This window comes from Molothrus ater, chromosome 25 (genome assembly GCF_012460135.2).
Source record: "Molothrus ater isolate BHLD 08-10-18 breed brown headed cowbird chromosome 25, BPBGC_Mater_1.1, whole genome shotgun sequence".
In the NCBI taxonomy this organism is placed as follows: domain Eukaryota; kingdom Metazoa; phylum Chordata; class Aves; order Passeriformes; family Icteridae; genus Molothrus; species Molothrus ater.
In genome coordinates this window covers 3,299,279-3,534,278 of record NC_050502.2, presented here as the reverse complement: position 1 = coordinate 3,534,278, position 235,000 = coordinate 3,299,279, and the positions used below count along the sequence as shown (strand labels likewise).

The window sequence follows — 235,000 nt, the reverse complement described above, 5'->3', positions numbered from 1 at the left end:
ATTTACACCAGACCTTCAGGCTCTCCCTGTCCCTCCCCAGCCCCGGTGTCCCTCCTGCACAGATGGATCCCCTTTTGTTTCCTGCTGCTATTCCAAAGTCCTGCTGGGTGTGATCAGGATAAAATGAGGTCTTGCCCTGCAGAGAACCCAGCCCTGTGCAGCCACCAATGGTCCTGGGGCATTTCTGGTCTGGGAGGCGCAGTCCTGGTCAAATTCCATTTTCAGAAATTATAAATACAGCTCATTCTGCATTTCTGCTCTCCCCACGTGTGGCCTGAGGATGTGACCACCAAGAGAGCACCCAGGCTGGTGTGCAAGGCATGGATGAGTGTCTGGGGAGCACAGGGAAGCTGGGGAGCCCTGGGACATGGAACCCAGGGACTCCCCAGGTGAGCCTGGGCCGCACAGAGTGCTGAGCTGGTTATCTCCTGGCCTGATAACAGCATTCCACCTGCTGGAATGTGTGGATTTGTTTGCAGATGATTAATTTTAGCAGATATGTTGCACTTAACGGGGCAATAATTCAGTGGTAATAATTCAGTGGTGATAATTCAGTGGTAATAAATTCAGCGGTCATAATTCAGTGGTGATAATTCAGTGGGAGGCCGAGGCTGGGGGCAGCAGGGACAGGCAGCCATGCCCTGGGGCAGAGGGGCTGGTGCTCAGCTTATGATGGGACCTGAAGGGAGCCTTCCTCCCTACATCCATCCCATCCCATCCCATCCCATCCCATCCCATGCCATGCCATCCCATCCCATCCCATCCCATCCCATCCCATCCCATCCCATCCCATCCCATCCCATCCCATCCCCATCCCATCCCGTCCAATCCCATCCCATCCAATCCCATCCCATCCCATCCCATCCCATCCCATCCCATCCCATCCCATCCCATCCCATCCCATCCCATCCCCATCCCATCCCGTCCAATCCCATCCCATCCAATCCCATCCCATCCCATCCCCATCCCATCCCACCACGGGCACCACACAGAGCTCTGATGTGAAAAACGCCAATCACTTTTTTTAACATTTTAAAAGTTTAATAGTAATAAAATGGCTATTAAAATAGTAATACAATTAGAGTAATAATAATTTTTATTGAATTGACAAATTGAATTAGGACAATGTGAGACAATAAATACAAAGAGTTATGCATGTCTGGGTACCTTTTTCTGGGCAAAATAAGCCTGAAAAAGGCCCCACGTTAACAGAGGATTAACCCTTAAAAACAACAGCCTTTTGCATATTCATACACTTCATCCATGATGCATAAATTCCATTCAAACACAGGATTCTGTCTGGGCAGGGTCAGCTTCTTCCTCTGAATCCTGACAGCGCCTTTGAGGCAGGAAGAACTTTGTTTCTTCTGATAATGGAGCAATAAATTCTCTTTCTCTGAAAGATTCAGGTGTCCCGTGGCTGCTGTCTCACTGCGAGTCCTTTCTTTAAAAAAAATATCTTACACAGCACTGTTTCTATTTTAACATTTTGTTATAACCTAAAACTATATTTAACACACTGCTTAAGAGAATTAATACAGCATCACTTTCCAACACAACACGTATAATATTCATTTGAATATTTGCAAAAGGCCAATCATAAAATACAAATGTTTCACATCTAAAACTATATTTAACACACTTCTTAAGAGAATTAATACAGCATCACTTTCCAACACAACACATATAATATTCATTTGAGTATTTGCAAAAGGCCAATCATAAAATACGTGCATTTTTCACATCTGACGTTCCCAGGGCTGGTTCTCACCATTTCCTGCTCTCTCCCAGGAATGCAGAGCCCGGGCTGGGTGCCACCATCCCTCTGGCAGGGCTGGCCTGGTGTCCCTGTGGTGCCAGGGCTGGAGCCAGAGCTGCCACCTGAAAGGCACCGCTGGCACTGCCACCCTGCCCGGTGCCACCCGCTGGCACGGGGGCCTGATCCGGGCAGGAATGAGGAACACCCCGTCCCAGGGGAGGCAGCAGGGTTATTTACAGCCCCAAAATGAAGGCTGGAATGCAGGAAGGCTCCAGAAGGTTCCAGCTGCCCCCCCCCCCCCCCCTGCAGCTCTCAGGGCTGGGAGAGGCTCTGGGGTTTTGGGGTTGGTTTTGGGGTTTATCTCTGGGGGAATTGCTGGGGCACAGCTGCTCAGGGCCTTGCCAGCCTGCTCCAGCCCTGTGGGGACATGTCCAGAGTCACCCTCTTTCAGGGACCGTGTCACCTGCCTGTGGCTGTGGGCTCAGCCCTGTCACAGCCCCTCTCCTTCACTGGGAGCTTGGGCACATCCCCACACTGAAGGATTTGTGCGGTGAGACACCCTGGCTTGGGGAGCAGAGCATGTTCTGATGGTCAGAGCCAAGCCCACCAAGCCAAATTCCTGCCTGGAGCTCCACAAGGACCTGCAGAGGAATTGGCACCCCCCAAAAATCCCACCCAGCCTGCAGAGAGCACCTGGCAGGGGCTGTGTGCCCTCACCTGGGACTGGCCCGTGCTCTCTGGGCAGCCCTCAGGTCACCTTGAGCAAGGGCTCTTATCTTATTTGTAAAATAGGTGTAAGATATCTGCCTCCAAATGTGCTCAGCAAGGTCTGCCCAGGGCCTGGGGACACCAGCAGCTCCTGGGGCTGGGTGGGAGCACCCAAAATTCCTGCCCTTGGAGCAGCCCTGAAGGTCTGGGAGAGCCCCCAGGCCAAGGGGGGCCGTGTGGAGCATCCCATCCCATCCCATCCCATCCCACCCCATCCCATCCCAACCCATCCCATTCTCCTGGAATTCAGGCTGGGGGCTGCTCCAGGCACTGCCTCCCCCACCCCTCAGGGCTTTCTGCCCACCCTGACCCAGCAGAGTCAACCCCAAGGTGGCTTTTTCACTTCAACCATTGAATTCCTGTGAAAGGAGGTTCCTCAATCTGAAAAAAAAAAAAAAAAAAAAGAAAAAAGAAAGAGGAACTTTCCCTAAAAAAAAAAAAAAAAAAAAAAAAAAAAAAAAAGTGGGAAGGTGTGTGGAGGAGAACGAGTGGCTTTCCTCAGGGGGAAAGTGATTGTGGTCCCATCACTGCTGCTCTGTGCCCTTGGGCAACTCATTAAGGCCCAAAGGCTTCGATGGCAGGGAGATAAGCCCTGAAATAAAGCTGAAATTGTTCAGGGCTCTGAGGTCAATGCCTGCAGAGGAGCTCGGGTGTTGGACGTGAGGACCTGGAGCAGGAGGAGGCCCTGTCGCCCCTGGTCAGGGAGATCAGCGGGCAGATTTCAGATGAAAGCTCTGCCTGCTTTGCCTTTTTGAGGAGTTTGAGGAGCGTTGGTGCTGCAGCCGTGCCGTGAGGCCAGGGGCAGCTGAGCTGCTCTGAAAGAGTGCGTGGTTAAAGGGCATTAAAGTTAAATAAAGCATTTGTGTCCAGGTGGAACCTGGTGGGAGAAGGATTCACTGCCCTGAGCCTCACCCAGGGCCTGAGGGAGGCTCTGCTGCTGCCCTGGTGATACCAAAATGGGCCAGAATAATCTTTTTCACAGAGTTTGAAGTATTTAATCTTTGAACTCCATTCAGCAACTTCAGAAAAACTGAATTTTTCTATTCTCTGTGTTATCACTGATGGCCTCATGCAGACCTGAGGGAGCTCAGGCAGGGCAGTGTGGGGAGACAAATCCACATTTTCCCTGTGTTCAGCACGAGTGGAGCTGCAGATCGCCATTGCCTGTGTCTGTCCACACTCTGAGGAGCTGATCCAGACAGAGCCCAGCCTAAACCAAACCTAAATCTGGGCAATTTGGGCAGCAGGGACCCACCAGCAGGAGGCTGAGGCTGCTGCTGCTCCCCAGCTCCAGCTCACCTGGAGCTCCCGTGGGAAGGTGGTGCCACCCCTGTGCCAAGGGAGCCCTGCCGTGGGAGCCCTGCCGTGGCTCGGTCCTGCCCCAGAGCTGCTGCCCAGCCCTTGGCACGGGCACCATCCCACCCTGACCAAACCAGTCCCGCAGGGGCTCCTGTGGCTGCTCCTGCCACTGCTGTCCCTGCCCCGGGCTCTGTCCCACGGGGGATCCTCAGCACCTCTGGGGGGCTCTGCCAGGGAGGGCTGGGACAGGGGCACCACCCCGTGCCAGGCTGGCAGGGCCACCCTGCCCACCCCACATCCGAATCCTGACCCTGACCCTGATCCCAATCCTGACCCTGATCCCGATCCTGATCCTGATCCCAATCCCAATCCCAGTCCTGATCCCAAACCCGATCCCGATCCTGATCCCAATCCTGACCCTGATCCTGATCCTGATTCCGATCCTAACCCTTATCCTGGTCCTGATCTTGGTCCTGACCCTGACCCTGATTCTGATCCTGATCCCGATCCTGATTCCAATCCCATCCTGATTCTGATTCTGATCCTGATCCCGATCCCATCATGATCCTGACCCTGATTCTAATCCTGACCCTGATCCCAATCCCGATCCTGACCCTGATCCTGACCCTGCTGCTGTGGGGAGGCTGCCCGAGACTGGGGCTGGGCGCTGACCTCAGCATGTCCCAGCTCTGGCTCCAGGCTGGCCACAGCCCCCAGTCCTCCCTGCGTGCTGCCCCTGAGCCCTGCCATGTCCCCAGACCCCCCTGTCCCCAGCCCCTGGCCAGGCACAGCCCTGGGGCCAGGCACAGCCCTGCCATGTCCCCAAACCCCCCTGTCCCCAGCCTGGGGCCAGGCACAGCCCTGCCATGTCCCCAGACCCCCCTGTCCCCAGCCCTGGGGCCAGGCACAGCCCTGTGGCCCCACAAACCCCACACATGGTGTCCTCTGGGGTGGGACATGGGGACAGCCCCTCCCGTGGGCTGGGCTGGAGGAGAAGCAGCAACTTCTGCTGTGGTGGTGGGCAGGGAGGCACAGGGTGAGGGGATGGCTGTGCCTCACACCTGGGCTGCCTGTGTGTCCCTTTTGGGGACAGCTGTGACCGTGTGCACAGGGGTTTTTGGATTGGGGAAGAGACGAGGATCTGACTCCACGTTTCAGAAGGCTTGATTTATTATTTTATGATATATATTACCTTAAAACTATACTCAAAGAATAGAAGAAAAGGTTTCATCAGAAGGCTGGCTGAGAATAGAATAGGAAAGAATGATAACAAAGGCTTGTGGCCCGGACAGAGAGTCCGAGCCAGCCGGGCTGTGATTGGCCATTAATTAGAAACAACCCCATGAGCCCAATCCCAGATGCACCTGTTGCATTCCACAGCAGCAGATAACCATTGCTTACATTTTGTTCCTGAGGCCTCTCAGCTTCTCAGGAGGAAAAATCCTAAAGCAAAGCTTTTTCCTAAAAGATGCCTGTGACAGACAGCCACCCCTGGGGGGACAGTCACACCTTGGGGGGACACTCACAGCAACCCCATCAGTGCCACCCCCTCACTGGGGGGATATTGAGGAAAGGGACAACAATCATTCAGCCCCAGGAGCGTTCTTGGGAAGGAATCCCGGTGTGGCACCGGCCAGGCCACCACCCCAGCCGGTCCCAGCCGGGTGAGAGCCACCAGGAGCGGCCCCGGGGCTGTGCTGACACCTCCGGAGGTGTTTACTGCCCTGCGGCCCGCTGGCACCACGGGGCACAGATAAAGCTTTGCGTGATGCCCTGGCTTTGTTTGTCACGTCTGACGCCTTTGAAAGGTCACCTGGAACTTTGAACCCCTGGCGTTTATCAGGGCAGCTTTGAAGTGGCTGAAGCCACTGAGTTACCTCAGTCCCAGCTCCAGGTTAATGAGATTTCTGCTTCCAAACAGGAAAACTTGGCGGGTTTTGGTTCTTTTTGCAGCTTTTTAAGGCATTTACCAGCCTTTATTTAAATTCTGGCATTTCAGGGTGGCTTTGAAGTGGCTCAAGCCACTGCATTACCCTCAGTCCCAGCTTCAGGTTAATGGGATTTCTCCTTCCAAACAGGAAAACTTGGTGGTTTCTGATTCTTTTTCTGCAGCTTTTTAAGGTATTTTCCAGTGTATTTAAATTTTCACACTTCAATAAAAGAATTTAATCCCACCTGGCTGCAGGTGCCACAGGCTGGGGCAGGTGGACATTCAGGGAGAGCATTTCATGGTGGGCTTGGTGATCTCAGAGGGCTTTTCCAATGTAAATTATAAATTCTGTGATTTTGGGCACTGCTGCCTGTGCCTGGGATGTGTCTGGGGAAGGAGCAGCGGAGGAGCTGCTCTCTGCCAGCCTCACAGGGGGATTTGGGATGCAAATCCACCCTCTCCAACCCTGCTGCCACCTCTGGAAGCAGTCAGGGCTCTCAGGGGTAATTGAACCTCAGAACAACGAAGCAAACTGGGAGTTGGGGATTTAGGGTGAGTGGGGGGTGCCAATTCCTCAAATACTGAGGGCAGATCTTCTGCAAGAGGGTTGGGATGGTTCCTCTTTGGTGATGGCATCGGGGGGGGGATTTTACTGATTTTTGTCGTTTCAATGGGTGAATGAAAACCTGTCGGGACAGCAGAGCAGCTGGGAAATCTCTGGTTGTTAAACTGAGCAGGAGGACTCAGTTTGGCTCCTCAGCAGTGGCCACAGGCCGGGGTGAGCTCAGGAACTCAGGTGGCTGCTCAGGAACTCACTGAGTCACACAAGGCAAATATTTTCCCCTTTGATTTTCACCCTGAGAAAAATCTTGAGCTGACCTTGTTAATCCCACGTGTTGCAAACCTCCCCTGTCCTTTATCGGGTTTCGGGATAGTGTTACCAGCTTAGCACCTCTGGCTGCTCCTGCCAGCATCCTGCCTGGCACTGTGCCACCCTGCCAGCTCTCCTGGCTGTGCCAGGGCTGCCTGGCCAGCAGGACACCCTGCCCAGAGGCATGGAGGGAGTAGAAAAAGCTGTAGCTGGCTCCAGCACGGTGCTGCACATCTGTGATGTGTGCTGGGCAGGATTTCTGCACGCTGGTGATGCCACTGGAGATCCTGCCAGCTCCTGAGGCTGCAGCATCCTCACAGCCCCGATTCTTCTGTCTGGAATGATGCACAAAGTGCTGGGGCCATGCTCAGTTGGAGCCCAGCAGCTCAGAGCCTGCCCAGGGCTCTGCAGAGGGCAAGGTCTGACCCCGGCCCTGCCCACCCTGCCCAGGGCACCCAGCTGGACCCTGAGCCAAGTCTGCAGCTCCCACCTGGCTCCAGCTCCTGCCACTCACAGGTTCCAGCATCCACAGCAGCCCTGGGCCGTGCCAGAGGCGCCCAGCCCCAGCTCAGGGAGCTTCCCCTGCCCTGAGGGCGTTTGTGTCTGCTCAGCCCGGGGTGTCCAAACTGCTAAAACCGATCAGGTTTTTGTTTGCCAGTGCTGGGAGCTGCTGGGAGAAGGGTGTGATGAGAAACAACATTGCTGCTGGCACGGGCAGCGCCCAACACCCCTGTCCCAACAGCCCCGGAGGGGCCAGGGTGGGCCGGGGGATGCTGGGTGTGAGGGGGGCTCCAGGCAGGCACAGGGTGGGGAAAGGGCATCCAGAACGTGGGGAGGAAATAGTTAATGCCCCTCTCCTCCCAGTAGGAAGGGACAAATCCTCTCCCCGGCCCAGTGCCCAAATCAACAGGCGGAGCGTTGCGTAAGGACGAGGGTGGGAACTGTCCGGGGGTGGGAACTGAACTGTCCGGGGTGGGAACTGAACTGTCCGGGGTGGGAACTGTCCGGGTGGGAACTGAACTGTCCGGGGGTGGGAACTGCACTGTCCGGGGTGGGACCTGAGCTGTCCAGGGTGGGAACTGAACTGTCCGGGGTGGGAACTGAACTGTCCGAGGGTGGGAACTGAACTGTCCGGGGTGGGAACTGAACTGTCCAGGGTGGGAACTGAACTGTCCAGGGTGGGAACTGAACTGTCCGAGGGTGGGAACTGAACTGTCCAGGGTGGGAACTGCACTGTCCGTTCTCTCCGGACGGGCGCTCCAGACACAGCCACAGCCCCGCTTCCAGCTCGAGTTCCAGCCCCAGCTCCATCTCCACCGTCAGCTCCATCCCCATCTCCATCTCCAGCCCCATCTCCAGCCCCATCTCCAGCTCCATCTCTATCTCCAGCCCCATCTCCATCCCCATCTCCACCCTCAGCTCCATCTCCAGCCCCATCTCCAGCCCCAGCTCCAGCTCCATCTCCAGCTCCAGCCCCATCCCCAGCCCCATCTCCATCTCCAGCCCCATTTCCATTTCCATCTCCAGCCCCATCTCCATTTCCATCTCCAGCCCCATCTCCATCTCCAGCCCCATTTCCATTTCCAGCCCCATCTCCATCTCCAGCCCCATCTCCATCTCCATCTCCATCTCCATCTCCATCTCCATCTCCATCTCCAGCCCCATCTCCATCTCCAGGCCCGTTTCCATTTCCAGCCCCATCTCCGCAGCCCCCACGCCCCCCGCGCCCATCCCTCGCTCAGGTTTTGCCCTTCCTGAGCGCAGCTGCCCTGCCCTGCCCTGTGCCCCATGGCTGCTGTCCCCATGGGCAGCCTCCGGGACACTCTGTGGCACCACTGCAGTCACTGGGGGGGTCTGAGGGGGCTGGCGGAGGGCAGGGGGTGCCTGGTGACCTCCCTGGGGATCTGAGTCCATCCAGCCCGGCCAGGGGGATGCTGCAGCCCCAGGGATCGGGGACAGGGGCGGGAAGGTGCCCGCGATGGATGCAGGAGGGAAGAGGGAGCCCGGCTCTGCTCCCAGCGGGCTCCCTCTGCCGACAGCTGCCCTGGCCAGGCCACCTCTGCACACCCACTTCGCACCTCCTCCTCCTCCCCTGACCCAAAATTTACACTGGAAAATTAAAGTAAAGTAAAGTAAAATAAAATAAAATAAAATAAAATAAAATAAAATAAAATAAAATAAAATAAAATAAATAATAAAATAAAACAAAATATAAAATATAATAAAATAAAAGCTAAAATAAAATACAATAAAACAAAACAAAATAAAATATAAAATATAAAATATAAAATATAAAATATAAAATATAAAATATAAAACATAAAATATAAAACATAAAATATAGAATAAAATAAAATAAAATAAATAATAAAATAAAATAAAACAAAATAAAATAAAATAATAAAATCCCAGACCCGAAACGTGTCCCCCATCCTTGAGCAGCTAAACAGACTCAGGGAGGGAAGTCTGGAGCTCCCACCCCACCCTCCTGCTGTGGGACCTGGGGAGCGTTTCACAACACATAAATATAAATAAAAATGAAATATTTAATTTCCTTTTAAAAAAACAAAAAAGAATACCCCTGACAAAGTGCTTTTTTGAGAATCCTCCCCAGTGAGGCAGAAGGGGGAAGGTGTTTGATGGGGGATATGCATGAGAGGAGGGGAAACTGAGGCACGGAATAGCTGCCTCCACAGTGGCAGGTCCCTGTGCCGAGGCCAGCAGCCCCAGCTGTCCCCTCAGGGCAGCCTGTAGCCCCCTGGGAGCCGCGGGGCCACCAGGCTGTGCCCTGGGAAGGGCCACCCGTGGTGCCCAGGTGTCTGGAGAGCCCTGCCTGCATCCCTGGCACCGTCACCACAGGGACATTGAGGGCATGGGGACAGGGCCACCACCGTGACACTGAGGTGATGGAGAGCAGCTCCAGAGCCGTGGCAAGCAGCAAATCCCGGGAGGAGCAGGCAGCTCGTGGTGTGCCCAGCCCTGGCACGGCCCTGGTGTGCCCAGCCCTGGCACTGCCAGTCCCCGTGGGCAGCTGGGGTGGGCAGCGGGCACCGAGCCCTGGGCAGGGCTGCACCGTGGCGTCCAGCAGCCCCGGGGTCAGCAGCAGCTCTGCTTGGGCTTGTCGTTGGGAGTGAGCTTGATGGAGTCGGTCAAATAACTCTCAAAAATCCCTTTATACTGGAAAAGAGGCGGAGAAGGGAAAGGATGAGCGAGCGCGGCTCCGAGCCGGCCTGAGCGGCCCCGCGGTTCAGCCCTGAACTTGTGGCTACCGGCAAAATGCGGGCAAAAGCCACCTAGCGCAGGGCTTGGGGACACCAATGTCGCCGTGGCACGGCCGCTAGAGGACAGTGCTGGAGCGCTGTGGGCTCCATCACTGCGGGAAAAGCACACGGCAATTCCTGCTCCTATTGATTTAGGGTCAAGCACTGCTGCGTTTCTCATTCCCGGGGCTCTCCCTCGCAGCAGGAGCTGTTCCACACGGGAGGATCTGTCAGGTTAATCCCGGTTTTACCCCAAATTTCCCCCCAGCACAGCTCGGAGCTGGAGGGTGCTCACCGTGCTCAGCGCCTGTTTCGCCAGGGTCTCGAAAGCCTCGGCCACGTTGATGTTGTTCTTGGCACTGACCTCGAAATAGGGGATGTCCTTCTCCTTGCACCAGGCTGAGGCCATCTCCTTGGACACCTGAGGGATGGGAGGATGGAGCCACAGCCCAGAGAGGGGACAGGGGACCCTCCTCACCCATCCAGGCACTGCTGGGATGGGAGGATGAAGCCACAGATCAGGGATGGGACAGGGGATGGGACCCTCCTCACCCATCCAGGCACTGCTGGGATGGGAGGATGAAGCCACAGCTCAGGGATGGGACAGGGGATGGGATCCTCCTCACCCATCCAGGCACTGCTGGGTGAGCCACAGCTCAGGGATGGGACAGGGGATGGGATCCTCCTCACCCATCCAGGCACTGCTGGATGAGCCACAGCTCAGGGATGGGACAGGGGACCCTCCTCACCCATCCAGGCACTGCTGGGTGAGGAGGTGCTGGCAGTGCCCGAGGTTGTCATTCCTGCTGCCTCTGGTGGGGACAGTCTGTGCCCCAAAGAGCAGCAGGAGGATGTTGCTCATCCCCTCCCAGAGTGCTGGGGGAGGTGGCAGCTCCTTGCCTGGAGCTCTGGTTTGTGTGAGGACAGGGAAAAGGCTGGTTCTGAGGTGAAGGATCCACCCTCAAAACCATTAGGACCCTACAGCATCCCAGTCATGGAATTGTTTAGGTTGGAAAAGACCCTTAAGATCATCAAGTCCAGCCATTAACCCAGCACTGAACCATGTCCCCAAGGGTACAGCTGTACAAGTTTTAAATCCCTGCAGGGGTGGTGACCCCAGCACTGCTGATCCTGCTCTCCCTGCTCCACCCTTACCTGCCGGTCACTGAGGTCTATCTTGTTCCCCAGCACCACCATGGGGAAATCCTGCTCCCTGGGAATGACCTTCTCCAGGAAATCATCTCTCCAGTTGTCCAGGGCCTCAAAGGACTCCCTGTCTGTCACGTCAAAGGCCAGCATGCAGCCGTCTGAGCCTTTGTAGAAGGTCGACACCATGGACCGGAACCGCTCCTGTCCCCCTGTGTCCCAGATCTAGGGCAGAGGAGGGGACACGACAGGGGCAGGGTGGGTGCTGCAGCCCACAGGAGCAGCTTCAGGGGGTGCCGAGCCCCCAGAATTCCTGTGGGATTCCAGTGCGGTTCACGGATGCTGAAAATCAGGCTCTAAAAATCAGGCTCTAAAAATCAGGCACTGAAATCTGGGCTCTGAAAATCAGCTTGAAAATCAGGCTCTGAAAATCATCTCTGAATATCAGGCTCTGAAAATTGGGCCCTAAAAATCAGGCTCCAAAAATCAGGCTTTGAAAATCAGCTCTGAAAATCAGGCTCTGAAATTTGGGTTCTGAAGCTCAGCTCTAAAAATCAGCCCTGAAAATCGGGCTCTGCACCTCATGACCGCAGTGGCACTTGGGCCCAGCAGGCCAGGCTGGGACACAGAGCTGGGATCAGGGTGGGCACTGCGGGCAGTGCCAGCTCACCCCGCTCACCTGCAGCTTCAGGGGGGTGCTGTCCACGGGCAGGACCTTGGTGAGGATGCTGGCGCCCAGCGTGGTGCGATAATCCTCGTAGAACTTCTTGTGCACGTACTGGTGCAGCAGGGAGGTCTTGCCCACACTGGGGACGAGGAAAGGGGCACTGGTGAGGCTTTGCCCAGCTCAGGGGACACCCAGCACACGCAGGGGGCTTCCCTCCCTGGCCAGCTCCTTACCCCAGAGCTCCGATGATGATGATCTTCAGATCCACCTTCTTGCTGGCATCCATGGACAGGCCCTGGGGGCGAGAGGGGCTCACGGGGGCTGTGGGGATGGCACCTGGGTGAGCCCTGGGGTCCTGTCCCTGCTGCCACGCCGGGATGTGGCTGTGCCCTCACCGTGCCAGCATCACGCCCGTGCCATGCCAGCACTTGTGTCCCAGGCATGGTGGGGACAGAAAAACCCCCCCATGCCAAGCCCAGCCCACGTCCCCGCCCGCTGCCGAGGAGCCGCAGCACGCCCAGACTCGCCGGTTCATCACCATTCAAAGCTGCCGGGAGCCACTTCCCTGCTTCTCCCACCCCCTCTCCAGCGCAGTCCCTCCCCCTAGGCCTGGCACGCACGCCTGAGGTCCTGCTGAAAATTAAATTTATTAAAGAAGACCCCAGCCAGAAGGAATTCCTTGATGCCTCAAGCACAGCCCAGGGAGCATCCCAGCCCAGGAGCACCCTGAAATGTCCCCCCAGGATGTGTCCCCATCATGTCCCAGTGTCCTCAAGTGCTCTGAGCCTGGCCAGGACCCCTGAAACCCCCTCCTCAGGTGGCACCAGCATCCCCCAGCAGCCGCAGCAGCCCCATCCCCACGGCAGCGGCCAAGGCACGGATGGAAACGCTGGCAGCCTCATCCCTGCATTTTTCCCTGATGCGCTGGCCAGCCCTGCGCCATTCCCCCTTGGAACACCAGCGGGGAGCTCCCAGCTCTAAAGCTCAGCCCTGAAAATCAGCTCTGAAATCAGGCTGCAGGCCCCCCTGCCCCCTCTGCCCCCCGTGCCCAGCCGCGGGCATCATCCTGGGCACGGGCACAGCCTCGTCTCTCAGCACACACAAACTTCCTGGTGCTTCCGCCAGCTTTTTGGGACGCCAGATGTTTCTAAACTCAAAATGGAGTTTCCTCCCCTCGCTGCTGCTCCGCGGCTCTGGGCTGCCCCAGGACTCACCTGCGGAGCACTCACCTGCCGGGCAGCCGCGGCTCCCGGCTCCGCTGCAGCCGGCCCGGGCAGGGGACGGGAGAGGCGAGAGAGGAGGATCCGGGAAGGGGCGGCCGATCCCTGCCCTCCCGGGGAAGGCGGCTACGGCGCCCCGCTCCGTGACATCAGCAGAAAGGGGCCGAGATGCCGGCGGGGCTGGAGGAGCCGCGGGCAGGCGCTGGGGTGTCCTTGGATTTGCCTTCGATTCCCGGCTCTGCCCAGTGTCCCCGGCTCGGGCTCCGATGGGGAAGGAGGTTCTGGAATTTGGGATGGACTTTTGGGCCGCTCCTCTGGCTCAGAATCCCCTCGGTTCCTTTAAAAGGGTTTTCTGACCCTTTATCTGCGTCCCTGCTGGGCAATTGTTGAGCGATGAGGACAAAAGCCGGGCGGGGCTGTGGCAGCATCCCTGGAGCCATGCTGGACTTTGCTCTGATATCGTGGGATGGGATAAACGGATTTAGGAGCTGGGCACGGATCAGGAGCGGCTGGGATCCCTCTGAGGGATGGCTTTGTCTCCTTTTCCAGGCTGGAAAGGGGCAGGGTGGGGATCACGAGCATTTCCAGCCCCTCATGGCACATCCCCGCAGCTCCGAGCCCACAGGGGTCCCACCCAGCACCCACAGGCAGCACAGGCACCCCAGAAATACCCCCAAAAGAGGGAACAGAGCTGGTGACATCTGCAGGAGGATGTGTTCAATCAGTAAATGGGATTTTGGGGATCTCAGCTACCCCCGTGGAGCAATCCCAGCACCAGGAGTGCGCCCAGGGCTCTCTGGAGTGGGAGAACCTGCTTGGCCACGGCCACGAAGGCAGAGCTCTGCTTCCCAACGTGCCAGGGCAGGTCCTGTGCCTTTGCCAAGCATTCTGCAGGATTTGGGCTTTGCAGTGGGAGTGGGGTGTCCCCCATCTGTGAACCCTCCCTCATCCTGAACCAGCAGCCCCCAGTTGATGGTGGTCCCGTGCCCAGGGTTTGGGATCTCTCCAAGACCACCAGCTTTTGCTTTTCCACTTCCAGCATTTTTGTAGATTTTTTCCCCCCCTTGCAGACCCTGATGGGATCTCAGGGAGGATCACTGGACCCAGCAGTGCAGGACAAACCTTCCTCCCCCTCTTCTCCAGGTGTAATTTTGGGACCTGTCTGGCCAGAAAAATCTGTTTTTCCCCCCAGAGGGCAGGCGCTGGGAGGAGCTGGGCTGAGGCAGGAGAACCTGAGCCAGTTCTCACCAGTGGTGGGTAAAAGGCTGACATTTCCCTGGAGCAGCTCTCTCCTAATCCCCATTTTCAGTCCCCTTTCACCATCCTGCTTCACCTTTGCTCCTGCACAGACAATTTCTTGTTCAACCTCCCCCTGCAACAACTTCTGCCCTCATTCCTCTCGTGTGTCCCTGGTGGGATGGGGGATTGCTCACCCTATCAGATGATCAAAGCTTCTCCATGCTGCTGGGGCTGGGGTTTGTGGTCAATTCCAAACTGCAGCTGATGCCCACGGCCACTTCTGCTTTTAGCCAGGGTGGCTGTACCCACCAGGGTGCATCGGCCTTATCTCTGGCTTTTGTTTGATTTCACAGGAAAAGGGATTTTCCCAAAGCTCCTGCTCTCCTAATCCCCCCTGGGCTGAGATTCTGCCTGGATGGAGGCAGTGGGAGCAGTGGTGGGGAGGAGGTGATGGCCAAGGCGTCACTCAGCAGCTCCAGTGACCACAGCTTCAGTCCTGCCCTGGTTCCTCCCCCATGTCAGCAGTTCTGAGGAAAAGGCGTGGGTTTTGTGGCCTGTGACTGTGATGAAACCCACAGCTGGGCAAAAGGCTGATGGGGACAAGGAGAGGATGGCCTGTGCCCTGCAGGGCCATGGGAGTGAGGGAAAGGGAAGGAAGCAAAGGGCATCCAAGTGTTCCCTGCACTGCTCAGCCTCCCTGGGGGACAGCAGGGTCGCTCTTTATTGGGATGCTCACATTTGTTTGAGCAACTTCCCCCCCAAACCTGTCAAGAAGGCACGGAGTGCCCTGAGATCCCAAAACCAAAGCACCAGAGCAGTCCTGGGTGACTCCAGGCCAGGCCAGCTCTCACTGCCAGCTGCTCTTTGGGGACACTGGGTGGCCCCTGTCATGCTGGGGGGGCTGCATGCTCCCCCCCAGCCCCTGGGCTCGTGCTCAGCAGCACCTTGGCGTGCTAAGGGTTAAGGTGGAAGAGGGACAGGAGACCTTTGTCCATCAGCCCCAACACCTTATCTGGGACTCAGCAGGGGTAAAGTCAACACAGGAAACTCACAGAGCCCACGCTGGTCAGTGGCACAATCAGTGCCTCTGGGTAAGGCAGATATCTCCCTTTATTGCAAACCACAAGGCTCAGCCACAAAGTTTACAAGCAGATCTGAATATTCCAGAGCTCCCAGACCCAGCCCTGAAGGCTGCTCTGCTCTGGGAGGGATGGAGCAGCCACCAAGCTGGGCTGGGACATGGACACTCCAGCAGCCCAGCCTTGGCACTGCTGGCCTCGCTTCAGAGTCACTGGGGAAAACAGAGCAAAGGCCTGGATAAAAATAACCTTTTTGTGCTTCCCTTTCTTGCTGCCTCAGGGTGCATCACTCGTGAGCCACTGCCACTCGTGCACTGTCACACTCTGTCAGCAAGTCACATGTGCCACGGTGACCCCTGGGGACCCCCGTGGCCCCCACAGCCCCCCACACTTTGAGCCAGCCCAGCCCAGGGCTCAGCAGCTGCTTTGCCCTTTTTGCTTCAAGGGCCCACCAAGCACCGTTTGCTGTGAGTTCCCCAAAGTGAAATTCACTGGAAATCACCCGTGGCTCTGGCAGTTGTGTGGCACAGAAAGAGCCCCAGGGTCTTTCCAGTCTCCTTGTTACCTTTTTGTTTACCAGCCCCAGCTGAGGAAAGGTGCATTCCCAGTGCTCCCTCAGCCCCTGCCCTGCTCCTGGGATGGCCACAGCCACCTCCAGGGACTTCTGCTCTACCTGGGCAAAGCATCCCCTTCTTTCTGCCCCTGTGGAAATCCCAGTGCCATGGATCACCCAGGGAGGAGAACGGGACATGGGCAAGGAGGATTTAACCCCCAGCAAAAACCTTTGAGATGTGCAGGATTTCTGCTGGGCTGCTGCTGACAGAAGCATGAGAAGTTTGGGTTTATTGACATTTTTATTGGCTCAGGATTTAAAAAGAGAAAATGTGCAGAGCAGATCACAGAGCTGCCCGAGACATTTTTATATCACAGTGTCCTGGTGTGGACTGAACCTCTGCTGGCCTCTTCCCTGCATCCCTGGGGATGTCTTCAACCCCCTGGGGACACTGAGGAGGACAGGGTGACATCCCCTGCCCTGCCAAGGTCCGTTCCTCTCCTGCCTCACAGCCCTAAGGGACAGCAGGGGCCAACCCCACCATGTCATTCCCACGGTCGAAGACGGAGTAGAACTGACGGATGAAAACATCTCCCAAAATCCAGAGGGGTCCTGTGGGAGGGGGGATGTCGCTGCCCTGGAAGCCACTGGTGCAGAAGGCCATGCCATCAGCATCCTCCTGGGGAGTAGAAGCGGAAAGCTGGGGATGAAGCCGAGAGCCTCGTGCACATGGAAACACCCAGGAAGGGCGGCGAAGCAGAAACCAGCAGGGTTTGTCACCCTTGGGGACACACTGCCAGCTCCTGGAGTGGGGCTGGGCCACCTTTGCCACTGGAGCAGCTGGGATTTGGGGTTGAGGGAGCCACAACCATACCACGAGGGTGTAAGCCTGGGCGCTGAGCGTGTAGGGCAGCCCGTTGATGGTGAAGGTCAGGTCAGGCATCATGCTGAGGTTGCTGCACTCCACGGCATACTGGAACAGAGCCGGGGGCTCAGGGGGTCCCTTCCAGCAGGGAAAGGTCCCCAAGGCTTTGTCCCCTCCTGTCTCCACCCTGGCTCTCACCTCTCCATCCACAGACACAGCCCCAATGAGGTTTTGCAGTTTTTTGATCTCCTTGGTGGGACCCACGATGAGCGACGTCCCGGTGTCCACGATGGCCTGGCAGCCATTGGCACAGAATGTCGCTGTCCCACCCAGCTGGATGCTGGAAGAGAAGCAGCAGGAGGGATTTGTGGTGCTCTGCCAGCCCGGCCCTGCCCTGCCCTCCCTCCCTGCCCAGCAGCACTCACTTGTCCAGCTGGATCTGCCAGTAGCCCTGCTGGGTGACTGGCACCCAGTTGAGGGTGCCCGTGAAGCGGGAGGTGTCATAGCCCCCAAAAAGCACCTCTCCTCCCTGGGGGGAGTCAGGGTTCCTGCAGGGAGGAGGAGGAGGAGGACACATGAGGGAATTTTGTCCATTTAGCATGAATTTACCCCAGCTTTCTCCCCCCACATGCTGCAAGGCCAGAGGTCTGCGACGTTCAATCTGGTACCAAACCCCCTTCATTATCTCAGTGAAATATTTGTATTTTAGCAGCCTCTCCTGCTCCCTAAAGCAATGCCAGACTCCAAGCAGCATCCCAGAGCAAAGCCATGTCCATACGAGCTCATGTAGACAGAGAAAACGGGCAGCTCCCCCAAATTTTGGCAGGAGGAGGACACATGAAGGATTTTTGTCCATTTAGCATGACTTTACCCCAACTTTCTCCCCACACATGCTGTAAGGCCAGAGGTCTGCGATGCTCAATCTGGTACCAAACCTCCCCTTCATGATCTGTATTTTAGCAGCCCCCCCTGCTCCCTAAAGCAATGCCAGACTCCAAGCAGCATCCTGGAGCAAAGCCATGTCCATACGAGCTCATGTAGACGGAGAAAAGGGGCAGCTCCACCAAATTTTGGGCCATCATGTTGTCGAAGACAGGGGTGACCCCATCCACGGCCAGGGAGGGATAAGCCAGCCCCAGGATCCCATCGAACTCAGCATCCAGGAAGGCTTTTCCCGGCTCACTGATGCTCTCTGCAAACTGCTGGTTGCTCACGGCCAGACCCTCGACCTGCAGGGAGGAGGGGGTTCCGTGGGGGGCCCGAGCTCATGGGCAAGTCCCAGGCACATTGTCCAGAGCAGGGCAACCCAAAGGGCACTCACGGCTACTTGGTCAGATCCGATGATCCCCGTCAGGCTCCCGGTGCCGTACTGGATGGAGAACGGGGTCCCTATCACCTGGTAGGTGCTGGACTGGGTTGGCTGGAACCTGGTGTGCTCAGCTGAGGAAGGAGATGGGATCTATCACCAGAAATGTTGGGGTTTTTTTGCATGGCCACAGCTGCCAGGAGCCCCAAGTGAGGCAAAATGATGGCAGTATGGTGTCACCAAAACTCCTGGTTATGGGGGCTCTGCTGAGTGCTGGAGTTTTGAGGGGGGAGAAAACCTCTCCCATTTCAGTCTGATGAAGGGTGCAAGGGCTCTTAGGGAGAGCAGGATCAGCAGCATTTAATGAGTCCTGAGATGAGCACTGCTGTCCCTGGTTACAGCCAGCAGCAGCCTCACAGCACTGTGGGATCCAGTCCCATTCCCCAACTCCCTGCAGGATCCAGTCCCATTCCCCAACTCCCTGCGGGATCCACTCCCATTCCCCAATTCCCTGCGGGATCCACTCCCATTTGCCAATTCCCTGTGAGTTCCACTCCCATTCCCCAATTCCCTGTGAGTTCCACTCCCATTCCCCAATTCCCTGTGAGATCCAGTCCCATTCCCCAATTCCCTGTGAGTTCCACTCCCATTCCCCAATTCCCTGTCAGATCCAGTCCCATTCCCCAATTCCCTGTGAGATCCAGTCCCATTCCCCAATTCCCTGCAGGATCCACTCCCATTCCCCGACTCCCACTGAGCTCTGGGGCAGCCCTGGGGCTGCTCAGGGATGCTCTGGTCCCTCTGGGCTCTCTAGAGCTGGCTGATCTCTGACAGCTCCAAGAGGCCACGTTTGTCCCCTGCTGAGCTGTCACCCCATGCTTTCACCCCTGGATTTCTGTCACTTTTAGGAGGGTCCCCACGGCCTTGGGGCTGGTGGCCCGTGGCCTCTCTGGGGTCAGGGGCTCCCCACTCACTGCAGGCTTTGCTGACACAGTAGACAGAAGGCACCCAGAGGTTGGAGGAGCCCGTGTCGAACACCACAGTGAAATTCTGGGGGGGTGTCCCGATGGAGATCTGCCCAAAATACTCCATCTGCCAAAGAGGGGGGACAGAGAGCACTGTGAGCCACCAGCACAGCCAGAAATGCCAGCAAAACAGAGCCTGGGGTGTCTGCAGAGCACGGATGGGGCTCAGTGTTTGATCTGTGCCGTGCCAGGTGGAATAAAGGAGACAAATATTTAAGGAACAGCAGTGGGGACTGAGGATAAAAGGCAGCACGTTGGGTACAGGCCTCTGCCTCTTCCTGGCAAGGCTGGGCCCCGAGGGGACCCTTGTCACCAGGCAGGGCTTTGGGGACGGGGAAATTGGGGAATGGGTTTGTCCCGGGGAGCTCCCTCCACCTCTGTGGGGGGCTCTGCCCTGAATAATTTGAATTTTGGAGTAAATCTGAGCCCAGGGGGCGGACAGAGCGCGGCAGGGAGGGAAGGGGCTGGCGGTGCCTGCCATGAATGCCCTCCCTTGTCCTTCTCCTGACAACCCCGGGGACAAAGGGCCGGGCAGGCAGCGAGCCCTGGCACGCCGGGCACTGCCTGGAGCCGCGGGGTTTGTGGGCACTGCTCGGGCAAACTGAGGGTGCTCCCAGCCCGCGGTGCCGCCCTGCTCACGTCCAGGTAGTTGATGAGGGGCTCGTTGGTCTCCGAGAAGGCGGCGCAGTCCTCGCTGCTCGCGGCCGGCGCGTCCCGGGCCCTCCAGAGGTGCGAGAGCTGCCCCCGCTCCCGCAGCAGCTTCCGCAGCGAGCGGCGCCGGCTCAGGGGCACCCTGCGGGAAGGGCCCGGTCAGTGCCGGGGTGCTGTGCCCACCCTGAGGGTGCTGTGCCCACCCTGAGGGTGCTGTGCCTGCCCTGTGGGTGCTGTGCCCACCCTGAGGGTGCTGTGCCCACCCTGAGTGTGCTGTGCACACCCTGAGGGTGCTGTGCCTGCCCTGTGGGTGCTGTGCCCACCCTGAGGGTGCTGTGCCCACCCTGAGGGTGCTGTGCCTGCCCTGTGGGTGCTGTGCCCACCCTGAGGGTGCTGTGCCTACCCTGAGGGTGCTGGGCACTGCCATGAGGGTGCTGTACCCACCCTGAGGGTGCTGTGCCCATCCTGAGGGCACCGCCCCAGTGCTGTGCCCACCCTGAGGGTGCTGTGCCCACCCTGAGAGCCCGGTCACTGCCCTGAGGGTGCTGTACCCACCCTGAGGGTGCTGGGCACTGCCATGAGGGTGCTGTGCCCACCCTGAGGGTGCTGGGCACTGCCATGAGGGTGCTGTGCCCATCCTGAGGGTGCTGTGCCCTCCCTGAGGGTGCTGTGCCCATCCTGAGGGCACCGCCCCGGTGCTGTGCCCATCCTGAGGGTGCTGTGCCCACCCTGTGGGTGCTGTGTCCACCCTGAAGGTGCTGTGCCCTCCCTGAGGGTGCTGTGCCCATCCTGAGAGTGCTGTGCCCATCCTGAGGGCACCGCCCCAGTGCTGTGCCCACCCTGAGGGTGCTGTGCCCGCCCTGAGGGTGCTGTGCCCACCCTGAGGATGCTGTGCCCATCCTGAGGGCACTGGTCACTGCTGTGGGTGCTTTGCCCACCCTGAGGGTCCTGGGCACTCATGGAGCTGCTGCCCACGTCCTGTGCCCGCCCTGAGGGTCCTGGACCCTCCTGTGGATGCTGTGCCCACCCTGAAAGTCCTGGTCACTCCTGTGTGTGCTGCCCATGTCCTCTGCCCACCCGGAGGGTCCTGGCCCTGCCAGGATGGGGGTTCAGAGCCCACATCCCCTCTCTGCAACAATTTCCCGCCGAGGCACTGCAGAAGAGGGGCACTGGATGTGTTTTTGGGCACAGGAGATCAGGAGCTGGCAGGAGAGCGTCCAGTTCCTGGCAGTGCCACCGAGGGGAAGGCCCTTGGGGCTGGGCAGGGCGAGCAGGGCCAAGAGCAATCCAGGCTGCTTTTTTCTGCCCTCCCTGCTTGCATAAACCCCTTCACGGCCCCTCCTGCTGCTGCCAGGCTCTGCCCAGAGGGACGGAGCACCCGCAAATCCCAGCACGGTGCCACCGCTCTGGCACAGGCTGAGCTCTGCCACCCATCACAGCCCTAACAGTGTCCCCCCCAGACCCTGGGGACCTTGGGGACCCTGGGGACTCTGGGGACCCCCTTACCTCTTCAGGGCGCTGGCCAGGGCCAGGCAGAGCGCGGCGAGGAGCAGCAGGCGCCTCATGGTGGGGATGGCGGCTGTGCCCGCCGCGGTGCCGCTCTTATACTCACGGTGCCAAGCTCGATAAGCCCTGCCAGAGTCAACACCGGGCTCGGGCACCCACAATGAATCACTGGCCACGGCCCAGGCGAGGCTGAGCGGGCACTCCGGGGTCACGTTTGCTTTTCTGGGTGAGGACGGCGCTGGGGGGCCTGTGGGAGCTGAGCAGGGGAGAGTTTGGCTGATTTTGGGGCAGTGGAGATCCCACAGAGGGAGCAGAGTGGGGTCCCCATCCCAGCACCAGTTCCCATCCCACCATCATTTTGGTGGAAACCCCCCAAAATGCTTTGGAGGAACATTTCCCTTCTCCTTCACCCCACATCCCCACCTCAAGGGGCTGCCCATGGCTGTGGGGTGCCCCAAAGCCCAGCAGCTGCAGGGACGTGCAGGAAAGGGATGTGTTTGTACCATCGACCTAATTTTATAAGGCAAAGCCTAATTAGCAGTGATGAACAGCTCGGGAATCCTCAACTTTCCTTTCCAAAGGCCGGGAAGGAGCAGCTTTCCAAGGGACACAGCTCCTGGTGCTCTGCAGGCGTTAATGGGCTCGTCCTCTGTGGGTTTTGTTTTACCCAGGACGGGCTCTCATTAAAGCCTCAGCGAGTGCAAACAGAAAATGCTGATGAACAAATAAAGCCTTCAGACATGGAGGGAGTGAGTGGGGGCAGGCAAGGTTTTTCCTGCTGCCACCATCGCCCAGGCCCTTTTTTTTTTTGCATGCCGTCCTTATTTTCCATGGTTTTGGGCACTAAAGGGGGTGTTCTGCTCAGCGAGCCCCATTCACGTGATTAACAGGCTTTAGCACCGTGCTAATCAATTTTTTGTTTGTCCCAGCGAGCCTGTTTTATCTAATTAAATTTTTATCTAATTAAAGCCCTCGCCCAGGAAATTAAAGTCCTCATCTGTGAGGCACAGGTACCGAGGGTGGCTGGGGACAGCTAAGTCACGTCCTGCTGTCACCGGGATCTTGTGTCCCCATCCCTGGAGGTGCTGCCAGGCCTCTCCTCTCCCCAGCTTTGAGGGCAGATTAAGTTTTAAAAAATCCATCAAATATTTCTCAATATGAGCAGGAAAACGTTGGGCACAGCACAGTTGATGCCGATGGCAAATGCAGCTGTTTTTTCAAAACAAATGAAAATTCCCTTCATTCCCCCACGCTGCAATATTTTTTTTTAACAAGTGGCTTTTATACAAATTTATTCTCTATTTCCCCTTTTGAGATGCAGTTTAATGTACCAGCCTCCCTCCTTGTCCTAATCACATATTCATGGATTAGAAAGAAACTTCCTAAAACAAAAGCAGCTGCAGCAAGTGCCAGATAAGCTGAAAACAGCAAGTGGATTGTTCCAGACATGGTTTATAACCCGAAAATCCTATCAGAAAACCCAGCCTGAAGGGTCACTGGGCTTTGGAGATAAACGTGAGGGTGAGCAGCAGCACAGACACGCCAAACACTTTAAGTGAAATAGTTTATTTGGTGGAAAAGATCCCCCAATTGGATCATCATAATCTGCAAACTCCTGGCAGCAGATTCAGCATTAAAATAGGAAGATGAAAGTCATAACGAGGCCAGAGCTTTCATTTAGAAATTTTTGCAGCTAAGCAAATTTATTTAGACTTTTGAGTTATTTTAGAAGCCATTTTAAAAGCTCAACTCTTCGGAGCACTTCAAAATTGTTATTTCAAGTAGAACAAAGTGGTGGTTTGTTTTTTTTTTTTTCTCTATGTTTTGGGAGCAACTGGGCTGGATTTGCACAGAAAATTGGGTCAAAAAGGCTTTGTTTCATACATATTCCAGCTGTAGCTCAATGTGTGGAAGGCAGAGGGAGGAGATGCCCAATTTCCCAGCCTTGGTGTCCCTCAGCTTGGCAGGGCCAGCCTGTGCTGCTCTGGAGAAGTTGAGGAAAGGTGACCCCAGCTCCTGCAACATCCCAACCTGGTAAGAAAGGAATGGGCTCTGCCGGTCAGGGCCCGTCCCCAGCTGTGTCCCACCCCTCCAGGGCCGCACAGTTGGATCAGAAATAGGTTTTGCCCCTTGGGTAGAAAAAATACTTCTCACCAGCTCTGTGTGAAGCATTTTCTTTGTTTAAAAAACCTGTTCTCAGGCTAAAAACGTGTTATCTGTGTTCCTTCTTACACATTTCCTTTAGTGGAGCCACTGCCCTGGTTGATTCACACTGTGCCTCAGCAGTGTTTTGTAAAAAACCCTTTTTTCCTGCCTTTATCAGACACTTCTCCCACCTGTTAATCTGTTTATCCGCCACTGAGCACTTGAAAGTGTTGCAGCAGCAAAGTTTCACCTGAAAAAAAATCAACAAACAAGCAAGTTTCAGTTAAATAAACCCCAAAATATTTACCTGGGGTGCAGCAGCTGTGAGGAGAGCAGGACCAACATCTGATGATGCAGCTGGTGGATGGTGGGAGCAGTCCCAGGGATGAAGAGGAATTTGGGAAGTGACCCCAACTTGTGATGCAGCTCCAGGGGTAGGTGATGCTTTTTGAAATCTTCTTTTTGCTTTTGGATTATCCAGGAGGATTCTTTGGGATGTTGTATCCCTGGGGCAGGATTGCTGTGGGCTGGTGGAGATGTTGGAAGGCGAGCAGGCACCGTCCCCATGAGTCAGGCACCTTGAAAAGAAGGGAATTTCTTGTTCCTTTCTGCCAGGGCACTTCCAGAGCTACAAACCCCACAGTTCCTATGAACCAGCAGCCATCAATCCCCAAAACTCCTGGGAACTCTCAGGATGGGATCTGCCAGGCTGCTGCTTGCACCCCAAAGCTTGCAGAACATTTTCCAGAGTGTGGGCGGGTGGAGGCCCAGCCACCCCCAGCAGCCATGGAGCCAGGTGGTGGAAAATGCTTCATCCCTGTGGAAAATGTTTGCTTGGAAGCACCCAGAGCTCGTTTTGGGTGGCAGCTGAGTTGAGCTGGGCACAGCTCCCCCAGCACCACTTGGCTCCAGGGAAGCTCAGCTGAATTTTGGGACAAAGCTGCTGGAAGACAGAGAATTGATGGAGGGGTGCAGCAGCAAAACAGCTGCAGAACAGCAGAGAAACACCCCAATATATTTAAATGAGGCTGCTGGGCAGAGGGGAGGTGTCATGGAACTCGTGTGGGCTCCGCTCCTGGGGGTAGAGCGTGACCGCATCCGGCACCGCCACGCTGCCAGACCCCGCTCTGCACCCAAATCCTGCTGAAACGGCCCCAAATCCTGCTGAAACGGCCCCAGATCCTGCTGCCTGCAGGGCCCCAGCTGCCCCAAGCTGTGGGGAAGGGAAGGTTGGAAAGCTCTGAGCCCAGGTAAGGCCGCGTTGGGCGCCGCGCTCCGGGTGCGATGGCGCAAGAAGCAGAGGGTGCAACAGCGGGAGCAGAGCTGGGCTGGGAATCCCCCTGCGCACATTTTGGTGCCATCCTGAGCTCCAGTGAACCAGCTGGGCCTGGCTCAAGTGGGATTAAAATAATTTGGGGCATTCTAGAGCTTTCACTCATGTTTAGCTGAGTGCAGATGCCTCAGGTTGACCCTCGCTGCCCGGCCGAGGAGCAGCTCCCTGCAAGCCTTGATTTCAGCATTTTCTTGAGAAAGGGTTGAAGTCCTGGAGGCTGCAGGCTCACAGAAGTCCCCTGAGGCCCCCAAAAAAGCACATTTGGTGCCAGGCTCTCACTGGTTGCTGTCTCAAATCAGATTTTTTGATACCCACCTGATATCGGTGCCTCCATCTCGCTGTACCCACCTCGGCACAGAAGCTGCTGATAGTTGGATTTGGGGCTTATTTTGCAATTTCCTTTTGAACAGCTCATTTTTCAGATCCTTATCTGCTGCTGCAGCAGCGTCTCCTGCCCCACAGTAGGAAATGAGCCTTTCAAGAGTGGCAGCCCTTTGAGAAGGATATTTGGGGACAGATTTATTCAGTAAGCGAGGGGGAAAATATCTGCAAAAAAATGAACTTTCAGCTTGGCAGTCATCAAACTGTTTGCATGAGTGGAATTTTGCAGCAGATTGGTGGTTATCAGGAAAGCTTTTGATGAATTAGGCTCAGAAATGTGTCATAGAGGAAATGATAGAATCTGCTCCACAGGATGGATAATGCCTTTGCTCTATCAATTTATCCATCAGCCTATCAATCAAATTATCATGGCTGCTTTAATCACTGTATCAAAGCCTCAGCTGAAGATCTCTCCCTATCAGCCATTTATAAATAGCAAGTGTATAACACTGAGAGAGGATTTAAAGTGCTTTTTTGCAAGTGAAAGCTCACAAAAGGAGCAGCCCACTGCTATTTTTACAAAATGAACACCCCTATCTTTTATTATAAATCCCTTGAGTGTTATGGCCAGAAGTCCCAAGCCAAGGGGCCCAGCCCAGGCATTGGTGTTTTCTGATTTTCTGCCTTAAACCCTCTTAACCTCAGCAGGATTGAAGCTCTCACAGTAGTAAATCCGAGGTGTTTCAGACACTGAGGTGTTGGAGGGCCTCTGATATTTCTGTCTGGACCTTGACTGATGCAAGAGTCTCACACCAACCTCACAACCTTCCTTTGGTTACTTTTTCCATGGATTTTTTTTTTTCCTTCATCTTGTAGTTTTCTTCCTTTTTTTTTTTTTTTTTGGTGGATTAAAAAGAGAAAAATTTTAAAAAATGAACCATGAGAGAGGATTAAAGCAAGAAGAAGGAGAACAAATTTCAATTCTATTGCGGTGGAGCCCAGAAAGTCCAGACAAGTCTCAGATATGAGCATGTATAAAGCCATTAATTCAGTGATAAGGGACAGCCTGTGGCTCTGTGAGGGTGTGAACCACAGGGATTCTCACAGGGGGAGGGCTGGGATAAAATAAAACCCCTTTATTTCACACCTGCAACATCCAACCGCTGCTTCCAAGTGCTGAGCCTGATCTCCAGCTCGTGTGGAGCAGTGTGGGGCTCGGTGGGACCATTTCTTTGGTTGCCACCAGGTCCTGCTGCCTGTCTGTGTCCCCCCAGGCCCTGGAGACGCCTCAGCAGGAGGATGAGCCTTTGTGCATGGTGAGTGCAGCACCCTGGGGCACAGAGCCCTTCACAGCCCCCCTGGGACCACTCCAGGCCAGGCTGGACGGGGCTCTGAGCAACCTGGTCTGGCTGAAAATGTCCCTGCTCATGGCAGGGGGTGCCCTTCAAAGGTCCCAACCCATTCCATCATTCCACAATTCTGTAATTCCATCATATCTGTTCATGTCTCTCTCCCCTCCAGCACCACATTCCCCCCCTGGGGGTTTTTGAAAACCCTTCTGGGGACAGGCCCCAAAAACGAGGGGCAAGAAACTCAAATCATTCTTGAAAACCAAGGCCCTCATTTTGGGCCACATCACCCCAAAACCAAACAGCAAAACCAAAAGCTACCAACAAACCTGAGTCTAAAACGTGCCTTGAAGCCATGGCAGGGTTGAAAAAAATTGGTGATTTCAGTGAGACTGAATGGTTTTCTCTTGTTCAGCTGGATTCCTGCTGTCTCCTCACTTCTCACCTCGATACTCTACCCTCTCCTCTTGCTGGCCTTTTACACCATGCTCAGCAGGAAAATTGGTAATTAAAAAATGGCTTTCCCTGGTGATTTCCTGGTTTGGGTGGGTGTGGGATGGGAAAGGGGCAGGGGAGGGCAGGGCAGGGCTGGGCTGGGCTGGCTGTGAGCTGTGGTGACATGGGTGACATGGCTGTACACATCAGTGAGGGCTGTACAACCTTGTGTTGCTTCAAAACCATTTTCTTTTCTTGCTTTTTTAGTAAAGTGCTGGGGAAATACCAAGAATCAGCTCACAGAGTATTAGTTCAGATGAAGCTGTAATTTCTAGCAGGGAATTCTTTCACACCAACTGCTGCTCACATTTGCACAGAGCCCAGCTCTGCTTTGGGTCAAAATCATTCCCAGCTTGCAAGAAGAGGCCCTGACACTGTGATTTGTCACTGGAGCCTCTCGTGGTGGGAGAGCAGGGCCCTGGATCATCTCAGGAATTGAACTGATGGATATGAGCCTGCTCCAGGGCACAGCAATCATTATTTTGGGGTGGGCTGGTTTGAGCTGGGGGTGCTGGAGCAGGGTGGGGTGTGCTGGACCAGGGCTCACTCTCCTCTTGCTCACAGCCCAGCATTCCTGCAGGATGCAGGTGAGCAGCAGCCCTGGGGAGCACCCCAGCCCTCAGCCCACCCCAGCTGCAGCCTCAGCACCTGGAGGGGACACAGCACAAAAACAACCTGGAGCACAAAAACAGCCTGGAGCACAAAAACCAGCCCCAGCCTATGCAGGTAAGGGGCTCTGCAGCAATGGGGCATTGTCCTGGCACAGGGATGGGAATTTTTGGGTGGCATTTGTGTGATGTCTCTTCCTTATGAGCTGTGGACATGCTGGGGTGGGAGAAGGGCCAAGCAGGAGCTGCCTCCTCTTCCCAGCTGGGCTCTCCCTGCCCTTTTCTCCCAGGGAAGTGAGGCTGGGAGGGATCAAACTGATGCTTTGTGGATCAGAATTTTCACTTCTGAGCATGTTTGCTTTTTCTCCCTTGATCCTTTTTTCCCTTTAACCCTGTGGGAAGTGCTGGGGTGGTAAATGTTTTGTGTTTTTAAGGGAGCAGTGACACATCTTCAGACACCTCAGAGGACTCAGACAACGACAACCCTTCCTGCCCTCAGGTACCACGGGAAAATCTTCCCCAGCCCACCTGGTGCTGTGTCCAGCTCTGGAGCAGCATCAGCAGGGGCAAATCCATCAAACCACATTGAAATTCCATAGATAAGGGCTGGGGTGGTTGTTGTCCCCTGTCACATGCAGCGTTCCAGTGTCCTCCATTCAGAGGGAAGCATCCCTGGGCACTTCAGGAAAATTAGGAAGCAAAATCTTCTCTCTGAGGGTGGGCAGGCCCTGGCACAGGGTGCCCAGAGCAGCTGTGGCTGCCCCTGCGTCCCTGGCAGTGCCCAAGGCCAGGCTGGATGGGGCTTGGAGCAAACTGGGACAGTGGAGAGTGTCCCTGCCATGGCAGGGGGAATGGGACGGGCATAAAATCCCTTCCAACCCAACCCATTCCATGATTCCCTGAACTGATGCACGGGCTTGAGATCAAAGGCTCCTGGGTGGCTGCTGGGGCCTGACCTGGGCTTCATTTTGCTCCTGCAGGGCCGTGGCTCAGAGACAAACATCAATTACACATCCCTGGTGTTCCCAGGGAAAGGGCCCGAGCCAGGCTCTGCCCAGGACTACGAGAACGTCAAGTCTGGCATGGATTATGTCAACGTGGACCCAAAGAAGAGGAAAACACATTTCTGGCCCTTCTCCAGCCCCAGGGCATCCAAGGCTGTGGAGTACACCGAGGTGAAGCTGTGACACTGCTGTGGAGCTGTGACACTGAAGTGAGGCTGTCACACCAGGGTGAAGCTGTCACACCAGGGTGCTGCTGCCCAGAGGTGCCCAGAGCCCCCAGCAGCTGCACAGCTGGCACTGTCCCCTTCCCCTGGCACTGTCCCCTTCCCCTGGGGCGCTGCCTGGCACGGGCTGCAGCACTCGTACCACCCCCGCCCGCGGGCACAGCTTCCTTGGCTTTTCCTTAAAGGCTCCACTGTTCTGAGGGCTGCAGGGTGGGGCAGGGGAAGGCTCCTCCCAGCCAGGCTGGAATCAGCTCTCCACTCCTGTGTCACGGCCCTTTTTCCCTCATTGCATGAAAGCAAAAAGAAACATCCCCCCCCTCACCCCTCAAAATGGGAGGGAGATGCATTGATCCTCAAACCTGCACTGAGCTGGCTGGCAGCTCCTCTCAGTGTTGTTGTTTTGCTCATCAACCTCATAAAATCCTTTCAAATACAATTTTCCCACTGGATTTTCCCTCTCCCTGTCTCCCAGCTTTTGCTTTCCCTGCTTTGTCCCTGCTCCAGGTGCTGGGGTTGGTCTCTCCCCACCTGGGCCACGTCCCTGCTCCTCACTCTGCATTTTGTTACTGCTGAATTTTCCAGAAATAAACTTCCAAAGTGCCTGGGAATGGGAATGGTGCCCCAGTGGGAGCTGTGTAAGGGGGATGGAGCTGCTGCCTCCCCTTCCTCAGGGCTAGAGCTGCCCCAAGTGTGTTTTAAATGGGCTCAGTAATGCTGTGATTTAATGAAGGGTTGTGAGACAATTGATTTGGGATTGATCAGTGGCAGGGGGAGCCAGGCACTCCTGCTTTCATGACCTTGTGGTGCAGATCTGGCCCAGCTTGAAGGGCACATGAAGGAAAATGTTCCAAAACCCCAACAATTCCTGGGTAACGTTGGAAAACCCAGGAGAGGTGTGATTATGGGATTGAAGGTGAGGCCAAAACCAGTGAGAGGAAGCTTCTGAGAAATCTAATTCAGATGCCTGGTGATTAAAAAGTGAAAATATTGAAGATTTCAAAATATTTTCCTCTTAATGTTTTATTTTTACAGCTTTAGCCTGTGATAGTGGAAGGAATAATGCCTGTGGCCCACAGGGAATTGGGAACCTTCACTGAGACACCTGTACATCACCCACAGCAGCTTTTGAGCTAATGGATGCTCTTTCCTGCCTCATCCATGATTTATTCCTGCACAAAACAGCTCCTGGGAGCAGGGCAGGGGCCAGGCTGGGACTGCAGGGGAACTGAGTTCCTGCTCCCCGAGCCCAGGGTGGGTTTGGGCCCCTGATCCTGCAAAATCAGCCAAAAGCAGCAGCAGCAGCAGCAGCAGCAGGGTGAGAGCAGCTCCCTGGGATGCAGCAGATGTTGAGCACGGGATGGGGCTGGGAGCAGAGCTGATGGGAGAGGGCACGGGGGGAGTCAGGATGTGCCCGGCTGAGCTGGAGCAGGGCCAGGGCCGCTCCCAGCAGCTCCTCGGGGGTGCCAGTGCCGCATTTGGGGCGCTCCAGCGGGCACAGCGTGGGGCAGGACAGCTGTGCCCAGCACCAGGGCCCCCGCAGCCCCGTCCCTGGCCCGGGGCAGGCGGCAGGGGGGCACTTCCAGGCCAGAGGAGCTCGGCAGCCCCGCGGGGGGACAGCTCTGTCCCCGCTGTCTGCTCGGATGCCAGAGGAGGCGGCGGCGGCGGCGGCTCTGGAGCAGATGGAGCCGCGTTGCCGCCTGCCGTGCTCCGGCTGCTCTGCTGGGAACGCAAAACTCCCGCCCCTCCAGGAGGATTCTGTGGATGCAGCATCCCCCGGTCCTGAAAGGTGCAGGATCCCCTGATCCCGAAGGGTGCAGGATCCCCTGATCCTGAAGGATGCAGGATCCCTCCCCAGAGGCTGCAGGATCCCTGATCCCAAAGGATGCAGGATCCCTGATCCCAAAGGATGCAGGATCCCCTGTTTCTGAAGAATGCAGCATCCCTTGATCCCCCTTAATGCTGCATCCTTTCCCGGAGGTTGCAGGATCCCCTGATCTCAAAGGGTGCAGGATCCCTTCCCAGAGGTTCCAGGATCTCTTCCCAGAGGTTCCAGGGTCCCTCCCCGGAGGTTCCAGGGTCCCTCCCCGCAGGAGAGTATCCAGAAGTTTTCCTAAACACGGCTGCGGGTGGATGCTGCGGTCAGGCAGCGGCCGGAGGGGCTCTGTCCATCCTCCAGCGCACACAGCAGCGAGGACAAGGCGGACGCGACGCTTTTCTGGGTGAAACATTGCGATTTCTGCAAAACGCGGTGCCACCAGGTGGGGAAAGCCACGCTCTGCAGCGAGAGCGAGCGGTGGCAGTGTCGCACACCTGGCGCTGTCACACTCCTGGTGCTGTCACACCTGGCAGTGTCACACTTGGCAGTGTCACATTTGGCAGTGTCACACACCTGGCGCTGTCACACACCTGGCAGTGTCACACACCTGGCAGTGTCACACTTGGCAGTGTCACACCTGGCAGTGTCACACCTGGCAGTGTCACACCTGGCAGTGTCACACACCTGGCAGTGTCACACACCTGGCAGTGTCACACTTGGCAGTGTCACACCTGGCAGTGTCACACACCTGGCAGTGTCACACCTGGCAGTGTCACACCTGGCAGTGTCACACCTGGCAGTGTCACACCTGGCAGTGTCACACCTGGCGCTGTCACAGCTGCCACCGCCGCAGCCTAGAGCGTGCCTGACTCTGTCACGGCCTCGTCGCAGGGCGGGTCCAGCTCCCTGGCACTGTCCCCGTGCAGGGGGACCCCGGCCTGGTGGCTGTGGCTCAGGATCGTGGTTTTCCTGCTGCACAGGCTCCCGGTGGAGTTGGGTCTGCGCAGCCCGGCCCGGGGGCGGCCCCAGCAGCCCCGGCAGTCCTGCAGGAGGTGCCCGCTGAAGAACAGGTAGATCCAGGGGTTGCAGCAGCTGCTGAGGCTGGCCAGCAGCATGGTGATGCTGAAAGCCACGTTGGTGGACTCTGGCGAGGCAAAGAGAGAGAGATGAAACATCCCCAGGGGCTGGGCAAGGTCGGGGAGGGCAGTGGGCAGGAGCTGGGGGCTCACATTCCTGACCCACTGGCATTGCTGGGGGATGGAAAGCTGGCAGAGCCAGAACCCTCCAGGTTCTGCGGTGCCAGAACCCTCCAGGTTCTGCGGTGCCAGAACCCTCCAGGTTCTGCAGTGCCAGAATCATCCCAGTTCTGCAGCACCAGAACCCTCCAGGTTCTGTGGTGCCAGAACCCTCCAGGTTCTGCAGAGCCAGAATCATCCCAGTTCTGCAGCACCAGAACCCTCCAGGTTCTGTGGTGCCAGAACCCTCCAGGTTCTGCAGTGCCAGAACCCTCCAGGTTCTGCAGTGCCAGAACCCTCCAGGCTCTGCAGAGCCAGAACTCTCCAGGTTCTGCAGAGCCAGAGCCCTCCAGGTTCTGCAGAGCCAGAACTCTCCAGGTTCTGCAGAGCCAGAATTCTCCAGGTTCTGCAGAGCCAGAGCCCTCCAGTTTCTGCAGCGCCAGAGCCCTCCAGGTTCTGCAGAGCCAGAACTCTCCAGGTTCTGCAGAGCCCGAACTCTCCAGGTTCTGCAGAGCCAGAGCCCTCCAGGTTCTGCAGAGCCAGAACCCTCCAGGTTCTGCAGAGCCAATGTGCTGGAGCACATCCTCTGAGAGCTGAGACCCAGCAGCTTCTGGGCTTTCCTTCAGCCTCTCTGCTGCCCAAAGCATCTCCCAGAAGATTTTCAATCTTGGGTGAAGTCCCTTTTTCTGGTAGTAGTGCTGCTTCAGTATTTAGGAAAACTACTGAAGATTTACAGGGGAAAAAAATTCAACATATGAATTCAGAAATCCACTTCTGAAACCTCAGAAAATTCCAAGAGAAGAGGAAAGACACACATGGCAAAGATGTCTTTGCACATCCCTGTGGATGATGGCCAGAAATCATCACTTCTCAGGGTTTTTTTCTGGTGAAAGGAGTTATTTGACTCTGAAAATTGTATTTTATACATTTACAGGGCAGGAAATCTGTGTTGTATTTGATACGTTTATAAGGAATTTTAGGAAGGAGGAAATTTTATGCATTGCAGAGAAGGAAACCTGTAGCCTTCTCCATGATTTTTATAATTTTTATATTTTTATATTTTATTTTATATTTTTATATATTTTTTTTAATCTGTAAAATCCCCATGATTTTTATCATGTAAAAATCTGTAGCCTTCCCCATAATTTTTATCATGTAAAAACCTGTAGCCTTCCCCATGATTTTTATAATTCTTATATTTTTATATTTTATTTTTATATTTTTGTATTTTTTAAAAAATCTGTAAAATCCCCATGATTTTTATCATGTAAAAACCTGTAGCCTTACCCATAATTTTTTATATTTTTATATTTTATTTTTATATTTTTGCATTTTTAAAAAAAATCTGTAAAATCCCCATGATTTTTATCATGTAAAAATCTGTAAAATCCCCATGCTTTTTATCATGTAGAAATCTGTAGCCTTCCCCATGATTTTTATAAGTTTTATATTTTTATATTTTATTTTTATATTTTTGTATTAAAAAAAAAATTCTGTAAAATCCCCATGCTCTTTATCATGTAAAAATCTGTAAAATCCCCATGATTTTTATAATGTAAAAACCTCTAGCCTTCCCCATGATTTTTATAATGTAAAAACCTGTAGCCTTCCCCATGATTTTTATAATTTTTATATTTTTGTATTTTCTTTAAAATCTGTAAAATCCCCATGCTTTTTATCATGCAAAAATCTGTAAAATCCCCATGATTTGTATCATGTAAAAACCCGTAGCCTCCCCATTTATTTTTAAATGCCAACACGCCATCCATCTCTTCTTGTTCCAAACCCAGCTGCATTCCCGGCATTCCCAGGGCTCCGTGCTCCCTCGGCACTCACCATCATCAGGAGCATCCTGGTCCCACACTGACCACATCTGCACGCTGAAGAAGGGCGCCCAGCAGGTGACGTAGGCGGCCACGATGACGAAGGTCATCTTCACCGTGCGGATCTTGGCGCGGGAGATGGTGCGCACGCTGCTCACCTGTTGCAGTGCGATTTCCTGTCTCACCCATCCCAGCCTCTCAGGTGGGCCAACCTTCCCCCTTCCCCTCCTGCCTAAGGGCTGCCCATCAATCTTAACATTCCAGCAAGGGCGTGGTGTGGTTGGCAGAAGTTCAAAAGATGCCCTCAGGTCCGGGTTCATTGGCCTGTCCTAGCGTCTGTGTCCCTTGAGCCTTCCCCTCCTCACACCTGGTTGGCCCTCACCTGTCCCTTCCCCTCCCCCTGTCCCCGGGGCTTAAAAGGACACAAGACCATGCGGCCCGGGGTTCTATTGGGAGCTGTTCCCACATTCAGAGGTCTACCACCCTGAAATAAAACTCTGGATTAAGACTCTACGATAGAACCCGCTCCTTTCTCTTCACCGTCCCCTGAACCTTTTCCACCAGAGGTAAACTGCGTTCCTACTTTGCCTGGATTTGTTCTGGGTGCCCAGCTGCAGCACCCAGCCGGCCAAAGGTATCTCTGGGGTAAAACCCCACAGCTGCTGCCTTTGGCCTAGCAGCGAGGGCCAGACAAAGCCAGGCACGTCCCACCCGGAAACATCGGGATTAATATTCTATACTCACCCTCGAGGGCTGCCCAACCTTCCCTGCAGAGCTGGCACCGCCAGGGGCACCCACCGCAGCTCCCCCCGTGCCAAGGGCCCCGCTCTGGGTCTTGCCCTTGAGGTTCTTGCAGATCTCGTGGCAGATGAGGCTGTAGCAGACGCTGAGGACGCCCACGGGCAGCACGAAGATGCACAGCGTGGTCCAGGTGACGTAGGCGCGCGCTCCCCACGGGTACCCAAAATCCGCCCAGCAATCCAGCACCCCCGAGCCGGGGCGCACCTCCCGCAGGGAGAAGATGAACACCTGGGGCAGGCTGAGCAGGCAGCTGAGCAGCCAGGTGAGCCCGATCATGGTGTAAGCCTGGCGGCTGGGCTGCTGCAGCGACTGCAGGGGGTGGCACACGGCCAGGTAGCGGTCCAGGGTCATCACCATCAGCATGTAGGTGGAGGCGAACATGCTGAGCACCTGCAGGTACTTGACGGCCCTGCAGAGGGGGTCGGGCCCCAGGAAGCGGTAGGTGACCTTCCAGAGGAGCTGCGGCAGCACCTGGAACAGCGCCACGCCCAGGTCGCTCAGCCCCAGGTGGAGGATGAAGAGGTGCATGCGGCTCATCTTCCTCCTCAGCCGGTACATGGCCAGCAGCACGCCCAGGTTGCCCACGGTGGCCACGGCCAGGATGGTGCCCAGCACCCCCACCTCAGCCTTGGCCAGCTCCTCGTCCCGGGTGTGCAGCACCGTCAGGTTGGGGTGCCCTGCCAGGCTCAGCAGCCCCTGGCCGTGCCCAGGTGGGCTCTGCTGGGAGCCGTTCCAGCCCCAGCCCGGCTCCATCCCCCTGGGAGGCTCTGCAGGAGCACAGAGCTCCGAGGCTCCTCTCTGATGTCCTGCTGTCCCTTCCCTGTTTCTCCTGAGCTCCAGCTCCTCTGCCCCAGGGCTGGGTTTTATCCCTCCTGGTGTCCCCAGGCTGGGTTTACTGCCCTGCCAGGTTCTTCCCCATGTCCCTGTGCTGGATTGTTTTATCCTGCCAGGTCCCTCCCGATGTTCCCAGGCTGGGTTTTACCCCAGCAGGTCCCTCCTGGTGTCCCCAGGCAGGTCCTTCCTGGTGTCCCCAGGCTGGGTTTATTACCCTGCCAGGTTCTTCTCGATGTCCCTAGGCTGGCTTTTACCCCTGCCAGGTCCCTCCCGATGTCCCCAGGCTGGCTTTTACCCCTGCCAGGTTCTTCTCGATGTCCCCAGGCTGGGTTTTACCCCAGCAGGTCCCCCCCCTGGCTGGGGGGCTGGATGTGCCTCCTCCAGCAGTCCCCAGCACCGGGACAGGTTGTCACCTGTCACACTAACTCTGCATTAGGCAGCTGCAATTCCCTCTCTGCCTGGGCTGAAAATATTCCTGTGGAGCAGAGAGGTGCAAGAACCCCTGGTTCAGCCCTTGATACTTCTCTTGTCTGCGCTGAACATTCCCAAATCTCATGTTCAGTCCTTGATAGTTCACTGAACATTCCCAAATCCCTGCTTCAGTCCTTGATAGTTCACTGAACATTCCCAAATCCCTGGTTCAGTCCTTGATAGTTCACTTCTCTGCACTGAACATTCCCAAATCCCTGGTTCAGCCTTTGATATTCCTCTCATTCCCACAAAACCTTCCCACATCCCTGCTTCTCCCTGCACTGCTCACCCTGTGCATCCCCTGTGCAGGTAAATCCGAGGGCAAAGAGAAATTCTCCTTAAAAGCAGCAGCAAACTCTACAGAGGCTGCATCCCTTTGGCTTTTCGTCCCCAGGAGAGCAGCCAGCTGAGCGTGTCCCAGCCCTGTCCGGAGGTGTCCCCAGGCTGGGTTTTATATCCTGGCAGGTCCCTCCCCGATGTCCCTGTGTGTGAGCACCGTCCCTCCCTGGCATGGGTTTCACACCTGGCAGATCCCTCCCCCATGTCCCTAAGCTGGATTTTTTAACCTGGCAGGTCCCTCCCGGTGTCCCCAAGCTGGGTTTTACCCCTGCCAGGACCCTCCCAGTGTCCCCTGGTTGGGTTTTATCCCTGCCAGGACCCTCCTGATGTCCCCTGGTTGGGTTTTATCCCTGCCAGGACCCTCCCAGTGTCCCCTGGTTGGGTTTTACCCCTGCCAGGACCCTCCCCAATGTCCCCATGTGTGACTCTGTTCCCAGGCTGGGTTTTGCCCCTGCCAGGTCCCTCCCGGTGTCCCCAAGCTGGGTTTTACCCCTGCCAGGACCCTCCTGATGTCCCCTGGTTGGGTTTTATCCCTGCCAGGACCCTCCTGATGTCCCCTGGTTGGGTTTTACCCCTGCCAGGACCCTCCCAGTGTCCCCTGGTTGGGTTTTACCCCTGCCAGGACCCTCCCAGTGTCCCCTGGTTGGGTTTTATCCCTGCCAGGACCCTCCTGATGTCCCCTGGTTGGGTTTTACCCCTGCCAGGACCCTCCCAATGTCCCCTGGTTGTGTTTTACCCCTGCCAGGACCCTCCCCAATGTCCCCATGTGTGACTCTGTTCCCAGGCTGGGTTTTGCCCCTGCTAGGACCCTCCTGGTGTCCCCAGGCTGCGTTTTAGCCCCGCCAGGTCCTTCCTGATGTCCCTAAGCTGGATTTTACCCCTGCCAAGTCCCTCCCGGTGTCCCCAGGCTGGGTTTTAGCCCTGCCAGGTCCTTCCTGGTGTCCCCAAGGTGGGTTTTACCCCCAGCAGGTCCCTCCCTGGTGTCCCCATGTGTGAGCTCTGTCCCCACGCTGGGTTTTACCCCTGCCAGGTCCTTCCTGATGTCCCCAAGCTGGGTTTTTTTAATCCTGCCAGGTCCCTCTCAGGGATGGAGATTTCGGGAGGAATTTGAATGGGTTAAAGATGGGAATTTAGATTTTTTTTTTTTTTTTTTTTTAGATGCTGCGATTTATTTCTTAAATTTTCTACGTAGATGGGAAGGGTGAGTTTGGTTCACATTTTTATTGTGTGGTTCAGGAGGTCCCAAGATCCTTAGTTGTAAGGCCTTTTAAGGATTTATTGACTAATAAAACATTCTTAATAAGGATATTTATGCTTTAATTTTTAATGTAATTTAAAATTATTTTTAATTTTTAAATTTAATTTTAATTTAATTTTTAAATATTCAATTTTAAAATATTTAGTTGTATGGATTTATGTTATAATGTAAGTTTTCTCAGTTAATCATGTTATGACACACAAACCTATAGTACTGTATTCTAAACTTTTTATAATTATTTTTATTTTTTTATATCTCAAACTCCAAAACTCTAAACCTTCTTCTTCTAGATTTAACATGTTCCTGTTTTAAACTATAAATCCACATTCTTGCTTCTAATACCTAAGTTTGGAAGCTTTTTTCAAAGTCTTAGATCAAATCCTGTATTTAATTCTGAGCTTTGGTTTACAGGCCCAAAGTTCTGAGAATTCCCTGGATTTCAGATTCCAGCAGATGGGAATTGTCCCTGAGACACAGCAGAAGCCTAAATTCTGTTGTTTTCCTCCATTTGGCACAAAATCACCGCAAAAATGGGGAGTGGGTTCTGCCCAACCACAGGTCGCCAAAATTTACCCCATTTTTTTCCAAAACCTGGAAAAAAAAATCCAAAAACCAAATTCTAAAACCTGGAAAAAATCCCTTTCTCCCCCAAAACCTGGAAAAAAAATCCTGGGTTTTTTTCCACTTTTTTTTTTTTCTTAAAACCTGGGGAAAAAAATCCTTGGAAAAGACAAAATTGGTGGGGAGAAAGGAGCTGGAGATGTCCCAGGTTTTGTGCAAGGCTGGCTGGGAGCTGAGGGAAAGGGGCTGGACAGTGGGATGAGGGCAAATGGTGTAAAAAATTTGGATTTTTTTTTTTCCTTCTCCAATGGGGAAATGGGGATTTTTTTTTTTTCCAGTGGGGAAAAATCCAGGTGAGTCTGGAGCTGAAAGGCTCCTGGATTTCACCTTCCTGAGAATTTGGGCATCTCCTCACCCTCCCTTCTGCCCACACAATTCCACTTCTGTTTGGCAACATCCATCCTTTGTTTTCCCTGCTGGTTTCTAAATTATGGCAAGAAGAAGAGAAATTCATCTATTTTCAGCCCTTTTTTCCCTTTCTCTGTGGGGAAAAGATGATCCAAAAAATCACCTGGTGTGGCTTTTGTCCCGCCTGGCGTGTGCTGGACACGGCTCTGCTATCCCATGGAAATTCCCTGTACAAAAATCTGTTATTTGCTGAATAAATTTGCAGATCACCTCTAATAACCCTAAATGAGCTCAGTTTGTGTCTAATTAAAAGACATTCGTCCTTATGAGGCCCTGTGGATATAAAGCACCTATCAGAGAGTGCCTGGTGGAGGTGCTGTGCTTGGGAAGGGCTTTGGTGGATAATTTGATTTTCTGTGGTTGGGATCAGCTGTCTGATTTTCAGCGAGATTAATAGAGGGCAGTGTGGGGAAAAAACCCAACCTTACAAAGCAGTGAAAAGCTGAGATGGAGGCAGAGAGGAAGAAACACTGAGAGGGTTTTGAGGGCAAAGTTTTTGGGTTTTTTTTTCTGGCAGGATTTTGGTTTGGGAGCAATTCCCTTGCAGTCAGAGCTTTTACTCCAGATTTTCCTGAGTTTAGTTACACAGAGAACTCTTTTCCAAGGGAAAAGAAAACTCAGCTAATTTTTTGTTGTTTGTTTGTTTGTTTAGAGGAAAATGAAGCTAATTCCCAACTAAACCACCCCCTTGGAACTTGGAAATTCAATTTTCTTTAGGGGGAGAGATGTCACCACAGGAAAGAATTTTTTTTTTTTTTTTTCCTTTTTGAGCAGATGGAATGGAAAATAAACTCATTTTCTTTTGTGGGTTTGCTGAACATTCTGAGGCACCAGCAGCAGCTCCTGGGCTTCAGCACCACCAGGGCTGGCGTTTCCAGCGTGGAATTCCTGCCTGAGGGATTGTTCCAGCCTGGGCAGCCCAGCTTGGGCTGCTCCCCCTTGGGAGCAGGGGCTGGGGGAGCTGTGGGATGAGGAAAATCCCTGCAGGTTTTGGGCCATGCATTTTGGATGTCCAGGGAGAGCACCTGGGCAGGGTTGGGGTAAATTCCAGCCTGGAATTTACAGGAATTTGCAGGGTTGAGCCCTAAAATGGGGGAAAAATTACTGGGAGCCCTCCCTGACCCCTGGGAGAGGCTCAGGGACCCCAGCACTGCATTTCCAGGCTCCTAAATTTGGTTTATCAGGGTAACAATGTGTCTCTGTCACATTTTCTGCAAAAATCTCCTGGCCAGGTTTTCTTCTCCTGGGAAGCTGAGAAGCCTCAGAGAGAAATGAAACCAATAATTATTGATTTGCTTCTCCTGTGTTTGGCTGCTTTGGGAATGTGGTCTGGAGATTGTTTATCCAACAGGTGAGTGTTTGATTGGTTTCATGTGAATTGTTTTTAATTAACGACCAATCACAGTCCAGCTGTGTCAGACTCTGAGGAGTCAGTCACGAGTTTTTAATTATCTCCATTATTTTCCATTCCATTATTTTCATTATTTTTGTTCTTGTTAAACCTTCTGTCTGCATCCTTCTCTTTCTTTAATATAGTTTTAGTATAGCATAATATAATATAGTATAATATAATATAGTATAGTATAATATAATATATTATATAGTATAATACAATATAATATATAGTATAGTATAATATATTATATAGTATAATACAATATAATATATAATATAGTATAATATATAATATAGTATAATATATAATATAGTATAATATATATAATATAGTATAATATATAAATAATATAAAATTAAAATAATACAAAAAGAATAGAAAATAAAATTAAAATATAATATTAAAAATATATAATATAATAACAAATCAGCCTTCTAAGAACATGAAATCAAATTCTCATCTCTCCCCTCGTCCTGGGGATCCTCACAAACTCAGCCACAGTGCATTGCCCTGCTCATTTTTGCAGCTCTAGGTCCCAGCACAGCACAGAAAATGCTGCTCCTGCTCAGCTGGCACCCTGAGCTCATTGTGGGCAGCACAGGCAGGGGTTTTGGGATTGCTAAATCACTTGGCACAGCACCTGGTGACTTTGTTTTGTGGGCAGCTTGCTGGTTAAATAAATAAAATCTGCTGGCTCGGGTTTGTGTGCTGCCCTGGCCGCCTTCTCAACACAAATATTTCATTTGTGGTGTGTGATGCTGTTAAATTTTATTGCTGACAGCACGGAGAAGGCTTGGGCTGCCTTTAGCATTTAATCACGGAAATGTTTTCTGTGGTTCAGGTCAGGAAAAGCCAGATTTGGTCATTTTCTGCTGCTTCAGATGCCATAAAATTAATGGTGTTGCAACTGTCCTGGGCTTGTCTCCTTGGGAAGGCTGAGGGCAGTAATGAGGGCTGGGAATTCCTGCTATCTCCTGCTGGATTAAATGCCAATTTCTGTCAAAATGAAGCCATGGGTGGGCTCCCCCTCCACCTCCTGCAAACATAAACTGCTGAATCTTCAAAGCCCAACTCGCTCTTGCTGTTCACCTGTCTTTTGTCCTTTTTTTTTTTTTTTTTTTTTTTCCACTCGAATTTGGGCAATTTGGATGCTGAAATCTTGATGGAATTCTCATTTTTGTTTGTGGCTTGCAATGTTTGTGAAGTCAGGAAATCGCTTTGTGGGATCTGTCTGGGGGGGACAAATTTCATGAACCAAGGAATGTGAGATTTGGGGGGTCTAAAAGGATTCAAACCAGTCCTGTTCCATCCTAAAACCTCAGGAAATGCCCCAAAAATGTTAAATTGCCTCTAAATATTCACCTGGGACTGAAGAGGAGCTTCTAGCATTTAAAGCCAGAAGTGAAACCTTTTTCAACCTCACCTTTTCCAGCCTCACCCTGTTCCCTCATTCAGATTTGGGTTTTTTCCACTTAATTAAAACCCCTGCTCCTTATTAATATATTAGAGAGCATAAATAAATCTGCTGAGCACATGGGGAGTGCCCCAGAGCGGGGCCTGCTGGGCAGAAGGAGAATTTTCATGGAAAATCCATGGGAAGCTGTGAAAATTGGCAAGAAGAGCAACAAAAGCTGGCAGGGCTTGTGCCAAAAATTGCATTTTAAAGGATGGGGGCCCAAAATGTTGCCTTGAGCATCAGCTGAGCTGGGGGTTTGAAGCATCCCTCCCCTCATCCTGCCTGCTGTTCCTGATGTTTGGGACAGCCCTGGCCACCCAAACACCCCAAACTCTCCCCAAATCACCCCCAAAATCTCAGGTGAAACCCACAGAGGCCAGTCCTGGTCCATTCAAACCAGTCCTGGTCCATTCTAAAACTCATGAAATGGGGGGTTTAAAACACCCCTCCCTCATCCTGGTTTTTGGGACAGCCCTGACCACCCAAACACCCCCAAATCTCCCCAAATCAACCCAAAATCACAGGTGGAACCCCAGAGACCCCACTGACCCCACAGCAGTGGGGTTTGGAGCCTCCTGTGCCTGGCACAGCCTGTGCTGATCCAGAAAATCCAATCCCTGGTAAAGAACATCAGGATCCTCTTGTTGAATAAAACAAATCCAATCCCAGGCTGTCCTTGCAGCTGATAATAAATACAACTCCATAAAATAATAATAATAATAATAATAATAATAATAATAATAATAATAATAATAATAATAATAATAATATCCCAGGCTGTCCTTGCAGCTGATGATGATAATAATAATAATAATAATAATAATAATAATAATAATAATAATAATAATATCCCAGTCTGTCCTTGCAGCTGATAATAAATACAACTCCATTTTAAAAAATAATTAAAAAAAAATAATAATAACTCCATCAGGCTTCCCCTTTTCCTTCTTGTTTTGTTGGATGTTTTCATTTTGCCCTACATGAGTGGAAACTTGCATAAAGAGAGGCAACTGCCAGAGGTAAAATTGAAGCTCCAGGAGTTCAAGATAGCAAATTACTTGTTTATCATCCTTAAGCTCTCCCTGTTGGTTTCCTCGTGTGGCCAGGGATGTTTAAAGACTTTGGTAGCTGTGAAATGCTTCAATTTCCTCCCCTGCTCCCTCATCTCCTTTCCCTGTTACCATCATTAGCATTTAAAAACCAGACACAGCTTTACAACCTTAAAATCAATAATGGAAAAAAAAAAAAAAAAAAAAAAGAGAGCAACAACCAAAATTGCATTTCAAGGCTGGAAATAAATGGCTTTTTCCTGTCCTCTGCTGTGTGTGCGGACAGACAGAGGGGAAAGGAGAATTCACCTGGGCCAGAATTCCCAGCCAGGTACAGTGGCCAGGCTGGAAAAGCTGTTTAGGACCTGGAAATTGCAGGTAAATACAAAGGGAAAGAGAAATTGTCCTCAAAAGCAGCAGGAAACTGCACATCCCTTTGGCTTTTCATCTCAAGGAGGGCAGCCAGGCCTGTCCCGGCCCTGTGTACCCTGGCAGGTATAAAAATATGCAGTGAAAATCTGATTGGTGCATGAGATGTTCACTTTGAGTGAAAATCTGATTTGTACATGGGATGTTCATTTTCAAGGAAAATCTAATTTGTACATGAGATTTTCAGTGAAAATCTGATTTGTGCACGAGATGTTCAGTTTCAGTGAAAATCTGATTTGTACACGAGATTCTTCAGGCCCTACAGCCTGGAGAGATGGGTTGGTTTGTGATTTGTTTGGTTGTGATGGGTTGGTTTGTGATTTTTTTCATTGAGAGATGAAAGAAACAATGGGGGAAAACCTTAAATTCCATTAGAATTAAAAATGAAAAGGGAGGGTTGTACACTAGAGGGGAATCTTTGGGATCAGGCATATCAGGGAGTCTGAACCTCTCAGGTACCTCAGACAATGGGGAAAACCCCCTAAATTCTGTAAGAATTAAAAACTAAAAGGCAGGGCTATAAATTTGAGGGAAATTTTTGGGATCAGGCATTTTGGGAAGTCTGAACCTCTCAGGTACCTCAGCCAATGGAGAAAACCCCTAAATTCCGTAAGAATTAAAAATGCAAAGGGAGGGTTGTGCATTAGAGGGGAATCTCTGGTTTCAGGTGTTTTGGGAAGTCTGAACCTTTCAGGTACCTCAGAAATGGGGAAAGAGAGAAGGGAATTGGGATAAAAAGGAGGCTGCATCCTCCAAAATTGTGAGAGATCCCAGGGGAGTGCCCCAAGGCCTCTGCCTTTATTGGAATAAAGTCAAAGGACTCCTCTGTCTCCTTTTGGGCACAAACTTCTGCTGTTTGTGGGTTAATTCTCCTGACACCATGACTGACCCCAGCTCTGCTCTGCCTCCCCTTCCCCTCCTTCCCTGATGGGAATTCCGTGGTTATTCCAACCCCATCACCCCGCAGGCAGCAGAGGCAGCATCAGGGCTGGGAGAGGAGAGGAGCAGCGGATTGGGGATGGGGAAATGTGGGGAAATGGGGACTGGGGATGGTCAATGGTGGGGAAATGGGGACTGGGGATGGGGAAATGTGGGGAAATGGGGACTGGGGATGGTGAATGGTGGGGAAATGGGGACTGGGGATGGTGAATGGTGAGGAAATGGGAAATGGGGATGGTGAAATGTGGGGAAATGGGGACTGGGGATGGTCAATGGTGGGGAAATGGGGACTGGGGATGGTCAATGGTGGGGAAATGGGGACTGGGGATGGTGAAAGGTGGGGAAATGGGGACTGGGGATGGTGAATGGTGGGGAAATGGGGACTGGGGATGGTCAATGGTGGGGAAATGGGGACTGGGGATGGTGAATGGTGGGGAAATGGGGACTGGGGATGGTGAAATGTGGGGAAATGGGGACTGGGGATTCCTCTGCAGAATCTGGGCTCACCCTGCCAGGCAAAGTTCAAGGCTTGGTTATGAGAGGCTGTTCTCACCTCTTTGAGGCTCCATCCCAGAGAAAACACAGCCAAACTCGAGAGCACCAGTGATTTTGGGGACAGGTGACCCCTACTCAAAACCCCTCCCCTGCTCCCCCAAGCTGCTGCACCAAGCTTTTGTTTGGAAATGGGCACCAGGAGTTAAAATCCAAATGACTGGATCCAAATTAAGGGCACCAGGAGTTAAAATCCAAATTATTGGATCCAAATTAAGGGCACCAGGGGTTAAAATCCAAATTATTGGATCCAAATTAAGGGCACCAGGAGTTAAAATCCAAATTATTGGATCCAAATTAAGGGCACCAGGAGTTAAAATCCAAATTATTGGATCCAAATTAAGGGTTCCAAGGAGCCTTTCCCTGCTCCCATCCACCCCCCTGCCTGTCCCTGGGGAGAACAGAGGAGTTAATCCTCAATCTGCTCCCATCTGGGCTGCCTGGCAGGGCAGTTAATGCTCCTTAATCCCCTGCCAGGCTGAGGTGTCTGAGCAGAAGGTGACAAAGTACAGCGGGGGCACAGAGAGTCCTGCGGCGGGGCTGGGCCAGCTGGGGACAGGGACAGGAACCTGTGGGGACCAGCCCTGGGGAAAGGGGAAGGGTTAGGAATGTGTGGGACCAGCCCTGGGGACAGAAAATGGGTTAGGAACATGTGGGAGCAGCCCTGAGGAAAGGAAAGGGGTCAGGAACCTGTGGGGTTAAGGGCAGAAACGTGTGGGACCAACCCTAGGGAAAGGGAAAGGGTTAGGAACATGTGGGACCAGGTCTGGACAAAGAAAATGGGTTTGGAGCATGTGGGATCAGCCCTGGGGAAGGGAAAGGGTTAGGAACATGTGGGAGCAGCCCTGGGGAAGGGGTTAGGAATGTGTGGGACCAGCCCTGGGGACAGAAAAAGGGTTAGGAACATGTAGGACCAGGTCTGGGGAAAGAAAAGGGGTCAGGAACCTGTGGGGTTAAGGGCAGAAACGTGTGGGACCAACCCTAGGGAAAGGGAAAGGGTTAGGAACATGTGGGAGCAGGTCTAGGGAAGGAAAAGGGGTCAGGAACCTGTGGAACCAGCCCTGGGGAAAGGGAAGGGACAGGAACCTGTGGGGTCAGGGGCAGGAACATGTGGGACCAGGTCTGGACAAAGAAAATGGGTTTGGAGCATGTGGGATCAGCCCTGGAGGAAGGAAAGGGACAGGAACCTGGGGAGTAAAGGGCAGGAACCTGGGGGGTTAAGGGCAGGAACGTGTGGGACCAGCTCTGGGGAAAGGAAAAGGGTTGGGAACCTGTGGGGTCAGGGGCAGGAATGCGTAGGAGCAGCCCTGGGGAAGGGAAAGGGACAGGACCCTGTGGGACAAAGGGCTTAGGGACGTGTGGGACCAGCTCTGGGGATGGATTCTGCCTGGCCCCGAGCTCTGCCCTGCCCTGGGTGCTTTGAATCCCCCGGACACCATTCCCGTGCTCTGGGATGCTGAGCGGGCTCTGGAGTTTGGGGTAATTCCCACTCGCGTTGGTGGGACAGGGGGATGGCCCAGCTCGGGTGTGCTCCAGCGCTCAGCTCTGAGGGAAATCAGATTTAACACTCCCATCGGCTGGATGAACCTCTCATCTCCATTTCTGACTTTTCCTGTGAAGCTGAAGGTCTGATTTCCTTTGGGTATTTTATCACGAAGCAGATTCTCCGAGGAGCCTCTTGCAGAGCAGGAATTCTCAGCTGGGAGAAGAGGGAACGGTGGCTTGGATGGCAAAGAGCTCCGAGAAAAGCAAATCCTTCCACCTCATCCTCACTGTCCACCGAGAAATTCCAGCAGCACGGAACGGGAGTGCTGAATCCTCCTCAAAATCTGATTTTAACCACCCGGCTCGGTGCCCCTAAGTGCTGATAACGCTGAACCAAGGGGAGTGCAACCCCTGTTTTCCAGGCAGATCATAGACAGAGAGGATTCTTTTAGCCAGAGGCTGGATCAGGCTGTGGCAGTCGGTTTTGTGCCTCCAAAAAAATCGTTTAACACCGCCAGACAATGGCTTTGTCTGTGCTCGGTGTTAATTGCCGAGCATCTCTCTGAGCGATTTCCATGCGCGTTTCACAGCACATCTGAGAGGCAGCAGGGTGTGTTTAGCGCTGCTGCGAGATGGAATTGCTGCCCTGTGTGGCAGAAAAATGGCATTTTGGAGCCTGCACGGGTCTGTCCCTGAAGCTCAGCTGGGCTGGGCTCCTCTGGTCACCCCTGGGGAACCTCGAGCTCAGCCCCGAGCCTGGGACAGCTCCTGGAGCTGCTGCCCTTCCTCACAGACAATTCCCACCCATCCAGAGCATCAAATCCACCCATCCAGGGCATCAAATCCCATCCAGAGCATCAAATCCACCCATCCAGGGCATCAAATCCACCCATCCAGGGCATCAAATCCCATCCAGAGCATCAAATCCCATCCAGGGCATCAAATCCCACCCATCCAGGGCATCAAATCCCACCCATTCAGGGCATCAAATCCCACCCATCCAGGGCATCAAATCCCACCCATCCAGAGCATCAAATCCCATCCAGAGCATCAAATCCACCCATCCAGGGCATCAAATCCCATCCAGGGCATCAAATCCACCCATCCAGGGCATCAAATCCCATCCAGGGCATCAAATCCACCCATCCAGGGCATCAAATCCCATCCAGAGCATCAAATCCACCCATCCAGGGCATCAAATCCCATCCATCCAGGGCATCAATTCCCACCCATCCAGGGCATCAAATCCCATCCAGAGCATCAATTCCCACCCATCCAGAGCATCAAATCCACCCATCCAGGGCATCAAATCCCATCCATCCAGGGCATCAATTCCCACCCATCCAGGGCATCAAATCCCACCCATCCAGGGCATCAATTCCCACCCATCCAGGGCATCAAATCCCATCCAGGGCATCAAATCCCATCCATCCATGGCATCAAATCCCATCCAGGGCATCAATTCCCACCCATCCAGGGCATCAGCTCCCACCCTGGGGCTGAATGAAGCTCTGCTGTTGTCACACCGAGGTGAGAGCCAGCCCTGCCCCAGTGAGGGGCACATTTACAGCTCAGTGTTGGATTAAGATGAGATGTGAAAATCTCTGCTAAAGCCCAGAGAGGCTCCAGCAGCCCCGGTGCCCCCCAGCTCCGGGGGCCGAGATCGTTTGCCTCGTAAAAATAATTAAATTAATTCTTAAATCCTCAAAAGCTAATTGGGACAGGATTATCCCAGGAGGAAACCAGAGATGCTGGGGACAAGGGGTCGTTCCCTGGAGTGACCTGTGCTGGGGGATGAGCCAGATGCTGTTTTCCCTCCTGGAAAAAGGGATCCAGGCTGGGGGCTCCTCTGGTCACCTCTTGGGAACCTTGGCCTCCAGATGCCTTTGCCAGATGTCTCAGCTACAGCTGGAGGTGCAGAGCAGCTCTTTGGGGGAAATTCAAAGGAATTATTTGCCTTTTTTAAAAAAGGAATTATATAATAATCATAATATAATTATAACATATATAATTTATATATATTATAATATATATAAATTATATCACATGTAATATACAATATACAATATATAATATTATATATTATATATAACATTATACTATATATAATATTTTATATAATATTATATATTATAATATCCAATAACTTAAAATTATTATAATTATATAATTATATAATAATTTATAATTATTATATACTAATTTTTATTTAATTTATAATAATTATATAATGATTTTTAAATTATTAAAGGAATTAAAGCTTGCCCAGAGAAGCTGTGGCTGCCCCATCCCTGGCAGTGCCCAAGGCCAGGCTGGACAATCTGGGACAGTGGGAGAAGTCCCTGCCCTTGGCAGGGGGAGGAACTGGATGGGCTTTAAGGTCTCTTCCTACCCAAACCATCCTGGAATTCTATAATTTTATAATGCTGGGGGTTTTCTGCAGCATCTGTTGGTATTTGACCCAATCTGTGTATAATTTTGCAAACGTGCATTTATCCAAGTGTGGGATCAACCCCTCTGCCTTTATCTGGAGCCAGCACAGCCTTCTGCTCCTCCAGGGATAATTCTGCCATTCCTGACCCATTCCCTGCACGGAGCCACCCCTTCTCTTCCCCACCTCAAAAGCCACATCCCGAATATCAGAGCACCAGGACTTGCTTGGGAAGTTAAAGCTCCCCAGAGCCCCTCAGCAACCCCATCCAGTGTTGAACATCCCAACTTTTGACAACCAATATCCACCGTCCTGCCCCCAAACTAATTAATTTTATGCATGATTGAGCTGAACACCATCGTTTAGCTCTGTCTGCTGGCAGAGGCTTTGAAGTGCAAACTGATTATGCAGGGAACAAGCTGGGAGCTGGTTAATAAGTCCCAGCAAAGTGTGCACTGCTGGGAGCCTGTGTTAGGCTCCGTGTAGGATTTTATTGTTGTTTTGTCTTGGACTTCAGCTTGGAGAGGAGTGGAGCAGCAGAGAGACAGAGAGAGAGCAGCAATGGCACTGCTGGGAAATGTTTAAAGCTCCCTAAGTGGTAATGAACAGGAGCTGCTGCCTCTGAAAATCTCATCCTTGCCCTCATTTGCCTGGTTTTGCCTGGTTTCAGGCAAATCAGAGGAAATCAGCTCAATTCTGCCCTGTGGGGCTGGCTGGAGGGAGGGAGTGCAGCCCACGAGGTCCTGAGGTCTCAGAGTGGTGCAGATTTAAATCCTGTTCAATTCTGAACAGGATTTGCTTTGGGGTGCTCGTGGTTGTCTCTGCTGAAGGCCCCTCCCCTGGGTCACCCCTCAAGAGCTGTTCCTTCCTTTTCTTTACAGACCCAGGTAGGAAAGGAGCTCTTTCATTGCATTTAAATGGCTTTTTATTACCTTTTGTCCCCTTCTGCAGGAAAACAGGCCTGCAAGCATCCACTGAGCTCCAGCACAAATGCAAGAGCAGAGCTTTGCCAATGGGAAACCAAATTCCAGAGATTGGGTTCTCCAGAGGTTGTCTCAGTTTGGACAGTGATGGGCAGATAATGGCATTTTTAGAGTGTTTTAAATCTGTTTTGGTGAAGGATTTTCAGCCACAAAGTTCAAACAGCCGCAAAGTTCAAACACAGCTGCAAAAAGCTTTGTAAACTCAATGAAAATACCAACCAGAAAACTTCAGCAAAGGCTTTAAATGATCCATTTCTGGTGCTCTGCCGATTATTTTCCTCCTGATTTTCTAGTTCAGTAATGGGGAATGACTTCAGAAAGGTTTGATCTGCAATTCAGGGAAAAAAAGGAGGATGGAAATCCCAAACTGCCCTGACTGATGGGAGCAGCATCAGAGGCCGGGGCTGTGTTTTGTGCAGAAATTAGACTGGAACTGGGACCCGGCCCTGCTTGTACCACACCTCGTAGGAAAAAATACGCACCCCCAGCCCCAAACCAAACAAAACCCGCCGGAAACGAAGGGAAACAAAGGAAAATTTAAAAAAAAAAAAAAAAAAGGAAAATTCAAGGCGGCTCCAACGAGGCTGCGGCGCCCAGCACGGCCGGGAGGGGGCGCTGCGGGCCCGGCTGCGCTGGGCGGGGGACACGGGGGGGACACGGGGACAAATGGGGGGGGGACAGGGAGAACTGGGGGGGACAGGGAGAGAATTGGGGGACAGGGAGAATTGGGGGGGACAGGGAGAGAATTGAGGGACACGGGGAGAATTGGGGGACACGGGGACAATTTGGGGGGACAGGGAGAGAATTGGAGGACAGGGAGAATTGTGGGGACACGGGGAATTGGGGGGGACAGGGAAAATTGGGGTGGACACGGGGAGAATTGGGGGGGACGCGGGGAAAAATGGGGGGGACAGGGAAAATTGGGGACACGGGAACAGCTCTGTAACCTGCTTCACTTTGGGGTTTTTTATTGAGTGAGCCATTCACAGCCTTCAGGGGACAGAGAGAATTGGGGGACACTGGGGGGGGACACGGGGGGAACTGGGGGCGACAGGGATAGCTGGGGACACGGGGACAGCTCGGGGGGACAGGGACAACTGGGGGGATATGGGGAGAACTGGGGGACATGGGAACAGTTGGGGGGACAGGGACAATGGGGGGGACACAGGGATAACTGGGGGACACGGGGACAAATGGGGGGGTCGGGGAGAACTGGGGGGATAGGGAGAATTGGGGGACACAGGGACAACTGGGGGGACACCAGGACAGTTGGGGGAACAGGGACAGCTGGGGGGACATGGGGAAAACTGGGGGGCACAGGGACAACTGGGGGGAAAGGGTACAACTGGGAGCAGTTTGGGGCCAGCAGGGATGGCCAGGGGGGCACCATTTCTGTCTCAGGTCAGGCTCAGGTGGGGTCAGGCCCTGCCCGAGGGGTCTGTGCCAGCCAGGGGCGCCCATCAGGGGCAGGGACAATCCCAGGGGCCAGCACGGGGCCAGGCCTCTGGAACCTGCTGCACTTTGGGGTTGTTATTGAGTGAGGCGTTCACAGCCTTCAGGGGAGAGGGGGGCTGTTCCTCTTGGAGAAGGTGACATTTCTCCTTGGAAAAGGTGACATTTCTCCTTGGAAAAGGTGACATTTCTCCTTGGAAAAGGTGACATTTCCTCTTGGAGAAGGTGACATTTCCCCTTGGAAAAGGTGACATTTCATCTTGGAAAAGGTGACATTTCTCCTTGGAGAAGGTGACATTTCCCCTTGGAGGAGGTGACATTTCCTCTTGGAGAAGGTGACATTTCTCCTTGGAGGAGGTGACATTTCCCCTTGGAGGAGGTGACATTTCCTCTTGGAAAAGGTGACATTTCCCCTTGGAAAAGGTGACATTTCTCCTTGGAGAAGGTGACATTTCTCCTTGGAAAAGGTGACATTTCTCCTTGGAGAAGGTGACATTTCCCCTTGGAGAAGGTGACATTTCCTCTTGGAAAAGGTGACATTTCTCCTTGGAAAAGGTGACATTTCCCCTTGGAGAAGGTGACATTTCCTCTTGGAGAAGGTGACATTTCTCCTTGGAAAAGGTGACATTTCCCCTTGGAAAAGGTGACATTTCCTCTTGGAAAAGGTGACATTTCTCCTTGGAGAAGGTGACATTTCCCCTTGGAGAAGGTGACATTTCCTCTTGGAAAAGGTGACATTTCCTCTTGGAGAAGGTGACATTTCCCCTTGGAGAAGGTGACATTTCCTCTTGGAAAAGGTGACATTTCCTCTTGGAGAAGGTGACATTTCCTCTTGGAGAAGGTGACATTTCTCCTTGGAGAAGGTGACAATTCCCCTTGGAGAAGGTGACATTTCCCCTTGGAAAAGGTGACATTTCTCCTTGGAGAAGGTGACATTTCCCCTTGGAGAAGGTGACATTTCCTCTTGGAAAAGGTGACATTTCTCCTTGGAAAAGGTGACATTTCTCCTTGGAGAAGGTGACATTTCCCCTTGGAGAAGGTGACATTTCCTTTTGGAAAAGGTGACATTTCCTCTTGGAGAAGGTGACATTTCCCCTTGGAGAAGGTGACATTTCCCCTTGGAGAAGGTGACATTTCTCCTTGGAGAAGGTGACATTTCCTCTTGGAGAAGGTGACATTTCCCCTTGGAGAAGGTGACATTTCCTCTTGGAAAAGGTGACATTTCCTCTTGGAGAAGGTGACATTTCCCCTTGGAAAAGGTGACATTTCCTCTTGGAGAAGGTGACATTTCCCCTTGGAGGTGACATTTCCTTTTGGAAAAGGTGACATTTCCCCTTGGAAAAGGTGACATTTCCCCTTGGAGAAGGTGACATTTCCTTTTGGAAAAGGTGACATTTCCTCTTGGAGAAGGTGACATTTCCCCTTGGAGAAGGTGACATTTCCTCTTGGAGAAGGTGACATTTCCCCTTGGAGAAGGTGACATTTCTCCTTGGAAAAGGTGACATTTCCCCTTGGAGAAGGTGACATTTCCTCTTGGAAAAGGTGACATTTCCTCTTGGAAAAGGTGACATTTCCTCTTGGAGAAGGTGACATTTCCCCTTGGAAAAGGTGACATTTCCCCTTGGAAAAGGTGACATTTCCCTCTGCAGGGCCACGGGCAGAGCTGTGCCAGACCTTGGCGCTGCCCCCAGCCCTGTCCCCATTGCTGCCAGCCCAGCTCCCAACCCCACCCGTGCCTGATGCCCCAGGGTGGGGATTTGGGGACAAATGGGACTCCCTGGTGTCTCTGCTGGTGCTTTTCCCTGGCCAGACCCCTGTCACTGAGGTTTGTCCCCACCATTCCTGCCTGACATCCTTCTGCTCATGCAAAACCAGCAAAACATTTTGGAACTGGTCGGGAAATTTTCACCAGTTTAAAAACAAGGTTTTCATGACTATTTTTTTTTTTTTTTTTTTTGGTGAGGATGGTTTTATTCCTGACATGTGAAATGTCTGGATTTTTTCCCCCTGTGTCTGGCAGGATTTCTGCACTTTGAGAATATTCATGCACTGAATTGCTGCCTTTCCTCAAGCTGTTTTTATTCCTACCACCACTCTACCCATATATTGCTTTTTTCTCCCCCTCCCTGCTCAGACTAAAACAAGGATAATCTCTCCCATGCCCCAGACTATGAGCAGAGTGGGTTGGTTTATTTTTGTGGCTGACTGGGCACAATATGCAGATGCTGCCCTGATGTGTGCCCACAAGATGCCAGGTTGATTTTGGTTTTTTCCCCTTTTTCTGAAGGTTCTGACAGAGCCCATGGCTGCAGGGGGACAGAGCAAGGAGGAGCAGCAATGTGAGCATTATTTGGAGTTTCCAGTGGTGTTTCTCACGTGGGGTTTAATGTGCTGTGTGCCTCAGGAGTGGCTCCAGGCCCTGCAGAGCCCATTTGGCACTGGGACGGGAGCTGATGGGTTTTGGCTGCTTGGAACTTCTGATAAAAGCTGGCACATCTGATTTATTGTCTGACTCTGTTCCCAAGGAGACCACAGATGGAGCAGCCTGAGATAAGCTGCTCATAACCTAAAGGTGAATGCCTTAAAATATCAGAGTCCCTTTCTCTGGCCCTGTTGAGCTCCTGCTTCCCCCCCTGCTGTCTTTATTTCTCTGCTGGCAGAGAATGAAACCCCCTGTGCTCTGCTGGGGAACCTTCCTGTCCTGAGCTCCTAAATCCAGCTGGGATTCCTGTAATCATTCCTGATTCAGATTGCTGGAGCGCAGTGCTGGTGTCTCTCATTCCATGGCCTGGTTCAGCTCAGCTCCAGGAATCTGTGAATCTACAAATCTCTAGATCTGTGCTGGATCTGCCCAGGTTTGGAAGAACATGGGTTTATTTGTAGGTTTTTAATGGATATTTTGCTATAGGCTGCATCCTCCTGGTGTCTCTTATTCCATTGTTCAGCTCTAGAAATGCTGGATCTGCCCAGGTTTGGAAGAACCTTGGTTTGTTGTAGGTTTTTTTATGGATATTTTGCCAGAGGCTGCATCCTGCTGATGTCTCTTACCCCATGGCCTGGTTCAGCTCAGCTCTAGAAATCTGTGAATCTACAAATCTCTAGATCTGTGCTGGATCTGCCCAGGTTTGGAAGAACCTGGGTTTATTTGTAGGTTTTTAATGGATATTTTGCTAGGGGCTGTGTCCTCCTGGTGTCTCTTACTCCATGGTTCAGCTCAGCTCTAAAAATTCTGGACCTGCCCAGGTTTGGAAGAACCTGGGCTTTTTGTAGGTTTTTAAAGGATATTTTCCCAGAGGCTGCATCCTCTTGGTGTCTCTAATTCCATTGTTCAGCTCTAGAAATTCTGGATCTGCCCAGGTTTGGAAGAACCGTGGTTTGTTGTAGGTTTTTAATGGATATTTTGCTATAGGCTGCATCCTCCTGGTGTCTCTAATTCCATTGTTCAGCTCTAGAAATGCTGGATCTGCCCAGGTTTGGAAGAACCTGGGTTTGTTGTAGGTTTTTAATGGATATTTTGCTAGGGGCTGTGTCCTCCTGGTGTCTCTTACTCCATGGTTCAGCTCAGCTCTAGAAATCCTGGATCTGCCCAGGTTTGGAGTGGGTTTGTAGCAGGTTTTTTATGGATATTTTTGCCAGAGGCTGCATCCTCCTGGTGTCCCTCATCCCATGGCAGCTCCTGGGCAGAGACCCCTGGAGCTGGGCGGTTCAGGACCCCCATGGAATGTGCACAGGATTGGGGGTGCTGCACCCCCAGCCCCTTCTTGGGGGGCTTCCTCCTCCTCCTGCCCTGCGTAGGTGGAGGTGTCCAGCTCTCAGACTGCTGCAGAATGGTTTGGGGTTGGAAAAGGCCTTAAAAATCATCTCTGCCATGGCCAGGGACACCTCCAATGCCAAAGCCACTCAATCAATGCCAAAGCCATCAGCGCCCAGGCAGGCAGGAGGAGGCTCTGGTGCTGCAGGAGGTGTTCTCAGAGCACCTGGTGCTCTCCAAAATCTGCTGCTCATGAAGTCCTCTGGGTTTTGGGGCTGCCTTGCAGCTCAGTTTGCTGGGAAGGGTTTTGTGCTGTCAGGAAAGCAGCGATTCGGGCTCGTGCATCACTGGCATGTTTGTAACAAATCAAAATTCAATCCAGTTAATAAAGTAAAAAGGGTTTCTTATCAAGGCCAGTGCCAGCTGCTTTTAAGCAGTTTTTAAATTTTGATTTCCCATAAGGACTGGAATTAAAAAATTGGACATATTCTGCTGAATAAAGACTTCGTGCCACTTAGGAATGCTGCCTTCTGCTAGCAGGAGAGAGGGGGGAAAAAAATGTATTCATCTGAATTTTAAATTCTCAGCTACAAAGAAAGCAATTTGGGCTCTGGGTAAAATTTGAAGCAGGGTAAAATCCACTTCACAGAGTAAAATTCACATCCAACCTGGGCTCCAAGAAAGAATGGAGCAACACTGTGGAAAGTCTTGTGGTGGGCTTTGCACAAGAGCAGATTGCTTCATTTTTTTCCCCAACATTTTAGGCTCTCATCAAACATGAGACTGAATCTGCAGGAGCTTTCACAACCTCCCCTCAGCTGGGACTGTGCCATTCCATCTGCATTTTTAACCAAATCGTTCTCTGATCCTGTTGCCTTTGGGGAGCACCCTGGGAGAAAAAAAATCATTGCAGCTTTTGGTGTTGTGGGGGTGCAAAACCCTCCACTGCTCTGTGCCCACCTGCAGGAGAACCAGCAAATTGCTCAAAGCTGTAAAGAGATTTAAAAATTTTAATAACTTTAATAATTTAAATCCCTAAAGAGATTTAAAAGTAAGAATAATTTAATAAAAATGTAAGGATTTTGTGTTAGCAGAGTAGCTGGACACTCACTTTTGATTGGACATAAGGGGTTTGGAGGTGCATGCTTAGCCCTGGTGTGGGAACAGATCCCAAATACAGATCCTGTGCTGTCTCCAAGTGCTTTGGGGTGTTTTTTGTGCTGTTTTTGACATGCCCAGGGAGGGCTGGCACTGCTCACACCCGAGGCAGCTTGTGGCACACAGCTCTTCCCCTGCCAGGGGAGCTCTCTGGGTGCATTCTGCAGGCACAGCAGGAACCACGGAGCAGGATCCTTCCTGTCCAAGCCTCAGGATGAAATCTGTGCTTTTTAAAATGAAATGAATTGCTGGTGAAGGAGCAGCTCTGGTGAAACCCCCAGAGCCAAAGGGGTGGGAGCTTTGTACCCTTGTGGTTTGGTCCTAAAACCCCTCTGCTGCTGGGGTGTGGTGTTGGCTCTGAGAGCAAGGCAGATGATGAGGCAAAACCAGGTGAATTTCATTAAAATTCACTCTCATTAATTTGCCTTTGTGTCAGGATCTGTTGGACTTGCACAGCAGAACCAGGACCAGCTTTTCTTTGGGGAAATGGGGCTGAGGGCCCCCCAGAACACCTGCATTTCTGCTCTTATCTCCCGTTCTAGTGGAAATTTCCCCTTCCAAAGCAGGCCATATGCTGGAGAGGGATGAACTCATCCGCTTCTGCCACGGCCCAGCAGGGAGGGATCCCAGCGTGGATGGTTTTAATTAGCATTTCCCCCCAGGAAAGCAGCGCAGGCACAGAAATGCGGGAGATCAGGACTTGTTAAACTCAGCCTGGCGCCCCGTGAGGCTGCACTGGGCTGTGCCCAGGCTGCCATGCAGATGGCAGCGCTGCAGAGGGGCCTGGGGCTGCTTCACCCTGGCAGAGCTCAGCTGGCATCACAAGGGAGGCACCAGGGATTTGAGCTGCCTCAAATCTGTATTTGGTCCCTCTTGGTTTTTTTTTTTGTTTTTTTTTTTTTCCCCTCCTTGTCTTGTTTTCCCCCTTCTTCATGTTGTATTTGCAGGGTTCACAGGAAAAGAAGGAGTGATGAATCTGACTCCATGGATCACACTGTGAACTTCATCCCAGCGTGATCACTGATGGGTTTGAGCTCTGAACTTCATCCCAGGGTGATCACTGATGGGTTTGTGCTGGGGGAAATCACATTGTGAACTTCTTCATCCCAGGGCAATCACTGATGGGTTTGAGCTCTGAACTTCATACCAGGGTGATCACTGATGGGTTTGTGCTGGTGGAGATCACACTGTGAACTTCTTCATCCCAGCGTGATCACTGATGGGTTTGAGCTCATAGAGATCACACTGTGGACTTCTCCATCTCAGGGCAATCACCGATGGGTTTATACTGATGGAGATCACACTGTGACCTTCTTCATCCCAGGGTGATCCCTGATGGGTTTGTGCTGGTGGAGATCCGTCCTGGTTTGAGAAGGAACTGAGTTTTTTGGGAGTTTGGAGGTCAAACCCTCTGAACTTCATCCCAGGGTGATGCCTCAGCACTGCCTGGCCACTCTCTGCCTGCTTGGCAGCTGCTCTGCAGCCTGCACTTGGCTGCAGTTCAGTGGCAGGAGAATTCCTGGCTGTTTGTCACTGTAAAGCACTCTGGGATCAATGGTGGTACATAAATGTGAGGCTGTGATGAGGCTTTAGGCTGTTCTGGAATAAGGAAGAAGATTTAAATGGGCTTTTTCTCCCAGTAATTCTTATTTAATATGGAGAGGTGTCAATTTGTCACTGTCTTGCTCTGAGTTTCCCTCACCCCTCCAGCTGATTTTGTGCCCTGCAGAGAGGAAGATGGCTGGCTACCAGTAACAGTGATCACACTGTGACTCCAAAACCAAACTGGAGTTAGAGATCATCAAATCCCAGCTCCAAATGTCCTCATCCAAACCAGTCTGTGACCCTGAGCCTGCAAGTCTGTGTTGCACAAGATGCTCAGATCTGCTGGCTGAGCTCTGGGGTGGCTCAGGAGGTGCAGCCCATGGGCACAGAGGGAAGGGCTCCAGTAGAGCTCTCGGTGCCAGGACACTGCAGAGCCTTGCAGAAACGTGTGGAGACCCAGGGCACACAGGGAATATTTCTGTGCCTGCTCTGGGGTGCCCTGACCCCCAAGGGGAGCTCTGACTTTGACCCTCATCCGTGGAGAAAGAATCCACAAAAGTGTGCAATAGATTACAGAGAGCAGTGCAGGTGGATCACTTGTGAGAAATTGAGGTTTTGGGATTCTTAGTATGTCGGGGATGGAAGCAAGATGGAGGGCACATGGTCCTGGGTTTCTTCTTCATCCTCCTTCTTCCTCCTCCTTCACCCTGAGGTCATCGCTCAGGTGAGCAGCACTGTGGTATTTTCAGGGTTCCCCATGGCAGGAGGGGAATTGTGGAAACCCAGGGCACACAGGGAATATTTCTGTGCCTGCTCTGGGGTGTCCTGACCCCCAGGGGAGCTCTGACTTTGACCCTCACCCATGGAGAAAGTTTCCCAGACTTGAAGATAGAATCCACAAAGTGTGCAATAGATTACAGAGAGCGGTGTAGGTGCATTACTTAGGTGGGAAATTTGAGTTTGGGGATTTTTAGTATGCAAGATGGAGGGCACAGGGTGTCATCCCAGGTTTCTTCTTCATGCTTCTTCTTCCTCCTTCTGCATGGGTTTGGGCTCCACAGCAGATTGCAGGGCTGTGCCACAGCACCAACACCTCTGATGTGCCAAAAACCAGACAGAAAGCAAAGCAGAGAGCTGAGCTGTTTATTCCAAACACAGCTTTGGGTGGGGTGAAGGGCCTGGGAGTGTTTCTGATCTGATTTTGTGCCAGTTTGGGGTTAAATCCGTCCATAACCCTGGTGATCCTTGGCAACAACCCCAGACTTTGGGGTTCTGGCAATGAGCTGCTGTGGCTTTAACACAAACTGCTCACTCAGATATTTTTTTAATTTCAGACAGAAAGGAGCAGCCCTGGCCATGATTGATTACCTTGGTGGCATCCACGACAGCTGGGGCAATGGGGGATATTTGCATACTTTGTGTACAATACCTACAACTTCTTTACTGCCAGGAAGAAAGGCCTGAACTCCTTCAAAAGTGCCTCATTCCTAATTTCCAGCTGATGAGGTGAGCTGCTTTAATTGCACAGGCCTGTTGGAGCGAGTTCATGGCAGAAGTTCCAGTTCTGTGTGTACAGATGGGGAGCAAAGAAACCCCCAGAATTACAGATTGGATGGGGAGGAATTCATCCTTTGCTTCCCTGTGGGAGAGGAGCTGCTGGCTCAGAGTGCTGAAGGTTACAAATGACAAGAGCTGGAGAGGAGGCAACAGGCACAGTGAGGTTTGAACTATTGTGGTGCTTATGCAAAAATAATCAGATTTATTTTTAGCTCATGAATTCTGCTGGGGAAAAAGATTTTTTTTTTTTTTTGAGGTGTCACCTTGGCAGCTTGATGCTGTAGTGATCACAGAAAGCTGGAAAAAATTGGGATATTGAGTTATAGAAGGGTTAAGTGAGACTGAGAAACTGTCAGGTCTGTCAGCCTGAAGTGATTCTATTTTTGGGTTGTCTAAAACAAATTCATAACACTAAAACCCTAATTATTCTACTCTTTTAATCCAAGCTGCTATTTCATTGTTTTGATTATCTGATATCATTACACATCCATATTTATGACAGCACTGAAGACTCCAGAGTCCAAAGCTTTTATTTCCTGGGCAGACACAACACAGGAATTCAAAGCAAGACACACACATACAAATATACACCAATATACATTTAAACAGTGCACAAGAGGTAGTACCATTAATTAAGAAATGGATAATGAGCAGTAAAAATACTGAGACAATTCATTGCACCCCTTTCAAGTATCACAGGAGCCTACAGAGAGATTTATTCAGCATCAATCCAAATTTAAAAGTTCCCTCTGTTCTCTGACATGATTTTATCTGGAATTTTTTATTGGTGGCCTTCAGGTGAGTAGCTCAAAGGGACAGCCCTTAGTTCAGAAATGAAACATCAAGGCTTGTTAACAACTCAGAAAATGAGCTTTGAATTCATTACCTACAGGAACCAGATTGTCTGTGCACCTCAGGATGGAAAATTAGGCATCAACACCAAACACTTAACTTTTTTTTTTTCTTTTTTGCTTTCTCTAAAAAGACCCAATTTCATAACTGAGTTTTGTTTAGGAGAGAGGAAATATATATATATATATATATATATATATATATATATATATATATATATATATATATATATATATACATATATATATATATATATATATATGTATATATATATATATATATATATATATATATGAAAGTGGATGGGTTTTATTGCTGCCCTGAAGAAAACCTCCAGTGTAGCCTTGAAGTTCTACTAAGAAACTGCAGAATTTAGGTTTGATCAGGGAGAAAAACCATGAACTTGATCTCTGTGGAGACAGAACCCTGATTATTATTATTATTATTATTATTATTATTATTATTATTATGCTGCCATTGGTCCTGGGTGGTTAAAACCAGGGTAATAAAACATGGCTTTATTAATAATAATAATAAAACACGGTTTTATTATTTTCCTTCTGACTCTCAGCCCCCCTCATATGGGAACTTCAGTAGAGACCCAAGTGACGTTGCACGAGTATCAAAAATCCTCTTAAGATAACCCAGAAAAGCAGAGTTTGGTGCTGAAACCCTGAAAGCATTGACAAATAAAGATGGAAAGGCTCTAAGAGGCTTCCCAGTGCTTATTTAGGAGCATCCTGAGGTGCAGAGAAGCTGCAAAGAGCAGGAGATGCCAGAGCCAGAGCAGAAACTTTGAGTTCTGAGCTCTGCCAGACCTGGCTGATTATTCCTGAACATTCTTTTGAACTGAGAAAAGCAGCAGCTGAGAGGTTTTGCTCTGTGAAAAGTGCTTTGGGGAAGAAGAAAAGAAGGATTATCAGCTGTAGAGGGGTTAAGAATAAAAAGCAAAACAGAGCTGAGTAAATGCCCTTAGTGTTGGCATTTCCAAGGTGGATCTGCTCAGGCAGAGTCCAGGGAAGGTTATAGGGAAAGAGCAAGAAGAATTCAATTTTTTTGATTTTTTTTCCAGATTTCCTGGAGTTTTTTTTTTTTTCCTGCTGTTTAAGCTCTGATGAGCCACCAGGTGAAATGAAATGAATCCAAAGCAAACAGCCAGGCCACCAGTGCAGGGGAGGTCCTGCAGGTGGAATTTATCTGATGAACTCCTCCTCGGAGGTGCAGGACGTGTCTCCCTCTGTGCTTTCCTCCAGAGCTGGCAGGTTGCCCCACAGCAAAACATTCACACCTGGTGGGAAGGAGACAAAGGAGGGGGGAAAAAAAGAGATATTTTTGGATTGGGACCTTATTTTTGAGTTGCACAACTGTCTATTTTGAGAGAAATTAATCCCTGCAAAACCCAGCAAGTCATGTTCATGGTGAATAAATCTATTTTCTATCTTCCTTCAAAGTGATCTTGGAGTGTTGTTTATTTTTCAGCCCAATTCAGAGGATAAATATTTATATATTTATATAAATTTATTATTATCTATTTATATAAATATATAAGAATATTATATAAAATTAATATTAAAATAATTATATAAGTAATATTATAAAATAATATAACAATATATAATTGTATAACATTATATATTACATATATAATTATATTAACATAAAACACATAACAAATATTATTAAATATATAACATATATTATAAAAAATATACCATTATATATAATTATATAACTATTATATTAAAATAATATAACAGAAATATTATTTCTGTTAAATTAACATGTTAAGAAGAAGAAAGTTTAAAGTTTTAGAGTTTAAGATACAGAAAAAAAGGTAAAAATAAAAGGTAAACAAGAAGTTGAGAATGCAGTACTGTAGATTTGTGTGTTACAGCATGATTAGCTAAGAAAACTTACACTGTAGCATAAGTCTATGTGACAAAATATTTAAAAATTAAGTTAAAAATATAAATATTTTTGTTAGCAGTGTTTTATTAGTTAATCAATCCTCCATTGTCTGAGAGAAAGGGAAGGGGTGCTCATCACCTCCCTGGTGTGCAGGGAAGGGAATTTGTGCTCATCATCCCCCTGGTTTGAGAGGAAGGGAAGTTCTCCTTCTCCTCCTCCTCATCCAGAGCAAGCAATGAGGCTGAGATGGGTTTGGAAGAGCCCAAAACCCTGTGAGGAAGCCCTGAGGGAGCTGGGGGTGCTCAGCCTGGAGCAAAGGAGACTCAGGGGTGCCCCCATCACTCTGCAGCTCCTGAAAGGTGCCTGTGCTCAGCTGGGGCTGGGCTCTGTCTCCAGGCACTGACACAACCAGAGCACACAGCCTCGAGCTGCACCAAGGGAAATACAGGCTGGATAGCAGGGAAAAGTTTTTTCCTGAAAGGGTGATAAAGTGTGGGAAATGAATTTGTAGAGAATTAGGCATTTACAGCATGGTGTGGCAAAAGCTGATAGGCCAAGAAACACTTGTGATGTGTTGTAATTAGGAAATAGTTAACTTCTGATTGTGATGGTGTGAATTATAACACCTGTGTTGTCTCACCCTTCACATGAGACTGAAAATGGAATAAAAGTTTTTAAGATGCCTCTGAGTTGCCCCATCTCTGGGTCAGAAAAGAGCATAATCTGACAACAAAGTTCTGGAATGTTCTGCCCGGGGAGGTGGTGGAGTCCCCATCCCTGGGGGTGTTTAACAAAGCCTGGATGTGGCACTGGGGGCCAGGGTTGAGTTGAGGGGTTGGGGCTGGGTTGGACTCAATGATCTTTGAGTCTCTCCCAACCCGGTGATTCTGTGAATTCAGGGAATTCCGTGAATTTTGGGAATTCCCAGGGACTGAGGAGGTGGTGGAGTCCCCATCCCTGGGTGTGTTTAACACAAATCTGGATGTGGCACTGGGTGCCAGGGTTTAGTGAGCTGCTGGGGCTGGGTTACATTTGATGATCTTTGAGGTCTCCTCCACCCTGGTGATTCTGTGAATTTTAGAAATTCCCGGGGACTGAGGAGGTGGTGGAGTCCCCATCCCTGGGGGTGTTTAACAAAGCCTGGATGTGGCACTGGGTGCCAGGGTTCAGTTGAGGGGTTGGATCTGGGTTGGACTCCATCCTCTTTGAGGTCCCTCCCAACCCAGTGATTCTGTGAATTCTGTGAATTCTGTGATGGGGGACGAGGACTTTAGGGAAAGGAAGGAAGCCAAGGTGTCCCTCACCAGAAGGGTCCAGCCTGTTGATGCCAAACACGGCCTGGCTGTGGAACATCCAGAGGTGGCCGTTGTTGCAGGACTGCAGGCAGGGCTTGCAGGGACAGATGACGTGGTAGCCAACAACATTCCCACTGGAAAAGCAAGGGAAAGAGTCAGCCTGGGGACAGAGGTGGATCTTGGGGGCTTTTTCCAGCTCCAGTTGAACAGCCCCAGTGCCAGGGCTTTGTGTAATGCTGGTGTTTTGATAGGGTTAAGGGAACAGGGTGAAACGAGTATCTGAAATATTTAGGGAACATCTGTTGGGAGTTACAGAATATCTGAGTTTTAGATCTTTGGCACACAGAGAAGTGTTTAGTAACCTAAATTGTGTAACCCAGATTAGTTTACATACCAACAAATGCTGGTGGATTTATTTGTTTTCCTTTGGAAGGGCAGTGATTCCAACCAGCAGAGAAATTCCTCACACCCAAAATTCACCTGTACACAAGGACTGTGCACAGGAGGCTGCCAGCAGCAGGAGTGATGAAACTGAGAATTATGGAATGGTTTGGCTTGGAAAGGACCTTAAATCTCATCCATTTCCGCCCCCTGCCATGGGCAGGGACATCTTCCACCATCCCAGGGTGCTCCAACCTGGTCTTGGACACTTCAGGGATGGGGATGGGGCAGCCACAGCTGCTCTGGGCCATTATTGACCCTTATCAACTCTCCTAGACTGAAACCATAACAAGCATTTATCCATTTTCATGTGCTCTGGTATTAGAAATACCTGGAGATACTTCTGTTTCTCTACTTCTATCTAAAAACCAAAATACTGTGTCCCTATCACAACCCCCCAATTGTTCAAACCTGAAAGAGGTAAGAATCTCAATGAGGGAGCTGAAAGAATTCTCTCAGAAAGAATTCTCTCTCCCTATCACAACCCCCCAATTGTTCAAACCTGAGAAAGGTAAAAATCTCCATCAGGGAGCGGAAAGAATTCTCTCAGATAACTGTGAGCTCTTTGGGAGTTGTTGTTTTCACCCTTAAATATCAAGCATTATTAAGGAGGATAAAAGAACTCCAAGAACTTCAGCGACAGCATGTTCCATCTGCTCCCAGCAACGCAATCTGCCAAGAGGATGTTCTATTAATTAGAGAATGAGTAACTGCTTCTTGCTGGGGCCTTATTCACAGAGAAATCTCAGTGTTGAGGCACACATTCCATCGGGCAGGTGGCACAGAAGCTTTCAGGAGACTCATCCTCCTGAAAATGCTGTCACATTTCCACTGGGGACTCACAGAAATACCCTGATTTTTCTCCCCAGCAGCATTAAATTTGCACCAAGGAAGGCAAGCTGTTCCTTCAGCCCATAACTCCTGAGCTGCAGGAGGTGACAGAGGAAGGGACACAGGGCTGGGACGCCTGTGGGGTGGGTGTGAGCTGCTCACCACTTCAAGCAGGCGATGTTCCTCACTTTGCACTGGCAGATCTCAGTGAAGTAGCAGCTCCCGATGAAATCCACGGTTCTGGGGGAGGGAAATGCACAAAAGTTTGGATTTGTGGTGGTTCACAGCCTCAGGGTCACAATGACACCGGGCTGAAGTCACCACAAAGCGACGCTGCCATTGGTCCTGGGTGGTTTAAACCACATTATTCTACTTTCCTTCTGACTCTCAGCCCCCCTCATATGGAAATTTGAATAACAGACCCACGTGACGTTGCACGAGTATCAAAAATCCTCTTAAGATAGCCCAGAGAAGCAGAGTTTGGTGCTGAAACCCTGAAAGCATTGACAAATAAAGATGGAGATGCTCTAAGAGGCTTCCCAGTGCTTATTTAGGAGCATCCTGAGGGGCAGAGAAGCTGCAAAGAGCAGGAGATGCCAGAGCAGAAAGCTTTGAGTTTTGAGCTCTGCCAGACCTGGCTGATTATTCCTGAACATTCTTTTGAACTGAGAAAAGCAGAGTTTGGTGCTGAAACCCTGAAAATATTAACAAATAAAGATGGAAATGCTCTAAGAGGCTTCCCAGTGAAGAAGAAGCTGCAAAGAGCAGGAGATGCCAGAGCCTTGGTGCTCAGTGTGGCACTGCCATCAAACCCTGCTCAGGGACATTGCTGCCAAATCCCAGCTCTGAAACAGAACAAAACCTCAGGGATGTCTAAACCCAAACCTTTGACTGCTTATCTCCTCTCCAACCCATACTTTTTGATTACCATGTCATTTCACAACCTGATTTCCTTACTATTCAAATCTGGCTATGGGAAAGCTGAGCCCAGCCAGGGGAGAGCCCTGGCAGCAGTGACAGATCAGGTTTGTTTTGTTTGTGGGTCTTTATTTCAAATTCTAATCCTCGCTTTGGGAACAGGCGGGAGGAGCTTCCTGTGCCTGCTGAGCCTGTGTCATCCCTAGGGATGGATTAAATTAAAATTTGGGTTTGCCCTGCATGGCACAGCCTCACTTTTTGCTGGGACTGGGGATGCAGGGATGGGGTAACCCGTGCTCTGCAGTGTCACTGACACATTTTATGAAAAATCCTTTTGCTAGGATGTTTTTCTCCTGAGAAGCTGAGAGGCCTCAGAAACGAAATGTAAGCAATGGTTATCTGCTGCTGTGGAATGCACCAGGTGCATCTGGGATTGGTCTCATGTGGTTGTTTTTAATTAATGGCCAATCACAGCCCAGCTGGATCAGACTCTCTGGTCAGTCACAAGATTTTATTATCATTCTTTTCCTTTTCTTGCTAGCCTTCTGATGAAATCCTTTCTTCTATTCTTTTATTATAGTTTTAGTATATAATATTCTTATAACTATATAATATATATAATAAAATATAATATATAAATATAGTATATAATATATAATTATATCGTACTATATGATAATTATATATGATATAATAGAATACTATATAATATAAATCATAAAATAATAAATCAACCTTCTGAGACACGGAGTCAAGATCCTCATCTCCTCCCTCATCCTGGGACCCCTGTGAGCACCGCCACACTGCGGGGCCGCTCTGCCGGTGACAGCGGATTTCGGAGCCATTCCAGCCGTGTCCCCCGGGGCTGGCAGGACCCCGTGCCCCGGTAGAACCCACGCTTTCTCCGTTCCTGGCGCTTACCCCGAGGGCGGCATGTCGGTGGAGTAGAGGTCGGTGTCGGTGTCGGCCAGCAGCACCGCCTGCATCCCCCGCCAGCTCAGCACCTGCCGGCAGAACCGGCAGAACAGCACGGTCACGCACCGGTCCGCGAAGGTGCAGCCGCTGCTGGACGACATGGCGGCTGGGAGCCCGGGCCGGTCCGCTCCGCTCGTGTCCCGATCCGGTCCCGATCCTGGTCCCTGTACCGATCCCAATCCCGGTCCCGGTTTCTGTTCCCGTCCCGGTCCGGTCCCGTTCCAGCACCAACGGCCACGCTCCCACCTGTCAGTTTGAATTCCCGACCGCGCCCTCCCATTGGGCGCCGCAGGCCACACCCACTGCATTGAAAAATCCGGTGGCACCACCCCTCCCGCCTGGCTATTGGTGGAAAGGCGCGCCATGCGTCGCTTTTATTGGTTGTATCTGCTGTCACTCACACTCTCGTCCCGCCCCTGCGCCGCGCTCCGCCGGCGGGGCGGTGCCACGGGCGCCAAGCGGCGGGAAGAGGGGGCGGGCTCATCTTGTGGACGGCAAGGTCTGATTGCTTATAACGCCCGTCGCTCACACCCAGCGCTCCGCGCCCATTGGCTGAGCCGCTGGGTGGGGCGGGGCGGTGGCGGGCCGGTGCGGGGGACCGGGCGGCGGGCGCCAGCGGCCGGAGGACGCCCGGCTGCGGGAGGCGGCTCCGCAGCGCCCAGGTAATCGCCCCGCCCGGCTGCCCGACCCCCGGCCCTCCCGTGCCACCCCCGGCAGGCCACGAGCAGCGCTCCGCCGCCGGCCCCGCCGCCTCCCCAGCGCCCCGAGCCGCGTCCCCCCAACCCCGGCCCCCCCTTCGGGACCCCCCCACGCTTCCTCTCCCCGCCGCCCGCATTGTTCTATCCCGGGCGGGATGCGGATCCGGCGGGTGCCGTGTTTGTTTATTTATTTCTTCCTCCCGTCCGCGCATCTCCCGCGGGGGCTGCGGCCGCGCGCCCGCCCTCCTTCCCCCTCCTCCCAAAAAAAACGGGGAACAAATCCAATTTGGAAAGAAAAGACGGGGGAAAAGTTGTGTCCCGCCCTGCACGGCGCAGCGGGCGCTGGAAGGAACCCTAAATCACCCCCCCGAAAAGAAAACCGAAAAGGGAGAAGCTGCGGGCGGAGCCGCCCGGCGGGGGCGCGCCCGGTGTGCCCGGGGCTGCCGGCGGCGGGGCCGAGCCCGCGGTCAGCGGGGGATGCTGCGGGACCGGGGCAGCGCCGCAGCCCAGGGAGGCCTCGCAGCCGCTCCCCGAAGAGCCCCGGAATCCCCGGGAGCTGCACCCCAAATCAACCCCGAATTCTCCCCCGGGAGCTGCACTCCAAATCAACCCCGAATTCTCTCTCGGGAGCTGCACCCCAAATGAACCCTAAAGTCTTCCCCTGGACCTGCACCCCAAATTAACCCCAAATGCACTCCCAGGAGCTGCACCCCAAATGAACCCCAGCTCGCACTGGAGCCGCATCCCAAAGGAGCCTCGTTCCCCTGGGAGCTGCTCCCCAAATTCTCCCCCGGGACCTGCACCCCAAATCAACCCCAAATTCTCCCACTGGAGCCGCATCCCAAAGGAGCCCCATTCACCTGGGAGCCGCTCCCCAAACAGCCCCATAACCCTCAGGACCTGTACCCCAGATCAGTCCCAAATTCTCCCCTGGGACCTGCACCCCAAATCAACCCCAAATTCTCTCCTGGGACCTTCTCCTCCCGGACCTTCACCCCAAATGAACCCCGTATTCTCTCTCCCGGAACCTGAACCCCAAATTCTCCTCTGGGACCTGTGCCCCAAATCAACCCCAAATTCTCCCCCGGGACCTGCACCCCAAATGAACCCCAGCTCCCACCGGAGCCGCATACCAAAGGATCCCTGCTCCCCAAACCATCCCCTATTCCCCCGGGAGCTGCACCCCAAACCACCCCCGGGATATCCCGAAGGAGCCGCCGTGTCCGAGCCGTGCCCCGGGTCCCGGTGTAGGCGTGTTCACCTGGGGGCTGCAGCTGGAACCTCGCACTGCTGCTGCTCAAAGGACGATTTGCAATGTCAGGGTGTCAGGGCAGCTTTGCTTCCCATCGCAAATTTGGGCTGCGAGCAGTAATTTTCTAAATATATATATATAAATTTTTTTTTTTTTTTTTTGTATTTGTAGGCAAGCAAACCAAAAGCTGCTTCTCCTCTGCTGCTGCTCTCGTTTGGGATTTGATTTGCATCATCTCCGTGCCCATTAAAAGAAATAAATAAAAAAAAAAAAGAGAAGAGAGGGGAAAAAAAAATAAAAAAAGGGCAAACCAAACCCACACAAAACATGTGCGGAAGGACTTCCACTCCCTGGCTGTGCTATTGAGGATCAGGAAGAGCCTTTGGGGCTGCAGGATCTCGCCAGGCTGATGCTGCTGCTCAAGGATTTGGTGCAGGGAGACAAAACTGCTGCCTCTTCCATCCGCTGATCTCAACATCTGCATTTTCCTGCTGCTGTGCTCCCTCTCACACCCTCTCTCCATGGACTGATTTTTTGATTTTTTTTCCCTTTTTGCGGGGGGGGGGAAGGGAAGGACGAGCAGAAAGCCAAGGCATCGTGCTGAGAGGAGCGAAAATTCCCTTTTATATCTCGTGTTCTGGTGGATCTCTTTCGAGGTTATTCAGCTTTTTGGACAAGAAAACATGACGTCGCCAGCAAAATTCAAAAAGGATAAGGAGATCATAGCTGAATACGACACTCAAGTTAAAGGTAAGGAATGGTTTTATTTCCATCCCTTCCCTGCAAGCCTGCCTGGCGATTGTAGGAGTTTGCAGTGGATGTTTGGGTGGGGAAGAGGGAAATCATTTGCAGATTGCCTGGAATTTGCAGGGGTTTTTTTTGGGAATACAAAGCTGGGTCGGGTTTGCAGCGCTGTGTCTGTCCCTATGGGGCAGTTCCTGCTTTGATGCTGCCGTTTTTAAGGGGGTTTTTTAATGGAATACCCGCATTTTTGAGTTCGGGGAGATCCATCTTTTCCTGCCTGCCGTTCCCAGAGACGGCTTTGCATGTGAAATATGAGAGGCAGGGAATTGCTTTTTAATCCTCTGCCTGTCATGGGAATCTTTGAACAATCTGTGCAGTGTCACAGGAGCATATTTCCACTGCTGCTGATGGGGGACTGTGCTCCGGGGTCCCTGGGAAGCTGTTTGTGCTAGAAACTTCCATTATTCGGGATTTTCCTCGGGGTGAGTCCATCATCATTCCCTGCTTTTCCTTGCCGTGCTGGAGTGTAACACCTCGAGGCTGCGGTGTGGGTGTGGGTGTACACACACACACACAGAGAGAAAAAAAAAAAGAATAAATGAATAAAACTCGTGCAGCAGCATTATTCCCATCAGCACAGGGAATAATAAACACATTTAAACAGTGGGTTTTGCAATGACCATGCAAGTCTCCTGCAGAATTCAGCTGGCTATCATGTGCCCTAGGTTAAAAAAAAAAAATAATAAAAGATGGTGAAATTCCCCCCTGAGCTGCTTATTTTGGTGAAGTTTTCAGGATGAGACGTATTTAAAAGAATAATTAGAGCTTGTGCATGGCTTGATACGTCGCTGCTAGGAAGTTCTGAGATTCAGTGATTTATCTAATTGGTTGAAACTTGCTTGGTATGCTCAGAGCATGCAGGAAAGATGGCCTTCGGGCAGGGTTGATTGAGTTAAATCAATGCAATTTGAAAAAGGAAAAAAAAAAAAAGCCAGATTTAAATCTGAGGAGGAAACCTAGATTCAAATTGACAATTAAGATATTGTTTTGCAATTAGGTGCTCAGTTATTGCTCCTGCTGGGGAGGGGGGTTTGCTTGTTGGGTGCAAATCATTGAAATGTGTTGTCCTACAAGCCATGTCCTACCCTGACCCCTGTGCCCTGCACCTAGAAGCAGTTTGGGTACTTATGTTGAAAAATGCTTATTTGAGCAAATATGAAGCTGTGTTGAGAGTTTATTTTGATTTTTTTTTTCCCTTGAATATTGAGGTTCTTAAAGTTAGAAATGGAGAAGGGCGTGTTTCTCTTTTACTGGTTTAGTTTCTATTCCTGTTTTCTTGCTGTCTTTGGAAGTGGGAATTGCAGTCAGCATCAAATTAGAGGCTTGTAGGCTCTTTCATTATTTACCCCTTCAAAATGTGCGTGATAGATGCGAGCTGGCAGTCACAATATTTGGGAATAACACGGAAAGGAGGCTTTGGAATTAGCAAAGCACATCCTCTCACCTCTCAGCTCTTGCATAAATTAGAAATCCTCCTCTTCCTTTTCAAACAAGAGAGCAGGAAAATGGGAAGGAGCCTTCCTCGTTTCTGCCAGAGCTCAGCTCATCTCTGGGGCTGTCATTGACCTGGAAATGTGCTCCCAAAAGTGGATTGCACTAGTGGCACATGGATTTATTTTAATTTTTTTTTTGCTTTTTGGCCTTCTAAAGCGTTGCCGGAGGTTAAGGAGGGCGGAAGGGATCTGGAGGAGCTGGGAGAAGGGGATTTCCTTCCTGAATTGGGGTGAGGGCAGGGATGCCTTCACCTCAGGATGCTCTCCTGTCCCTGTCCCAGTTCGGCTCTGGGTCAGGAGGTGCTGCTGATCCATCTCTTGGAGGGAGGTGTTCAGAAATGCACAGGGCAGTCCTGCAGCAACCCTGTCCTACATCCCCTGGTTTGTTTTAGAGCTTTTCCTTTCCCTTTCCCACCCAGGAGCTGCTTTGACCATGGGCATCCTTCTCTCCCTGCCTTTGGGTACCAGCTTTGGGGGGAGACTTTGCCCCTTCCAGAACACCACAAACCTTTGCTTGTTTTATGGTTTTACATCACTCCCCTAAATGTCTCTCATGCAAAACCATGACAATCCCAGAGAAATGGACAGGGCAGTCCTGCAGCAACCCTGTCCTACATCTCCTGATTTATTTTAGGGTTTATTTTAGAGCTTTTCCTTTCCCTTTTCCAGCCCTGACCTTTCAGGAGCTGCTTTGACAATGGGCATCCTTCTCTCCCTGCCTTTGGGTACCAGCTTTGGGGGGAGACTTTGCTCCTTTGCTTGTTTTGTGTTTTTCCATCACTCCCCTAAATGCATCTCATGCAAATCCCACAGATAGCTCAGTCCTGAGCTGGACACTGCTGGGATTCCTTAGGGAATCTCTCAGCCCTGATTCCAGGCACTAATTACAGGACTCTCCATCCCATGGAGGATGAGATGATGCTGAATCCATTGAAATCCACAAATGTGGTGCTGCTGCCTCCTCACCAAACACACCGAGGTTCCTACAGGGTGAATTTGGTGTCCAGTTCTGCCCTCAGCTGTGGGAGCAGCATGGAAATGTTAACTCTGAAATCCTTTCCCTGAGCTAGGAAGGGGAGCAGGGGCTGTGGGGGTGAGATGAATCACGTGTTCTGAGGTGGCATCTGCTCCTCTGATGACAAAACTCAGATATTTTTTGCTGGCATTTAGAAACTTACAGCGTTTTTTTGTGCTTGGCTCTGTGCTGGGAGCGGTGTTTAGAGGCTCCCTTTAAAACCCTTAATCCACAAACACCTCCTTAAGCACTTTAAATGATTGCTAATGGAATGATGGAGCTTTGTTTAAAAATTTAATAGCCTTAAGTGGTTAATCAGAAACCATTTAAAGAATGGCTTGATTAATAGATCATCAAGAAGCAAAATTTTTGATTTTCTGTTGCTGAATAAGCTCGGTGGCTTTTATTGAAAAAGGGGCAGCAGGGCAAAGAATCATGGAATGATTTGGGTTGGGAGGGACCTTAAAGCTCATCTCATGGGCAGGGACATCTTCCACTATCCCAGGCTGCTCTGAGAGTTCAGGGACATGTCCAGGGATGGACATGGTGTGGATGAGTGACACTTTCTGTCCTCCTACAACCACGAGCTGTAGGTATTTTTTGTCTCCCCACAGCCATTTCTCTGTCTATTTTGGGTGCAGCTGGCCCTTCCCGTGGTTTGTGCATGTGGGGAGATAAACATTTGAATGAAATCAATTCCTGAAGATTTTTTTTAACCAAAGTTACCCTGCAGCGATCAGGGGGCATGGAGGGAGCGAGGAGCTCCTTCCTGTTGTCCGCTCTGGTTGCGCATCTGTGGAGGTGTCTGGAACCAGACTCTGACCCTCTGACTTTCCCCAGAGGATGTGCTGGATTGCCCAGTGACCCCATGGTCTCCAACACCTGGAGGTCCAGCTCCAACCCCACTCTTCTGAACAAGGAAATTAACCCACACTTTGATTTTCCCCAACATCTGGAGGTCCAGCTCCAACCCCACTCTTCTGCAGAAGGGAATTAACCCACACTTTGATTTTCCCCAACACCTGGAGGTCCAGCTCCAACCCCACTCTTCTGCAGAAGGGAATTAACCCACACTTTGATTTTCCCCAACATCTGGAGGTCCAGCTCCAAACCCACTCTTCTGCAGAAGGGAATTAACCCACACTTTGATTTTCCCCAACACCTGCCTTGACCTCCAGCCTTCCTCTGTTGCTTCCATGCTTTGTCCTCTCTGCTCTTGGCCAGGGACCTCTTGGAGTGCTTTTTTTGAGGAAACTCCAGCAGGAATCTTGTCAAGCAGTCAGGATTCTCCTGCCAGGATGACCCAGGGCCAGCAGGGGAGGGAAGAGCTGCTTTGATACCTCCCAGTGCCATGTGCTCACAAAGCCTGGGAGCCCTGTGAAGCTGCAAAGTGAGATTCCCCCACTCCATATGGAGCCTTTGATATCTCAAGCTCATCCCCTTGTCTGGATTGTCTCTCCCAATTCCTTTGTGCAAGTTGTGGTGAGGCAGAGATAATTAATTTATGCTGTTCCATGTGAGGTTGGGATGCTGCTGCCTCTCTGTGCCCGAGCGAGCACTGTCAGGGTGTTTTTTTGGTTTAATATATTAAATTGGAGTGTACACTTGCTGAGGAAAGAAAAGCCAGTGATTTATCTCTTAATTCTCCTTTTCTTTCTCCTCGTGTCCCACGAGAGCCTTATATTTAATTAGTTTGTATAAAGCCTCAGTAAATAGCTCCATGATTTGAGCTGCAGAAATTTAATACTGACATTTTTTCACACAGCGAGGGCTCATAAAGCCACTTCTGTCCTTGAGTAGTCGCTAGCAAAGGTTAAAATGCATCTCTTGCAGATCTTGCAGCCCAGCCCAAAAAGTGCTAAAAATATGACAAATGGATGAGGTAATTTACAGCAGGAGCGAGCAGAGCCCAGAGGTGGCTGCGTGGTTGCTGAGCTGAGTTTGTCTTTGGTGAGGGAAGATTCCTGATAAGAACAACTTGAGGCAACCTCCCAGCTGCCATCACACTCAGGCTACTGAAATGTCTCAAAACTTTCCCCTAAACCTCCCCAAAATGGCTGATAAATTTTGGATAAATCCCTTTTCCCTCTCTGCGTTGAATGTCTGAGAGTGTGTCTGATCTGATTGTGATTTTTTTTTTTTGCCTTAAATGCTGTGTGGAAATCTCATTTGTATGGTCCATCTTCCTGAGGGATGCTGGGCAGTTTTTAATCCTGGTGAGCTGGTCCAGCCCTTCAGGGTGTAAAGATGGCAAAAGGAGCTGTGATGGGGTCAGAGCTGTAATTTGGGGGCTGGAAGGGAAGTGTGATGCTTTTGGTGATGATTTGAACCAAAAATTGGGTATTTCTCTCAATGGTTGCAGGATTTTTTTACCTTCAGATTTTTAGATCAACGAGCTGAGATCACTGCCATTTATTTTACTGCTGAACCCGTGCACTTTGGGATTTTTCAGTGGTGTTGATGTTACACATAAATGTTGATTTCTCCTTTGTGTTCACCACCTGTTCAGGTCACCAGGTTGGTCACTGCGCACTGTGACTGATCCTTGGGTGGGATTCCCAGAATTTTTAATACACCCTATAAAGAGACTTTTCAACCCCTCACCCCGGTGTGGTTGAGTGAAAAAATCCCGAATTCTGATATTTTAACTCTGCACTCGTTGGATTAACGTTCCCATTTAAAATGTAAAACTACCTTTTAAGGGGTTTTTGCAGTTAATCAGGGCTCTGTGCCTGTAAGTGATTCCATTTGTTTGCAACAATGACTTGCTCCAAACTCGGGGCTCTGGAATTGCTGTGGAATCATCTGGTTTTCTGCAGTTCCTGATAGTGCTAATCCCTTGAGTTTTGGAGCTGGATTGGCCCAGCCAAGCAGCCTTTGGTGCCAAAAAAAGGGGGAAGGGGGCGTTGGGAGACTGCCTTGATCTTCCAGCAATAGTTTGTGTTTTTGTGTCCAACTCCTGCTAATGGATTATTAATGAGGATGGAAAGAGGTGAAGGAATGCAGAGTCTGCCTTCTTTCCAGCTCCAAAATCCCTTTTTTCGAATTTTTTTTTTTTTTTTTTGCAGTTTCATCAGGTGTTGGAAGGCTGGAGAGCAAAGCTGACCAAGCCACTCCATCCCCTGGAGTGCTGCAGTTCCCTCCAAAAGCAGAGGGAATTGCCAGTGTAACTCCAGTAGGATTCTATAAAAAGTTTACTGGTAATAGCCAGTTTTCCCTGACTCCCAGCTAAGGGACAGGACATTTTTCCTCAGCTCTAAATGATTTCCTTTCGTGGTGAGGTTACAAATTAGTATCTTTCCCTTTTCCTGTCAGTTAAAAGGCTCCACTCCTCTTTTATTCTTTTTTTAAATCCTTGCTAATTTTTTTTTTTTGGCCATTTTGTGGATTTACTTGGAAGAATCTCTTTGCCTGGTCAACTTTTTTTTTTTTCAGCTGTCGTTATGAAGAGTGAAAAATCTGAACTTTTGTTGAGATGGAAAGTATGTTCAAGCACATGTTCCCTTGAATGGCTTTCACTGTGCCATGCACAGTTGATATTCATTACTCACAACTTTATTTAGTTCATTTTTTGGTATGACTTTCACAGATTTCATGGCTTCTCTCTGAGAATTCCTACAACATCACGGGTGTCCTGCTCTTGGAATACTGACAGTGCTTTGTAGGCAATCGAAACAAATGCAGTTATGGGATTTATTGTGGGATAAAAGTGTGGAAGAAAATGGGAGAAAGGGTCTCGACCTTGCAGTAATTCCATCAGTAGAGACCAGTCTCCATTTTTACTTTTTTTTTTCTCCCCTTTTCTTCCCAAATTGCAGCAATCCAGTAGACAAAACAGGGCCTTCTTTCTGTGAAATCCCTGGATAATGCTCATTGAAAACTCTGGATGTGTTTGAAGTCAGAAACCATATGGATGTAATGTGAGGAAACTCAACTGGTGTGGTTTTTTTTTTTTACCAAGAAGATGCTGTAAATGGATTGGAACCATTTAAAACGTTGTAATTTTTTGCCATCAGAGTAACTATTTGCTGGTTTTTAAACTGGAAATCTCCTGACCCAGTTGTTCTGCTTTTGAGTTTAGCGTTAATCACAGGTGTTGCTAAATGTGCTGCAGAAATCCTTAGGTCTTTAAGGGTTTCCAGCAATAATTCACATTGTTTTCTATGGAATGGGCTGAATTAGGCCAGGGGAGCTGCCTTATGAGCAGCTCCTGCCTTTTTGACTCTTGAGAAGGAACCAAATAATCAGATTTACTCCAAACCCAGCGTGGATTTCAATCTCCAACCCTCAACTGCTGCAGCAGCGTTGGTCCTGCCCCATCTGACCTTGGTTTTGTTGTTTTATTTTTATTTCTTCTGAAATCACAGGACTTTCCAGGAAGAGCTTCTTGGCTTCTTGCAAGCAGGGAAGGATTTTTGGTTTGTTTTTGTACCGCTGTCATTGGAGGATGGTTTTCCTACAGGGAGGAAACCAGGGAACGATGCAATTTATAGATGGGGAGTGCTTGCAAATTGAATTTACTTAAAATATCAACAGTTGTTGCCTGGGAATGAGTCCCTGAGTGGGTCCTGGGCCAGCAGGTCATGCTCTGAGTTTGTGAATTTAGGTGGGAAAATTGGGAAATTCCACAACATCCTTTTCTTGATGCAAGTTCACCCTGGAGCAGGGCTCTTGCTGTCCTACCTACAGCAATAAAATAAAATGTGGTACTAAAACACATTGTATGTGATTCTGCTGCTTCTAGGGAAAAAAAATATATAAAAATAGGGTTATTCACATATTTCATTAGCACTGTTTGTGGTAAAATACGGGGAATTTTTTGGGCTAGGATCATGTATTCAAGAAGCTTCCACTCATCCACCAGGTGTAACTCCTCAGTGTGGGCAGGGCTGTGGCCACCGGGGGTGTGACCATTCTCCTTTTTCCAGCCCAGTTCCCCTGGGAAGGGCTGCAGGGCCCTGTCTCAAGCGTTTTCCTGGGAAATGACGGCTGTGAGAGGAGTGAGCTGCTCCCCAGGCCATGGCTGGCACTGTGAGTATCCATCCCTGAGTGGAGATGAAGCAAAGCTGATGCTCTCCCCCCCTTCCTGGGAAGGCAGAGCTGGATCAAGTGCCTGTAAAGGAGAATCAGGGAATTGTTTGGATGTGCCAAGATGCTGACATCCCTTCCCTCTGGCAGGGCTGTTTTCCTGGCTGGAGTATTGAGCAAATCCACTGTCAAAGTCCTATTTAGCTCCCTATTTGTCTATTTATTTATATTTAATATTTTAATTTATAGATATGTCTATTAATTTATTGTTAATAAATACAAATACAATACACATAAGATGTATTTAATAATAGATAATAAATACATGATATAATAAAACATATAGTAATAATATAATATTATATAATAATACCTATATAATAATATAATAACATAATGATACATATATAATAATAATAATATCAATTTATTATTAATAAATACAGATATAATACAAGATGCATTTATTAATAGATAATAAATACATTATACAATAACACATATATAATATAGTTATAATATATTACATATATAACAATATAATATAATAATCAATAATACTTATTAATAAACACACATATAATAAATAATATTTTTATTAATAGATAATAAATGCACTTATAATAATACAACAATATAATAATTGTATATAATGTAATACATATATAATAATATATATAATACTTATATTGTATAATAATAATATATGGATTATTTTGGTTATTGGCAAATGTAAATTCAGACCTCTCACCCATAAAGCAAATCATCATAGGTGTGTTTTGACAAGTCTGGTGAGCCTGAAATGCATCAAACTCTGAGGACAGAAAAGCACATTAATAAGAAGCAGCCATTGTTGCTGTGAGGAGGGAAAAAGTCTCATTTTTCCTTAATCTGTGCAGGGGATGAATGGGTGACAGTGACAAAGCGGAGTGTGGAGGTGCAGGCCCATGGAGGTTTTTCCCCAGTGTTTGATAAGCAGCCACTCAGAAATTTAATAAATGAACTCCCTGTGAAGTGGTTTTGGAAAGGAGCCTGGCTTTGCTCTGGTCTCTTTCATGAATGGAACCCTGACTTTTCTGTCTTCTCTCCATCTGGTGAAGGAGGAAGAGGCTTCATCCCAGTTACTTTTCAAAAGCACCAGTAACCCCCCAGTATTTGTGCTGCAGAGGGTCCCAGCTCCTCAGGGAGGAACCCAGAGCTGCAGGAAAATGCTGAAATAGGAACAAAAGGCTTTGCCTGTATAGGATTTTAAAATGTGCAGCTGGAAAAGGGAGGGGGAAAGGAGGGAGAAATGCAGCACTACAAAGGTCACAGGATACACTGATGCTGTTTGGATGGAAACTCAACTTGCTATGAATGAAATTGTGCTCTTGTGTTTTCCCCCTGGAGCTGGATGTCTAAAAACTCTGAATACTCCTTGTTCTGTTTCTTTTCTTTTTTTTTAACTTTTGTGTTTCTGGTGCTTGTAAGCTGTGCTGTAGAAATGAAAAAATAAAAAAAAAAAGGGGGAACAGGAGGATGGACAAGCACCCACAGACAGGCTGGGAGAGGCTTAAATAATCTGAGCTCTGCCAGGTTCATCAGAGCTGTGACATTCTTGGGTTCTGGTTATTTGCAAGGCAAAATTTTGTCTGTACTAAATGTGTGAGGTTCCTTAGCAGGGAGCTTGTGTTGGCAAAGATTTCAGCTCTGCTGATCAGGGTTGTTGGATAAACTCAGAATTAGGGCTGAGCACCCCTTGGAGCAGATTTCTGGACCCCTCAAGTGTTGATTTTATTTCCTGTGTGTGTGAAGGCTCATTGCTGGTTGCTAAATTGCCTTTTCTCCCTCCTTATGCCATCCAGATTGCTTGTGTTAGCTCTGAGGTTGGTTTGAACTTTTATCAATCCATATGCTGCTGTTACCTTCCATGAAATGATTAATTTCTGACTGTAATGATAAATTAATTTACACATAACTATAAGAGAAGTCCTTTTATTTAGGCCAGTTGCCTAATGCCAAACACATTTATAACCATTGTCTTCATACTTAAGGAATTAATCTTAATTTAGGCTTTATGTCAGATTATTTCCCCCATCACAGTGAACTTCATAGAATAAAGCTGGGAAGGGCTCCTTGCATCCATTTATTTCCACTTTTCACACTTTCTCCCTGAAAATCTTGGCTAAAAACACTTCCCACCAAACCTGTCAGTGGAAATTCAGGTGGTGGTTTGGTTTCAGATTTAAATGGAGAAAAAATTCTGGCACTGCCCCCTTTGGAAAATCCCTGCAGGTAGAGCCTTCTTTCATACCCTGAAAGCAGTGACAACTTTTGGCAGTGAATGAAGTGTTTTGGTTTGGTTTTGTTGGGGCTTTTTGTTTCATTTTGTTCTGGAACTCCCAGCTATTTTCTGATAAACACCCTGGAACAGTTGGGCATTCTTGCTGTGATTTATCCATTTGCTGCCTGGCTGCTCCTGACTCCTTGATTTTCTTGTCCTTTCTGGAATGAGAGGCTCAGAACTGGACCCAGACTCGAGGCTCCATCAGAATTTCGGGGAGAAACAAGACAAACCCCTATGGAGGTATGGGAAATTGCACAATATCCAACATCCCACATGGAGGGATGAGAATTAATGTTGTTTTTGTGCTGCTGGAGGTTCCTTGAGTTGTGAATCCCACACTAAACACTATTTTCTGGTAAACACCCTGGAACAGTTGGGCATTCTTGCTGTGATTTATCCATTTGCTGCCTGGCTGCTCCTGACTCCTTGATTTTCATGTCCTTGCTGAAGTGAGAGGCTCAGAACTGGACCCAGACTGAAGGATCCCATCAGAATTTTGGGGAGGAACAAGACAAACCCCTGTGAAGGTTTGGGAAATTGCACAATATCCAACATCCCGTATGGAGGGATGAGAATTAATGTTGTTTTTGTGCTGCTGGAGGTTCCTTGAGTTGTGAATTCCACACTAAACACTGGCTGGGAGCTGGAATAGCAGCTATAATTTTCTCCCAGCTCCCTCACATGGTTTGCAGCGGTTTTAGGATCAGGCTTCATGCAAATAATTCCCATTGCACCCCACCCTGTCCCAAAGCCAGAGCAGCTCCACCAGCTGCTATGGTTGGGATGAAAGTGCTGCTAATTTGCTGTTACCTTTAATTGAAGGATTCTGTATCTTGGGGAAGGCTCTCTGTAAGAAGTTATTTATATGTTGACTGTTTAAACACATTTATCAGTCCCAAAAGATCGGTGCCTCTCCTTGCCAGGAGGAGCTTGCTTTGAGGTCCTGCGTGGAAAGGTGTGTGCAGGGGATGGGAAGAGTACGTAGATTTTTATTTATTTATTATTTTATTTTTAATGAAAGCCATCAGCATGCAGCCAGCCCTGCCTGGGCTGTCTTGTGGGGAGCTTGTGCTGTGTTTGCAGAATGACTTGGAGGCTTTGACAGCGATAGGGAGAACAAATCCAGCTCTGAGGAGTACGAGGAGAACAGGTTCCTTTTCCTTCCCACCTCCTTTTTTTTTTCCATTGCTTCTTGCCTTATGCCTCTCTAAAAGCTGATTTTGTCAATAAAACAAAAATCCCCCTGAAGTCTCATTGCTTATGGCAATAACACCAAAACCTGTTGACCATTCACTTTTTTTTGGAGCACAATTCCTCATTTCTCTTACAGAGAATTTTTTTTTTTCAGATTATAGCACTTTTGATTTTGTGTTTTTATCAAAAAGTGTATGAAGTATTTATTTATCTGGCTTTGTCTGGAGTAGCCCAAACACAATGTTCTGTTCAATACAATAAAGAGCTCTTCAGCTGTATCACAGATTTCTTGAAGTTTATATTTTATTACTGCATCACTTTCTAAATTTCGCTCAGCACCTTTTCTCTGCTTAGATTTTGGTCTCCCTTTCTAAATTTCACTCAGTATCTCATCTCTGCTTTGATTTTGGTCTCTCTTCCTCTTAGTGTAAATGAGGGAGTTTATGAATCATATATAATAATTACAATTGCGAATTCTTGTACCTTTGATGCCTGAAAAACCCAAAAGCCCTGGTTGTCTTTCAGGGAATTCTGATTCTGGAACTTCCTGTAGCACATTTTAAATGTTATAAATTTATTATTTCTTAGCTGCCTTAAAGCTAAATAATCAAATTATTCAATTTGATATGATTTGATTTATTATCAAATCAAATACACAACTGCATGTGTATTATAACATGCATGCAATAAAAAAATTGCCTTTTTCCTTTAAAATTAAATGCATTTTCATTTTGAAAAGCTTATTTATGATCATCGAAAGAGCATCCAGTTGAAACCAGCCTTTGTTTGTGGTGTGCTGGTGTCAGAGCTGTTCTTTGCCTTGGCTGAGGACAGGGATCCTCTTGCCCTTGATCCAGATCTGGTTTTGGGAGTCTGTGTTCCCTGGCTCCCTGAATTGGGCCTTTCAGCACATCTTGCTCAGCCACTGTGTTCCAAGCAGCCCAAAAGTAGGTGAGGAGATTAAATGGTAGTGAATTACTCGAAATGACCTAAATCAAGGTCTCTGCTGAGATTTATGGGATTCAGTTACACATCTTGAAACATGTTGAGAGAACACTGAGCTTTTTTATATCTTGTTTTTTGTCTGGCAGTGCAGCCTGCCTGGCTGGACAGGATGTGCCTCTTCTTTTCAAGAAAATCACTTGGACAGAGGAGATAACTGCACAGGGCTTTTACTTTGTGATTCTTTTTGTTGTTCCTTTTTGAATTTTTGGAGGGGACAGAAGGACAAATCCCAGGGTGATGCTGAATGAGGTGTCCCTGAAACGGGGAGAGGGGGATGCAGCTCATCCCTCAAATAAAACTGAGCTGCAAAGAACAATCAGAAAACAACTCCAGGGATGAGTCAGAACTTTGTAGAGTCTGGAATCAGATTGTCAGCAAGCTGAAATGTGTCTGCAGTTATCCCTTGCTTTCATTCCTTTCTCCCTTCACTTTTCCCCTCTCTCTGGTTCCTGCTGTTTTGGGGATTAAGAAGGAAATAAACACTCCCCTGAAATCTCCCAACACAAACAATCAGGTTTGCTATTTTTAAGCACCAGTTTTGTTTTTTTTTTTTGTGATTCTCCCAAAGTTCTTTTTGCTCCACTGGGATTGAGTTTGAATGGCTGTTTTCTTTAGGTTTTATTTTTAGGAGTGGGAGGCTTGTGTGAAGTTCAGTGCTGGCAGAGATACTGGTTTGCCAGTCCTGGATGTCGAATTTATATTTTAAAATCTTGAAATCTTTCAAGCTGCCAAGAAGAGAGGCCAGGTGAGAATGTGAAGGATGCTCATTTTGCCACCTCCTGTACTGGGATTGTGTTGCCATTTCCCCACATCCTTGAGGAACCCTTAGTGTTGAAGCCAACCTTCCCTGTTCCCACTGAGCCTTGGGAAGCTTTTTAATTTAAACAGGAGGAAGTTTGTGAATGTTAAATGTATTTTCTGGGGGTAGATCAAGCACAGCAAACTATTTGTGGGGTGATTCCTTATCCTTTCCTTGTGTAGAACAAACCCTGTTTCCTTGGGGTGGGCTCCCTCATTGCTGGGATGGATTTTTGGGGTGTGTGTGAGGAAGAGGGGTTGGTCCCAGAGCAAACAGAAGATTCCCTGTGCTGCAGAGACATTTTCCCTTTTTTCTCTAAATAAACTAATACATTTTAGTGCTCTGGTGCTGTCTCAGTGCTCACCTGGCTTTTGCTGCCATCCCTCACAAGGAAAACACTGCACAGCAATCTTGGAGGAAGGGGGAAAAATGTGTCAGGAGCAGAGAGAAATCAGCTTTGCCCTGGCAGTAATTAGGCTGGGCTTGAAATTTCAGTGAGGGCCTGCTTCTGTGGTGATCTCATTTTCTGTGTTGAGGTCAGGCTGCTCATCCCAGCGTTTTCTGCACACTGGGAATTCTGTGCCAGTGGTGACACTGGGGATGGCTTCTGTTACTGCTGGCAGATTGGTTAATAATGTGGTTACTCTAAATAAACTAATACTGCACACTGGCTGGCTTAATAGTTTTTCTGCACCTACTGTTAACTTGCTGGTGTGGGGATTTGATTTTTGGGGTAATTTTAGTTCTCTTGCTCAGGCAGATGCAGCTTTTTTGAGCATGTAACCATCCATTCAAGCCCTTGGAGAGCTGTAACAGCTAGCATGGTTCTTCCTAGAAAGGCTTAAAATGCCATTTAATACTCCAGGCTGATGGCTTGAACTCACCAAGCTGCTTGTTAATGGCTTAATTGCTGTCATTTTGATTTGGGTAGAGGTAATTTTCAGTTTTCTCCTGTTGGCAGGGTTGTTGTAGATGAAGTCAGAAGTCCACTGAACTCAGCAAGCAGAACAGAATTGATCAGTGAGTTTGAGTTCATTTTTGAGGCTGTTTTTTCCCTTTGCTTGCTAGGAGGTTCCTTGATTACATTTTCTTTAATGCACTGTTCACATACAGCAAGAAAAGGGGGAAGAAGCAAAACCCAGTTTGGTGCACGAGAAGTTGGATGACTCAACCTCCATCTTTTATAGGTCCTGATTCAAATTCATTCCCTGTTTGTAGCAGTGGAAATGTCACCAAATGTTCCCACTGTTGGGAGTGACTCCTGCCTCGGTGCTGGAGTGCTCTGAGCTGCCAAAGGTGGTGGGCTCTGGCAGGAAAATGGGAGCCTGGATGCACAGTGGGAGGATGAATCACTTTTCTGCTCCTTTTGGACCCAAACTGGAGCTGGAGAGGAGCTTTGGGCTCTGCACAGCTGCAGATAGAAGGAGAAATCCTGCCTTGCATTTCCAGATGTCTTAAGAGCACCAAGGTGCTGATGGGGCTCTTGGGGCTTGAGTAACTTGGGTTTTTTTTTAAAGGCTGATATTTGTGTGACAATTACAGATCACAACAATTAATGTTTATAGGCATGGCCTGAGCCCATGGCTTTATTTTTGTCCATGGGTATCACTCACAAAGAATAAAGGAGTCGTGCTGAGATGAGCAGCATCCCTGGGCATTGGCATTTATTCCCAGCATGTGCCTGGGCTTTGATATATTTGGATTTCCTTGCAAGTCACAGAGGTTAGCTGGTGTTGTTTTGTTCTTGGAAAGCAGAGTGGCTGCTGATTTCAGCTTCTGTGAAATTTGCTGTGTGGGTTTGTGACTCATGCAGTACCTGTTGTCTGTATCAGCGTAGGAATGATGCTGGATCAGTGGGGTTTTAATAATTCCAGGTAATTCAGGAAGTTCAATGGAAAATTGACCCCTCATTCTTTCAAACCCCAACAGTGTGCCAGAGGAGCACCTGAATGAGCTGTCTACAGTCCCTGGCCAGGTAATTCAATGAAAAATTCAGGTGTTCAGTGGAAAATCACTGGATTGTGGCTCAGCGCAGGCACACTTGGGATATATTTATTGTGGGAGGGTAACTTCACTGTGCATCTCTGTCCTGTAATTCTCTGTGCCTTTATCTGACAGGGATTGTCTTTAAAACCTTACCCAGGCTGGAAATGGAGGAGTCCTGGAGGTAGCACCAGCCAGCTCCTGTTGGGAAGGTGGCACTTCATGGTCTGGGGGACACGGTGGGGATCGGTCACAGCTGTAGCCATGATAATTTCTGAAAAATCCCTTTGCCAGGATTTTCCTCCTGAGAAGCTGAGAGGCCTCAGGAACAAAATGCAAACAATGGTTATCTGCTGCTGTGCAATGCAACAGGTGCATCTGGGATTGGTCTCATGGGGTTGTTTTTAATTAATGGCCAATCACAGCCCAGCTGGCTCAGACTTGTAGCTGTCGAGGCGGTCACGACATAAAGCAGAGACCACAAGCAGCCTCAGTTGGCAACACTTTATTATTGACATGGCTGATTTTTATACACTTTCCAATTGTTTATGCTTCTTCTATCTTTACTATTAGCTACAATAAATCAACATTATACTGTTAGTGAGAAGTTATAGTAACTTAACTATCTTTCTAAAAATGCTTCGTCTAACTGCAAAGTTCTTTTATCTTTTTTCTCTCAGTCTCCTTAGTTACAACTTTAGAGAGAGCTTCTTATCAGCTTCTTACTTCTCAGCTTCTTCTCGCTCCTTTAGCTAACAAGCCTGCTGTTAGCCCCTTCTACACAGACTCTCTGGTCAGTCACCAGCTTTTATTATCATTTCATTCCTTTCCTTGCAAGCCTTCTGATGAAATCCTTTCTTCTATTCTTTTAGTATAGTTTTAATATATCATTTCCTTTTAATATAATATATATCATAAAATAATAATAAAATAAAATAATATATATCATAAAGTAATAATAAAGTAATATATATATAATAAAATAATAATAACATAATATATCAAAAATAATATAATAATCAGATAATTTCAGAACTCCATTTTTCTGAAACATGGAGTCAAGATTCTCATCTCTTCCCTCGTCCTGGGACCCCTGTGAGCACCACCACACACAGCCTGGACTCTGGTCCTGGGGGTCTTTTCCAGGCTGTGTGATCCTGTGAGGAGCTGGCTCACGGATGTGCTGTTGTCCTCTGCAGCTCTCCACACCTGCCCTGCCGTTTTCTCGCAGCAACTTTTCCTCTCCTGTTGTTTTTCATCACAAACTCCACCCCGCGCCCAGCGGGCAGCGCTTCAAAATCCACAATCTCAAGACTGCCTTGGCTCTTACTTCCCAGCCAGAGCTGACATCTGAGGAGAAGCTGTTTTAGGCTTTAAATAGCCCTGGCAGGGAGGTGGACAGGAGCACACAATGTGGCCGTGGGGCTCTGGGCTATTCTTAGCGGACAATGGCCGGAATGAAAAGCTGCAGCACGGTCGGGGCCATTGTGTGCTCTGATGTTTTTAATTCTGGGCCCTCCAGGACCTTCTCCTCTTATTGGAGACCTCTCACTGTTTTTCTTTCCTGGGGAGAGTGGAGGTTCTGAGGGGAAATGAGAGGAGACCCCAGCGTGCCTCGTCTGTCGTTGACGCAGTTTTGAAAAGAGGGAACTGAAACTTCCCGGGGAAAGAATTTTTTGTTTGTTCTATTTTGACTGTGTTGTGAAATCAAGGAAAGGACAAGCTGATATTAAATGGAAATTGAGGTGGTTGTGGATGCTGCAGCCCTGATTAACTCCATTTTTCACTTGCTTGGTGCCACTCCACCAGCACAGTTCAGTCCCTAGAAAACACCACTAAAATTAAATAAAAATCCAAAATTCTGAGAGTCACAGAAGCCCAGACTGGTTTAGTTTGGAAGGGACCTTAAAGCCCATCTTGTTCATGAGCAAGGGTTTAAATTGACATTTCAGGTTTAAGCTGGGCTTTCTCCAAGCCACTGGGACAGCAGGAAATTGAAACACACACAAACCCAGTGAGTGCCACACTCTGAGGGTGTGTGCTGGTGTGGGGAGCGTGTCCACCAGGCAGTTTGACATTTCACGACGTTTCAGGTTTAAACTGGGCTTTCTCCAAGCCACTGGGACAGGGGGAGATGCAGGCACACGTAACCCAGTGAGTGCCGCACTCTGAGGGTGTGTGCTGGTGTGGGGAGTGTGTCCACCAGGCAGTTTGGGTTGGAGCCTTCCTCTTGGGGGGTGATATCTGAATCCTCTCTACAAAGGACAGGTGGGAGAAGCAGTTTCTCTTCCAGCTTTATTTTTAAGGGCAGAGCTTTCTGCAAGGAAGCTGCCACATGCTTCTGCTTCCAGTGGCTGCCACAGGGGAAGCAGCTGCTGTCACCAGGCACCTCCAGCCCTTCCTCTGCAGAGTTTGAGGAAGATAATTTGCATTGCTGAGTGCTGTGGCTGATGCAAACTGCAAGCGTGGAGCTGTTTGTGTGAGCCCAGTCCTTCTGTCCATCATCTGCAAGGCTGCTCAGTGTCACCGTGCCTAAAAATGAAGATTTTCAAGTTGGGCTGAGGTGGGGAAGTGGGGAGGATCAGGCTGTCTTCAGACTGATGGGCTTGACTTCCTTCCCATGCAGTGGTTTCTTAGCTACACTTCAGGAGATTAAAAGCTGGACATCCTGTTCTAGGGAGGTTTTACCCCTCTGGCTTGCAGTCTGGGTTCCTTGGATGCAGGAATGCTGCAAGGATGGATGCCTTGTGCTTATCTCATTAATTCCCAGTCCAGCACAGAGCGCACTTCCAGCCAGGCTGTGCCAAGTGTAACATCAGCAGTGTGCTCTGAAATGAAGGACTTCCCTTCAAATTCATTTGAGGCTCCCCTGGCTGCCCCAGAGTGTGTAATTTAGGACTTTAAACCTTGCACACCGACTCTGCCTTGCTGCAGGGTGTGTAATTCAGGACTTTAAAGCTTGCACACCGACTCTGTCCTGCTGCAGAGTGTGTAATTCAGGACTTTAAACCTTGCACACCAACTCTGTCCTGCTGCAGGACAGGAGTGCAGGAGTGTGTAATTCAGGATTTCAAAGCTTGCACACCAACTGCAGAATGTGTAATTCAGGATTTCAGAGCTTGCACACCGACTGCAGGATGTGTAATTCAGGATTTCAAAGCTTGCACACCAACTGCAGAGTGTGTAACTCAGGATTTCAGAGCTTGCACACCAACTGCAGGATGTGTAATTCAGGATTTCAGAGCTTGCACACCAACTGCAGAGTGTGTAATTCAGGATTTCAAACCTTGCACACCGACTGCAGAATGTGTAATTCAGGATTTTAAACCTTGCACACCAACTCTGTCCCGCTGCAGAGCATCTGTACTTGCTGTGTAATCCGTGTTCTTTGAGCAGATGACTGTGTCCAGGCTTTGTTGGTGTGTTTTGTTGGTTTTTTTTTTAACCATAATTTTATTCCTTTTTAATTACAGCATCCTCTGCAGATGTTGGAGTGTCATAAAAATGAAATGTGGAAACGAATGCAGAGTTGTCATGGCTTGCTCCAGATTCTGGGTAGTAATTAAGCTGTCGGGGAGTAGTGGAAAGTTTGTCTGCTTTATCTGTCTGTCCTTTGGCAAAATGACCTCTGGGCTTGTTAATGAGAAAGGCAAATGTGCAATGAGCTGGATGCAGTGCCTTGGCTGGATCAGCGTGTCTGCTCTGGCAGATAAAGGATAAAAACTACCCTGCAGCATCAAATCCAAGATTTTGGGGGGTTATTTCATAGCTGGGGCCATTGCTGATTGCTGTTGGGGAAATCTGAGGTAGAAATTTGAGCAAGAGTACTGGGTATATAAATATACCATATATATTGGTATATATATATTTTATATATATATATGTATATACACACCATATATTGGTGTGTGTGTGTGTGTATAAATTTTTTTATATATTTATATATATACACCTATACATATATATATATATATATACACACCTATACATACATATATATATATACATAGTATATATAGGTATACACATAGTATATAGGTGTAGTATATATTTATATACCAGTACTGGGTATATAAATGGCAAAAATCTGGGTATTTTTCTGGTTGGTAGGAGGGAGCGGTGGCACGGTGTCAGTGCTGGGGGATTGCTGGTGTAACTGGGAAAAGCAACTGGTGAAGGGGCACAGGAGCAGCTCTCAAAGCTCTCAGAGCTCCTCTGGTGCCTCTGCAGACACTGCAGGACTTGAGGCTGCCTGCAACCCCCAGTGAATGTGGGATTTTGTAGCTGGAAAAGCTGGAAGGTAAAAAGATAAGCCACAAGTGGATCCCAGAAGGATCCACATTTCCTCCCCTCTGTCTGCTTTTAAAGATTTTTCTGGCTGTCTCTAACACGTTCTACAGATCATTTTGTGTAATCCTGTCTGGCAATTTGTTTCAAGATGTTGGGTTTTGTTTTTTTTTAAACTCTTGTCTGAATGTTTTGTCCAGATGGTCTCAGTGTGAGTCAGACTGGAAGGTGCAGTGGCTTGCTTTGATAAGGTTACTCTCTCTGTTTGGAGAGTTGATGGCTTTATAGGAGTGAAAAACCAGATCTCTCATGTTAATGGGAAATTAACCATTCAAGGCTTTTAAAAAACAAAAATAGGAGCAGAGCAGCTGAAGCTTTCACTGCTCATTTCCCTCTGTAAGTTATTCTGATGTTCCTGTGAAAGTGTTGGATTTTAAGTGGTGATAACAAATCCATCTGTGCTGGCTCTTCACAGGAATGTCTCCCACAGTAAAGGTCCACCACCATGAGAATTCACAAATGTCACTCACAGCTTAATGGCATCAGTGATTTATGCACCTAACGAGCACTAAGAGCTAATGAAATGTCGTGTATTGATAATTCATAATTCAGCCATGCCAATAACTGGATTTCCTAAGTTATCTGAGATGTTGTCAGCACATAAATCAAATTTAAGTCAGTTTTATTGAAAGTTACACGTGTAACTTTATCAATGGAGGCTTTACTACACCATTTATTTGTGTGCTCAGTATTGTTAAGATAATATTTGTATAGACCTTCCTGCCACAGGCTTTTGCTAAGCATAGATATTTCCAACAAAACCCCTAAACAAAATGCTGTATTATTTTTGGTGTATTAATAAGATTGAGAAACGTGGATATTCCAGGGTTGGTTGGATTTCTGGAGGAAGATTCCTTTTTTTTTTATTTCCTTAAGGAGGATGGAGGAGCTTCCCTCACGAGGCTGACCCTGACTTTGCACAGGATCCATCCCTGCGATTTCTGCTCTCTCCCTGCTGAATTCTGGGGCTGCTTGGCTTTTTTGGGTGTGTTGTTTTCAGTCCCTGCTCACTGGAGCAGCACAAACATTCCCGGTGCTTGCAGAGGAGCCTGTGCTGCTGTTTTGTGTTGATTTTGGCTGGGTTTGTCCCCAGCTGGTTCAGGGGCTCCTGTGCCACATGGCTGGAGCTTCAAATGCTCAGGGTAAATAAGTCACACCCTTTGCACTCTCTGGGTTATGTGTGCTTCAATTTCCTCCTGTCCCAGTGGCTTTGAGAAATCCCAATTTATGTCAATTTAAACCCTGCCCATGAACAAGATGGGCTTTGAGGTCCCTTCCAACCCAAACAAACCAGTCTGGGCTTCTGTAACTCTCTGAATTTTGGATTTTTATTTCTTTTTAGTGGTGTTTTCTAGGGACTGAACTGTGCTGGTGGAGTGGCACCAAGCAAGTGAAAAATGGAGTTAATCAGGGCTCAGGTCAAGCTTGAATTGTGCAGAGGAGACCCAGAGCAGTGCCAGGCTCAGCCTGCTTGGAAATGCAGGACATGGGGCTTCATTTCAGGGAATGCTGTGTTAACTCTGCTATCCAGCCGATGCTGGGAAGATCCTGATTAATGGATCTGTCTCATACTCTGGCTTCAAATTATTCTAACTTTTATTTGTACAAATATTTGTAAAATATGGAGAATTTTGTTCCCTTTCACACCCAGTTTGTGTGGTGGATTGCACCCGAATTTCTTTGGAAAAAGCTTTTTTTGAAAAAAATAGGTGGTTTTCCCCTAAGGGAACTAGGATGGGATCAGAGAGGAAAAGAAAAAAAAATCAGATTTAGACTTTAAATTTATTGTAGAAATTACTACTGTACAAAGACTGGGCAGAACCCTGTGTACCTTCCAAACAGTGCATGTAGTAAAGTCCTTTATTGAACCTTGAGTCATTTATTGTAAATGCTGGAGCAATAGAAATGGTTTCTAAATGATAAAGCACACGTGTGTGTGTGTGTGTGTGTGTAAAAAGGAGGACCTGAATTTTAATGTCAGTTCTCTTGACAAAGGCTTATGAAAAATAAGCATCTCCTTGTTCTTGCTCTGCTCTAAGCTGTGCTGATTAATGGGTGTTGCTGTAGCTGACAATGAACTGATAGAAAAATGATGATTCACATAATTCGAGCTTTGCAGGCTCTGTCAAATACTCATTTCTTCCTTTACAAGAGGTGCTGTGGAGTAAAATGTGAGTTCTTTTTTGAGACAGCAGTGCTGCACTTACACAGCTGAATATTTACACCTGAAGGAATTCGATAGGAAAATCCTGCTTGGGACAGCTTTGCTTTCATGGAGTATTCCTGCTCTAAACTCCTTTTGAACAGACTCAGCCAGAGAGCAACAGGGAGACTGGAACACTTTTTTTTTTTTAAACATAATTGTGTTTTGTGGTTTTCAATTAGGCTCCTGTCTGGCTTTTAGGTGTGTTACATCTGAATTAAAACAATGCTCCAATTTGATTTCTTATGCAAACAGTTAAGACTGATTTATCAGGGACTCTCCTGCCAGTTGGAAGAGGCATTACTTTGATTTTATGGGGTGTTTTAATGGCAGGTGTTGGTGGGGAAAATGAGAGGCTGCTCTGGAGGAAACCAGCTCTGTCATCATTGTCCACTGGTACCCTGGGCAAACAACCTGGCCCTTTTTGATGTTGTTCAAGTCAGCTGTGAAGTGTCTGTAATGATGCTCATTATTCACCTCCCCTGGAATGCTCAGGGTTAATTAATAGCCCTGAAATCCTCCCAGAAACACACACAGGGCCAGGCAGGGAGGCTCTGTATATTTGACTCACCCTGTTGACTCCTGGGCACAGTCTCTGTCCTCCTCCTCCATGGGCTGAGAGCTTTTCCTGCTGCTCCAGAGGGAAGGAAGGGAAGGCCAGGAGGAGCCTCAGGAGATCCTTCATGGTTCAGCTGTCCAGGGGCTGCTGGCCTGGCCCAGGCTGGGCTGCTCGGGACAGACCAGGTGGGTTCACCTGAGAGGGACCCAGGGGGCACCAGGGAAGGGGATCAATCCCAGGATTTTGTTGCAGGATGCCTTGGAATAGTGGGACTAAGCTGGGCTGCCTCAGGCTGGGCTGCTCAGGACCAGCCTGGTGGGTTCACCTGGAAGGGCCCAGGTGGCACCAGGGAAGGGGATCAATCCCAAGATTTCATTGCAGGGTAGAGTGATTGCAATAGGATGCCCTGGGATAGTGGGACTAAGCCGAGGTTATCATCCACTCCTCTATAATTACTGGATCTTAAAATGGTCCAGGGGCTGCTGGGCTGCTCAGGACAGACCAGGTGGGTTTACCTGAACAGGATCCAGGTGGCACCAGGGAAGGGGATCAGTCCCAGGGTTTCATTGCAGGATACTTTGGAATAGGGTGATTAACCCAAGCTTGTCTTCCCCTCTTACATAATCACTGGATTTTAAAATGGTCCAGGGGCTGCTGGGCTGCTCAGGTCCTGGAACAGACCCAGGTGGCACCAAGGAAGGGGCTTCAATCCCAAGATTTCATTGCAGGATGCCTCTGGAATAGTGGGACTACCCCTAGGTTATCATCCACTCTTCTGTGATAACTGGATTTTAAAATGGAGCCTCATCCTATTCTCCTTTTTTTTTCCCCCTGCATATTTAAGAACTATTCCTAAAGAATAAATTGGTAAATTTATTTTTCAATTGGTCATCGATAATTTTATTTTTCAACGCCAGATAAGTTGGTGTTGGTTCTTTTTAGCACAAAGCAAGGATGAAAATTGTCCATGTGATTAAAAAACCAACCCCACGTGTGTCTGACTTTCCCCTCACTGCCTGAGACAGCCCTGGAATTTGGCAGCCTGCTGGAAGTGATTTTGAAATTGAGTTTGCTGTGCTGTGCTTGAGGAGTGTTTACATGTCCCCTTTTGTTCCTCTCTTCATTTCTTTCTCAATCATTTATTCATGTTAACGTGTTAGGTACCAGAGGGGAGAGGGAGGCAGAGAAATCCTGAGGTGAAATTCAATTAGACACCAGCATTAATCATTCTGTTTGTATCTCTAAATATCTGACATAATTCACCAAAGGATTTTCCTTTAATTGAAGAGATTAAGGCATGTAAGTTGCAAATTGCCACTTCTGTTCTGGCAATTTTATTCATTTGACAAATTCACTTGATGTTACTTTGCATGAAATAATCGTGTGTAAGAGAGTAACTCTTCAGGTCTTGTGAATTGGGAAGAAAAAGTGATTTTTTTCATATTAATGCTGTTTCTGCGTTCTTGCATCCCAGATTCTTTAGCACTTCCAAACTTTGAGCACCCTTGACAGATAAATAAAAAATTAGAATATCAAATTAACGAAGTTTTTGCAGAGGCAGCTGGGAATTGGGTCTGGAGAATTTGATGCATCCCTGGACTGTTTTCCTGAAGAAATAATTAGGACTGTGGAGGATTTAATCTGTGTGTGTGTGTGTGGGTGCTGTGTTCTCACCTCTGGATGTGTCTGAGTGTGCAGCACTGGAATGTGGCACTCTGGGGAGCTGAAACTGGGATTCCTGCAGTGAACTGAGAGCAGATGGGAAATGCCAGAAATAATGAGCACATTACACGTTTCTGATGAATAATTCACTTAATTCACTTCAGTTTAGGGCTTGTTTCACCCTTAAAATAAACCCCTCACAATACTTGACACAGCACAGCTGAAACACTTGGAGGAGAAATTTTGGAAGGTGAAAGGAGCCCTTGTTTAACTTCTGTTTTAATCAGCAGCAGCAGAGGAAATCTTAACACTTAGGAGGAAGACATTTGTGAGGTTTTAGGATGGAGTTGTGGCTACTAAACAGCTACTACACTGTGCAGCAGAGGGAAGGATGGGGAGGTGAAGGGCTGCAGACAGAAACTCTCTCTAAAATAAGCCAGGAAAGCACAGCAGAAGCTGCCAGAAGCAGGAGTTGGGAGAAATGTGCTAGAATTGCTTTTAAAATAAGAAAGGATTGGTTTTTTTCCCCTTTTCTTAACCCTAAAATCCACCTTTCTGCAGCAGAGATTTGGGGTGAAACAAAATGACAGCCAGATATTTTTGGGATGTTTTGCAAAGAGTTTTGGCCCCCCTGGTTGGCTGCAGGGCTGTGTTTTGGGGAGAGGGAAGTGCCTGAGCACCCTGTGGGGGAAGAACCTTTGTCCTGCTGCCATCCAAACCCCCTGACCCTGCTGCAGAGGCAGGATGCCTCTGGGATGGTGGCACTAACCCAAAGTTATCCACTCTTCTACAAAACTGGATTTTAAAATGGTCCAGGGGCTGCTGGGCTGCTCAGCACCATCCAGGTGGAGCATCCTGTGTGGGAAAAACCTTGTCCTGCTGCCATCCAAACCTCCTGATCCTCCTGCAGGTGCACCCAGCAGCTCCTGCACAGAGTAGGTGCCTCTGGGATGGTGGCATTCTAACACTAACCCAAGGTTATCCTCCTATCTTGTACAAAACTGGATTTTTAAATGGTTCAGGGACTGTTGGGCTGCTCAGCACCATCCAGGTGGAGCGTTCTGTGTGGGAAGAACCTTGTCCTGCTGGCATCCAAACCCCCTGATCTTGCTGCAGGTGCACCCAGCATCTCCTGTACAGATCAGGATGCCTCTGGGATGGTGGCATTCTAACACTAACCCAAGGTTATTTTCCAATCTTCTACAAAAACTGGATTTTAAAATGGTCCAGGGGCTGCTGAGGACCAACCAGGTGGAGCATCCTGTGTGGGAAGAACCTTGTCCTGCTGCCACCCAAACCCCCTGATCCTCCTGCAGGTGCACCCAGCAGCTCCCTTGGGATGTTCCCAGCTGGAGCTTCACAGGGTCACCACCATCTTCACTCATCTTTTGTCTCCTGGACCTGTTCTGCTGCCTCTTCCTGCTGGGTTTATCGTAGAACAAACAGATTTTTTCTCTTGAGAGCAAGTGCAGCCTCTCCCTGTGCAAAGGAACCCGAGGTGCTTTGTGAGCAGGGCAGCACCACATTCTTCATTCAAATCTGCTCCTGTGGAGAGGGAAGAGCCCTGGCTGCCTCCCTCCCCACGCCCAGGCAGCTCATGGCTTGCAAATGAATTATTCCCCTGGTTCCTGCAGGGTGTTTCTGTGCTTTTCCCACACTTTTGGGGCACTTGGATTCATTCTTGCACTCTGATGCTCCATGGGGTTGATCCGTGCTCAGGAACCTTCCCCAAACTGGAACATTTTTTATTATTCCTTCATAGCTTTTTTTTTGTGTGTGGTGTTTAAGGTGTTAGAGTGGTGTCAGTGGGGTTGGAAGTGGAGGGTGGTGGGGCTGGTGGAGGAGCAGGATTAGTTAAACTTCCCTTCCTTGGAGCGTGACCCTTGTGCAACACCCGCTGGAAATCCCCACTCCAGCCCTCCCTGCCAGACAGGATCCAGAAACATTTCACATTTTTACATTTTAGTCATAACCAGCCCTGGTTTTGTGAGAAATCAGGAGGAATTTGATTGAAAATGTGTCCAGCACATGCTTAGCTTCACTCCTTGCTGTGTTGTTTTGAATAACTGGGAGCACATCTCCAGCTCCTTGCACTCATAACACCTTTTATTATTTTTTTATTCTTTTTTTGTGATCAACACAGGGTTTGAGGGAAGAATCTTTACTTTCTGAGCAGTAGGAGAGTGTGATGGAAAATACCATTTGATTTGGTGCTTCAGGGAGACTTGGTTTGCCCTGGCCAGAAGTAGAAAGGGAACTAAATCAGGAAAAATACCCTTTATATTAAAAATATTCACCAAATTTTTTGCCATCTATACAGTGTTGGCATTTTCACCCCGCAGGAGTGGAAACTATTGAAATAACTATGAAAAAGTTGTTTGGAGAAAATATTAATCCAGGTTTTTAATGAGCCCAAAGCAATTCCTGCCTCCCAGGACCACACAACACTCGGGGTGCTCATTACAGCAGCAAAGAGTTACAAAGAGGTTTTTTAGTTCAAATTATTCTCTGAATATTGAAAATATGAACTGGAAGATGTGTGTATGTGTGTGTTGTCTTTGATTGCAATAATAGTCCATGTGTCAAAATGACTTTTAAATTGTTTATTCTGTAATTCCATGCTGCAAAACATTGATAAAATGTAGTTTTACTACTTGCCCGTGGTGTTTTTTCCAGCATTCAAAAATTGGGAAAGCATAAGCAAAGCTTTGCCTGAGGTTTTTTTAATTTTGGCTTGATATCAGTGGGGGAAAACCTTTAACTGAGTACAGACAATCCTAAAATAGCTGTGAAACTTCCTGGAGAGGAGGAGCTGCAATGCTCCTGCTGTTTGCACGTGGGTATTTGAAATGTATTGATAAACTTTTATTTCTTTTGAATAAACAGTTGTAAAACCTAAAAATAGATTATTATTACCTCATGTACTCAAACACATTCCCCTTATCAGGCTTGTTTGGAGGAGTTGCTCACGTTCTGCTGTTGGAATTAGGGCCATGAATCCCTGCCCAGGGGAATTTAATCTGAGTTCTGCTTTTAAACATCCTCCCCCAAAGTCAACAGCATGGGCTGTGTTTTGATGATAGCAAAGGGGACCTTCATTAGACAGAAAAAAAAATATTTAATTTGAGTCCTGGATGGATTAAATACCTTGGCAACTTTGTCAGTGTGGTTAATTGCGGAATTTTGAGCATCTTTTAAAAGCTTTGCAGGTCTGAAGCCTCACATCAGTTTGCAGTCTGGGAATACCAGATGAATGGTGTGTTTGGGGGGGTTTTTGGTGTGGATATGGAAAACCAATGTCCAGGCTGGCTGTGGGATTTTTTAAAGTGGGATTTTTAAATGGAATTCTTTAAAGTTATAAATGTTCCAGGGAGGCAGCACCCAGGGCAGATGCAGCAGCTGCCACGCTCCTGCAAGTGGCACTTGTGTGGTGCCTGGAAAAGCTGGGAGGGAGCCCCAGGTAATTAGTGATGCACATATATTAGGGTGTAGGTGAGGAAATAAAAGCTGAATGTCCTCAGTTCTTCCCTGAGACCGAGACCAGCCTTAATTTTTGCTTTTAAGCACGTCTGGCGTCCTTTCACTTCATTAATGCAAATCTCACAGCGCTCGTCTTGCACCTCAAAACAATTTCATCAATCTCTGCTGGAAAGGATTTCAGCTCCCAACACCTCCAGCTCTGTTTATATATTTATAACTACAAAGGGATTCTTGTCAGTTTGTGTTACCCGTCGCTCTTATTTCTCAAATGGAATATCTGGCTGTAGAAGGAATATTTACCTTTTCCAGGGCTTACAGTGGTTGTGAACCTGAATCTCCCTCCTGGCTCTGCTCTTAAACAAAAGGCTGTATTTCCTCCTCTTATATCATTTTCACTTCAAAGCCAAGCTTTTAGATTACCAGGGAGATTTTTCTAAGGCTGTGATGATCAACAGCTTTTGGCTGGTGACACAGCTTGTTCCCTGGAATTCTGGCTGTTAATATATAAAGGCTTTTCAAAGTCATTAAACTTCCCAGCCACGTTGGGGTGGCTGGGCTGGGCCTGTCATTAGTCACAGCCCTGTTTGTAATCATTTACCAATAAAAATAGTCAGAAGTACCAAGTCCTTCACTCTTGGAGTACAGCCTCTCATATGTGATGGCAGGAGAAATGTGAATAATTTAGTGATGTGGTAAGAACACGTCAAAATATGTGATTCAGTGCATTCTCTGAAAGTTACTTGTATATTTAAACAGTTACTGCTTTTACTCACAAGTTGTGTTGGATGGTTTTAACTTTTGGAAGCTGAATGGAGTGTTGGCTTTAAACTCAGCTGTAGTTTTTAGTTTGACCTACATGGAGTCTCCAAAAGTGGATGCCCAGACATCTCATTCTGATGTTCAGCACAAGACTGTGTGGCAGCTCCCAGGAGATGAGGACTGAAAAAGGACGAAGCACAAGATCTAAAATCACAGCTCCAGCTTTGAAGTGGAGATTTAATTCATTTTGCCTTTTCTTGCCTTTCCTGTGCTGTGGGGAGCCTGAGAAATCAGCCTGTGTTAGGCTGGGTGTGCAGTTTAGGGTGGTTCCTTCTTAGTCAGGGCTACCTGAGCCACACAGCCCTGCTGGCTGCCACCTTCCCTGGGCTGTCCCTTGTCTCTGGCCATGCTGAGGGTCCCATAGGTTGGGGACAGCTGCAGGGCCACCAGGCACAGCTGGCTTTGGAGCTGGGCTCTGCCCGCTGCAGCACATCCGTGTGGGTGAGAGCCTTGCTCTTTCATCTGAGGCTTGGTGGTTCTGTTTTGCTGCCATCCCACTCCTTTCCCAAGCTTGTCATCTTTTTATGCAGCGTGGCACTCGGGATGGGGCGGGGAAACCTTTCCCTTCCTTGGGAAACCAGGGATGCAGGAGATGGGGGAGATACTGAGCACAGCTCGTGCCTCCTCCTGGTGCCCTGTGCTGCCAGCCTGTGATTCACCCTGCTGCCATCCAGCCAGAGCAGTTCCAGCTTATCCCTGGCAAGAGCTGAAACCCTTCCTAGGGAGGGACATGAGCCCTTCCTTGGGTTTCAGCTTCCTTTCCATGATCCTGCACAGAGCAGGAATCTTGTTGGAGTCCAGGCTCTGAGGTTACACTTTCTTAGCTCACTGAGTGACCTATGGGAGAATAAACGAGTTGGTTCCATATTCCAACTTTATAGGATGTTTAAGCCTTAAAAAGTCAAGTTTGGGAAATTCTGTTTCAGAAGGTAGATGTTGGATGCTGTAGCAGGGCAAGATGCAGTCCCAGGCACTGTGAATATCCCCTGCTCCAGGTGGAATTGTTTGATGAAAACACAAACTCCTGCCAGGAGCTCTGCAGAACTCTGCTACGTTTGGTGGAGTTTGAGGATGCCGAGGATCATGGAATGCTTTGGGATGGAAGGGACCTTAAAGCTCATCTCATTCCCCTGTGCAAGGGCACCTTCCAGGTTGCTCCAAGTTCCCTCCAACCTGGCCTTGAACACTTCCAGGGATGGGTCAGCCACAGCCTCTGGGTGGAGAATGGCAAATGGGAGTAAAATACAGAAGGCAGAAGATCCTTTCCTTGTTATAAAGTGGACCTGTCTCCTGCGTGCTACATGGAATGTTGAAAAGGATCAAAGTCAAGTCATGCAACTGCCCAGGATTATACAACAGTCTGTCCCTTGGTGACCCGGGTGACTTTATGATCTGGTGATGGAAATGAATAAATGGTTTGTTTGAGGTGGATGGAAAACTTTCTGTGGCCACTGAGGATGTTTGAATTATGTAGAGTTGTCAGCCTCGTGAATTTGAAATACAGAGGACGGAATTCAGTGGTACAGGGCAAGGCTTATAATAAGAATACCTGGTGTTTAATCCTAATTTTTCCACTGGCATCTTGACCTTGAATTCAAAGTGTGCTTATTCACCTTCAGACCCTTGAACAGAATCTTCAGGAGGTTGTTCCTTGTCTTCAGCCATCACAGTGGGTGGGATTGCCAAGCTCTAAAGGAAAGGAGAGGGAAAGGCTTTTTTGGTGTTTAAAGTGGCTGTTAACCTAATAACCTGTGCAAATTAAAAGATGCAGAAGCAGTGGATTGGGGACTGGAGTGGTTGTTGTGACTGGAGACATGAAAAGGTCCCGTGTAATTCGGTGACCCTCGGGTTAGAGCACGCACGGCCCCGACGCCGCCGGGGGATGTGCTCGGAGAAGGCCCGAAAAGAAAAAATCCCTTCTGCTTGTGTAAGCAGTGGGAAAACAAGCAGACACTTTATACTCTGCAAGGCCCAGTAAGCCTCAGGAAATTCCTGCATTCTTGATTTTATTTTGTGGCACAGGGCTGCGGGGTGTGTGTTTGAAAGATGAGCAAGGTTGCCTCACTCGGGCCCAGCGCCGCGGCCTCGATAAGCCGGGGCTGAATGGCTCATTGTTCCCTGCGGGAGCGCGATCAGCTGTCACTGCTCCCCTCCAAAACACTGCCTTTATTTATAAAGAAAAATGCTGAGATTGCCTTTCACACTGGAGGAGAAGCTGCTGGTTCTCTGTGTTGTTCAGTCAGAGAGCTGTGTGTGGAGTGTCCCACCTCCAGAGCCAAGAGCTTGAGCGGCCTTGGGATTTTCTAATTAAAACACTCGTGCTCTGATCTTCTTGTCTTTTAGAGCTGCTGTTTTTTTGGAAGTGGTCCTTTGTAGTTCTAATTTTGCTCCAGAAGGTGGTTTTCCAGTAGCGTACATCATGGGCAACATCCAATTTGTTGCCCTCATAAAAATCCATCAATTGAGGCACCGAGGAGGATGGGTGGTCATTCCATGATCTGCCTGAATCTTCTATTTCCCATCCCTACCCCAGTCCTCTTCTCTAGCAAGGTGTCTGCTGCTCATCCATGCTAAGAAGGTTGCAGACTTCCAAAAAATTGCAGATGAGCAATCCCTAAATGCAGAAATAAAAACATTAAAATTTTGCAGCAAAATTTGCTGCATTTGAATCCTGACTCTCTTTCTGTGCTTGGCAGAAAACACCAGCTCTGCCCAGTTATTTTCTTTGTGGGATCCCTTTCAATGAGTCCTCAACTTACTAAAATTAGTGTCTTTTGTCCAGTAGCTTCTGGAAAGGTCACAGAGAGTTGTTTCTGTGTTGGGAACATCCCTTTTGGTGAGGAAAGGGTGGAGGAGAAAACCCAAAGGGAGGAAGAGCTTTCTAATGCTTCTTGTGTTGAAGGATGTTCCTCTTTGGGTGTCAGACCTGCAGGTGAGTGTCAGGTTAAGGATGAGGAGAACTGGGTGATTGCAGCAAGGAAACACCACCTCCCTGGCAGTTTTGGTGCTGTTATCACCTCCTTGGCTTTAAAAAGTCTAAATGGCAAAGCCTCAGGTGGGATGGGGCTGTCTGGTTTGCATTTCCCTGGTGAAACCTGCACTGGGGCTCGAGCTGTGTGTGTGCAGCACATTCTGGGCATCAGCAGCAAAGTTTTACATAAGTGCTGCCAGGTCTGATGTGTGTGAGCATCCCAGTGGCCCTGCCAGTCCTGAAACACCACCTGGGATGGGGCAAACAACAAAGGCAGCTCAAAAGCAAAGGGATCTCCAGCGTTGGGATAAATAAATGCAGTGTGCAGATTTCACCTGCTGTGGCTCATGCTTCCCTGCACATCCAGGGTTGGGTTCCTCGTGGATTTGTCTCTTCCTGGGGTGACCCCACACTCTTCCCACCTGAGCTGGGACATCCCTGAGCCTGGGGAAGCAGCAGAGCTGGAGTGGTTTTGGTTAAAGAAGTGCACAGGCAGCTCAGGTCGATGTATTTGCCTGTAGCTCTATTTCCTGATGAAGAAACACAGGTTTTCTGGTTTTTAAGATTCTCTCCTGTAGGGAAAAATAAACCTGACCAGCTTTGCCCCAAATTACAGTGTTGACTCCTCCCTTTCAACAACCTTGCTGGCTGTATTTCCTCCTTGCAGCAAAAGTCCCTGGGTACCACAGGCTGAGAAGTTTGCAATGACCAAATTCAGTGCTAATCAAGGTCATCTTCAAGCTGAAAACCCCACATTTGTGCAGATTATTTTTTTTCTTTTTTTTTTTTCTTTTGGCAAGCCTGACTGGGAGCTGTGTTTTCCTACATGTGGTTTGGGTTTTGGAGTCCCTAAAATAAAGATGCGGGGTTTTGTTCATGGCAAATCCCAAATTCCTTAAAACTGTTCCCGCAGATGTGAGCACGATCCGAGGCAACTGATCCTGGGAGTGCATGGCAGGAATGAAACCATGGAGGTCCAGATGGTTTTTTTTTTTTTTTATTTCCTGGGCAAAGGGACAAACTCACAGAGGAGCCAAGCTGCTCTCTGTGATTTTCTGTATTTCAGGAATCAGCAGTGAAGTCGTTGATTTTTAAAAAAATTGAGTTTGGGAAATGCTCCCTCCTCTCCTTCCCTTGCAGTGTTGGAGCTGTGGGCGCCTGCAGTCGCTGTGTGGAGGTGTGAGGGAAGCTGTGAAACCTGAAATTTTATTGAAACCTGAAATTTTATTGCTGGTTCTGGGTTCAGCCTGGAACAGCACCTCTTGGAAAAGCTTTGGAGGGAGCAGCGCTCGCAGTCAGGCCATGGCAAATCTCTGCAGTTTCACTGCTCAAAGACCTTTAGATGAAAGGGCATATTTTATTGATTTCATGTTGAGTTTATTGCCTGTGTAAAAGCCAAATAGCCTCTGCTGGCTGCATCACTGAATATTTCTGCATTTTTAGGCTGCGACTGACACACTTCTGCTGTGTTTTCTTGCCCTGTTTGACTGTGAGTGAGTCATTTTACTATTCTGTCCCTCAAATGCAGGATTAGTGGGATAAGGAGAACACGTGGCTAATGGGAGAAGCTTTTTCGTTTGTAAAATGCTTGAAAAAAGTTTATAAAATACTGTGTTAACATAGAGACATTCATAATCATTATGCCGTGATTATTATGAATGTGCATTAATAATTAATTGTGGTATTAACACCTATATCTTTGTGCTTTATGGGGTTCTTAGATGGAAATATGTTACTTGCAGATATTTTAAAAGGAAAAGGAGCCTTCCTGGAGATGATTCCCTAATGGGAAGTGCTCTAGTGTTGGCTCTCCAGAGGGGTTTCTTCATCTCTTTCATGGCTTGGTTTATAATGAGCTGCACAGCTGGAGACTCAGGAACAAACTGAATAATCTGAATTTGGTGCCTTTGGGGAGTGCCCCAGAATGTGCAATGTCTTGTTTCTGCATCAGGAGTAGTTTGCAGAGGAATTTGATAGAAATTCCCTGAAGTGGTTTGCTGAGCTGACGTGGGGGATTGCAGCATTCAGTCCTTTTTCCAGACTGAGATTCAGTACATTTTTAGGCAGTGACCACTCGTTCCCAATGCCAAAAATGCACTTGACACTTGTAACTGATGCACTTTTCAACAACAAAGCTTTGCTGTGCACCAGCCTGCAGGGTTTGGGATGGATTTCCTTGCAATTGCACCCCCAGTCATTTTCTGCCTGTAGATAATCACCACAAGGGAGCCTGGCTGACACCAGTGAAGGATCACACTTTTTAATGATGTTTTGCTGGAGAATTGTGATGGTGTGATGGACTGTGTTTAATCTGCAGTGCTTTTATTTGTTGCAGAGATCCGTGCCCAGTTGGTAGAGCAGCTGAAATGCCTTGACCAGCAGTGTGAGCTTCGGGTCCAGTTACTGCAGGACTTGCAGGATTTCTTCCGCAAGAAGGCAGAGATTGAGATGGATTACTCCAGGAATTTGGAGAAGTTGGCTGAGAGATTCCTGGCTAAAACTAGGAGCACCAAAGACCAGCAATTCAAGTAGAGTATTTCCCTTTTGTTTCTGCTTTTTTTTTTTTTTTTTTTGTTCCCTGCTGTAGATTTGATTGCAAGGACAGGCATGGAAAAGCGAGTTGTTAAGAGTGAATGTAGGCACCAGCACTGCTCTGAATTCCAGAGCCAAATATTGCCCAAGTTTGTGTTGGACACAGAAGCCATTCCCTGCTTCTGGGTGCTCATTGATGTCAGTAATTCCTGGTAGGTTGTGTGTTATTAATAGGGAATGGGATGTAAGAACTGGAATGTGCAAAAAAGGAGTCATTTTCTTGGGAAAGGTGGGCAAAGCTGTGTGCCAGATTTGATGGACAGGATTTCCTTCAGTGTCAGTGGCTTTGGTTTTCTGAAGGGAAGCTGTTCCCAATCTGTTCCCTGCTGTCAGTTCTCCGTTTTTGGGATCCCACACACGCTCTGTGTGGGAGTTGTGTTGCAGCTCTGCTACTATCACTTCAAACAGCAGGGAAATAAGGCCAGTAGCACTTCCAGAGAGAGCTGTGCCACTGTGGATGGGGGAATCCCTGGATACCGAGCTGGGGGACTCAATTAAAACCTGAACATGTCCTTACTGACAATCTCTTGACTCTGCTGCTTGAAACATCATTTTCAGCTGGGTCTGGCTGTGTTGCTGGATGTTGGTTCTTCCCCACTTCTCTGAGCTGGGGTGACTGATTGTGAAAAACGCCAGTCACTTGTTTTTAAAATTTTAAAAGTTTAATAGTAATAAAATGGTTATGAAAATAGTGATACAATTAGAGTAATAATAATTTGGACAATCTGAATTAGGACAATATGAGACAATAGAGACGAAGAGTTATGAACAGTCCGGGTTCCTTTTTCTGGGCAGCACGAGCCTGAAAAAGGACACCCATTACCAAAGGATTAACCCTTAAAAGCAACAGCCTGTTGCATATTCATACACTTCATACATGATGCATAAATTCCCTTCAAACACAGGATTCTGTCTGGTCAGTGTCAGCTTCTTCCTCTGAATCCTAACAGCACCTTCAAGGCAGGAAGAAGTTCATTTCTTCTGATAAGAGGGCAATAAATTCTCTTTCTCTGAAAGATTTAGGTGTCCTGTGGCTGCTGTCTCACTGTGAATCCTTTCTTTAAAAGAAGTATCCTACACAGCACAGTTTCTATTTTAACATTATGTTATAACCTAAAACTATATTTAACACACTACTTAAGAGAATTAATACAGCATCACTTTCTAACACAACACATATAATATTCATTTGAATATTTGTGAAAAGCCAATCATAAAATACATGCATTTTTCACACTGATGCAGATGGAACCTGGTTTTATGGGTTCAAATCCTCTTGATTCTGCTTTTCCCAGGGGCAGGGGCTGCAGGAGGGGCTGTGGGGGTGAGCCCAGCCCGTGCTCCCCATGTGGGCAGTGCTCAGCCTTGTTGGGCTGTGTTGTCAGGGCAGCAGCTGAGGAAAACAAGGAGCAGCAGCAGCCTTGGGATCTGAATCATTTCTGAGATCTGAGAGGATCCATCTGGGCCCGCTCCCACCCCGAGTGCGGCGTCACTTTGCGCATTGTTTGGGTCGGGACGTTCTCCCTGTGTTTGTGCTGTGCTGTTGCTGTGTTTGGAGGGATGTGGGGACACAGCAGCTTCCCGTTTCCAGCAGCAGCTCTCTCTGTGGAAGCCATTAAGGAAGCACCATTTTAGTTTCCTGCCTGCACAGCTTTGATGTCATTCACTTGGGTTGTCATTTAGAGCACACGTTGTGCTGTGTGCTCAGGAAAGCCTGGCTCCAGAGCAGAGCTGCGTGGGGAAGAGTTGTTCTGCACATCCATGGACCTGTCAGAGTCTGAAAGATCTTTCCTTTCCTTTCCTTTCCTTTCCTTTCCTTTCCTTTCCTTTCCTTTCCTTTCCTTTCCTTTCCTTTCCTTTCCTTTCCTTTCCTTTCCTTTCCTTTCCTTTCCTTTCCTTTCCTTTCCTTTCCTTTCCTTTCCTTTCCTTTCCTTTCCTTTCCTTTCCTTTCCTTTCCTTTCCTTTCCTTTCCTTTCCTTTCCTTTCCTTTCCTTTCCTTTCCTTTCCTTTCCTTTCCTTTCCTTTCCTTTCCTTTCCTTTCCTTTCCTTTCCTTTCCTTTCCTTTCCTTTCCTTTCCTTTCCTTTCCTTTCCTTTCCTTTCCTTTCCTTTCCTTTCCTTTCCTTCCTTCCCTTCCCTTCCCTTCCCTTCCCTTCCCTTCCCTTCCCTTCCCTTCCCTTCCCTTCCCTTCCCTTCCCTTCCCTTCCCTTCCCTTCCCTTCCCTTCCCTTCCCTTCCCTTCCCTTCCCTTCCCTTCCCTTCCCTTCCCTTCCCTTCCCTTCCCTTCCCTTCCCTTCCCTTCCCTTCCCTTCCCTTCCCTTCCCTTCCCTTCCCTTCCCTTCCCTTCCCTTCCCTCCCCTCCCCTCCCCTCCCCTCCCCTTTCCCCTTTCCCCTTTCCCCTTTCCCCTTTCCCCTTTCCCCTTTCCCCTTTCCCCTTTCCCCTTTCCCCTTTCCCCTTTCCCCTTTCCCCTTTCCCCTTTCCCCTTTCCCCTTTCCCCTTTCCCCTTTCCCCTTTCTTTTTTTCTTTTTCTTTTAGAGTGAAAGTGTTGTTACAACTATAAACACTGCACATCCTGCAGGTGCCTTTAAGATGGCACTAAAGAGATGATGTCTAGATTACAATTTTCCTCTGCTTATGATGGATGTTTTCAGTTGATTTTGTTGTTATTTCTGGTGAAAATTGAGGTGATTTTCTCTATATTACATGATATTAAATAACCCATCAGAAACACTTTCGTATTCAGCTTGAGAAAGTTGCATAGAACTTCTGCTTGGGGATTTAGAATGAATTTATGATGTGGAAGTTTTGACCAGAGTTGAGCAGAATCCTGCAGGATTTACAGGGAGAGGGCTGGTGTTGCTTGGACTCATGAGTTCTCCTACTTCAGCAGCAGATTGCCAGAAAAATGCCTTGCTCTTGGAATATGGTATCCCTGCAAGGTCTGAGTCATAAATACACAAATTAATTTGGTCAAGAGTTGGAATGAGTGAAAAATAACACAGTGTCTGAGGCTGCTGGGTGTGTGGGCAGTGTTGGTAGGAGTGGCACAGGTCAGGCTGGCCATGCACCACTTGTGTGCTGGCTGTGCCACTCAGGAGAGTGCCAGAATGCCACAGGGATCCTTAGGGAGCAATGCCCTTTGTAACCACCTGTCCCCAGCGCTGCCCCGCCTGAATCACAGGGACTGTCCTGGCTGGCATCTCCTGTGGAGATGCTGGAGCTGGAATCCCATTGGGAGCCCCCATGGGATCAAAACCAGCCATCAGCTCCCTGCTCCTCAGGATTACAGTCTGGGAGAGGAGCCTGCTCTGTAATTGCCTGGCCCTGACCCTATAAATACCCCATAATAACCTGCTCTCCCCAGAAGTGGTAATTATGGCAGAAGGTACCGTATCATTGCCTGCCTGCTCCCCGTGGCACATCCCCTTTTTAGATCTCCTGACATGGAAATCTGTCAGGCAGCCACCCTGTAATTTGCATTTTCCTGCTCTGCAGCTCTTGTGGGATTGCCCACTTGCTCCCACTGTGTTCCTGCAAGGGAATGCTCCCCAGGGCAGGAGGCTTTGGGCTGAGCCCTGGAGTTGGAATGTGTGGGTTCCTCCATGCTGGGAAGAGCACAGGCTTCAGGGGGAGAGCAGAGGTGCAGGCTGCTGTGGGGCTTCCCAAAGCCCAGGGAGGTTTATTTTATTATTTTATTTTATTTTATTTTATTTTATTTTATTTTATTTTATTTTATTTTATTTTATTTTATTTTTTTTTTTTTTTTTTTTATTTTTTTTTTTTTACTTTTTATTTTATTTTTATTTTTACTTTTAATTTTTTTATTTTATTTTATTTTAATTTTTTTATTTTTTAAATTTTATTTATTTTATTTTATATTTTATTTTATTTTATATTTTAATTTTAGTTTATTTTTTATTTTATTTTATATTTTATTTTATCTTTTATATTTTATTTTATTTTATTTTAATTTTTGTTTATTTTTATTTAATTATTTTATTTTATTTTATTTTATTTTATTTTATTTTATTTCATTTTATTTCATTTTATTTTATTTTTTAATATTATTTTATTTATTTTTTTCCCCCTGCTGTAGATTTGATTGCAAGGACAGGAATGGAAAAGAGTTATTAGAATGAGTGTAGACACCAGCACTGCTCTGAATTCCAGAGCCAAACATTGCCCAAGTTTGTGTTGGACACAGAAGCCATTCCCTGCCTCTGGGTGCTCATTGATGTCAGTAATTCCTGGTGGGTTGTGTGTTGTTAATGGGCAATGGCATGTAAGAGCTGGAATGTGCAAAAGGATGCCCAAATCTTGTAACTGTGGCTGCTACAGGAGCTTGTTTGTCCCAGGTTTGGTAGCTGAGGTGTAAATCAGAGCATCCATCTCACAGGTGGCTCTTGGGTCTGGGGGTGACTTCCAGCCCCCCAAAAAGGCTCTGTCCCTCTGCACTCAGACCCTGGGACCTCCAACCCCAGCCTTCAGTTCTCTTATTTCATGTCATTTTTGGCCTGGAGGCATTTGCCTATTCAGATCATCAGTCAACAATATGAAAACCGTGGCCAATCTTGAGTGATTGCTTTTGAGGGAGAAAATGGAAAAAAAAAAAAAAAAAAAAAGAAAAGACAATGCTACAATGCTATTTTAAGGCCACATTTTAAATCAAGATAATCTTTGGAAGCAGGATCCTGAGTAGCAATTGTCAGCTGGAGAGCTGAATGTCCAGGATATCCCAGCATGAAATTCAGATGCCTTTCTGGCAGCCTTTGCCTTGAAGTAGAAGATGAAGAATAAGTCTGGCAACCCTCAGGCTGAGCACTTGTAAACAACAGATGTTCATAACTGGAATCTTTTGGAAGAGAAGGGCAGGGAGCAGCATGGATGTCCATGCTTGTAATTCTCAAAATTTGCACTTAACATTGAGCTGTGTCAGGGAAAATCAAATGTGAGGTTGAATGAGCAGCTTGCAGAGAAATTCAGCTTTAATTTTCCTAGAAGTAAAATGATTTCTGTAAAGCAGGGATGATACAGGTTGTGAGGGAGGAATTAACAAAAACATTTGGGCCACGTGGGCTCACTTACATTATCATTATTATTAATAATAATAAACGTTATTTTTTGTGGTTCTTTTTGCTGCAACAGAGTCCTGCACATTTTATTCTGAGCCTGTCAAGTAACCCCATTTGAAAGCTTTTTGTAAGCATTAAACATTCATTGATTCAGTGACCTGTGTGACTGCAGAGAGCCAGGGATTCATGACCAGCAGAAACGGATGGAAAACCTCAGGGAGGATTTTTGTGCTGTTTTTCATCATCTCAGTGATGCCAGTCTCACACCACACTGCTGTGATTGTGACCACACTGCAGAGGACAGAATTCAGAGAGGGTTGCAGGAGTATTTAGAGGAGCAGTGAAATCTCTGCCCTCACACTTGGCCTGGCTCCAGCTCTGGGGGTTTCAGACTTGGCTGTCCTGGGACGCACCAGCCTGTAGGAGACATCCAGGGAAAAATCTGAGGATTTTGGGGAGATCAGGAGGTGGGACAGGAGACTTCAGGTGTTATTTTAAACACCTCACTCGCAGCAAGGATGGTCAGGGAGTTTCCTGTTGCCATGGGCAGTGGGACATCCCTTGGACCCTTCATCAGGACAGGAGAGGAGTGAGTGGTTCAAATGAGAGGGGAATTTAGGTGAGATATTGGGAAGGAATTCCTCCCTGTGAGGGTGGGCAGGCCCTGGCACAGCTGTGGCTGCCCCTGCATCCCTGGCAGTGCCCAAGGCCAGGCTGGACAGGACCTTTCTCTTCAGTAATATTTTCATTCTCATCTAATTCATATCTAATTCATTCCTTGACCTTGTGCTCCTTATGGAAACACAGGGTTCCTATTCCTGGTTTGTGGGTGTGGCTCTAGGTTATTTTTTTTAATGTATCATTTATTTTGTTATTGGTTATTTTTTTATTTGAGTCTGTTTTGTAAGATGACTTCTCTCCTATTTCCTTGCAATGCCCAACTCAGTGTCTCTGGCATCTGCCTGTCTGCCCTGCTTGCCTTGAAGCAGATCAATCTTGGATTGCCTGCAAGTCCCTTGTATGAATGAGTAATTTAATTAAGATACTTGAGACTCAATCTTCCCTTATGATCTTTTTGAGACCCAGCTGAAACCTTTGAAGTGGAAGTTGCACAGGACCTGATGGAGATAACACCCGAGAAACCACAGAGCTTCATCGTTTGTGGTTCCCTAAAAATCTGTGCACAGCTTCCTTTTCCTGCTCCAGCCAGCCCCCATGGCTGTGAGCTGCTGGAATTCAGGCTAACCCAAATAAACTCTCCACACTCACTATCACCACACCATCTTTATACCAGGAGAAGCAGTGCTTGAAATAAACCTGGGTCTTGGCATCTTCTTCTTCCTCCTCCTCCTCCTCATGGGGGAGGCTTGAATCAAAAAGTTGTTGTCAGTGTGAAGGCACCAGCACTGTGGGAATGTTCATATTCACATCCTAAAAGTTTTGGGGTTGATCTCATCAGTTTTAGCTCTCCAGGGTGAAGGGGGACTCTGTCACTATGCAGAATGTGTTACTCCACCAGCCCCCAGTGATGTTTCCCTTCCCTTTTCCATCTCTCCTCTGGGTGACACGGAGCTGGGAGCAGAGTGCCTTTGCCAGCTCCTTTGAGGGTTGAAATGGTTAATGGGAATCCCAGTTTGCTCCCTGCCATCTGCTGTGGTGAGGATGAAGAGGTTCTGTTGTGAGCAGTTGTAGAATTCCTGCTCCCTGTTGGGAAAACTGCGCCCACGTCCTACCCCAGGGGAGCCTGCGGCTCCAGAGGTGCTTTAAAAGTTAATGTGTGTGAAGTTTTAAAGGATGCTTGGGAGGTTTGAAGCAACTATCTCCTTTTCTGTTCCATTTCTGCCTTGAATATCAGCTTTTTGCTGACAGCAAATAGAGGTTTTGCCTCCGAAATGCTGGATCTGTACAAAAGCAAAGCACTGAAGGGGTTATTAAACAGCAGCAACAGCCAGAAATTAAAGGAATTTAAAATGACAATCTGGCTGTGTGTGGCTGGAGCATCCTGAAGGTGACAACCCCAGCTGTGCACTGGGAGCTGTGGGGTTTGGGGTGACTTTTCCTGCAGGATGAGTGACCACAGGGAGCGTGTCAGCACCCATCTGGCGCCAGCCAGCACCAGTGCTTCCCTCCCAGCCTTTCCACAGGCTCCTGGCATTCCTGCTATTTGTGTTTGGAGCAGCCAGGGCTGCTGTGGCTGGGACAGCTGGGCTGCAACTCCCACTTAACTCCTGCAGCTCCCCTGCTTCCCTTTCCTGATGGGGTCTCTGGTGTCAAGATGACCCCGAGGTGTTAAAAAGTCTCTTTTTCACAGCCCTGAGACCAAAGAGGAAGACAGGATTCCTTGGCTCTCCTTCTCAAAGTTGTTTATTTTTCCTTATCTTTATCTGACCTGCTCAGAGCTGTCTGGCAGGTTGGTTCAAGGCACACTGACCACCCTCAGGGTGGTGTTAGCTTTTTTATACTAAAAACTACCTGTACTTTATTTACAGTAATTTTCCAATAGCTATCACCTATGTTAGACAGTCTGTCTCTACCCTAAACCAATCCAGAAGTGTCACCATCCCAGCAGAAGATGGAGGACAAGAAGAAGAAGGAGAAAGACAGGACACACCCAGATTCCTCCATCTTGCCTCCTGAACCCCCATTCTAAAACCCCAAAATTCTACTTTTCCACCCAGTGACAAATTCACTATCATTCTATTCAAACTCTTGTGGCTTGTAACTCTTCCCACAAAGTTGGGAATTGTTTCCATGGGTTAAAATCCAAGGCACAGGTGTTTGTGACTCTGTGCCAAGGTCTCTGAGCCCCCTGCCAGGGTCTGGAATCACCCAGGGCAGCCAGACATTAATATATTATATTAATATACTTATATATTACAGATCTACACATTATATTTATATCATATATTATATTTGTAATTATATATTATATTTATATATATTTATAATTGTATATTATATATTTATACAATATATTTATATTATATTTTAATATATTTTATATATTTATATTTATTGGGGCAAAGCAATTAGTGTTAATATAATTGGCAAAAGTTTTGCAGAAATTTAATAAGGCATGTATACACATCTACTTGTGCATGTAGTTTAGCTTACAAATGTATCTTTTCTAATCTGTTTCCATGCTGATGGCCTTGTCTTTTTCTTTGTTATGGATACACTTAAAAACCATCAATTTTTATCCCTTCTATTAACTCAGCTTTGCTTGCAAACCAGCTGTCAAACTCCTCTATACAGAACTCCTGGTGCTAATGGGGCTCTGAGGGGTTTTGAGGCAGGGTTTTGGTCAGCTGGTGGAGAGCCTGGGCATTTTTTGTTGTTATGTTCATTCCCAAACTCTTCATGGTAACTGGGTAATTTTTTACTTGTAGCTCTGCCAGCTTTGGAGGGCAGGGATGGAGTCAGTGGGTGAAGCAGTCCAGATCACAAGCTGCAGTCAGTTCTGAGCTTTCCAATTTTATTTTTATGTTTTATTAAATCAAGATCAGCTGTTTTGAAACCCTTTATCTAAAATTATCCATATTGCACAAATGCAACTGCTGGTGTCACAAGAAGGGTAATGAAAGTCTGCCCTGGGTCAGTTTTCCCATTTTCCCAATGTTTCTTGCAGCAGAGATTGCTGTCCTTTCAAGTGCAGAATATTCCCTTTTCAATGGGAATTAAACTGCATTGCTTTTAGGAGGAAAGAAATCTGATAAGAGTCTTGGACAATAATCAGGGCTTTGCACCAGAGGTTTTACTCTTTTCTAGATAAATATTATTGTGAATGAAAGGTGTCCAGAGCTGCAGAGAAGGAAATGCTGTCATTAATTCTCCTCCTGGATCTGCTGCTGGAGCACCCCCAGTTTTCAGCTGGGGTGAAATGCTGCCCTGAGAGACAAATTATTCCTTCCAATAAATGAAATGCTGACCCAAATAAACCAAAGTTCCTCTCCTCTCCCCTGCTGCCCTTTGCACTGCTCATTTGTGGGGTGTTCCAACTGAAAGAAGGTGGGGAAAGTTCAAAGATGAGAAAATGAAGCAGCTTTTAGGAGCTGTGGGACAGATAGAAAAGCCTTCCCATGATGGGTTTTGCACAGCATTTTGTTCCCTATGCAGATGCTGTTTGGCACACTAGGTGCTTGAAATCTTTTTTATTGTGGTTAAGACCCAAATGTTTGAGACAGGGCTGTGAAACCTCCCGTCAGACACTGGAGCCATCGCCCTCCCTGCCTCAGGCTCTGATTTATGCACAAAATCCTGGATTCAAAGGGAAAAATTAAAGGCTGCACTTGGCACGCTGCAGCTGGCATTTGCAGGATGTGTTTGCTGGGGACAAAAGCTCATGGGAATGCAGGGAAATGGAACTGAGGGTGTCTTTTCTGTATCCTCCTCAGCATCCCACCCTCCCCACAGCCTCATTTACAGATCCAGGATTGTGGTGGAATCCTGTCCAGTTGTTCCTGTTCTGTGTCCTTGCAGGAAGGATCAGAACGTGCTGTCACCAGTGAACTGCTGGAACCTGCTGCTCAACCAGGTGAAGAGGGAGAGCAGGGACCACACCACCCTCAGTGACATTTATCTCAACAACATCATCCCACGCTTTGTGCAGGTCAGCGAGGACTCAGGACGCCTCTTCAAGAAGGTAACTTGAGTGCTCCAGCACAGAGCTTCACTTTGGTTCTTCTGTATATATACTTTTATTTATTTATTTAGTCATTAATTAATTAATTTATAAAAATACCACTCTACCTATTACTTGTGGAGTTATAGATAGATATAAAAATAGATATTATACATAACATATATATATTATCTTTATATATATAAATAAAAATATATATTAAATAAATATCTAAAATACTACTCCAGCTATTACTTGTGGAGATATATAAAAAATATATTATATATATATTCTATATATATAAATGAACAATATATATTTTATGTATACTATAATATATAATATATAATTTATATATTATATATAAATAAACTATATATATTTTATATAAATTATATCTATTTTATATCAATAATATATATATTATATAGAAAATATATATTTTATGTAAATAATATATATTTTCTATGTTAATAATATATAATGTATATTTTATAATGTATATATATTTAATATTTACATATTTATATATATGAGATAATGTATGTTTTATATATTTTATAAGTAATATATTTTTATATATTTCTATATTTCATATATTTCTATATTTTATATATATATACTCCAGCTATTACTTGCCTGTTTCTTGAGTTTTTAGTGAAAAATGAAAATACATTCCACTTTCACATTCTGTTTCTCTTAGACTTCTTCTTTTTCCTAAGTCATTGCCTGAGCAGAGGAAGAATCTTCTCCTTTTCAAGTTATGTCACACTGAGGCCTTTTTGACCTTTTAAAACTTTCTGGTAATTACATTATGGTTGATTAGATACTTACATGGGATTATTGAATGGCAGTTACTCTCCAATTCCTCTAATCCCTCCAAAGGAGGAGTAATCTCCCTGTTGAATTTCAACAAGGGCTGTGCTGGTGCAAGGTGGCCTGGAAAATGCCTTGGCAAAGCCTCACTTGGAAATTGATATTATCCCAGTTTGGCTGGAAATGGCAGCTTTATCTTCAGCCCTTTATAAAGCAGGGCAAACCCATGTTTATTCTTTATTTTGGGCAGCAGGACAAGGATAAAAACAAATAAATAACCAATTAACAGCAAAATACCATCTCTGGTTTGTTTCTCACAGGCCAAGGGCAAACTCCACATTAATTTGTGCAAACAAAAGGCACTTGTTGTTAAATCCCAACTTCTTCTTTGGCTGTTTGCCAGGAATACCAGCTTGGCTGAAGGCCAGATCAGGTGTTTGATTACAACTCCACTTGTGCTGCGTGGTTGAAACCAAAAATTGCATCCTCTGTTATCTGGTAGCAGCTGATAAATAGAGAAATTTGGCTGACATGGACCTGTTTGTGCTTTTTCACTGGAGTCTCTTCCCTTCCTGAGCTGCAAGAAGCAGCTTGAATTGGTACTGCAGGCTAGAAAACAGATGAGGTGTGTGATTAAAATATTGAAAAGCAGTTTTGCTGTGGATTTAAAGAATTTTACCCATTTATAACCCCCCTCAGTGACACATTTGTAAAATATCCCAAAGCAGCACAGAGGATGGCAGAGTATCTCTGAACTTTAAGCAAAAAAAGGGACTTTTCCCACCTTTTTTACCTTTTTCTGGATTAAAAACAGGGACAAGCTGCTGGCAAAGCCAGGCTGCTTTGCTGTGGGTGTTAAGGGGGAATCTACCAACTTGAATTTGGGAACTGTTTAAGTTAATGAATTAACTAAATCATTAATGATGATTAACTGAATCATTAACAGAGTTAATGATTCAGGTTGCAAATAATGCCATGAAAATGCAGAGGATGGTGACACAGAAATCCTCATCTGCTGAGGGGAAAGCAGATCCTGAGGCAGAAAATCCTTTCCTTGGATTTCTTTTTTTCCTTGGTTTTTCTCAGATCAGTGTTTTGTGTCATGCTGGGATGGAGCAGGCGAGGTGGGGAGGACGAGCAGGGAAAAAGGAGGTGCTTGAGGTCCCTTTTGGCACTGAGCTCTTGAGCTGCTGCATCTCTGAGGGTGTGGAGAGCTTTTCAAAGGACAGAGTGGAGCTGTGATCAGGGCTGGATGGGTGAGATAAGGGCTGGGAGGAAAGGAAAGGAAAGGAAAGGAAAGGAAAGGAAAGGAAAGGAAAGGAAAGGAAAGGAAAGGAAAGGAAAGGAAAGGAAAGGAAAGGAAAGGAAAGGAAAGGAAAGGAAAGGAAAGGAAAGGAAAGGAAAGGAAAGGAAAGGAAAGGAAAGGAAAGGAAAGGAAAGGGAAAAGGAAAAGGAAAAGGAAAAGGGGAAAGGGAATGAAAAAGGTGATTTTAGTCAGGTGGGGCTGGGCTCTTTCTCCAGGAACTGACAGAATGAGGAGATGGAGGTCCTGTCACAGACCCCACCCCAGGGCTGGATGGAGGGATCGATGGATGGAGGGATGGATGATGGATGGATGGATGGATGGATGGATGGATGATGGATGGATGGATGAGGGATGGAAGGATGGATGGATGGATGATGGAGAGATGGATGGATGGATGGATGGATGGATGGATGGATGGATGGATGGATGGATGGATGGATGGATGAGGGATGGATGGATGATGGATGGATGGATGATGGATGGATAGATGGATGGATGGATGAGGGATGGATGGATGATGGATGGATGGATGAGGGATGGATGGATGGATGGATGGATGGATGGATGGATGGATGGATGGATGGATGGATGGATGGATGGATGGATGAGGGATGGATGGATGATGGATGGATGATGGATGGATGATGGATGGATGATGGATGGATGGATGGATGGATGGATGGATGGATGGATGGATGATGGATGGATGATGGATGGATGGAGGGATGGATGGAGGGATGGATGGATGATGGAGGGATGGATGGATGGATGGATGGATGGATGGATGATGGATGGATGGATGGATGGATGGATGGATGGATGGATGAGGGATGGATGGATGATGATGGATGGATGGATGGATGGATGGATGGATGGATGGATGGATGGATGGATGGATGATGGAGGGATGGATGATGGAGGGATGGATGGATGGATGGATGGATGGATGGATGGATGGATGGATGGAATCCATGGATGGATGGATGGATGGATGGATGGATGGATGATGGATGGATGGATGGATGGATGGATGGATGGATGGATGGATGGATGGATGGATGGATGGATGATGGATGGATGGATGATGGAGGGATGGATGATGGAGGGATGGATGGATGGATGGATGGATGGATGGATGGATGGATGGATGGATGGATGGATGGATGGATGGATGGAATCCATGGATGGATGGATGGATAAGGGGATGAAGGCAGGGATGAAGGGATTAATGGTGGATGCATGGGAACCTGCCAGCCACTTCAAAGCTCTCAATGCTGATAAGAGCAGCTGTGCTTTTGCCAGAGCCAGCCCTGCGTGCTGCTGGATGAACATTGTGTGTCTGCCCCTTGTCCCTGACTCTGAGCTTTGTTTACTTCCCTGGGTCCCTTTTCCTCTATCAGAGCCTTGCCATGTCTGAGCTGTGTGGGCGCTCTCAGCTGAGCTGCAGGAATTCTTGGAGCACTGTGCTTTTCCATGCCCTTGGTTTGGTTTCTCCTGAGGACACACTTTTATGTGTTGGTATGAGATGCTCCTGCTCAGGGTCTGACAGTCCTGAAGATGAATCCTGGTGCTGTCAGTGGCAATCTGGGATTTCTCTGCCCCCAGGGGTGGTGTCAGTGCAGTTCTGGGGAAGATAAATGGTGAAATAACCACATTTCCAGCAAATAAAACTCTGGAGGTGGGGGGATTGTCCTAGTGACAAATAGTTCCACCTTGGGGAGGAGGTGATGTTTTCTTGTTTGGGCAGAGTTAATGATTTAGGGCTGGCTCTGGTCCAGGGCTGCAGTTCCCAGCCCTGGTGCCACCAGCGTTGCTATTCTGGTCACCTCTCCCTCTCCTGGAAAATCATCCTGCTTTGATGTCTGCTCCTTTTCATTCCTTCATCTCCCTTTGATTTCTCCTGCTTGTCCTCCTTCAGCACAGCCCCTTTATTTATTTCTTTCTGCATTTCTATATCTATATATATATATTTTTTTATTTTAATATATGGGTTTTTATGGTGTATATATGGGTTTTATATTTATATATGGGTTTTATATCTGTTTTCCCCCCCAAAATATTCTTCTATTTGAGCTGATTCCTGCTTTGATTTCCTTTTCCCTTCATCCCCCTCTGACCCTCTCTGTTTTTATATTTATATATGTATTTTTTTCCCACACAAAATATTCTTCTATTTGTGCAGATTCCTGCTTTGATTTCCTTTTTTCCCTCTATCCCCCTGTCACCCTCTCTATTTAATGTGACCCTTCATTTCTCTGCATGGTTATCAGGTTTTCTTCCTGTTCCTTGCATGGTTATCAGGTTTTCTTGCCTCCAGATGTATCTTTTGAGTGGGATCCCTTGGGATTATTTATACATGTACAGACCTTTGAGCAGCAGTCTCTTTAATTTGGTCTCTTTAATCACTCTTTCTCTGTTGTCTCTTTGAAATTTTCCTAGAAGCAGCCTGATAATCTTGTTCAAATTGAAGGAAAAAAGAAAAAAAAAAAGAAAATTACCTTTTTTTAAAAGAACAGACCGTGGAAGCCTCACTTTGAGCAGTGTCTGAACAAACTGATTCTTTTCAGTTTGACAGATTTTTACCTATGGATATTGGGAAGTGACTGGCAAATGTTAATGGGTAGAAAAGCAGATTTATTCTGTGCCAGAGGGGCCTCAGGACAGGCCAGGTAGCAGCTCAGCATCTGCCTGCCCTGCTGGGTTTAAAACCCATTTTCTGCCCTGATTTTAGCTGGGAGATTCCCTGGGCTGCTGGAGCAGGGACCTTTCCCTGCCATTTCCACTTAATTGAGGATATTTATGGGGACAAAACCCTGTTTGGAATCAAGAAAACCAATCTGAGGGTTTGAAATTCTCCTCCTATTGAGAACCTTTGATGGTGGGAACCCCCCCCCAGTTTTATCTCCTGGTACACTGCAGGGTGTTTGATGTGAAATAAAAAATCCACAATGAGTTGGTTAAAAGCCTTGCAGTAATCAAGGAAAAGGAATTATTAATTCTCTGAAGGGGTCTGTCATGACCTACTTTACAGCTGCACTGTGCCTCTTGCTGCTCTGGTAGCAGAAAATGACAAATCTTAAAGCACCCCACACATGGAAAAGCCACCACAGGACACAAGTTAATGGTTACAAAGCTGGACATTTGTACAAATATTTTTCCACCACGGTGTAAATTTGTAAACGTGCAAATGCCATGGGTAAAACCCTCACTGAGGGGCAGAGTTGGTGCCTCTGTGCTGTGTCCCTGCTCCCCTCCTGGCATCCTTACCCTCACTTCAAGCAACATGGGAATATTTAATGTTTGTTCTCCACCTAGGCACATTTAATTCTTACTTTTAAAAAGATGCAGACACCTGGTACTGTTCCAGAGCAGTTCCAGAATCAGCAGATTTGGGCTCCAGCTCCAGCTGTCACCCTCTGACATAATTTGAGGCAGCAAATTAGATAAAAATGTCTTATCTTGGTGTGTTACACATTCACCCTCCCGTGGCTTGAGCTGTCATTGGGTTTATGGGGAAAGCACCTCAGGAAATGTTGATTTTGAAGCCATCCCATCTTTCTGTCAGGCTTGGGAGGACCTTGCTGGGGCTGGAGAATGTTGACAGCATTCCTGAGCTCTCCTCTTTATTATCCCCCCAAATATTTGGAAGCTGAAGTCGTTAATGTTGGGTGGAATGCGGAACAGCCCCGCAGTAGATCCCAAAAACATCTTGATTAAATTAGAGGGGAGGTGGAGGGGAGGAGGGCTGGAACAAAGAGGCTGTTGAGGAGCTGGCAGGGCCCCCCCCCGTGCTGGGAATTTATGTTTGAGCCAGGGGTGGCAGAACCTCCAGCCCTGCACATGGTGCAGATACACCCTGGAGTAACAAAGGAGTAGTGTGTGTGTGTGTGCTCACAGCAGCCTCCTGAGCTGGGGAAAACCTGCATCCCCTGCCTGGCCACATCCTGCTGGGCTTCCCTGGGGGCTGATGGTGCTTCCCTGGTGTGCAGGGGAAGGAAAAAGGTGTTCAACACCTCCAGGGTTTGAGGGAAAAGGGAAGGGAAGGGAAGGGAAGGGAAGGGAAGGGAAGGGAAGGGAAGGGAAGGGAAGGGAAGGGAAGGGAAGGGAAGGGAAGGGAAGGGAAGGGAAGGGAAGGGAAGGGAAGGGAAGGGAAGGGAAGGGAAGGGAAGGGAAGGTGTGCTCATCACCTCCATGGTTTGCAGGGAAGGGAAGGAAGGTGTCCTAATTATCTCTGTGGTTTGAGATGAAGGGAAGGGGTGCTCATCACCCCCCTGGTTTGAGAGGAAAGGAAGGGAAGGTGTGTTCATCACCTCCCTGGTGTGCAGGGAAGGGAATTTGTGCTCATCACCCCCCTGGTTTGTAGGGAAGGGAAGTTCTCCTTGTCCTCCTCCTCATCCAGAGCAAGCAATGAGGCTGGAGATGGGTTTGGAACACAAAAACCCTGTGAGGAAGCCCTGAGGGAGCTGGGGGTGCTCAACCTGGAGCAAAGGAGACTCAGGGCTGCCCCCATCACTCTGCAGCTCCTGAAAGGTGCCTGTGCTCAGCTGGGGCTGGGCTCTGTCTCCAGGCACTGACACAACCAGAGCACACAGCCTCGAGCTGCACCAAGGGAAATTCAGGCTGGATAGCAGGGAAAAGTTTTTTCCTGAAAGAGAGATAAAGTGTGGGAAATGAATTTGTAGAGAATTAGGCATTTACAGCATGGTGTGGCAAAAGCTGATAGGCCAAGAAACACTTGTGATGTGTTGTAATTAGGAAATAGTTAACTTCTGATTGTGATGGTGTGAATTATAACACCTGTGTTGTCTCACCCTTCACATGAGACTGAAAATGGAATAAAAGTTTTTAAGATGCCTCTGAGTTGCCCCATCTCTGGGTCAGAAAAGAGCATAATCTGACAATAAAGTTCTGGAATGTTCTGCCTGGGGAGGTGGTGGAGTCCCCATCCCTGGGGGTGTTTAACAAAGCCTGGATGTGGCACTGGGGGCCAGGGTTCAGTTGAGGGGTTGGGGCTGCGTTGGATTTAATGATCCTGAAGGTGATTCCAGCCTGGTGGTTCTGTGGAAGGTCTCTCTGTGACCTCTCCCTGCCCCGCTCAGGTGTGCAGGGAGCTCCTGTGCCTGTCCCAGGGATGCTCTTCCAGCCAGATCATCTCCCAGATCTACAGGAGAAGGGTTTAACCTGCTCAGATAAGAAGGACAGACAGTTTATGGGCACACCCCCACCCCACACACACACCCAGCTCATTAGTGGAGCCAATTAATTAAGATTTTGTCGCACAAGCCCTTCCTCAGGTTAAGGGAGATAGACTTGGTTGCAGGTACAACCAGGAGCAGATCACAGTAAAGCTGATCAGAATATCTTTTATTTATTGCCTTGTTTACAAAATGAATTGTTCTTCCTTTGCAAAACACACAGAATAATAGAGAAAATACAGAACAATACAGAATTGGCTGCTGCAATAGTAATTGACACTGAGACATTGACAACTGCCAGGGCTTTGTTGTCTTTCCTTGGCATGGATTTTATTCATAATTCTGTGGTATTTTCTGGCATGATGCTGGAATCTCTCGTGCCTGGATGGCAGTGGGATCAGCAGCCTTTAATCTGCACTTGGAATTCTTTGGGAATTCAGGGAAATTCCCTTTGTGCATCACCTCCACCTCCCTCCACTGCACTCAAGCAACAACTTTTTCCTGACATCCAATCCATTTTCCTCTGACTTTCCCAAGCAAACCCTTCTGCTTCCTCCAATGTATTTTCATTTATCAGGGTCAGCCAGCTCAGCTTTTATTTCACCTAGACATTTTTTTTTTGGTGGAATCAGTGCAGGGAACAGTTTTACATTAGCAGTGCTCATTGCACAGCTCTTGTTCTGATGTCCCCTGTGATCTGTTTTACCTTCATCCTAATGGAAAGGATTTTTCCAGCCCAGCAATCCAGCAGCTTCCATTTGGAAGCACAGAGAGTTTTGTGTTTTGACAGTTTGGCATCATCTTTACCCCTTCAACCCCAACCTGCATTAAAACATTCATTTTAATCTGTCCTATAATTGATGCTTCAGCCATTTGTGCAGCAAATGAGCAATTTTTCAGTGCAAGAAATGAGCAAAATGGGCTGGAAAGAGCAGAGGTGAGAGGCAGATGATGGGGCCAGGCCAGGCAGTTGCAGCAGCACTGGGAGTGTGTGTGGAAAGTCTTTGTGTGTGAAAAGATCAGTGCTCAGGGCACTGCAGGCAGTCCCTCCCATTAATCACCTCCATGGGGAGGAAAAGGCACTCTCTTGGTTTGGAAAGGCAGGTGCCTGCTAAGGAGGGCAGGAGCCTCCCCTGAAATGGAAAATGTAAACTCCTTCCCTCCAAATTGTTATCAATTTGAAATTAAGGAGCTTTCAGGCAAAAAATATGGGAGCAAAATAATGGTTCTTTACTAGGGAAGAAAAAAGGATAAAATAAACAATGAAGTGAACCAAACCAACAGTGCCAGAGTCAGAACCCAGCCTGACACCCTGTGGGTCAGGCTGTTGGCAGCAGAACCATTGGAATTGTGGCTCAGCCCTCCTGCAGTGCCAGGGCTGGTTCTGCTGGAGCAGGGATCCTGGAGAAAGGTGCAGTCTCTGCCTCTGAAGATCCAGGGGCAGAGGCAGCTGCTGTTCCTCTGGGCAATCCAGTGCAGAAGCTGTGCTGGTGTTCCAGAATCTCCAGATTATATCCAGGTAGGAATGCTTGGCTCCTCCCCCTGGGCTCCCATCTCCCAATGGGATGCTGTAGCTCTTATCAGCCATGCAGGGACATTCCATAGCTGTTATCAGCAGATTATTATTATTATAATATCAGCAGATAATTATCATTATTATAATACAATATTATTATCCCTCTGGAAAGGAGGAGTCATTGTGGAAGAGACGAGGAAAATGCCCACTGAACAGGAGACAGCTGCCATACAGATAAATAATATATCTGTAATAAAATACAATTCCCTTGGCAGTCCAGGACAGGCAGCCAGAACACCCCAGATCCCAGCTCCTGCTGCTTCCAGAGGTGAAATCCCGTGGGTTTGAGTTCCTCAAACTCTCCTGGAGGTTAGGAATCACCAGCTCTGTGCTTTTCTCTAAATTAGAGCAGTGTCTGAACAAACTGATTCTTTTTAGTTTGATCTAAAAATCTTTTAGATTTTTATGTATGGGTATTGTGAAGTGACTGGCAAATGGTAATGGGTAGAAAAGCAGATTTATTCTGTGGCAGAGGGGCCTCAGGACAGGCCAGGTAGCAGCTCAGCATCTGCCTGCCCTGCTGGGTTTAAAACCCATTTTCTGCCCTGATTTTAGCTGGGAGATTCCCTGGGCTGCTGGAGCAGGGACCTTTCCCTGCCATATCCACTTAATTGAGGATATTTATGGGGACAAAACCCTGTTTGGAATCAAGAAAGTCTCTCTAAATTAGGGATTCCCCAGGAAAACCTTTCCTTTTGTCAGTGTTTGTGTCTGATGGGCAGCAGGCTGAGGAATATGGGATTGGAACATGTGGAAAATCCACATGGTTGGGCACTGGATACCTGGGAATCCCATTGTGCGGCCAGCAGAGCAATTCCAGGCTGGTCTGAACCACAACACCCCAAAATAATAATAAAAAAAAAAAAGATCTCTAATAAAGCATTTTTTTAATCTGAGAAACTCCAAGCACTGCTGAATTGGACAGTATGGAGCAAAGAATAATTTCAATTTAAATCCCATAATCTTTCTCTTCTGGCTTTTCAATTTATCAGCGTGTTGTTGGGTTTTTTCCTCATGGCTTAGCACTATCTTGACTTCCTGGGCAGAAATGTTGGTTTAACCATGGGTTTGGCTGCACTGCCTCTTTATCTCTTTCTTTTCCTGAATGTTGTTGGCAGAAATAATCTTGAATTTATCAAATTTGCTTGCCCCAGTAGATATTAAACACTTGTAACATGAGACTTGGAGCACACAAATGCTGCCTTAGTGGGCAGGGAATGAATAAAATCTATAAACTGAATTAAGTTATTCCTGTTATGTTGTGGTTTCCATATCCTGCTTTCCTTCTGCTTCCACACCAAGCTGTCCTACATCCACAGTCTTCCTTGATCTCGTGAAAATGGGAAAATTCTGTATTTTCAGGCTTAAAAATTGAAAATTTCACATTCTCTGGAAATTTCCCTCAGTGTTCCATTGAGCTTTTTTTTTATCTTTTTTTCCCCTTTTTTTTTCTTTTTCTTTTTTTTTCTTTTTTCCTTTTTAATTTTTTTTACTTTTTTTTTCATTTCCCCCTTTTTCCTCTTTTTTTCCCCTTTTCTTCCTTTTTTCCTTTTTTCTTTCCCTTTTTCCTCTTTTTTCCCCTTTTTCCTTTTTTTCCCTTTCATTTTTCTTTTTTCTTTCCTTTTCCCCCCTTTTTTCCCCTCTTCTTTTCCCCTCTTCTTTTCCTCTTCTTTTCCCCTTTTTTCCCCCTTTTTTTTCCTTTCCTTTTTTCTTTTTTTTCCCCCTGACAGTGCCCATCTGAAATTCCACTTTATTAACACCCCTGCTGCAACACGGCCACTGATTGGATTTACCAGTGCTGCTTAATTGAGCCTCCATTATTTGTGGCTGCCCCTTGCTCACTTCCTCTGCAGCCTCTTCCTCTGTTAACTTTCATTTCTCTGTTCTGTTGCAGAGCAAGGAAGTGGGACTGCAGCTCCAGGAGGACCTGATGAAGGTTTTGAATGAACTCTACACGGTAAATCAAACTCATTTCTTGGCATCTCCTCAGGCAGCAGGGAGAAGTGTTTGACTTCTGCCTGAGAAATGCTGCAATCCCTGCTCTAAAGCTCCATAAATCCCATTTTTCCCCCTCTTTTTTCATGTTTTTTCAGCTCTCTGAGTGTTGTCTCCCCCCAGATCTCACCTTCACACACTTTGCTGCAGCAACGCTTTAAAAAAAGAGCCAGAGACAGGAGAATTATTTCCAAATATGCCCAAAATCTTGGGGTTTGTGTGGTGTGAGCTTATTTGCCCCTCAGCTCTCAGCAGAACAGCTCCTTTTAGAGGGAGATTTTCCCATCTTTGCTTTTTATTTCTCACTAAATCCAATGGAGACCCCAAAGAGGAGGAAGAGGAAGAGGAAGGAGGATGTTTCCCCAAATTCTCATGTGCTGTGTGGGGATTTTTCTTCTCCTCACAATGTTCAATGGAAAAACCTCTTGCTTGATGAAAATTTTGCTGTTGCTGAGCAAGTTCTCTTCCTTAAAAGCAGAACTCAGTGTTCAGTGGCTCAAAAATGCCCTTTATTTTGTCCTTCCTTAGTGATTTGTTGGGTCACGACACTGAGATTTATTTTCTGGCCTTCCTCCTTCCGAAAAGTGACTCAGGGTTCTTTCTCAGGCTGTGGCACATTGACCCTGTGGTGAAATTTGGGGTAAAAAATTCAGATTTACAGAGTTTCAGGGGCTTCCCTGAAATTTCTTATGTCAGTAAAATGTATAGAGGGAATTGTTTCATTACAATTTATTGCAATTAGAGCCTCAAAGCCAAATATTCAGGCAAATCAGCACTCCAGAAACGGTTTTCTATTTCAGGGCATAATTGGCTCAATTTTTGAGCCCTGTCATGGATGGGATCCTAAGGAAGGACATGGATTTGCTAAAAAAATCAGATTTTAGGAGCAATTTCTGATCTGGAGTGCAGTTTCATGGACTGGGGATCATTTCTGGGTGCCAGGCTCTGACAGGTCATTTTTTGAGCCAAATAATGAATTCTGCTGATTTCTCTACCCCTGGAAGGAAGAGCTTCCAGAATTTGCTAAACAAAGTGAAAGTAAGGTATTGATATTTTTAATGGCAGTGCTGGGAATTTGAAATCTTACTTATTTATTCATTCCTCCTGCTGCAGAGCTCTAAATTGTCCCTTCACCAGAAAAGCTTTTCCTTTGCAAAAAGCCACTTTTGGTGGTGCTAAAAGATGCTTTTTTTGCTGGAATTAAAGCCATTAAAAATCCACCAAAACTGGGATTTTTCTCTCTGTTTTTGCTCTTTGCCAGAATGGCACAAAACCATTAAAACCCCATCAAAACTGGGATTTTTCTCTTTGTTTTTGCTCTCTACCAAAGTGGCACAAAACCATTAAAACCCCACCAAAACTGGGATTTTTCCCTCTGCTTTTGCTCTTTGCCAGAATGGCACAAAACCATTAAAAACCCAGCAAAACTGGGATTTTTCTTTCTGTTTTTGCTCTCTACCAGAATGGCACAAAACCATTAAAACCCCATCAAAACTGGGATTTTTCTCTCTGTTGTTACTCTCTACCAAAGTGGCACAAAACCATTAAAACCCCACCAAAACTGGGATTTTTTCCCTCTGCTTTTGCTCTTTGCCAGAATGGCACAAAACCATTAAAACCCCACCAAAACTGGGATTTTTTCCCTCTGCTTTTGCTCTCTACCAGAGTGGCACAAAACCATTAAAAACCCACCAAAACTGGGATTTTTCTCTCTGCTTTTGCTCTCTACCAGAGTGGCACAAAACCATTAAAACCCCACCAAAACTGGGATTTTTCTCTCTGTTTTTGCTCTCCACCAGAGTGGCACAAAACCATTAAAACCCCACCAAAACTGGGATTTCTCCCTCTGTTTTTCCTCTCTGCCAGCTCTGCTCTGAGCAAGAGAGGACGAGCAACTCCTTGGCATCAATTATTGTAATTATGAACTCCTGCTTTATAGTCTGAGCATCTGCAGGGGCTGGGAGCGGGGTGTGTGAATTATTCAGGATGTTCCTTAGCACTGGCTGCAGTCACATTTCCTTTCATGTTTAAATCCAGAGTCTCTTTGAATCTGGGACCTCTGCTGATCACTGCAGCCCACTTAGGTGAAATTGTGTTGTGTTCTGCTGCAAAATAGCTGTAAACGGGTTTGCATCTGAAATAAATCAGATTATTCGCAAGTGGAGCCTTTATTGCTGCTACTTCATGCAATTCTGCATTTTTTTTTGCCCCCTGTGAGTGTTGTATCTTGTTTGTGTTGGTGAGGGATTCAAATTGCTTTGCATTTATGGATAAAAAACTGGTTTAGATCTCATGTCCTTTGGTTCTGTTTGCTTAACACAAATCTAGACATTAATATCACATGAAACAAATGGGATTTCTGGCAGTGGTGGTGGGGGGAATATTTATCTATATTCACTAATAAAAATGTGCTGTAATAGAAGGTGTCCATAGAGCACAGGGTCCAGGTCTCCCTAAAGCCTAGAACCACACTTGAATATTAATTTATTTAATTTAGAATTTTAGCATTAATTTATAATTTTATTATATATGTTTCTATATATTATTTCTATATATTTATATATTTTATGTTATTTTCATTTTATATATTTTAAAATATATAAATTAATAGTAAAAATTAAAATATGTCTATTTTAATTTTATTCTTATAAGATAAAAATAATATCTATATATAATTTTATATTATATACTATATATATTTTAATATATAATATATATTATTTTTATATTATATATTATTATAAATAAAATATAAATATATTTATTTTTGTATATATATATATATATATATATAATTTTTTTTTTTTTAATATAAGGTACCCAGAAGTACTTTTATGTCCCAAATTTGATTTGAGCAAGTGGCAGCTGAGTGGCTCTTGCAGCCCCTGTGCTGAGGCTGGATTTCCATGCTGAGCTGTTCAAAGCTCTGCTTCCCCCACATGAAAGGCTGCGAGGGCTCCCTTCAGAAACCTTACCTGCTGATGAAAAGCTCTCATTTTCCTGCCATATCACTTCCTTTGAACAGTCAAGGAGCCTTAGATTAGTCTGCAGCCTTTTTTTGTTGTTGTTTTTGTGCCTCCTTTGCTGCCTGGTGCAGGAAGGCACACACCAAAGCCAGACCAAGCAGCAGCTGCAGAATCAAACCACCCACTTGGATTTCAGACCCATTTTGAGAGCCCCACTCTCTCAGGCTCCTCCTGCCCTGCTGAATTTGCAGAAAACCCCAAAGGAGGAGGGAAGAGATGAGAGAATTTGATTCTGTGTTCTTGGAAGGTTCATATTTTATTTTATTTTTCTTTTCTTTTATTTTATTTTATTACATAATATAATATAACATAATATACTATATTATATTATGCTATACTATGTATATATTATATTATATTATATTATATTATATTATATTATATTATATTATATTATATTATATTATATTACATTATATTATATTACATTATTTTATATTACATTACATTATATTACATTATATTACATTATATTACATTATATTACATTATATTACATGATACAGAAAGGATACAGACAGAAGGCTTAACAAGAACGATAATGAAAACTCCTGACTCCTTCCAGTCCTGACACAGCTGGACTGTGATTGGTCATTAAGTTAAAACAATTCACATGAAACCAATCCAACACTCACCTGTTGGATAAACAATCTCCAAACCACATTCCAAAGCAGCAAAACACAGGAGAAGCAAATCAGATAATTATTGTTTTCATTTTTCTCTGAGGCTTCTCAGCTTCCCAGGAGAAGAACTCGTGGGGAAGGGATTTTTCAGGACATATGGCAGTGACACTGCCCTGCTTTTCTGCCCTGGGGAGTTGCCCTGAGTGGGTTTTGTTTTGTGGTTCAGGTGTTGCAGACCCACAGCTGGGCACTGTGTACAAATCCCAAACAGGACAGGACTGCTGGGAGCGTGCCTGGAGCTGGTTCATTTTCCAGCATCAGCCTCATTCCATGGTTATGACCATGGGAAGATGTTAGTAGTTTACAGTTTTGGTAGGAGACAAAGAACTTAATGTTACAACTCACTTTAAAAGTTTTCTGACCAATCACACAAAGCAAAAGCACATTGACAGTATTTATATCTGTATAGTATATAATCGATATTGACAGTAGTTCTGTCCAACCACTATAAGCACAGGTACCTTTGGTTAAACAATGCTTGCTTATTCCAAATACAATACCTGCTTGTGAGCCTTCAAACACAATGCACAGAGCTCCATTATTAAGCTTAGAACTCCCTAGATTGTTTTGTTATGTTATGTTATATTATATATAGTATATCTCACTAGATAAACTTTTCTGCAGCTTAGGGAGTTATTCTAGACAAGCATTAATACACAGACCATTGTTCTATTTGTCCTTACTTTTCTACTTCTCACATAATTTTTCTGCTGACCAATCTCATGGCTCCTGCTTAGCTCCAATCCCAGTTCTGCTGTCTCTGAGGCCTTTTGCAGCTTTCCCAAACCCCTCTGATTTTATGGATTCCCACAGGGAGCTGAGTGCTGGATTTTGTTGTCCGCAGGTGATGAAAACCTACCACATGTACAACGCTGACAGCATCAGTGCCCAGAGCAAGCTGAAGGAGGCAGAGAAGCAGGAGGAGAAGCAGATTGGGAAGTCAGTGAAGCAGGAGGACAAACAGACACCACGCTCCCCTGACTCCACCTCCAATGTCAAGTTTGAGGAGAAACACGTCCGGAGGAGCTCCGTCAAAAAAATCGAGAAGATGAAGGAGAAGGTAGGGGCAGGGTCCCTCCCCAGAGGCAAACCTCACTCCTGGGGCAGGGTTTGTTAACAGCCAGCTCAAGGGAAGGCAAAACCAGCAGCAGATTCCTTTAGGACAGGCAGGGGCAGTTTGTGTTATCCCAGGGAATGGGATGTGCACAAAAATGGGATAGGCACAAAAATGGGATGTGCATAAAAATGGGATAGGCACAAAAATGGGATGGGCACAAAAATGGGATGTGCATAAAAATGGGATGTGCACAAAAATGGGATGTGCACAAAAATGGGATGTGCACAAAAATGAGATATGCATGGCACAGAAGTGGAATGTGCTCAAAAGTGGGATGTGCATGGCACAAAAATGGGATGTGCACATAAATAAAATAGGCACAAAAATGAGATATGCATGGCATAAAAATGGGATGTGCAGAAAAATGGGATGTGCAGAAAAATGAGATGTGCAGAAAAATGGGATGGGCACAAAGAGGGGATGTGCAGAAAAATGGGATATGCAAAAAATGGGATGTGCATAGCAAAAACATGGGATGTACACAAAAATGAGATAGACACAAGAATGGGATGTGCATGGCACAAAAAGCCGAAAGCAGGTTGGAGTGGGAAAGCAGCAGCTGCCTGCTGGAATTCCTGGTTAATGGGGGTATTTTTGTGTCCAGGCACGAGGCCTGTGCTCTAGGGAGCCCAGCGAGCCCAAACTGGCCTTGGGGGCAGAACCAGGGGCCTCACTGCTGACTCCAGCAATTCAGCTCCAAGGTTCAAGCCCATGGAAGGGAAGGGGTTATTTTTGGGTGGATTTAGGCTCTGGAAGGACCAAGTTCAGGCCTTGGAAGAGGTGGGGTGCCTGTAGCAACCCTCAGACCCTCCTAAACCCCCTTGTCCCTTCATTCCTCCTTTAATCTTCCCCATCCCACAGCCTCAAGCCTTTCAGTCCAGTGCAGCAATGCTTAAACACATCTAAATAATTCATCTGCAATCATCCATTCATTCCAGTTTTGCCAGGACTCCAAGACTGGAAATGTGAATTGGAGTCCTGGCAAAACTGGAATTCAGATGGGCAAAAATCAATGTGAGCAGAGTAAGGTTACTCACCTCCTTTTAATGCTATATTTTGGGGTTTTTTGTCTTTCTGGTGTTACTCACCTATTTTAATGCTATATTTTAGGGGTTTTAATGCTATATTTGGGGTTTTTTTTTGTCTTTCAGCGCCAAGCAAAGTACACAGAGAACAGACTGAAGGCAATCAAGGCAAGGAATGAATATCTGCTGGCCCTGGAAGCCACCAATGCCTCAGTGTTCAAGTACTACATCCATGACCTGTCTGATCTCATTGATGTAAGTGCCTCCCCCCACTCCCCTCTCCTCCCTCTGCACAGCTGGAAACCTCTGCACAGCTGGAAACCTCTGCACAGCTGGAAACCTCTGCACAGCTGGCCTGGGCAGCCTGGGGCTGGCAGTGGCCTGATAATTGGGTCATGAAGGTGTCCCAAGAGCTTTTCTCAGGTGGCCACCCCTGTTCCACAGACAAGGAGCTTTGCTCTCACTGGGAGAGGGAAGAGGAGAAGCTGCCAAGGTCAAGTGAGCCCCAGCTTCAGTGTCACCCTGCTGCCTGGCATTTTCATGTAGGCAAAGCCACGAGGTTTTAACTCAGCAGCACGTCTGAAAAAAGAAAGGTTTTGAAGTGTAGAAACACTTGAAGGGATTTGGTAGAAGAGAGGGAGTTCAGAGGTGTTTCCTAAAGCTGCTTTTTTTTTGGGAAAAGGCATTGAATTATGGAATATTCGGAGTTGGATCCTACAGGGATCATCCAGTCTGGCTCCTGGCCCTGCCCAGACACCCCCAAATCCCACCCTGAACCAACCAAACAAACAAACAAAAAAAAAACCCCAAAAAAAGAACCAAAAAACCCCAAAAACCAAAAAAACCCCACCAAACAAACAATAAAAAAATAAAAAAACACCAAAAAAACCCCAAAAAAACCAAACAAACAATAAAAAAACCCCAAACCAAAACAAAAACAAACAAACAAAAAAACCCCCCAAAAAAACCCCCCAAAAAACCAAACAAACAATAAAAAAAAACCCCAAACAAAAAAAAAAAACCACAAAAAACAAACCACCAAAAAAAGAACCAAAAAAAGAACCAAAAAACAAAAAAAAACCACCCCAAAGCCCCCCAAAAAAATAAACAGCAAAAAAACCAAACCAAACTAACCAAAAAAAATAAAACAAAACAAAAAAAAACCACAAAAAAACCCCAAAAAAACAAACAACAAAAACCCAAACCAAACTAAACAAAAAAATGAAACAAAAAAAAACAAAACCAAAAAAAAACCAAACCCAAACAAACAAAACAAAAAAAAAAAAACCCCAAAAAACCGAAACAAACAACAACAACAACAAAAAAAAAAACAACCAAAAAAAAAAAAAGAAAAAACCAAAAAATTCCCCAAAATTCTGATTTTTGGAAACTCAGCAAAGGCAGTCAGGAGCCCTGAGGTTTTTGCCAAGGGTGGAGCAGCCCCTCCAGCCTGGAGAGGCTGATGTGGGGCAGAGGCTCTGTGGGTCCTGCTGGGATCGGTGGCTGCGGAGCCTGGAGGGAGGAGCAGGGAGTGCTGAGCACAAGAGTCTCTAGACACAGGCAATAAAGAGCACTCAGATCTCTATTAATTAGCCAGCTATTAGGATGAGCAGCAGTCTGGAGGATACATTTATTCACATAAACTCTCCTGGAGTGCTTTTGTGCCAGGTGTTGATTTAAACCTGTCCTTTGGAGGTCAGGGCTGTCACTGAGAGGGGGCTTGAAAAATGCTGTTATTTCCAAATGTCATGCTTTGCAGGATTGCTGGGGCCTGGTTTGTTTATCCCTGCTGCCTTTTTAGGAGCCCTGTTTTGGTTAACATTTGCTCAACATTAATTGCGTGGCCCTGGGTTTTTAACAAATTAGAACTCTCTGTACATATTTATATCAAAGCTACAAGGTTGGGATTAATTTCACCAGCATCAGCCTGATTTAGTTGTTTTAATTTTTTTCATCTAAAGCTCTGTCTCTCAAGTCTTCCCCCAAATGCTGCCTGGTTCAGTTGATTGTTCTTGGTGTGTTTTAATTAATCCCAGGTAGCAAAGAGTCCATTTGGGTTTCACATCCCAGAATGATTTGTGAGCACAGAGCTGTGTTCAGCAGGACAGGACAAATCTGGAAGGAAGAGCTGCTCTCCCTGGGCAGTCCCAGCTGTGTCTGGGGCAAGGCAGAACAAGAACCCAAATTTCTGAATTTCAGGGATTTGTCTGTTCCTAGAGAGGAGCCCTGGTGCCTCTGGGTGAGTCCCTGCCCTTGGAACATTCAGTTTAACTCCACAAGTTCCCATCATCTTCACAATAAAAGTGTTATCGGCTCTGTGTTCAGGCATGGAAAGATGTGGGGCTTGTCTGGGAGCACAGGATGGAGTTCAGTTATCTCATTGTTAAGACACAGGGAAAATAGATTTATTAATGCCTTTGATCCTGAAGGATTGAAAATTAACAATTATAACCAGTGATGGTTATCTGAGCCATCTGACTCGAATAAAAATGTGATTTTTTAAAGCCAGGCTGTAATGCCTTCCCTCGATGTAATCATTTGGTGATATTGAATTTTGAAATATAATATAAAAGTAATCTTCAAAGTTACTTACAAGGAGATTGTGTTAGGCCAAACAGCATTAAACTTTATATTTAATGTCATGTTTATCCAGCACATTGTTCCCTCTGCAGTGTGCAGGGAAGGATAACAGGGAGTTAATTCTTTGTTGAGAGTTAAGAGCAATAAATTGTTTCTGCCATAGCCCAGTAGTTTTGAATTTCCTGACTTTGGGGACTGAGACAGCTCTTTGATGCTAATGAAATATTACAGTAATGGGGAAGTTTGCATTAACTCATATTTATAAAAGGGTCACTGGGACAGGATTGGAAAAAGGAAAAAAAAAAAGATCAAAATGTGTGTGTGAGGCTCAGAGCCTGCTTTGCTCTTGCAGAGGAGGTGTTACTCCAGGATCTCATCCTTCCCCTCCCAAATGTGAATTGCATTTTAAAACAAAGGGCTTTTCCCCCTTAAATCTTCCACTTTTGAGGCCTGTTTGAAAGCTAAAGGGTTAATCAGCTGTCATGTTGGGAAGTGAATTTGAATGAGTTATCATTAAATTCTTATAAAAAATTGATTTCCTTCGAGAATGGTTCCATCAAACATTTATATAACCCAGAAAAGGGACAGCAGGACTGGTGCATTTACAAACATGGAACACTGGACTGAAGAAAATAAAAACCCTTCGTAAGTGGGGGAAATGTTTTCTGTCATGGCTTCAATAGCAAAGAGCCAACCCATCCTGCCTGAGCCAGGTGGGGTGGGACACATTCACTGCCCCGTGGGTTCCCAGCCCTCCCAGTGCCTTTCTGGGGACAAACTGGCCACGCTGGGAGGGTGCACAAGCACCTGTCCCACAGCAGGAATTGTGTCCAGCTCTGGGCTCTGCAGCTGGGGGGTGACAGGGAGGTGCTGGAGAGGGTCCAGCAGAACCCACAAAGATGATTTGGGGTCTGGAGCATCTCCCTGATGAGAGACTGGGGGGCTGGAGAAGGGAAGGCTGGGAGGGGGTCCCATCGATCCATAAAATATCCCATCAATCCATAAAATATCCCATCAATCCATAAAATATCTCATCAATCCATAAAATATCCCATCAATCCATAAAATATCCTATCAATCCATAAAATATCCCATCAATCCATAAAATATCCTATCAATCCATATCAATCTTCCATCAATCCATAAAATATCCCATCATTCCATGCCAATCTCCTCTCAGTCCATACAAATAGCCCATCAGTCCATTGAATCTCCCATCAATCCATAAAATATCCTATCAATCCATATCAATATCCCATCAATCCATATCAATATCCCATCAATCCATATCAATATCCCATCCATGCCAATCTCCCATCAGTCCATGCCAATCTCCCATCAATCCATAAAATCCCTCATCAATCCATGCCAATATCCTTCAATCCATACCAATATCCCATCAATCCATGTCTGTATCCCATCAATCCATGTCTGTATCCCATCAATCCATGTCTGTATCCCATCAGTCCATGCCAATATCCCATCAATCCATGTCTGTATCCCATCAATCCATGTCTGTATCCCATCAGTCCATGCCAATATCCTTCAATCCATACCAATATCCCATCAATCCATACCAATATCCCATCAGTCCATGCCAATATCCCATCAATCCATGTCTGTATCCCATCAATCCATGGAATCTCCCATCCATCCATGCCCATCTCCCCAAGGGATGTCAGGATGGTGCCAGGCTCTGTTCAGGACAAGGAGCATTAAACTCCAACACAAGAACTTCCACCTCACCTTGAGGAAGAGCTTCTGTCCAAGAGGGTGCAGAGCCCTGGAAGTGCTGCCAGGGAGCTCCTGGAGTTTCCCTCTCTGCAGCCACCCCAAACCCACCTGGACGTGTCCCTGTGCCACCTCCAGGTGACCCTGCCTTGGCCTGGGTGATCTCCACATCACCCCAAAAATTGCAACCCCAAAAATTCAGTGAAAAGGACTGAAGAAAATTCAGTTCTGCTGTTAAATCTGAGATTATCTGATGCTGATGCTGATCCCTGTCCCAGTCCCATCTTTCCCCCTGCAGAGTGAGCAGTAGCTGTGAGTGCCTCTTGATCCAAGGCTGTCTCCACATGTGCACATTCTCAATCAAGCCTCTTTTGTTTTGCTTTTTGTTTTGCTTTTGGGTTGCTTTTTTTAATTTTTTTTCTTTTGCTTGGCTGGTTTTGTTCTTTTCTGATTGAATGTAAAATCCCTTAATTCTCTGCCTGCAGCCCAACCAGCAACTGCAGCTCTTTTTCCAAGGCTTCCCACCTGCCACAGCTTGTTTGGCACCAGAGCCAGGCTTGCAGCACTCAGTGGCAGGAATTCTGTGGGAGCAGGGAATGGTCCAGCAGCTTCTCTTCCCTCTCCCCCAACCCCTCCTCCTCCCTTTTTCCCCCCTTTTTCCCTCTGTGTTTGCACACAATGACAGTGATGAGACCCAAATGATGGGTGAGGAGTTTTCATGTGAATTTTGCTTACAGAGCAGCACAGCAATCAGGCAGATGGTCTCTTTCTTTCCCTTTTTGGATATTCTCCTAGTGGATGTAATCTTGCTTGTAATTCCAACAAGGTGGGCTCCTTCTTGCTCACTTGATGAAAAATCCAGGCTGGTTCTGATCTCATGCTCATGAAAAGCTCCTTTTTTTTCCCCCCCCCTCTTCTGAAACATGAAAACTTGGCTCTGCAGCCGTGGTGGAAATGAAGCTGCTTGATTGTCTCCCAGTGACATCATCCCAGTGTCAGCCACAGCCAGGAAATTCTTGACCATAACCACTTCTTGCTTCAAAGTTTTTTTTTTGCTCTTCTGTTTCACCCCAGCAATGAAATCATCCCAAGTGCTGGCTGCTGCCTTTTGGATGACTCTGTTTGCCTGTCCAGGTCATGCTCCTCCTGCCTGAGGTGCATGGAATGAAGCGGTTTTGCTGGAATTGTGGAATTATTTGGGTGTAGATTGGCCTTTATAAATGACCCAAATCCTGTGTCTTGTCTCTCCAGTAGCACTTCAGTGCCTCTCCTCTTCTTTGAATGATGTTATTTAAGGATTTTGGAGAGTTTTCCTAGGAACAAGACCCCTAAAAGTCAGGGCACTCTGTTTTCATGATCCTCCTGCCTGAATTACATGGAATGAAGCAGTTTGCTGGAATTACAGAATTATTTGGGTGCAGATTGGCCTTTATAAATGATCCAAATCCAAGTAGACTTCAGTGCCTTGCTTTCCTCCTCCTTTGAATGAGTTATTTAAGGATTTTGGAGTGTTTTTATAGGAACAAACCCCCTGAAAGTCAGGGTAGAATTTAGGGAAATCCACTGCCCTGCTGTTGAACTTCACCACTTCATTTTTGGATGGAATGAGTCTTTAGTACTCCATGAAAAATGAATCTCTAAATCTCCAAGAAAACCTCACAAACTGTTATATAATTTAACCTTCTATTACAGCTATATTTAAACCATATAATTACAACCCGGTGATAAAATTTGCGTGGGGTTACAGGCTGAGGTGCTCTGTGCAGACAGCGAGAGACCTCCCTGCCACCCAGCAGATGACAAAAACCCCACAACTCATCCCCCAATTACACAGCTTTGGTTCAGATTCCCACTCTGGGAGCTTCATCCCTCTGGAATTGTGTGCATTCATCTGGAATTGTGTGTGTGTTTTTCCAGCAGTGCTGTGACCTGGGCTACCACGCCAGCCTCAACAGAGCCCTGAGGACGTTCCTGTCAGCAGAGCTGAACCTGGAGCAGTCCAAGCACGAGGGGCTGGATGCCATTGAGAATGCTGTGGAGAACCTGGATGCCAACAGTGACAAGCAGAGGCTGATGGAGATGTACAACAACGTTTTCTGCCCCCCCATGAAGTTTGAGTTCCAGCCACACATGGGGGACATGGTCAGTGTGGGTCCCTCCTGCAGCTCTGCCTGTTGGTCACCCTCATTTTTGGTTAATTGATCCCCTCCAGGGCTGCCTGTTTGGCTCTTCTGGGATCCTGAGAGGTGGGAGATGAGGTAAAGATTGAGCAGGTTCATGGCAGAGATATCTAAATTTTCCTTTTTTGGCTGTCAAAGCTGGATGATCTCCAGAGATCCCTTGCAACCCCAAAGATTCTGTGAAAAGGAGCAAGGGCTGCTGTTAAATCTGAGCTGATCCTGATGCTGATCCTTGGCCCTTCACTGGAGGTGAAAATGCTTAATTAGGTTTGATATTAAGTGTGAGTAGGAGACCTAGTTACCTACCTAGGAGACCTAGTAGGTTATTTCCTAAATATGAGTAGGAAACTACTAGGTTTGCTAGGTACTAGGTTTGCTTCTACCTACAGGTTAATCCCCAAGACAACCTCTGAATTTTGAAATTAGAAGGGCCAATATAAGAAACCTAAATGCTGTTTTTTTGCCGCATCTGAGGGCACAAATGCTGCTTTTTGCATCCTCCTTGTGAGCCAGGGCTCTCAGAGGACTCCTCATTTTTGGCAGGGCAAACCCCTCTCTTTGATGGCTTTATCAAGATGTGGTTGCTCAGCTGGGAGCTGTTCAAAGTCCCACAGGCTGAAACTGCTTCTGGATGGGAGCACAGGCCCAGTGGGACAATTTAGGTCAGTTGGTTGCATTTCCAAATTGGGCACAGACTGCAGGATGGGCTCTTGCAGGGCAGCCTCTTCTTCTGGGCTGGGAATTGCAGCCCCTGCTCCAGGCTCTTCTTTGTCTCTCTCATTTTAAGTGAAACCTTCAGACTGCAAATGCCCTTCCCTGGATTTTTCTGTGCTTCTGATGCTGTAAAATCGTGGGAAGAAAAGGAATTACCTGCAGAGTGTCATTCAGGAGCAGCTCCCATTCACTGAATCATTCATCTTGCTGCTTCTCAAGGCTGGAGGAGTGTTTAGAAATGCAGCTGATGGTGCAGCAGATTAAATCAGAAGATGTGATCCTGTGTGTGTGCATGGGTGGGATAAAACTCCCCATTTTCAATTCTGTCTCTGAAGAAACAGCCTCAGGCAGTGAGCTCAGTGTTTTCTTGTAGAAAACCCCCACAAAACCAGAACAAAACCAAAGGGAAAAGCTGCCTCATGCTGTGGAGTGAGAGTCTTTCTGAACCTCGGTGTTGTGTGTCTGTGACAGGTCCCCAGCCTGAGCTTTTTGATTTCAGCTGCCCTGGGTTCATCCAGGAGTGACCTGAGCCTGTTGTTGTGCTGTGCAGGTGGCTCAGCTGAACCATCCCAGCTCCTTGTGCCCCTTCCCCAGGCTGAAGCACTGAACCAAATTCTTGATTTTTGATGTGATTTATCCAAATACATGGCATGAAGCACCTCCAGACTTCCAAAGCACCCTTTGAGCTGACACCACTGAAAGCAGCTGATGTTTTCTAGCTCTTCTTTGATGTTGCCATCATCTGCTGGCTGTTATTCCTCTCAGGGAGGGAGCTGCACTTTGGCAGAACCTTCTCCTCTGGTTGAAATCCAGCTTTCAACCTGGATTTTAAAACTGGATTGGGTTTTAAAGCTCAGCACTTCAGAGAATGCTTGTGTCTGATAAACGAAGGAGTGATTGCAGTGCTCTGCTGTGCTGTTTCCCCTGCAGGAGTCTCAGCTCTGTGCCCAGCAGCCAGTCCAGAGTGAGCTGGTGCAGAGGTGCCAGCAGCTGCAGTCCCGCCTGTCCACGCTGAAGATTGAGAATGAAGAGGTCAGTTCATAACCAAAACCCAGCAACCCCCCTCAGCCACTTCCAGTGGTTGTTGGGCACTGGTGATGGAATAATCTGGTTCTTGTGATCCTTTTGCATTAACGCTTGTGGTAAAATTCAAGGCCAAAGCATTTTGTGCGTTAATTGCAGTGTGATCTCACAGGAAAGTTGGGTGTGTGGGGAGAATCTTTTGAAGTCCCCCCCATATCTCTCTTCACATCCTTCCTTTGATAAGATTGGCTGTGTTGCCAAGGTTGAATTTGGATAGCAAAGGGAAAAGGAGGAATTTAATGTTTTGAAGTGAGTTTGCATAACCTGAGTTAAAGTGATTTTTGTTTAATTGGCCGTCCAAGATGAGAAGATGACAGGAGTGGGGATCTGATCTCTGCACCTCTGTGTTCAGGACCTTTGGTGCAAAATTTGCAACCCCTTTTATGTCTAGAAAGTTGATTCTGGCCTTCAATAACAATGCACAGTGCAGCAGAGTCCTGTTTGTAATTAACATTTGATGCCCAGAAGATGCAGTTGCAAGGACAATTAGAGAATCTTGGTTCCAGCTTTCTTCGCTTTGAGGTTAAGTTTCTTTCCATCTCCTCCTGAGATCACAACTGAGATCCTGGCAGGGAGTCCTGGCAGGCTGAGGGTGCTGCCAGCTCTGTGCTTGCATGGACTGTGCTGCTAATGAGCCAGAATTAATTACAGCACCCAGGGTGTGAAACCAGTCATATCTGTTTATTAGCAAAGTGCTCCGGGGCGCTTCCTTCCCTCTGTTGTTTACTCACAACACCAAACCTTGAGGTTTTGAGTTCTCTCCTCCTTGCTGGGCAGGTGAAGAAGACGATGGAGGCCACTCTGCAGACAATCCAGGACATTGTCACCATCGAGGACTTCGATGTCTCTGACTGCTTCCAGTACAGCAACTCCATGGAGTCGGTGAAATCCACGGTGTCAGAAACCTTCATGAGCAAACCCAGCATTGCCAAGAGAAGGGCAAACCAGCAGGAGACTGAGCAGTTCTACTTCACTGTAAGGGGCTGATTCTTAGGGATTTAAGAGGGTTTTTCTTTTTTTTTCCTTTTTTTGGGAAATTCTCCCCTGTGAGGGAGGGTGGGGAGGCCCTGGTAGAGCTGTGGCTGCCTCAATCCTGGAAGTGTCCAAGGCCAGGAGAGGCTTGGAGCAGCCTGGGATAGTGAAAGTGTCCCTGCTCATCCCCTGGGTGATCTTTAGGATCCTCCCCAACCCAGCCCATTCCATGATTCTGTAATTTTCAATGAGATCTACTCAGAATTATCCTCACAACACAGTGCAAAGTGATGCTCCTGTCTAACAAAAATGCTTCTCTCACTGATTTTGGGCAAGCAGAGGAAGCATGTTGGGGTTTGGAAATGTGTGCTCTCAAAAAAAAATATTTTATGGAAATATTTTGGGATATCTCTGTTGGTTCCAACATAGTCTGTGGGTAAATTGTGTCAAATTTGATTTCTTCTGCATCTGAAAAGGAGCTTTCTGAGAAAGAACTTAATAGCTTGTAAACATGAAATTTCAAAACTAGTGCACACTGAAAGAATGTTTAGCTCTTTCATTTCTTGTTATCATCTTACAATTTCAGCCTGCTTAAGCTTTTCATTGAGTCGGTGTTTTTTACAAGATGCTTTTTGCTATTGAATTTCATGCCAGACTGGGTGTCTTTTTTCCTTCATCAGATTTATGTTAAACTGCTGAATTTGTTTCCAGTTTCAAAATATTTCAGAGTAGCAGATGAAAACCATGGATCTTACCCTGGTTAATTTGTCATTCCTTCAGGCATCCTTCACCTTCTTCTTCCCAGAATGGTGTTGCTCGTTAAAAATCTGAATTTCCAGTGCAAATGGCACTAACTGGGCAGGATGGGTCATTAGGCCTGGACTCAGAAAAATCCAAAATCCTGCACTGAAGGTGAATCTGGCTGTTGAAAGAAGTGGGTGGAGAAGCTGCTCCAATTAAGGCAGGATTGACCACCCTGCCCAGGGTTATGGAGCTAGAAAAGTGATTTTTAATTGAACTCTGAGCATTTCCTCTCCAGAGAGAGCTGCTTTGAGTTCAAACAGGAGAAGGAGGAGCCCAGGGCTCACTTTGGATGGATATTTCTCCTTTTCATGCTGGTGTTAGAGAGAGACTCTCTTTAAGCAGCCTGATCAGATGCTGGATTGATCTGCTATTGACCAGGCTTATAAATAGCCTTGATAAGGATTTCCAGCTCTGACTCTCCCAGGAGCAGCTTTTTCAGTGTCTCATAAACCCCTCTGATGGGTATTAATGAGGCTTGAGGGCAGAGCTTTGTGTAGGGGATAAAAAACAAAGTGCAGTGCAGAATTGAGATTAAATTCCCTTTTACCTCATGATGTGCTGAGCGCTGGGGAATAGGAACTTGGAGAAAAATGCTGATTTGAAAGAATATTCCATATTAATGTGACTCGTGGAGGAAACTCCATGTGGTGCATTCCTAGGCAGAGCTCTTGGGTGAATACAGGGATGGGAATTTAGTGGAAGGATGCTCACTGGAGTGAGCATCTTATTTTTATTATTCCATCTCCAGACTGGAATAATCTGAATTTCCACTGGAAGCACATCCCAGTGCTGATGGATCTCTTGTTGGGCCTTGAAGGGAGATGTGAATTCAGGGTAATTTAATTTGTATTCAGGCTAATTTCAACTTCCCACTGTGCAGGGGAGGAGGGCCCCAGCCCCGAGCTGCTGCAGGTGGATGAGGCAGGGAAGCAGCAGCGACCTCAGGGAGCCAAAATGCAGCCAAAATGCAGCCAAAATGCAGCCAAAATGCAGGGATGTGCTGCTGCTGCCATGGTTACACACATGGTTATGTGCCAGGCACCCTGGCACAGCTGCCCTGCAGGGCACAGCTGGCACCAGCCCCACCTGGGCACTGGCAAGGGGGGGAATGGTTCCATTCTTCCACCTCCAAACCAGCATAATTTGAGTTCTTGGGCAAAATTTGGGGTTTTATCTCTGGGAAGAGGAGGAAGCAGAGCAGTGCTGGTTGGGTGAAGTGCTTTAGGATTCATGGGGGTTTATTTTTGCCTTAAGACATGAGGGATAAAATCCTGCTGCTCCTGAGTCCTGCAGGTGGCTGCTGATCCTGTGACTCTTGAATTGTCATTCAGCTGAATTCTTGGTTTGGAATTAATCTTGGAGGGCTGAGAGAGAGGAACATCACTGTTTTCCTGGCTGGAGATGGATCAGGATGTGGAGCAGGGGCAGAAATGGTTTCTCTGTGTCCCAGACAGGGAGGAAGGCACAGTCTGGTTGGGTTCTGCTTCATCCCACGTGCAGCTGGTGCTGCCTGGGAATCCTGCAGGATTTGGGCTCAGGGATGCCCAACTTGCTGGGATTTGGTTCTACCTGGGAATCCTGCAGGATTTGGGCTCAGGGATGCCAAGTTTGCTGGGATTTGGGCTCAGAGGTGCCCAATTTGTTGGGATTTGGTTCATTCTGGGAATCCTGCAGGATTTGGGCTCAGAGGTGCCCAATTTGCTGGGATTTGGTTCAGCCTGGGATTACTGCAGGATTTGTGCTCAGGGATGCCAAGTTTGCTGGGATTTGGGCTCAGGGATGCCCAACCTGCTGGGATTTGGGCTCAGGGATGCCCAACTCGCTGGGATTTGGGCTCAGAGATGCCCAATTTGCTGGGATTTGGGCTCAGAGGTGCCCAATTTGCTGGGATTTGGTTCAGCCTGGGAATGCTGCAGGATTTGTGCTCAGGGATGCCCAATTTGCTGGGATTTGGGCTCAGAGATGCCCAACTCGCTGGGATTTGGGCTCAGAGATGCCCAGTTTGCTGGGATTGGGATCAGAGATGCCCAATTTGCTGGGATTTGGGCTCAGAGATGCCCAGTTTGCTGGGATTTGGATCAGAGATGCCCAATTTGCTGGGATTTGGTTCATTCTGGGAATTCTGCAGGATCTGGGCTCAGAGATGCCCAACCTGCTGGGATTTGGGCTCAGGGATGCCCAACCTGCTGGGATTTGGGCTCAGGAATGCCCAATTTGCTGGGATTTGGGCTCAGGGATGCCCAACCTGCTGGGATTTGGGCTCAAAGATGCCCAGTTTGCTGGGATTGGGATCAGAGATGCCCAATTTGCTGGGATTTGGGCTCAGGGATGGCCCAACCTGCTGGGATTGGGATCAGAGATGCCCAGTTTGCTGGGATTTGGAGGTGCACAATGCTCCTGGCTCTGCCTCCCAGCTGATCTTCACCTCTGAATTGTCCCCCTGCACAAATGAGGGGACTCAGAGATGTTTCTGTGCTTTGTTCTGGCTGCACTTAACTCCAGCTGTGCTCTGCCCCAAATGAAATCCTCAGGAGTTCTCCTGTAGTTTGATGATTTTTTTTTTCCTTTGTTTTTATTACACCAAAAATCCAGGGTTAATGGATCTTTGTAATTCACTGAGAAAAGCCTGAAGCTTTATTTTGTAATTAATTTTCTTTTTTCATCAGCATCCTTGCAAGAGGCAGGGAACAGAATGTTAGGCATGAGGAAATATTTAAAAAAAAAATTAAATTCTGCAGTGGATGGGAACATTTTTTTTTTCTCCTTTCAAGCAACCCCTGGTACCTGTTGATGTTTTTAATGACCTCAAAGCTGGAGCCTTGCAAGTCCCAGCGAGTGCCTCTGCCCTGCCCTGCCTGACCCACCTTATATTTATATTATTACAATTTCTCTTTATATATTTTATATTACATTAGTATAATTATTTATTATAGTTTTATTTTATTATTTTCTTTATTTTCATCGTATTTTCTTCTCCAAAAATTGAACTGGTTGAGCAAAGTATAGTTAGGGTTTGGCAAACAAACTCTACAGGGAAATTCCCCCAAAAAATGCAATTCATTTTTCGAGGGCGCTTCCTGTTTTCTTCCAAAACAACCAAAAAAAATATTGAAATATTAATAAAGGAAGCAGGAAATGCTGAGACTTTCCAAAGGGATTGAATTCTTGTGAAATGTTTCTTTCAATGTTGTCAAGCAGGGGACATAAAACACAGGCTTTTGGCAGTTAATTAAAGCCATTTTTGTTGGTTGTGTCAGGGCTGGGGAGCCCTCAGGGGAAGCTTCCTTAGTTCCTGGAAGGATTTCCCTCACTACTGCCTCAGTGTGTAAATTTCTTTATATATATGTTCAAAATATATATATATATATATATAAAATATAACATATACAATATATTATTTAATATAATTATACATATTTATTATAATATATATCTTTATAATATAATGTAATGTTTTAATAATAACTTAAAATATTTTATAATATCGTAATAATATTTTAATATAATGATATATATTATTTAATTACAGTATATAGTATATATTAGTAATATTATTAATATTTTAATTTATAGATATGATATATGTAAGTATAATAGAAATAGAATAGATATTTATATATTTATGTACATATTTTTATATAATTATTTTTATATAATATATATTTATATGGTTTTAATTTTTTTCTTTATTTATGTATATATTCCTACTTGACTCCTTCCACCCTGCATAGCAGCTGCTCCTGCCCAGACCAAGCAGGGTCGAGGCTCTCCTGTTGTTAAAAACATCCACTTTTAGGGATATTTTTATATAAGACTGCAAGGATTTGCAGTCTTATTGTGCAGATCAGACCTGAAGGGAAGTGGATTTAATTGGGGAAAGCTGGGAGTGTCCAAGGCCAGGCTGGACAGGGCTTGGAGCACCCTGGGGTGCTGAAAAATGTCCCTGCCCATGGAACTGGGTGAGCTTTGAGGTCCCTTCCCACCTAAAACCATTTGAGGATTTGATTCTTGCAAGAACATTTCATGATTAGATGAGAATCCTCTCCTTGTGCTCACCCTGCTGGGGGAATTTTTAAGATCTCTCAGGATGGCAAAGAGGGCTCTGTGATATTTGCAGAGTTTGTGGTTTTCAATGCAAGCATGTCCCGTTTATAACGTGGGCAGCCCCTGTGCAGCAGAGCATTTCACGTGCTGCAGCTCAGAGAAGATAAATAAAACTGCTCTGAGCTGCGAGATAAGAGATGAAAGAACCACAGAAAATAAATAAATAAAGAAAACCCAGCATCTGCAAAGCTGTGGAAAATCAGGGAGCAGTGGGAAAAACGCCTGTGTGGCTGTACAGTATTCCAGAGTAAATGGGAACCTCAATAATACCTTTATTTATTTTGGCCTGTGGATCATCCAGCACGCAGGGCTCGACAAGTAAAGTGGGGTGAGAGAGGTTAAGTGAGAGAATAAGCACAGTAGCAGCCTTTAGTTGGTTCAGACAGATTGTTCATTGAGTGCATCCCACCCTGCCTGCCCAGGGATGGTGGCAGCTCTTCTGATGGCTCCAAAAATGCCAAACATCCACCTGATCCCACAGAGGAGCAATGGAAATCGCCCTGCAGATGGAGAATTCACAGAATTTCAGAATTGTTAAGGCTGGAAAAGGCCTCTGAGAGCATTGATCCAAGCTTGGCTGGGCTCATATATGAGTGGCCTGAGCTTTAGGCTTGCCCAGATACTTAAGCCAGGACTTAGTTCTGTTCAGGCTTTAACTGTGAATTTCAGAGTTATTGTCACTGTAAATTCAGTGTCACTCTGTAAATTCAGTGTCACTCTGTAAATTCAGTGTCACTCTGCAACTGCAAATTCAGTGTCATGCTATGACTGTCAATTTGGTGTCACTCTGTAAATTCAGTGTCATTCAGTAACTGTAAATTCAGTGTCACACTAAATTCAGTGTCATTCTATAACTGTAAATTCATGTGTAAATTCATTTAGTGTCACACTAAGTTCAGTGTCACACTAAATGCAGTGTCACTCAATAACTGTAAATTCAGTGTCACTCTCTAAATTCAGTGTCACTCAATAACTGTAAATTCAGTGTTACTGGATAACTGTAAATTCAGTTTCACTGTAAATTCAGTGTCCCTGTAAATGCAGTGTCATTCTAACTGTAAATTCAGTGTCACTCTGTAAATTCAGTATCACACTAAATTCAGTGTCATTCTATAACTGTAAATTTGGTGTCACACTAAATTCAGTGTCATTCTATAGCTGTAAATTGTGTCACACTAAATCCAATGTCATTCTATAGCTGTAAATTCAGTGTCACACTAAATTCAGTGTCATTCTATAGCTGTAAATTCAGTGTAACTCTGTAAATTCAGTGTCACACTAAATTCAATGTCATTCTGTAACTGTAAATTCAGGGTCACACTAAATTCAGTGTCACTCTGCAACTGCAAATTCAGTGTAACTCTGTAAATTCAGTGTCACTCTGTAAATTCAGTGTCACTCTGCAACTGCAAATTCAGTGTAACTGTAAATTCAGTGTCACTGTAAATTCAGTGTCACTCTGTAAATCCAGTGTCACACTGTAAATTCAGTGTAACTCTGTAAATTCAGTGTCACACTAAATCCAATGTCATTCTATAGCTGCAAATTCAGTGTCACACTAAATTCAGTGTCACTCTGTAAATCCAGTGTCACTCTGCAACTGCAAATTCAGTGTCACTCTGTAACTGTAAATTCAGTGTCACTCTGTAAATCCAGTGTCACACTGTAAATTCAGTGTCACTCTGTAAATTCAGTGTCACACTAAATCCAATGTCATTCTATAGCTGTAAATTCACTGTCACACTGTAAATTCAGGGTCACACTAAATTCAGTGTCACTCTGCAACTGCAAATTCAGTGTCACTCTGTAAATTCAGTGTCACACTGTAAATTCAGAGCATCCCCAGCCCCTGCTCAGAGAGGTGATTGTCCCTCACCATCCTGTTTTCTCCACAGAAAATGAAGGAGTACCTGGAGGGCAGGAACCTGATCACGAAGCTCCAGGCCAAGCACGACCTCCTGCAGAAGACCCTGGGAGAAAGTGAGTGTGAGCTCCAGCCAGGCTGGGCATTTATTGAGCTCCTCAGCCCTGGATTAACCATGCAATGGCCATGCTGATGGTTTTTTTTTAATTAATTCCTCTGATCTGCATGAGGCAGATGAGTGGTGAACGCCAAAATGCTGAATTTTAAGGCATTAATGTGCATTTGTGTGCTGCCCCCTCCTTCACACCCATCCTGGTGAGCTCTTTTGGGGCCAAACCTGCTGATTTACTCATCAGTTCAGGATTTTTGGCCTTTATTTGTGTTCCTTTCCTTTACACCCATCCTGGTGAGCTCTTCATGATCTCCCTTGGGCCAAACCTGCTGATTTATTCAGCAATTCAGAATTTTTAGCCTTAATTTGTGTTCCCCTCCTTCACATCCATTCTGGTGAGCTCCTCATGATCTCTCTGGGGCCAAACCTGCTGATTTACTCATCAATTCAGAATTTTTAGCTTTTATTTGTGTTCCTCTCCTTCACACCCATCCTGGTGAGCTCTTCATGATCTCTCTGGGGCCAAACCTGCTGATTTACTCATCAATTCAGAATTTTTAGCCTTCATTTGTGTTTCCCTTCCTGGTGAGCTCTTCGTGACCTCCCTTGGGCCAAACCTGCTGATTTACTCAGCAATTCAGAATTTTTAGCCTTAATTTGTGTTCCTCTCCTTCACACCTATCCTGGTGAGCTCTTCTTGGACCAAACCTGCTGATTTACTGCTCAATTCAGAATTTTTAGCCTTCATTTGTGTTCCCCTTCCTGGTGAGCTCCTCATGATCTCTCTGGGGCCAAACCTGCTGATTTACTGATTAATTCAGAACTTTTAGCCTTCATTTCTGTGGCAGTTTGGCTGCTCCTCACCTCTGTGGCTTCAACCCAGTGTTGAGCCCAGGCCTTTGTTAGGAGAAGCACAAACAAATTTCAGAGCATGTGAAATATGTTGCCTGTCTAGAGGGCATCAGTCAGGGGGCAGCAGCCAGAACTGAATATTCATTTGCTGTTAGAGGCAGAACAAAGGCAGATTTCTTTCCCTTCATGGTATGGGCAAATCCTGTTGGCCAAAACCACTTCAACTATGCACCCAAGTTTCCATAGAAACCTTCCTGCCTTGTGTTTGCAGAGGAGAAGGTTTGAGCAGTCCAAATGTCAGGTCAGAAACTGGATTTTGCCAGGCTCAGCTCAGTCCTGGGTTGTGTCTGGAGCAGGGCTGTGTGGCTGAGCTGAGCTCCCCACAAATCTGCTGGATGAAAAAACTCAGCCAGCATGTGGGCTTTGAAGGGCTTTGGAAATCCACTGAAAAACTGAAATATTTCTTGCTGCAGCAGTCAAGAGTTTGGTGTTGATCAGAGACGAGGGGAGGGTGTACCTCGGTTTGGGTTGCTCATCACCTCTTCAGCTCTCCTGTAAGAAAGGGTGGCTGAAGGCAAAGTTTTGTGTGCTCAGGGCATTCTTGGTGTGCCTCTGAAGATGTGTGAGTGGCAGAGTGGCTGCCCCTGGGACTGCTGGCATTCCTGGGCCCTGCCTGACCTCTGCATTCCAGCCCTGCTTCCTCTTACCCTGCCTGCCCCCTGAGCCCAGCTCAGGCCGGGCTGGGCGGGGAAAGGAGAGGAAATTAAATGTGATTTCTGTATTGCTGTGTGGATTTAAAGGCTGCTTCTGTTTCCTTCATTTGCTTTTTGCAAATCAGAGCTTTGGTAGCGGCTCTGTGAAGGGAGCCAGTGAATGTCAGGGTGAGCCCCCAAAAAATTCCTGCTGTCAATTCCTGTGAGATCAGAAAGAGCTGGGAAAAGGAGGAACTTCCCATTTCCCAGCCCACAGGAGCAGGTTAATGCTACAAACTGGAGACCATGCCTAGATTTATCCATAAAATGTCACTTAATTGGGAAATGGGCAAATAAAATTCCCTCCACGTGTCCCTAGAGCAGGGTTAGGAGCTCTGCAGGAAAATGTGCCTCCAGCTGTGTGTCTCCAGTGCCTGGGAGCTTCAGGGGGTTGTTATTTTTTATTCTCCTCCCTGCCCCATCCTCAGGTGACATTTTTCAGTCGTGGTGGTGCAAATTGCCTTAATCTGAAGATGACAAGTTCCAGCAGTAAAAGTAGCAGCAAGTCCTCCTCTCTCTCTGCAAGTAATTATGTCCCTGCCTCCTGTCCCCATTTGTCACCCTAATGCAGGAGCCCCTTGATGCTGCCACAGTAATTTCTCTGTATGAATATTCCATGATGGAAAAAGGGGACAGATGGCTGGAAATTCTGCTGCAGAATAACATTTTCATGTAAATTATGCACTGTTTTGGCTTTTACAGTGGGGAGAGCAAAAGTGGCTATCAAGATGTGCTCAGCTAATTGTCAGCCATCAGCAATTATCTGCTTCCCTCACTCCTCCTTCCACCTCCCCAGGAGCAGGAAGACAACAGGAGGGAAGGTGGATTTTCAGCTGGTGGGAATCAGTGTGGTTTCACTGATTTTTTTCTGGTTTTTTTTTGCACCAGAAAAATGTTCCTGTCCCACTCCCAGCAGCACATCCTCCTCTCTCCTGCCTCTTCTGTTGTGATGTTTTAGGTGATGCCGAATTAGCAAGTCCCTGAGCTTGGCTGCTGCTGCTTCCTCGAAAACTCAGCGCAAGTTAATGGAGTGTTTTTTATAAATATGTTTATTAAAAACACCACTGAACGTCTGCCTCTGAAAATAGCTTTGGTGCCAGCACGTTCAGGCTGTGGGCTGACAAATGTGGGAATGTTTGCACTTTTCCTCAGGGGCTGGGGGAAGTAGAATCTCTTGCCCCACCAGTTCCCCTGAGAAGAGGGAGGCAGGGAGGGACTGACAAGCCCAGTTTTTTGGCAGAAGTCAACCATTAGAGTGCTCAGGGAGGTTGATTTCTATTTAAAACCAAGAATTCACGTGGATAGGAGTGCTTGGACAGCCTGAGCTGGCTCCTGGTTGGGTTTGGTTTGGCAGGGATGGGTTTGGTGCTGTCCTTGGAGCTTCCCCTCCTCTCTCCTCTGCTTTCCTCCATCTCCTTCCTAAATCCTCTGTAGAGAAATGTTAAAAGCATTTCCCCATTCCTCCCTCCTCACTCTGGATTTCTCTGTCTCCTCCACAGGTCAGCGGACAGACTGTGCCCTGGCCAGGTAGGTGTGGCTCAGGGAATTGTGGTTTTTAAGGAAAATCTGATGCAAATTGGTCATTCCAGATCAGTTACCAGCCCAGGATATGTGTCTGTTAGAAAAATACACTGATTTTAGAGTCACAGAATGGAATCATGGAGTGGTTTGGGTGGGAAGGGACATTAAAGCTCACCCAGTGCCAACTTCCACTGTGCCTGATGCTCCAAATCCCATCCAGCCTGGCCTGGAACACTTCCAGAGATGGGGCAGGAGTTTAATAAATTTATTTAAATGTATACATTTATTAAAAAATAAATTTTTATATATGATATTTTTATAATTTTTATTTTTTATAATTTTTTAATTTTTATTTTTATTTTATTTTTGTTTTTATAAATCTCATCATTTTTCACACACTGCTGAAGTATACAAAACACTGCTACCAAAACTACAATTATTACCATTAGAATAACCAAAACTATTTTACAATAGGTTTGATTTAGTCAAAGTGCAAAGCTCCAACCATCAAGCAAGTTGTCTAAGCAAGAAATCCCCATGTCCCAGGTGATGGATTCAGGGGCTTTCTTTCATTTCAATCTCAATTATAGTTTCCATTTTCTCAAAATCTTTGGCCAAACAATCATATTTATAAACTTTTCCTGTTTCATCTTCCCCATTCTGATGAACAACTAAAATATTAGACACTTACTCATCATTTTGCACACACTGAAGTATACAAAACACTGCTACTAAAACTACAGTTATTACCATTAGAATAACCAAAACTATTTTACAATAGGTTTGATTTAGCCAAAGTGCAAAGCTCCAACCATCAAACAAATTGTCTAAGCAAGAAATCCCCATGTCCCAGGTGATGGATTCAGGGGCTTTCTTTCATTTCAATCTCAATTATAGTTTCCATATTCTCAAAATCTTTGGCCAAACAATATTTATAAACCTTTCCTGTTTCATCTCCCCCAACATCTTCCCCGTTTTGATGAACAACTGAAATATTAGACACTTACTCATCATTTTTCACAGACTGAAGTATACAAAACACTGCTACTAAAACTACAGTTATTACCATTAGAACAACCAAACCTATTTTACAATAGGTTTGATTTAGCCAAAGTGCAAAGCTCAAACAAATTGCCTGAGCAAGAAATGCTCCAGAGTGATGGATTCAGGGGGCTCTGGGGCTGTGCATCCTCCTGCCTCATTAACAAGAGCAAGGTGATTACCACCAGCATGGACTCATTACTGCTGTTCCCATTCCTCACTGCAAAGCCAAACTGACAGCTCCTAATTAGACCCTGACATCTGTAATAATAAAATATTATTCATCATGAAACAATTTTAGATATCAAAGACTCGTGCTGGCTAACAGTTTAAAACCCACCTCGTTGTCTGTGACAGCCCGTGGAATTGGATTTTTATTTATTTTTTTTAAATTTTTCATTCAACATTTTTGATTTTTTTTTTTTTACAAAAGGAATTTCCTCCAAATTAACACATTGTACAGGCTTTTAAAAAAAATCACACTTCTAATCCCCTTATTTATAATTCAGCAGCCATCTGCCCTGGCAGGGAATTGGCTGCAATGATACATTAGGGCCTCTCTGCCATTATCTCCCTTGCTTTCATTTTTACAAGAAACTAAAGGAATTTTAAACCCCAGCAATAAATTTTGAGGGGAAAACCCTGACAGAGCAGGGCTTTTTTCCTATTTTTCTGCCATTAATGTCCCACAACACCAACAAATGAGAGCAGACAGGCAAGGCTGGTGTGTGCTGCTGTTCCGGGGCGGGGGGGTTTAATGTTATTTATTTATTTGAAATCTTATCAAAACCATCATAAAGACTCCACTGTGAACAGCACAGCCTGCTCCCAGCTGCTCTTCCCTGTGCAATTTATATCAAACTTCATCTCCTGCAAGCAGCCCTGGAACCCGGGATTGTGTCTGGTCAAAATTAAAATACCAGCGGTGACTTTTTTGTCAGGGCTCCCTTGTGCCTCGTGCAGGTTTTGAGCCATTTAAAGTCACTTACAATTTTTCTGGGGGTCCATAACAACTGGAGTGAGGCTCTGGAATTACGATTGAATGGGATTTCTGGCTCTGGGATTTAGGTTTACTGGGATTTCTGGCTCTAGAGTTATGATTGACTGGGATTTCTGGCCCTGGAATTGTGTTTTACTGGGATTTTTTGCTCTGGAATTTTGGTGCACTGGGATTTTTTGCTCTGGAATGATGATTGACTGGGATTTTTGGCTCTGGAATTATGATTAACTGGGATTTCTGGCTCTGGAATTGTGCTTTACTGGGATTTTTGCTCTGGAATTTTGGTTTACTGGGATTTCTGGATCTGGAATTATGATTAACTGGGATTTCTGGCTCTGGAATTGTGTTTTACTGGGATTTTTGCTCTGGAATTGTGCTTTACTGGGATTTCTGGCTCTGGAATTTTGGTGCACTGGGATTTCTGTCTCTGGAGTTATGATTGACTGGGATTTCTGGCCCTGGAATTGTGTTTTACTGGGATTTTTGCTCTGGCATTTTGGTTTATTGGGATTTTTGGCTCTGGAATTTTGGTTTATTGGGATTTTTGCTCTGGCATTTTGGTTTATTGGGATTTTTGCTCTGGAATTTTGGTTTATTGGGATTTTTTGCTCTGGAATTATTATTCACTGGGATTTTTGGCTCTGGAATTTTGGTTTATTGGGATTTTTTCTCTGGAATTTTCGTTTACTGGGATTTTTGCTCTGGAATTTTGGTGCACTGGGATTGTTTCTCTGGAATTTTGGTGCACTGGGATTTCTGGCTCTGGAGTTACGGTTTTCTGGGATTTCTGGCCCTGGAATTGTGTTTTACTGGGATTTTTGCTCTGGAATTTTGGTTTATTGGGATTTTTGCTCTGGAATTGTGTTTTACTGGGATTTTTGCTCTGGAATTTTGGTTTATTGGGATTTTTGCTCTGGCATTTTGGTTTACTGGGATATTTGGCTCCTTCCCTGCTCCAGCGTGTGGCTGGGAGCCCTGGAGGGATGAGCTGGTGATGGGGGAGGATTATTCTGATTTTCTGCTCTTTTTTCCCCTCCTGCACCCCTGGACCAGTGGCAGGCGCAGCTCCACCGTGAGGAAGCAGGTAATTATTAAAACAATAATTAAAACAATTCACATTTCCCTCAGTAACAAGGCAGGGACGTGGTGTGGGAAGAGGAGGAGCAGTGGAAAACAAATTTTTTATCTGTCCCTCCCTGTCTTCCATGGACCTTTTCAGTCTTGTTGGAGAAATCCCTCAAACCTGGATCCAGAACCTCATTCATTTTCCATGAAAAAAATTAAAAATTGCTTTTACTCTGTGTTCTGACAGACCTGGAATCAAAAATCTAAAACCTTGTTCATTTTACATGGCAAAATTTAAAATTACCCTGTGTTTTGAGAGTCCTGGAATTAAAAATCCAAAATTTTGTTTGTTCATTTTTGTTTTGTTCATTTTCCTTGGCAAAATTTAAAATTACCTGGAATCAAAAATCCAAAACCTTGTTGATTTTCCATGGCAAAACTTAAAATTAACTGGAATCAAAAACCCAAAACCTCATTCATTTTCCATGACAAAATTTAAAATTGCTTTTACTCTGTGTTTTGGCAGACCTGGAATCAAAAATCCAAAACCTTGTTGATTTTCCATGGCAAAATTTAAAATTTCAAATTTAAAGCTGCTCTCTTGTTGTGCCTTCCTGTAATAAAGATTTACAAAGCCTGGCTTTGTGTCCCTGGCCTTGGGGATAATCTGTTGCTTTTTGGTACCCGAGTGAGCTAAAATGTGGTTTTTTTAAGATAGGGAGGACCCAAAAAATCTCCTGTTGATACTTTAAGGATAAAGTTTGGGAATTCCAATTCAGTCTTGGGACTTGGGAGTTTTGGGGTAAAGAGAGCAAGGTGTGATCTTGGTGTGCAGAGTCAAACCTTTCTCTTTTTTTGTTATTTTTTATTTTTTTTCCCCTCTTCACTCTGCATTCTGCTGCTCTTGCTGGGATTCCTCTCTGGGCAGGATTCCTCCCAAGCCATTCCCCTGGTGGTGGAGAGCTGCATCCGATTCATCAGCAGGCACGGTGAGTGTGTGGGACATCCCTAGAAAATAAAATAAAAATAAAATAAAATAGAAAATAATTTAAAAATAATTAATATTAAAAATTAAAATAAAATAAAGGAAAATAAAATAAAATAAAATAACGTATGCACGGTGAGTGTGTGGGACATCCCTAGAAAATAAAATAAAAATAAAATAAAATAGAAAATAATTTAAAAATAATTAATATTAAAAATTAAAATAAAATAAAATAAAATAACGTATGCATGGTGAGTTTTTGGGACATTCCAATAAAATAAAGTAAAATAAAATAAAATAAAATAACATATGCACAGTGAGTTTGTGTGACATTCCTATAAAATAAAAATAAAATATAAAATAAAATAACCTATCCTCAGTGAGTTTGTGAGACATTCCAATAAAATAAAATAAAATAAAATAAAATAAAATAAAATAAAATAAAATAAACCTATGTATGATGAGTTTGTGGGATATTCCTGTAAAATCAAAATCAAATCAAATCAAATAACCTATGCTCGGTGAGTTTGTGTCACATTCCTATAAAATAAAATAAAATATAAAATAAAATAAAAAATAAAATAACCTATGCTCCGTGAGTTTGTGGGACATGCCAATAAAATAAAATAAAATAAAATAAAATAAAATAAAATAAACCTATGTATGGTGAGTTTGTGTGACATTCCTATAAAAAAAAAAACCAAAAAAAAAACCTATGCACGGTGAGTTTTTTGGACATTCCAATAAAATAAAATAAAATAAAATAAAATAAAATAAAATAACCTATGCACGGTGAGTTTGTGGGACATTCTAATAAAATTAAAATAAAACAAAATAGCATAACATAAAAGAGTATAAAATAAAATAAAATAACCTATCTTTTATAGGTTAAACCAATAAAATAAACCTTGTAAGGGATGTTCAGAATGGCTCAGGAGCTTGTGCAGAAGCTGCCACAGAAGGAAAACGGCTCTGATTTCTGGTGTTGTGTGTGCTCCACATAACTGACCTTGCAAATGTTGTTTTGCCAACAATGCCCCTTTATTCCTTGCAGAATAAGCTGCCCATCCCTCCCCTGCTCTCACCTTCCTTTGAGCCCTGAAACGTGGCCTTCACCAGAACAATCATCCTCTTCATCAGCAGGAGGAGGAGGAGGAGGAGGAGGAGCACTCAGGGTGTTTGAATGCAGGAGGTCAAGCAGTGAATTAATTGTTCACTTAGTGCCACAGAGAGATGATTTATGCCTGTTTGGAAGGTTGACCTCTGCCAGCCTTGAATGCTGTGCATTTATTGCAGTTTGTTTTCATTTTTAATTTATATCATTTGTTAGTAGTGTGTGAAGCAGCTGTTAATTACCACGTGGGGAAGGAGGTGGAATCCATCTTCATTAAGCAAGATGCAGGTCCTGCCTGTTTCCCTTGTTCCATTACTGTTTTAGAAACCATAATCTGGAGTCCCATTCTCATCAGCACTTGGAATAACCAAGTTACAGTTCAATAGAATCAATCTAGAATCTTTCTTTAAGCCATATTTGGATATTTGCTGGAAAAATCCTTGAGCCCACATTGGAGTGGGAACTGATGGGGGATAAATCCCTCAGGGTGATGCTGATTTCAGCACCAGGAGATGCTGATTTCACTCAGATTCTACAGTTGGTTATGATTTTTCCAACAGATTCAAGTGAATCCTTTTTAAATATTTTAAACGTTTTCCTCCTGGCATTGGTCAAAATCCTTGAGCCCACATTGGAGTAGGAACTGATGGGGATAAATCCCTCGGGATTATGCAGATTTCTCTCAGATTCTACAACTGGCTTTGATTTTCCAACAGACCCAACTGAGTCCTTTTTAAACATTTTAAACGTTTTCCTCCTGGCATTGGTCATATTTTACTCCTGGCTGCTCCACTGCTGGTTTATGACTTCCTCTGGGTTGTAAAATCCTCTAGGGATCCTCCAGGGTGAGAGATAACATCAATGGCTGTCAGAGCCCTGTTACTCCAGCAGTTTAGAAGGGTTAATAATTCTCCTGTCTGTGCTGAGTTCTGTTTTTTCACATTCTGGACATCTCAGGGAGAAGTGGCTTTTAAACAGCCTCCTCTGCCTTTGTTCTTGTTTCTCCTTTACCACAGGAGCTGCAGCTGCTGAAGGTGCCATCTTCTTTTATCTAATCCATCTTATCTTGTCATCAGCATCTCTTGTTTTCCTGCAGGTTTGCAGCATGAAGGAATTTTCAGAGTCTCTGGGTCCCAGGTTGAAGTGAACGACATCAAAAATGCATTTGAGAGAGGTAAGGAACAGCTCCTCCAAGAGCCCAGGAGTTACTGCCAGATGTGGGGATTTGTGTGAGCCCTCAGAACTGCCCTGAGTGCAGCTCACTTCTTTTTTGTCCCTTTGATTTTTGTGTTTCCTGAGTGAGGCTCTCCCCAGCACCTCCCTGGTGCTCATTAACCTTGGATTCTCACTTGTTTGCTGTTGTGCTTTGTACCCTGTGGAGTGTCTGTGTAATAAATATTCTGAATTCAATCTCCTCTCATGTCTGATAGCTTATTGATTGTTTGCAACACTAAAGGACGTAGAGGATTTCATTATGAGGTGTAACTGCAGTTTCCTCCCCTCTCCCCAGCTCTTTGTGTGCTGGAGGATGAATTTCCATGGCTTTTTTCTCTCTTGTTGAGGCACAGCTTGGCTACATTTATTCAAAATACCAGCAAGGGAGAGGGGGAAGTTTCAAGAGAGTGTTAATTTGAGGTAGCTTTTAATAGATGGGATTTTTCCTCTCTGGGAAGCGCCATTCCACACAAAGGCAGGGAGCAGTTGGGAGCCTCCTGCCTCATCAGCTCCGTGCTGGGCTGTTCTCCCTGGCAGGGCAGGTTCAGAGGAGCTGCTCCTCAGGCACTCCCTGGGTCACTGGGAACAACAGGGCGTCTGTTAATCCCTGGAATCTGTGCTCCCAAAGAATTGCATCAGTGTTTTTCCCTGCTTGCTGCTGCAGGAGAAGGGCAGGCATTAATTGGCTTTATTTTGCTTTTGGGGGAGAGGGAATTGTAATGGGCAACGTGTGGTGGGTGATGTCACCTGTCCTCAGCTCCATCTACCTGAGAGTGAACACCCTCAGGAGGCAGGAATGTGTGTCACAGTCAGGAAAAGCACCAGAATCAGATTTTTATATTAAAAAATACCAGATTGGAGAAATACGCACTTTATCCGAATCAGATTTTTATATAAGCAAGGTTTTATATAAAAAAATACCAGATTGCAGAAATACCCACTTTATCAGAATTAGATTTTTTTATAAAGAAATTTTTGTATAAAGAAATACCAGTTTGGGGAAATACCCACTTTATCAGAATCAGATTTTTTTATAAAGAAATTTTTGTATAAAGAAATACCAGTTTGGGGAAATACCCACTTTATCAGAATGAGATCTTTATATAAAGAAATTTTTATATAAAGAAATACCAGCTTGGGGAAATACCCACTGGTTCCATGCAGAAATAAAAAAAGAGGATTTTTTCCCCACCTTCATCTCACTTGTCTCTGTAAAATCTGTGATGTAGAGGACTGCCAAAGTTAACAATAAGGTCCCTGCAGTTTATTACTTCATGCAGAGCCCTTGGTGGCAGTTAATCCCAGGGATAGTGCTCGGGTTTGGAGTGGCCCATGTGTTATTAAGATAATAGGCAAGCTTTGGTAATTCCAGTCACATAATGGATATATATAGCTTCAATTTGAGGATTGCCCCATCATTAAATCTAATTATGGCTGATAGGGAGTTTTCCCCAGGGAGCAACTCCTTGAGTGAGCATCTTCCCTTTGGTGGTGCAGGCAAACCATGATGGATCTGCAGCCACAAATCGTCCCAGAAACTCTTTCCCCACCCCATTCCCTGGGTCTGCACACACCTGGGCCAGGTGATGCTTGTGTCCCTGTGATTGTGATGCTCCTGTGTCCCCTGTGCCACCTGGGCCAGGTGTGTGATGCTCTGTGTGTCCCCTGGGCCAGGTGTGGGATGTTTCTGGGTCACCTGGGCCAGGTGTGTGATGCTCTGTGTGTCCCCTGGGCCAGGTGTGGGATGTTTCTGGGTCACCTGGGCCAGGTGTGTGATGCTCTGTGTGTCCCCTCTATCACCTGGGCCAGGTGTGGGGTGCTCCTGTGTCCCCTCTATCACCTGGGCCAGGTGTGTGATGCTCCTGTGTCCCCTCTATCACCTGGGCCAGGTGTGTGGTACTCCTGTGTCCCCTCTATCCCCTGAGCCAGGTGTGTGGTACTCCTGTGTCCCCTGTGTCCCCTGGGCCAGGTGTGTGGTGCTCCTGTGTCCCCTGTGCCACCTGAGCTGCAGTTTTGGGTCACCTAAAGCCCCCTGTCAGGTGCTGGAGCTGTGATGTTCTGCCCTGCCCAAAACACCTGGAGTGTCTCTGCAGCAGGAGCACCACCACCCCCCCCGGGTGCCAGGGTGACATTTGGGTGACATTTGGGTGACATTTGGGTGACATTTGGGTGACATTTGGGTGACAGAGCTGGCCCAGGTGTCCTGGCATCCCTGGCAGAGCTTCCCACCTGGGGATCTCTCTGTGCCTCACCCTTGCAGTGCAGCTGGGGTGGCTGGGATGAGCACAAATCCTTTCCTCCAGTGTTTGGTTTCCTCCAGTGTTCTGATTTTTCTCTCCTTGCTCCTAAGGGGAAGATCCCTTGGCTGGGGACCAGAATGACCACGACATGGATTCCATAGCAGGAGTCCTCAAGCTCTATTTCAGAGGCCTGGAGCACCCCCTGTTCCCCAAGGACATCTTCCATGACCTGATTGCCTGTGTCAGTAAGTACATGAAGAACTGCAAAGAAAGAGGATTCATTTTCCTCATCCCCCCACTTGTCTTCCCTCCCTTTCCCCTTTTTTTCCTGACTCCAGGGTGAGATTTTGGGGTTTCTCTGGCTGGGTTTGTGCTGCTGGGCTGGTTTCTGTTACCCAGTCACCTTTTCACAGCCATCCTTGCTCTGACATCAGTGAACAAGGAGATGGAAATTCACAGATTTTGAGGGCTGTGTGATGGGGTTTTGTGAGCCAGTGCTTGGTGACAGGATTCTTTTAAAAGAGAATAAAGCAAAAACACCTCTTTTGTGTAAAATAATCTTGAAGAGCTGTCATCAGAGGATGTCAGAAATGCCCTCTCTGAGGCAGGGATCACCAGCAGGGTTCCCTGGATATCTGCTTTCCCTGGATATCTGCTGCCATGCTCCTGTGTGCTGGCCTCAGCTGACAAGGTAGTTTTTATTCATGCTCCTTTTAGCTTCATACCCACAAGGGACCATCCACTGCCTCCTGCTCCAGCATATCAATCATCAGGGCACTCACTGTTAACATTTTTCATGGTTACTAAAGGTGTTTCTGCCAGGCAGAGGGTTGTTTGTGGTTTCTGTGTTGTTTTTAAGTGGCCTGGCTCTTGCTACATCCCCCAGAACTGAAGAATGATTCCATTGTCCAAGCAGAGAAATGGCCTTTGCAGGGGCAGCCCCTGAAGAGAGGCAGAAGATCACTGAGCAGACAGCTTCAGAACTGGCCTGTGCTTTTCTGCTCCTGATAAATGCATTTCCAGACTTGGATTTGTGTTATGTTGAGAAGCAAAATCCCCTTTCCCCCTAAGGAGCTCTCCCTTCTGAGCTGATTGATGCTGCCCACTTGTTTCTCAGCAGGCTGCTGCACACAGAGCCCTTTGCCTCAGCCTTTAGCTATGTTCATTTGAGCGTTCCAGTTCCTCCTTTTCAAACACCCACCTTTCCCAGCTGCCCTGAAGGAGCCCTTGTGCCAGGTGACATCCAGAGCTCCCACGCTCGCAGGGTGGAGGAGCCACAGGGGGTGGGAGGGTCAGGACAGACAGACACGAGAGATCTCTGAAGCCAGGGCTTGGAATTTGTGGTTTCTGCCACAGCTCAGAGCAGGCCTGAGGGAAGTAAAGACAGAGGTAAAGAGGATGAGAGAGAGTGTGGTGGTGTTCACAGGGATCCAGGATGAGGGAAGAGATGAGGATCTTGACTCTATGTTTCAGAAGGCTGATTTATTATTTTATGATATATATTATATTAAAACTATACTAAAAGAATAGAAGAAAGGCTTTAATCAGAAGGCTTGAAAGGAAAGAAATGGAATGATAATAAAATCTTGTGACTGACCAGAGAGTCTGAGACAGCTGGGCTGTGATTGGCCATTAATTAGCAACAACCCCATGAGCCCAATCCCAGATGCACCTGTTGCATTCCACAGCAGCAGATAACCATTGGTTACATTTTGTTCCTGAGGCCTCTCAGCTTCTCAGGAGAAAAAATCCTAGCAAAAGATTTTTCAGAAAATATGTCCGTGACAAGAGAGGATGAGAGGATAAGAAAGTAAGAGAGCGAGGTTCCCGTTACAATACCATAAATCATCTGTGTTGAATATTCTAATTCTCACTAACCAATCTAGTACAAGATACAAATCCATACAGCCTATAAGAATCATTACATTCCCATACTGTGTTACATTTTAAACCCTACAAACTCCTCTTTGGGCCCCTTCTGCCAAGCTGGCAGGGTCTGCTCTGACCCTTGGGCCTGTCTGCAAGCAGAGGGTGTTGTTCCATCAAAAGGGGATCACCTTCAGCTGGCCACACCATTGTTTTCCAGTTGTTCAGTAACTGAGGGATCTCAAAGCTTGCTTTCATTTCAATCTCACTTATAGTTTCCATGTTCTCAAACTCTTTTGCCAGGCAATCATATTTATAAGGCTTTCCTGTTTCATCTCCCCCCACAGCAGGGAGGTGTTTGGGCACCTTCTCTGGCCGAGGCTTTGCCAGCAGGTTCTGCAGCCACATCCCCTCCTGCTGGCCTCTGCTGGCTGCCCAGTGTGCAGGGCAGGGGTCCTGGTGGCCCTGGGGCTGTGGCACGGGGGTGACTCTCTCTGTGCTCTCTCTTTTCCAGCCATGGACAATTTGCAGGAGCGAGCGCTGCACGTCCGGAAGGTGCTGCTGAACCTGCCCAAGACCACCCTGATTGTCATGAGATACCTCTTTGCATTCCTCAATCAGTGAGTACCCCTGGGAGCACCTTCAGAGCCTTTGATTTGCAGCTCTGCAGGTTCTGGGGTGGTTTTATAGGATGGCCTCAGTTGCAGAGGTGGGAAGGAGCATTCCCTTAAAATTAGGCCTCCTCCTTTCTGAGCTGGCATTGAGGAATGTGCTCAGTGGCCCGGCCGGGTGCTCCTGTGCTGCCTCTCTGCTCCAGCAGCTGCCCACAAACCCTTCCCTGGCATCCCTGCCTCCAGGGCTCTGCTGGGACATAAACTCTCTCTGGGATAAACATGGAATTATTGAGGGTGGACAGGGCAGGGACACCTTCCTGCATCCCAGGCTGCTCCCAGCCCTGCCCAGCCTGGCCCTGGGCACTGCCAGGGATCCAGGGCCAGCCCCAGCTGCTCTGGGCACCTGTGCCAGGGCCTGCCCACCCTCACAGGAAGGATTTCTTCACAATATCTCATTTCAGTTCCCAAACTCTCTTTCAGTTTAAATCCATTCAGTTTTAATCCTGCTGTAACCCTGGACTTGAGCTGGGCTGCAGGTGGGCTCTGAACAAGAATAGCAGAGAAGAAATAAAATCAAATATGAAAATCAGCACCCAGAGCTTCCAAACTCCCCTTGCAGTTTCTATTTCATTTCTCAGTAAATACCACTAGTGTCTCATTTCTTACCTGCATCCAGAACATTTGTGTCCCATAAAGCCCAAAACTGAGCTCGCCTGTGTTCACTGGTGATAGTGTGTGATATTTTTGGGGTCCTCAGGATGAAGGAGGAATTGAGAATATGATTCCATGTTCTTAGAAGGCTAATTTATTATTATATTATATTACATTACATTATATTATACTATAATATACTAAAGAATACAGAAAGGAGACAGACAGAAGGCTACAAAGAATGATAATGAAAACTCCTGACTCCTTCCAGAATCCAACACAGCCTGACAGTGATTGGTCATTAAGTTAAAACAATTCACATGAAACCAATCCAACACTCACATGTTGGATAAACAATCTCCAAACCACATTCCAAAGCAGCAAAACACAGGAGAAGCAAATCAGATAATTATTGTTTTCCTTTTTCTCTGAGGCTTCTCAGCTTCCCAGGAGAAGAAATCCTGGGGAAGGGATTTTTTAAGGAAATACGGCAGTGACAATGGTGATGATGATTTCTGCTGTTCACCCTCCTTCCCACCTCTGTTTTTTTGCAGTTTATCTCAGTTCAGTGAAGAGAACATGATGGATCCTTACAACCTGGCCATCTGCTTTGGGCCCACGCTGATGTCTGTGCCTGAGGGCCATGACCAGGTCTCCTGCCAGGCTCACGTCAATGAACTGATCAAAACCATCATAATCCAACACGAGAACATCTTCCCAGGGCCCAGGGAGCTGGAGGGCCCAGTCTACAGCAGAGGTGGAAACACAGAGGATTACTGGTATGATGGGTGCTCTGAGCAGAGCCATGGCTGCGTGTTTATCCATGGGTTAGGATGCTGCAGCAGTGTTGCTAATTCAGGATTTCTTTTATTTATATATTTTTATATATATATATTTATATATATATATATATATATATATATATATTTATATATATATTTATATTTATATATTTTTATATATAAATTTATATATACATAATAATATTATATATTATTACATATATAATATTATATAGAATATATTATAAAATATATAATATATAATAAAATACATAATATATAATATTTTATATTATATATTTTAATATATAAAATAAATATATTTATATTGAATCTGTTTTATAGCAGCAAAGATGGCTCTGGTCCCTCTGGAGAGTCCTCAGCTCTAAAGAAATAAACTGGTATAAAGTAGCTATTCAGTTGTCAAACCTCACTCACTTATCTTGAAGGGCAAGGCTGTGGAGGGATTTTCTTGGATGTTCTGGTTTGGTAGCTGCCAAAATCAATCTCTTTTTGTTGGTTTTTTTGGTTTGTTTTTTTTTTTTTTTTTTTTTTTTTTTTTTTTTTTTTTTTTCCTTTTCTCTCTGCTTTTCTGGAGTGCCTTTGCTTCAGCCACAGGGGTCACTTGCAGCTGACCCTCCAAGGCTGTGGCACAGTTGAATTTCCAGGGCTGCAGGGGGGGGAGGGAAGAGGCAGGAATGCAAAATCACCATTTCCATGCAGCCTGGAGCTCCAGAGGCCTGGCCACGTGCTCAGGCTCAGAGCACATCTGGAAGCAATTCAGGCAGAGCAGCTCCTGTCATCTGGGCAGGGGGGAGAGGAGAGGAGAAGGGGAAAGGAACGGAGAAGAGAGGAGAGGAGAAAGGAGAAGGGGAAAGGAAGGGAAAGGAAAGGCAAAGGAAAAGAAAAAGGAGAAAGGGAAAGGAAAGGAAAAAGGAAAGGAAGGGAAAGGAAAGGAAAAAGGAAAGGAAGGGAAAGGAAAAAGGAAAGGAAGGGAAAGGAAAAAGGAAAGGAAGGGAAAGGAAAAAGGAAAGGAAGGGAAAGGAAAAAGGAAAGGAAGGGAAAAGAAAAAGGAAAGGAAGGGAAAGGAAAGGAAGGGAAAGGAAAGGAAAAAGGAAAGGAAGGGAAAGGAAAAAGGAAAGGAAAAAGGAAAGGAAGGGAAAGGAAAAGGGAAAGGAAAGGAAATGAAAAGGGAAAGGAAAGGAAAGGAAAGGAAAGGAAAGGCTCCCTCCCGCCTTTCTGCTTCCCTCCCGCCTGAGCTGCTCCCTCCCTCTGAGGATCAGGAATGTTCATTTGTGTCCCACTTCTCCCCCCATCACTGCTCCTGCTCTCCTTCAGCCTCACAGCAATGGGAATGGTTCTTTTCATGGCTAACATAAATCGGTTTTTTTAAATGCAGTCACTGTGGGGACAGAGCAGGCCTTGTTCCCCTGGCTTGTCTCAGAGCTGTGGGATCGCTCCTCATTCAGAGGCTCCTCCAAACTCACTGCTGTGTGCACAGCACTTGCCAAAACCTTTTGGAAATTCTCTTAATTTCACCCCTCTCTCTGATGTTTTTAGCTGATGTTATATATGAAGGAATTGCAGGGGAAAAAAAAAAAACAACTTAATAATATTTATGGCCTTCAGGAAACACATTAATTTGGACAAGAAGTTTTGTGCCATGAGGTGAAGGGAATAAAAGTGTGGATGGGACCCTCAGGAATCATTGATCAGCCCCTGGCCCTGCCCAGACACCCCAAAATCACACCCTGAGCATCCCTGGGAATTTAGGTGGAAAATGCAGCAGGGATAGACTTTCTCCAAATTTAAAATGAAGAGGTTTTGTTTTTATGATGACCTAGGAAGTTTACCAAAATGTAACTGTAATGAATTTCATTTGTTAAAATTACACTTATAAAAGACAGGATTTTAGGTGGGAAATACAGCAAAAACAAATTTTTTAGGTGGAAAATGCAGCAAGGAGAGGTTTTCTCATTTTCATTTTCAAATTGAAATTGAAGAGAGTATTTTTTAGGTTCCATCAGTAATTTTATGATGATCTAGGAAGTTCACCAAAATGTAACTTTAATGAATTTCATTTCTTAAAGTTATACTTATAAAGGACAGGATTTTAGGTGGGAAATGCAGCAAGGACAGGATTTTAGGTGGAAAATGCATCAGGGACATTTTTTTAGGTGGGAAATGAAGCAAACACAATTTTTTTAGGTGGAAAATGCAGCAAGGACAATTTTTTAGGTGGAAAATGCAGCAAGGAGAGGTTTTCTCATTCTCATTTTCAAATTGAAAATGAAGAGGGGTTTTTTTTAGGTTCCATCAGTAATTTTATGATGATCTAGGAAGTTCACCAAAATGTAACTTTAATGAATTTCATTTCTTAAAGTTATACTTATAAAGGACAGGATTTTAGGTGGAAAATGCAGCAAGGACAGGATTTTAGGTGGGAAACGCAACAAGGGCACTTTTTTAGGTGGAAAATGCAGCAAATACGTTTTTTCGGTGGGAAATGGCAGCAAGGACAGGATTTTAAATGGGAAATTCAGCAAGGACAATTTTTTTTAGGTGGAAAATGCAGCAAGGACAAATTTTTTTTTAGGTGGAAAATGCAGCTTTGTAGGTGGAAAATGCAGCTTTTTAGGTGGAAAATGCAGCTTTGTAGGTGGAAAATGCAGCTTTTTAGGAAGCATTGCTGGGTAAGAACGCGGCCCCGTGCGGGGTTTGGAGCTGCAGCTGTGCTCGACGTGACTTCACAGTCTGGGTGAAACTTTAGCCCTCAGTGCTGCTTCCTCCTGGGGCCTCCAGCTGGCTTCAGAGGCTTCTGTAAACTTTATTAAAGAGCATAAAAGGCTCTGCAAAGCCTGGGAAGGGTTGATGGCTGAGGTGCTGGCTCAGGAGAGGTTGGGCAGTCCTGTGGATTAAGCAGAATAAGGAGCCAGAATTGTTCAGACGTTTCAGCTCTTCTCATTTTTATTATTTTTTTTTCTGTTTTCCTCATGTTTAAAAGAGCGCAGGAGGTAGATTGCCAAAAATAGAATTATTTTAACCATTGCAGGGCCAAAATGAGGGATTAAAATTAAAATTATTTTAACCATTGCAGGGCCAAAATGAGGGATGAAGTTCCTCCTTGTGTGATGAAGATTAAAAATCACCTTTAAGGAGTCACAGGAGGCAGCAAAGGAGTTTTCTGGTGTAAGATGAAGAGCCAGCACTGGTTTTTAGCCCTTTTTTTCCCTCCTGAGAGAGGCAGGCAGGGCTGCCAGCTGGCAGCAGCTCTGTGGAGCTGCTTGGGAGAGGCAATGGATCCTCTTCCAGTTTCCCTTCTGCTCGTGTCCAGAGGGAGCTGCTCCTACAACAACATAACCTTTGGTTGCCACTTGTTGTCTGTCGATCCTCTCAAAGCTTTTCTTCATGCCAAACATAAAATGAGTCCTCTTGGTAGTTTAGGTGCTCTGGAATCTTTATTTACAGGCAGCTAATTGGGCTGTGGGAGTTGTTGAGGGAAATGAATGGGACATTTAAGGTGGTGATAAAAGGGATGGAGGGAGATGGCAAACACAGACCTGGAAATGGCAGGTTATAAATCAAGGAACGATTTCCCCCAGGAAGTTGCAGCTTTCTCATCAGCCATCTAATGAGCTAATTAGAGCAGTGGAGAATGCAGCCAGGGGAATCATCCTGGCAGGGCAGGGAGGAGCTGGACCCAGCCTGGCACTGCTGTGGGAGTGCTCAGCACCTCCAGGGCTCCAGGCTGTGAGATGCGAGGTTGGGCTTTGCTGATAGCACTCAGAAGGGGTCACCCAGATGTTTGGTTTGGCTGATCACAAAGGATTCAGCTCGATTTTCACCCACAGCCACTTCAGCACATGCATCCACAAAGTGTCTGTGGCAGCAAAATCTAAACATTGACTCCTGCTGGGGATTCCCAGTTCTGTGTGGTTGCTCTCCAGGATATCCCCAGTTCTGTCTGATTGCTTTCCAGGATGTTCTGTCTGCTTGGGACCTCAGTTCCCAGCAGTTACAGCTGTCCCTGTCTCCTTCTGTTGCAGTGAAAGCCCCCATGGAGAGAGAGCCCTGACAGAAGATTCAGTGCAGGATGCCACAGCTGAGCACCACACCAGTGATGATGGTATGGGAAACCTGCTGTTTACTGGGGAAACTGGTGCAGCCTGCCCTGGGGGAGGCAGGGCTGGCTTAAAGATGCAAAGTGGAGTTTAAGTCAGAATTCTCACTGGAAGCATCACTTTGAGGCAGCGTTTGGTGGCAGGAGGTACAGAGGCGTAGGATCAGTGGGAATATCCAGAATTACCTGGCAGTTTTGGACAATTTTGAACATGTCTCTGCCTCTCATGGGGTCTCAGCAGGAGGCTGGGTGTGTTTCAGTGTCCTCTCCCTGTCCCCTCTGCCTGTGCCAGGCATTTCTGCTGTCAGTGGCTCAGGAAGGAGAATTGTGAGTGCTCAAAGCCCTTGAAGGGAGAGCAAAACACCCCCAAACCTGCTTGTCTTCCTCTGAGAGCTGGGGTTTAGAGCAGACTGTCCTGAGGGCCTCTCTCAGAGATCATTTTTGGATTTCCTTAAGGAAGCTCAGTTAACATTTCTTGTCTGATCAGTGAAAAGAGGCACCAAGGCTGAGAATTCCAGGATATTTCCTAAGGAAAAGGTGGCACTGCAGTCATGGGAACATCCTGTGAGCCCCCTCCAGAGCAGAGGAAGGATGAAGTGACTGATGTGAAATGATGATCCCTGGCTGTAGGACTCTGCTTTTCGTTGATGGAGTGACAAAATTATCTTTTGTCTCTTTAAAAAAGGAAAAAAAAAGCCTAGAAGTTTCTCTCTTCTCCGTAAAGAGCTCTGTTATTTTGCCTTTTATTAAAACTTTCTGTTTCCAGCACTGCCACAGAAGCCATCCTTCTGGGTTTTAGAGCAGACAGTCCTGAGGGCATCTCAGATCTCAGCTCCTGTTGCTGCTTGCCCTCAGTCACTTGGTGCTGGTGGGGCTTTTTGGGGGCAGATGCTTCTGCTCTGCTCCCTCAGCCTCCATCTGGCTCAGATGGATTTACACCACTACTTTCTCAAGCCCTGCTGCCTCCTTGCAGCCTAGAGGCAGCTCCAGAGCCAGTTCTGGAGCTCCCAAGGAATGACTGGGAGAGCTGTGCCTCAGGTTTGGCCTCTCAGCCCATCTGAGTTTCTTCCTGTGGTGCAGAGATCTCTGTGTGGAGTGGCAGATCTCCCTTTGATCAGGGCAGAGGAACCACAAATCTCTTTTCTCCAGGAAAGAACTCAATTTCCATGGATTGCTTGGCTGCATTAAAGCTCCTTTAAAGTAATTAGAGGGAGCCCACTGGGGCTGTGTGGTTGAGCTCATCTCCATTCCCCTGATCCCTGCCCACAACCAGGAGCTGCCTGAATACACATTTACACTCAAACACTGGCAGATTTTTTAATTTTTTTTTTTCAGAGCCTTAAAAATAATCCAGGGGAATTCCACATTGATTTTCCTGAGTATCTTAAATGCCCTTATTGTGCTTCTGTGTAGTACCAGAGTCCTGCAGGGAGCTGGATTAGTGGCAGGGCATGGCTGGAGCTGCTGTGAGCTCTGTAGGAGTGGGCACAGAGCATCTGCTGTGTCCTCACCCCTGCACCAAGCCCAGCTCTGGAGGCACTGGGTGTTTTCCTTTGACACTTGGATGAGGAGCAGGGCTCCCACTGTGCCAGAATTCCTCTCTCCTGGCTCAGGTGAGCCTCACAGGCAGCAGAAATTTCCTTCTGAATTGATGCTTTATTTCTGAAACAGCTCGGAATGAGAGGATGTTTCCCACCCCTGCCTGCCCAGGGGATTCATTTCAGCTGCTTTTAAGGAAGAGAACCCTGGGGAGATTTTTGTCTGGAACAAACCTGATTGCTTCCCACCTCTGAAAGCCTTTTTATTTTAATGAAACACTAATTCTGCCCTTGCCGCTTCCATTATTGTTGGCTTGAATTGCTGTGAGGGGATTTAGGGCTTGGAAAATACAAATGTGCCATCTGATTTCCAAAAGTGACAGTGCCACCTCTCCAATGACACTGGGCAAACCAGCAGCCCATCAAATTTCTCCTCCTCCATAAAAGAATGCCAAACAATCAGTTATTCACAGAAAGTGTGTGAGAAAGTTCGTTACAAGAATGTAAACATCAGAAGGCTTAAAAGAACTTAAAAAAAATAAAATAAATAACAAATAAATAATAAATAAACAGGGTGACAGGTCGTTGGGGGATCAGCTGTGGGGTCTTTGGGGGATCTGTGGGCTCTTGTTGCTTTAGGACATGAAAATAAAACCACGTGGACACTGGAATCTCCAAAGTAAAAAAGAAAGAGGTTTAATTTCTGACTCCAACATTTATAGATTTCCAAAAGTGACCCTGGATTGGAGGGTGACAGTGCCACCTCTCCCATGACAAAACCAACAGCCCATCAAATTTCTCCTCCTCCATAAAAGAATGCCAAACAATCAGTTATTTACAGAAAGTATGTGAGAAGTTCGTTACAAGAACGCAAACATCAGAAGGCTTAAAAGAACTTTAAAAAATAATACATAAAATAAATAATAAATAAATCAATTAAAAATATATAAATAATAAATAAACAGGGCGACAGGGTCTTTGGGGGATCATCTGTGGGGTCTTTGGGGGATCATCTGTGGGGTCTGTGGGGGATCTGTGGGCTCTTGTTGCGTTAGGACATGAAACAAAACCACGTGGACCCTGGAATCTCCAAAGTAAAAAAGAAAGAGGTTTAATTTGTGACTCCAACATTTATGGATTTGCTGGATTGGAGGGTGACAGTGCCACCTCTCCAATGACACTGGCCAAACCAACAGTCCATCAGATTTCTCCTCCTCCATAAAAGAATGCCAGACAATCATTTATTCACATAAACCGCGTGAGAAAGCTTTCTATGAGAACGTAAACATCAGGAGGCTCAGAAAATCTTAAAAAACCAGGGTGCCGCAGGTGCTCAGTGAGTGTTCTTTATTCCTCCCTAGAGTGTGAGCCCATAGAGGCCATAGCCAAGTTTGACTACGTGGGCAGGACTGCCCGGGAGCTGTCCTTCAAGAAGGGAGCGTCCCTGCTGCTCTACCAGCGCGCCTCCGACGACTGGTGGGAGGGACGGCACAACGGCGTGGACGGCCTCATCCCCCACCAGTACATCGTGGTGCAGGACACGTAGGTGCCACCCCCGGCAGGGGCAGGATGCCGAGATCACCTCAGGCAGTACTCGTTGTTGCCCTAATTGCAATGCTAATTATCACACCCCAGCTGTCTGGGCGGGGTCAGCGATCCTTGCGGTGTTGGGAGGGTCCCTGGGGTGAGGTGAGAGATGAGGATTGGCTCCCAAGTTCTCAGAAGGATGATTTATTATTATATTATATTATATTATATTATATTATATTATATTATATTATATTATATTATATTATATTATATTATATTATATTATATTATATTATAATGATATACTAAATCTATACTAAAGAGAAAGGATACAGAGAGATGAGAATTGACTCCCAAGTTCTCAGAAGGATGATTTATTATCATATTATATTATATTACATGAAAAGGATATACTAAATCTATACTAAAGAAAGAGAAAGGATACAGAGACATGAGAATTGACTCCAAGTTCTCTCTCAGAAGGATAATTTATTATTATATTATATTATATTATATTATATTATATTATATTATATTATATTATAAGAAAATTATATACTAAAACTGTACTAAAGAAAGAGAAGGTATACAGAGAGATGAGAATTGACTCCAAGTTCTCAGAAGGCTGATTTATTATTATATTATATTACATTACATTACATTATATTATATGGATATACTAAAACTATACTAAAGAAAGAGGATACAGAGAGATGAGATTTGACTCCAAGTTCTCTCAGAAGGCCGATTTGTTATTTTATGATATTATATGATATGATAAGAGAATTATATGCTAAGACTATACTAAAGAAAGAGAAAGGATACAGAGACATGAGAATTGACTCCCAAATTCTCAGAAGATTGATTTATTATGATATGCTATGATATTATATGAAAATGATATACTAAATCTATACTAAAGAAAGAGAAAGGATACAGAGAGATGAGAATTGACTCCAAGTTCTCAGAAGGCTGATGTTATATTATATTATATTATATTATATTATATTATATTATATTATATTATATTATATTATATTATATTATATTATATTATATTATATTATATTATATGTAAAGGATATACTAAAACTATACTAAAGAAAGAGAAGGTATACAGAGAGATGAGAATTGACTCCAAGTTCTCAGAAGGCTGATTTATTATTTCATGATATTATATTATATTATATTAAAAGAAAAGGATGTACTAAAACTACACTAAAGAAAGAGAAAGGATACATCAGAAGGCCAGACGAGGGTGATAATAAAACCCCTGACAGGCTCAGAGAGGCTGTTGTGGTTGTGATACCCTCCCCTGCTCCTTCCTAGTGAGGATGGGATGTCGGAAAGGTCCAGCCCCAAGTCGGAGATAGAAATAAACTCGGAGCCACCGGAGGAGAAGGTGACAGCCAGAGCCGGTGCCAGCTGCCCGAGCGGGGGCCACGTCGCAGATATTTACCTTGCCAACATCAACAAGTAAGAGCAGCCTTGCATCGTTTCCCCTGCCTGTCAAGAGCTTGCTGATGAGTCCAGTGAAATGCTTCCTTCCCTGAAAATGATTCATTAACCAGCACTGCCACCCCTCTTCTCTGCTTCCCTTCTCTTCTAACTCACTCGCATTTTGCTGTCCCCTCTCTGTCACCGGCGTGGCCATCGCTCGTTTGAAACCCCACTGGCTTCTCTTCCGTGTCTCCAAGGTGCCATCTGGTCCTGTTCTCCCAAATATGCCCTGTTTGAGCAGACAGAGGGAGGGGGGGGGGAGTGCTGGGCTGAGCTCTGGTGTCGTTGTCCCCGTCCCTCCTCGTGTTGTGTGATCTGTCACGTCTCCTCCGCGTTTGCCACGTCCCGTTTGATGGGCTGGGGGGACAGTTCCTCCAGGAAGCTGTGTCCCAGTTTGTGATAAATGCCATACCTGCAGTCCCAACCATCTGGCACTGCCTGGAGCACGCCTTTGTTTCTGCAGCACTCCTCACCTCGGGTTACTAACCATATGCTTGCAGTGGAACAGCACAACCCCCTGTTGCTCTAACCTTGCCTCCTCCACCAGAAATTGTTGCTTTAGCCAACACTCAACATAATAAAAAGCTGGAAAATCAAGCTAGTAGCAGACTAAATTCCATGATCTGTTAAATAGTTTTTCTAGACAGATTTATCCCCCGTATATTTCTGATTATTTCCTTTGTGTTAAAAGCCCCCACCTCTCTCCATTGTGCAGTGAAGGTTTTATGTGATAATTACAGTTTGATGGGAGGGGATGTTCTTAACCTTCAGCTAATTTAACACAATGTAGTCTATAAAGGCATTAGCACAAATGCATCCTTTTAAAAGGTTTGGACCCTGCTCATGGCCTAGAGAGCCTGGGCCTTCCTTATGGGATTCAGCAGAGCTCCAGTGATATCTGGAAAGCTGTGTTAATCTGCATCAGCTTGGGATCTGGGCTTTCTTTTATGATATTTGCTGTCTGAGCCACTGGAGTGGCCATTCTGCCAGTTATGGAGAGATTTGTGTAATAACAGACCTGTGCTGGAGCTTCACCATCTGCTGGCTTTGGTAGAGTTGTGTCTAGTGGTTTTTAGGAGCCTGGGGAATGTCCACCCTAGTTTTTGGGGCTTTTTTTTTTCCCTTTACTAGGGAAATACCTGATATTTAGCAATAAGTAGCATAAGACTCATTTTGTTGTTTTTTCTTTAGGAATGAATCTTCTGACCTATGTGTGAACAGACTTGAGCAAAATTAAATCAGATGGTTTCGCAATGACAGTTGTGCCACCCACTGAATTATTATTTGGATGCCAAAATCCTACTGGAGTTAACACTTTCTTGCAGTTATTCATGGGGCTGGTGCTATATATAAATGGATCCTTCCCTGTATAATGGATGCCAAGCTTCAGACCTATGGCATAAAGTATTCTGCTGCATTGGCCTTGCCATGATTTGAGTGGAATCGTGCTGTCAGACCTCATGGTGCTGGGGTAGAAACTAAATTCTTTGGACCAGTTCATCCATTTGACATCATCCCTTTGGTTTATCTGTAGCCCATGCCTTGTGGCCCTGCCAAAGCCATGAAAAAGAACCATCTCCTACCACCAGCAAACATTGGAAATGATCATTAACCCCAAACTGGGGGTCTTTGCTTGCTGATCTCTGAAAATAATAACTTGATGCCTTGGGCCAGGAGCTTAGTAGACTTATACTGTGTCCTCCAGTCAAAGATTGTAGCTCTGCTCTTGGAATGTAATAAAAACACATCATCAAAACCTGTCGATGGCACAGAGGGTTTTTTTGGTTTTTTTTTTGTTCCAGTATAAATTCTTCTCCTCTTGACCAAGTTAATCATGTTCCACCCAAGTTTTCTGGTTTTGCTATGAATGTGCACAGCTGCCAGGACTCAGCCTTGTTGTTAGAAGCGTGAAACTGGAATGATTTATAATTTATAATTTATAACTTATAATTATTTCACTGTACCACAATCACTCCTCAATCCCCTGGGTCTGTTTGTAATCTGGGTTACCTCTGTGTCTCTCCCCATTGTCCTGTGTGTTGTTTTGGGGGGATATCTTCAAAATGACAGCCCTGTACCTGCTTGTATTGACTTGTTTTGCTTTTGTGACTGAAGGCAAAGAAAGAAACCAGAGTCAGGCAGCATCAGAAGAGCGTTCCGCCAAAGTGACGGCCACGGCCTAGGTAGTTCCCTGGCAGAACCAGCCTCCCCCGGGGCCATAGCCGGTTCCAGGCCCTCATCTCAGCCCATAATGAGCCAAAGCCTTCCCAAGGAGGTTCCAGACAAATGCTCCATCAGTGGCCACGGCAGCCTCAACTCCATCAGCCGGCACTCGTCGCTCAAGAGCAGGATGGAGAGCCCGCAGGTGCGCAAGGCGCTCGCCGCCGGCCGCTCCAAGAGCTTCAACAACCACCGGCCCATGGACCCCGAGGTCATCGCTCAGGTGAGCACCAGGGTAGTGTGCTTGGGTTTCCCCGTGGCAGGAGGGGAATTGTGGAAACCCAGGGCACACTGGGAATATTTCTGTGTCTGCTCTGGGGTGCCCTGACCCGCAGGGGAGCTCTGACTTTGGCGCTCATTCATGGAGAAAGTTTCCCAGACTTCAGCATAGACTGGAATCTTTCCTAAAGACTTCAAGATAGACTGGAATCCACAAAAGTGTGAAATAGATTCTAGACAGTAGTGCAGGTGTATCACTTAGGTGGGAAATTTAGGTTCTGGGATTTTTAGTGTGTTGTGGATGGAAGCAAGGTGGAGGGCACAGGGTGTTGTCCTGGGTTTCTTTTTCATGCTTCTTCTTCCTCCTCCTTCACCCTGAGGTCATTGCACAGGTGAGCAGCACTGTGGTATTTTTGGGGTTCCCCGTGGTAGGAAGGAAACTGTGGAAACCCAGAGCCCTGGGAATATTTCTGTGTCTGCTCTGAGGTGTCCTGACCCCCAGGGGAGCTCTGACTTTGACCCTCATCCATGGAGAAAGTTTCCCAGACTTCAAGATAGAATCCACAAAGTGTGCAATAGATTACAGAGAGTAGTGTAGGTGCATCACTTAGTGAGAAGGCTGAGAGGGGATCCCACAAATGCACACAAATGTCCCCAAGGAGTGCCAGGATGGTGCCAGGCTCTGTTCAGCAGCAGCAGCACAAGGAGCCATAGATGAAAATAAAAAGTTCAGCCTCAATGTGAGGAAGAGTTTGTGTCCATGAGAGTGCAGAGCCCTGAGCTGCTGCCCAGGCAGGGAGCAGAGTCTCCCTCTCTGCAGACACCCCAAAGCCACCTGGATGAGTTTCTGTGTCACCTCCAGGTGGGTTGGACTCCAGAGGTCCCCTCCAAGCCCACATTCTGTGATTCTCTCAGTGCAATATTAGCTCAGGACACAGCCCCAGCCTGGGCTTTCCTCCTCCCTGTGTGCAGGCCCTGAGGGGAGCTTTCCTGAGGGAAAATAAACAGCCAGGTCCTTCCTCCATAAAAGCTTGGCCCTGTTGGTTACCTAGAATTTCATCTCAACACTGAAAACACCCATTTCAGGAAGTGACAGAGATTCCAAAGCTGCCAGCAGAGAATTAAGCAACCATAACTTCAAGACATGAGAGAAATTAAGTATTTCTTGTGGATTTAACACTCTCCTGTCAGTGGTGCAGGCTTGCCTGTGGTGTGACATCTCTGTCTGTACTTTCATCTGCTATCTCTGTAAGATTATCTGCAAATCTATTTCCTCCTTCTCTCTCTTGTATGATAAAAACCTTTTTGATAGTTTTGCCTATTATTTGTTGTACACACTGAAGTGTGCAAGCTATTGCTGCCAGTGTCACCACTAAAACACTCAGCACATACAAACCCACAGCATGGCAAGCACATGGAGCAGCACAGGCCAAATAAAAGCAGGAGCAGACTCGTGCAGTGCTCCAGTGGCATCCTCATCTTCTTGCAGGGCTCAGAGTGTGATCAGCAACCAGACCTGAACACAGCCCTGCTGGTTTTCAGGAGTTTGTTATTTACACAGCGGCCTTGAAGTCGAGGCTGGCTACAAAAATGTGAATTTACAGATTTCCCCCTTCCAGAGGGCTCTTCCTGGGTGGATGTGCCTGCACTTGCGTGTGTCTGTACCCAGTGTTTGCAGGGTGGGATGGATGGCTCTGCCTGCAGCCAAGGAATGCTCCAGGCTCAGGTTACAAACAGACCTGACTGCTCTGCCTGCCTCGAGGCTCTGCAGGTTCCTAAGGAGCTGGGGGGGAAATAGGTGAGAAATAAATTGAATTTTTATTGACAAAACAGCGACTCCACATAGTAAATAAGGGGCACCTTAAAACTCAGTGGGTTTAATGCTGATGGGAATTTGTATTTTGCAATTTTGAGTACCTTAAGCCCATTTGTTAAAGTGGAAATGTGATGTACAGCTCCTGCTGTCTTCGTGCTTCCCTGTCCTTCTGAGGCTTTGGTTGATATAAATCAGATTCTTTGTTTTTTCAATTAGGCTCTGACTGAAGTTGTTCTGTCTCCTCTCCCTGCCAGAACCTTCACTCCGTTGTTTCACTGGAGAAGAGTCTGGGGACAAAAAGGAAAGAGGAGGGGAAAACAAATAAAAAAGAGGAGGGAGGAAAACCCAAGCTGTGTTAAATCAGAGTTTTTCTCTGTAGTATCTGCTCAAGCACCACCCAATAACCATCTTAAATATTTCCCCAACTTCATAACGAAAATCTGCCTGGCCTCAAGATAGAGTGGGAGGCATCAGATTTCTCCCTCTGCTTTCTTCCACCATTCCTTGACTGATTTACCTTCCCCACCCCCTGAAAAGGCTCTGATGAAGCTGGAAAGCTGCAGCCAAAAGTGTGAGTCACAGGCAGGCTGAGCTCTCCTGCTCCCCTGGGAGCTCTGTGCACCACTGCACTCCCCAGCAGACAGCGTGGAGGTCCTGAGACAAAACCCCCATGACTTTAGCTCAAAAGTTCTTTATATTTATTTGTTCATAACTGTAATGGTTTTTAAGAGGAAGGAGAAGGGCCAGTTTCGGGTTGCTACACGTGTTTCTGACATCTTCTGTGTTTTCTAAAATTCCGAGTCCTGTGAAATACATTTCTGGGAACAGCTTAGCAGGAAAACCAGTGAGGCAGGAGCAGGAGCCCACGAGGATTTCAGCCTTCAGTGTGTGGCCCAGTATCCAGGCCATGAGTGCTCCCTTCAGGAATTTACTCTCCTGAACCTCACGTGCCAAATAAACTGCAAGAATGGGCACCAATGCTTTGGTTTCTGTTCATGAGTGCTCCCTTCAGGAATTTACTCTCCTGAACCTCACGTGCCAAATAAACTGCAAGAATGGGCACCAATGCTTTGGTTTCTGTTCCTTGCTGCCATTTGGGGCTTTACTTTGAATTCTGGGCAGCAGTGAAGGGCCAGATTAGCATCAAGGCAGTGCTAGCAATTATTTTGCTCCCCATTGCTGGAAATTTTTAGTGATTATTGGCTGCAGGATGCGGCGCTGCACGGTTCGGTCCTTGACGCGAGGTTGGTGTTTAAAAAAACCAAAAAAATTTTGCTCAAAACCTGCCTTTTACCTGGTGATTTGTGTGCCTGGGCCTTGCCTTCACTGGGCTCCTGTGCTGTGCTTGCAGGACATTGAAGCCACCATGAACTCGGCCCTGAACGAGCTGCGGGAGCTGGAGAGGCAGAGCAGCGTCAAGCACGCGCCCGACGTCGTCCTGGACACCCTGGAGCCGCTGAAAACCTCCCCGGTGGTGGCCCCAACCTCGGAGCCCTCCAGCCCCCTGCACACCCAGCTCCTCAAGGACACTGAGCCCCCCTTCCAGCGCAGCGCCAGCACGGCTGGGGACATCCCCTGCACCTTCAGGCCCGTCAAGTCTGTCAAGGTGGCCTCGCAGGTGAAGCCGCCGGCCACGCGGCCCAAGCCGGCCGTGTTCCCCAAAACCAGCGCCAGCACCCCCGGCGTGGCCTCCTCTGCGGCCCAGCAGCCCCCAGACAAGTCCTGTACTGTCTGATGCCCCCCCTGCTGCTCTCTGGGTACAATCCTGCTGTTCCACACGGCAAAGACGCTAAGATTGTTATTTAATGAATGCTTGGATTGAAAGGGAGATGCTGGGAGCTCCTGGGCAGCCACAGCCTCGTCCCACGTGCCCAGGACAGCTCCTGCCACGCTTGGGAAATCCACAATCCACAATCCACTGTGAAGCTGAGCAGGATAACACCAAGGGATGAGCTGGATTTTGGTTTCCATGCCCTGTTCAAGTGTTCGGCCGCTGGAAGGAACATTTGGTGGTGTCCTATTTTGGGATACTGGTGTAGTGACTTCTGTATTCTGTGTTTCATTTACCACAGGGAAACAATAGGATAGATTTTAGTCTATTGCATGTTTTGGTGCCACTGGTTACGTGGAGCTTGGACATGCCTGTTTCTTGTGCATTATTATTATTATAATTATAATTATTATTATTATTATAATTATTCCGTCGCCCGCTGGTGCCACGGTGGTTAAGGGTCTGTCTCGACTTCCATCACATCCTCTGGTTTTGTTTGTTTGCTCCCCATTCCTCCCCCTCAGGGCCAAAGCCTTTGGCCATTCCAGCCTCATGCTTTATTTGTCATGGAAAAATCAGTTTACTCTGGAGCACTCGTAGGTTTTGTGGAGTTCTACGTAAGACGTGTCTGTGCAAATATAAACAAACATGTTTTCCTGAGCCCTGGGAGCACAAGAAAGAGCCCAGTCATTGCTTATGGACAATCTTCACTGGTTTCCCCCTTTGCTCTCCCATATTTAAAAGCAGCTTTATTGTTTCCAGTGGCATTTTCAGCCCGTGGGCTCCGATGTGGTGTTTGCTCTCGGGAGACTGAATGTACAACAAAGCAAAACAAAACAGAAAAAAGAGATAATTTTGAAAACAAGCATCCTCTGCTGGGAGCCCATCCCCAAGACACGCTCTGCTGGTTTGCCTGTTCCTCAGGACAGATCCTGACCCCCATCCCAGCGCCAAGCACTGTAAAAACTTCGCTCAGGAGTTCTCAGCTCCCTGCCTTGTCCCTCTCTGCTCTCATAGAGCAGTGCAGGGAACGCTGCTGGGGACAGGGATGTGACAGCAGTGGCTGCCCCCCGTGCTCCCTGCTCCATGCAGGGCTGACCTGTGAATGCATCCTTTGCTGTTATTTGTATTTATCCATAGCCAGCAGCATCCACGGACTCTTTTTGTACTCCCCTGGGAATTCTCCACGGTGCCCACAGTTATTTAATTCAATAATTAAAAGGCTTGTGCCACTTAGGAGTGGAGATTGGCTGACCCCGAGCTTGCCTCGTTCCTCGGCTTTTCTGGGATTTCAAACAAGCTGCACATCCTTAGGCTTCCATCAAATAATGGATTCAGGACAAGAGGAGAAAAGTCATTTTTCTCACCCATTTAAGCTGAGTTTCCTTGCAGTTTGTGAGCTCCTGGTGACTGCAAAGCCCGTTTAATTGGCACTTAAACAAGAAGAAACCAAGAAGAGTTGCTGAAAATGTCCTTTTCTGACATTTAGGATGATACTTGGAAAAATGGAGCAGGGTCTTCCTGCATCCCTGTCCATGCCCACACGCACAACCCCCTTTCTACAGAAGCAATCAACCCATAATTAATGACTTCCCAAAAAGCTTCCCAGCTTCCTCTGGGCCCTGAACGAAGGACAGGGAGCACTGGGAAGGTTTTGGTGAGAACTCTCCTCGTTTCCCATTTCTCCTGAGCTGTCCTGGGGGAGCCCCACGGTACGAGTGTGACTGTCCCTGCCCCTCCAGGAGATGCCACCAGTGCCACCTTTGCTCTCAGGTTCTGATGGACTTCTACCACCAAGGAATCACTTGTTCTTTTGGGGAAAAAAAATAAATAAATAGAATGATTAAACTTGTAATTTTTTGCTCAGGCAGAACTTTTCTGGCATTTCCTTTTTAGTAACAATTTTTTGGTTTTTTGGTTTCTTTTTTTTTATTTTTTTTTTTTATTTTGGTCTCAAATGACCAAAGTTAATCTTTGTCAAGAGCAGGATCTCTGTAAATTGACTTTGCCTCATTTTAATGCCTTATTTTCTTTTTTATATTTTTATGCCTAGCATTCAATATTCCTAAGAATAAGTGTTCAGCCACGCACAGCACATTGGAGGAGCTGCTCTTTTCCAGCTTCAAGGTCTGAAGTGTGGAATTAGATGGGAAAAAAAAATAAATTAAAAAAAAAAAAAAAAGACTTCAGGTTACTGTAACAGCAACTGTCTGTATCTGAATTATTACTGTGCTTCTCTAGCATCCACAGCTCTGGGACAATCCTGCTGCCAAGGGCAAGGTGCTGGGCAGGATCACCTGGATATGGAGCAACTCAACTGGAATTCTGGTGTGCACTGTGATTGACACAAGCAATAGGACAGGCTGAAGCTCCTCCTTCCTCTTCCTCGGGCGGAAAAATCACGCGTGGGAGGGGATGAAGCAAAAAAATCGCACACAAAATTATGGAAAAAAAAAAAGGAGATTTTCAGCTTGTCCTCCCCACTCTGAACACACAAGGCTGAGAGGACGTTTGCCACGAGTGTTTTATGAGCAGAAATCATGGAAATCGTGGGGAAAAAGGAGATTTTTCAGCTTGTCCTCCTCACTCTGAACACACAAGGCTGAGAGGACGTTTGCCACGAGTGTTTTATGGGCAGTGGCTGCCGGAAAGGTGGGAAGGAGGAACTGGAAATGTTCCCTCCCTGAGGACAGGTCTGACTCAGTGGTTTGCTTGGGGAGGTACCAATGTCACTCCGCATCTTCATATCCCGAAGAAATTTTAGCTCTTCCAAGGAAATTCCTCTTTTTCATGACTTTTCCTGTAACGTTTGTGTGGAATATGAAGACAAAAAGAAGTGTTTGATAACTGGAATGACGTCTGTCTGTTGGATAGTGCTTTGTATGAACCTTGTTCATCAGGTGTTGGATTGAAATAATCCAAAGCAAAAAACAAAAAACTAAAAAAAAAACTAAAAACTTTTAAAATGAAACACGGTTTTAGGTGATCAATCTGAATGGTTTCTGAAGCTCAGACCTTTTCTGGGTTATTTCCCTAGTTGGGAATGGAGCAGTGTGCTTTAACCATTGCTTAATTTCTGCCTCTCTGAGGTCGTCCAAAGTTTATGAATTGTAAATTTGTCCTTCATGTCCGAGCAGTGGGACACGATCAAAACCCTCTCGTTTTATCTGTGCTGGGTATTTTATTGCAACAAAAATGAGTAAATAATTAGAGTGCACTGTGACAGCAGAACAAAAAAAAAAAAAAAAAAAGTTGTTGTATATGTCTGTATTTTGATACCTGTTCAAAAGGAGTCTTTGGGTTTCCTGTGCTGAATACCTCATGTGTTGGGTTTTGGGAGTTTTTGTTGATTTTTTTCTTTTTTAGTTTATTTTTTTTTTCCTTCTTCTTTTTTAAGGCAAGATTGTTCTTGCACAAAAGTAGGTTAAGATAACCGAGTTCTCATAAATTTATTTACTGAATCAAAACACTTCAGCTTGGCAAGAAATCCCGTCTGTTGCAATTCCCCACCTTGCACTTGGTACGGGGCCGACCCGGCGCACCTGGAAGAGCTCCAGCAATACTGGGACAGGAGAAGCTCACTGCAGGTGGAGTTTGCTGCCTTATTTCTCTTCTTCTCTGCGTCAAAAACCTCAAACTCAGCGGAGCCAGGCGTGGGTTTGGGGATTGATGGAGCTTTTGGGAGATGTTCTTCTGCAAAAATTGACGCCCGCACTTTGGATCCTTCCTGGGGGTGTGGGATCTGTGTGGAGGGGACGCTTGCAGGAGGTGATGCTCTCAGTGAGCAATCAGGAGTGGTGGAAAAACGCCCCAGAAATCCCCGTTGAGACAGGTGGATGGATTCCATGAGAGGCTGAGCTCACCCCCTTGTCCAGCAGGTCCATGAGCACAGGAGGAGAGGAAGGAGGTGAGGGGCACCTGAGCTTGGCAGGACCAAGCCCTGGGTGTAGAGGGATGTGCCCCAAAGTGCAAACGCCCTGAACTGCCCTGGTAGGGAACTGCTTCAAAAACTGCTTCAAAACCCACAGGGAAACAGGAGCATTGGGGCATTTCCATTGCTTGTGGGCCTGAACAGAACAGGAAATTGAGTTTAACAAGCTGGGGATTTATTTATTTTGAGATTTTTAGCTTTCACAAAAAAAAAAAAAAAACAACCCAGCCCTTTTTTTGGGTTTATCTGGCCTTGGCTAATGCCCCACAAATGCAGCTGGGGACATAAAGCTGTTCCTTTAGTGGGTTGGTGGCACAAGAGGTGGAAAGGAGGGAATGGCCAGCACCAGCTCTGCGGGATCACCAAGCACCTCATGGACTGAACTTTGGGGTTTGAGCTCCTTCCACATCGGCTCCCTGCATGTCTCTGTGTCTGTGTGACAACCTGGTACTTGAAAATAAGAAATAAAAATAGAAATACTTGACCCCTGTGCCTGCGGGGCCGGGATGGCCCCGGCTGCGTCGCGCACACGCGGTTCCGCCGACCGCCCGCCACAAGGCAGGTGAACTCTGTTCCAGGCTGTTCTAGCAGCAAACCATCTATTTGGGTGGCTCTAGAGATGCCAAAACAGCAGTTCAAAGCCTGGAAAATGCAAAGGGTTCTGTTGGTTTGGGTTTTGGTTTCTTTTTTTCCTGTTAAATTTTGTGCTTCCTCTGACGTAGTTTGGGATGAACGCGTTTCTCAACGATGGGCCAAAAAGAAGGGAAGGTGCAGAGGGAAGGCAGCTCCCTGCCGTGCTAATACTTGATCTGCCAAGCTCCACACAGGGTAAATATTCAGCAGTTTGCAGTGGGAATGGAAGGTGGGCCTGTCCTTTTTGAGGCACTGCAGTAACCTTGCTTCTGACGTGGGCTCCGCCAGCCTTTCCTCCAGGCACAGCCCTGAGGTGCGAAGAGCAACCCAAGCCCGGGTTGGACTCTGAGTGTGCCAAACTGCTGGAGCAATACTTGTGAGCAGCAGCAGCTCCTCCGAGAGCCCAGCTCCATGTAGCTCAGACAGGGCAATTGCTGAAATCCATCTCTGATTTCCAGTGGTCCTGCTGTAAGAGCAGGAAAATCGGGTTGCAAAGTGTAGGAATTGTGTTTTTCTGTCTGAACCTGGGGTTGTCAGCAGCAGTTGTTTCCATGGTGGGATGGAATGTTCTTGCTAAAACAAGTTTCCACTGTTTCATGTCTTCTACACCAATATATATATGGTGTATATATTAAACTGTGTAAAATTGTACTTTGTACATAGAACTCTGTACAATATGGAGGTACAGCCTTTTTTTGTTTTGGTTTTGGTTTTTTTCCCCCCCCTCCCTTTTGGTACAGTCTTGTACAGTATTAGGAGTCGATGTGTTGGAAGTGTTAAATCCATACTGGGGCAACAAAATGTATCCATTGTCATTAGCAATAGTTTTGGAGAAATAAATGTTTTGGGTATGGTGGAAACACTGACCTGAGGGTGCTGGTGTGTGATGTCCTGGGGTTGGGTGGGAGAGAGGGACAGCATGGCCTGGGGGGCTCCTGGGATGCTCAGGGCTGGTGCTGGAGGTGCTGGTGAGGGGGTGAGGAAGGACCTGCAGGAGCTCCCGGTGCCATCCTGGGCACGGGGACATCGATGGCAGCGGGGCAGGAGCAGCGTGGTGGCACGGGGGACGCTGAGGATGTGGTGATAGGACAGGGGAATGGCCTGAAGCTGAAGGAGAGCAGGTTTAGGTGGGATATTGGAAAAAAAATTGTTCCCTGTGAGGGTGGGCAGGCCCTGGCGCAGGTGGCCAGAGCAGCTGGGGCTGCCCCTGGATCCCTGGGGATGTCCCTGGGGACACTCAGTGGCAGCGGGGCAGGAGCAGCGTGGTGGCACAGAGGACACTGAGATGTGGTGATAGGACAGGGGAATGGCCTGAAGCTGAAGGAGAGCAGGTTTAGGTGGGATATTGGGCAGGAATTGGTCACTGTGAGGGTGCTGAGGCCCTGGCACGGGTGCCCAGAGCAGCTGTGGCTGCCCCTGGATCCCTGGGGATGTCCCAGGCCAGGCTGGAGCAGCCTGAGGTAGTGGAAAAGCAGGAAAATCCCTGCTGTGGAATGGTAAGACTTTGGAGATCTCTCCCAACCCAGTTCTTTCTGTGAGCCCACAGGTTCCTGATTCCAGCCCCAGTTCCCCCAGCCTGGGCTCGCACGCAGCCGCCACAGGAGGATTCCCCAGGGCAAACACTTCCCTGGCACTGACCTGATTTAAAAATGCTTAATCTTCATCATTCTCCTGTGGAGGATGGACCCCCAACTGGCTCAGGAAAGAGGATTTAGGATTGGGATTATGGATTGGATCATTATTTTATCATTACCAGCTTTCCCCTATCTCGGTTTTTCCACAGGCCTTTTTCAGAACGTGGCAGGGCTGTTCATTTTTGCTTCCTTTTCTTAAGATTTGAAGGGATTATTTACTTTCAGTGGGGTTTGATGTCTAATTGAGGCATTTTGTCCCTCCCTGTGCCTGGGGTGAGCCTCCCTGTGCTCCCTGTCCCACATCTCTTGTAGGGATCACCTGGAAAATCCAGGATGTTTTTATTCCAAAATCACAGCAGCCTCTGTGGCACCACCCCAGAGCCAGCTGGGCACGCTGCTGGTGGCTTTTTGGTTTTAAAACGTGAAATAGGAGTCAGAAAGTCAGAGGAGTGAGGATGGGGTGGCACAGACAACAGGGGACTTTTGATTTTCCCTTGGTCACTGCCCAGCAGAAGATGCTGTGATTCTCTCTCTGTGATTATCCCTCAAACCCTCATCAAACCACAGGTGGGGCCAACCCTCCCTCACAAACCCCCGGTTTTTAACAAAGAAATGGGTTTTTTGGTGGTTTTTAACAAAGAAACGCCTCGGGGAGTGCTGGGGGGGTTCGGCTCTCACTGACGTGTCACACGTTTGTCACAGGGACACCGTGGGGACACCACTGCGCTCGTGGGATTCTCTCCCGGGTTTTCTGACCCCAAGGACGAGGTCCCTGCAGCACGCAGAGCTCGCTGCTTGTCCTTTATTCTTTGAGCTTTGCTGCCACCAGCTGGAACAATTCATTCTTGTCACAAATTGCTTTCAAGGCCGGGTGTTTTTCTCTCCCAGCCTGTGCCAGATGAGCTCTCCCCACCACACCAAGGTGTCATCATTTATCACTTTATCATCCAGCCCTGGGGTTCAGATGGGGCTGGGGAGGAAAATCCTGCTGATGGGGCAACCAGGGAAGAGGAAATGAGCTGGGAATTTTAAAAGGATGGCAGAAGGAAGCATAAGGGGGCTGGGGATGAGTTCCCTGCACTCCCAGCCACGGGCTCGGCCAGCAGCGTGGGGACAGAGTGATGCTCCTGTTTCACAGGCACAGAAAATAAAACATGCTCATGCACATGCTCCTGTTTCACAGGCACAGAAAATAAAACATGCTCATGCACATGCTCCTGTTTCACAGGCACAGAAAATAAAACCAGACACAATTTCAAGAAGTCACCCTGGCCCTTTCTCTTCCTGTCAGCGGAGCTGCAGCTGAATGACTTCACCCAAAGTGATTTCAGGTTTCGTGTGGTTAAACCGAGACTCTGCCACCCCTTCCCAGCCCTGGGCACCCTTGGATGACCTCAGGGAAAGGGCCAGGCTGGGCCCTCTGCCCTCTCTGGAGGCTGCTCCAGGCACCCACCCCTGGATGGGAAAATGAAGCTCAGCAGGAATTAAGGAATTAATTAGGGGTGGGGTTTGTGTGCAGGCTGGTGAAGCAGTGTTGATATTTGGATGCCCCACATGCTGATGAACTCTGAGAACTTCGGAGGCTTTGTTGGTGAGGATGGAGCCTTTAGAGACATCCATATCAGCCTGGAACAATTCCTGACAGTGGGACCCTGATGCTGAGCTGGTCACACTGAAAACAGAGTGAGTAGGAAAAGGAGCAGCCCCACTCTGCCCAGTGCAGGCAGCAGAGTGCCCTGAATCCCACATCCTGCCCTGCATCCCAGCCTGAACCCCACATCCTGAACCCCACCCTGGCCCACATTACATATTCCACCCTGCATCCTGCATCCCACCCAGTCCTGCATCCCATCCTGCATCCCACATCCTGCTCTGCGCCCTGCATGTCACCTGCATCCCACATCCCACCCTGTCCTTCAGTTCACCCTGAACCCTCCTCTGTGTCCTGCATCCCATCCTGCATCCCAAATCCTGCATCCCACCCTGTCCTGCACCCCACATTCTGCCCTCCACACTGCACGCCACCTGTATCCCGCATCCCACCCTGTCCTACTCTTCACCCTGAACCCTCCACTGTGTCCTTCATCCCATCCTGCATCCCACATCCTGCTCTGCACCCTTCATCCCACATCCTGCTCTGCACCCTGTTTGTCACCTGCACCCCACATCCCACATCCCACCCTGTCCTGCATCCCACCCTGCATCCCACATCCCACCCTGCATCCCACATCCCACCCTGCCCCACATCCCTGACAGGGAGCCCCAACAGTGCCAGCCTTGCCAGGCAGTGCTGTGTCCGTGCCCAAGCACTGACCCCGTGCTGGCACAGATAACAAGGGCTGAACACCGACCCTGGGCACAGATCCTGACCCGGCTCTGCTCCCCAAATCCCCACCTGGCAGTGCCGATGGCAGCCGGAGCTCAGCACCTTCTGTCACCACTGGAGCTGTCCTGGAGCAGCCCGGGGATGGCAGCCCGGATGCCGGGGCATGGCTGCCCGCTGTACCCAGGGATGGCAGCCCCGGTGCTCCAGGGCATTGCTGCCCAGATGCTGGGGTACGGCAGCCCAGGTTCTCCGGGGGATAGATGCCCGGGTGCTCTGGGGATGGCAGTCCGGGTATCGGGGGATGGCTGCCCAGGTGCCCAGGGATGGCAGCCCAGGTGCTCCGGAGATTGCTGCCCGCTGTACCCAGGGATGGCAACGCGGGGGCTCCGGAGATTGCTGCCCGGTGTGCCCGGGGATTGCTGCCCGGTGTGCCCGGAGATTGCTGCCCAGTGTGCCAGGGACGGCAGCCCAGGTGCTGCGGGGATGGCAGCCCGGTGTGCCCGGGGATTGCTGCCCGGCAGGGAAGTTTTCTCTCGAGCAGGAAGCTGAGGCGTTTCCTCCTGCAGCGTGGCCGTGCTCGCCGGGCGGGTTTTGCAATCCGCGGGTTTCAGTTCCCGGCCGGGGAGGCGCCTCTCGCCCCGCGCTGCTCCGCTCCGAGCTCCGGCATCCGCCGGGCTCCTGCTGCCAGCCCCGGCACGGCCCGGGGCTTCTGGGGCTTCTGGGGCTTCTGGGGCTTCTGGGGCTTCGGGCAGCGCTGCGGGCTCGTCCATGCTCAGCCTCGGCCCCGTATCCTGCATCCCACCCTGCATCCCACCCTGCATCTGCCGCGCTTCCCGGAGGGGCTCGGTGGGATAAATCTCACCGGACATGCAGAGCACCCCCAACTACCTGTGGAGCACCGAGGACCTCCTGGGCCAGGGGGCCACGGCCTCTGTCTACAAAGCTCGCAACAAGGTGAGCGGGGGCAGCTGGGGGGGGCAGGAACCCCAAAGTGCAGAGCCCCGGTGCCCCCATCCCTGCCCGAGCCCCGCTCCGCTCGCCCTCCCGGGAGATCCTCGCACCTCAGGCGCTGTTTGCGTTTTGTTTTGTTTGATCTCCCTGTGCAAAAGCAGGGATAAACCCATAAGACCCTGTGGAAGACCCTGTGGAACCGCAAAACCAGCAGCCACCTTAGAACACACACTCACCCACCGGCTTCACCGACACAGAAGCTGCTGGTCTGGGTTTGCCGTTTGGGGCGACCTTGGAGCAAAGCAAAACCTCCGAACATTGGACCATGCCTCTAGACTGAGAGGCGCTGCTTTGCCTTTTATTTTCACTTTCCACGGGGCTCCTTCCCCTGCTCTGCGGGTCGGGGGCGGCTTTTGGGGCGCTCCCCGGCTCCTTCTGGCGCAGGGGGAAGGAGCTGCTGCTTCCCGGGGAATGCCCAGAGGTTTTGAAAACCCCATCCTTGGCCATTTGCATACTTCGTGCAAACACTTGCCGGGCTTGGCGCGGGCTCTCCTCCTCCTCCTCCTCCTCAGCAGCCTTTGAAGTTTATTAAGCAAACTGCGGGAGCGGGCTGGGAACATCCCCATCCCTCGGGGAGCCGCCGGCCCGGGCTGCAGATGGGAACTCTTTGTGGGGCCGGATAAACACAGCGACACTCAGCACGTGGGTGCCGGGACAGGAAGGGCAGGGAGGTGAATAACAGCGGTTTGTTTGTGCAGCCGAGCGCTGCAGAGGCGACATTTCATCATTTCATCATTTACATCCCCAGTGGGAGCCGGGACAGAGCTCCTGGAACCGCTTCGCACGTGAATGGCATCACCTGGTGTTTTCATTCCCTCTTTTTTGCTCTTTTTTCCCAGAAATCGGGGGAGCTGGTCGCTGTGAAGGTGTTTAACAGTGCCAGCTACCTGCGGCCCCAGGAGGTGCAGGTGAGAGAGTTCGAGATGCTGCGGAAGCTGAACCACAAAAACATTGTCAAATTATTCGCCGTGGAGGAGACAGTGAGTGGGAAATCCTGGGGCTCCCCAGCCAAGGGAGGGGACCTGGGGGGGGACACGGGGCTGGCTGAGCCCTGCCCTTGTCCCCCCGCAGGGCAGCAGCAAGCAGAAGGTGCTGGTGATGGAATATTGCTCCAGTGGCAGCCTGCTGAACGTGCTGGAAGACCCAGCCAATGCCTTTGGCCTGGCTGAGTCCGAGTTCCTCATCGTGCTGCAGTGTGTGGGTGAGTGGGGGGCTCAGGGACCACCAGCAGGGACTGGGACCCTTCCAGCTGGGGGCTGGTGGGACCCTGCAGGCAGCAGCCCTGGGCAATGGAGTGAGGGGTCGGGAATGGCAGCCCTGAACAGGGTGGGGTTGAGCTCAGTGTTGAGGGTTTCTCCTTGCTCTGGGAAGCTGCTGTGACAAGGAGCTGTGCCCTGCCATGTCCTCATCCTCTCCAGTCACACTGAACCCCATCTAAGTGCAACCACCTCTCGGGTTTTGGTTGTTAATTGCTGCCCTGAGATGTGCAGGGTGTCTCCGTTTCACCCGTGCGTCTGAAGAACGAGTCTGGACTCTTCACTTTTCGCTCTTGAGGTTGTTTATTAATTCTTAGCTATAAAATTTTCTTTCTGCCCAGCCGAGATCTGCTCAGCAGGGCAGCCACAGGCACTGTGACCACCCCCAAGGTGCTGTTGTCCTTTTATACTACAAACTACATATAACATATTTACACTTAATTCCCAATACCCATCACCTATGTTAGACAGTGCACTTCTACTCTAAATATAACATATTTACACTTAATTCCCAATACCCATCACCTGTGTTAGACAGTGCATTTCTACTCTAAACCAATCCCAAAGTGCCAACATCACTGCAGAAAATGGAGAACAAGAAGAGGAAGAAGAAGAAAGGCTGGGCACGCCCAGATCCCTCCATCTTGTCCCCAAAACCCTTATTCTAAAAATCCTAAAATCTACATTTTCACCCTGTGATAGTTTTATTCTTATACTATTTAAACTTCTATGGCTTTCAGGTCCTCATACAAAGCTGGTAATTTGCTCCAGGGGTCATAATCAAATCCTCAGGTGCTCTGGGATTATTGTGGAGAAACTGGACATGTTAGGAGGGTTTGTAAAAAGCTCAGTCTCGATGAGGCAATAGCCAGGGAACAAGAAGCCTTAGAGAGGGTTCTTAGAGGTGACAATTAGGGGTGTCAAGGGCTTTACACCTTAAGGGACCCGATGCAACATCTAGAGGAGCCCTTGGTAAACTTTGAAGTGGGACCTCTAAATGAAGAATTTGAATTTTTGGTTGATACAGGAACAGATAAGTCCTGTCTCAACAAAGGCATGGTACCTGTCTAACCACAAGGCACGGTAACTGTTAGAAAATTTTGTGAGGTATTGGGAATTTTGTGAGGTTATTGTGCATTTTGTGAGGTTATTGTGCGTGCCAGGGTCTCCGGGCCCCCTGGCAGGGTCCTTGGCAACTCTGGACACCCAGAGGGATGCACTGAGTTCCGATAACCACCACGGCATTTACCCCCTCTCCAGCCCTTTTCTCATCCCTAAACTCAAACTGGCCCCCCTGGAGGGAGCCCTGTGGCCCAGCCCCACGGATGAATTTCTGCCTCCCCGTTGTGCCAGTGGCAGGGATGAACCACCTCCGTGAGAATGGTGTCGTGCACAGGGACATCAAACCCGGCAACATCATGAGGCTGGTGGGGGAGGACGGGCAGAGCATCTACAAACTGACGGATTTCGGAGCCGCCCGGGAGCTGGAGGATGATGAGAAGTTTGTGTCCGTCTATGGGACAGAGGAGTACCTGGTGAGGAGGGCATGTGCCGGGCTGGTGGCCCTGGGAGTCCTGGGGGAGGCTGGGCCCTGTCCCTCAGTCCTGCAGCTGAGTCACTGGGAGAGCCTCATCTGTGTTTTTGGAAGGGCAGGGGCTCGGTGCTTTGTGGCAAGGTTGCAGGTGATGGTTCTTGGGAGGAGCCAGAGCTCTGTTAGAAGTGATTTTTTTGGGGGAGGGCCCAGAGCTGTGTTCCAGGTGATGTTTTTTGGGGAGGGCCCAGAGTTCTGTTGGAGGTGATTTTTTGAGGGGGGAGGACAGCCAGAGCTGTGTTCCAGGTGATGGTATTTGGGGAAGACCCAAAGCTCTGTTAGAGGTTTTTGGGCGGGACCCAGAGCTGTGTTCCAGGTGATGTTTTTTGGGGAGGACCCAGAGCTCTGTTAAAGGTAATGTTTTTCAGCCAGGACCCAGAGCTCTGTTCCAGGTGATGTTTTGTGGGGAGGACACAGAGTTTGTTAGAAGTGTTTGGGAGGACCCAGAGCTGTGTTAGAGGTTTTTGGGAGGACCCAGAGCTCTGTTCCAGTTGATATTTTTCAGCCAGGACCCAGAGCCCTGTTCCAGGTGATGTTTTTTGGGGAGGACAGAGTTTGTTAGAAGTGTTTGGGAGGATCCAGAGCTGTGTCCCATTTGATGTTTTTCAGCCAGGACCCAGAGCTGTGTTAGAGGTTTTTGGGAGGACCCAGAGCTCTGTTCCAGGTGCTGTTTCTCAGCCAGGACCCAGATCTGTGTTAGAGGTTTTTGGGAGGACCCAGGTCTGTGTTCCAGGTGCTGTTTCTCAGCCAGGACCGTGTCTGTGTCCCCCCAGCACCCTGATGTGTACGAGCGAGCCGTGCTGCGCAAGCCGCCGCAGAAGGCCTTTGGTGTCACCGTGGACCTCTGGAGCATTGGTGTCACCTTCTACCACGCTGCCACCGGCAGCCTGCCCTTCGTGCCCTTCGGGGGACCCCGCAGGAACAAGGAGATCATGTAGGTGCCCTGCCAGCTGTGCTGGGGAGCTGGGGCTGTGCTGAGGGTGCCTCGCTCTGCTTTAACCCCACCTGGCCTCAAAGCCCTGCCAAGGGGCCTGTGGGGAGTGTGGGGAAGAATCCATGTCCCATTTGCCACGTTTTCCCTCCAAATGGGATGCTGGGGTGGGACACTGGCATCCCTGCCCATAGCAGGGGGTTGGAATCAGGTGATCTTTAAGGTTCCTTCCTGTCACAGACGTATTTTCTGAAAAAACCTTTCTCTAGGATTTTTCTCCTGAGAAGCCTCAGAAAAGAAATGTAAACAATAACTATCTGATGGCTGTGGAATGTGGTCTGGAGATGGTTTACCAGCCAAAGATGCATCTTTGATTGGTCTCATGTCATTGTTTTTAATTAATGTCCAATCACAGTCCAGCTGTGTCGGACTCTAGTCAGTCACAAGATTTTATTATCCATTCTTTTCTAGCCCTCTGATGTCTCCTTTCTCTTTCTTTAGTATAGTTTTAGTATATAATTTTTAGTATATTATATTTTCTTTTTTATATATAATTTATATATTATATTATATATATTATATTATTATATATAATATATAATATGCAATATCTTATATATTATTATATATTATATGGTTGGATATATTTTTATATATTTTACAATTTTTATATATTATATTTTCTTTTTAGTAAATAATTTTCTTTTAATATAATATATATCATAAAATAATAAATCAGCCTTCTGAAACGTGGAGTCAAGATTCCCATCTCTTCCCTTGTCCTGCGGACCCTCAAACACCACCACACCTTCCAACCCAGATAATTCTGGGATTCTGTAAGATGCATTCCCAAGTCCTCCTGGCTAAACAGCTGGAAGGGGAGGCAGGGTTAATGGAAGGTTCTGACTGTTCCTTGCAGGATTTTCCCTCTGGGCGCTTCCTTTTCTCTCAGTGAATCATGTTTTTCCCAGCACATCCACGCTCTGCCCTTTCCCTCCACCTGAGGGACTCAGTGCCCAAACAGAGCTCGCTTGGCTCGAGTCAGCAGCAAAAAATCCCTTCCCACAGGTACAAAATCACCACGGAGAAGCCTCCTGGGGCCATTGCAGGGATCCAGAGGCAGGAGAACGGGAGCATCGAGTGGAGCTATGAGCTGCCCATCACCTGCCGCCTCTCCACGTGAGTGTCCCCTGCTGGGGCTGGGTGTCCCCAGGCAGCACAGGAGGGGTTAACAAGGCGCTGAAACTTTTCATCTTCAGCTGTCACAGCTTTCAGAGCAGATCTCTGCTTTCCAGACAGGAAAAGGGGGTGCAGGGCAGTGTTTGTGACTCGGGGTTACACCAGCCCATCAAACTTCTCTTCTTCCCTGTGGCATTCATATTTTCTGGAAAAATCCCTTTGCCCAGGACTTTTCTCCTGGGAAGATGAGAAGCCTCAGAGAAAAAGGAAAACAATAATTATCTGATTTGCTTCTCCTGTGTTTTGCTCATCTGGAATGTGTTTGGAGATTGTTTACCCACAGGTGATTGTTTGATTGGTTTAATGTGAGTTGTTTTGGCTCTTTGGCCAATTGGGGCCCAGCTGTGTCAGGACTCTGGCAGGAGTCATGAGTTTTCATTATTATCTTTTCATTATTTCATTATTAGCTTTCTAGCCTTCTGTCATTATCCTTTCTGTATTCTTTAGTATAGTTTAGTTTAGTATTCTTTAATATAATATAATCATAAAATAATAAATTAGCCTTCTGAGAACAGATTCATCATTCATGGAGTCAGATTCATCATTCCTTCCTTTGTCTGGAGGCAACCCAAATACAAAACTTCCCTTGCTGCTGCAGGGGGCTGAAGGACCAGCTGATCCCCATCCTGGCGAATATCCTGGAGGTGGATCAGGAGAAATGCTGGGGATTCGACCAGTTTTTTGCAGGAACCAACGACATTTTGCACAGGATGGTGGTGGACGTGTTCTCCCTGCAGCAGGCGTCCTCCCACCGCATCTACATCCACTCCTACAACACGTAAGGCTGGGATGGAGATTCATTTGGGATTTGGGAATGGAACTCTGAGTTCCCCTCACTTCAACAGCAGAACCTGGGGCACCACCATGCCCTTTGCACTGCTCCCAAGGCAGGTTAAAACACACCAGGCTCGAATCAGCCTTTGCTGGGAGTGCACTAGCAGAGCTCTGGGCACACTGAGAGCCTCAGGGGGCTCTGCTGACCTTGTCTGATATTTTGCTAAGAGAAAATATCAACATCTTGGTATTTTGAGGGCAGCAGGCTGCTAAAGGGATGGAAATCTGTGTGCTCACCTCTTTGCTTAACCCCATCCTTTCCCTTCTTTCTCCATTTCAGTACCACCAAGTTTTTAGACGCCGTCTTCAAACAGACAAACATAGCCCCTCACCATCAAGAATATTTTTTTGAAGGACACCTGTATGAGCTGGATCCCAATCTACAAGCTCATCATTTCTGCAAAACCACAGAGAGCAGCCCCCTGACTTTGCTGAGCACCTCAGAGCAGCCCGAGGACGTGGTGGGGGTCCGGTACCGAGACCGTGAGTGTGGCTGGTGGGAGATGTGGCACAGCAGGAGAGGGAGTGGCTGCTGGAAGAGGGATTTGTTCCAGTTATTACCCTGAGAGATTTCCCATTTCCTGCGTGATCCCAGCTCCTGGGGCCTGGGCAGTGTTTGACCTGGATCCCAGTTCCCACTGGATTGTTCCCAGTTCTCCAGACTGGTTGCTTTTCCCACTGCCAGGCTGTGCCAGTCCCCATTCCCAGCAGTGACCCCAGTTCCAGCAGCGGGAGCACTGGTTTTCCAGTGCCAATTCCCAATCCTGATGCCACTTCCCAGTGCCAATTCCCAATCCTGATGCCAGTTCCCAGTGCCAATTCCCAGTCCTGTTTCTGGTCCCTGCAGCGTGATTAGGGGATTTCAGGGTCAGTTTTCCCTTGCCATGTGCTGCTGCTGCACAGCCACACACCATGCTGAGCTTTGGGAATTCCTGCCTTCATCCATGCTCCCAAAATATCTTGGAGGGCTTCACTGAGCCTCCAACACCGAGGCTGAAATCCTGAGTGTCCCCAGGGTTTATCTGGTGGGTGGGAGCTGCCCACAGCCCCCAGCTGGTGACAAACCCCCCGACCCTGCCTGTCTTTGCAGCGGCGCTGGAATTCCCAAAGTTCGTGCCCAGGGTGGACGTGGTGGCCGACTGCAGTGCAGCCAAGGTGGGTGTGTGTGCCAGGGCAGTGTGCTGGCAGTGCCCTGTGCCTGGCACAGGCCCTGGCAGTGCCCTTTGCCTTGCAGAGTGCCGTGGGTGCTGCTCACCAGACCCTGCGCGTGGGGCAGGCGCTGCGGAGGGGCCGGGAGCTGCTGGCCAGGGGCCTGCACTGGGTGATGTGAGTGCCAGGGCCACTGCTGGGCAGGGCACAGGGGGCACACAGCCTGCCAGGGCTATGGGGTTGCTGGGTTAAGGGGTTTTCAGCCTCTTCCTGCTAGTGCAGACCAGTGGGGATGGTGGGGTGGGGTCCTGGGAGACTTGGAGGGAGCAGGGCAGGAGGGGCACTGTGTCCCCAAGGGGCTGCACCTGGAGGAAAAACTCCTCGGTGTTGGGAGGATGCTCCTGTCCTCCTTTGTTCCTTTTGGGTGACTTTTTTCAGTTTAGGAGAGGCTGAGGAAAAAAGCAGAATTATTCCTTCCTCCCTTCCTCCCTTCCTTCCTTTGTATTTTATTATTGTCAGCACTGTGTGCATCTATTGGAAGTGTTCCTGCCCAGGGCAGGGATTTGGAATTTAAGCTTTAAGGTCCCTTCCAACCCAAACCATTCCATTATGAATTTCACTGCCCTACCCACCCCTTTTGGGACAGGACAGAGGGTGAGAGACCCTAAAAGCAGCAGCCACACCCAATTTTAGGTTCACCAGCCCCCAGTGTCTCAGAGCAGCCTGAGAGAAGCCACCAGCTCCATCCCCACCCCAGGATGGATCTGTGGTTTCAGGGAGCACATCTTGGGGGGGCTGTTTTCTCTCTTGGCAGAGGGACCCTGAGGACAGAGTGCTGCAGGATTTTGGAGCAGAGGAGAGGGGCTCACTCCGTGCTCACCTGCCTGCAGCTCACCATGGGGAAGACACACGTGCTGTAAGTGAGCTGGGCTGTGCTGGGGGGATATGGGGCTGTCTTGGTTTGGAAAGCCAGGAGTCTGCTAAGGAAGGCAGGAGCCTCCCCTGAAATGGAGAATGTAAACCCTCCCCACCCCTCCAAATTGCTAGAAATTTTAAATTAAGGGGCTCTCAGGCAAAAATATGGGAGCAGGAAATAATGGATCTTTAATAAGGAAGAAAAATAAAAGGATAAAATAAACAATGCAGTAAACCAAACCAACACTGCCAGAGTCAGAACCCAGCCTGACACCCTGTGGGTCAGGCTGTGGGCAGCAGAACCATTGGAATTGTGGCTCAGCCCTCCTGCAGTGCCAGGGCTGGTTCTGCTGGAGCAGGGATCCTGGAAAAGGGTGCAGTCTCTGCCTCTGAAGATCCAGGGCAGAGGCAGCTGCTGTTCCTCTGGGCAATCCAGTGCAGCAGCTGTGCTGGTGTTCCAGAATCTCCAGATTATATCTGGGTAGGAATGCTTGGCTCCTCCCCCTGGGCTCACATCTCCCAATGGGATGCTGTAGCTCTTATCAGCCATGCAGGGACATTCAATGGCTGTTATCAGCAGTGTCCCCTCCCAGGGAGGAGTGATTGTGGTCACTCAAAGAGAGAGATAAGGCAAACTGCCACTTGACAAAGGTAATCTGCCATACAGATGGTAATAGAATGCATCTTGCCTTGCAATCTGGAACAGGGGCTCTCAAAGGTCCTGGATAATCAGGAATAAGGAAAATGCCAGGAATAAGCTGATATTGTGGGTATAGGAGGCTTTTTCACTGTTTGGGAAATGAGTCACTCTGGCTGTTTGTCCCTCTTTTCTTCAGTTTTTAATGATTTCACAGGAGGCCAGAGTTAGTCCTGACTCTGGCTCCTGCTCTGGGGCTTTCTGACTGTTACAGCCCTCGAGCAGGAAGGAGCCAGAGCTGCTGCCAGCTCCAGGGAAAGGAAAACTGAGAAAATTGGGATAAAATAAAGAGCAGGATGGTACCAGCTCCAGGGAAAGGAAAACTGAGAAAATTGGGATAAAATAAAGAGCAGGGTGGCACCAGCTCCAGGGAAAGGAAAACTGAGAAAATTGGGATAAAATAAAGAGCAGGGTGGCACCAGCTCCATCACCCCATGGGGGTCTGGCCCCTATCACCAACCCTGGAGAGCTGGGCTGCATTCCCAGGGATCCAGCATCCCACCAGCCCTGGGGAGAGGTCCCATTTCCTTCCAAGAGTCTTCACTGAATTATGGGGAAACCCTGGGCTGCCCTCAGCTTTTCTCACACCCCCCTTCCCACCCAGCTGCCCTGGGCCAAGCTGAACCCATTTTATCTCAAGCAACCCATGGATATTTTACTTTTCTGCTGCTTTTTTGTTGTTGTTATAGTGGAAAATTCTTTGCCTCTGGGTTGCTGTTCTTTCATTCCATTTAGCAAAGTCTCTTAATTTCCATTTCATCTGGATTAAAAAAAATAAATAAATAAAAAATAAAATAGGGACACGTGGTTCCCATTGAGTGCAGCCCTCAGAGCTGGAGTGCCAAGAGCAGCAGAGCTGCAGCTGGGTGCTCTGGCTCTTCCAGCCCTTCCAGCTCTGCAGCAGGAACGTTTCTGCTGACTTAGCCCCTGTGCCACGCTCAGCCTGGCACACAGACACCCTCCCAGCTGGCCTGAAGCCAGTGGGTGTAAAACCAACAATTTTGGAACAAATTGGACTCAACAGGGCGAGTTTTTACCAGATCAGCACTTTGCATCTCGTGGCTTCTTGGGTTGCTGTTGATAATTGCAGCCCTGAGATGTGCAGGATGTCTCTGCTTCGCCCGTGCGTCTGAAAAACGAGTCTGGACTCTTCACTTTTCGGTCTTGGGGTTGTTTATTAATTCTTATCTATAAAATTTTCTTTCTGCCCAGCCGAGATCTGCTCAGCAGGGCAGCCACAGGCACTCTGACCACCCCCAAGGTGGTGTTGTTTTTTTATACTACAAACTACATATAACATATTTACACTGAATTCCCAATACCTATCACCTGTGTTAGACAGTGCACTTCTACTCTAAACCAATCCCAAAGTGCCAACATCACTGCAGAAAATGGAGAACAAGAAGAAGAAGAAGAAAGGCTGGACACGCCCAAGTTCCTCCATCTTGTCCCCATAACCCCCATACCAAAAATCCTAAAATCTACATTTTCACCCTGTGATCATTTTGTTATTACACCATTCAAACCTGTGTGACTTTCACGTCCTCATACAAAGCTGGTAGCTTGCTCCAGGGGTCACAATCAAACCCACAGGTGCTCTGGGCTGTGTGCCAGGGTCTCTGAGCCCCCCATGGGGTCCTGGGCAACCCTGGACACCCAGAGGGATTCAGTGAGTTCCAACAGTGGCTCTGAAATCTGGGTTGCTGCCCAAGGAAATCCCTTTGCAGCCCCCAGGACCCCAGCACGGGGTGGATTCCTGTGCCAATTGTTTGCCAGCACTAATCCCCCTTCAGCAATCCCCATTTTCTGCCTTCCCCCAGGTACGAGGCCGTTCCTGCAGGCAGCAGGGCCCCAGCTGGGCTGGATGTGGTGAAGCCAAGGCTGCAGAGGGTGAGGAGCATCCCCAGCCCCAGGAGCCCCCAGAGCTCTCAGAGCAGCTGGTCCCAACCTCTGCCCCCCTCTGCAGGTGGATGAGGAGCTCTCCCAGTGCTCCCACAGCATCTTTGACTTCCAAGGGGCCCTGGATGGGATTTTGGCCGAGCTGGTGAAGGACAGGCAGCAAGTGCACAAGGACAAGAGGTGTGTGGGGCAATCCCTGGTGCCACCTGGCTGTCCCCACAGGAGCCCTGGCCTGGATTGACAAGTGGAGGGGATTTTTAGGCTGGAAGTTTGGTTTGGATGCTCAGAATTTCTGCAGGAGCTGAGGGCAGGGTCTGCCCTGTCCCTGTGTTCTCCCTGCCTTTTCCCTGCCCTGTCCCAGTTTTTTCCCATCCTTCTCCCATTCCCATTCCCAGCTTGTCCCACCAGGGCTTTCCTTGCTGCCAGCCCTCACCAGAGGCAGGTTTCACTCTGAGGACAGGAGCTGTGTCCTGCAGTCCCCTCATCACACCCAGGCAATGAAATCTCCCTCAGTTTCTGTGGGAATTCTTGGATTGGGATTTTCCCCTGGATATGGAGCCCTGTAAGAGCCTGAATGAGGGATGTGGGACTCCAGGCAGTCTCCAAAATGCAGTTTATTCCATCCAGGAGGTTACAGCAGTCCAGGGTTGTGGGTGACAGAGCTGTGCCCACAGCTGTCAGCTCCAGCTGCAGGCAGGCCTGGAGACCCTTTGGGTTTGGTTACAATGCATTATAGACTTTTCTTTTGGTCACAATGCATTATAGACTTTTCTTTTGGTTACAATGCATTATATACTTTAATTTTGGTTACAATGCATTATAGACTTTTCTTTGCTGAGCATCTTCATACAGCAGAACCAATCTATACCTTAACTATTATCTATAGCCCATCATAACTACTATAAGTACCATATTGATGTTACTGTTTTCCAATCACTAAAAGTCAGTACATTGCAGGTTAAGCTAGAAGTTGTTTTTCAGTTTTCCTGCAGTGGAAAATTCTGAGACTTTTCTTCTATTTGCAGCTTTGCTGCCTTGTTTGCCTGTGCTCTCTTTCTGCTTAGTAAAAACATCTTCTTGTTTGGGGTGGGTTTATCCTTTGCTCTAAGCCATAAAAACTCCTTCTAAGACACCTTTTGCCTCTTTAGTTATCCAGTCAGACTGGCTCAGCAATTCTTCCCTTCTATATCAAAACTTGCTTCCATCTCTATTCCTTCATCAGACTCTACGTTCAAAAACCTTTCTTCCAAGCACCCATATCTGTGAGACTTCCTTGTCAAACTTTCATCCTTGCCAGCAGAGCCCCACAGAATGGAGCAGTTCCCCTGCCAAGGGTGCCACACGCACACACAGCAGGGCCTGATGTCCCTGCTCACAGACAGGCAGGGGAAAAGCAGAATTCACATCCCACCCCAAAGGGATAAGTTCCCTCCAAAATGCTGATTTCAGCCCAAATGCTGATTTCAGCCCAGCCTCACCCCCTCCCTGCCCCGTTGCAGCATCCAGCAGATGGAATGCTGCCTGGAGAAGATGCAGATGATCCACAAGCAGTTCAAGAAGGCCAGGACGTGTCTGAGTGAGTGCTGGGGCTGGGGACACCAGGCAGGAATGGCCCTGCCCGTGGGAAAATGGGTGATTTGGGTTTGCTGGGATCAGCAGTGACTTCATGGAACCTTGCAGGGCTTTCCTGTTTCTGTGTCCTGACATTGCCCTGGGGGCTGAGCCAGGAAATGTGGTAGCAGCCCCCAGCTGGGTAATAATTATCATTGTCTCTATGATGCAAAAGGTATGAAAAGCCACTTTATTATTAGAAATTTACAGTTCTTACAGAAATAATGGTGAACTTAAGACCTGATTGGTCTCAAAGTGAAAACCTCTCACACTATTGGTGAATCAGCAGTAGCACACTCTGGAGAACCATATCTATAAACAATGGTGATAGAAAGAGAAATAATAATTGTTTGGATTCTCTCCTCTAAGATTCCCAGGCTCAGCCTGGGAGAAATTATCTCTATTCTTTCTTCAACTGAACTGAAAATATCCACAAGGAAAATCCCCTTCAGCCAGCTCTGTGTGCAGTGAAATTGCCCATTTCTTGGGCTGTCTGCAGGAAATGTGTGGTGACCTTGTTTTTCCTCCCCAGGGCTGAGCTACAACGAGGAGCAAATCCACAAACTGGATAAGTGAGTCCCACCCTGTCCCCTCCCCAGGACCTGTCCCTTGCTGGCTCTGGGTGGGCCCCAAAGGGTTAAAAATTGTTAAAAATTGGAGGTTCCTGTGTGGTTCCTCCTTGCAGGAGCTCTCCCAGGGAAGGTTCAAGCCCTGCGCTCTCTCAGATGGAGCTGTGGGAGCAGAGGTGGGGACAGGGAGCTGTTCTGGGGTCACATCCCTGTGCTGGTTGAGGGGACAAACCCATCCCAGGCTGGCCTTACCCAGGACTTGGGCTGTGTGAGCAAAAGACCAAAAAAAGGCTTTTTTTTGCACTGAGATGGTGATTTGGGAAGTGTCCCTGCTTCCCCCTGTGCTTGTGAAGTGCCTGAGGGGTTTGGTACCTTTCAGTTTGCACCCAAACCAGGGGAGTTCAGCACAGGCAAGAAACAAAATTCCCACTTCAAGCTGCAGCAGGGAGGGTGAAATTCCACAGACTCCCTTGTCTCAGTCTAACCTTGAGCATTTGCCCTAAACTCCAAGGCAGAGACTGCTCAGCAGTGCCCTGGGTGGGGGACAGGGGGGTGAATCCCCCAAAATGTCCCTCTCCAGGGGTATTCTGTCTTCTCTGTAACTCTTTTCTGAGCATCCAGGGCTTCCAAGTGCTCTCTGCTAAGGATGGAGCGTGGAGATGGAAATGGGGATTTTGGGAAATGCTCTTGGTATTTTGTATTTTTGTATCAAATGCTTTTTGTATCCCCCAAAACCAAAATTCTCTTTGTATTTTGTATCCCCCAAAACCTCCCTCTCCATCACAGCCAGGGTTTGTTTTCCCTGGAACTCCTTTCTTTCTCCACCCTGTGATGTTCCTTTTCGCACATTGAAGGAAATAATGGTGTTTTCTCTCTTATTCCTGGCTTTAGGCTGAATTTGGGGAACCTGGCCAGGAGGGTTCTGTCCATTTTCCAGAATGACTGCGTCCAGCAGTACCAGGAGGCCCTGGCCCTGCACAGCAGCAGAATGAGGTACCAGCCCCACCCAGGGATTTGGGACAGGCCACTTTGTAGTGGAAATAATAATAATAATAATAATAATAATAATAATAATAATAATAATAATAATAATAATAATAATAATAATAATAATAATAGATTTCTATAATTTATAATATATTTATATTAAAATAATATTATATCATAATATTATATTATTATCTTGTCATATTGTCATATTCTATATTAAAATATTTTAAATTAATTATTTTATATTAAAATAGTATAGTTTTATTAAATATTTTATATTAAAATAATTTATATTAAAATTAATTTATATTTAAAATAGTTATCAGAATTTTATATTGCAATAATAATATAATTTATGTAATATTATATAAATTACATAATATATAAATTTCTGTAATTTATAATATATAATATAAAAATATGTGAATTATATTATATTCTATTATTATATTTTCTATTAAAAGAATAATATTAATTTTATATTAAAATATTTCAAATTATTTTATATTAAGTTAGTATAGTCTTATTAAAATATTCTGTATTAAAATAATAATTTGTATTAAAATTAATTTATATTAAAATAATTATTAAAATTGTATATTGTTGTAGTAGTAATAATAATAATAATAATAATAATAATGATAATAACAACAACAACAACAACAACAACAACAGCCCTCCACCAAGGATTAGGGCTTCCAAGTGCTGTCTGCTATGATCCAGTGGAAAGATGGAAATGGGAGTTTTGGGAATTGCCAAGGGACTGCTCAGGGGTGACAAACCCTCCAAGAGCTCTGTGACCCCACTGGAAACCCCAGCTGGCTCCTATCCCATAGTTCTGCCCTGCTGTTTTAAGTTTATGTTTGAAAAAGCCCCCAAATCCCCTAAACTTGCAGCTCTGGCGTGGGGGGAGAGGTTATTTTAGTTTATTTTATTGGGACAGAATTGCCATCGAGACAGAGAGAAATGGGAAGGATTTTCTGCTGAACAGTGCTTGGGGAATAATGCAAAGAGCAAATTACCCTGTGGTGATCGAGGGCAATCCACAGCCTGTGGCAGCAGGGGGGGAGAGGATCTTGCAAAAACTGGAATTTAATGGCAAGGACAGGAGCAGCCCCTCCTGGGCTGCCTGTGGCTGGAGGGAGGAGCACTTTCTGGAATTCCTTACAATTAAACCCATTTTTTGATCCTGTTTCTGCTGGGGAGTAGCCCTGGGCTGGATTGACAAGTGGAGGGGATTTTTAGGCTGCAAGTTTGGTTTGGATGCTCAGAATTTCTGCAGGAGCTGAGGGCAGGGTCTGCCCTGTCCCTGTGCCCTCCCTGCCTTTTCCCTGCCCTATCCCAGGTTTTTTTCTTTCCCCATTTTTTCTGTCCCAGTTATTTGTCTTTTCCCTGTTTTTTTTTTCTTTTCCCCAGTTCTTTTCCCAGTTTTTCCCCTGTTTTTTCCCCAGTCTTTTCCCATCCTTCTCCAGTTCTTTTCCCAGTTTTTTTCTTTCCCCAGTTCTTTTTCTTTTCCCAGTTTTTTTCTCAGTTTTTTCCCAGTCTTTTCCCATCCTTCTCCAGTTCTTTTTCTTTCCCCATTTTTTTCTGTCCCCAGTTCTTTTTCTTTTCCCAGTTTTTTCCCAGTCTTTTCCCATCCTTCTCCAGTTCTCTTCCTTTCCCCAGATTTTCTTTTTCTTTCCCCAGTTCTTTTTCTTTTCCCAGTTTTTCCCCTGTTTTGTTCTCCAGTCTTTTCCCATCCTTCTCCAGTTCTTTTCTTTTTCCCAGTTTTTTTCTTTTCCCCAGTTCTTTTTCCAGTTTTTTTCCCCTGTTTTTTCCCCAGTCCTTTCCCATCCTTCTCCAGTTCTTTTCCTTTCCCCAGTTTTTTTCTTTCCCCAGTTCTTTTTCTTTTTCCAGTTTTTTCCCCTGTTTTTCCTCCAGTCTTTTCCCATCCTTCTCCAGTTCTTTTCCTTTCCCCAGTTTTTTCTTTCCCCAGTTCTTTTTCTTTTCCCTGATTTCCCCCAGTCTTTTCCCATCCTTCTCCAGTTCTTTTCCTTTCCCCAGATTTTCTTTTTCTTTCCCCAGTTCTTTTTCTTTTCCCAGTTTTTTTCTCAGTTTTTTCCCAGTCTTTTCCCATCCTTCTCCAGTTCTTTTTCTTTTCCCAGTTTTTTTCCCTGATTTTTCCCCAGTCTTTTCCCATCCTTCTCCAGTTCTTTTCTTTTTCCCAGTTTTTTTCTTTTCCCCAGTTCTTTTTCTTTTCCCAGTTTTTTTCTCAGTTTTTTCCCAGTCTTTTCCCATCCTTCTCCAGTTCTTTTTCTTTTCCCAGTTTTTTTTCTCAATTTTTCCCCAGTCTTTTCCCATCCTTCTCCCATTCCCATTCCCAGCTTGTCCCACCAGGGCTTTCCCTGCTGCCAGCCCTCCCCAGAGGCAGGTTTCACTCTGAGGACAGGAGCTGTGTCCTGCAGTCCCCTCATCACACCCAGGCAATGAAATCTCCCTCAGTTTCTGTGGGAATTCTTGGATTGGGATTTTCCCTGGATGTGGAGCCCCACAGAATCCATGCAGTGCAGGACACTAAAAGCACTAAAAGCACTAAGGCACTAAAAATGGTTTTACCTCTGCTCACAGGGAGGAAAAATCCTTCCCCACGTTTTCCTGAGGTATTTTTGTACCTGTTTTCCTGTCCTTGTGGAGAAAGCACCATGAGTCACAGCTGGATATTTTTAATTTCTCCTTACTTCAGTTTTAATTGTCCTGTTTTGTTTCCTGCCAGGGTTTGTGGGGCGGTGTTTGTTTTTCTGGGGACTTGGGCTGGATCATTCACCTGAAATATTCTTTCCTTTGTTTTTTTAAAGCCAAACCAAACATTTTTATTTTTTTTTATTCAACTCCTGGTGTGCCTGCTGGGTGTGAGGAGCCTTTTCTGGGTAGGAACAAGAGGCCCAGTCTGTGCTGGGTGAACTGACAGGTCTGAGCTGCCTCATTTACAATCAACTTTCCCTGATTAATTAGCTCTTAGTGCTGTTTGGATAACCTGGCCTAATGGTGGCTGCTGCAGCTGCAATTACAGCAAGCCCTGACTCATTTGCTTCCCTTCAGGATTTTGAATCCAGACAGCTCTGCAGAAAGCAGCGTGCAATTAAAACACGCAAAACATAAAACAAAATACAATAAAATATAAAATATAAAATATAAAATATTATAAAATATTATAAAATATATAGTATTATATATTTTATATGCTATTATATATTATAAAGTATTATATATAATTATAATATATAATATATATTATATATTATATATTATATATTATAAAATGTTATTATATATTATAAAATATAAGCTATAAATAAAATATAAAATTAAAATAAAATATAAAATGTAAAATAAAATATAAGCTATAAATAAAATATAAATTAAAATAATATAATATAAAAAATAAAATAAAATATAAAAAAATAAAATATAAAATAAAATATAAAATATAAAAATAAAATAAAAAAAAATAAAAAAAAAAATAAAATAAAATAAATTAATGATGCCAAGCGTGGAGTTTTGACATAATTTTCTCCTCTTTCCAGGAAAGTTTGTGAGATCAAGAGGCACCTGAAGAGGCTCAGCAACCGCATCAGTGCCTGCAGTGTGGAGATGATGGAGTGCCAGGACTGCCTGCAGGGCGTGGGTGTCCAGGGCTGCAGCTCCTCCTGCTCCTCCCCAGCAGCCCCTGGGCTCAGCAGGAGAGCCCTGCAGGGTTCCTAAACCCCTTTTTATGGGTGATCCAGGCTGGAGGTGCTGTTTTGTCCCGCTGTGTGAGCAGGGAAACCTTTGGCCAAGGTGCTGCTGGTGCCAGGGATTGCCTGGCAAGGGGGGTGTGTGCCCAATAAATGGGAATTGCAGCAGGAGGAAAATGCTGCTTCACCTCCAGCTGCCACGGCAGAGCTGCTGAGCTGGGGCACAGCCCCTGGGAGTGTGCTGGTGCTTGGGTTAATTTATTGAATTGTTCTGGAGCAGTGCTGGGTGTGACTCTGTGGGTGCTGCTGTTTGGCTCTGGGTCAGCCCCAAGGACAGCCCCTGGTGTGGCACTGCCAGCACTCTCCATCTCCATTTCCATCTCCATCTCCATCTCCATCTCCATCTCCATTTTCATCTCCATCTCCATTTCCATCTCCATCTCCATCTCCATTTTCATCTCCATCTCCATTTCCATCTCCATCTCCATTTCCATTTCCATCTCCATTTCCATCTCCATCTCCATCTCCATCTCCATTTCCATCTCCATCTCCATCTCCACAGGCTCTGGACAGGCTTCTCCAGGTGGAGCAATGGAATTTGGCCCCTCCTGTGCCTCCCCCTGTCCCCCTGAGCCAGGCCTGCCAGGAGATGGCTCTGAGGTGAGTCCTTGGCTTGGAAAATACCTTTGTGTGACTCAGGGATGGGGAAACTGAGAGTTAAAAGCTTTTATTCCAGTTTCAGTCTCGTGAGAAGGGTGAGACAACACAGGTGCTAGAATTCACACCAGCACAATCAGAAGCTATTTCCTGATTACAAAACACCATAAGCATTTCTTAGCTTATTAACTTTTTGTCACACCATACTGCAAATGCCTTAAAACCAATCATCTAAAACTGCTCCTTGTGGGTCCCACTATAATACATCTTTCATAGTTCTATTTCTCCAAAGTATTTAGTTTTATTTGTAAGGCCATTTTTGAAACTTTTTTCTAGCTCTATTTCCCTCTCAGCAACATCTATCTTATTCCATAACATTTCTAAATCAGTATTTCTTATCTCAGAGTTGGCATAGGGGTGAATACTGTGTGGGCCTTCTGTTAGACCCTAAGAACTCTCTACAAATCCATTTCCCACCCTTGGGAACAGGGGTCTGGGGACAGCCCAGCTCCTTAGGGGGGGACAGAACCTCCTGCTGCTCATCTTGGGAATGGGGTGAGGGTTCTGTGTCTGCAGGGCTGGGAAGGTGTGGCCCTGCTCAGTGTGACCCTGCTCAGTGTGATCCCTGCTCTGTGTGACCCTGCTCAGTGTGACCCTGCTCAGTGTGATCCCTGCTCAGTGTGACCCTGCTCAGTGTGATCCCTGCTCAGTGTGACCCTGCTCAGTGTGACCCTGCTCAGTGTGATCCCTGCTCAGTGTGATCCCTGCTCTGTGTGACCCTGCTCAGTGTGACCCTGCTCAGTGTGATCTTGCTCAGTGTGACCCTGCTCCGTGTGATCCCTGCTCAGTGTGATCCCTGCTCCGTGTGACCCTGCTCATTGTGACCCTGCTCTGTGTGACCCTGCTCCGTGTGACCCTGCTCATTGTGACCCTGCTCAGTGTGACCCTGCTCATTGTGATCCCTGCTCAGTGTGACCCTGCTCAGTGTGATCCCTGCTCCGTGTGATCCCTGCTCCGTGTGACCCTGCTCAGTGTGATCCCTGCTCAGTGTGATCCCTGCTCTGTGTGACCCTGCTCCGTGTGACCCTGCTCATTGTGACCCTGCTCAGTGTGATCCCTGCTCTGTGTGACCCTGCTCTGTGTGACCCTGCTCAGTGTGACCCTGCTCATTGTGACCCTGCTCAGTGTGACCCTGCTCATTGTGACCCTGCTCAGTGTGACCCTGCTCAGTGTGATCCCTGCTCAGTGTGATCCCTGCTCCGTGTGATCCCTGCTCAGTGTGACCCTGCTCAGTGTGATCCTGCTCAGTGTGATCCCTGCTCAGTGTGATCCCTGCTCATTGTGATCCCTGCTCAGTGTGATCTTGCTCAGTGTGATCCTGCTCAGTGTGATCCCTGCTCATTGTGACCCTGCTCCGTGTGATCCTGCTCCGTGTGACCCTGCTCAGTGTGACCCTGCTCTGTGTGATCCCTGCTCAGTGTGATCCCTGCTCAGTGTGACCCTGCTCAGTGTGACCCTGCTCAGTGTGATCCCTGCTCAATGTGACCCTGCTCAGTGTGACCCTGCTCAGTGTGACCCTGCTCAGTGTGATCCCTGCTCAGTGTGATCCCTGCTCAGTGTGACCCTGCTCCGTGTGATCCTGCTCCGTGTGACCCTGCTCAGTGTGACCCTGCTCAGTGTGATCCCTGCTCAGTGTGATCCCTGCTCTGTGTGACCCTGCTCAGTGTGACCCTGCTCAGTGTGATCCTGCTCCGTGTGACCCTGCTCAGTGTGACCCTGCTCTGTGTGATCCCTGCTCAGTGTGATCCCTGCTCAGTGTGATCCCTGCTCAATGTGACCCTGCTCAGTGTGACCCTGCTCAGTGTGACCCTGCTCTGTGTGATCCCTGCTCAGTGTGACCCTGCTCAGTGTGACCCTGCTCAGTGTGACCCTGCTCAGTGTGATCCCTGCTCAGTGTGATCCCTGCTCAGTGTGACCCTGCTCAGTGTGACCCTGCTCAATGTGATCCCTGCTCCGTGTGACCCTGCTCAGTGTGATCCCTGCTCCATGTGATCCCTGCTCCATGTCCTGTGGGGCATCCCAGCCCTTCAGCAGGAGCTGCTCCCATGGGAAACAGGGGCTGAGCAGTGCAGAAATCAGGGCTGGATTTGCCCCTGCAGGAATGAGGGGCTGGATGTGCCCCTGCAGGATGCAGGAATTGGGGCTGGATCTGCCCCTAAAGGATGCAGGAGCTAGGGCTGTGTCCATGCAGGAGTTGGGGCTGTATTTTCCCCTAAAGATGCAGGAATGAGGGCTGGCTGTGTCCCTGCAGGATGCAGGAGCTGCTGGAGCAGATGAGGTCGGTCGCCTGCGATCTGCAGCTCAACAACAGCATCATCGAGAGGTGAGTGAGTGAGTGAGTGAGTGAGTGAGTGAGTGAGTGAGTGAGTGAGTGAGTGAGTGAGTGAGTGAGTGCACCCCGGGCTGCTGCTCCCAGCAGGATCCCAGCTCCTCACCCTGCTCCCAGCAGGATCCCAGCTCCTCACTCTGCTCCTCACTCTGCTCCAAGCAGGATCCCTGCTCCTCCCACCTGCTCCTCACCCTGCTCTGAGTGGGATCCCCGCTCCTCATAGCATCCCTGCTCCTCACCCTGCTCCCAGCAGGATCCCAGTTCCTCACCCTGCTCCTCTCCCTGCTCCTCACGGGATCCCTGCTCCTCACAGGATCCCTGCTCCTCTCCCTGCTCCTCTCTCTCCTCCTCTCCCTGCTCCTCACCAGCTCCTCACAGGATCCCTGCTCCTCTCCCTGCTCCTCACAGGATCCCTGCTCCTCACCCTCCTCCTCACCTCCTCCTCTCCCTGCTCCTCACAGGATCCCTGCTCCTCACCTGCTCCTCACAGGATCCCTGCTCCTCACCCTCCTCCTTTCCCTGCTCCTCTCCCTGCTCCTCACAGGGTCCCTGCTCCCCACCCCGCTCCTCCCACCCAGGCTGTGCTGGAGGCTCTGGCTGAGCTCTCTGGGACCCACCAGGCACAGCCACAGCCCCTCTCCCATGGGGTTTTTAACTGCCCCGTGTTTGCATCACGGGCTGGCAGCAGCAGAATTCTTCTTTCTTGGAGTTTTAGCCAAGGATTTCTCCATCATTTCATCCCCCTCTTTTCACCCTTTTCCCCAGCACTCACTGCTGCTCACTGCCATGGGGAACTAGATACAGATTTTTCTATATGAAAACCTCTGCAAAACCCAGAGTCTGTGATTATTTTTTTTACCCTAATATCCAATTTAAAGCTTTCCTGGTGCAACTTGAGGCCTCCTGCCCTGTCACTTGTTACCTGGGAGAAGAGACCAGCTCCCCCCTCAGCACAGCCTCCTTCCAGGGAGTTGGGAGCAATAAAGTTCCCCCAGAACCTCTTTTTGTGGCATTCACATCCTCTGAACATCAGGAGACATCATTCTCTCTCCCAGGATTTTTCCTGGGGAAGGCAGTGAGAAAGTTCAGAGAGAGAAGAGAAAACAATTCTTATTTCTGTTTGCTTTCTCAGAGAGAGAAGAGAAAACAATTCTTATTTCTATTTGATTTCTCACTGCCTTTCCCAGGAAAAGTCCTGGCAGAGAGAATTGTGTCTCTCTGCTCAGAGAATGGGAATACCACATCCTTTTCTCCAGGGTAAACACCTCCAGCTCCTTCAGTTGCTCCTCACAGGAGAAGTTTTCCAGCCCCCAAATTAAAGAAAACCTCTGGGTTTGCAGACAGAAGAGGTGTTGGTGTGGATGGTGTGGCTTTAAACTAAAAGATGAGAGATTTAGATGAGATATTGGGAAGGAATTGTACATATTCCCATTGTCCGTTTATTCAAGCTGAGAAAAGCTGGGAATCGCCCTCCTGTGATTTTCCTCCTCTGCATCCTTTCCTCGAGGCTGTGAATGCAAATGGACAATGGGAATATGCACAATTCCTTCCCAATATCTCATCTAAATCTCTCCTCTTTTAGTTCAAAGCCATCCCCTTGTCCTGTCACTAAAAAGTCACTTCCCTCTTTTCTTTAAAATCCTGATTTTCATGGAGCTGTCTCCCAGGATGGTATTGGGAAAATGAAAGTCCAGAATGGTTTTAGGAGATTCCCAGCCACGTGCCAGCTAAACCTTCACCCTCAGAAATTTCCTTTATTGTGGGTGATTCCTGATACAATGAACAGCTTGTGGAGGACATCCCTGGCCAAAATTTGGGGATAATTCTCTTTTACTTTAAAGCCATCCCCCTTGTCCTATCACTAAAAAATCACTCTCCCTCTTCTTTAAAATCCTGATTTTCATGGATCAGCACATCCAGGAGTTCTTAAAAGACAAAACCCCAGGAACTGGGGATCCAGCCCTGTTTTTAGGGCCACATCTGACCTAAACCCTTTTGTCCCCGCAGGTTGGGTGGGGCTGCTCCTGCTCCCAGCGTTTGAGGGACACGGTGAAGGTGCAGCTGCTGAACCAAACCCTCCCAGCAGAGGGAATTCACAGCCCCTGGAGCCACGGAGCTGCTGGATTCCCGTGCCTGGGAGCTCTCCGTGTCCTACCTCTGTGCCCCAGCACTTTGCACCTTCTTCCCCATCAGCCCCGTGTGCCCTGAGCCTCTGCAGGTTTGGCCAGAAAATCGAGTGGGGTTTTAAATTTTTCTCTTTTTTTTAAAAAAAAAAAAAAACAGGTTTGAAGGACGTGGTGTTTTCATGGTTTCTCTGCATCACTGTGTCAGATGAGGAAGAAGAAGAGCTTTAATCTTTCGTCCTCTTACTTTTTTAGGAATTATTCTCACTTTTAACGTGCTGGAGTGGGGCAGGGGGTGCTGGGGGCTGTGGGAAGGCATTGCCAACCCTTCCCTGCTGCAGAGGGACGGGATGGAGGGGGAACACATCCCTGCCACCTTGCTGTCCCTCGGGAATGGCACAGAGAGCTGCGGGAGGGCCCTGCTGGCCCAGCCCTTTGTTAGGGACAATGGTTCTGCTCCTTTCCCGGCTGTTTTGTGACCTGGGCGTTGATGAGGAGCTGCAATTCCCTGAGGATCAGCCAGGGCAGGTGTGGAGCAGCGATAGGGATTGCCGGGAGCTGGGGGTGGGAGCTGGGAGCAGGAGATGTTTGTGGGAAGGCTCAGCCACCCCCCTGCCTGTCCCCGGAGTGATTTATGGGCTGTGCCCACATCCACAGCCCCATCCCAGGAGCAGCAGGGCAGGGTGACAGATCCCATCCTGCTGGGCCCATCCCACATCCCCATCCCACATCCCCATCCCAGGGAGAGCAGGGCAGGGTGACAGATCCCACCCTGCTGGGCCCATCCCACCCATCCTGGCACATCCCAGGAGCAGCAGGGTGACAAATCCCACCCTGCTGTCCCCACATCCCCATCCCACATCTCCATCCCAGGAGCAGCAGGGTGACAAATCCCACCCTGCTGTCCCCACATCCCACATCTCCATCCCAGGGAGCAGCATCCAAGGCCAGGCAGGGTGACAGATCCCACCCTGCTGGGTTTATCCCACCTCCCCATGCCAGAGAGCAGCAGGTCAGGGTGACAAATCCCACCCTTCTGGACCCATCCCACATCTCCATCCCAGAGAGCAGCAGGGTGACAAATCCCATCCTGCTGGGCTCATCCCAGATCCCCATCCCAGGGATCCAAAGCTGGGCAGGGTGACAGATCCCACCCTGCTGTGCCCACCCCACCCATCCTGGCACATCCCAGTGCCAGGAACATCCACCCCTCCGTGCCAAGGCAGCAGAAGGAAGGAGGAGCAGGAGGAGCAGCAGCTGCAGGGCTGTGCCCAGCCTGAGTTTCTTGTAGGAACACGCCAGGGGTGCCCAGGAGCCTCCCCCGCCCAGGAAACATTTCCCTGGTGGAATTTGGCACCAGAGCTCCCCATTCATTTTAATTATAAAAGCCAACATCCTGAATGTCAACCCCAACTGTTTGCTGTGCAGAGGTGGAGCTAATCCATCCCTTCAGAGCTTTTCTCCTAAGAATTATTTTCTGGGATTTGCTGGGCATTCTAATGGACGTTATTTTGAATCCAGAATCCAGGCAGAATTTTCTGATGTTCATAAAGGAGCAGGGTCCCTGCTGCACCTCCTGGCACTCAGTGGAGCTGCACTGACTCGCACCAGCTGAGCATTTGACCTGGAACATGTTTGGCTTCAGCTAAAAGGGATTTATTTCTTGGCAAACAGAAAAAAGAACTTCTGCTAATAGCCCTTGTCATGCTTTAACTGCTGTAACACAGCAGCTGCAGAGGGGACTTCTGGAATCCAAATGAAACAAGAATTTTCCTGCCAATGTTAATTACTTGGGGTTTTCTTTTTCCCCCAAAAAAAAAATTTAACCTGTGGCCTAAAAAATATTTTAACCTGAATACCTGAAGGGACAGCTGGGAAGGACAATGACTGTCACGAGCCTCTTGTGCAGGCTGAGCTTGCTGTGGGGACAGAAAATATTAAATTGATTTAGTATTTTTATGCCCTGAGGCTGCAGAACAGAGACTGGAGCTGTCTCCCAGGATGATATTGGGAGAATGAAAGTCCAGAATGGTTTTAGGAGGTTCCCAGCCAGGTGCCAGCTAGACCTTCACCCTCAGAAATTTCCTTTATTGTGGGTGATTCCTGATACAATGAACAGCTTGTGGAGGACATATGACAAAATACCAAACTTTTGTGGAACAATTGATGAATAAATCTGCTGCTGTTTTCAAGCAGAAGCAGAGGAGGCATGAAAGCAAATCCTGAATAGGGAAGGAAAAGATCTTCTAAAAATTAATCTTGCTGCTTAGCACAGAGCAAAACTCCCAATTTTCCCAGCTGCATTATTCCTCCTTTGGTTTGCAGCTGTTATTAGGGGCTGCTTATGGCACTGGGCTGCTGTGATTCAGAGCCAGTGTTTTAATCCATCCTTCAAATTAGAATCCTTGAAAAGGATTTAGATATTCTCAGCTTATCCTGTCCTCAGGAGTACACGGGAGACGTCAAATTCAGCTTCCCCTAAGCCTGGATTCACCCAGCCCAGCTCTGCCTCTCCCCTCCCTTCTCTCCCAAAAACCTGAATGCAAATGGACAATGGGAATATGCACAATTCCTTCCCAATATCTCATCTAAATCTCCCCTCTTTTAGTTTAAAGCCACCCCCCTTGTCCTGTCACTAATAAGTCACTCTCCCTCTTTTCTTTAAAATCCTGATTTTCATGGAGCTGTCTCCTGGGATGGTATTGGGAAAATGAAAGTCCAGAATGGTGCAGAGGGGACTTCTGGAATCCAAATGAAACAAGAATTTTCCTGCCAATGTTAATTACTTGGGGTTTTTCTTCCACCCCCCGCCCAAAAAAAAAATTTATCCTGTGGCCTAAAAGAGCTCCCTGTGCTGTCAGCTCTGAATACCTGAAGGGACAGCTGGGAAGGACAATGACTGTCACGAGCCTCTTGTGCAGCCTGTGCTTGCTGTGGGGACAGAAAATATTAAATTGATTTAGTGTCTTATGCCCTGAGACCGCAGAACAGAGACTGGAGATGTCTCTTGGGATGATATTGGGAAAATGAAAGTCCAGGATGGTTTTAGGAGGTTCCCAGCCAGGTGCCAGCTAGACCTTATTGTGGGTGATTCCTGATCCAATGAACAGCTTGTGGAGGACATCCCCGGCCGAAATTCAGGGATAATTCTGTCGGAATTTCAGTGTCCAAACCAGGAGCAGGGAGAGCAGCAGAGCAGGGCCGGTGCCGTGTCTGCAGGGTGTCCTGCAGGGCTCAGGGCTGTGTCACCCTCCAGCCACGCACCCAGAGCAGCAATCACCCTCGGGCCAGCGGGAGGGGGGACAGGGACCTTCCCAGCCCTGTGACACCCCCGGCTGGGAGGAGGGACACCGGCAGTGCCAGGGGGGGACATGCCCAGGGGAAGGGGCGGCAGCACACACAGTGTCTGACTCCTGGCAGTTTTTCTACTGGTAACTCGATCTTTTTGCAGTGGCTGCTCAAACTCTCTGGTCTGTCTGTACAGCTGTGGGAGGATTTGATGGGAAGGGAAGGGAAGGGAAGGGAAGGGAAGGGAAGGGAAGGGAAGGGAAGGGAAGGGAAGGAAAGGAAAGGAAAGGAAAGGAAAGGAAAGGAAAGGAAAGGAAAGGAAAAAGGAAAGGAAAGGAAAGGAAAGGAAAGGAAAAGGAAAAGGAAAAGGAAAAGGAAAAGGAAAAGGAAAAGGAAAAGGAAAAGGAAAAGGAAAAGGAAAAGGAAACTCCTGGTACAGAATACCTGCATGGAGCAGCCCGAGCTGCTGCCATATTTTCCCTTTCAGGTTTCCCACTGGAGATCAGCTGGGGGAGGGAATCCCTGCGTGTCACAGCCCCACAGAGGGACAGGGGCTTCTCCCGACGTGTGACCGTGCTGCTCCCACGGGGACAGAGCTGTGACAAAGCGCCGGGGACGCGGCTGCGCTGGGGAAAATCCTCTGGCTGTGCTTTGTGGGAGCCCCGGGGGATGCAGGGACCCCCGCGCCGGGGAAACCCAGCCCCGCGGGGTGTCTGTCCGGCAGGGAGAGCCCCCCGGGGAATGGGCTGGGAGCGGGAGGTGGGAGCAGGAGATGTTTGTGAGAAGGCTCAGCCACGCTGCCCCTCGGCCACCCCCCCACCGCCTGTCCCCAGAGTGATTTATGGGCTGTCCCACATCCACAGCCCCATCCCAGGGAGCAGCAGGGCAGGGTGACAAATCCCACCCACAGGGGTGACTGTCCGGCAGGGAGAGCCCCCCGGGGGATGTACGGAACCCCGGGGAACCCCAGCCCCAAGGGGTGACTGTCCGGCAGGGAGAGCCCCCCGGGAGATGTACGGAACCCCGGGGAACCCCAGCCCCAAGGGGTGACTGTCCGGCAGGGAGAGCCCTCCGGGGAACCCCAACCCCACGAGGGTGATTGTGCGGCGGGGAAAGCCCCCCGGGGGATACCCAGACCCCTCCTGGGGAACCCCAGCCCCACGGGGTGACTGTTTGGCAGGGAGAGCCCCCCGGGGTGACTGTCCAGCGAGGAGACCCCCGGGGGATGCACGGACCCCCCTGGGGAACCCCAACCCCACGGGGGTGATTGTCCGGCAGGGAGAGCCCCCCGGGGAATGCACGGACCTCCTCCCCGGGGAATCCCAGTCCCATCTGAGCGGGGATTCCCGGCGACAGAGCACGGGGACATTCCGGTGCGCGCCGGGGAACGCAGGGCGAGCAGCGCCAACATCGCGGGGGCAGCGAGCGCGGAGCGCCCCGACCCCGACCCTGACCCTGGGGGGGTCCCCACGGGACGGGCGCCCCGGGGCCGCTCCCGGTGCCACCCCCGCCCTCCCCGCCGCGTCTCCTCCCTCCGGCCGGGCCGAGCGCCCGCCCCGCCCCGCCGCCGCCGCTGCGAGCCCATGGCATCGCCGGCCGTGGGGCCGTGCCCCCGCCCGCTGCCGCCCCCCGTGCCCGGCTCCATGCGCCGCCGCCCGCCGGGCCCCGCCGCGACCCCCGCCCGTCCCGAGGGGAGCCCCGGCGGGGCCAGGGCTGCGCGGCGGCTGCGGCGGCGCGGGGGAGCCCCGCGGCTGCTGCCCGACGTGCGGAGCATCTTCGGGGCGCCCGGAGAGCCCCCCGAGCGCGGCCGCGGGCACCGCTTCGCCCCGCGCCTGCCGCGCCGGGGATGGTGCGACCTGTGCGGGGAGGCGGTGCGGGAGCGCGCCCTGCGCTGCGACTGTGAGTGCTGTCCCCTGCTTATCCCACCCTGCCTGTCGCCTGCCTGCCCCTGCCTGTCCCCTGCCTGCCCCTCACTGTCCCCTCGCTGTCCCCTGCCTGCCCCTCGCTGTCCCCTGCCTGCCCCTCATTGTCCCCTGCCTGGCCCTCGCTGTCCCCTGCTTATCCCATCCTGCCTGTCGCCTGCCTGCCCCTCGCTGTCCCCTGCCTGTCCCCTGCTTGCCCCTCTCTGTCCCCTCACTGTCCCCTGCTTGCCCCTCTCTGTCCCGTGCCCGCCCCTCTCTGTCCCCTGCCTGTCCCCTGCTTGCCTCTCTCTGTCCCCTCACTGTCCCCTTGCTGCCCCTCTCTGTCCCCTGCCTGCCCCTCTCTGTCCCGTGCCCGCCCCTCACTGTCCCCTGCCTGTCCCCCGCTTATCCCCTGCTTGCTCCACTCTGTCCCCTGCCAGCCCCTGCCCGCCCCTCACTGTCTCCTGCCTGCCCCTCGCTGTCCCGCACCCCTGCCCTCCCCGCATCCCTCACCCTGCCCGGATTCTCCCCCCGGCCCCTCTCCCTCCCCTCGCCCCAGCTCTGCACCCTGGGGTCCGGTTTGGCACCGGGCCGGGTCCCCCCGCTCCCCCGGGGGACTGCGCACCGGGAGGGACCGGGCCGGGCCGGGGTCTCCGCGTGTGGGTGCGGTGCCGCCGGGCGGGTTTGGAAAATGCAGCTTTTCCAGGAAAGAGGAGATGATCGCTGCTGGGCGGGGTTGGCATCGGCAGCTCGCGGTGAGCAGGGAGGGTTGGCCTATGTAAAGCTTCCCAGCGAGGGGTAAAGTCCTCGAGAATTTGTGCCTGAAGCTCTGCCCGAACCCCGGGTGAGGGAAGTTGTGCCAATGATGGCTTGTGCCATTGATGGTTTGTGCCATTGATGGTTTGTGCCATTGATGGTTTGTGCCAATGATGATTTGTGCCAGGGATGGTTTGTGCCATTGATGGTTTGTGCCATTGATGGTTTGTGCCAGGGATGGTTTGTGCCAGGGATGGTTTGTGCCAGTGATGGTTTGTGCCAGGGATGGTTTATGCCATTGATTGTGCCAGGGATGGTTTGTGCCAGGGATGGTTTATGCCATTGTTTGTGCCAGGGATGGTTTATGCCATTGTTTGTGCCAGGGATGGTTTGTGCCAGTGCTCCCTGATGTGGATCCGGGCTGTGCTGGTGCTGTTGGTGCTCTGCAGGAGAGGTTGATTCACGCTTCCCCTGGCTGGGAATGGGCACGGAGGGGACCCAGCTGGGGCTGTGCGGTGACACCCCCGCCCTGTGCCCTGTCCCGGGTGCTGCTCCCGCTCCCTGGTGAGGAGTGACCCGGGTCAGGTGTGGCGGGAGGGGACAAGAAGAGGTTTTTGCAAAGCTGTCACTGATAACTTCGGGATTTGAGCCCTGCTGGCTGTGAAACCGCTCCTGCCCCGCTCACTCGGGGAAACTCTTTTGGGATGCAGCTGCTGGGCCTTGAGGGACTTGAAAATTTCCTGGTGGGGGTCAGGAGCCTCTTGATTTTTGGGGGATTTTGATTTTTTTGAGAATGTGTCAGTGCTGATGCCGTTCCCTGCAGGATTGCACCCACATCACCTGCACCTGTGGGGATGCCCTCGGTGCGGTGTGGAGGGCAGCGAGGCCGTGCCGGTGCGAATTTGGGTCTGACCCGTCCCACTGGGGGTGGGGGAATGGTCGCTGCTCATTTTTGGGGTTGTTTAGGGGGCACCGGGGCAGTCAGTGCCTGGCTCAGGCAGTTCTGGTGCCCAGCTTGGCTTTCCTTAGCTCACAAACCCATTCAATGTTTTTTGGGGGATTTGTGGGGCGGGCAGGGCTCTCTCCGGTGCCTCCCGGCGCCGTTTGGGATGGAGGGCGGTCGGGGGAGGCAGCAGCACCATCTGGCCCTGCTGCAGCGAATTAGGGCTTAGCCCTAATGACTGCTGTTAATTAAATGTCACCCAGCCGCCAGCACAGCGCGACGCGGGGACACGGCGGGGCTGGCACCCTGGTGGGAGGAGGGCGATGTAAATCTGATGTAAATCTGATGTAAATCTGATTTCTAGGGTGCACCTTTGCTTTCTGCCTGGCATTCCCGGTTCATTCCCTCAAAAGCTGCTGAGGGCCCGGTGATTCCCCGGGGTGGGGAGCTCCCGGCATGAACGGGTGTGCTTAAAGCAATGTCGAGTTTAGCAGAAATAAGGTTTATTTAAGGGGGAAAATCTTTGGCGAGGCTTTTTCACCAGCCCTTGAAGCTGGGGTGCGGTGCGAGGTGAGGTTTTTGTGCTTTGAAATCCTGACTTGAAGTAGAAACTCACAGAATTTTGTGGTGTTGCGAAATGCTGCATAAAGAGCTGGTTTGAGGGACTTCTCACTGGCAGGATGTTTTCCATACTAATATTGAAACAGATTTTAAATAACTCCATTTCCCTTTTCATTTCGCAGAATTATGCAGACCGTGGGAGTAGTTCTGCCTCAAAAACTCCCCAAACGACCGGGATGGGGGGGAGGGACACTCATATCTGCATTCCCTGTCATCCCAATAGTGATTCCCATTAAAAATGCCTGAGAGCTGCAGACAGGGCGTGCTCTCCCCCTTCGGTGAACATTTTTTTTTTTTTCTTTCTGATGTAGAGTTGCTGCTTGTTTGCTTTTGACTTGCAGCCTGAGGATACTCAGGTTTTTGTTTGTGCAGTTCTGGCCTATTTTTATTTACGTCACATCTGGCTGTATTTAGTAAAATGGGAAAGCGACGTGCATTTATTTATTTTATTTATTTTTAAAAATTTATTTTATTTTATTTATTATATTATATAATTTATTTAAATAATTTTATTTTAAATTCAATATATTATATATTATATTATATATTAAATTAAATAAATTAATATATTTAATATATTAATATTAAATATTAGTGTTAAATATTTAATATATTAATATTAAATAGTATTATTAAATATTTAATATTTATATATCGAATAAATTAAATAATATATTACAATATATTAATTTATTGTGATTATTTACAGTTCACTCTGGAGAAAAGGAGTCTCAGGGGGACCCTCTCTGATTTTAACCCAAGCCCTGCCTGTGGGTGCTGCCCCTGGGGCTGGTGCAGGTGTTGCCCGAGGCATGGGAGCCTTTTTTTTCCCCCTGCTTTTATTTGGAATTTTCCAGACTCTGTGCAGGACAGACATCCAGCATCCTGCTCCCAACTGGTGTCAGCGTGAAAGGATGAGGAGATGGGAGCAAATCCTACTGGAATTCCCTGGAAAATCCTCATTTTCAGCCTTGGAGGGCATGGTTTGGGCAGGAGGAGTAGCTGTGCCTTGAATAGCTCCTGTCTAACGTGCGTGGCTTTGTGTTGTCAGCTCTCAGAGCTGTCTGCAGTAAAATAAATCACCTCTGTGTGGGTGTAAATGTCTGTCCTGCTGCTGGGGGACAGACAGCTTCTCCTGCCAGCTTCTCCCAGCAGGGAGGAGCAGGGTGCAGAGGTGCTCTGGGGTGTTTGGGTGCAGTTCTTGGGTGTCCTGGTGACTCATGGCAGCTTCAAAGCCCTCTGCGTGTTCCACTGGCCTTTGGGACAGCACAGAAACCAGGCTGGGCTCGGAGCTGGGGCAGCTTCCTGCTGGGAAGGGTTGGGTGGGAATGGCTCAGGCGCTTCCCTTGGTGTCTCTGATAAGCGAAAATGAAGTGTTTTGATATTTCTGTTGATAAAACAGCACGTGGCTGGCTGAAGGGTGGTTTCTCTGCAAGGAAACCAGCCCTGGCTGCTTCCCTTGTGGGCAGGGCTGGCGTGGGGCAGCCCTGCAGGGAAACCTCAGAGCGTGCCCAGCACCTCTGCAAAGCTGGAGCCAGCTCTGATCTGCAGCTCTTGCCACACAGACCCAGCTCAGCAAAAACCTGGGCACCCAAATGGGGTTTGTGCCTCTGCTCAGCAAAAACCTGGGCCCCCAAATGGGGTTTGTGCCTCTGCTCAGCAAAAACCTGGGCACCCAAATGGGGTTTGTGCCTCTGTTCAGCCCAACAAAGCACCTCAACATCCAAATGGGGTTTGTGCCTCTGCTCAGCCCAGCAAAGCTTGAGACCTCAGCATCCAAATGGGGTTTGTGCCTGTGCTCAGCTCAGCATCCAAATGGGGTTTGTGCCTCTGCTCAGCAAAAACCTGGGCACCCAAATGGGGTTTGTGCCTCTGCTTAGCCCAACAAAGCTGAGACCTCAGCATCCAAATGGGGTTTGTGCCTCTGCTCAGCCCAGCAAAGCTTGAGACCTCAGCATCCAAATGGGGTTTGTGCCTGTGCTCAGCTCAGCATCCAAATTGGGTTTGTGCCTCTGCTCAGCCCAGCAAAGCCCCTGAGCTCCCAAATGGGGTTTGTGCCTCTGTTCTGCTCAGCTCAGCACCCAAATGGGGTTTGTGCCTCTGCCCTGGAGCTGCCCCGATCTCCCTGAGCAGCTCCTGCTGTTTTCAGGGCCCTGTGCTGAATCAGCCCCTGTTTCCTTAAGCTGGTAAAACACGATTTCTCTTTGTGATTTGTAGAGCAAGCTTCAGTTCTAACCCTGCTGGTTCTCAGGGAGCCGTTTGTTTAAGATAACGAGCTCTTTACCGAGTCCTTTACCCGCACGAGGCTCTGCTCGCCCTCTGCTGCTGCTGCTCCTGTGGTTTTTGTGTCTCTCCTCCCACACTCAGCCTCACCACTGTAAACAACGATCGCCGACAGGACCCACAGCACTTTGCATTTCTGTCCCGTTCAGCTGATCCAGGCAGATCCCTGCAGCTTTTCCTGCTGCCAGGTGGGGATGGGTGGGGACAGGGTGGGGTCCAGGGGTGCCTCCCGCCCACTGCAGGCAGGGTGTGCTCCTCCCCGGGCGGGGATGGGGCTGTGGGCAGGACAGGGATCTGCCCAGAGCTGTGGGACAGGCGCCCGGGGTGCCCCAGCTCTCCAGGGTGATGTTTCCTGCTGCATTCCACCTGGGTGCCTTGGGAAGGGTTTATGGAGAGAGACGCCAGCCAAGGCTCCAGCTCCCACCTTCCAGGTTGGTTTTGGGGTTTCTCTCTTTGTTTTATCCTAGTGAAGCTCAGTGGGGTTTGCTGGTCTCCATCTCTCACCTTCCAGGTTGGTTTTGGGGTTTCTCTCTTTGTTTTATCCTAGTGAAGCTCAGTGGGGTTTGCTGGTCTCCATCTCTCACCTTCCAGGTTGGTTTTTGGGTTTCTCCCTGCTTTGCTCATTGGTTTTTGGGTTTCTCCCTCTTCTCTATCCCAGTGGAGCTCAGTGGAGTTTGCTGGTCTCCATCTCCTTGCAGGTTGGTTTTTGGGCTTCTCCCTACTTTTCAGGTTGGTTTTTGGGCTTCTCTCTCTGTTTTATCCCAGTGGAGTTTGCTGGTCTCCAGCTCCCACCTTCCAGGTTGGTTTTTGGGCTTCTCCCTGCTTTGCTCATTGGTTTTTGGGTTTCTCCCTCTTCTCCATCCCAGTGGAGCTCAGTGGAGTTTGCTGGTCTCCAGCTCCCAGTTCCAGGTGGGTTTTTGGGCTTTTCCCTGCTTTGCAGGTTGGTTTTTGGGTTTCTCCCTACTTTTCAGGTTGGTTTTTGGGTTTCTCTCTCTGTTTTATCCCAGTGAAGCTCAGTGGGGTTTGCTGGTCTCCAGTTCCCACCTTCCAGGTTGGTTTTTGGGTTTCTCCCTGCTTTGCTCATTGGTTTTTGGGTTTCTCCCTCTTCTCCATCCCAGTGGAGCTCAGTGGAGTTTGCTGGTCTCCATCTCCTTGCAGGTTGGTTTTTGGGCTTCTCCCTACTTTGCACGTTGGTTTTTGGGCTTCTCTCTCTGTTTTATCCCAGTGGGGTTTGCTGGTCTCCAGCTCCCACCTTCCAGGTTGGTTTTTGGGCTTCTCCCTGCTTTGCTCATTGGTTTTTTGGGTTTCTCCGTCTTCTCCATCCCAGTGGAGCTCAGTGGGGTTTGCTGGTCTCCAGCTCCCACCTTCCAGGTTGGTTTTTGGGCTTTTCCCTGCTTTGCAGGTTGGTTTTTGGGCTTCTCCCTACTTTTCAGGTTGGTTTTTGGGTTTCTCTCTCTGTTTTATCCCAGTGGAGTTTGCTGGTCTCCAGCTCCCACCTTCCAGGTTGGTTTTTGGGTTTCTCTCTCTGTTTTATCCCAGTGGAGCTCCGTGGGGTTTGCTGGTCTCCAGCTCCCCACCTTGCAGGTTGGTTTTTGGGTTTCAGGTTTGAGAGAGGCTCTCTCGGGTTGGTTTCTGGGTTTCTCCCTCTGCTCCATCCCACTGGAGCTCGGTGGAGTTTGCTGGTGTGGCTCTGGGAAGGAGAGAGGTGGCTGAAAAGCCCCCTGAGAGGACTCAGTGCTTTTGCTGCTCAGGGTGGGGTTTGGACCGGTTGAATTCCATCTTTTTCACGCCCTGTGTGGTGCTGGGTGTTTGTCCTGAGCAGGGAGGGCGTGGGGACGGGGTACAAAGTGGCAGATTCCAGGGGCATTGCTGAACTGGTGTTTGTGTCCCACCCCATCACAGGACACCTGGTACAGCTGTAACTGATCCACCGTGGGATGGTTTGGGTGGGAAGGAGCTCAAAGCTCATCCCACCCCAGCCCTGCCATGGCAGGGACACCTTCCACTGCCCCAGGTGCTCCCAGCCCTGTCCAACCTGGCCTGGAACATTTCCAGGGATCCAGGGGCAGCCCCAGCTGTGCCAGGGCCTCCCCACCCTCACTGGGAACAATTCCTTCCCAATATCTCATCTAAATCCCTTTTATTTTAAAGCCACCCTTCTTATCCTATCGCTAAAAAGTCACTTAAAGCCCTGATCCTGATTTTCATGGATGGCTCTACGAGCCTCTCTTAACTATGTGCAGAGTTTAAATCAATATTATAAATATAATTAATCTCAGTGTGTTTCTTTAACCTCTGATTAAACACTGGGGACTTTTTTTTATCCCTCAAACTTTAAAAGACTGAAAAAGCAGTGTTTAAAAGTGCTGAAAAGCAGCAAAGAGAGAAGGGAGGATGGGGGGAAGAGACCTCCCTGCACAGGGCCCAGTCCTGTGCTTTCTCTCCCTAATCTCTTCCGTTGGGTTATTTTATCTTATCAAGCAAAAAGCCCCAGAAATAGAAAGTTTTCCATGGCTTACAGGAGATGCAAGAGCCCTGAGCTGCTCAGAAAAATAAATAAATAACCCTTGAGATGGCAGCAGGTTGTAAATGGCCAATGTCAGGGCTTTATCTCCGTGGGGGAAAAGGCCTCTGGTGGGAGCAGACAGAGCAGGCACTGGAGCAAGTTGTATCCCAGAGCATTTGGGGTTGGGACGTGCCTGGAGAGCTCCTGGAGGATGCCAGAGGGGGAGGAGGGAGCAGCCTCTTGTTTTGGGCTTGTAACAAAGAGAATCCGTCAAATCTTCAGGCATTTCCCCCGAGGCAAGCCCTGCTCCAGGGGACTGTGCCCACCCAGGAGGCCCAGCAGGGAGGTGCTGCTGCTTCCAGGTAGGTGCTGATGGGATTTGGGGGATTTTGAATGGGCTTGCTGCTGATTTTTGGGGTGTGGGGTTTGCCTTGGCACTGCTGAGCCCAGCCTGGACGTGGGGATCTGTCGCAGGCATCTTTTATGGAAAATCCTGTCCTTAGGAGTTTTCCTCCTGAGAAGCTGAGAGGCCTCAGGAACAAAATGCAACCAATGGTTATCTGCTGCTGTGGAATGCAACAGGTGCATCTGGGATTGGGCTCATGTGGTTGTTTCTAATTAATGGCCAATCTCAGCCCAGCTGGCTCAGACTCTCTGAGCCACAAACCCTTGTTCTCATTCCTTTCTATTCTTAGCCTGGCTCACCTTCCGATGAGGTCTTTTTCTTCTATTCTTTGAGTATAGTTTTAATGTAATATATGTCATAAAATAACAAATCAAGCCTTCTGAAACATGGAGTCAGATCCTCATCCTGAGACCCCTGTGAGCACGGACACAGGGATCCTGCCTGGGTGGGCACAGGGCTGGCACCACACCTGTGGCACCAGGTGGCTTCACCTGCTCCTCTGGCTCCTCTGGCAGGAGCACAGGGCATGGCTGCTGTCCCAGCTGCCACCCCAGAGGGGCATTTGGGCTTGGTTAAATCATGCCAGCAGCTGGGGTGACAGCTCTGTCACTGCCAGGGGCTGCAGTGGCACAGGGACCTCACAGATTGTGCTGTGTGAACCTGTCAGATCATTCTGAATCCATCCACAAAAGCTAAAAGATTTGACAGCTCAAATGAAAGAAGATAGTGAGTCCTAGTTAAATGATTTGTTCCAAGAATGGAGCTTTGCACCTTAGCTAAAAAAGCTTTGCAAGATAAGTCTCTATTTATTGTTTTAGTAATTATATCAGTAGTAATACCCTGCATACTTCAGTGTGTGCAACAAATGATGAACAAAACTATCAAAGAAGTTTTTATCATGCAAGAGAGAGAAGTAAAAAATAAATTCACAGAGAGTTCTTGACATCTCACAGAGATAATAGATGAAAGTATAGACATGGAAGAAAGTTTTCAATTAAGACCTTAGAATCAACAAGACTTTTTCAAACAATAACTTGTAACTATTATCAAACATAATTTATGCCCTTTGAACTAACTAGGCTTTCACAGCATTAAATTGCTGTGTTGTAATATAGCAGTGCTTAGTGCAAGCAAAAAAATGCTTTAAGTAAGTAACAAGCAGAAATATGACTGTGCCCTTTGCTGACCCAGAGATGGGGCAACTGTGAGGTGTTTTAAAAACTTTTATTCCATTTCTCATTTGAAGGGTGAGACAATAACAGTTGTTATAATTCACACCAGCACAGTCAGAAACCAACTATTCCCTGATTACAGAACACTATTAGCATTTCTTGGCCTGTGTACCTGAACAGGGACATGTGCGTTAAAAGGGACATGTATTAAAAAGGACATGTGTTAAAGGGGATGTGTTAAAAGGGACATGTGTGCCTGAACAGGGACATGTGTGTTAAAAGGGACATGTGTTAAAGGGGACATGTGTGTTAAAGCTACGAAATGCACGTAATAAACAACAGGATTATGAAAGTTTCTTTTGAAGTCCAAACCATCTGGTTTAGACCAAAAAGTGCCAAGGTGAGACTGCAGTGATGGAGCATTTAATGGGCATTTATATTGCCCGTTTCATCCCCCTGAGTGACTTTACCTATGAAAAAAGGGAAATTCCCTTCAGCCACCATATCATGACCTTTTTCTCTCTCTCTTTTTTTTTTTTTTTTTTTTAAAAACCCCTCCATTTCCAAGTGTTCCATTGTTTGACTGGAATGGAAATTATCTTCAAGCCTAAGTGGAGGCATCCTGCTCCTCTTGGCAAACTGCTCACGTGGCTGCTTCCTAAGGCTGTGCAGGGTTTCTAAAATTAGTGTTCCCCACCGGATCCGCGGTGATTAGGGTCTGTTAATAGGTGACGGTGACTAAGGAGGTGTCACCCTTTAATCCCACGGAGAAATGCCACAATGGGAGGAGGTGCCTGGCGATTGGCGTTTCTGTGGTGCAGATTTCCTGTGTGACACCTTTGGCTGCCCAAATGTGAAAATCCGGGCACAGGGGACAGAGGGGACGTTGTGGTGGTGGCAGATGCTCAGGTGAAGCCACAGCTGGAGCATTCTCCAGCTGGCAGCTCCAGCAAAGCCTTGGCCAATGTCCCCCATTGAAAAGCTGTTCCAGTTGCTGCAAAGGTCATGCATTAAATTACTGTGTAACTGCAGCTTATCTCTAATTAAAATTAAAAAAAAAAAAGCCAAATCTCCCTGCTTTTCCCCCAGGCTGACTTGAGACAACTGTCTTGGAATAGGAGAATGACAGACAGCTCATGCCAGATGAATGTTAAATGATAAATGATAAATTATTTCCCTGTTTCCTCTGGAGGTTGATGTTCCCCCCCTCAGGCAGCAGCTCCCAGCACTGCTTCAGCTCCTCTCATTCATTCTCATTCTCAGGCATTGCAGAATTCACCAGAGCTGAGCAGAAATCAGTTTCCAGAGCAAACATGGGATATTCCTTTGCTTTCCTGCATGCCCCAGACGTTCAAAACCAATGACCCAAATGCTAAAGGGAAAAAAAATAAAAGAAAAGAAAAAGGAAAAGTAAGAAAAACAAAAAATAAAGAATATATATATTTAAAATAAATTTGAGCAGAAATCATTTTCCAGAGCAAACATGGGATATTCCTTTGCTTTTCTGCAAGCCCCAGACATTCAAAACCAATGACCCAAATGCTAAAGGAAAAAGAAAAAAAGGAAAAGGAAGAAAAAGGAAAAAGAAGGAAGATGTATATTTAAAATAAATGTTCAGTGGTTCTTTGCAAGGCCATGGGGCTGGTGCAGGGACAGGCACTCACATCCCCCCTTTGGAATCAAATCTCTTGCCTTGTTTTTAGGATAGAATTTTTTTTTTTCCAGGTTGGTGACCGCTCTGGAATTTTGGGCAGTGTAGAAAGTAAATGTGAGGCTGTTTGTCTGGCAGTTAAAAATTAAAAGGCTCAGGTGGGCCATTAAAGTGGCAGCAGGTTGGTCACTGCAGTCAGGAGGGTTTGGAGGAGTTGGGGCTTGCAGGAGTGATGGTCACAAATTTGGGATCACTGGAGCTGCCTGTGTCAAACGTGCCCCTCTGCAGCTGGGGGTGAGCAGGGCCCTGTGCCTGAAGGGGTTAAAGCTGCTCTGTGCAGATCACCCGGGCACAAATGGGTTAATGTCTGCCACTGGGGCAGCATCCAAGGAAAACAGGCACAGAAGAGCCTTGCTGCACCTGGGGGCAGGAGCTCAGCCCCACCTGGGACCTGGGACCTGGCCCTGCCCTGTCCAGGGGTGAGCTGGGGCCATGGTGGCACCTGGGACCTGCCCTCTGCAGGGTGATTTGGGGCCATGGTGGCACCCGGGACCTGCCCTCTCTGGGGCCATGGTGGCACCTGGGACCTGCCCTCTGCAGAGGTGATTTGGGGCCATGGTGGCACCGTGTCCCTGCCCTGTCCAGGGCTGGATTTGGGGCTCTGGTGGCACCGTGTCCCTCCCCTCTCTGGGGCCATGGTGGCACCTGGGACCTGCCCTCTGCAGAGGTGATTTGGGGCTCTGATGGCACTGTGTCCCTGCCCTGTCCAGGAGTGATTTGGGGCCATGGTGGCACCGTGTCCCTGCCCTGTCCAGGAGTGATTTGGGGCCATGGTGGCACTGTGTCCCTTCCCTCTCTGGGGCCATGGTGGCACCGTGTCCCTGCCTCTCCAGGGCTGGATTTGGGGCTCTGGTGGCACCGTGTCCCTCCCCTCTCTGGGGCCATGGTAGCACCATGTCCCTGCCCTCTCTGGAGCTGATGGTGGCACCGTGTCCCTGCACCCTCCAGGGGTGATTGGTGAACATGTGCCTGAACATGTGTGTTAGAAAGGACATGTGTATTAGAAGGAACGTGTACCTGAACAGGGACATGTGTGTTAAAAGGGACATGTGCCTGAACAGGGGCCTGTGTTAAAAGGGGACACGTGTGTTAAAAGGGGACATGTGTGTTAAAAAGGACATGTGTTAAAGGGGACATGTGTGCCTGAACAGGGACATGTGTTAAAGGGAACACCTGTGTTAAAAGGAATATGTGTGTTAGAAGGGACATATGTGCCTGCACAGGGACAGGTGTGTTAAAGGGGACATGTGTGTTAAAAGGGACACGTGCCTGAACAGGGACATGTGCCTGCACAGGGACAGGTGTGTTGAAGAGGACATGTGTGCCTGCACAGGGACAGGTGTGTTGAAGAGGACATGTGTGCCTGCACAGGGACGGGTGTGTTAAAGGGGACATGTGTGCCTGCACAGGGACAGGTGTGTTAAAGGGGACATGTGTGCCTGCACAGGGACAGGTGTGTTGAAGGGGACATGTGTGCCTGCACAGGGACAGGTGTGTTGAAGGGGACATGTGTGCCTGCACAGGGACAGGTGTGTTGAAGGGGACACGTGTGCCTGCACAGGGACAGGTGTGTTGAAGGGGACATGTTCCTGAACAGGGACAGGTGTATTGAAGAGGACATGTGTGCCTGCACAGGGACAGGTGTGTTGAAGGCACCTGTGCCTGGCCCGTGCCCCAGCTCTGACCGTGCTGTGATCCCTCTGCTGCAGCCCCGTCCCTCCGCGCTGTCCCCAGTGTCCCCAGCCCCGGGGCAGCCCCGGTGCCTCACGCTGTCCCTTTGTCCCTGCAGACTGCAGGTACACGTGTCACCAGGAGTGCCGCAGCCTCATCCAGCTGGATTGTCGCCGGCCAGGCCAGTGCCAGAGCCAGCTGTCCCCAGAGAGCACCCTCAGGGTGCCACCCTGCAGCCAGGTACGTGGGGAGGGGTCTCTGGGGGGCACAGCCTGGGGGTGACCTGCACAGAGCTGATCTCCTGCTCACAAGGGGAGAGAGGGCTCCGGAGTGTCACTGAGGTGTCACCTGCAGCCCAGGAATGTCACTGAGGTGCCACCTGCTGCCCATGAGTGTCACCAAGGTGTCACCTGCAGCCCAGGAATGTCACTGAGGTGCCACCTGCTGCCCAGCAGTGTCACTGTGTTGTCACCTGCAGTCCAGCAGTGCCACTGAGGTGTCACCTGCAGCCCAGGAATGTCACTGAGGTGCCACCTGCTGCCCAGCAGTGTCACTGAGGTGCCACCTGCTGCCCATGAGTGCCACTGGGGTGTCACCTGCTGCCCAGTAGTATCACCAAGGTGTCACCTGGTACCTGTTGCCAATTCCCCGAATTCTGGGTCTCAGGCTGGGAGGCCCTCCTGGAGCAGTTTTGTCTCAGGAAGGAGAGATCCACTGGATTTTTTTGCTCTTCAGGTTCTTGTTTATTATTATCTTACCCAGAGTTTTGCACGCTGCCCACACCAGGCTCAGCAGGCTGGAAAAGCACCACAAAAATGGCCAACAGTCTCTTGTTCCAAGGTCTTTAAAACTAAACTATCCAGTTAAGAACTGACACCTGGATTATTTCCCTTTTAACCCAATAACTGGTCCTAAAGAGCCCACAACGTGGATTTTTCTACCCAATTACAAAATGCCACCCAAACCCATGAGGAAGAAGGAAGAAGAAGAAACCCAGGAGGACACCCTGTGCCCTCCATCTTGCTTCCATCCACAACATACTAAAAATTCCAAAACCTCAATTTCTCACCAAGTGATACACCTATTATATTAATTATAATTATGATACTATATTACATTAAAGAATATAATATCATATTAAAGAATACTAAACTAAATTCTATTAAACGAAACTATACTAAACTATATGATATTAAAGAATACTAAACTATACTAAAGAATACAGAAAGGATACTTACAGAATGCTAAAAAGATAATAATGAAAACTTGTGACTCTTTCCAGAGCCTCAACACAGCTTGACCATAATTGGCCAATAAATCAAAACAATTCACATGAATCCAATGAAACAATCACCTGTGGGTAAACAAAGTCCAAATACATTCCAAAGGAGCAAAACACAGGAGAAGCAAATCAGATAATTATTGTTTTCCTTTTTCTGTGAAGCTTCCCAGGAGGAGAATCCTGGGCAAAGGGATTTTCCCAGAAAATATGACAGTGACACCAGTGCCTGTGAGAGAGGATTGATACTGGGCTGGGGCTGGATTGTTCCATCACAGGGTGCACACATCAGCACCAGAAATGCATTTCCCAGGGCAGGAGCATGGATCTCCAAGGGATGCTGGCTGCCAGCCTTGTTTTGAGAGTTTCAGTAGTCCTGGGGGATGGAGACTCTTCAATCCCTGTTAGGACGTGCACTAATCCCAGGCTTACTCCGGAAGGCTCAGCTTGGCTTTAATCCTGCAGTGTCTGGGGCTGCTGCGTGGGTGGCACAGGCTGCAGGGCCAGGGAGGCTCTCACCAGGGAGGATGGGAGGGGAGAAGCTTCAGGAGACCTGCCTGGAGTGGATGTGGCTGGCATGGAGCCCTTGCAGGCTCTGTGTGCCTTTGGGAAGTGTTTGGAGCAGCTCTGAAGGGACGTGGTGGGGTCACCAAGGGTTCAGCACAGGAGTGGATGTGGCTGTTCGTGACCTGGCTGGAGTCACCATGCCTCCAAGAGTTCAGAACAGGGGTGGATGTGGCTGTTCATGACCTGGCTGGAGTCACCATGCCTCCAAGGGTTCAGAACAGGAGTGGATGTGGCTCTTCGTGACCTGGCTGGAGTCACCATGCCTCCAAGAGTTCAGAACAGGAGTGGCTGTGGCTGTTCATGACCTGGCTGGAGTCACCATGCCTCCAAGGGTTCAAAACAAGAGTGGATGTGGCTCTTTGTGACCTGGCTGGAGTCACCATGCCTCCAAGGGTTCAGAACAGGAGTGGATGTGGCTCTTTGTGACCTGGCTTGGTGGCTGTGGTGGGATCCAGTCAAAGGGCTTTTCCAGCCTTGATGAAGGTGTTCTCCTTCTCCTTCTCCTTCTTCTTCATCTCTTGATGAAGGTGTTCCGTGGTTCTGTGTTCTCTCCCTCATAACAACCCCCTGTTTATGCCCCTTTCTGTGGAGGACCCTGATGTGCTCGTGCAGAAATTGAGACAGAAATTTGCAAAAATTTCATTTTTGGTTGTTTTTCTATGTAGAGCTGAGCATCTTCAAAGAGTTCTCCTTTCTTTAAACTGTACTGTCATATGAGTAGCCCCACTTCTGACACAGTGTATTTTTCTGTATCAAGAGGACATTTTGACAAATTCCAGGTTTTAAACATGGATTTGTTCATATGTGTAACCCTGCTAGCACTTTTAAAATCTTCAGGATAAAATTTAGAGCCCTTTTGCGCAGAAGAGAAGGAAAAGGTTGGAAAAGATGCAAGTCTAAGGATACCAATTTCAGCCTTATTTCAATTCCTAATTTTTTTCAATTCTTATTTATTATCTTATCTCAAGTATTTCAATTCTTTATTTTTTTCTGCATGTGTGCAGAAATGGAGATGGAAATTTGCACTTTTCCGAAGGCAATGTAGGGTTTCTGTTTGGTGTGTGGGGTTTGGTTTTCATCCATCCTTTGCTGGGCAGCTGCTGCTCAGAATAAAATGATCAGGAGGGATCTGAAGTGGGATGGGATTGATATTCCTGAATTATGCATTACAAATGGCTCAGAGTGGGTTCTCCACTCCAGGTGTCTGAAGTTTAAATTTGTGTGTGGTTCCACCTCCTTTGGATGTCACTGGGCGACATCCAAGGCCCCAGCAGTGCTGGGCTCTTGGAGAAATGAGAGAGGCTCGTTTCACCTTCAGGGCCATCAGCCCAGCCAGGGTTATTGATGGCCCTAATCACAAACAGGGAGCCTGTGCTTTGTGGCCATCCATCACCCTGCCAGTGTCACCCTGGGGAGGGGCAGCCATCCTGGGCCAAGGAAACAAAAGTGTCCCTGCAATTCCAGCAGCAGCAGCAGACAGAAATCCATCAGCCCATCCCCAAGGCCTGCCCAGGGGTTGCACTTCGGAATCCTCAGGGCATCCTGGGCTCCCTGGGCTGTGGGGGCTGATTTGAGGGTTAATGAGGGTAAATGGCTGCAGTAAAACTCCATCATTCATTATGGATAATCAGGCAAAAATCATTGCCAGCTTTGCTTGATCTGAGCAGGCAGCCACGTTTCTGGAGGGTTTCTGTTGGTCAGGCAGGTTTTGCTGCTGGAAAAGAGGAGGATGGAAGGAAAATAATGTCAATATTCCAGTAGGAGACTAACAGGATACCTGATTACACTGGCATGAGGGGAAGAGGCCTGAAAACACATTAAAAAAATTAAATAGCTGGCATAATTGGAAGTCATTAAATCATATTATCAAAATTAAGCAAAGTGGAAGCATCAGAGAAATAACTATTTTAATATCACCTATTTAAAGACTGTTACCAGGTAATACTAGGCATTAATAATTTGGGCTTCGATCCAGTTCAGTATTTAGGAGTGTTTTACATTTGGGTCCCAGATCAGCCTCCCAGGAGCACCAGGGTCTGCTGAAGTGCCTAAATCCTCTGCTGGTCTCCTCCCAGGAGCACCAGGGTCTGCTCTGTGGGTCTGGGGGGGCTGATGTGCAGGGAACCATTGCACGGAGCTGCTGCTGAGCAAAGGGGCCAAAGGCATTGGGTTTATTTGGCTTTGTTGTATTTTTGATGGAGCTGATGTCCCAGCAGGGAGACTGCAGGGCATAAATGAGGGATTCTTGGAGAATCCAGAGGTTGCACCCTGGTTCCACTGGGAAACTTTTGAGCTGAGGCTTCGTGGAAGACCCCAGTGCTGCTGCTCCCAAGCCTCACTTTCTGCTGGTGTTGCACACGCTCAATTTAAGCCTCTTTCTCCTCTAAATTTATCCCTGTGGAGCAGAGGGGGCTGTGCTGCTGCAGGGACGAGCTGCTGCCATAAGAACGGGGCTTATTTATTCCCTCTGTAAATCAGGCACTTGGATCCCTGCCTTCCTCTCTCTGGGATGCAGATGTTGCCAGTCTTTCCATCCCCATTGGCATTCAGGGGATGCTGCTGTGGTGGGCATGGAGCTCTCCAAGCTTTGGAGCAATTGAAGTTCTTCAGCAGATGCAGCTGGAAGGGTTTGGAGCAACATCTGCAATGTGTCAGGAGGAGAGGTTTTGGTGCTGGGTGGGAAGCCAAAACCTTGCTCCTCCAGGGCTGCAAGACCTTCCCACAAGCCAGGGGGAGGTCTTGGAGCCCTGGAGGAGCAAGATGAGATGAGATATTGGGTAGAAATTCCTCCCAGTGAGGGTGGGCAGGCCCTGGCACAGGGTGAGAGCAGCTCTGGCTGCCCTGGATCCCTGGCAGTGCCCTTGGCCAGGCTGGGCAAGGCTGGGAGCACCTGGGACAGTGGAAGGTGTCCCTGCCATGGATCCTGTGGGGAGCAGAGTCCTTCCCCTGTGATTTCCCCCAAGCAGGAAGGGTCACAGCTGCTGTAAAAGCAGCACCCAGGAGCTGAAGCTTTTTCCTGGGCTGCAGTCAGAGCTGCCTCAAGCTGGGTGTTGAAATTGCTCCTGCTGCTCTGAAATCAGCTGCAGGATGGAGCCCTGGAGGAGCAGGATGAGATGAGATGAGATGAGATGCTGGGGAGGAATTCCTCCCTGTGAGGGTGGGCAGGCCCTGGCACAGCTGTGGCTGCCCCTGGATCCCTGGCAGTGCCCAAGGCCAGGCTGGGCAGGGCTGGGAGCCCCTGGCACAGTGGAAGGTGTCCCTGTGGGGAGCAGAGCCCTTTTCCTGCCCGGCCCCACAAACCTCAGTGATCTCCACCAAGCAGGAAGGTCACAGCTTCACCCCGGGGCTGAGGCTTCTTCCTGGGCTGCAGTCAAAGCTGTCTCAAGCTGGGTGCTGAAATTCCTCCTGCTGCTCTGAAACCCGCTGCAGGATGGACAGACACCCGCTTGTGATGGTCCTGGCACCCCGAGGGGGTCTGAGCTGCATCCCCACCACCCCAATTCCCTCGGCTGGAGCCTCGGCAGCTCCCAGGGATGCTGTGGCAGGCACAGAGCCCCCCACAGCTCTCCGCGGCTCCGCGTTTTCCCTCTCCACGGTGCTGCCAGAGCTCCCTGGCGAGCCGGGGCCAAAATTACGAGCGGGGCCACGAATTCTGCAAGAGGAAGTGGCCGGGCTGCGGCAGTGAGAGGCGAGGGCAGGAAGGGGAGGCGATGCTGCCGCTGCTGCCGGTGCTGCGCGGGCACCCCGGGAGCGGCGAGAGGAGCGAACCGAACCGAACCGAACCGAAGCGAGCCGGGAGCGGAGCGGAGCGAAGCGGGAGCTCTGCCCCTTCCATGCTGCGCAGGGAGGCGGGTGCAGGAGGCGAGGCGAGGCGAGGGAAGGGTTCCCCGGCGAGCAGCAATAGCTGGGCAGGATGAGCAGAAGGAGCTGCCGCAGATGAGCGGCGAGCCGGGGACGTGAGCGCGGGGCTCGCCTCGGTCCCCCCGAGCCCGCCCGGCTCCCATGACCATGAGCAGCGGCTACTGCAGCTTGGATGAAGACCTCGAGGATTGCTTTTTCACGGCCAAAACCTCCTTCTTCCGCAGCGCGCACAGCAAGGTCCCTGCCAAGGTAACGCGGGGATGCCGGGGATGCCGCACCACAAATGAGCTGGGACGGGGGTCAGGCAGAACTGCCGGCCACGAGGGGGTCCTGCCCTCTCCTCTGAGGGGTCTGCACGCTGCGGGGTTTTTTCAGCCTTTTCCAAGCCGGGTTTCCCCGTTTTCCGGGGGTCCACGCTGTTCTCGGGGTGTTTTTTCATCTTTTTTAGGGTCAGGCTCCCCGGCGGGGATCTGTGGTTTGGCCTCGCAGAATCTGCACCGAGGGTGAAAATTGCACCTGTGGGGCGGATAGGAAAGTTCAGGGCAGGATTAGTCTGGGAGCTGATCAGCACGGTGGTGAATGTGGTTCTTTTCTGGGAGCTTGAGGCTACTATGTGTGCCTGCCTTGGAGAAGGACAGAGGGTTTGGCTGGGCAGTGTTGCACCCAGGATGAGATTTGTGTCTCAGCAACGTTCACAACGCTGCTTCACAGTTTTTAAATGTCTGCTTAAAAAAGAAGAAAAAAAAAAAATTAAAAATCCTTGCCATGAACTTTGGGGCCCCAACTAGAGCTGAGCATAAAAGGAGAAGGTGCTGCTGCAGAAGTGGGAGTTTCACACAGGAACGAGAGCCCTGCAGAGATCAAATCTGGCCCAGGGAGAAGCTTTTTCACTGAAAATCCTCCTGTAAACCATCAGCACCGACTGCTCCCGTCCAGCCTCTGCTGTTTTTGCACCTGCAGAGCTGCAACCCCCAGCAGGTGCTTTGGGGTTCCTGCAGCAGCTCCAAGGGCTCTGCTTGGGCAGGGGGAGCTGCTCTGGAGGGGGAGCTTCAGCCAGCCTGGAATTTTACTGAATTTCTCTGCAGAAATGGTTTAAGATGGGATATTCCCCGCTAGCCAGCAGCTCCCTCTCGCTATGATTAACAGACACGTACTGCTGGTTCTTAAATGTCATTTGATGATTCATTTCTGGAGGAGATGGAGGAGATTGGGGTGCTGGTGCAGCCAGAGCTGCTCTGTCTGAGCCAGGGCACTGCAGATCATCCTGGAGGAGCCCTGGAAATCAGCCTGGGCTGTTGCTGTTTGGGATTTCTCCCTCTCAGAGGAGTCGGGGGCTGCTGCAGCCCCTTTGTGCCCAGCTCCTCACCTGGATGTGAGCAGCGTGGGTGGCAGAGCTCAGGCTGCCAGAGAAGATGGAGCCTCTCAGGGGTTTGGTGGTGTGGAGAGGAAATGGTTGCTGTGCATGAAGAAAACAACCCCACACTGAGCTGAGCCCAACTGGTGTTGTGTAATGGGGCTGTGTGAGGAGGTGGATTCTCACAGAGGTGGAAACCACGCTCAGGCCTTGGTGGAGGATGATTCTGGGGGGGTTCATGGCTTGTTTGGGGTTGGTGGTGGTGCAGGTTCTGCAGGAGGAAGAGGTGGTGGTGGTTGATGTCTCTCTCGGGTGTTGATTCACTCCCTGCCCTCTCTTTTCAACTTGGCACCTTATTAAAGTGGTAATTATTGAATGTGGAGCATTTCCACCCCTGCAAGAGCTGTGTGTGACAACAGCTCTGCCTTTCACCACCTGCTCCTGGCCACGGCGTGGAATCATCAGCTGAGAGCCCAGAGTGAGTTTTCCTGGTGGATGTGTTTGGGAATGGTGCTGATTGTCCAGCCTGGGTGCCAGGAGTGATTGCTGAGCCCAGGGCAGGGCTGGCAGCGGGGCAGGAGGAAGAGAAATCTGGATAATTTAGGGATAAATGTCCTGAAAGACACAGGAAACATCTCTGGGGAGGAAATGAGGTGTGGGTGGGTAGGAGGGGACATCAAGCCACTTAAGGGAGTGGGATTTGATCTGTAGGATTACAGAAACCATTTTTCTGATTGAAACAACTGTATTAGTCTGAAGAGCCTCTTTTTAGGAGTGCTGTAATTCCTTTTTATTTTCAGAACCATCAGCGAAATCACTCTTCATTAGCAGAGAGCTGGTTTAGATCTCAGATGTGACCCCATCCCTGCAGATCCATTACTTTGCATTTTTGGGCCTCTCCAGCTGAATGGCTTCAGTGGCTTCTGCCTGAAGCCTGATTGCCTAAAACTCTGCAAAATTCCTCCTGGAGTTCTGCACCAGTGGCTGATGAGAGAGAGGGAAGGGGGCCAAGGGAATGAGAAGCACAGGAGGGGCAGAACCCAAGCAAAGGTTGGACGAAGGGGTCTCCAAGATCCCACCCAGCCTTGCCCCACAGCCCCAGAGCTGGCTGGTGCTCGGGGCAGGTTTGTGGGGTGCAGGGAGCCAGCTGGGGCTGGCCGGGCAGCCTGGGCATGGCCAGCCTGCTGCAATGCAGAGGAGCTCCAGCCTGGAGCCCCCTGAGATGCAGCTCCTGGGAGGACCTTGTCAGCTCTCAGTGCTGAGCTGAGATGTGGCAGGAAAATCGGTTTCTAAGTGAAATCTCCATGGCAATCAAAACACTGAGCCCATCTTCACTTGCTGTAACCTCTCTGAAATGCAGCAGCCATCCCTCTCCCCTGCCTGCTGCCTTTTCCTCTGAACCCCAGAGCAAACCACAGTGCCCAAAGCAAACCACAGCACCTCATCTGAGTTTCTCAAAAGCAGGGAAATGTTGGGGGTGTTTAAGGTTTTTTGGGGATTTTTTCAGTGCAGATCTCCTGTAAGACTCTCCCCCCTGCCTGTCTGTGCTGGAGCAGTGGATCCTTTTCCAATGTAGTGCTGTGAACCCTGGGAGTGGGTGTTGGAGGGGAGGTGTTGGGTGTTGTGCAGGGCTGGAGAGCTCTGTGAGAGCAGAGATGTCCCAGCTCTGGTGACAGCCCTGTCCCCAGTGTCCCTGAGCTGCCACCACTCCCTGCTGCAGCTGGATTTGCAGATCTGAGCTCTTGGTTCTGACATTTCTGACTGAAATCTGGAGCATTCACATTCATTTCCAGCCCTTGTGCTGGGCTGTGTTTGTGTCACAGGTGATGCTGCTCTGAGCTGCAGCTCCACAGCCAGGGACACTCAGATGTGCTTCTCCAGCCTTTGCTTTCTGGTGTTTTAAGACAAATCTTTCCTTAATAAGCAGAAAAATTGAGGATTGATGGCCTAGCTCATAAAATCCCTTCAGAGGAGATCTCTGAACGAGGAGCCAAAGGGAGAGCTTGGCTTTGGGAATGCTCTGGTTTGTCCCAGCCTGGCTGGTGGAAAGGGGGATGGAGCTGTGCCCAAGCACACCAGGGAGGACTTGGCCACCCCTGCCTGAGATCAGACTGCCAAGAATGTGGTGATGCTGGGCCAGATCCATCCCCAGAGCTCTGCTCTGCAAATTCATTAATGAGAGAGCTGGGGAGGAGAACTGGCTGGAGGTGAAGGGCAGGGATGGTGGCTCTGGGGCTGCAGGGAGGAGTTCCTGGGGCTGCAGGGATGGTGTCCCTTGGGCTCCAGGGGTGGTGGCCCTGGGGCTGTAAGGAGGTGGCCCTGGAGCTGCAGAGATGGTGTTCTTTGGGCTGCAGGGGTGGTGGCCCTGGAGCAGCAGGGAGGTGTCTCTTGGAGTCCAGGGATGGTATTCCTGGAGCTGCAGGGATTGTGGCCCTTGGGCTCCAAGGAGATGGCCCTGGAGCTGCAGGGGTGGTGTCCCTTGGGCTCCAGGGGTGATGGCCCTGGGGCTGTAAGGAGATGGCCCTGGAGCTGCAGAGATGGTGTTCTTTGGGCTCCAGGGATGGTGGCCCTGGGGCTGCAGGGATGGTGGCCCTGGCTCCAGGGATTTGTCTGGTCCACCTTTGTCTGTCCACTCAGACTTTCTCCCTCTGCTGCTTTCCCATGCCGGGTTTGCTGGTGCAGCCCCAGTTCCTGAGCTGCTGCTCCTCCAGGCTGGGACACAGCAGCTCCTGGAGTGGGGCTGTGGTGGGACAGCTCCTGGGTCCCACCTGGAGCTGTTATCCCCAAAACCAGGAGCCCAGTGTGGTACAGAGCTTCTGCCTCAGCTGCTTTTGAAAGGTTTTTAAGTTGGGAGTTGACTTGAGAAGGTGAGAGGCTGTGGGGAGGGCGCTCTTTGAATGTGGGCTGTGTTTCTCCTGGCATCCTTGTAAATGGCAACATCTGTCACAGGAGGTTTCCTTGTGGCCTCTCTTGGCTTAGAACTCCTTTGAGAGCTGTCACCATCATCTCCGTGACCCCTGGGCTGTCCATAAAAGCCTGGCAGGAGTTTACAGCTCATTAGCTGAGTGCTGGCTCGCACAGAGGGGCTGAGCGGTGAATCCTGCCCAGCCCCGGGCCATGGGCTTTGTGTGCCACGGGTCCTGTCCCCGTCCTGGGCAGCCTTTGTCCCGTGGAGCATTAGCCCAAGTGCCAGCTGCGGCTGCATCACTCCTTACAATGGGGATTTCTTACAGCTGAGCAGCAATGTGGGTTGGGGAGGGCAGGGGAGGGCACAGCGGGTCCTGGGCTGCTCTGGATCCCCTTTCCTCTGGCTGCCACACCAGTGTCCTGTGCTGGTTCCTTTGGCTGCCACACCAATGTCCTGTGCTGGTTCCTTTGGGTGCCACACCAATGTCCTGTCCCTGTCCCTCTGGCTGCCACACCAATGTCCTGTCCCTCTCTCTGCCACACCAGTGTCCTGTGCCCATTCTGGTTACCACACCAATGTCCTGTGCCCTTTCCTCTGGCTGCCACACCAATGTCCTGTGCTGGTTCCTTTGGGTGCCACACCAATGTCCTGTGCTGGTTCCTTTGGGTGCCACACCAATGTCCTGTCTCTGTCCCTCTGGCTGCCACACCAATGTCCTGTCCATTCTGACTGCCACACCAATGTCCTGTGCCCTTTCCTCTGGCTGCCACACCAGTGTCCTGTGCTGAGGCCACTGCCCAGGTGTCCCCAAGGCTGCCTGAGCTGGC

At 48.1% G+C, this 235,000-nt stretch overlaps 8 protein-coding genes across 12 annotated transcripts in view; 4 read left to right on the top strand and 4 right to left on the bottom strand.

The window, feature by feature from the left end:
• Positions 1–9,155: 9,155 nt before the first annotated feature.
• RAB7B (RAB7B, member RAS oncogene family) lies at positions 9,156–12,986 on the bottom strand. The gene is made up of 6 exons (XM_036398451.2): positions 12,915–12,986; positions 11,934–12,021; positions 11,713–11,839; positions 11,043–11,258; positions 10,183–10,308; positions 9,156–9,804 (listed from the first exon to the last, which is right to left on the bottom strand). Exons 2-6 carry the CDS (start codon positions 11,984–11,986, stop codon positions 9,724–9,726), a joined length of 603 nt encoding a protein of 200 aa, XP_036254344.1. The 5' UTR covers positions 11,987–12,021; positions 12,915–12,986; the 3' UTR covers positions 9,156–9,723.
• Positions 12,987–16,107: 3,121 nt separating this feature from the next.
• Positions 16,108–19,743, bottom strand: CTSE (cathepsin E). Its single transcript, XM_036398431.2, has 8 exons — positions 19,627–19,743; positions 18,937–19,054; positions 17,978–18,096; positions 17,686–17,885; positions 17,082–17,204; positions 16,855–16,996; positions 16,666–16,764; positions 16,108–16,470 (listed from the first exon to the last, which is right to left on the bottom strand). Exons 2-8 carry the CDS (start codon positions 19,052–19,054, stop codon positions 16,306–16,308), a joined length of 966 nt encoding a protein of 321 aa, XP_036254324.1. The 5' UTR covers positions 19,627–19,743; the 3' UTR covers positions 16,108–16,305.
• Positions 19,744–21,884: 2,141 nt separating this feature from the next.
• On the top strand, positions 21,885–28,582 carry RHEX (regulator of hemoglobinization and erythroid cell expansion). The gene is made up of 5 exons (XM_036398164.1): positions 21,885–21,893; positions 26,218–26,259; positions 27,480–27,513; positions 27,830–27,894; positions 28,376–28,582. The coding sequence occupies exons 1-5, from the start codon at positions 21,885–21,887 to the stop codon at positions 28,580–28,582; spliced, it is 357 nt and encodes a 118-aa protein (XP_036254057.1).
• Positions 28,583–31,293: 2,711 nt separating this feature from the next.
• Positions 31,294–35,051, bottom strand: AVPR1B (arginine vasopressin receptor 1B). Its single transcript, XM_036398497.1, has 3 exons — positions 34,242–35,051; positions 33,511–33,655; positions 31,294–31,583 (listed from the first exon to the last, which is right to left on the bottom strand). Exons 1-3 carry the CDS (start codon positions 35,049–35,051, stop codon positions 31,294–31,296), a joined length of 1,245 nt encoding a protein of 414 aa, XP_036254390.1.
• Positions 35,052–60,391: 25,340 nt separating this feature from the next.
• Positions 60,392–67,642, bottom strand: FAM72A (family with sequence similarity 72 member A). Of its 2 annotated transcripts, XM_054517269.1 has the most exons (5): positions 67,592–67,642; positions 65,579–65,661; positions 63,902–63,979; positions 62,477–62,601; positions 60,392–60,552 (listed from the first exon to the last, which is right to left on the bottom strand). In XM_054517269.1, exons 2-5 carry the CDS (start codon positions 65,641–65,643, stop codon positions 60,458–60,460), a joined length of 363 nt encoding a protein of 120 aa, XP_054373244.1. In that variant the 5' UTR covers positions 65,644–65,661; positions 67,592–67,642; the 3' UTR covers positions 60,392–60,457. The 2 variants fall into 2 exon arrangements, with proteins under 2 accessions (XP_054373244.1, XP_036254359.1); XM_036398466.2 differs by lacking the exon at positions 67,592–67,642 and having other exon boundaries at positions 65,579–65,688.
• SRGAP2 (SLIT-ROBO Rho GTPase activating protein 2) lies at positions 66,213–180,278 on the top strand. 3 transcript variants are annotated; one of them, XM_036398295.2, is made up of 23 exons: positions 66,213–66,294; positions 67,754–68,332; positions 101,606–101,798; positions 111,412–111,574; positions 122,341–122,403; positions 126,995–127,210; positions 128,419–128,547; positions 134,524–134,745; positions 136,428–136,529; positions 137,358–137,555; positions 144,356–144,440; positions 147,540–147,567; positions 150,656–150,686; positions 151,596–151,656; positions 153,863–153,940; positions 156,332–156,466; positions 158,602–158,707; positions 159,907–160,131; positions 164,181–164,260; positions 167,154–167,334; positions 168,652–168,798; positions 170,938–171,265; positions 174,429–180,278. In XM_036398295.2, exons 2-23 carry the CDS (start codon positions 68,266–68,268, stop codon positions 174,810–174,812), a joined length of 3,222 nt encoding a protein of 1,073 aa, XP_036254188.1. In that variant the 5' UTR covers positions 66,213–66,294; positions 67,754–68,265; the 3' UTR covers positions 174,813–180,278. The 3 variants fall into 3 exon arrangements, with proteins under 3 accessions (XP_036254188.1, XP_036254187.1, XP_036254189.1); XM_036398294.2 differs by having other exon boundaries at positions 134,521–134,745; XM_036398296.2 differs by lacking the exons at positions 170,938–171,265; positions 174,429–180,278 and adding an exon at positions 170,014–170,578 and having other exon boundaries at positions 134,521–134,745.
• Positions 180,279–184,239: 3,961 nt separating this feature from the next.
• Positions 184,240–207,004, top strand: IKBKE (inhibitor of nuclear factor kappa B kinase subunit epsilon). Its single transcript, XM_036398452.2, has 20 exons — positions 184,240–184,326; positions 185,223–185,363; positions 185,455–185,584; positions 186,993–187,174; positions 188,004–188,164; positions 189,230–189,340; positions 189,999–190,178; positions 190,515–190,717; positions 191,325–191,389; positions 191,469–191,560; positions 192,198–192,299; positions 194,816–194,885; positions 194,962–195,074; positions 196,394–196,470; positions 197,038–197,077; positions 197,966–198,067; positions 201,628–201,724; positions 202,340–202,437; positions 204,746–204,817; positions 206,831–207,004. The coding sequence occupies exons 1-20, from the start codon at positions 184,240–184,242 to the stop codon at positions 206,862–206,864; spliced, it is 2,157 nt and encodes a 718-aa protein (XP_036254345.1). The 3' UTR covers positions 206,865–207,004.
• Positions 207,005–211,817: 4,813 nt separating this feature from the next.
• RASSF5 (Ras association domain family member 5) overlaps positions 211,818–235,000 on the top strand; it is a 33,652-nt gene continuing 10,469 nt past the window's right edge. Inside the window, exons 1-2 of one of the 2 annotated variants that reach the window (XM_054517276.1) lie at positions 211,818–212,133; positions 224,323–224,444. In XM_054517276.1, coding sequence (XP_054373251.1) covers positions 211,818–212,133; positions 224,323–224,444 — 438 coding nt within the window. Of the gene's footprint in view, positions 212,134–224,322; positions 224,445–229,808; positions 230,161–235,000 lie in introns of those variants that run through there. The other variant, XM_036398348.2, reaches the window with a different exon arrangement.

What these genes read in the sequence shown, in the direction of transcription:
- IKBKE (XM_036398452.2), top strand. Translation starts at nt 184,240, where the DNA reads ATGCAGAGCACCCCCAACTACCTGTGGAGCACCGAGGACCTCCTGGGC. An exon ending in ATGGGACAGAGGAGTACCTG is followed by an intron (nt 187,175 to 188,003) that starts GTGAGGAGGGCA and finishes GTGTCCCCCCAG; the next exon opens with CACCCTGATGTGTACGAGCG. An exon ending in CCGACTGCAGTGCAGCCAAG is followed by an intron (nt 191,390 to 191,468) that starts GTGGGTGTGTGT and finishes TTTGCCTTGCAG; the next exon opens with AGTGCCGTGGGTGCTGCTCA.
- RHEX (XM_036398164.1), top strand. An exon ending in AGGATGAGCCTTTGTGCATG is followed by an intron (nt 26,260 to 27,479) that starts GTGAGTGCAGCA and finishes GCACAAAAACAG; the next exon opens with CCTGGAGCACAAAAACCAGC. An exon ending in ACAACCCTTCCTGCCCTCAG is followed by an intron (nt 27,895 to 28,375) that starts GTACCACGGGAA and finishes TTGCTCCTGCAG; the next exon opens with GGCCGTGGCTCAGAGACAAA.
- FAM72A (XM_054517269.1), bottom strand. Translation starts at nt 65,643, where the DNA reads ATGCAGGCGGTGCTGCTGGCCGACACCGACACCGACCTCTACTCCACC. An exon ending in ACCGACATGCCGCCCTCGGG is followed by an intron (nt 63,980 to 65,578) that starts GTAAGCGCCAGG and finishes TCCCTCCCCCAG; the next exon opens with AACCGTGGATTTCATCGGGA. An exon ending in AACATCGCCTGCTTGAAGTG is followed by an intron (nt 62,602 to 63,901) that starts GTGAGCAGCTCA and finishes TTGCTTTTCCAG; the next exon opens with TGGGAATGTTGTTGGCTACC.
- SRGAP2 (XM_036398294.2), top strand. Translation starts at nt 68,266, where the DNA reads ATGACGTCGCCAGCAAAATTCAAAAAGGATAAGGAGATCATAGCTGAA. An exon ending in TTTTGAATGAACTCTACACG is followed by an intron (nt 122,404 to 126,994) that starts GTAAATCAAACT and finishes TGTTGTCCGCAG; the next exon opens with GTGATGAAAACCTACCACAT. An exon ending in TGAAGATTGAGAATGAAGAG is followed by an intron (nt 136,530 to 137,357) that starts GTCAGTTCATAA and finishes CTTGCTGGGCAG; the next exon opens with GTGAAGAAGACGATGGAGGC.
- CTSE (XM_036398431.2), bottom strand. Translation starts at nt 19,054, where the DNA reads ATGGAGTATTTTGGGCAGATCTCCATCGGGACACCCCCCCAGAATTTC. An exon ending in CTGTGTCAGCAAAGCCTGCA is followed by an intron (nt 18,097 to 18,936) that starts GTGAGTGGGGAG and finishes CTCCTTCCTCAG; the next exon opens with CTGAGCACACCAGGTTCCAG. An exon ending in CTGTGTCTGTGGATGGAGAG is followed by an intron (nt 16,765 to 16,854) that starts GTGAGAGCCAGG and finishes GCTCTGTTCCAG; the next exon opens with TATGCCGTGGAGTGCAGCAA.
- AVPR1B (XM_036398497.1), bottom strand. Translation starts at nt 35,051, where the DNA reads ATGGAGCCGGGCTGGGGCTGGAACGGCTCCCAGCAGAGCCCACCTGGG. An exon ending in AGGTTGGGCAGCCCTCGAGG is followed by an intron (nt 33,656 to 34,241) that starts GTGAGTATAGAA and finishes GCACTGCAACAG; the next exon opens with GTGAGCAGCGTGCGCACCAT. An exon ending in CCAGGATGCTCCTGATGATG is followed by an intron (nt 31,584 to 33,510) that starts GTGAGTGCCGAG and finishes TTGCCTCGCCAG; the next exon opens with AGTCCACCAACGTGGCTTTC.
- RAB7B (XM_036398451.2), bottom strand. Translation starts at nt 11,986, where the DNA reads ATGGATGCCAGCAAGAAGGTGGATCTGAAGATCATCATCATCGGAGCT. An exon ending in TAGACCTCAGTGACCGGCAG is followed by an intron (nt 10,309 to 11,042) that starts GTAAGGGTGGAG and finishes CCCATCCCTCAG; the next exon opens with GTGTCCAAGGAGATGGCCTC. An exon ending in CGAAACAGGCGCTGAGCACG is followed by an intron (nt 9,805 to 10,182) that starts GTGAGCACCCTC and finishes CCTCTTTTCCAG; the next exon opens with TATAAAGGGATTTTTGAGAG.